This window comes from Lycorma delicatula, chromosome 9, assembly GCF_047948215.1.
Source record: "Lycorma delicatula isolate Av1 chromosome 9, ASM4794821v1, whole genome shotgun sequence".
In the NCBI taxonomy this organism is placed as follows: domain Eukaryota; kingdom Metazoa; phylum Arthropoda; class Insecta; order Hemiptera; family Fulgoridae; genus Lycorma; species Lycorma delicatula.
In genome coordinates, this window is record NC_134463.1 from 44,200,681 (window position 1) to 44,489,038 (window position 288,358).

General features: G+C 30.3%; 1 protein-coding gene across 3 annotated transcripts; it reads right to left on the bottom strand.

Moving 5' to 3' along the window:
* Window positions 1–10,575: 10,575 nt before the first annotated feature.
* Esp (Epidermal stripes and patches) lies at window positions 10,576–159,436 on the bottom strand. 3 transcript variants are annotated; one of them, XM_075376214.1, is made up of 13 exons: window positions 159,166–159,436; window positions 69,875–70,056; window positions 43,934–44,190; window positions 37,919–38,114; window positions 35,072–35,292; window positions 34,071–34,251; window positions 31,680–31,844; window positions 28,902–29,063; window positions 25,614–25,754; window positions 20,726–20,871; window positions 16,373–16,537; window positions 14,265–14,428; window positions 10,576–11,175 (listed from the first exon to the last, which is right to left on the bottom strand). In XM_075376214.1, exons 2-13 carry the CDS (start codon window positions 70,026–70,028, stop codon window positions 11,124–11,126), a joined length of 2,004 nt encoding a protein of 667 aa, XP_075232329.1. In that variant the 5' UTR covers window positions 70,029–70,056; window positions 159,166–159,436; the 3' UTR covers window positions 10,576–11,123. The 3 variants fall into 3 exon arrangements, with proteins under 3 accessions (XP_075232329.1, XP_075232330.1, XP_075232331.1); XM_075376215.1 differs by lacking the exon at window positions 159,166–159,436 and adding an exon at window positions 139,251–139,390; XM_075376216.1 differs by lacking the exons at window positions 69,875–70,056; window positions 159,166–159,436 and adding an exon at window positions 58,056–58,213.
* Between the last annotated feature and the right edge of the window lie 128,922 nt (window positions 159,437–288,358).

The window sequence follows — 288,358 nt, forward strand, 5'->3', positions numbered from 1 at the left end:
TAGCAATCTTTCTTGAGGAGTCGAACAGTTGAAAAGAAAAGAATCGAAGACATTTTAGGTATGCATCAGCAACCCACCGGGTTAGCCTAGTGATGAACACGTCTTCGCAAATCAGCTGATGTGAAGTTGAGAGTTCCAACGTTCAAATCTGAGTAAAGGCAGTTACTTTTATACCGATTTGAATACTAGGTCGTGGATACCGGTGTTCTTTGGTGGCTGGGTTTCAATTAACCACACACCTCAGAAATGGTTGATCTTTTACTGTACAAGACTACACTTCACTTACACTCACACATATCGTCCTTATTCATCCTCTGAAGTAATCCCTGTCGGTGATTCCTGGAAACTAAACAGGGAAAAAAGGTATGCATCAGTTGAGTCGAACAGGAGTATGAAGAGAGATGAACCCCTAAACATGGGTGAAGAAGAGAAATAGAGCAAGCGCATTAGAGTTTACAGTTCTAGTAGTGGTAGCTAGGAAAAGAATCGTTGAATCGGACGGGCGATTCTTTTTTACGAGTCCCTTCTGATAATCGAATCAAAAGAATCGTTTATCCCACAACTATTACAAATACGCTAAAAATAACTGATCACACTGTTAAAACTGTAAACATATTCTAAGTAGTAATGGGAAGAATCGTGAACGAGTCGTTCCTTCGATTCGATTCTTTATACTGAACGAAAGAATCGAGAATCGGATTGCAGGAGAAACCGATTCTTTTTACGATTCTTAACAATGAATAGGATAGCCAACATGAAACCAAATCTTTCTCAATTACGATTCGATTCATAATAATCTTTCTAGTGCATAGCTTGTAGTGGGGTATCCTCTTACCACACAAAATTCTAGCTTGCGTTTGTTTTCTTATATCCACACATGACGCATAAGTTATTACACCACCATCACTAATGTATTGAACATTTGGCAAATTTATTACTTCTGATTAAAAAAGATTTTCATTAACTGCGCTATTTAACTGAGTTAATCTTAAACAATTAAATTTTATCTGTAAGCCCCGTAAAACATTTTTAGTTTATCAACTACAGCGAAATGAGAGACAAATATATATTTTTTTCAATTCATTAAAAGTATTTATGTTTTTTTTTCTTGTTAACCTTCGGAAGCACCGTCGGGAATTACTTCAGAAGGTGAATGATATGTATGAGTGTAAATGAAGTGTAGACTGTACATGATCAGTCTCAGGTCGACCAGTTCTGAAATGTGTGGTTAATTGAAACCCAACCACCAAAGATCACCGGTATCCACGATCTAGTGTTCAAATCCGTATAAAAGAAACTGCCTTTACTAGTACTTGAACCTTAGAACTCTCGACTTCGAAATCAGCTGATTTGCGTAAACGCGTTCACCACTAGACCAACCCGGTGGGTAAAAGTATTTAATTAGAAAATTTATTTTAAACTAATTTGTCTAAAGCTATAAATGACAAAATGGATAATTTAAAATAACATAGCTTGTGCCGTACCTTATTTTTGAGCGAGCCATTGATTCCGTCTTTGTTTTTTTATCACAACGATGTTATGATCTTATATTTACTTTGGTATTTTTACTAATATGTGCACAGTTACTTACAAAGACAAACATTTTTGTGTTTTTAAACTTCGTTTAAAAAATTCGACAATTGCCTTCGATTTTACCACAATTATTTTACTTCAGACACTGCTGCTTGGACAATTAAATTAATTATATGCGCTAAGCAAGGAATATGGTGTAGCTGACAATTGCGAATAGCAGCTTTTAAATTGTCACTAACAACTGATCCTATTTTTCAATAATAGCCCATTCATAGAATTTACCATAATTCAATGGCAATGTTTTCAGCGGTGTGTTGACTACACAGATTTCCATACAAGTAAGTAATTGGGTTTTTAAATTACATTCATGGTCAATGAAATGGATATTTATGGCCGTATAATTATTATTTGAAACTGTTGTCCAACTGTCAGTGGTTATTGCACATGCTTCTATATTATATGACTTACGAATCCCACAAGCAATTCTATCATATAATTGTGGAATTAAACTAGTTGTAGTTGTTTTCCGACAAGGAGGCGAATACCCAGGGTTTAACACGTGAACAACGTCTTGAATTCTTCAACTCAACGAGTGAAATAGGTTGATATTCTTTAGTTATTAACCTAATTAATTGAATATCTAACGCCTGGCTTTTACTTTGAGGAACAGGTTTTGTAACAAAGGAAGTAAGGGACAACTGTTGGTGTTTTTTTTTTTTGGGACAAAGATGTTGGATGCACAGAAGGATTAGGCGATTCAGGTTTATTAACGTAAGGGCTAATTGCTGCGATTCATTTGGTTCAGTTGAAAATAGTAATCTGGCAATAAGTATAGATATTTTCTAAACTCATCCCTAGATTAAGATATTGGTCATTACATTTCTTCTTATTAAATCAAACGCAGAGAAAAGTAATAATATCACTTTAAATTTTTTATTAGATTTTAATCCACTGGAAGAATTGAAGAATGAAAATAAGAAAACAGGTTAAGTATTGGATGTATATTTCAAGTTAATAATTATATGGAGATGATCCAAAAATATATAATTTACCATGAAAATGTCAAACAAACAGCTCTTAATTTAATTCATTTTTGATTTTTGGGATGGATGAAATAACCATACATTTTGTTTTTCTTCACATTTGCTATTCCACTATCGATGTTTTCTACAGGATTTTATTGGTGCTAATTCTGCTGTGATTTGTTTAAGGTTGCTGAATCTTTGAGTTAATCAGTGATTGTTATTTTTTCGGTTGCTTTTTTAAAATTTTCATTCTTGATCCGTTGGGTAGATTCTATTTTTTATTAGTTTTGGGGCTTTGATTTATTGCATTCTTTGGGGAGTAAATTTAATTTTAATTTTGACTATATAGTGGTCTAGGCCTGTACCTACTGCATGGAGGACTTTTACTTTGTAGATCTCCTTGTGCTGGTGTTTGTCCATGTATCTAGTTTCCATTTTCTTTTAGTGTAGTCGAGGTGTTTCTAGGCTTTGAGGTTTCCTTTTGAAATATGATTTTGAGATTAGATTGTTATTTCTGCAGAGGTCGACGAGTCTCCGTCCATTTTTGTTAGTTTTCTTTTGGGCAGGCCATTCTCCGATGATGTTGCTGTATCTTCTTTCTCTGCATAATTGAGTGTTGAAGTCTCTGATTAATTAACATGGTTACTGAGGATGTTATTTATAGTCAGGTAGACTAGATCCAAGAAATCTTCTGTTTCTTTATGGTGTTTTGGAGAATTATTTTTATTATTAGTGGGTGCATTGGCATTTATTACAGTAATGATTTTAGGGAGTGTTTATATGGAGTTTATTTGGACACTGACCAAAAATGTGGGATATTTTTCATCATCACTCTTACCAGGGATACCTTTGTAGAGCGACTATATCATTGAGTATCCATGGTTTCCTGGTCTGTATTTCTTATTTCCTGCAGACCTGTGATGAAAATTTGTGCCAGTTATTTTTGGTTTACCAGTCTGCATGAGCAAATTTACATTGTGTGTGGAAATATACGTTATTTCCTTTGGTTAGATTTAGGATTTCTCTTGTTCGTGTGTGTAGTGTTGGGGTATTCCATGCCTCCAATTGCATGTTATCATCTAAGTGGCAGCCCACTGTATCGAATGACGTCTTCTCTGAACTCTGGTGTTGCTTGGTTCAGATGGAGAAGAATTCCTTAAATGACCTTTCATGATTGATTGTGCTGGGGGTCATCACTTATGGTGAAATTATGTTCTCAGTTACAACTCTGCAAGTGAAGTTGTAAAAGTTATTTACAAATTTCTCCTATTTGTTCTGGATATTCATGCGCACCTCAAGGAGGCTCAATCAACTTTTAATAAAGTTGTTATTTTAGAAAAAAGTTACAAAGTCTGATCCAAAACATAATGCTCGACATGTTCTTTATTGCTAGTAGTCCGAATACATTGTGGGGAGCAACTAAAAAACCAGAACCATTAGAACAGGTGCTGATTGTAATCCCATGTCGTCTATCTGAACTTAACAGGTAACTGCATAATACAATTTACATTGACTTTTGTTCTATGTTTACGTACCAATCAACCTATTAACTTTTATATCACTATTCAAGGGAAGAAATTCCATAAAGTTTCAGACTGAAAGGATGGAAAAAGCTGCTTAAGTTTAAGAGGGTCTCCATTCATTTTTTTCAGTGATATACAGAATCCAAAAGCTCAAAAAAACATCAATTTTTTTACAGTCGTAAGATAAATTTATTTTCACAGAAATAACTCATCTATGTGAGTGCTTCCATAACAGTATGCACCTGGCATCTTTCAGTCTATAATCAGACTTGATAGCCAGTTATTTTTACACGGATTTGAATACTAGATCGTGGATACCTGTGTGTTCTTTGGTGGTTGGGTTTCAATTAACCTCACATCTCAGGTATGGTCGAACTGACTTACACTTTATTTACACTCATACATATCATCCTCTGAAGAATTATCTAAACGGTAGTAGTTACCGGAGGCTAAACAGTAAAAAAAAAGAAAGGTCAAAAACTGATTATTTATATACTCACTTGCAAAGGACATAATGGAAGTTGAGTTTATTGTATTGTTTTCTTTTTTTTTCCATAAGTTTCTAATAAATTTTAATATTATTGATTTAAAAAAGTTTTTTTTTACCAACTTTTCCGAGAAAAGGTCGGTATTGCTTTAGGTCGCATTCTGTGAGTTGGGGTGAAAATGAATTTTCTTTAAGTTTTTAAGATATGAGGAGTATGAAAATATCATTCACTTAATTTAGATACATTAATTTTAACACTTAATTTCATTTTTTTCTCATATACTGAATGATTCCAAAACGCACGGTAATCTCTCAGAAGGTGATTCTATAACCAAAAATAAGAAAAAAAGTTCATATAAACGTAGGTCAGAAAAACTTCGTTAGCGAGTTTCGGCTCACGAAAAATGCTTTCTCCTACCTCTGGGAAAATAAATCGTATTTAAAATTCAAGGGATAAATTTGCTGCTTCGTTAGTCTTTTATCTAAGAAATTGAATAAAAGTGATCCCAGACCTCTATCTCACTTAGGTTTAAGAAAAAAAGAGTTAAAATATCAAAACGTTTTATCGGAAAATACACTTTTTTAGGTTTGGAATAAAATAACTTTCTTAATTTACCAATAAAAAAATAAAAATCTCTAGTTAACTTTGTAGAGAATTTAATTCTGAGAAAATTGGTGTAAATAACATCTGTTAAATTAAACACAAATTTGAGATGTTAAACTTTAATGAAAAACAAAACATACACACATATATATAGCCAAAACTCTATATATATATAGTTTTTGCTTTTATAGAATGCAGTATTTTTAACAATAATATGAATATTGTTTAAAACAGTATTATAAATATTCTATAAAACAATACTGTTCATTAAAATGAAAGATGTAATAGAAATTAATTAGACATTTCAAATAATTAATGAATAACTTTTCTTGTTTTATGAAAAGAAGACCAACATGCTAGACTTATCAAATGCTTGTGAAATATCGAGGAATACATTGAAGCACATCTTATGGTTGTTTTAAATTTTTTAAAGAATTCTGTGAATTTGCTCTAAATCCCCTGACTAACTCGAACATCATGTTGGAATTCCACCCCTGATGGTATGGAATCAGGTCATTTATAACTATAAAAGATTGGTTGTAGGCATACAGCTCCTTTCTTTTTCCTGTTTAGCCACCGGTAATTACCTTTCAGATAATAGTTAAGAGGAAGATATGTATGAGTGTAAATGAAGTGTAGTTTTGTACAGTATCAGTTCGACCATTCCTGAGATGTGTGGTTAACTGAATCCCAACCACCAAAGGACACCGGTATCCACGATCTAGTATTCAAATCCGTGTAAAAATAACTGACTTTACTAGAACTTGAACAATAGAACTCTTAACTTCCAAATCTGCTGATTTGGGAAGACGCATTCACCATTAGACCAACCCGGTGAGTTTAGGCTTATAGCTCAATATAATTAAATCTCACTTACCTGTTTAATTGTTTTACGAAATACAGCCAACATTAGTAACAAAATCACAAACTTTGACAATGTTTATTTTTTACAACAATCTGGACAACTTACCAAGCAAATGGGAAGCAAAAAAAAAAAAAATGGAAAAAAGGATTTAATAACATTCTAAAATGTAACTAGATTTAGTTGAGTTGTTTCAAAATGTTCTCTTTGATAAGACCAATTCAGATGATTTTATTAACTTTCATATTTCAAATTTTTAATTTTATTTAAGAATTTGATAGATTAATTGGTGGTGACATTCCAGAACTCACCATCACTTTCAGATGGAGAGGTTAGATATTTTTCAATACTATTTTTATTCTGCTAGCATCTGTGATGGGAATGATTGAAAGATGTCTGGTAGATACCATGAAAATTTCCAGCTTTTTTTTATTAGCATTATCCCAAACATCACTTTTTATTAATGGAGGGGCAATTTGACACAAAATTTTGTTGTTTGAAAAAGTATCCTTTTTAGATTTCTTGAAGCATTTCAATTCATTCATATATTTGATGCCTGGATCTGTCAAATGTTTTAATTTTTTTTTTTAGCAGTAGCTAGTCTAGTTGACTGGTATTTCATAAATAAATTAATATTTTTATTTTAAGTTTGGATGACCAAGCTGCTTATAATATATGGTGCTGAAAATACCATTTATAATAGCCCTGGTGACTTATTACTTAAAAGAGGGTAAAAGAGAAGTTAAATATAATCTTCACTAAAAATTCTAACAATTTCTAATCACTAAAATTTACAATTCTCTAACTTGCTTGTATTTGAGAAGTGTAAGGAATTTTTCAACAGAGTAAAAATATTTTTTGGTTAAAGACTGTTTTAGCATTTTTATAAAAATCTCATTTATCATAGATATCATATGGTAATTTTTTTCATGAACTTTGGCCTGCACTGTGGAATTGATCAGAAAATTATCAGCACTCATCTTTCACTTTCCACTTTAAGAGATGTAAGAAGAGAAAAGGCCATAAAAACCTGTCAAAAATTATTCCACTCTGATTTTATCATGTAACTTATGTTTTGAATTGATTTTTAGAATTTAAATAATATCCATAAAAGGAAAAACATATTTATTAACAAACAAGTAATAATTACTAAAATGATTAACAAACAATAATAATTACCAAAGGATTGTCAGAAAGTACAAAACTACTGTCATAAAAAAGAAACTGGATGTAATTATTAAAGACTTGCAAATTATTGCTTTGAAAATGAAAATGGTGTGTTACACTTTTCAAAAAAGGTTTTAATGAACCAATAAAAAGGGATCGTGTTTCCACTTAAAAGCATCAATAAAACTTACAAGTGCTTCCACTGAATCATGAAATTTCTGAAAAAAGAAAAAGACATAGAGAAACTCATCATGTTTTAGGTAAAGTAGGCTACTCTTCCAGTAAAACATCTGGACTGGTACAAATCGATTTTAAGTTCTGAAAGTTTTGCAGCTGAACATAAAAATGGTGAAGAATTGTATGTGTTTTTGGAAGAAGACATTTGTGTTAAATTTAATAAGGCTGATTTAAAATGTCTGAAAAAATCTATTTCTCAAGAATCACAAAAAATTTATGATCAACTATTGCTGACTGGAAAGTGTGTGATAATTATAAATACCACTTGTGTGTAAATACAAATTGAGTTCTCAATTTGACTATAAAAAGTATTATTTTTCTTTGAAGTAGATTTATAGCCAATTTTTTTCCACTGTTTATTAAAATCTCAACCTATTTTCATAATAATCAATGAGTTTTCATTTTGTTTGTTTGTTGCATTTGGCAAAACATTAATGTAATTGTGCTGTTATGATGGTAATACTTTACCATTTACCCAATCTTTTTTAACACATCTGAATTAGGAGGAAGGATTTACGAAGACATACAATTCACTTTCCTGCTGTTTCAAAAGTGACGGTGCCAAAATTCAATCAAATTTTTCTCGAATATTCTTTATTATGGGTTGTGGTGGATATTTATAATCAAGAAAAGTAGGTACATCTTGTCCTTTAAACCACATTTCTATTTCACCATATTATTGTTCTGTGTAATAAATATCCAGCGTTCAAATTTAATGACATAATGGCATTAATTTAAATGTTTTTTTTGCCAAAGGCATATTTGTTCTCTTATAAAAATAAAAAAACATTGATTATATTAAATAAACAGAAAAATAACATCAAAATGAATCCATTTAATTGTTTTTAAAATGTATTCTTACTTCATTAATATTATATACTTTTAAAGTTTTTTTTCCCAAGTTTACTGTTTTTGGAGATCATAATATTCTATCCAAAAAGTGTTTTATCCTTGACTGCTTATTATGTGCATGTTTTTTCATGAAAAAGAGATTTGTCAAATCTTTTACTCTTACATTAGTTTGAGTCTTACATTATTAATCCATTAGGCTAAAAAACTGTTTAAATGCCTTTAGAATCAATAAATGTTTTAGGAAAAGTTTTTTTTAAAATGAAAATTTCAAAAATAAACATTACATGAGTTTTTTTTAGTACTGCCACAATTTTCCTAACTGTGACAAAACATGTTTTTAAAATTTGCTCCTTTATGTATGTATTATTTTTTTATTTATTTTACTAATCTTAAAGTGGTTAGCAAACGTACATGGGTAAATGGTCTATTTGATTGGTACTGAAATTGTTTATTTAGAATATTATTTTTGTCAAATTAATTGTGTTTGTAAATTTTATATTGTTTAGTTCAACTTTTTTGGGCTGGGTAAGAATTTGTACTTTTGATTAATATCTAAATAGATATTTCACTTTTGTGAAGTGATTTGCAAAGATCAATTCTAATGTTTTATGTAGTACTTTGTATAAATGTGATCTGTCCATAACCAACTTACTGTGCATCAAATTGGTCAGAGCAATCGATTGGAGATTCATTATTGTGACCAATTGTGTGCAGGGGTCCATCCAAATTTGTGGAAAATATTTTTTGGTATAGCCTTAATTTCATTTAGAGATTTTTACTCTATTTCATCAACCATCAGAAATTTTTGTCCTTTTAATGTTCTCTTAATCAGTCAGAACAAGAAACACTTGAAGGCTGCCATGTCTGGAGAATACGGAGGCTGTGGGGCACCAGTGTAGTGTTTTTTTGGCTAAATAATCATAAATTAACAGTGAAGTGTAAGCTAGAGGGCATTACCATGATGCTAAATCCAAATATTTTTTGCTCGCATTTGTGGTTGTATTCTTTGGACAGACTCATTCATGTAAACAACATAAAACTGCTAGTAAAACTGTTTATTGACTGTACAACCTTGTAAGAATTCATAATGGATGCCACTGTAATTGGGAAAAAAAACACTAAGCAGAACCTTAACATTTAGTTGAACTCTGTGTGCTTTTTTCAGCCTTGGTTTTTCTGAAAACTTTCATTAGAATGGTTGGACTGTCATTTCAATATCGTAATTCTACACTTACATTTCATTACATGTTTTAATATGTAATGAAACGTTTAACTAATTTTGAGTCATCAGCGATGTCAGTTAATTATTCTGTAATGTTTTGCTGTGTAATTTTTATTGAAAGTTCAACAGTATTGGAATAAATTTTGTGCTACTAGTTTGATACTCAAAGTATCAGTCAAAATTGTTTCACATAAGCCATAAGAGATTGCCTCTTTTTCAGCAATTTCTCTAAAAGTGTTTTGATATCATATTTTCCTTTATTTTGTCAATATTTTCATCTGTTGTTGATGTGTCAGGTCATCTATTTCTTTTGTACCTTCAATGTCTTAATAACTGTCTCTTCAATTAACATTTATTGAAATTGTACCATTCATAAACCCATGGCGTCAACATTACATCCTTGCCAAAAGCTTTCTCTAAATTCTTTTATCACTTCATTGCATTTTCCATTTTTAATACAAAATCTATTGCAAATCTTTTGTTCCATCATTTTCAAACAAAATAAATCACTACTCATAATTGTTGCCAAATGTGAACTATGCATCTAATATGGCTGAAAATATTGATATATATATATATATATATATATATATACATATATCATTATATAGACATGCTGCCATAGCATGGGGAATAAACAAACATAGATGAAAATACAGTGTGTGAAGAATTATAAATTTCTCATTTTTTTATCACACTTGTTTTTTTTTGGTCTGTTAGTTATGTAATTTAAATTGGAAAAATAATAAACTGTGCGCAATTTTAATAGTAAATAAAATAATTATTTTGAATCAATGCATTTCTTTTAAAATTTTCAAGGTCAGACAATGATGTTTGTTACATTCATGAAATGTTCATTTTTGTGTAGGATACACAGAAATAAAGCAAAAAAAAAAATGTATTTTCATAGTCACTAAAATATAATTTTTTTAATAAAAAAAAAATTATGTGTATACAGATACAATACTATCAAATACTTATCTACGTTTGACAATGATGAAATACAATAAAATTTGTGTAATATTTATATATAGCAACATGCGCTAAGTAACTCCAATTACAATAAAAATTAGAAAAACCTTTTATTTTTAAGCATTATTAATTTAAAGCTGATAATAAAACACTACATGTATACAACATAGACATTCTCTTAAATATATTTATAACCTATTAATATATTTTAATTAACTCAACAGCATACAAATCCTAAATAAGACACAACATTTCATAAATAAACAATACTGTCATTTACTTTTTGTACTATTTTACTCTTTAAGCGACTAACATCACAGTTACAGATTACAAATACATGTAAAATAATTTTAATCACAATCAAAGTCCATCGTTACTTATAGTCAACTCAATTTCATTTCATTCCCATAAAATTTCCAAATATATAATTATTATGGTATAAAGGTGTAATGTTACATAAGTACTAAAATATTAATCATATAAGATTTACATTAATTTTGAAAAGCTGTTCGGCTTAATGTACATGAATTCCAAGTCGATATAAATCACTTCCCGTGGTGATGTTACATTATAATACTCATTGTTTTATCTTTTACAATTGATCTGGTTATTTTCAATATGAATCTTCATAACTGCACATCATTTTACTTCACCACCGAGTGATTTGAAATTCTTTCCTTGTAATGCGTTTCTGAAAGCAAAAGAATTATTTTTAATACACTTATCTAAATAATATACAATATAACTGCAAACAAGACAAGGTGGAAGAGGAGTATTTTTCAATAGCCCCACACAAATTAATAAAGATGATAAAGAATGCAGGTTTATTCTATGCCTCCAGAAATCTTTTCCTAGTAGAAAACACTGACAACATGGCAAAGTAGTATAAGCATTTATAAATATTTCATATTTTTCATATGAATTTCATATTTTATATGATAATTTCATATTTTTTCTTCTCTTAAGAGAAATAATAAGGAAACTGAATGCAGAAGCATTCTTCTATCTGTGCATTAAAATTTTGTAGATGTCAAGTACTAATGCCTCTACATCTGTAGTGATATTTCAAATGCTGAGTCACCATTAAAAATAGATATTATGTTATATCAAGTAATACCAGCATTAAAAATATAAAAAGCATAAATTCTTCATAAATCTGTTTTTATTTCATTTAGGGACTGCAATAATTCTTCCAGCACAAACTCTCCATACAATTTAAGCTACTGAGTGAATTTTATATATAATGAAGCACATTAATAAAATGTTAAGCTTGTCTTCATTATTAAATAGTTACTAGCCTATGTATATTCCCTTTTAAAATGAAATGTCATCTCTTGGGGCTTCCTCAAGTAATCAGAATGAGTTTTTATGAAACAAAAATGGGCTCTCATATCATTATGCTCATACGAATGAATCATGCAGACTGTTATTTAGAAAATTTTACATGTTAACTTTTAATTATGTTTATATTTATGAATGTGCAATCTTTGCTAAAAGGAAGACTCTACTACTTACTCTTAACTAGTAATAATAATAATATCCACCCTCAATAAACCAAACAATGGAACTCTTTTCATACAATTCACAAGAAGATTAAATAATTGATAGGAACTTTAATCACATCTATTTTTTTTTTATTATAATTTGTTTTTATATTCATGATTTATCTTAGAAGACATGATCTGTATAATATATTATGTACTGATCAAAATAAGAAAATTATTTATTTATCGATGGGACTACCATTGATAAGGGTTAGCAGATGCGTTGCAGGAAGACTTCAGTTTTTAAAAGTTTGAATCTGTGGTATAAAAGTTTAAAATGTAACAACTTTTTTAATGACTACAGTACACTTTAATTTAATATGAAAGTTATAAAAACTTTATTTGATTCTGCACTAGTTTTTACTATAAATCAAGCTTTTTTAGAGATAGTTGCCAGGAACATACAATTTTACTGCACCATTAGATGCGATATAAGGGTTTGAATTAAGTTTTGAAGGATCTTTATTATGATGAGTTCAAAGAGTTGTGAAATTTAAATTGTGCTTGACATTTTGAATATTGTTTATACTGGAATTTGTGTCTGAGATCATGTTTTTCAACATAAGTTTAAAATCTTAATAAAACTGCCAGAATTGAAATACTCATATGTAACTCTTCTAATTATCTCAAACAGTGTAAACTTTCAACTTCCAGAACTGAGCTATATGGATTAATCAACATTCTACTTTAAATAAAAGATGACCTGAATGAATTATGAATTATAAGTGATGAAATATTTAGCTGAAGCTAATGGTCCAACAAAACACGTAAAGCCAAATTCTAAACAAATCGCAGAACAATAACATAAAACACATTATAACCTCTGTATCAATCATTTTAACTTCCTATAAGGCCATATAAAAAGTAAGTAAAATAAAATATATTAAATTTCTTAATGGTTATGTAGATCAAAAAGTTTGAAAATTATACTTTTTCTTACAATTTTCTTCACTTTTTCCTTCTTCATGTTTCTCTTAAATGTTGTTAGGCGTAACATGAAGAGCCTGAACTGCTATTGAACAAATTCAATGTTGGCTCATTTTATGTGTTGCATTAGTATCTTCAATACTAGTATTGAGAAGGAATCCAGAAAAAATTAAAAGTAAGAGCATTCATAGATTTATCTTCAGCATATGATGCTGTTTCTAGGCATGGACTACTAAATAAACTAATAGGGGTAATAAAGTGCAAAATCTTTTATAACATTATCAATGAAATGCTGACAAATAGACAGATCACAATACATCTTGGTAAGACTCAGAGTAGGTCAAGAATATTAAACAATGGCTTGTCTTAAGGATTTGTTCTTGCACCTTTGTTGTTCAATCTAGACTTAAGTGTCCAACTACCTACTAGATCCATAAAATTCATGTATGCAGATGATACTCCCACTGCACAATATTAAACATTCATACAGTATGAGACAGAGATTCAAATGATTGATAAGGTTGATGAAATCATGGAAAAAATTGAGCAAGACTGGCACATTAGCAGTTGTGATATCAGTAATGAATAAAATTTGACCAAAAAGCAGTTTTAAACTATTTGAAAAGGAGTGGATACAAAAAAAAAAACTTGATATTTGGGTGCCATATGAATTAACAGTGAACAATTTAATGAACCGAATTTCATCTGCAAATCATTGCTAAATCAGAATGAAATTGAATCATTTTTAAAATGGCTCATTACAAGGAATCTGCAAATTATTGCTAAATCAGAATGAAATTGAATCATTTTTAAAATGGCTCATTACAATGAATTAAAAACTATATCACATATGATAATAATGTATGCAAAAGAACGTGGTCGAACAAAGATGAAGCTCTGCGACTAGTGGCAAGGCCAGAAAAATATTGATGACAAGAAATATGTGATGTATGGGGTGAGATTGGAAAGGGGTTTAAAGAAATCGTTTGACCGGGTGGTAGTACTATTAATTGCTGTGCTTGGCAGTAATTCTAACTTCTACTGTCAAGTGCTGGGAAAATAATAACAGCTGGTCAAGTAACTGAAATAAAGCAATGTACAAATTCTAATTTCATCAGAACTGCCAAAATTTAAACTATATGTCTATCCTGCAACACTTTAGAATTTAGCATAATTAAAATCTATATTGCAACTCTCTAATTAATTAAACAATTTTACAACTTATTTAACTAAGTAAATTTAAATTAGAAAAAAATTAATTTGAATTTAAACATTGATTATAACAGATAAAATAATGAAAATTACTTACACAGTATGTTTTAACAGTAAATGGTCCAGGTCATGGTCATTGTAATAAACAACAAAATCTTTTGGTTGCACACCTTCAAATACAGCAACCACACTAGGTTTTAAGTTATAAAAAAATAATGGCTGTTTTCTTTTTGAAAAATCTTGTGTTAAAATTTCAATTACCTAAAAGAAAAAAAATTTCTATAAAAAACAAATCATATTAAAAAACACCATTTTGTATTAAAATAAATGTAATATAGATAACACTTTTTTAAACTATAAAACTTCATGAACTGAAATAAAAATGTATAATTTTAAATGATAAAACAAGTTAGTTACTAAAATGATAGTCCGTCTGAAAGTATTTGTTCTAATGACTAACAAAACTGAATGATAACAGTAGAAGTTGTATAATTATACATAACAAAATATTTTTTACAGAAAAGTATTTTCAAAAAACCATGTTTCAAATTTATATATTAAAAAAATAGGAAGACCAGAGTATAAAAATATAAGTGCACGTAAAATTATGAAAAAGTACAAAACCATATAAAGTATGAAACTGGAATAATTATTGAATTGGGGAATTAAATCTTAAAAAAAAATACTAACAAACTTAACAATTACTATAATGAATCTAAAATATATTCTATAATATATATTATTTCTGAATACATCAATCCAGATAACTACAAAAACAAGAAAAATAGAAAAACTGAAAATAGAGTGGAAAGAGAGATATAAAAAAAGAACACCATTTTAACTGGAGATAAAAGATTTTAACACTATTTAAACAGAAAAGTGAGAAATGTATCACATTTTATTAAATATAATTTTATTTTGAAATAAATAAAATATGCAAAAGAAAAACAATATTTAAATGTAGAGAAATCTTTTAAAAAAATTGAAATTCTTTAGAAAAAATTAAATGTCGATGCTTTTAAAAATATCCATACTTAACCTCACTATTTGAAGCAAAAATAATACCTGCCAATCACACACCTGTGTCGTCTGACACACTGGATAGTATATCTGTCATGTAGATCCGCACAATCTGGCATGTTTAATAAATTTGTGTAATTAATCATTAGCTTTCTGCAGTCATCTTTACAATTAGTTGACAGATTAAGCTAAGGAACTAAAACATTACTTGTTTTCTGTTAATAATAGAATGTAATTAGATATTTGTTTTAAAAAATATTTGTAAAAAAATCTTTTGGAGAATTAAGCCTTTGAATACTAAAAGAATCTGCATACAACTTCCTATTTTGTGATGAACAACATAAAGAGGCATTAAAGAATATATCTTTAATGCTTCTTTATTTTGTAATTTAAAATCGGAGTTCACAAATGGCCAGCTTCCAGAGAAAAACTGATGTTTACATGAAATGTAAGAGTATTATTTTTATAACAATAATAATATGATCATAAAATTCCTTATTCCTCTGTGTTTGCATGTCCATCATTGGCAAGATGCAAGAGAGGAAAATATGTCAAAAGGCACTACATATCAATCTGTTCAGTTAAAGTGGTTCTTGAACATAAATTCTTATGAATTTTAAAAGCCTGCAGAAGTGGCTCTGGCAAACTAAAGCACACATAACATCATACACAAATATTATATTAAAAATTTTACTTGCGTTCAGAATGAATAACAAGCAGTTGATGTCAATTGTCCATAAAGTGTCATATATGCTTTTCAATACATTCAATTAACTGGCCAAATGCACTTTCTTTTTCTGTTTAGCTTCCGGAACCACTGTAAGATATTACTTCAGAGGATGAATGAGGATGGTATATATGAATGATGAAGTGTAATCTTGTACAGTCTCAGGCCGATCATTCCTGAGATGTGTGGTTAATTGAAACCCAACCACCACAGAACACACCGGTGTTCTGATCGTAGATACCGATCTACGATCTAGTATTGAAATCCATATAAAAGTTTACCTTTACAAGGATCTGAACCTTAGAACTCTTGACTTTGAAATCAGCTGATTTGCAGTGACAATTTCACCTGTAGAACAACCCAGAGGGTTGGCCAACTGCTCTATAATTATGTATAGGAAATAAATTATTCTTAAAATTATAATATTTTTAAAATTAAATTATTTTGATTGTAATTACCTTAGCTGCAGTAAAATCAGCACCATATATATGTGAACAATCAATTACAACAGGAATACCCTGTTTAATGCTGTGTTTTGTAACTAATGCACTAACATAATCAACAGATGGAAAAATAAGACATCGGTCTGGAGTCAACAACAGATATTCAACACCACCTCTGCTCTGGAAGATTAAATAAAAATATATATTAATCCTTAGGTCAATAAATAAATATAAAAAAGGAAATAAATAAAAAAGCAGATTTATTGCATTGAATAAATAAACTTGACCAAAGAACTGGCTATCTAAAATTGAATTATTTATTACTTGCAGATTATTTCCAATTATTTTATTAATCCCATTCTTAAGATTAAGATCAGGAAAGAGACAATCAGTAAAATTGGATTATACATATTTATCGAGAAATAGATGGCACCTCTTTTAACAATCTTAAACACACTAAATACTGCCATCAAATTATTAATACTGCTACAATTTTGTGTAATTTATCTACTAATCAGATAGAATTAATATTTTTTTAAAACAAATTTAGTGAAATTTTTTAATAAATGAAAATTAAATAATGTTATGATTATTAGAAATACATTTATCAATATTTTTTTTAACATGTTTACATTGCTTTTAAAATCTTTATTTTGAATTAAATAGAATGATTTCCACTTATTAATTCAACTTATTTAGAAAATTATTGAAAAAAGGAAACATTAAAAATTACTTGCTTTTTAACCCTTTATATGGCAAAAGTCTGGGATACATTGAAATTTAGTTTTCTTTTGTTCAGATACTAACTTTTATTGTATATTAAGAGCTTTTATCATTTTTTTCAAAAAATGTTACAATTTCATACATTTTTGGGTGGGAAATTATTATTCCAGTGGATATTCTGCACAATTATGTTATGTTTTTGTTTAGTGGGATAATATCTTCCCAATTCCTAAAATAACTGTTATTCTAAATTTATTTCTACAACTAATTACATACTTTGCATTATAATGTAAAGAAATCAAGAACAGAAATTAAATAAATAAACAAATTTTAACCAAACAAAACATTTTTATTGATAGAAAATATTATATAAAATGTTACATATAAAATAATAAAGTATATAGTATATACATGTATAAAAATTTTTTAAATGTTGCAACAAAATTAATAACGAAGAAAAAATAAAACTAAATAAGGTTTACTCATGAAATGACATGGAAAAATCAGTTGTACCTTGTATGAAATGGTCTGAAGCAAGTTTTACATAATGCTACATCACAAGTGACACATATCATATTGCTTATTTTTGCCTTAATCTTTGTAGAACACAACACACACCTTCCTTATATATTGATTTTCTGTTGATGATCTCCAACATACTAAGTCTGATAGTGTTTTCTACTGTGGAGCAACCAGTTGGAGCATTCCTCTTTCTAGCACGCCCACTTCCAGTGGAAACCCCCCTTTTCTTTCATGAAGTAAAGCTTCTAACGAGGCCATTTACTAAATCTGATCAAAACTGTAGATGAGGTATTAGTTTCTTTTTACTTCCTTATATGAAGTAAAGGAAGTATTGTGATCGCAAAAAGATTTGGTTTTCAGATTTCAATGGAAATATCCATTTTGACTAGTTTCAGCGTGATGTATGTGCGTACGTATGTATCTCGCATAACTCAAAAACAATTAACCGTAGGATGTTGAAATTTTGGATTTAGGACTGTTGTAACACCTAGTTGTGCACTTTCCTTTTTGATTGCAATCGACTTGACCAAAAATGTCCAAAAACACCCAAAATCAAAAAAATTTGGATGTTGGACTTTTTCTTAACTGCAGTAATAAATCCTCATTGAGAGCTTTTCAACGATATATCATAGGTGGTACTTATTTTCATTAGTTCCATGGTTATAGCCAGATAAAATTTTGATTAATGAAATGTTTGGATCGTATAAGGGAAAGGCACATCGGTTCGAATTTGACTTCTTTTCCTTTTTTTAACTTTTTTTTAATTTAAATATATTGATTTATTAATAATTATTATCTCTGATTATAGAAAAATGTCTACAATAAATAATAATTCAATAATAACAATAAAAAAAATCAAAAGTTATTAGTAAAATAAAATTTTATGTACTTTTAAAAATGTGTATATGTAATTTAACTGGTGTACAAGGAAGTCATATGCCCACATCAGATTTTTCATTTTTGCTTGTCTGTGCGTAGAGTATGTAGCTGTTTACTACTGCAGTGTCTAGAAAATAGTAAAATAACTTTATCCCCATCTTCAAGACTTCTGAACAACACTAGAGACCGTCATCAATTAATCAAAATGATCAACACCGCCCATATAGTTATTATAATCAGCAATGGCTATTGGGCATGTCACCTCTTCACGTTCCCCCTTTGGGTTTGTTCTGAGTACCTTCTATGTGTTGGAGGGGTTATGCATGTTAGAAATCACTGTCACCATTTTTAATCCTTGGTCTTTCCGTTTTACTATTCTGATATCAGCAGACTGTACAAAATCATGATCATGTTTAGCAATTAAGGCCACATGGTACCTTGTATCTTCCCCATTTTAAATTTGTTACATTCATGTTCCTTTTTCTCAGCTATCTATTAGCCTGCAATCTTGAATTTTTCCTTGAATTTTTTATTTTATTTTATTTATGTAGATATCTTGTGCTTCTCTTTTTGCATCTAAAAGAAATCTGTTGACAAGTTCCTTCAACGTTTTTGTAGGGTTTACTCCTGGGTTCAAACCAAGTTTTTGTAATACTCTAACACAAACAGCATTTCTAACATTAAAACTTATTACTGAATCATGCACTCCAAATGAGAGAGTTGTCAGTCCAACAAACACCAGTTTAGGAATACGTGTCTATATGATACAGTTGAACACCTCATTAGGATTTTGTTGTCAGTCCATGCCAACATTTTACTAACAGCTCTAGATCAGCCAAACTTTTGAATACAGGTTCGATTAATGTAGCAACTGCCTGAGGCATGGGGTTTTTGCATGAATATGATTTTCAGCTCTTCTACATTTACACCAAGTTTGATCCTCAGAAGGGCAGAGGTTATGGTGCTGGGTTTTTGTCGGTTGATGTAGGGTGAAAGTATATCGCCCAAATAGTCCGCTTCTTCTGATCTACACTAGACAGATTTTGCCTGATAGCATTACCATAATATGACTGTAAGTTGTTTATTTTTTTGTCTGGCAATCTAGCTTTACCTGTAATGTTTTTCCCATCTGACAATATAACATTTTTATTTTCAGAATGTAACTTTCTCAGCCAGGACCCCATCCTCTTTTGAATGTGGCCTATACATTCTAATTTTCATATTCTTTCAGTGCCATATGGAGCTGCTTCAACTATAGATGCAAAGCCCTTGCTATCTCTATCTCCAATGTAAAATTAAAAATATCACAACCAAAAGCAGGAAAAAATAAAAAATTTCCTTGAAAATGAATTTTTACAGATCTATTTTTGCATCAAAGAAATTTTTTTAGTCATTTCAACATTTATTTCTTATAATTCAACATATTTTTTAACTAAAAACTTCAAAATTACAAAATCAATTTTTTGGGTATTTTTATGGTACCATGTGACGTAACTTATCTTTCTTCAGATTTTCATTAGAAAATCCTTTTCTTGTCTGTCGCATGGGTGCACAAGCAAAGGTATCTTGATCAAGCAATATTCTTGTTAGTTTTAGAGAGCTAGAAAAATTATCAAAGAACAGACAGTAACCCTTTCCTCTAAAATTTGATGGCAAATTCTTGCAAAAAAAAAAAAACTAAACCTAAGTGGTGGAAAATAATAATTATCCCCTATAAAGGATTAAGCTTACTAATGAGAATAAGTTAATAAAAAATGGTAAATGAAAATTTTTTTACCATTGTTTAATACACATCATAGAAAATGTTCAAAGTATCATCCTTCTAATCTTATCCATTCACTGAATTCACATTTGAAACTTACTTACTTATCTGTGTAGTACTACACAGATAAAACAAAGGAACTGGCTTTGCCTGTACAATCATCATTTGTCCAATCGATCCAATAATGCTTGATACTGTTTGAAATGTGAAATATGATTTGTCTGAAAAGTTGACTTTATTGTAGGCCTATACGAAGAATGAAGATCAGTTGTAAGATATTAATTAATTAATAATTAATTGTAATTGTAATTAATTTTCCACTTTGGGAATCACTAGATCAATCAAATATAAGAGTATACAACATAATTAATATCTCCACTAAGTACTAACAATTAACATTCAACACAGTCAATATGCTGCTGAATGAATGTTAATAATAATAATAATAATGCCAATATAATTACAGATATATAGTTAATTACCTTATATATATCCATTGATATTTTTGGTCTTGCAGCATGGTATAATATTGAAATAAGATTTAAACCGATGCCAATAAGAATACCAATTTCTAAATGGAAAACAAGACATGCTATGAATGTAGCAACACCAGGTATTAAATCACTCTCTAAAAAAAAGATGCAAAATTATAATTACATTAAGAAATGAATATATTTTATATACACTTATACTTAGTTGTTATTTAATGTTTTGTTTTCATTTATATAACAATAAAACTGATATACAAGCATATATAAATGTTTTGTTAATACTATTTTGATTAGAGAACTCAAGATAATCATCTACATAGAACTGCAAGTTTATAATCTGAATATTCTGTAACATAAATTGAACACAAAAACTTCTTCAATAAAAACTGGACAGCTGGTAGTATTGATGAGATCTTACTAAAACAACCGGCTTTCCTTTTGTCTGATAACACTGATAAACAAAAAAAGTTTTTAATGTTTTTGTAAGTGAGATACCATTTCTTGAATTGCTTAGATATGTAAATACAATTTTTCTATCACCCTTAATTTTAAATAAATTACGCTTAAAAAAAATTAAGGGAAAATATAGTTAAAATTTGTAAAATTTATAATTTTGCATGGTCATACCTGAGTTAGAATAATTTCACTAATGCATTTCTTTTATAAATAGAGTCAGGCACATCCCAAATTAATGTCCAGCAGTAATCGGCTAGCATGTTAGTATTCCATTTCCCTTTATAGCAGCTTTCCATCACCAAAATGTCTTGGTGGCAACGTTCACCGTGTTAGTCACTTATGTCTCTGAGGTTGTCCAGGAAAAAATGTATTTTCAAAGACACATTATATACCAAAGCTCTGTATGAAATAAGAAATTGGTTAACAATATCGTGGTAATTGTCAGATTTTTGTTTGCTGAGAAAACCTTTGCAAATGTCTTTAAATGAAGACCAAGCTGCACTTTCTACATTATTTAACATTGAGTTAAATACATCATCTTTGACCAATTCTCTTATTTGAGGACCAGCAAATATTACTTCTTTAATTTTTCCTTCACTTACATTCGGAAATTTCCGAATGTAAATCCGAGACTATCCTAATTCATTGTTTTACAAAATTTTTCATTATTCCTAGCTTGATATGGAGAGGGGGTAAAAATATTTTTTTGGGTTCAACTTAGGGCTCATGAATAATATTCTTCCCATTTGGAGTTTTCTTGTTTCCTCCACTCTTTGGTAACATAATGATTATCCCTAGCTCGGCTGTCCCATTTGAAAAAAGCATGTACTTAGTGTAGCCTAACTGCATGCCTAACAAAATAGCTGTAACTTTCAAATCACCATGTATGTTCCTATTATTTATAATGCTATGTTTTTTATAATTTATTTTTTCAAGAACGTCTTTCATCACATCATGTCTTTTCAAATTAATACCATAAGCGATTGGTATCGAAGGATATTTGTTACCATTGTGTAGTAGAACCACTTTTAAACTATACTTGGACGAATCTATGAAAAGGCATCAGTCTTCAGGTTTATGAACTTGTCTTAAGTGCAAAATAAGCTCATCAATATTTGTACAATAAACCAAATTATTTTTATCAATAAAGTACTGAGAAAGTTCTTTTTGACAGCTTCGAAAGCCTGAAATTTTTGTATTTTTTTAAAGTAAATTCCAACCTTGCAGTCTTGATCCTAACAGTTCAGCTTGATTTTTTGATAAATTTAAATCCCTAATCAATTCATTTAATTCACCTTGTGATATAAGATGTGGCTTATTGGAAGATAATTCAAAATTTAAATCATTGTTGTCTTCTTTAGTACTGCCTGAATCTTTGTCACTGCTTTCGAAACATACGTTCACAGGGGGCTCAGGAACTGGAATAATTTTGCTTTGAGATTCAGGCCTGATTGCAGATTGCAATGAAGGATATTTTACAGTTTGTTTAGATTTTTTAGAAATTCCAGAACTTGGTAAACAAAAGTAACAATCAGTTACATGATCCTTTGTTTCACGCCAAATCATAGGTTTATCAAATAAATAGCAAAACCTTCTGTGTACCTTTCAGCCATCCTCTTAAATATTACTGACAAAAATTACTGTACACTATATGAGGAGCCCACATCTTATCCTGATCACCAATTTTACACTGAGAGTACAAATGATATGCTTTTTAAATTAAAGGTGTAATGTTTTTTCTATTTGATTTTACAGTAAACTCACCACATATATAACAAAAGGCATCCACATCATTTTCACAATTTTGAGGCATTATGCACTGTTAACAAACTTAAGACAGCAATAAGACTGAACAAAATTAATTCATTCCTAAATCCAGTGCTTAATACAAACAACACAGCTGTATTTTCAGCTGCATGATTTGACCTCCACAGACGTGATTAATTTTGTCCGTGAAGTCTCACTCTTCAGTATTAGATATGATGTCATAATGTGACTATGATATGATTTAATTCTTTGTCTAGTATTGTTTATTTATAGCTTAAAAATTATGTTAACAAAGTTAAACAATAAAAAATGAGCTAACAAAATACAATATAGGTGCTTAAAATGCTAACTGTACATTGAAAGTTGAAAAAAATCCTTTAATTAAAATTAAAAAATTTTTAAATGGTGGGTGATAGAAAAATTCTGAGTTCATATTCGTTTTCAGCATCAACAACAGATTAAAATCATGTATTGCATGTTACAAAACAAAAATTATGTTTATCAATGTAATCAATCTGTATTGCAGATTGATTACATTGATAAACTAGTAAATAGCTTATGTATTTACTAGTGGCTGTATTCAAAACCAAAAAGGGATAGATACAGTAACTAAGTACCGATCAATAACAGAATATATCCTATTAAATTCCAATAAGATTTTGATACATTTTCACAGACTTATTTAAAAATAAGATTAAGAACTTATTAGAAATAAACCTTTGAAAATTTTTTTTCAGAAGTTAACGTTACTGTAAAAGAAAACTTATGATGCTTACACATGAATTTTTTGTATAAAGTTTATAATTATTATAGAACAGATTTAGTATCCCTCACAATTCTTATGAGCCATTCAGCTCAGTTTTGTTAATCAGCTCAGAATATCTGTTTAATCAGAAAATTAAGATTCAATGAACTGATTTTATTATTCAGTAAGAAACTGTTAAGACGAATGGTGTTCCTTATCATAATCATTCTAAGAAAAAGCTGGCAAAGGTTGCATGACTTTTATGGCAATGCCGATTAAGTCATACAATACTTTCCACATTTTTTCAAAATCTTTCTGGTATCACCAGAAAGTTTTTGCAATTCAAGTATTAAGAGTCTGACTTTTGTTTTTATAATAAATAATTTATCTTTTTATAAAACAATAACAAAAATGTATGTACTAACATGAAGAAAATTTTTTTGGCAACCAAATTTTTTAATAGGAACATTATAACATTAAATTTTACACTTATAACAAAAGTAGAATAAACAAACACATAAATTGTTTAATTACTGATTAAAAAAAAAAAAAAAAAACTAAAAAAAACAACTAAAAGTAATAACAGATTATATACTTTTTATAGATTTAAGAAAGATTTTTCTAACAATATTCATACATATATTAAGCTTAACAAATTTGCTTAAATAACATTTTCTTTAAATGTAACACCCCTTCAATAAAAGCTATAATAAAAAAATAAAATTTAAAAAACTTTTTCCTGTATTTTAGGTCCAGGGACCCACCGGGGTCTAGTGATGAATGCGTCTTCCCAAATCAGCTGATTTGGAAGTCGAGAGTTCCAGCATTCAAGTCCTAGTAAAGTCAGTTATTTTTACACAGATTTGATTACTAGATCATGGATACCAGTGTTCTTTGATGGTTGGATTTCAATTAACCACGCATCTCAGGAATGGTCGAACTGAGACTGTACACGACTACACTTCATTTACACTCATACATATCATCCTCTGAAGTATTATCTGAAAGGTACTGGAGACTAAACAGAAAAAAAATAAAGGTCTAACGGTCTATATTTTTTTTTAAATTGTATACAATTTTTGTATCCTGATGGTTATATTTATGAAGAAATGTTAGAAATGAACTGCTGGATTTTTTTCTCAGTAGGTAAGGTTACTATAAAAGAAGAGTTATGAGGAACATAAATGAACGTTTTTTTAATATAAAATTTATAATTATTAAACACAAAAAATATTTAAACCGAAGGAAGGTAAAGCAAAAGAACAAAAAACATATATTTCAATTTTAAGAGATGGGATTTGATATTTTGAAACAATTTTTGGGATATTTGCTTTAATAAAGTTTTCTTTAAATTCCTCAGTAGAATATCAAAATTGGTTTTTTTGTAATATCCCCATAATGAATTTTGAAAAAATTATCATAATTACCGCCTAACATATAGAAATATTTAAGTCAAATTTAAATAAAATTGGTTTGGTCAACAATCCTGAGATATAAGGCCAAAAGCAGTGCAACACAATGTAAACGTATGTACACATACACTTACATATATAGGTTTTTGGTCTAGATGGGCCCTAAAATGTAAAATTTCCAAAAAATTCAACATCCTATTTTACATGATGATCATATTTACCCTTTAATGGAATGTTAGATTCTGTGCATCCTGGATTATTGTCTGTAAGCATAACAATAAAGTGGATAAAACACAGCCCGGCTTTTAGAACAAAATGCTTCAATGTGCATACATTTTATTGTGTTGTTAGATTTTAAGAAGCACCTTTGGAGTAAACTTATTCATTTGTGTGGATGTCTAGACACTCTGGATAAATGCCTTAAGTAGCTAAAATACAAATAATACACTTGTAATATAAGACACATTGAATAATAATAATAATAGTAATTTTCACTTACTTTTAGATCTCCAAATAGGTTTAACAACTCTCACTTCAACCATAAATACGACTGCTGCAACAATAACTGCAGCTAATGTAGCTTTTGGGATAAAATAAAAACAAGGAGTGAAGAACAATAAAGCAACAATAACAAGAATACCTATAAACAACAAAGTAATACAATTAAATTATTTTTATAAAATCAGCAGCACATATTCAAAAACTATATATAAATAATGTTCATATTTATATATAAATATATATATATATATATATATTTATATATATATATTAATTAATATAGAAGCTGTCGATGAAACAATTTTTTATTGTATGATGTACACTTAAACTAAAGATGAAGCTAGAATTTATTCATTACACAGATATCACTTTGATTTTTTTTTCTCGATACAATTAAAATGAACCAATTAATTTATGTATTTATTTTTAACCAACAATACTAGCTTGTATAAGTAAACAAAAAATGCCATCACCACCAAGTTGGTTTCTGAAGCAATTATATAAATTTAGATAAGTTTAATTAAAACATACAACTCCTACATTTGAAAATTTATGATGTGGTAAAGGGGTATTAGTATTGTAAAAAAAAATGTTTAGTGAATGGTTGACTTTTATTGTCATGTATATGAATGCATAACATTACCTATACATCGTAAGTCAGTGCAAATTGTTCATTTTACATCATTTACATATTTTTCATTTTTTAAGAGTACTAGGAGGACATCCCTCACATTTTACCCAGTATAATATGTTGTGTATCCATCTTTTTTCTCAGGATCTAACAATTTCATCAGCCGATAATTTTTCACCCTTTAGGATGGTAAATAACTTCATGTTATTTTTACAGTAAAGAAGTATTCATAATATGTGAGTAAAAATACCTTAAGATTATATTGTAATAAATATTTTTTAACTATCAAACCACACCACTACACACTATTAATTTATTAAAACACTTTTCTGTCTATTGTTTTTTTTTTGTTTTTGTTTCTTTTGTAAGTACTTTAGCAGAGATTTCTGTTTCTGCAGAGTAGATTCTAAAACTTTTATTATAAAAAAATCCATTCTAAGTACAGAGATTTCTGTGAAACTAATCAATGGAGACCAAAAAAAAAAAAAATAGGAAGAAAAAATGTTAATTTATTTTAATAAATTATTGCTAATAATTATTTTAATAAATTATGGATGTAATGTTTAGGATTGGACTTTTTAACTTTAAGAAAAGCAGACTGAGCCTCCACGAAGTGTGCCTGCATATATCCAGAACAGATAGAAGAAATTTGTCTGTGAACTGAATCTAAACAAACTTGATGGACTACGTCCACGAAGGTGACCTGTTGACAATCAACCATGAAAAGTCCTTTAAGAAATACTCCACTGGTTGAACCAACCAACACCAGGGTTCAGAGAAGGGAGCACTAACATACAGTGAGCTGTCATTTAAAAGATAACAAGGGATCAGAACTACTGGAATGCCCTAACATCACACACAAGAACAAGAACAATACAAAATCCAAAATCAAACTGAAGCAAATTGCCTACATTTCCACACACAATGTAAACTGTCTTTTTAGTTTACCAGACCTGCAGACTGGTAAACTAAAAATAATAACTGACATAATGGACCAACAAAAAATTCTCATCACGGGGCTGCAGGAAATAAGAAATACTGACTAGGATACCATGGACTCTCAAGGATATAGGCTCTACAAAGGTATATGAGAGGGTATGTCTCACATAGTTTCTAGTGGGCCATGGGGAGGTTCAGAGAATACCCGTTTATGTTTAAGCTAGATCACTCTGCTAGTTGTCTAGTGTGTGTAGAAGGGAAGAGACAGTATATCGCATCTTCTTTTGCTTTCCCCCCCCCTCCACGATTGAGGATGCAAGCAGGAAATATTGGACACCATAGATAAAAGGAAATGTTCCTCCCACAGGAACTGCAGCAAATCATGTTGGAAAGTGCAGAAAACTGGAGCGGCTGTAGCAAGGTTTGCTAGAAAGATAATGGAGGAGCTGTACATCTGAGAGGAGTCTCTCAGGGGTTGAAGAAGGGGTTGTCAGAGGGTGTGGGGGTGGACAGACACAGAGCTGAGAGCCTAGGAGGTTCTCCATACATGTAGGGGTTGGCTGGGTGCGATGAGGTTGTGGGCACTCTGCTCCTGCATCTTATGGTGTCCCATGAGGTAAGTATGCTGTGTAGCATTCAATTGTCTGTGAAGTGTTTGTTTATGTGATTGGATGTGACTGGTTTTGATGTGATTTGTGGAGTGTGCGGCACGAGGCATATTTTCTGAATGATGATTGGATGTCGTGGAGTGTGTGGTGAAATTTTAGTCTGATGTTTGGTACCTTATGGGTGTGTGGTCTGTGTCTGTTGACTGTGGTGTCTGAATGCGTGTGAGGGTATATTCCCCCTTCCTGAAGTAATACACACCAGCTGTACCAGAAAGGGTGGGTAGCCAGGGATGGAGGTTTAGTTGGTAATGCACAGGAACACATATGCATTTAATAACATCTTGAGGAACCTGTTAGCGAGTCCGACACTGCCCAGGCGCCCATAAACGGGTTTCCTCCACCTCTTAAAACAAAGAGTACAAAGGTACCTGGGAAGAGAGTGATGAAGACTGAAAGTTTGAGAGTGTCCCACAGTTTAGAACAGCCATTTTGGTCAGCCCAAAATAATAAACTCCATACAAGAATTCAAGTCACGATTCCCAATAATCTCAACTCATTCCAAAATCAACTAAATAAAATCTACAACATAATAAATGCCCACAACCCCACTAATAATAAAAACAAATCCCCAAAATACTGCAAAGAAAGAAAAAGATTCTGGGAACTACTCAACTAAACCATAAATAACATCCCAAAAATCACATTAAACAACTAAATGGAGACTTCAACGCTCAACTAGGCAGAGAAAAAAGATACTGTGAAATCATTGGAAAATGGCCTGCCAAAAGAGAACAAATGAAAACAGACAGAGACTCATTGATCTCTGTAGAAATCACGACCTAATCTTGAAATTCACATATTTCAAGAGGAAACATCAAAAACTCAAAACCTAGAAACACTCTAACAACACTAAGGGAGCAACTGGAAGGAACATCAAATTATTAAAATTCAAGTTTCTGGGACTTCATTGTATAACCTAATCATTCATAATTGTACAATTTTATTAAACACATTTTTATTGTTCTGCAATATTTTGACATTAAATAAATTCAAGAATCGATTTTGTAGAAAATGTTTAAATAAGATTGATAAGAGTAGTCATACAAACCAGTATACAATCCTCCAAGTGGAGTACGAACACCACTTGAATTATTAACTGCACTACGAGATAATGATCCTGATCCAGGGAAACTCTGTACCATTGAATTACCGATATTACAAAGTCCAATAGCAATTAATTCTTGAGTGGCATCAACTGTTTTACCATTAGCTGTAACAGAAAAAAGAATAACACAATTATATCTTCACAATTTATCACTTATCCACCTTAAAATTACAATTATAATATTTAATTAACACTTCCATTGCTACCCCTTTATTATAATATAATATTCCAGGTGTATTTGTTATTTAAATATGAATTATTTCAGTTTTATGCTCTCAAGAACAAAAAAATTAATAAACTACAGCATAAGCAAAGGTAACAACACAGCGCATAACTACATATTCCATTATGTACCACCTCCTTAGTATTTATCAAGATCATAAACGTGTCCTCTGTATAGCAAACCATTCATTAATTCTAATTATCTATAACTTTGTACAGATTTATGAATGTTGTTTGTATTAAAACCTAACAGAAAATAACATTCACACAAATAAGATAATTATGAGAGGCTATTCAAAGCATTCAAATAAATTTGTTTTGTACAGATAGAGCTGCATAGAATGATAAAATTTAGATGAAACATTAAATTGTTTTATGAATATTATAAATAATATTATTACTTGCAATAAACCAAATATCTCTGCAACAATATTTTTTCATAAATCTTCATTTATAAACTGTAGTGGCATGTTAAAAGAATTTATTTTAGTACTGTTCATATCTTTCTTTTTCTGTTTAGCTTCCAGAACCACCATAAGGTATTACTTCAGAGAAAGATATGTATGAATGTAAATGAATTGTAGTCTTGTACAGCCTCAGGTTGACCATGTCTGAGATCTGTGGTTAATTGAAACCCAACCACGAAAAAACACCAGTATCCATGATCTAGTACTCAAATCCTTATAAAGAAACTCCCTTTACTAAAATTTGAACCTTCTCGACTTCGAAAATCAGCTGATTTGCAAAGACAAGTTTACCACTAGACCGTATAGTACTGTTTATATCAGTTGCATTTATTATTATAATTTCACAGAAGTCATTATTTGTTTTTTTGTTATTGTGCTCTGAACACTTGCTGGGTGAGTTTTATGTTTTAAGATCTACAACAGTATGTCTGGAACATGTATTACTACTATCCAAGTTCCTGAACATCTTCTAACAATATAAATTTTGTTATACAAATGCTTAAAACCAAGAATCCTCAACTACGCTTTTAATTACAGAGATAGAAGTAACTATTTTATTAAATTTCACTTAGAGTATCAGCAACTAATTTTTACTCCTAACTTCTTTTATTTACAGGGTAGTAGTCCGTAAGATTTTTTATAACTAAGATGTTGTAGAACTATCTGGATTATAAGGATTGCAGTTAATTATCTTGTTCACGACCTTTTTATTAACTATTTCAGCCACCAGACATTTTCATTATTGCTTTAATCTTATAAATTAAATGTATTTATAGATCAATTAATGTAAAGAATCAGTGACGAAATCTTCTGAGTCACAAACAATGTAAAAGATTTATCCAATACATTTTATACCATATAACGTCCTGACAGCTATGCTAATAAAGTGATTCCCAGTACTTAAGTGTCATCTTATGCTATAATAATTATGTATTAAATTAGAAATGATGGATATCTATGATCATAGTAAATTACTATTCATGTTTTCTATAATTCAATTACAGGAAATGTTGATATATCAAAAAATAGAAAGCAGAAATAAAATTATTCTATGACAAAAAAACATTGTTATGTAGAGATGACTTAAAAAAAAACTAGAAGGTTTTATTTATATTAAAGTAAATGAATTGATTTTTTACATTTTCCTCTCATTGACTTCACTAAAGAATTGCAGATGCATCCTCAAAAAGATGAAAGCACTTAATAAACAGCAGATCAACTTTTGTTCAACTGCATGCAATTGAAACCATTTTGATGGACTATCAAGCTCTTACTACATTTAAATTTGCTTCAATATATCTAAAAAATAAAAATTTAGAGAAATTAAAATATATTTATTTATATTTCACTTTTCTTGAAAGTGGTTCAGAGGCAATCACTCAGTGCGATGACAAATACCTTAAACTCATTATACAAATACCTCTTCCAGATCAGAATAATTTTAATTTTTGTGATTTGTAGAAATGTATACCTATGTACATAACAATAATAATAATATAATTATTTTTATTAATATATATTATTATTACATTAATCCGATCAACCTAAGTACAGAATTATTAAATAAAATAAAATAGGATGAATCCTACCTTATTCCATACTTCATACAAGAATGCTTTCATGAGTTACTCAAATCATCAGTTGCTCCATATAAATTTTTTTTCAAATCTTTCATATCAAATTTCATATTAAAATTGAAATTAAAAATTATCCTATACTATACTTAAGGTTTAAAATTTTTAATTTTAAGTCTTAAGTATAGTCTTAATATGTAATTTAATATGAATGATCTAAAAAAAAAATTTATATGGAGCAACTGATGATGTGAGTAACTCATGAAAGTGTTCTTGCATGAAGTATGGAATAAGGTAGATGTCATCCTATTTTATTTATTAATTCTGTACTTAGGTTGATCAGATTAATATAATTTGTATAGTCCAGAGGAATATGATTCTCGAAAGGATCGACTTTAGAAAAATAAATATATATACATACACACATAAACTATAGTATAATATTTTCTATATATTACCAAATGCTTTGCATATAGCTATGTTTTCCAGTAATGCTATGAGTGGTAAAACAAATACTCCTTGTCCCATGCCAGAACACATTTCCCAAAATCCAAGAGTTGTATTTCCAATAGTGGTACTAAATGGAGGTAATCTCACACTTGGGAGCCCTGGAGGTATTTCACCTGTTAACAAACATAATTCTTTAATGCAGAATAGTTATTAATATATAATTCTACATTTATTATCTTAAAAGCTTTTCCATATGGAAAAAGAGGAGTTTAATCTCATGTCATCATATGATAATTTCAATATATGAATCAAATCAAAAACTACAGTTTAGGTAATGAGCTAAGTTAGATCGGTTCATATGATATTTTCAGATTTGTGCAGCTTTGTTGAATCATGTTCATAAGCAGTTGACTACAGGCCTCCACATATCTAGTAATGCATAGTTTGTTTTACCAATTATTATTAAAATACATAGTTAATTATTAACTACTGAAAGAGTAAAATTTAGGTATAATATCCAAATTTAACATTTCATTATATTCAAATGTGATTCATATTTATGAAATTTTGAAAATACTTTTTGTCAATCTTATTAAGTAATAATTGAAAAATTTCCTGCTTAAAATAACATAATTTTTTTGTAAAAAAAAAACAAGAGATATAAATTTTTCATAACTCTTTATGACCACATTGGTTCTGTGTTATCAGTTAAACAAAATAAAGATTAAAATATACCACAAATATTATGATTAAAATAAGTGTACAAGGATAATCATAAATGAAAATTTTTATGTTTATTAACTACAATAAAATAACTACACATAATTATTGATTTATCTGTTCATAATAGCAATATAAAACTACATACAACCACAGTGACAAATTTGTTTAATTTTATTCAATTTATTTATTCCAACAGAAGAAATTTTTAAATTATAAACATCCTGGGATAACAGAATTGAAAAAATGCCAGGAATTAAAGCCAAAATCAAGTGAACCTACACAATGGAACTGGGTATGCTGCCAAAAATGGTAGTATAATAATCTGACACAATATAGAGTGTTTCAGAACAACTGAACAGTTTTCAAATCACTATATAATGGAAGTCTATAAATACAGAGTAATTAGTAATACATAATTAAATGAATGTCTATAAAAATTTCTATATCTACTTAAAACACCCATATAAAAAAAATTGTTTCTAGTTCCATAAATTTATGTACAAACTGAATTCTTCTTTGTAACAAATTTTCTCCTTGCTTATAACAGCCTGCTTTTGATGTTTTCTTCACTTGTTTATCTTTTGTAATTTTTACAGTATAAAAACTTGAATTTTATAACCCATGATGTACAATGTTTAATTAAAAATAAACATTTATACTTTATTTAATATGAAGGTAGGTAAAAATCTAACCAGCCCAAGCAAGCTTGTTACTTCCTTGTACAAAGTAAAGGAAGTATTGTGATTACGAAAAATTTTAATTTTCAGATTTCAACAGAAATATCCATTTTGACCATCCCTGAATCCATTTTGACAAGTTTCGGGGTGACGTCTGTACATACGTATGCATGTATGTATGTACATATGTATTTCGTATAACTCAAAAACAATTAGCCATAGGATGTTGAAATTTTGGTTTTAGGACTGTTGTAACATCTAGTTGTGGACTTCCCCTTTTGATTGCAATCAACTGAACCAAAAGTGTCCAAAAAAAGCCCTAAAATTTGGATTTTGGACTTTTTCTTAACTGCAGTAATAAGGCTTCATTGAGAGCTTTTCAACACTATATCGTAAGTGGTACTTATTTTCATTGGTTCCAGAGTTATAGACAAATAAAATCTTAATTAATGAAATATTTGGATCTTACAAGGGAAGGCAAATCAGTTTGAATCAGACTTCATCTCCTTTTTTTTTAACTTTTTGTTTTAATTTAAATATATTGATTTATTAATAATTATAAACCTGTCATGGTAAAAAAAAATTACAATGAATAATTATTCAATAATAACAACAAAAAAATCAGAAGTTTTTAATGAAATAAAATTTTATGTACTTTTCATTTTAAAAAATGTGTAAATGTAAGTTAATAAGCATACAAGGAAGTCATGTTGTATGCATGTGTTGTTCACATCAGATTTTTTTAAAATAAACTTCTTCCAAAAAAATGTTAACAGTACTAGCTCAGATTCAAATAACATTTTTATTTCAGTTAACATATAACATAGCCATTTTATAAACTATTTTATTCTTATTGTTTAAATACAAATCTTTCCAAATTTTTAATCAAATTGTTCTGTATTATAAATAAAACTCATTGTTACTTTTTTGTCATACTTCATAACTTATTTGTGTTTATCTCCAAACTATATTTCTCTACTACATAATAAATAAACTTACCTACTACTTTAAATGGAATGGATCCATTGTACGTTTTCATATATAATGCCACTAAAGAACTGAGTACCACAAGAATAGAATTCCTTGATGTGCCAATTAACCACAATGTTTTATTAACTACTCTCTGGAATGGAGTACAAAGGATATCTTCTTCAGGACCAATTCGTAATTCTGCTACTTGCTAAAGAAAAATTAATCTATCAATTTTATATAAATAAAACTAATCATTAAAATAAGAACATTTAAGTAACTGTCACAGAAATTTACATGGACATCAACATTAGCTGTTATCATATAAAAAAAAGAAAATAACAAAAAGTTAAAATACAGACATCAATCAATACACAATCACTAAATCATTAAATATTTAAATTAATAAAATAAATTATAAAAAAGACAATAATCTAGTCTAGTTCTTACGGATAGTGGTAATGGTTCTGCTGTTAATAGCACTTCCCTTAAAGACATTAGGAAATCTCTTAGTGGTCAAAGAGAAGTACAACTATTTTGATAAAACAACATACTAATAGTCAGTGCTTTTAAACAAGAAAACCATTAATATCATATGCAAATACAAGTGATATTAGATACCAAAAAAGTCTAAGAGTTTAAAATAACAACTCTGTATGGAATAATGGCAAGTAAACAGAATTAAATAATCACTTACTAAAAAGCCTTAGACATTCCCTATGCATACTAACATCAATATACAACTGGATTAATTTAATTTATAAAATAGTTTAATAAAAACTGTTGTACAGTTTTAAAAGAAAACAATGTAGACAGAATTTTTAAAAAAATTTCAATTATAAACAAATATTCTATTCAAATATGATATCCAGTGAAATTACAGGTTATGCCATTGATCATGTATAAAAAATAAAAAAGTGAAATTAGTTTAAAAAGATTACATAAACATTCAAGCTCAGTAAACTCAATTATCTTATAAAGAGTAAACAGTTCCATCTAATTTAATATTAATAATATAAAAATATAATTACCCTCATAACTAGAAGAATAACAATGCATATTAAACCAAGAAACAGATCCCAATAATTTGTATCATTTACTGCCTGGTATATACTGTACCACATCTCTATAAATGTAGCACCACTAGCTTTTATCGCCAATATATCTTTAACTTGTGATGATATTATCAATAATGCTACAGCTGACGTAAATCCCGATGATACTGGACCAGATACAAAATCAATTATTATACCTGGAAAAAAGGTAAAACCTCAATTTTCATTTTAGATAAATTATGTAAAACTACTGTTGATTATTTGATAAAAAAACAAAAAATTAGATTTCAAACATAAAATAAAGTATGGCACCGAGAAACAGGAAATTTTTAATTTGATGTTGGCAGCCCTGTAGGTATACCATAAGTGGAGAGACATTCTACAAATGGACATTTAGTTGTGATGGAGCAGTGGAGTGGTGTAGAGAGTGTGCGGTAAGCATAAGGACATTTTACCAACTTGATGAAAGTGTGACAGCTGCACAAAGAATATTTCGGTGACACTATGAGATCCCATCCCACAGTCTAGTTCTTTCTTCACACACAATCATAACTTGGGTTTGTAACTTTGAAGAGACTGGTTTGGCTTTGGAAAAAACCTAGTGGGTGTGTATTGTCTGTAGGTACTCCAGAAAACATTGATGCTGTGAAAACTGTAGTGGTAAAGAGTACTCGTCACTCAGTGTGGAAAATTGCCTCGTCACTGGAAGTCAGATGTTGGAGCATGCAAAGAATACTCCATAACTTGAAATTTCATTGAACAGCCATACTCACAAAATAATATTAATTATTTATTATTTATTTCCTTTATACAAAAAAAATGGTACCGATGTTGTAGGCAACTTCTTGTAATTTAAAATTAGTCATGAATGTTCATGAACATAACATTACAAATTCTACACTTTATCATATAGATTAATATAGCTTTAGAAAGTATTATAATCTCTTTGTTTCTGGTCCTAATTATTTCAATAATTTTCCAAATGTTAGCAAGTCAAAAAGAACAAATTGTTTAAAAACAAATTCCGTTATCTCATTTATGACATGAATGATTTATGATGTATTATCCCAAATTAGTGAGTTCTATTTATTTTGAAAAATATTACTAATATTACCTGTCAATCCCCTGTTTCTGTGTCTATTATTATGTTTAACTGCGTATTAGTAAATATTTTTTACAATGGACATTATTACAGTATTGTTATGTGTAGTATAACATAACTATATATTATGTGTCACTAAGTGACATAACAATGTATTATTAGCAATATTATAAGATTTGCATTATGGTGCTATTTATTATATTTGATTAGTAAAATACTGCAATATTCTGTACAATAATTGATAGTAAAACTTTGTATTGTAATATAATATCTTTATCTGTGACATATGTTCTGTGCAGGAAATTCAGGGACGGGCAAACTAATTTTTATGACGAGGAAGGAAGAGGATGTGCAATGTGAATGCTGAACTTATTAAAAAAATTTAGTATACTGTTTATGATAAACACCGCTTCACAATTACTGAATTCAGTGAAAATTTTCTTCATATTTCAAGGTTCTCTTTTTAATGAATTGTTACAGACTGGGTTATAAAAAGTACTGTGCTTAATGGGTATTGAAACAATTTACAGGTTCCTAAAGAAAAAAATAGGAGTGAAATTAATTTTTCTTCAGCATCACCAGAATAAAGGAAGTGAATATCACAGTAGTTACGTGGGATGAGTTCATCCCATGTAACAGTTCATAGATATCATCAATGAACTGAATTTAATTCATCAATATCGAGACAGAAGAACAGCCAAAGTAATAGTTGCATGCACATATATATATACACACACACACACACACACACACACACACACACACACACATATATATATATACATACACACACTCGCTGAACAAGCCCAAAAATCAAGCAAACCCCTTCAAACAAAAAACTGGGACAGTAAAAGAATTTTGTGGCAGAATTTATGAAGCCATGTATGACAATAACTGCAGATGTTTACTGTTTAATACAGCCATGATGTGGCACCATCTGGTTTTCATCTGTTCCCAAAATTGAAGAACCGGGTGGTTACTCAACATTTCAAAAGCATTGATGAACTTATGGATGGAGTCCATAAATGGTCGGGTTCTTTGAAAACGGAATGGATAAGCTAGTGTGATTATACAAGAGCTTGAATTTAATGAGGAGTATGTCTAGAAGTAATATATGTATGTGTGTAATATTTGTATATACACATTTTCTCAATTTAATTTATTTATTTTTATTACTCGACTGGAGATTAATTTATAAATGGCTCTTGTTTTTTAATGATGTGATTTATTGCTGAATGGTGGTTACTCATTGATTTTTATTATCTTCTATAAATATAAGTTTGTTTTTATGTTTAAAGGCAAAATTTGTTTCAAGGCAAAACAATATAAGGAATTGGATATTAAGGCAGAGGAATATAATACACTAGAAATTGCAAAATTTTGTTATTTAGATATAAAAACTTTAAAAAATGGATAAATTATGAAAGGCATTAAAAGCAGACTGGCACAAGTGAGGAGGGCTTCATTGCAAACAAATAATCTTTGAGTATTAAATAGAGAACTAAAAATTATTCTTAATTATAGGAAAAATAGAAAGGAACTGAGTTAAGTCATTTGAAATGTTGTGTTGCAATACAATGTTTAAAATACAACTGCTGAAAAATTATATAAAATGGTGGGATTTCTCAATCCCTTCAAATTTCATCAAGAACAGGATTTACTACATTAAAATAGCATAACTAATGTTAACAGAATTCTCACAATCATATTTACATACGTACCTAGACCAACAATTCCCATAAGAAGCTGTATAACACCACTGAGGAAACATAACAGTATAGCATGATCAGGGCCATAAGAATGCATTGTTTGATAAGTGAGTAGTGAACATATTGCAGTAGGTCCCATTGGCACATCCTTACAGCTACCAATTACTATATACATAAGGCATCCAAGAAACGATCCATACAGCCCATACTGTGAATATAATAGAAATGTTCTTGCATAAAAAACCAATAATAAATTAATAATTATTATTGCAATAATTGTTTAATTTAATATTTTAATTAATTATTAAATAATACTATCTTATTCAGAAACTAACCATGAAGCTTTGTAGATCATATTTATTTAGAACATACATGTATAATAGAAAGACATGACACAAAGGAAATTTCTGAGAACTTAGAATAATTAAACGATTAGATGTACATTATGAAAAAAAAAATCATTAACTTATTCCAACACATCAAATTCCATATATGTTCACTGTTGGATTCTAGAATGTTTAGTAACAAAATAGGCTGAAAATATTCAAAATCAGCTTTTATTAATACACTAATGTTATTATTATTAATTATATATTTTTTTGAATTGGCCACCTCTGGACTGCATAGCAAGCTTTATTTTTTCTTTGAGCCTTTAATCTTCTGGTTACATCTCTGTCATCATTTTTCTTGATCTTTCAATGTGTTTTTTTTGTGATTCTCCTGTTGTCTCTTCTTCCACCTTCAGCCACTTTAAATCTTTTAAATTCATTTACTTTTTTCTTGAAAACATCGCTGTTTAAAATTTCTTCTTCTCTTATTCCAATCTCTCAGAGATCCTTTCCTATCTCTAGAAGCCAATTGTATTTACTTTTGAGATTATCAAAGAAGTTGGAAATTTTCTTGTCAGTCTTTCTTCATTCATTCTCTTTAAATGACTATACATTATCCTCCATTTTTTAATTCTGTCGGTTATGTTTTCAAATTTTCCATAAATTACCTGATTTGATTTAAAAACATTTTGATTATTTTTACACATAGGACTGAATAATTTTCTTAAAATTTTTCTTTCCTTTTTCAAAATATTCTCTAGTCTTACTTGATTATTTAATGTTAAAATTTCTGCTGTATAAAGTGTTTCAGATGTTACAACCATGTTGTAATGTATGAATTTCACTTTGTAAAAAAACAATTTTTAAAATTTTTGGTTAGTTGGAAAGCCACTTCTATTTTATTTTTCAATTTTCTAAACAATTTTGTTTATTTCATATTTCTTGATTACATCGCCTAGATATTTAAAATGAAAGCTTGCAGTCCAGTTTTTTGATTATTTTATTTTAAAACTCTGATTTGTTTTTGGGCTGTATTTAGGCCATCAATGAAAATCATTATACCCACCAGGTTGGTCTAGTGGTGAACTCATCATTGCTAATCAGCTGATTTCAAAGTTGAGAATTCTCAGGTTCAAATCCTAGTAAAGACAGTTACTTTTATACGGATTTGAAAGCTAGATTGTGGATACCATGTTCTTTGGTGGTTGGGTTTCAATTAACCACAATCACAGGAATGGGTAACCTGAGACTGTACAAGACTACACTTCATTCACATTCATACATATCTTCTTCATTCATCTTCTGAAGTAATACTTTACAGTCATCCCAGAAACTAAACTCAAAAAGGAAGATCACTATTAGATCATTTGCAAAAGCAAAACAGTACATTAATATTCCTTTGTGTTTTGTTCTGATTTTTGTGATGGGAAGTTTTAGGTTTTCAATTTCTTTTTGCCATTCACAAATTACTTTATCTGCAATACAGTTAATAGAAATGGCAATAAATTAACATCATTTATACATTTAAATTATTTTTTTAAAATGTGATGTGGACACTATAAGACTTACTTGTACGCCTATTAAATTACACATACGCATTTTTTTTAAAATGAAAATTACATAAAATTTTATTTCATTAATAACTTCTGAAATTTTGTCATAATTTTTTTTTTATTGTTATTAAATTATTATTCATCATAAACATTTTTTTACTATCAGAGGTTAATAAATCAATATATTTAAATTAAGAAATTAAAAAAAAAAAAAAGCAGATGAAGACCGATTTGAACCAACCAAAAATTTCATTTGGCTAGAACTCAGGAACCAATGAAAGTAACTACCACTTATAATATATTGTTAAAAATCTTTTAATGAGTGCTTATTACTGCAGTTAAGAAAAAGCCCAAAATTCAATTTTTTTTAGATTATCAACTTTTTTGGACACTTTTTGTTCAGTCGATTGCAATCAAAAGGGAAGGTGCACAACTAGATTTTACAACAGTCCTAAATTCAAAATTTCAACATCCTACAGCTAATCGTTTTTGAGTTATGCGAGGTACATGCTAACATACATACATATGTATGTACAGACGTCATGCTGAAACTAGTCGAAATGGATTCAGGGATGGTCAAAATGGATATTTCTGTTGAAATCTGAAAACTGAAATTTTTTGCGATGACAATACTTCCTTTACTTTGTACAAGGAAGTAAAAAGCATTTATTTTTCAAAAATGTTCAACAAAAACACCAGTAATGCTTCATACAATTAGGAAACTATCCTTACATGCAAGGAATGTAGACAAGCAGCCCACTGGATTGAACTGAGACAATGCAGAATGGAATTGAACAATATTTCTAGATCTACATGATATACAGATCTATAATATAATAAATAATATATTATAAAAGAACATAAAATGAACTGAAGTAATTTAATTAATTTTCAAATAAATTAATTTGTTTCATTAAAAAAAATTCACAAAAAATAAAGATCTAAAGTATGGTTTTAGAGTTTAAAGTCTAACATATTTAAAATTTTCATAAACTGCTTAAATCCATGATTGATTATAGTACAAAAGACAAAGGCACTGAACAAGAAATGCAATAATTAGAGAAGACCCAGGATTTAGAGATCTACAAGGAGAATTGAATAGACTAGTTGGGACTAACAGAGTTCAGACACTTACAGAAAATGTAAAATGGAAAATTAGCAAAAGATATCTATTTATAAAGATAATAGGAAACCCTTGAAAAAGGCTAATAAAGCTAACATAGTTTGTGTAAAAGAACACCAAAAAAAAAAGGTAAAGAAAGATTATGAAGAAGAGTGTGGCGACACAGATTATTTTAAATACATAATCTGCATTCCAATTTGACAATAGTTCAATAAAGGGGAAGATGATGATGCTGAAGAATCTAAAAGTAGATATGAATTTAAATTGTTAAACAAATTTGGTTTACTGTTTTCCTAAGTTTAATAATTCAATTGGTATCTGTTTATAAAATTATCAGTCTGGGCTAAATGTGTGTGAGTATCTCTTTCTCTTTGTGTGTGTGCACATGCATGTGTGTGTGTGTGTGTGTGTGTGTGTGTGTGTGTGTGTGTGTGTGTGTGTGTGTGTGTGTGTGTGTGTGTGTGTGCGTAATACAATAATTACAATTTATGCTATACATTCCGTAGTTAGTATACAGGTCAATATTTTTTCAAAGGTTACATTTTTAAATATAGTGTATTTTAAAATGCCATTATATGCTTTTTTTTTTAATTATTTGTTAATTTAAACATAGTTTTATTACCAAAATTAAGTTTAATTTATATAGTTTTCTGCTAATTTTAAATTTATAGTTATGTTCTTTTATACATTAAAAATTACATTTTTTATTTTAATTATGTAATTTGTGTAAGTTATTACTTAATGTTTTTTCTATATATATATTATTCTTTACAAAATTTTTCTTTTTAAGCCAAAATTTTTAATTTCTGAAACATGAATCTAGTAGCAGAATGCTTATTTTTGGTTGCTCGATTGAAATTATTGATCATTTTTAAAGATATGTGTGTGTGTGTGTGTGTGTGTGTGTGTGTGTGTGTGTGTGTGAGTGTGTCACACAACTTTAAGCTAGACTGTTAATTTTATAAAAATATATCAATGACATTACAAAGCTTAGAAAACGGTAAACCAGATTTGTTTAACAATTGAAATTCAAATCTAATTTTAGATTCTTCATCATCATCATCCTTCCCCTTTACCACACTTTTGTTGGATTGGAATGCAGATCATGTATTTTCACTAATCTAATTTGAAATACATTCTTTGATTACATAAATAAAATGTTATGTTATTATTTTTTGATTAAGATAAATAATATCTTTTTATTTTTTATTTTTCATACTAATAATGTAAATAGATATTTAAATGCACCCTATGAAAAAAAAATTGTTCCACAAGTATGCACAAGAAGACTGACTTTTCGTAATTTTATTTTGTTTCCTTTTAAAAAATATCAACTCATTCTAATCTAAAATTTTATAAAAAAACCTTTGATCCATAAAAAATTGTTAAGCGTCAAAAACATACTACAGTAAAAAATAAAAGTAAAATAAATAAAAGTAAAAATAACTATATTGCTAACAGTAGTAGATACTGCACTTAAAGAAATGTCAACCTTCCACTTACAGCATAGCACACCATGCTTCTAACTTGCCCCACTCAATTTTATTCAATATTAGACTGAATGTAACTCAAGAACTCAGCGAATCTTCATAAAATTTTCACATGCAAAACTAAAGGTATACTACTATAGCATATCTAAATTTCAATAAAATTGATCAAGTAAAAATTTTGAGCCACAAAATTTTATACATAGACCTATAAATAAATATATAAGGAAACCAGAATTTAAGAGAGTGATATTTTCATACTCCTCATACTTCCAAACAAAAAGAAAATTTATTTTTAACCTCCTACTCTTACTGTACAACCAAAAGTAATACTGTACTTTTCTTCTAAAAGTAGGTAAAAATTCCATGTTTCAATAATACACAGCATAAAATGTAACAATTGCAATTAAATTTATGCGGGTCAAACTGTTAGTTTTATAAAAAGATAACAACAGTGTTTCAAGGCTTAGAAAAACAATAAATCAGATTTATCTTATATACGTAAACAATTACTAAAAAAAAAACATAGTATAGATAATGAAATTTTAAATGTTATGAGATATTAAAATACGTAACAGAAAAGACATAAAAAATACTTGTACTTTATATTAAAAAATAAAACTAAAAAAAACTTATACACAAAATAATCCATTTTAATAATTATTCAACTTAAAATTTAAACAATATGATAAAGTTTAATAAATTTTGCTTCGTGGTATAATACATGATGTACTGAGTTTTCGTATATTGAATCACTATTTTTAATCAGGATAGATTATAAGCAAATATTTTTTCATCTTAATTGATGATAGTAATGCATAATCTTTAATTATATATTTTTTAAATAATTATTTTAGCTAAAAAAAACTTTTTTAATGCAGTTGATCTACTAAAGATGCAAGAAGAATTTACAATATTTAAAAAAATTAATTTATAAATATATATATATATATATGTATATGTATATATCTATGATTTACATATCTATTAAAGTATTAGTAGAGATATTGCTTTTTATGTTAATTTGATGTACATGGCAATTAACTGCAAAATTCTTCAACAAAAATAAAATATAAATCGACTAAAACATTTAAAAGAAAAGGGAGAGCAAAAAATATTGTAAAGAATTGAACTAGAATCGAATGAGACAAAATATAGGAGAGGATTGAAAATGATATGATCTGGTAAGCAGTTTTGAATGATCATGTAAGTAGTTTTGTTTATAACAAAAAGGAAAATGATTGTGTTGTAGGAAGATCGAAAAAAAATTACAAGATGGAAAGAAGGAGGATGAAACTGGTGATTTAGAAAGGGAGTAGTAGTGGTTTCTTAGGAAAAAAAGATGGGGTGGTTAAGTTAACCAATAAAAATTTTGAATAGGATGTTGAAAAAAAATTTGTTTTTTTTTATATATCAATTATGTTAAATTTCATCCTATCCATATATATATATGTTGAGCATTTTTCATTAACTTAATTTAGCATTATAAAACAGTAAAAGATAATTTAAAAAAGTAATTTAAATATCAAAGTCACCTGGGCAGGAAGACCGGCAATATTTGAATAAGCTAATGACTGAGGTATGACAGTTAATCCAACAGTAACACCGGCAACAAGATCTCCAACAGCATCATCAGTGTTATATTTTGGTAACCATGACAATATTGGTAGTCGTCTATACAGATTTTTCTTTGTTAATCCTTTTCTACACTTTGACCTAATCCATGGTACAAATGAGTCTACTTTTTCTTTCACACTAATTTTACGATGCGGCCCTGTGTGATCCTCCACCACTGATAAAACAACCAAAAGAAAATAGAATAAATTATTTAAAACAATAATAATAATAATAATAACAACAGAAAAGAAAATCAAATTATCTGAAAAAAATACAGTTACCTTACCAAAATTAACTACTTTCATTTTAACCAAAATATATTCTTTACAAAATTTACTGTTTTATTATGACATTAATTAATGTAAAATTTTATATGTGAGCATGACACACTTTGTAATACTAATTTTAAGAGGTAGATTAGAAAAAGAAGCCATCAATGACTTTTTTTTATAAAATTATTTAATAAAAATTATATTTGATTAAAATAAACACTATCAGTTTTTTAACCATTCTTCAATAAAAATATCTATCAAAAGTTACAGGATTGCTTTAGAATCTTTCATTTTGTCTAAGGTGTATATTATAAACAAAATTTAAAAAAAAAAACCCTGTATTTTGCAATGATTTATGATGACCAAAAAATGTATATTTCATTTTTTCAAGGTAGCAACAACGTTTGATTAATTTTATTAAAAACTTACTCTGATTTTTATCTCAAACAGGTATTACATTCCAAATTTCTTATGAACTACTCAGTTAGTCATTAAGCTACTATAAGCAAAGTGATGAAAAAACATTGAAAATTGAAATGAAATGTTAAACAAAAACATAACTTCTTCAAGAACAGATGATGAAGGTTTAATTAATTATGAATAACTGATCAGTTAATGTTACAACCATTTTGTGCTTAGTTTGCATTATGATTATGTGTTATGTTAACTAAGCATAACAGTAAATACAACAATAATGAAGTTAATATTTTTATTCATTTTAATATTTATTTGGTGTAAAATTTTATGAGCAACTTTTTCTCTAAATATTAATGCATTTAAAAAATTGTTGGGATTTTTTTGTAATAACTGAGATTTCATCACGAAAACTAATGAAATATTTATTTATACTGAAAATTGCAATTTAATTTATTATTGTTAAATTCAGAAGATACAATTTGTGTCTTCAACTATCAATATTTTATCTTTAACTTGAATACAAAGGATAAGTAAGAGTGATTTATTTCCATTAGTATTTTAGCCAAATTGGGTATTCCATTATCTAAATATCCCGTAATAAATGCTGCAACAATATAATAACAATTAACTTTTAATAATTTTATATATAAATAATTATTAAAAGAAATTATAAATTCATTTTTCATGATAAATCAGAACTAGTTGAGATATGAGAAAATGTTGACTAATGAAATAAATAACATCTGATAAATAAATCAATATCAGTGGGATATGTAAAAATTCTCATCTCTTAATTACCTTTTTTTCTTTACTTAATGCAAAATATTCTGCTTTTAGCTGACTTTAACAAATGAAATAGTTTTTCAATTTGACCCATAAAGTTTTTATTTATGTACAAGTATCGTTAAGCCTTCACTGAATGGACTAAATTTAATAATTCTTTTTTTTGTAGAAGTTCAACTAGTAGTCCTGTTGTAACTTACTTTCAAATAAATAAAGAAGGAAAATTTGTTTAATTAAATTGTCTCCTTTTTTGTTACTGTAATCGATAAATATTGCATTTTTGAAGTGTAATGATGTACTGGTATAACCTGATGTTAATTAAGATATTCAATGTGTTTTCACATGAAAATTCAACAAAATTAGTAGGAAGTAATAAGTAAAAATACATTAATTTTTAATTTAAAAGAAATGTATATAATCCCACACTTAAAGAGCGTTATTACAAACTCAGCAGTAATTTCTTCATGTATTTTCTCTTTAAACTTTTCTTATTTTTAATAAGATGCAGGTTTCATACCTTTACATTTCATTCAATGGGTTTTTTGAATTTGCATCACCACATATAGGCCAAACCATACTTTAGATAAAAATAAATCTAAAAAATTTTAATTGAAATAAGTTAAATTTACTTTAAAAAGCAATAGAAAGTTAATCATAGTTATTTTAAATTTAGTACGATCTTCAAAGAATCAAAATTTAAAGAAAAAAACAATACTGTTTTTTACTTTTAGAAATGTTTTTGTCTGTTTTCTTTTTCTTTTGAAACTTATCATGTTTTGTTTTTTTAGTAATGTCTTAATTTATATATATCATAATTTATGAGTTTTTTTTAGATAGTGGTATTCTTATTTATCAGTTATTTGTTAATCTACTATGAATATTTTGTTTTTTTTTTTTTAAGTTTTTTATAATGTTTGCATTACTAGCTGCTTTTTTGTTTTTAAATAGTACAGCAGGAACTCATTCAGAACTACCTACAACTATCATGAACTTATAACAACTACACCAGTATTTTCCCTCATAAAAGTTTTAAGTCATCCAGGATCAAACAATCATTCTGTAGAAACTAACATAACAACTATGAATTGAGAAGCCAGAAAAAAGAATTATTGCTGAAACACAAATTTCAGCTGAAGGCAATAGAAAACTACAGCTGAATTTTTTTGAGAATGTGTTTTTCTTCAATCCATTTTTTTTTTTAATTCAATGTGTAGGCATCCTCAGATATAATATTCTGGGGGTAAACTCGTTCCACTATTGAATCTCAAGTCAGGAACAAAAGGAGGCCATCAGAAAATATAAAAACATTGCATTTTTTTAATCAGAAGTTGGGGTATTATAAATTTAAATAAGACTGGTAGATAGATAATTTAGACCAAGAAGTAGGTAGGCTAGGCTTAACGTAATAGAAATTATTGAAATAAAGATTTTTTGATCAGGGTGGTATACCGTAATAAATATTAATTTAAAATAATAGAAATGCAGGAGTAGTTACGATAATGAACAAATTGAAGACGAAAGACTGTAAAATAACAATACATAAGCTGAAATACTTTAGATAGATACAAAGTTTAAGCCTGAAAAATAATGCAGGCTTAGATTCACATGCCAACCTCTTCAGCAGATGATGAAGAGGTAAAAAATATATGAAGAAATAGATGATCTAAACAAATGTGCAAAAGAAGATCATTTAATGTAAATGAAAACTGAATTGGGACCTTTTTTGATAAGCGGGTACCACTTTTTTCTTTTTTTCTCAAAAATAACAATAAAACAGTACATTTTTACATTTATACAGCAATAACCCGATAACATTTTTACCTAAAAAGGCCCGCTTATTGAAAAAAGGTTCCTAAATTATCATAGTGGAAGGAAAAGTAATTTGAGATTTATAGGTTGGATTTAAAATCGAGAAATTATGTTTTCAGAATTTAAATAAAATATAAACCAGATATTGTGTACATGTATTTAAAATCATAAAATAAGAATATATACTTTTTACTTCCTTGAATGATGTAAAGGAAGTATTATCATTGTGAAAAATTTTGGTTTTCAGATTTCAACGGAAATATCCATTTTGACAAGTTTTGGCATGACATCTGTACGTACGTATATATCTTGCATAACTCAAAAATGACTAGCCGTAGAATATTGAAATTTTGGATTTCAGACTGTTGTAACATCTCTAATGCACCTCCCCTTATGATTGCAATCGATTGACCAAAAATGCCCAAACTCCAAAAAATTGGATTTTGGAGTTTCTCTTAACTACAGTAATAAGCCCTCAATGAGGGCTTATATCATAAGGGCGATATATCATAAGTGGTACTTATTTTCATTGGTTCCAGAGTTACAGCCAAATAAAATTTTAATTAATGATGTATTTGGTTCATACAAGGAGAAGGCATATCGGTTTGAATCCGACTTCAATTTTTTTTTTTTTTTTTTTTTTTTTTTTTTTTTTTTTTAATTTAAATACATTGATTTATTAATAATTATTAACCTCTGATTATAAAAAAAGTTTTACAATAAATAATAATTCAATAATAACAATAAAAAAATCAGAAGTTAGTAGTGAAATAAAATTTTGTGTTCTTTTCATTTTAAAAAAATGTGTGTATGCAATTTAATAGGCATACAAGGAAGTCATGTGGTATCTGCATTAGATTTTTTGAGAATAGGAAGTATAAAAAGGTAATACACAGACTAAACAGAGATTTTTAGACCTAATTATGAACTGTAAAACATTCAGGCATAACCACTCTGACCATGTTGAAATGAAATTAAGGTTGATATTTGGTAACCTAAAGCACAGTGAGACTATAGACTACTAGCTAAAAGAGAATAATGTGAATTTAAATTGTGAAAAAATCACAGCTACAGGCCCAGAAATTAGTACAAAAGTCAATTCAGAAAAAAAGAAAAAGAAAAAAAAAAAAAAATAATAATGATTAAGACATAAGAAGAATACTCCTTCATGTAGAAAGGTAAGAGTTTGTCAGAACTATAGATAATGAGACATATATTCGATAAAATTTAATGGATGAACAAAGTACAACGATTCTAAAGCTTATATAGGTTGGAAATCATATATAGGCTTTTTAAAAACAAAATTAATCAAAGGTGCAAAAACAATAGAGGAAGTCATGAAATTATATTTTAAAAAAATAGTTCATAAGTTATCAGAACAGTGTTTCAAATTTCTTGAAAAATGTTAAGTCTTTTCTTTCAATTACTAAATAGAAAATGTTTTAATAAAATTAATATTAAATTAAATAATTATTTAATTTTTTTTTGTCTTCAGTCATTTGACTGGTTTGATGCAGCTCTCCAAGATTCCCTATCTAGTGCTAGTCGTTTCATTTCAGTATACCCTCTACATCCTACATCCCTAACAATTTGTTTTACATATTCGAAACGTGGCCTGCCTACACAATTTTTCCCTTCTACCTGTCCTTCCAATATTAAAGCGACTATTCCAGGATGCCTTAGTATGTAGCCGATAAGTCTGTCTCCTCTTTTAACTATATTTTTCCAAATGCTTCTTTCTTCATCTATTTGCCGCAATACCTCTTCATTTGTCACTTTATCCACCCATCTGATTTTTAACAATCTCCTGTAGCACCACATTTCAAAAGCTTCTAATCTTTTCTTCTCAGATACTCCGATCGTCCAAGTTTCACTTCCATATAAACCGACACTCCAAACATACACTTTCAAAAATCTTTTCCTGACATTTAAATTAATTTTTGATGTAAACAAATTATATTTCTGACTGAAGGCTCGTTTCGCTTGTGCTATTCGGCATTTTATATCGCTCCTGCTTCGTCCATCATTAGTAATTCTACTTCCCAAATAACAAAATTCTTCTACCTCCATAATCTTTTCTTCTCCTATTTTCACATTCAGCGGTCCATCTTTGTTATTTCTACTACATTTCATTACTTTTGTTTTGTTCTTGTTTATTTTCATGCGATAGTTCTTGCGTAGGACTTCATCTATGCCGTTCATTGTTTCTTCTAAATCCTTTTTATTCTCGGCTAGAATTACTATATCATCAGCAAATCGTAGCATCTTTATCTTTTCACCTTGTACTGTTACTCCGAATCTAAATTGTTCTTTAACATCATTAACTGCTAGTTCCATGTAAAGATTAAAAAGTAACGGAGATAGGGAACATCCTTGTCAGACTCCCTTTCTTATTACGGCTTCTTTCTTATGTTCTTCAATTGTTACTGTTGCTGTTTGGTTCCTGTACATGTTAGCAATTGTTCTTCTATTTCTGTATTTGAACCCTAATTTTTTTAAAATGCTGAACATTTTATTCCAGTCTACGTTATCGAATGCCTTTTCTAGGTCTATAAACGCCAAGTATGTTGGTTTGTTTTTCTTTAATCTTCCTTCTACTATTAATCTGAGCCCTAAAATTGCTTCCCTTGTCCCTATACTTTTCCTGAAACCAAATTGGTCTTCTCCTAACACTTCTTCCACTCTCCTCTCAATTCTTCTGTATAGAATTCTAGTTAAGATTTTTGATGCATGACTAGTTAGACTAATTGTTCTGTATTCTTCACATTTATCTGCCCATTAATTATCTGCCAATTATTTAAATCTGAAGAATTAATAGGATTGAAAATTCTACATTAACAGATGAAAAAATTACTCACTGAATGGATTTCAACTATCAAACTTTAGATATCAATACAATCATGTTATTTTGCTTTTCAGGTAGAGACATATTATGGCCAACTGCATGGATATAATTCCCATTAATGAAAACAACATATTTCTGCTGCTGTCCATAGTGCAAAATTTCAGGGTGTTTTAGTGGATAACAAATTCTCTTAGGATGATCAAATTAATTTCATTCCCAACAAAATTGAACTGTATAATTTAAACTTTGAAGCACCTTAATAAAATGCTACTTTTATTGTTATTAAATATCTAAAATGCCTTACATTCCTAACTGACATACAATATCATCTTTTGGGGCTACCTCAAGGAGCTGTAACAAGTTTCCAAGATAAAAAAAGGGCTGGCAGATCACAATTTGGCATTTATAAACATGAATCATGTAGACTGATATTTTAGTGCATTAAAAATGTTAACTAATCACATGTTTATTTATATGAATGCTGAAAGTTTGCTAAAAAGGATAATCACATATTCATAAAAAATAAAAATAAAATAAAAAATAATATTATCCATTATTACCAGAAAAAGGAACTGATTCATGTAACTCAAAACAATATTACAGTTTATACAAAGGGCCTTATAATGTTTCCACTGGCATTTTTAATAAATTATCAAATTATTCAAAAGTCTTTTCATCAATTTATTTAAAATAGAGTTAAAAGATTCTCTTTTATAGAAACAGTATAACTCTGTTGATCATTTTTAAATAACACTAAATAAAAAATTCCTAAATTTTCTGCATCTTTGTTCAGAAAACATAAACATGTGCTCTAATAATTCTCAAAAATACCTTTTGAATTGCGATTTATTTTACACAATTAGCATCTTTATTTATTTAATTTAATGTGTTTATATTTTAAATCATTAATATAAACTGTAACCACATTTATTTCTTATTTTATGATTAACTGTTCATTATGTTTAGCTACTTGATCAAAGTTTACCATGGTTTGCCTTAATCAACCAAGGTAAATGTTGCAGGAGTTCCTTTTTTTTATCTGTGGACTACCCATTTGCAATGTGATCTATATAATGACTATTATGTAAAATCAAAATGAAAAATTTATTTACAGTATTTATTCATTAAAAAGGATCCTTGTCTCGTTTAATGTAAAGATTTTTTAAACAAAGTGAATTCTATATTTTTTCCTTTTGTAAAAAAAGGAAATTACTATTATTTGAAAAAAAATTATGCAAAGCAAATTCTAAAATTTTCTTGGAAAACATTTATTTTCTTGGAAAAGTTAGAGACTGCTTTTATATGCATTCCTCTAAACACACAGAACACAGTTTTATTTAAAATAATTTTTATTTTATAAGTATTTAGTAAATGTTTTTTTTTTTAATTTTTATTGGTCTGTAATTTTCTGATAACTAGTACATTGTTCTAATATGGACACATAATGTAAGTAATGTGCCCATTTCAACCACTTCACTTTATTATATTTGTTTAAATGCATGTCTTGGAGGTATTAATAAATAGTTAAAGAATGAATCTTTCTGTCATACAATAATAAGGTTCAATTATTTTATTTCAATGAAGGACAAACATTCTATTATCAAACAGTATTTTGTTGAATCAAAACAAATTAAACCTGTTTTAATTTTTTTAAATTTGATTAATAAAAAATGAAAGACCAATTTCCCTTTATCATATTCTCTTCATTAATTGAAAAAAAATTAAGCAAAGCAGATTCGTAAATTTTCTTGGAAAACATTATAAATTCTCAAATTTAGTCCCAGGAAAGTGGTTTTTTCCGTTTTTCACGTGATTATTTCCCAACTTTTTTTAGTGATCTCAGAAACACAACAATTAACAAGAGTCAATTTTCTTCCATGGAACTTACTAATGAAAAAACTTATTATGGAATCTGAGGACTGCTCATAACTACTTAGTCGTACATTAATGACAGTATAATAAACAATTGAAATTCATCTTTCAATGATAAAATTAATAAAAAAATACTTATCCTCCCTTCAAAATATAGAATGCAGGATATTATAATTATATCTAAGAATTTTATGTCAGTAGTTAAAATATTTTTCATTGGATGAATTATAACCACCTAATATTAAATATGGATAAAACCATTCCAATATGCCTCTAGACAGATATACTACATTAATCACATGATAATACTTCACATTATCATTAATATGACAATAGAATTTCAGTTGCATAGGGTGTAAAAATCAACTCCAGAATTTTTTTTTCATTTTTTCAGGGTTCTTTTTTTTTGTTTATGGAGAAAAACTTGTGAATACAATGTATTTTAAATAAAAACATCAATAATTTTTTTAATTTGATGTCATGAACACTTCAAACAAAAAATTAAAAAAAAAGAATTACTACAAATTAAAAAAAATTGTATCAGTAGAAGGAAAAATACACAGATTTAATAGCAAAAATATGTTTCCTATTAAATACTGTTTTATCAACTAATTTTATTGACAAAGATATATGTTGAAATATTACTGATTTTATAATTTCAGTAGAGTATAGTTGTGCCTCTACCTTTTATCTGGAAGGTTCTGTTTCTGAATTATTTTCAGCCTTGGCATTTTTTTTTTTTAATATTATAAGATTTATCTCTTTGCATCATTAAAAAACCAAAATATAAGAAATGCAACTCTACATCAGCCAGTATTTACTTAGCAAGTGAATAAATTAATATAACCTAAAAATTTTAAGAACTTATTCTTTAAAAATTCTACTGTATAAAGACTAATCTATCACGACTGAGTTTTTACATTTCAACAAATAAATTTGTTATGAACAAATGAATTGTTATGACCGATGAAAGAATTTGAGTCAATATGTATGGACCCTGGAACTTACACATGGGAGGGAATTCTTGGTCCCAGTGGGAAGCTGGATCAAAAGAAAATAAATTCTTAGGAAGCTGTGTTCAGTATGTCACTCACACCTTTTGTACAATTTGATGACATCCGGTCATCTGATATATCCCAACAAATAGAAACTAAGGAATGAAAGGGTCATGAAAGAGGAAATGAGAGGAAACTTCAAAGAGTAGGTTAACAAGGCTAAAGGTGGCAGCCACACCTGTTAACCCAGATGCTGTAGGTAAATTCCACGTAAATCTTAAATTAGAATGATATCTTCAACAATAAAAGATAGATTTTTTTTTTTTGTTTAACCTCCAAGACCACCATTAGGTATTGCTTCAGAGGATGAGATGAATGATTTGTAGCAAGTGTGAAAATTCCATGCCTAACTGGGATTCAAACCCAAGACCTCTAGATGAAAGGCCGAGACATTACCACTTGCACCACGGAGGCTGGTGTTTTTTTTTGTCTTGTCTGTATCATACTTCACAGGCTATTGAGTTACATGGTTATCTCATGCTGCTAATTATTTTTTTACAAATTATTCTACATGACTACACTGTTAGTGGGCAATGACATCAACATTGCCCACTCATTACACAACATAATTATCATGTTACTATTACAATAAATAATCCATGAAACAAAGATCTGAATTAACAATATTACAAAACAGTGATCTAAAGATAGTAGTATAATTATCTGTACAGAGGACTCTTGATTCAGTATATTTTGATTCATGTAATTTTTAAATTATTTGAAAAATTTTTTATTGATATACAATGATTAAAAATAAATAAATATATGCATGATTTCAAGTTAATGCAACCAAAGAAAAATATACTGATAATTTACATACAACAATAACTAAGATGATAAATATTCATTAATATTTTTAATATTTTAGATTATATTGTCAATTAAATTTAATAAAATAAAATTGTAATGAAGCAGAAATCTGTATGAAAACACTAAGTGTGGGTAATAAACAAAGGAGTAAGTGAAAAGAATTTCAATAAACAATTATACTATAATGTATATATGTATAAATGTATATACATTTATACATACATAATTTGGTTTTGAGATATACTGAAAACTTTCATAATTTTGTTTTCCGAAACAATCCTGATCATGAAAGAAGTCTGGTTAGTGAACAGACTCTTATGCTCAATAAATTCTCATTGAAGTAACATGAACCTTATTATTATTTTAAGAAACAAACCTGGAGTAAATCTCTTTGATTTGTCTATTTTATTGCTTATAATTTTAATAACAGCATATAATAATTAGTTTAATAAGATTAATTTTGTTAAATATGATTTTTTTTATAATTAATATAATTTAACTTAATATTTTAATTAATTTATAACTAATTGGGATATATAAAAATTTCATCTATCTTTTTCTCTTCTTTGAATCAAACTGAAAACAATTAATCTCTCATAGAATCTAATTTATGAAAAAAATTATTTTAATTTATGATCTCAGACAGACATCCTCTAGTATATATTTTAATAGTAAGAGATGGAGTGGATGAAATGATAGATGAAAAAATGCCATGCTTTGCCAGGAATAAAACAAAAGCTGTTTAAAAAATCTTACACACTTTTAAACAATGTTGTACATAATTCGTTAAAACAGACACTCTTACAGTGTTTCGATAGTCAGTGCGATTAATAAAAAAGAATACATATAGAATTTGGCAAAATAACTACACTCACTAATTTTCTTCCTTTGTGAAAAAAATATTATAACAGAAATAAATAAACCACCTCTAATAATAGAATTAACTTAACATTTAATAAAAATTATAACACATCCAAATGAAATAAACACACTAAACAAATTAATTTAACTGAAAACTGATAATTTACGCAATCTGGATAATTGGTTTTCTCATAGAATTAAATTTCTGTCCTATAATTAATAATATATCATTAAGATATTAGAAAAAAAAAATTACAAAGAGAATATCACTTTTTTAATAATGAAAAATTTCTTATCAAAATAATAATAACTCAAATATCCATTATCAAGAATGATGATATAATATCATCAAAAATGCAAAAATAACTGACACAGACAGATCTTAATTTACAGACATTATGATAAGGGAATGATTAAGTAAACAGATTAGCAATTGTATCTGTCACTGATACTAGCATTATTATTATGTCAAATTAATTTTCATTTGACAAACATTAATAATAATAATAATATATGAGTACAATGTAACACGACTATGTATTGTATATGTATACTATAATATAATTTCCTATGACAAGTTTATTTCTGATTGAATGTCTGGCAAGACTAGTCTTCTGACTAGGTCGCTAATTATTTTATCAGGAAAGGAAATGTTTTCTTTTTTGTTTGGGAAAAGGGCAACTAATGACCACAGCAGTCTATGACTATCCCCAAGAATGTTTTATGCAATTGGTTTTATACGGATTTATGTTTGTTTTTTCATTTGATATCTTGTTTTTGATAAATTTTTTGTAAATTTTATATTGTTCAAGTACACTGAGATCTTGGTTTTTATGTGAGATATGTAAAATTTACAAATTTTGATTAATGTTTTTTATGTGCATGATTCTATAACATTATATGAAAAAATTGATTCTACTGTTATGTATATAGCACCTGTATGTATTCCTTTTATCTGTGATGTAATAGATGTACACTCAAGTCAACTTAAAAAGATCACTTAAAAAAAGGTAGCTTTTGATTTAGTGCTCACATAATTTGAAAATGAGTTATTTATAATTTCCAATAATTTTAAACAATCATTAAACTTTAATGATCTTCTAAAATGAATTATATGTGCTGTATAACAAATTGTACAACAGTACCATTGTACTGTAGTTTAATAATATATATGAATTATACTTCATAGCATAAATATATGTTGTTAAATCTGATTGTATTTTAAGAATATTTTATAGCCTGTAGGCTGCAAGCTCAATCCATGTTTATCAATTATCTTAAGTAATATCTGACTGACCTGTCATTAGTCTATATTCTATGAATGAAATACACTCTATGTAGATAAATAATTTTATTGTTTAAAATGATTGGATGAAGAAAGTGTATAAAAATAATATAACTACAGAAAAAAGAACGTTCTTTGTAACCAGTGTTTAGTAAATTATATAAACATCTATAGGAAGAATGAATAAAAAATATAATGTGCAGCAATCAACACCATTAATATGAAATGCCTAACAGGATGTAGAAATGCTATACACACAAAACACACGCGTGCGTGCGCGCATATGCATACACTGTGAAATGTCAACACAGGATTGGAACATATTTATATCATATTTAAAATATAATCAGCATAGTACATACATAACCTTAAGTAAAAATAAAAAAAAATAATAAGCAAACCATGGTTAAGTAATCGAAAATTTTCCTTTGAATCTTGCATTTTACACACACAAACTCACTACAAGAATGGTATACCTAAAGCAATAAACTTATTCCATTCTAAAGAACTCTTGAATATAAAGTGAAAGAAAGATTACAAAAATATAAATATTACACAATGCATAAAGTATACAAAAAGAAACAAAAAAATGTTTAACTTAATTACTATGTATCTTATTACATAGTATATTAATATTACTTATTGTATCAACTTAATTAATATTCATTAACTAAGCCACTTATCATTATTATCAATATATAATATACTATATATGATATATAATATAATATATTAATATCATTAATTAAGACAATTTAAATTTAATTTATTACAACGCATAAATGATTACAATAATTACTGTACACTGAAAATAATAGTAATAATAAATTATTACTTTATATATAATACAGTATATATAATACAGTATAGTAGTATACAATTTATACTACTGTAGATTACTTTTTGTATAATAAATTATTATTAAGTTTCAGATGCTTTAAATATTATGAATGATCTCACTGTATTTTATTTTAAAAAAATTATTGCTAATGGAACCAGTTCTTTGTTCATTCCTGATTATATATTATGTGCAAAGGATAATATGTAAATAGTTTTCCTCGAGTAAATTAAGCTAAATTCTGTTCTGAATTTTGATTAATATGATAATATAGATTTTTTTTTTTTCATTTATAATCACACAAAATTTTGCATCAAAGTATCCACCACTGTAAAAAAACTACTACATTAAGAAGAGACATTAAAGAGACTGGAAATGTACTTTCTTTTTTTTTGCAATGACATCTAAACATAAATATGGCTTTGATATAACTTATAGGATATGAAGAGACTTATACTACAATATCATCAATTTATCATTTCTGGTCTTGTCTGTTGAAAATGAATGCAAATTGCTAATTTAATTAAGTAAAATAGATCATCTAATTACTTATCTTTGTGCAGCTTTAAAATTATTAGACTTAACTGAATGTATGTTACTATTAAGATTTAAGGTTATTCAACTAAGCAATGTCATTATACTACATTTTATTCACAAAGTATCTGATATACACAAAAAAAAGTATAGTAATACATAAAGTAAGAAGTATGTCAATATATTTCTGCAATAAATAATTTTAAAAAATAAAACCATTAATAACTAAACTAATGGGTAGTTATACAGGTAGTAAAGTGAAATACCCAGTGACAAGTATTTACAATATAATGTTAAATTTAATCGTGTGTTTTTAAATAAGTTTCATCAATTCATTTTCTAAAGTATAATTTTTTTAGTTTTTAAGAGGGTTTAATTTTTTCATTAATCTTTATTTAACAAATATAAAATCTCTTACCAATAAAAAAGTTTTTTTTTTAATTATCATACAGAGAATTTAATTAAAAACCAAAATATGTTTGCTAATATTTAAAAAACAGAGAGGTCATTTCTTTTTTTATGACTAGTCAATATTAAAAAAAAAAATTATAAACAAAAATCAAAATAATTACATAAACAAAACTCTAAATTATATCACACTATAATACAAAAACAAAATCATTAAGCAGTGTATTATTAAATAACTGTTTTCAACTTACTCTATATATATTTTTTCAAGTTTTCTAATTTGTATTTTTAGAATATGCATTCACGCTAAGAAATATCACAAGTTTGGCAGCTTTTCACCAACTGTTTGATATACTTTATACAAATTAAAAACTTAGTGCGGTAGTAAATGGATAGATGGGTAGTGAGTGGATAGGTTATGGTAGAGGGGGAATTGTACATATTTATAGACAAATACTTCTGGGACAAAATCAGCGGCTGATGAACAGGTGTATATGTGTGTATGTATATATATATATATATATATATGTGTGTGTGTGTGTGTGTGTGTGTGTGCAAAATGAATAACTGTAAAAAGAAGTTTAAATATAAATTGTAAAAAGAAAGAGTACATATTAATTCTTTTTTTGGAGCAAGTACATCAAAAGTATTTCTGAACAAGTTAAAAAAATTTAAGATTTACATACATTAAGTTTTATAGACATCAATTCTACATGGCTGATAAATCTATCATTAATAAAAAACTGGATGTTACCAAGGTGTAAAAGAATTGACAAATTCTCATAACTTTTGGCTGTACATCACTTCAATTCTTTTAAGACTTTACACAGCAGATAAAATTTATTTATATTTGGTTCTAATTAGTTTAAACCTACGCTAGGAATGATTTTATGTTTACTTACAGGGAGGAAGACCTGAAAATCCTAATAAAATGACTTAATTTAATCTAATTAAATATGAGTAAGATGAAAAATAGCAAACAACTGTGAATTAGATCTTCTGTTTGATGATCAATGCCAGACCAATTTAAGCTGACCATTAGTTTAGTTTTAATCTAAAATGAACTTAATTTATTAAGTTCATTGTATTAGAATTTTCAGGACTTATTCCCTGTAAGTAAACGAATAAAGTTTTTCCAAAGGCAGGTTTAAAGTTGACCATGCTCAAACCTAATTAAATATTACTGCTTTCTGTATAATAGATGTAATCACTACTCATAAAATATCAAAGCAGAACTCTCAAAAAAGTTAAATTTTTATGAGTATTATTTATACTTACTATAAATTACAAATTTTAACATAATTATTGAACAAATTATTATTTCTTTCTATGTTAGTTAACATTTTTGTATGGCTTATTAATTTTTACTTATCATTTTTAGCATCTGCAGAAAATATTAAACAAATTACTGAGAAAAATCAATTGTTTTAAATTTAAAATATTTCATATTTGTTACAATACTTAAAGAATATTTGTTGAAGGATTTCATGTTGATTCATATACATTTTTTTAAATCTACTAAGAAAATGATTAAAATTAGTAAAGTAGACCCCCAACTATAACAATATAAATGGTTCCTGGAGAAGGGTTGTCATCAAGGCCTTAAAAATATTCATTCATATTGTTACAGACTTGACAGCTGGAAGACCTACCACCAGTATGTTATTTTAATGAAATTTAATAAATAAATACATTTTTTTATAACCAATCAAAACCGATAAAATATTTTATGGATACTGAGTACATTTTATCAATTTTCTTAACAATTTCTTATTTTGTTTAAGAAGTCATAACACTTTCTTCCTTTAAAAAAATAAATTTTTATTCTGATCAGAACAAAACAATAAATTATATAAATCAATCAGGAATAGGTAGATGTAATACTTTATGAATAAAAAAATGGAATTATCATAACATTTACCTGGATGAATCAAGGGAAAATATTGAAAACCTTGATCAGAAGCAGAATTGTAAAATACAAAATTAATTATACAATAAAAAAAAAAAAAAAATAGATGTGATTAAATTCCATAATAATTATGTAAAATATAAACACATGAAAAGTTAATAAATAAAGGTACCAAAATATAAAAAAGTTACTATAAAATAGTTCACAATTCAGAAAGTGTTAATAAAAATTATTTGAACACATGTTTTTTTACACAATCAATGAAAGTGTAGAGAATTCAGAGGCATTTTAAATTTTCTAATTAATAATATCTCAAAATTCATCAACAGAGTATTATTGTTTCTGTAAAAGAAAAATCTTTTAATTTTGTTTTAAATAGATTGGTGGGAAGATTTTTTAAATAGTTTGTGTTATTAAAAATGCCAATGGAAGCATAATAAGGCCCTTTTTTGTATACTGAGATTTTGTGTTGCATTACACAAAAACAATTCTGTTATTTATTTTGATATTGGTGGATATTATTTTTTATGAGATTGATTATATTTTTTAGCAAAGACTGCACATTTATAGATTTTTTATTTAATAATAATTTAAATTTAAAACACACCTGTTTTTATATATATATTTTAATATGAACTGATTTTTATATAAAAATATGTTTTTACATATTTTTAACTGAGTCTTGGAACACTGGAAATCTTATTTTAGTTTTCTGAACTCAATAAATATAAGATGAAGGGAAGAGGAATTCTACCAACAATACTTTGGAGATTGAAAAGTTTTTATCTAGTTGGAGCAGCATGTTATTTATCAACAACTTTCTATTGATCAGATTAAATATATGCTTCAACAAAGATTCCTTTTCTTACAGAAATTAAAGAGCTATCTGAAAACAGGTAGGATTCCTAAAAAAAAAAAACAACCTTGCTCTTCTCCAAAATTGCATGGCATATGGAAAGTAAATAGTGTTTAAAATAACTATAAACTTTTCAGACAGATAATTGTTGGAAATAATTATGCCAACTTTGTAAAAAATTGGATATCTTTTAATTGAATCTTAATTACAAGTATATATTTAGAAAAAAATAAAAATCAGTTTAATAAATCCTGGGACACGGTTGCAAATACCGGATACATACAGAAATGATATTTTGTCCGACAGAAAATATATTTTTCTTTGGATACTTAATCTCAAGATAGTATCTAGCAAAACTTATCTTTAATTTATTTGTTCACAATTTTACAGTGAATTTTAATATTAAAGATTAACAGATGCAAAAAAGAAATACATGCAAACAACAAGTATTACACAATTGATAATATTTTTTAAAAAATAGCACAATACAATTTAACTCTACAATTCATACTCAACATTACACTTAATTGGATTTAAATGCCAGTATTATCAGCGTTCATTAGTCATTGAATTTTAATCAATACTACTGTTTCAGAATTCCAACATTTTCTTCCTCTTAAAGCCTCCTGCCCTAATATTTTAGCAGTTGACTGTGGTATTTGTTTAAGAAGAACTAACTTCCTTTCTAAAGAAGTTATTAAGTTTCAAAACACCTGCACATATACATGAACATTACCTCCCCCACTTTTTTTTGTTTTATGTCATGAAACATTGAATGAAAAAAGACCATACCACACCATTTTTTGACTAACTACCATATTTTCTTTCTCGCAGCATGGCTTTAGAACTAAGACACCAGTAAAATAAAATTTAAACCAATTATCTAAATGATGTATTCTGCAAGCATCAAAGCATTAAAAGCTAACCACATTTGTCTTATATAAAATAGTATTAATTTTTTAATAAACACATTTTAAAAATATTCTAATTAACTAATGCTTAAACCACTTTAAAAGCGGTCTTATTTATATTTTCTTAAATGTATAACAAAATTTATCTATGTTTTTACATTTAAGATGAAAAATAATTAAATTATAAATTTATCAATTTTTATAATTCTACTGCATTACATTTTATACTTAGATTTTTGCTACTAAAATCTTGCTCATTTTCATTTTTATTCAATTTCCTTTTTATAACTTAGAAAACACTACTGTTGTAATATAACATATAAGTAAACAATAAATGCTTTTTTATTTGGGCAATTCCTTTTAATAAAAATACAATATATATATATATTTGTAAGAAATAGTGCAATAGATAGCAGCACTTTATCAAATATTGTTAATTTTTAGTTTAATCTATTTAAAATCCAACACAGTAATATAATATTGGTTAGCCAAACCACACACACATATTCATTCTTTTTTAACACATATTTATCATTTTAAATTTTAATTAATATTTTTATTATTTGATGACAAATTTTTATATAAGGAATTTTTAACTTTTAACTTTAATTTTAAGTTTTAATTTTGATTTCAAATATTAAATTTAAAAGGAAAAAATTTGTAACTTTAATTCCATTTTGATTTGAATTGATTTTAAAGTTTATATCCAACATTTTAACAAATTTTATTTTATTGTATTTATCAAGATTTTGTTTTTTAATGTTGTGTATTTATAATGTGTAATTTTATGTGAACAGTTAAAAGATTGGATCAACTGAAGATGCGAGAAAATTGTGAAAGTACTAGTGTAAATATAATGATACAACATAAGTGTTATACTACCTAATTTAATTTTATTCTGTACTTGGTGGATCAAGTTATATATATATATATATATATAAATTTATACACTTAATATGTTTTACATAAAAAAAAATTCATTCTATAATGAAAGTATGTATTGCAATCAGCTGCATTAAAAGCAGTTTAGGGAAATATCAGTATGGAAGGAATATGACCTTCAACCACTGGTAGTTTTCAAAAAGATTGTTATCAGTTGATTGGGAATTAATAACTACGGAATGATATTAAACCATTCTGTCACCTCTGTTTTGTAAACAAATGTTTGAGATACAGCGTTTCAGAGTGCAATTGTATATTGTACAGTATGACACAGTCCTAATGAGCATAAAATGGTTTTGTTTCACATTTCTCCATTTATCATACAGTAATAAAATACCCTTTGAAGCAAAACATAAAAAATAATAGATTGAAAAATTCTTCCAAAGTCTGTATAATTTGAAATTAATTTATTAATTTTTATTTATAAGAAAGCCTTACAACTACTGAGATAAGAGTAGTATCTAAAAAAAACTTTAAAACATTCTTATTTTACAGGATCAGTCAAAAAGAACTTGTACATCTATTTCTCATGTAATTCTAGTAAGGATAGTCACACTGATTTATAAAGTTTGTGGGGTCAAAAGCACAGATATGGGAATTATTTATAACCAGATTTATCAACACTAAGAAGAATTTTTGGAGTTTGATCGCTGAGTTGCTTGTTGGCTTTTTTAATAAAAAGTAAATTAATTACAATGAAAAGACAATTTAGAACCTATTTAATAGCCATAGTACACTGAGATAACTCAACACTTTTATGGGTAAAAATTTTGTTTTTGTTCAATTCTGGATGACAAATCTCCTGAGAGATCTTGAACTGTGAGAACTTCTCAAAGCATAGTTTATGTGTAGTAATCAGTCCACTGACTGGGGGCCTAGATATTCAGTTAAAAAATGAGCTCAGGCTCTTAGGTTACCAGAGTTAGTGTTTGCCACATGTTACATGATTTAAGACTGCACCCAAATTTGATAGCAGCCATACAAGAATTAAGTACTCATGATAAAAATAACCTCCTATATTTTTGCAGAAAATTTGTTGAATTAATAGATGTGATTCGGGATTTCTATAAAACTTCTCATGAGTGATGAAACTCATTTTGATATTCATGGGGACAAAAAAAATTAAAACTATCAGTATTCGGCTACAGGCAATCTGCAGCAAACCATCACAAACAGCTCCCTTCACCAAAGGTAGACCGTATGTTGCATGATTTAGTATTTAAAATAGTAGGTCCATTTCTTTGAAGATAACAATAGATAACTGTTACATCTGATTGTTATTGCGAGATATTGGGAAATTTACAATATCAGTTTGAAGAAATGAAAAACTACTGTCAGTTTTGTTTTTAACAAGATGTTGCACAAGTAACTAAACTTGTATATTTATAAAAACTGTTTCTAGATCACATTATTTGTCATTTCATGTTCAGCTCATTCACCAGATCTTCCAACCAATCTCTGTAGGGGTATCTCAAAAATCAAATTTTCCAGCAGACTTAACACAGCAAATGAACTGAAAGAGAAAATCAGCCTGAAATTAACAATGTCATACCTGATATTATTCAAAGTGTTACGGACAATTTTGTACATTGTCTGCAAAAGTATGGATATTTAAGGAGGACATATACAGCAAACAACATTTAAATCATAGGTAACGAAATTTCCCAAATTTGCTTCTTCAAATTATATAAATATAATATATATATATATATAACAATGCATTTGAAAAGATCAGTTTTTTTTTACTGATCCCATATATTTCTTTTTACAACTTTCCTTAAAAAAAAAAGAAAAAAAGGAAGAAACACAGTAACATAAATCAGCAGCAGGCAGTTGAGATTGGGTAGAAAAATTTATACCTTTTTTCTAACTTAACCCCTATTTTTCGAGAGACAAATTTTTACATCTTTTTCTAACAAACCCCTATTACAGCCCAGAGTAGTACTAACACATATTTTAATTCTTTACTACTTTAAAAACAAAATAACACAAATTTCAAAATTTTATAACAAAGTAATGTATGTAGCATGTAAAATGTAATAAAGGATAAGTAATTGCAAGTTGCTCAAGATTGACTTGGTCAGTTGGTATGAGTTTTTCAATGATAACGTTTATAAGTGTGATTTCTACAAATGGATCAAAAGATTCTAAAATCTCTTTTCATAGGAAATAAATTTGATCTTTTTACGACATTTCATCTAATACAAAAAAGAAAAGTTCATTATAACATGATTTTTATGTCACTGTTAACTATTAATAAATAAATCTTTAATTCTGGTTGACACCTAATAATACATTATATAAATCATCAGAAATGAAAAGATATGATACTCCATGGATAAAAAAAAAAGGAACTGCCCCAGAATTTGGCTGGATCAGTTCACAGAAACCATGGTAAAACCTTAATTAGAATACCAATTAATTATAAAATAAAAAGTCTGATGTGGACAACACATGGCTTCTTGTATGCCTATTAAATTACATTTACACATTTTTTTTTTAAATGAAAAGTACATAAAATTTTATTTCATTAAAAACTTCTGATATTTTTTCATATATTTTTTTTGTTACTGAATTATATTTCATCGTAAAAAAAATTTTGCAATGAGAGGTTAATAATTATTAATAAATCAATATATTTAAATTAAAAAAAAACCTAAATAAAAAAGAAATGAAGTCTTTTTCGAACCGATCTCCCTTACCCTAGAATCCAAATATTTCATTAATTAAAATTTTATTTGGCTATAACTATGGAACCAATGAAAATAAGTACTACTAATGATATATCATTGAAAAACTCTTAATGAGAGCTTATTACTGCAGTTAAGAAAAAGTCCAAAATACAAATTTCTTTGGATTTTGGGCTTTTATGGACACTTTTGGTCCAGCCGATTGCAGTCAAAGGGAAGGTGCACAACTAGATGTTACAACAGTCCTAAATACAAATTTTCAACATTCTACAGCTAATTGTTTTTGAGTTATGCGAGATACAAACATACGTACAGACATCACAGCAAAACTAGTCAAAATGGGTTCCAGGGATGGTCAAAATAGATATTTTCGTTGAAATCTGGAAACTGAAATTTTTGCGATCATAATACTTCCTTTACTTCGTACAACGAAGTAAAAAGAAATATGATTAAAGTGCATACTAATCATTTAAAATACAAACACTTGAATTACAAGGCATGTTAAATTTTTAAAAAATCTACAAAATAATTTACTATTAAGAAGGCATTAATGAAAATTATTTGAGCACATATTTATTTTAGGTGAGGGGATAGAGAAAATTTAAGGGTTTTTCTTTCTCTTTTTTAATTTTCTTTAAAATTAGTGTTATTTAAAGAATAACCAATAAAGTAATATCATTTTTGTAAAAGAAAATCTTTTGATTGTGTTTAATTAAATTGATGGAAGTTTTTTAAATGGTTTGGGATTTTGTTAAAAAGTGAATCATAAGCATAAAATATTTCTTGTTAACCAAAGTATTGACTTAAATTACACAAGAACAAATATTCTGTTATCTGATTTGATAAAGATGGATAATTTTTTTTTTTAAAAGAACATTTTTTAAACAAACGATGCATGTCCATAAATATAAAAACAATGATAGGTTAACTCAGAAATAAGTTTACTCAGAATACTAGAAAAAAAACTACAGTTTCAAAAATATGAGTGAATAAAAAAATATTTATTAATTCTGTAATCCTTACACATATAAGATATATAAGGTATATAAAGAACATATATAATAATTATAATCAAGCAACAAATTATTCTTTAACAAATAGAGATTTTTCAATAACTTCCTAATGATATTTAAAGGTTCGATTTAAATAAGGGTTTTACTGAATAGAAAGAATGCTCAAAAATGTATTTTAGGTGATTTTTAAATATTTTAAGAAATAAAGTATGTTAGTCAAAATGGTAATTAAGGCCAGATTTTGTGCCCCTTCATGTATTCTATGATTATATTGATATGTCTAAAAAAAGCTACTTCTTTCTTAGATATGTAGTAAGTTTAAAATCATAGAAATAAAAACTAATAACATTGAAAAACAGTTAATATTATCACATTATATTTTTCTAGGAATTTAATATTCATTAACAATTTTCAACTTTATTCTCATCCATTTTGACTGAATGATGAAAGGTTCCAGCTCTTTATACACAGTTTTTAGTAAATTTTAACTTTATTGTAGATTTAATGTATATACTGTAATTTAAACAAAACAAAAAAATGAAAAATATAAAAAAGGCGTGAAGAAATTAAAACGTGAGGATATAATTACAGAAGTATCTCCACAAAAATTATCAGTTGGTGATACCTGGTGTCCCCTCTAAACAATATTTGTGACAATGCTAATACAGTAAGATTATTTTTGGCACTGGTTAACTTTCCAAAATCAATAATTCTGTTTATTTTAATCTTTACTTTAATAATTCAATTTTATTATAGAGCTCAATTTGTTAAATTTAGTACAGAATGAGTAAGGTCAACTGTTCACAGAACTACTAGATTTTACATTAAATACTTTTGTAAAATTAAGCAATATACAAAATGAAAAGTTCTTGAACTTTTATAAATAAAATAATTCATTTTCCAAGTGTTTGAAAATGCTTTTTTAAAAAATACATTTTGAAAGTCTGTAATGTAGTGTTTTATAATTCATTTGAACTATTCAAGTTAAAAAAAATTTTTGATTGATGATTAATTCACTACATAAGCTCTAAGCTTGATTGTAAGAATACAGAATGGAAAAATTGTTAGCATATGAAAAATTCTATGCTTGATCAAGATTTGAATCTGAGGCATTCCACCCAAAGTATGAAAAGTGGTGATGTACTATTCCATCTGGATTCAAGTTTCTTCAGAGTTATTTTCTATGCTTATATCAATTGTGTATTTTTTTTTTGTTTGTTTCATAATGTTAACAATTTCTTGTGATTGGTTTATTTTAGCTAAATTTAAATTTGTTAACATTAAAATCTTTGTATTCAAGTTAGTAAAATTGTGGATAACATTCACAATATTATGAAAAAAGAAGCTGTAATTTTAGAAAAAAGTAACAGATGTCATGCTTTGAAAACAGATCCCAAAATTCATTAAAAAAACTGCTACTAGTTATATGATTAAAAGTTCCAAAACTCACAAAAGAAAGTACTTCTCAAATTGTCTCAAATCAAAGAAGTACAAAAAATTTAGGAACTTGTTGGCTAATTGGAATTGGATGTTAGTTTCACAGAAAGAAGGTAGTTTGAAATAAGAAACTTCAAATTTAGATAATATTCTGTTCTGAAAAAATAAGTTTTTAAGTTGCATAAAAGCAAAAACAACAATAAAATTTTTAATGATTTTTACTAAAATTATAGCTTCTTTTTTCATAACTTTTATATTTGACTAAACCAAAATTAAATATTCAAATATAAGCAATAATTGCAAGAAAGTTTGTTGCCAACTATTTTGTTATTTATATCACAAACAAAATACTACAATGATGCAGAAAAAATATTTAAGGGAACAACAAAAATTAATTCATTGGTCTTTCTCTTTAATCAATTGTAATTGTTTATGATACTATAACATCTTGAGAAACAATCTCTAATTTTTAATGTAATGAAAAGTTACATGACTGATTGACTAAAAAAATAAGAGTTATTTAAATTTCTTAAACAGTGATTTAATGTCTGCTGTTTAAATTTTCTTTATATTATTTATTCCAATTTTTCTTAGAATTGTGTTTCATGTAAAGCCCCTGAGATACTAAGGCAACAGTCGGAGTTATTTCTCAATGAGTAATGATGTTCACTGTACTGTCAGCTCCCAGATAAAATAAAGTTAATGTAAAATAACTACAAATAATTCAAAATCTAGAAGGTGTTAATGAAATTTATTTAAACACATTTACACACATGTTGAATGGAGATGCAAGAAATACCAAGCTTTTAAACATTTTGAAATTATTACTATTTAAAAATTCATTGACACAATAATATTGTTTCTGCAAAAGAATTGTTTACTTCCTTGTACAAAGTAAAGGAAGTACTGTGATTGCGAAAAATTTCAGTTTTCAGATTTCAATAGAAATATATCCATTTTGACCATCCCTGAATCCATTTTGACTAGTTATGGCATTACGATTGTACATAAATATGTATCTCACATTAACTCAAAAATGATTAGCTATAGGATGTTGAAATTTTGGATTTAGAACTGTTGTAACACCTAGTTGTCACCTCCCCTTTTGACTGCAATCGACTGAACCAAAAGTGTCCAAAAAAGTCCAAAATAAAAAAAAAACTGGATTTTGGACTTTTTCTTAACTGCAGTAATAAGCCTTCATCGAGAGATTTTCAATATTGTAAGTGGTACTTATTTTCATTGGTACCAGAGTTATAGCAAAATAAAATTTTAATTAATGAAGTACTTGGATCTTAAAAGGGAAAGGCACATTGGTTCAAATCAGACTTCATCTCCTTTTTTTTAACTTTTCTTTTTTTAATTTAAATATATTGATTTATTAATAATTATTAACCTCTGATTGTAAATATTTTTATGATAAATAATAATCCAATAATAACAATAAAAAAAATATCAGAAGTTATTAATGAAATAAAATTTTATATAATTATCATTTTAAAAAAAGTGTAAATGTAATTTAATAGACGTACAAGGAAGTCATGTGGTGTCCACATCAGATTTTTTAATTTAAAGATTTGGCAGGAATATCTTAAATGATTAGGTAATGGGTAAAAGCATAATAAACTGAAATGTTGTGTTGAATTACACAAAACCAGTTCTGTTGTCTGGTTTGGTAGATGCAAATATAGTTTAAGAATAAGAATAAGAATTTTTTAAGAAATAAGAAACTAACCATTTTAAAAAAGATTGCACATTCATACATATAAACACATGAATAAGTTAATATTTTTAATATACTAAATATTAGGCATACATAATTTATATTTATAGGGGCCACAAAATGCTCTGACAGCCTATTTTTTGTATAATGAAAACTCGTTTTGACTTTTTTAGGAAGCCCCCAGAGATGATATTATGCTTCTGATGGGAATTTACGTAATCATAATAAATATTTAATAACGATAGCAGGCTTAATATTATATTAAAGCAGTTCAAAACTCCTGACAACCAGCACCAGTTGATGGCTCCCAAAGTTAATTAATAATGCATTATAAAATAACTCCTTAAGACAAAGCACAAAAAATCATGAATAATTACTTTATTTGTAAAAATGTCACAAAATTACTCATGGTGAAGAATGAAAACTATTTTTGTATTGATTATTGAATATTGTGAAAGGTTTTATAAAATATCTGATTTGTTCTTAAATATAAAAATAATTACTGATGATCTATTAATTACCTACTTTTACAAATAAATTGTTTATTCTAAAACCAAAAAATATTTATTTTTGTAATATTTTTACTTACGAATGAAATCATTGCTGCCAACTCTAACTGAAGATTCTTTTACCTGAGGAATAGTTTTATCTGCAGAATTTTGTTTTTCATCAAATGCATGATTTGTATAACTTGCATTCATATTTGATGCTAAGTTAAGATCACTAATTATATCTTGTTTCATCTCAACTCATAAACCAAATTTATTCAGCCTGAAACAAAATAATACAAAATTAAACTAACTTAATAAATTAACCTTCTAAAAAAACAAGCTTTATAAAGAGAATAAACACTTAAAACTATGACAACTAAGTATAATCATAGTTTGACCATGGTCAATAGGACTGAGAATAATGACGTGACACACTAGCCATAGTTGCTTCTCTGATAGTAATGATATTTGTTAAAACAGCTAATTCCTGTAGTGAACAAAATAAAGGTATTACTAGTGTAGTTGAATATCATCTGCATTTCAATGGGTTTAGGATGCTGATATGCAACAAGGTATGAGATTTAATGAAGAAGAAAATAGTAAACCCCTTCATTCCTCACACCTCATAGTAAACCTTGTTAATTTTGGCAATAGTTCTGCCACTTTTGGAGTGATTATATCTCCTTTTTCTGTTTAGCCTCTGGAACCAATGTAAGGTATTACTTCAGAGGATGAATGAAGATTATATGCATGAATGTAAATGGAATGTAATCTTGTACAGTCTCAGGTTGACCATTCCTTAGTTATATCTCCTGTCAGATCATGCAGAACCATCATAGTCATGGCATCTAACATACAAACAAGTAAAAATAAAACATACAGTGAAAGAAAAAGCCTATAACAAATCTACTGGATTCATTCCAGAAATGATTTTATCCAGTATAATTTTCTTATATTTTCAATTAAAATGTTTCAGTAGGAGCACATTATGACTCCTATTATGTATCTTCCAAAAGATTCAAATAGTGAACCAGTTTCTATTTTAGAGAGGAGATAAAATTATGAAGAATCTTTTCCTATTGCAAAATTGTCAGGTTTTTTAACAGATTCAAGATTTTTTCTTCATTTCATTACAATTTATATTTAAACCAGATAATAATTAAAATATTCTATAGCAAAGATTAACAATCTTTCAGTTACTAATTACTTCTTTATGCACGTAGTGGGTTTTTAAAGAAAGGTTCAGTTTGAATTTACCGCCTATAAACATAATGTAAACAAATAGCACTTGTGCAGCTCAGTTGTTTCAATCAATCCACCAGGTTGGTCTAGTGGTGAAATCATTATTGCAAATCAGCTGATTTTGAAGTCGAGAGTTCTAAGGTTCAAATCCTAGCACTTGCATACTGTTATATGGATTTGAATACTAGACTGTGGACACCAGTGTTTTTTGGTGGTTGGGTTTCAATTAACCACACATCTCAGGAATTGGTCGACCTGAGACTGTACAAAAACACGCTTCATTTTCATTCATCCTCTGAAGTAACACCTTACAGTGTTTCCGGAGGCTAAACAGAAAAAATAAAAAAGTTATTTCAATCAGTATTTAATTGTTAGCAACATAAGTCATTTGTTGTTAATTTATAATCATCCATTTAAAATGAGTGCTATTTTGTGATCCTCTGAGTGTGACGTACAAGGAGTAATCTGATTTTTGATGGCAAAAAACAATCTTTTGACCAAAATTCATGAGAAAATTGGCCTTTATGTCTAAAGGCCAAATATAATGATTGAGGCTAAAAGACAAATGAATTTTTTCATTAACAAAAAGTTAATGAAAAATTTCAAGAAAGCTGACGCTTCACCATGTTATAATTGTTTTGTTTCATGATCTTTGATTTATGAAATTTTGTCTGAAAAATTGGGCTACAAGAAATTGCGTTGGGATGGTTGCCTAAGATGTTAACTGACACACACAAGGAAAATGTCTTGCTCCAACGCATGAATTTTTGCGGCATTATGAAAATGAAGTTAATGATTTGTTTGATCACATCATTGCCGGAAATTAAAACCTGGATTTCTTATTCAAACACTGAAACAAAACAGCAGCCAATGCTATGGTGACATTCATCAACACCTAGATCAAGGGAGTTCAAATAAGAATGTTTGGTAAAGAAGCTTATGCCTATTGTTTTTAGGGACAAAAACGTGTCTTGACCCTTCTTGAATTTAGTGATGATGGGACTACTTTGAATGCCAATGTATACCCTTAAAGTTATAAAATCTTAGAAGAGCTGTAAAAATCAAATAACGTGGGATGCTATCCAGCGGGATTTGTTTTTACTCGATGATGCCTGGTCACACACAGCAAATCAGACGGTGAGGCAACTAGAAAAATTTTGTTGGAAAATCTTCAAACTTCCCTGCAACTAGCAACTCCCACCAATTAGTTTCTTTTTCTTCACATTGAACAGTGGCTTGCATCATAAAGATTTGACGATGATGACAAATTAAAAAATAGCATTACTGCTTGATTTAAGTTACTGGACAGAATTTCTTGAAGAGAGGAAGCTACTGAAATGCTACAAAAAATGTTTTGAAGTCAAAGGCAGTTATTAAGAAAATAAATATAATTTTTATGTGCAAGTAATAAATTTTTGTTCATATTTTCAATTCTTTTTTATTGCAAAACGAATCTTACTTCAAAAACAAGCCTCGTATTTATTTATCTACTTTTTTAAGTAACAAGGCAAGCAAGCATCTTTTTTAAGTGTAGCATGTGTAGTTTTAAGTATAATAAGTCTCATGATACTGAAAGATGATATTGACAGAGGAGTTTTATAGTATCTAAAAACTACCACTCCTAACTAAAATTTGAATCCAGAACCTTCTGAAAGAAAGACAGAATCATGGTATAACTGTATCATGAAGATCAGCAGATCTCTTAAGTTTGATATACTGAGCCATATTGTTAGACATTCCAAATATGTCAATAAAAAAATAGAAAATAATTTTCAGAAAATCCAATTATAGAACTCAGTTTGGTGTTACAATCTAGAATGTCAATGTGAAATACTGCATACATATTCTTTATTATCACATAATAAAGAATTGTTTTGGTGAAAATAGACAAGTAACTTGTATCATACTAATTGAACATGGCAAACGGCAAATGAAATTAAAAATATCCTTTTGTGAGAAACATAAGCATAAATTATTAGTATATTTTGAGTTAAGATTATCAGAAGAGGAAAATAAGATTGTGGTAACAAATACATTCCAGAGACATCTGATAATACTTTACTGAATTAATAAGAAACAGCTGTACATATTTGTTATTGCACACCCGAGACCTCTATATAATTAGAGCGAGGTTAATACATCATAACATACAATAAATAAATCATGTAACACTAGATGTTTTACTCAGTGTGTTACTATTAACTATGAAGGAAATAAATAATAGATGTAAAGAAATCAATACTTTAAATAATTGAAATTTTTTAATGTATCATTATTAGGAAATTTAAAAAAAAATTTGACATCTTAAATCTTTCTATAACATCAGGAAAGTAAAAAAAATTTAGTTTATTTCAGCTACAGAAAGAAATTACCTGAGAAAAGAAAATCATTTTGTAGAAAAGAAAAAATTTAAAAGATCTTAAAATATACTAAATATTTTTTCTTCAAATAACTATCAATTTTTTAATGGCAAACCAAAAAAAAAAATTAATTAATACAACTTATTCATAACTTATGTAATAAAACACTTTCAGTCTTACTTGCAGTTATCTTTAGTAGGTACTGGGGCTGCTGTTTTCATCCTGGTGACAACTGACATTATCTTAGCGGTTTTTTTTTTGTTAGGCAGGTACATATTTAGAATATGATCATAAAATGAGTTGGATTTGAATGTGTGTTGAGATGTGAATTTTTTTTATATATGATTATTGTTAATGTCAATAGATATGAAACATTTACAAATGTTGATTTTATGTTCCTAGGCAGATTTTTAAGTGTTTATTGTATCTTTACTTTATGAAGCATATTGTTAATCTGATTTAAAATATTTTGTAAATGGAATAATTCAGTTTATATATTTAGGCAATGTTTTTGTGTGAGATTTTTTCTATCTACCAGTTAATAAAAACCACCAGCTATGTAATACAAGTTGATATAAAGGAACAACACTAATAATTAAAGATGGAGATAAAATAACTGAAATTATTATCAAAGGAAGTTTTGCAAATTCTGTGATAAATTAAATCCAGTTAGGTTTATTATTAAAAAAATAATTTTACACTGCCAAATCATGGATAATTTTTAAAATTATAAATAACTATTGTAATTTGTTATAAAGTACATTTATTTCTATTTACCCTCTGGAACCACCGTAAGGTATTACTTCAGAGGACATGTATGAATCTAAATAAAGTGTAGCCTTGTACGGTCTCAGATCGACCATTTCTGAGATGTGTGGTTAACTGTAACCCAACCACCAAAGAACACCGGTATCCATGTTCTAGAATTCAAATCCATATAAAAGTAGTAGCCTTTACTAGGATTCGAACCTTAGAACTCTCGACTTTGAAATCAGCTGATTTGCGACATGTTCACCGCTTGACCAACCTGGTGGGTTATATAAAGTACATTAACAGAGGATTTTAGTACTGCAACTAATCAAACTAGTGTTGCATCTGTGTATCAGAGGGTGCTGATAAGAACTAGCATTCTGATTCAGAAGATAGAAGTATGAAATCTACCCAAACCAGTTACATTTTTATAATAATGGCTTTTCAGTACTATCACTGACTACCATTCTGTTGCTAGATTCTCACAACCAACATATCCTGATCTGGTGATTTATAACTGCAACAAGTTACAGATATACTCATTACACTAATAAGGGATGCAGCTATCTATCTATAGGTTCCAACATGAGGTCTGTATTAGATACCCAAGAGACTTCCAAAATATTACACATAACAATCAAGTATTTAATAAAAATAGAAAGTAAAAGTTTGATTGTCATAACCTATAAATTATATTCATTCAGTTTATAAATAAAAACAAATAAATTAAACCAAACTATCACAAAAAAAGTTATATTCACTTAAGAAATGAATGATGTATTCAAAGTAATTAAATATTAAATACACTAATGAAATATATTACATCACAACTAGTTCACATATAACAATTCAATTAAAACACATAATACTCTTTCTCCTTTTATTCTTTATGGATCAAAGAAATTAAAATCTATCCTTTACATATATTCTTCAACACCTAATACGAGTCTCCTTTTCATTTTTATTACAGTAATATAAGAATATAAATAAACTATTCTACTGGGATGCTGTAGCCAAAGCAGTGACAAGCCTCACCATACTGCATTCCTAGCAAAACATTGCCAAAAATTTATGCAATAACCTTGGGTCATTAGGAGTACTAAGCAGCTGGTAGTGTTAAAAAAAGACAAGGACTCAACTTCAAACATGGGAAGGCAAGCTCAATCAATCTAAGTCTCTTTGCAGGTTGATCGTCCCTTCACTCACCCTTTCCTTATCTTTTTTCTTCATTGGATGAGTGCTGAGTGTTTGGGAACTGGTTTAACCAAAACCCAATTCAGTCTGTAGTACCTATGACATGATCTAGGAGGTATCTACAGTGTAAGGCCAGCCTTTCTATTACTTTTTTTAATTAATCAATCTCTTAATTTTCATAGAAATCAACAGTTAATACAGTACAATATCGGATCTAAGATGGGGTTAGCTACCTTGTGATATTTACATCCAAGTGAACAGTCCTGAGACTTTTCTTCACTTCATTCCCTTAATTGTTGCAATATTTTTATGAATTTTTAATTTAACACAAAAATTAAATCATAATTCACATTAAAACAAGTGACAGAATGGAAAGTCACCTGCTCAGCTTAATCACTGAGGCTGATATAACAGTAGTGACTGCATCTTGTTTAATTCGTGTCACAGTTAATTTTACACTAATTACCTATTTGAATATGTGTAATATCAAAATAAACAAACATTGTTTTACATAAACTATAAATTATGATTAAGTACAAAAAACATCAATGAAAAATCCATACTGGTATCTGATCTTTTCTTAACATATTTTATAAAAAATTCTCAGGTAGGATTTGCCTCCCCAGAAGAGCTGTATAATAAAGAGGAACAACATTAATTACCTTAGTACTTTAGCACGTAATAAAAATAATGTACTGAACATCATGGAAGCTGAGTAATTTCAGAAAGAAGACTTAATAGTTTCAGAAAACTAAACTCATTAGAAATATGAGAAATACTTTCTTTTAACGAATGATAGGACATATCAGTAGCATTTGCATCAGGGACAAAAGTGACATGTTATATAGGCTTACCATACGTTAAGGATTAGCCCGGACAGTCCTGGTTTTTTAGTGCTGTCTAGGGTAGCCTGGGATTTGAGAATGTTATGACTGGTGAGGATTTTTTTTAATTTTAGACCTATATGTTCGACACTGCAATTTTAAACATTCTCTTATGGCTGTACATCTCTCAGCCAACCTTGGAGCAAGCGCCGATGTCAATTTTGATGGAGGCATGGCTACCGGTTTCTCCACAACTTTCTACATAGTCCTTTGGCAACACAATGTGGCAATGTGTTTATGTTGTTTTCGTGTGTGAAGTAACTTGTTTACATGTTTTTGATCATTTTATCTCTATTCCTTTTTTGTTTCATCGTTTAGCAATGGGCAAAAGAAAATGTGCGTTTAATGTTAACCTATAACAGGAATACAAATTTTTGAAATTGTGTAATGACAGTAACAATGAACGTGTTTATCGCATACTATGTACTGGAGAATTTTCTGTTGCACATAAAGGTAAGGAATAACAATAACAGTGATCTGGAGTCCGCTGCTAAAGAAGCTACATTTTCATACCGCACTGCTAAAATGAACTCGGTTTTAAAACATCAGACTGTACATTTAAATGAATTAAAAAGTAATATAACCCAAAATTTTCATCTGCTAGAATCAAATCCGAGGCAATTATTGTTAACGTTATTTCACCATTTATATTAGATAATGTGTTTTGTTCTTTCGAAAACATTAATTATGTAACAGTAACAATGGATAGCTCAAAAAATGGATAGCAGTAGAGTAAAACTTGTTCCGGTTGTTGTAAGATATTTCAGTCTGGAGGAGGAAATTGAAGTTAAACTTTTAAATTTTGATGAAGTGTCAGGTGAAACTGCTTAGATTTTGACTCAGTATCTTTTGCAGTGTGTGAAAAAATACAAACTTGGAGAAAAGAAACAGTAATTTCGGTGGTGTGAAGAGAAAGGGGAATGAAAATGTGTTCATAAAAGTTCAAAGTGATTTAAATAAGACTATTTTAGGAATTGGTTGTTCAGCCCACATTGTTCACAATTCAGTACAAACAGCATATGATTCTGTATCCCTGGATGTAGAAGTTATAAATATTTTCAGATATATACAGTAAGAGTAACAAAACTTAAAGAGTTCTGTGAATTTGTAGAAACAGATTGCATAAATATATTATTCCATAGCAGCACAAGGTTCCTGAGTTTGTTACCTGCAGTAGAAAAAATTCTTTCCATTTTTTATGGCCTAAAATCATACTTCTTATATTGTGACAAATGACCAAAATTATTTGATTTTTTGAAAATCTAAAAAGTGAACTGTTTTTGAAATTTTTATATGGTATTCTACAGTTGTTTAATAATATAGTTCTGAAATTGGAAGCTGATTCTATCACAACAACAGAAGCATTTCAGACATATTCTGAATTGATTTGTCAACTTCAGGAAAAAACCAACAAATTTATACAATCTTCTGCCAAAGAATTGCTATGCAGTCTAAATGAAGATAATGATGATCAGGAACAAAAATTCTTCTCAAGTGTAGGCAATTTTTATAATTCTAGTATTCAGTATCCAGTTGTGGAGAGCCAGTTTTGATAAAGCTAGTGTTTCAGTGGATAAATTTATGAGCTGAAATTGCCTGGTCTGATTTAGAAGAAAGTGCTCAAGTTGTTAATGAAATTATAAAAGATTCCATAAATATTGATGATCTATTTGATGAAAGTACGTTGTTGAACCAGGTAACTCAAAACTAAAGAGTAGGTTTGGTTCAAGTTCTGAAAAAGTACCAGATAATATTGAAGAGAAGTGGAAAACAAATTTTAAGGTGTTTCAAAGGAATGATATTTCATGTTGCAATATTTCTAAAATGGTTGAATTTGCGATGTCTTTGTCTGGGACATCTGCTCCAGTTGAGAGAGATTTTCCATTATGGGGAATATTTGGTATGCAGAAAGGGGTAGACTTTCAGTATCTACTGTTAAACATCTGCTAAATGTTAAAATTAATTCAGAACTTTCTTGTTGTGAATTTAATGATGTAATTAAAACAAACAAATCATTTCTGAAAAAAAGTCATGTCTAACAAAAAATACAACTGAATAAATAAACCTTAATGTTTCAGTAAACTGTTAAGACTTTTAAGTAATTTCAAAAATATGTCCTGGGTTGAATAAAAAAAAAATATGGTTAGCCTAATGTTATGCAACTACTGATCGAATTCAACATTTTTAAATGCAATAATGGTGACTGAAATTTGTTAACCAACAATAAATTAAGAGATAGATTACCATTTTATTATTATACATAAAAAAGAGTGAAGTAAACAGTAAGATATATCATCACAGATTACAAAACAGTAATTAAATCAGTCACACATCTAACAAATTAACTCTAATCAGTATCTCTAATAATAACTAATTCTGTTTATATGAAAGCATTTAAACATGCAAGAAACATGATTACAAAAATAAAAATAATCATTATCAATTAAACTAAGTAGCATTCATATCTTCTGTTATGTATAAATAAAATAGTTTGACTTAATAAGTTAAAAAAACAAATTTACAAGTACTTAAACATTTAATGTGAATGAGCACACGTCTGACAACAAAATAGAAATATACAAATGAGTCAATAATATACCAATTGAGTTACAATATCAATCAATTTAAGAACAATAAACTTTAGATTAAATAATCTAATTAATATGTCAAGGTCTGATTTGTTTCTATTGCTATTAAAAGTAAACAAATCTTAATATTAACAATTGTAATGCAATTTATTTTAAATTAAGTATATTATATTATTTGTTAATTTTTTACTAGTTCCTGAAAAGAAAAAACTCTCTGCTAGCATTTGGCTGAGAATGATGCTTATAACACTCTCCCAAATACAAAAAAATATTCATATTAAAAACTTACAATCACCATACAATCTGAAATTTTTTTTCAAATAAAATCAATTTACTCTACTGAGTTATATTAAAGTATACTGTATGTGCATTGCTTCATGATAGAAAGTGTTATAAAGATTTATTTTTCAATATAATATGTTCCTTTCAGGAGAAAGAATCACATGTGATTTACAAAAGTACCAATCAAATTTGTCCTCCTAAGAGTAATTGTATTGACTGCATGGCCAGTGTTTATAGTGCAAAAGGTATATTGATCCACCTATAACTTGAATACGGGTGGCATTGAAAAGGACTACAGTATTTAATAAGTTGAATCAGGGCTGCTGAAGCATGTGGGGTCGGTTATTCACTTTAATAGATCGGCTCTGAAAAGAGCTGTTCAGACTGTGAGTTATCGTTGTTTATAAAAGTGACATCTCGGCCAACCTGGAACTCAATTTATTGAACGGTTCTAAAAGAACCGTCGACGGTCGAAGTCGGGAGTCAGACTGAGATGTTCGACTGCGGTAAAATGACCGAGCTCCTCCACCATAAGGTTCTTCATTCATTACCTTCTTCCGTTAATACAGAAGCCGTCTAGCCGTGCAGGAATGCTATCTGTGTAATTGCCGGGCTGCAACGATGTATGACTCGCGATCGGTAGGGTCGGCGCACGGTTCCGGTCTGAATAACGATCGTTCTGACCGGTTACCGAGGCACGATGTCTGCCCAACATCGATCAAAATAACAAATCTCTCAATCGGATGCTTCGTATCCAACCGGTAGCGTAGTAAAATAATCGAGAAACAGTATTAAACGAGGCTAAATGACACTGCATATCCGTATCATTAACCTAGATTTTGTTGTCATAGACTCAATAAAAATTAATTGCTAACATCAGTCAAATAACTAATAAATAAATACAATAAATTGATGGTACTAAACTTCTAAGTTACCTTTAAAGTTATGATATTGACTAAAGTCAATATAAATAATGTAGCAAAGCGGCCGTATATCCGCCAGTTACTCTCTAAGAGAGGGATTCGTATAAAGAACGGTAAAATCGCTTTTAATACGATTAATCTTTTTACGAGTATACACTACAACTGAAATTACTGCAATAAATAGTCAGTTTTGTTTTATTATGTTACACTGATTACATGATTTCATGTTATTTTCGATTTCCGAACTCGAAGCTGTCTATTCTATCAATATGAGACCACAAACCTAAGCATCCAGGAAGGCCCACGTGGTGGAGGGGCCGCTTCAAAAGTTTTATTTACTTACAATTACTCATTCACTCAAAAAACAAATTTATTGCACCTTCTAGAACTATCATTCAGCGTCCATGTTTCGCCAGCATATATAAGTGTAGGAACATACGTAAACTTAATACAGCTACTTAGTGTTTACACTGACTTCTTTCATACTAAGTAATCCTGTGGGTAGTACAAAATAATACCTTTACACCCTCTACAAAACTAGGGACTCCGCCATGTTATTCCTAATGAAAAGGCACTAAAAACGAAAAACCGATGGTGTGAACGGGAGTGGTGCCGGAAGAATGCGGTATATTGTAACTCTTCAGAGAAATAGCACTGGTGATGTCAATGATTTACGATCTAGAAGAGAATCGGAACGCAACCTAAACTCCATCCAAATAAAATGAACCAAATAAAACCAAATCTATACTAGTCATTAAAATAATATACCCAGCCTTTTATCGAGAAAACCCTAAAAGCAAGGGACAAATGTCCAGGTTTTGCGTTGCTTAGAACAAAGCATCCAACGATAGAATTGCGTTCCGTTCCAAGCGGGAGGGTGTGTACAATATCATTTCAACTAAATGAGCGGTAAACGTCGAACGTAAGAGCGAAGATAGTTTCACAAACTAATTCTGATACGTGATAAATGTTCACTGTTCCGTTCTGCGGTCAAGTACCCCATGCTGTGTCGGTGAATAGGGGACAAGGTGTCATTATTTACTGATAATATAAGGTTGTTTTCTTTGTAAATAGTGTATGTAAATAATCCTAGTATAAAGTTTATAACTGATTTTGTAACTGTAATTTCCCTCCAATACCTTCTACTTGATATCGAACAAATTTTTGTTAGTTATTATAAATTGCATAGTAGAATCAGATTTATTGTTTGTGATATATAATTTATTTAACTTGTAAATAGTAAGATACTAAAGAGTAGATAAATTACAATTTTAACGTGTGAAATCTCTCAATGTCTTTTGTCCTCAATCAAAAATACGCGTTAACTCTAGGTAAATATCAATAGTATGAACGAATGAATTATGACACAATTAATCCCAGAACAAAATCTGTTCGTACTATATTAAAATTTATCCCCACCGTCAAAAAAAAAAAAAAAATGTCGACCCCTTAGATTGTTAACGTGTACTGCAGTACAGCGTGATTGAAAAGTTATTCCCCATTTCAAAATACTTATACTTTATTTATTAAATATAATTTTTACAGGAAATGAATACGAGAGGAAAACGTTTAGCATGAGGTTATATTAAAAATTCGATATCGGCTCCAGATTTTACTACCAGTTTCTCGAACCGCCCAGGAATCCTGTCAACTGATTTCACCAGGAACTCTTGTAGAATGGAAGATACAACTTTTCGTATTCGCCATTTTTTTCAAAGCCTTTGGTTTAGTAAAGTGGACTTGCTCCTTTAATCAACCCCAAAGAAAAAAATCACAGGGTGTTAAGTCAGGACTCCTGGCTGGTCACTCATACGGACCATCATCCATCTTCCAGGAAAGTGGGCATTCAGCCATTCATAAACGACAATAGAAAAATGTGAAGGGGCGCCATCTTGCATGAAAATCAAATCTTCAACTTTAAAGCACTGATAACTGGTAAAATTTCATCTTGCAGCACGGTAAGATATCTTTCAGCATTCACGGTATGACGAAGAATGAATGGATCCTGTTCGAAGTCATCCCACATCATACCATTACTTTGGGCCGATTATGTATTTTGTTCAGGGTTAACAAGAGGATCTTCTCCATTCATAATATTGGAAGGTGTGGCGGTTCACAAACCCACCGATGTGAAATACCGCTTCACCAATCCAAAGGAAATTTTTAAAGAAATCTGACCTATTTTCATATCAATTCAGCAGATTCTTCTCAAACTCCATGCGAATGTCGCAGTCTTTACGGAGAGTAATTGACAATAGTTCTCATACATTAAATATCAAATAAAAAAAAAAAATTAGATAAAAATTACCTTAAATAAATAATTTATAAATATTTTACAAAACGGAGTTACTTTTACCATCCACCCAATACATTAAAAAATTAAACTAATATAATCGTTTTAAACGGTTCATTTTTTTACGATAACCTTTAAGTCCGACAGAAAATTAATCGTATTAAATATTGTATTATTACCATTTAAGGAGCCCGTTTGGGACATTATATTTTTCTTACACTCATGACGTGTTTAATCATTCGGTCACCTTATTTAGATTTTCAGATAAAATAACTTGTAAAGGATATCATGTTTATTTAAGATTTGCTCCTCATAAATTCGGATTCCTAAGTTTTTAATAGATACAATTATTCTCTTATTATAAAAAAAAATTAGGTATTCTACACAGACTGTATAAACATGTCTATTTATCTTAAATATGCGCGCGCAAACACGTACTTACATATAAACGGGATATTAACAGAGTATGGGAACCTTTAAATAACTTTTCAATTGTTAAACATTAAAAAAATATGATATGAACACCACATGATCGGAACGCCTATTAAATTACATATACACATTTTTTATTGCGCCTCAGTTTAACTTATTTCATTTGAAATTGAGATACGATCCTCCAATTCTTTAATAAAGTGGACAGTTACACAATTACATTGTGGTGGATACCACCTGGCACCAAATTTTATGTGGTGTCCGTATCAGAATTTTATATTAGTTTTTTAATATTAATTTTGTTTCACGTCACTGAAGTAGTAACGTGGTGTAAATGAAAACGTGTCGGATCCGTAACCATGCACATATCGGTTCGAATCCGACTTCGTATACAGATATTTTGAAAAACTCTTTTTTTTAATTTAAATATATTGATTTATTAATAATTATCAACCTCTGTAAAAAATGGTGAATTAAAATGCAAAGTACATAAAATTTTATTTCACTAATAACATCCTGTTTTTTCATAATTTTTCTTTAATTTTTATTATTGAATTATTATTTATTGTAAAATTTTTTTACCATCAGAGGTTAATAATTATTAATAAATCAATATGCTTAAATTAAAAAAATAAAAGTTAAAAAAAAGTAAATGAAATCGGATTCAAACCGATGTGCCTTCCCGTTATACGATCCAAATATTTCATTAATTAAATTTGTTTTTGGCTATAATCTGGAATCAATGAAAATAAGTACCACTTATGATATATCGTTGAAAAGCTCTCAATGAGGGCTTATTACCGCAGTTAAGAAAACGTCCAAAATCCAAATTTTTTTGGATTTTGGGTTTTTATGGAAACTTTTGGTCCAGCCGATTGCAGTCAAAAGGGAAGGTGCACAACTAGATGTTACAACAGTCCAAGTACAAAATTTCAACATTCTACAGCTAATTGTTTTTGAGTTATGCGAGATACAAACGTACGTACAGACGTCACACTGAAACTACTCAAAATAGATTCGTTCGTACAAGGAAGTGAAAAGGTGTCAATCAGATTGTATTAAACTGATAACAGTGATACCAAATTGTGATTAAAACTATCAAATTATATATTCAGAGTGAATAAAGGAAAAACAAAAAAAAAAAATATATATATATATATATATATATATATATATAGTAAAAAAATATAGTGAAATATGGTAGATACAATTTCTTTACCTCTACTAGAGAACATCAGAAACTTCGACTTCATATAATTAATAATAATAATTTCTAATATCAGTAAATAAAAACGGGCACAAAAGTGTCAATCTGCGTAATTTTTACGATGCACTTTAACACTTTCTGTCATATCTCAAAGTTTATCAAATAATTTATAAAAATAAGGTTTCATTTTGTTTTCAATATAAGGTTTAATATTTTGTTTAATAAAATATAATTCGATAAACAAAATATTTACGAAGCTGTTAATGATCAACAGATTTTATTGGCTGCCATTTTGGAATTTTCAGAGGTAAAATTTCTAAACTTATATATTTTTTAGAAGATGCTGGGTACATGTGCATCAAATTTTAATAAAATATTTAAATTCAATCTAAGATATGACTTTTTTAACTAGCGGACAGAGGTAGAACCATTTATCCACATGAGCATTTTTGTTTATTATGTTCTGAACCAGTCCCTTAAGTTTTTCTAATCCCTCCCAGGACACTGTAAATTCACACACACACACACACACACACACCCCACGCATGCACGCACCCATCCCTACACATATTGAATAAAGAATGGGAATTTTTAAATAACTTTTCAACTATTAAGAAAAAAAATGAATTTAGCGAATTTTCCGAACTCAAACGGTCAATTGTATCAGTATGAGACCACCAACCTAAGCATCCAGGGAGGCTCATGAGGTGGAGGGCAACTTTAAAATTTTCATTAACCTAAAACTCCAAAATTTTTATAAGTGGCCGAGAGTACAAGTAATGGTCTCATACAAAAAAATACGTTTTTTTGAGGTTGGAGCATTTGTAAGTTCTATTTTTACTTCCTCGTACATAGTAAAGTAAGTATTACGATCGCAAAATCTTCGGTTTTCAGATTTCAATGGAAATATTCATTTTAAACATCCCAGAATCCATTTTGACTAGTTTTGGCATGACGTCTGTACGTACGTACATATCTCGCATAACTCAAAAACGATTAGCCGTAGGACGTTGAAATTTTGTATTAAGGACTGTTGTAAAAATCTAGTTGTGCACCTTTCATTTTGATAACAATCGACTGAATCAAAAGTGTTCAAAAAAGTCCAAAATTAAAAAAAAAATTGGATTTTGAACTTTTTTCTTAACTGCAGTAATAAGCTCTCATTGAGAGCTTTTCAATGATATATAGTTTTCATTAGTTCCAGAGCTATAGCCAAATGATATTTTAATTAATTAAATATTTGGATCTTACAAGAGGAAGGTACATCGGTTCGAATCCGACTTCACTTCCTTTTTTTATTAAATTTTTTTTTAATTTAAATATATTGATTTATTAATAATTAGTAACTTCTGATTATAAAAAAAATTACAATAAATAATAATTCAATAATAATAACAAAAAAAAATATGAAAAAATTAGCAGTTACTGGAGAAATAAAATTTTATGTACTTTTAAAAATGTGTATATGTAATTTAATAGGTGTACAAGGAAGTCATGTGGTGTCCACATCAAACTTTTTCTGTCTTTAAAAGTTAAAGTCATTTAAGAAATACTACTGTTTAGACTAGTTACGAAAAACATTAAATGACATGTATTGATTAAGGTTGTTGTAACTCGATGTGTTTACAATCACATTTTGTTTTTCAATGCCCTTTAAAATAAATCTCTATTCTACGTTTACCAATTAAAATTTTTGTGTTACTTCCTGTAGGAACCCTCTTAGTGCTTAGGGGTAGGGTCTCGTACCGAAAAATAAATCTTTTCAAAGTAGGGGAGCGAGCATTTGTAAATTTTATTTTTTAATGTTTAACATTTGAAAAATTATTTCAGGGTGTTCACATTTTATTAGCACCTTGTATACGTATATATATTGGGGGCGCGCGCGCGTGTGTATTTTCCTTAGTATAATTGTAACCATTTATTTTTTATTTTTCATTTTAAAAAGAGATGCTTTAAGTAATAATGCGTATTTTTAAACCATTATAACATTCAAAAATAATTGAAAATCAATCTATTTTAACTGGAATAAGCGTACTTTTTCATTTGATTTCTTATCTTCCATTATCAAATTATTTTTTATGCAAAATTCTATAATATTGTATTATGAATAGGTTATGGTTTATATTTATTATTAAACATTTCCTCACGTATTATCATTACAAAGTTTTTGTAATAATAACAAAAATATATCAAAATGTTTACATCCTACTTATAATTCGAAAACAAATTTTATGAGGTCACCACATGACTTCCTTGTAAGCCTATTAAATTACATATTCACATTTTTAAAAGTGCATAAAATCTTATTTCATTAATAACTTCTGATGTTTTTTCATATTTTTTTATGGTTATTATTGAATTATTATTTAGCGTAAAACTTTTTTTACAATCAGAGGTTAATAATTATTAACGATATTTAAATTAAAAAAAAGTTAACAAAAAAAGGAGAGAAGTCGGATTCGAACCGATGTGCCTTATCCTTGCAAGATCCAAATATTTCATTAATTAAAATTTTGTTTGGCTATAACTTTGGAACCAATGAAAATAAGTACAATTTATGATGACATATCGTTGAAAAGCTCTCAAAGAGGGCTTATTACTGCAGTTAAAAAAAGTCCAAAATCCAAATATTTAGGTTTTTTGAACACTTTTGGTTTATTCGATTGCAATGAAAAAGGGAGGTGCACAACTACATGTTACAACAGTCCAAAATTTCAACATCCTACGGCTAATTGTTTTTGAGTTATGCGAGATACGTACAGACGTCACGCCGAAACTAGTCAAAATGGACTCAGGGATGGTCAAAATGGATATTTCTGTTGAAATCTGAACACCAAAATTTTCGCGATCACAATACTTCCTTTATATCGTACAAGAAACTAAAAATTAAAACTTATATATTAAGCAGACGAATTAAGTAAACAAATTGTTCTAGTCGAACTATTTAAATAGTTATAAGCAAATGAGCACTCGGGAATAGTTCTTAGTCACCTGAGATGCATACACAATACTACAGTGCTGAAAAAAAGAGACAAAAAAATTCACAATTTATTTTACTTATAGAATATTAAAGTCGTTGCATTGTTGAACTCTGAGGATTTATTATTATCGTTACAATCAGGTTTAGGGTTAAAAGATATCGTATAATGAATTTTGATTAAACGTATGAAATAATATTTAACATGTTTACACGGGAAGTTAAAATAATCGAAAATTGTACGTTTAAAGAATAATGAAAAATTCTAAACTTCAAGAAGATAAATTTAATATAGATGTCCTCTGCTAAAAAAGACCTTTCTTCGTATTTTTTAATAAATGTATCCTGCATTTATAAGAATTGTATGTGCAGACGGGTAGTGTATTTGCTGTGTATAACGAAAACAAGGTGGCAAAAGCAACTCACGTAATGCGAAACACTTTAGACAACGCAAGATGAATTTTAACGATATACAAAGTAAGAATAAATAAATTTTACAATAAATAAACACGTTTTCTTTTTATTTTTATAAATAAGATACATTTTTTATTATATATTTATTTATAAAAAATTTATAAATAACCAAGTTTATTTTTAATTTCTTCATATTGTGTACATTGGAATCTGTTCAACTGTGAACAATAAGCAATCCCCTCCACGGCCCATGTATGGTATGTAAATAAGGTGTAGACTTGTACAGATCCAGGTCGACCATTCCTGAGACGTGTGGTTAATTGAATCCCAACCACCAAAGGCCCTTGTGAACTACATGTTACAAAGCGAAGAACATTGGAGGATAGTCAACATATATGCCACGGAAGTAATCAGGAGTAAACTTCAAGAGGAGCGACGCCGGGGCTATTAGTATAGGAACCGGAGGACAGCCCCAGAAGTGAGGGCTGGCATGCCCTGGTGTGCCAGTGCCTATGATCCTCTGGGGACTCCAGGGGATGGTAGGCACAGTAAAAGAGAAAAGACCCGACGCTGTGTTTTGGTAGATATGTCCGGACACGGCGTCAAGAAAGGGCACAATAGAAACCTCAAAAGAGCTGACCGGCGAGTCGACCTACCATGCCGGATATACAGCCGGTTGGTGGGAAGGCTCGTTAGAGTAACCAGACCCTCCTCTGGGTGGAGTTATACCCAACAGTCCGGATCGACCTAGAGCAGTAGAGGGGGAAAACCACCAAAGTACACCTGTATCCATTTCTAGTATTCAAATCCGTATAAAAGCAACTAATTTTTACTAGGATTTGAACCTCAGAACCTTCAATTTCGAAAATCGGCTGTTAAACAACTGTCTACGACAACGAATTAATCACTAGACCAGCCCGGTTGGTTTAAAAAAAAATTGAACAGATTCCAATAAAAAAATTTTAATTACAAATCTGCGACACAATGTTTGTTTTTCATTATTGGGTGAGGGCAGCAAAAATGATCAGTTATTCTAAGTATATTTAATAACACAATTCTTATATTTATTCGGTGTTTTGCATGGAACGCTTAAACATTGTTTATTATCTATTTATTATTGCGTACCCATATTTTAACATGTATTTTTCATAAACAAAATTCCAGATTTATAACATACTTTGATAATTTTGATAATGTGGTAGCGTCTCGGCTTTTCATCCGGAGGTCCCGGGTTCGAATCCCGGTAGGCATGGCATTTTCACACACGCTACAAATCATTCATCTTCATCCTTTGAAGAATGCCTAACGGTGGATCCGGAGGTTAAAAAAAAGTATATTTAACAGGAATATTTTTTACCGACTTTTCGAAGAAAAGTAAGCTATTACTTTCCGTCGCATAGTTGGTGTGGGGGGGGGAAATTAATTTTCTGATCTAGTTTCTACGTTTTGTTTAAATTAGAAAAACTGGATCAGAAAAGTGATACGATTTTAATCGTAACAATTTTCATCACTGTTTGAACAACACAGTGTAAATAAATAAAAACAAATAGAAAACTTATTAATAACAGAAAAAATGAGTAAAGAATACATTAAAAAAAAAAGTTCAAAAAAAAGTCCAAATACAAGTTTGATTCTAATAGTTTCTATTCCGAAAAAGAAATCTCCTGGATCGCATCTGTTTTTTACATCTTACTCATTAATTATATTCAACTTGTCATCGGTACCGATGAACTTTTCAAATATGTATTTAATTTTAGTAGACGTTATTTACATCAATTTTCTCAAAACTAAATTCTCTAAAATGTTAACTAGAAATTTTTATTTGTTTATCGGTAAATTAATAAAGTTATTTTATTCCAAACCTAAAAAAGTGTATTTTCCGATAAAGCGTTTTCGAGTTTTACCCCGTTTTTCTTGAATCCTAAGTGAAATAGAGGTCTACGACCATTTTTATTCACTTTTTTAAATCAAAAAACCTAAGGAAGCACCAAATTTATCCCTCCATTTGTACCTGAAGAATTTTGGTAGGTTAAATTTCACAGAGGGAACAGAAAACAGGGCTAAATGTTTCGCGAGCAAAAATTCGCTAAAGAATCTTTTTCTGACGTTTGTTAAATGAACTTATTTTTTTATTTTTAGATATAGAATTACCTCTCGAGAGATTGTTGTGCAATTTGTAATCACCCTTTAAATAGAGAATTTTCATTTAAGCGTGTCTCCGATGGGATCTTGTAAACTAGAAAAGCTACGGAGAACTTTCCATCTGTTTTTAAGTGCATTAAAGATACCCTATTAGTATGTATAAAATCTCCATAATCTTTCCAACACGGTGGGCATCTTAATTCTTTTAAATTGAAACCTGAATTTTAATAACATTTACGGAACTATACGTAATTTTGAGACTTTATTCTTGAACATTTTATCGTAAACGCAATCGTTCAGCAGCTACATCTCACAGTCAGCTGTACCTAACGACAATATGTAACATTTTTTGACTTTTTTTTTGAAAAGTGAGATTTTCACGGATGATTGTGAATTTTTTAACTCAAATTTTAATTTTGTAACAATCAAACTATTTTTTAATATTAAACTGTTTCTTTTATGTTTTATTTTTTTAATTTTTTTAAAGTAGTATTATTTATTTTCGTAGATTGTAATAAAAGATTATTTGCTGATATCATTTTTTTGCATTATCTAAAATAATAATTGTAAATTGAATTAAAATTTAAAAAATAAATCAGCTGTTGAAAACAAAACTCAGAATATCCGAGTTTACTGCGTTCTGAATAAAAAGAATGATTGACCGATTACGAAATGTACATCAAACTCTAATCTTTTGTCAAGTAACAAGATAGTTACGGTAAGGTAGTTTCAAAATTTCATGAGGATTATCTACAGATTATACCCAGCACCATTCTCGCTGTTGATATGGCCTGATAAATGAAATTAAATTTTATCTGAAAATAATGTTACATCGAGAATTTTTCTCTTTTTATTTAAAAAATTCAAAAATTACTGGTAATATTCAACACTTTTAAGAAAATCAGAATCCTGAAACCGATGCAATGCAGTTATTTTTTACAGATGTAATTTTAAATACTTAATCAGTGGTTTGTGTTTACTCCTTGAGAATTTTGCTTGTCGTACTAATTTCTGAATATACATTTTTTGAACTTTGAGCTATACAATCAAAAATATCATACAACATTTTTCTTAATCAGGAATTAGATAAGTCTTCCGGACTCGGGTGCGTCTTTAATAGATACTGCTTCTCAAAACTTATCGAACAAATTTCGCACAATATTGCGATGTACAACAATGAAGTCTAAAAACCTTTGATGAACCATTTTCTTCATACATTCAGTTTACTCACCCCCGCAGCAAAACATATCTTCAAAAAAAAATAAAATTGGTACTAGTAGTTTTTTTTTAACCTCCGGATTCTCCGTTAGGCATTCTTCAAAGGATGAGATAAATGATTTGTAGAGCGTATGTGAAAATGCTATGCCTGACCGGGATTCGAACCCGGGACCTCCGGATGAGACGCTACCACTCGCGCCACTGAGGCCGGCGAGTACTAAGTATTAAAAATCATTATCACAACTGGAAACAGAAAAGTAAAAAAAAAAGCTTTAATTGCATTGTCGATGATGAAACATGAAAATCAGCTGGGATCAAGGTCAGTCATTATTTTCACTGTTGTGGATTTAAAAAATCTGTTGTGAACATCACATGACTTCCTTTTATGCCTAATCAATTACATTTACACAATTTTTTTTTTTAAATGAAAGTATATAAAATTTTATTTCATTAATAACTACATATATTTTTTCATATTTTTTTCATTGTTATTATTGAATTATTATTTATTGTAAAAATTTGTTTACAATCAGAGGTTAATAATTATTAATAAATCAATATAGTTAAATATAAAAAAAATTAGAAAAAAGAAGATGATGTCTGATTCGAACCGATGTGCTTTCCCCTAAGATCCAAATATTTCATTAATTAAACTTTTATTTGGCTATAACTCTGGAACCAATGAAAATAAGTACCACTTATGACATATCGTTGAAAAGCACTCAAAGAGGGATTATTACTGAAGTTAAGAAAAAGTCCAAAATCCAAATAGTTTGGTTTTTTGGCCATTTTTTGACACTTTTGATTCAGTTGATTGCAATCAAAAAGGGAGGTGCACAACTAGAAGTTATAACAGTCCAAATTTTCAACATCCTACGGCTAATCGTTTTTGAGTTATGCGAGATACATATGTATATATACGTAAGTACTGACGTCACGCCGAAACTAATCAAAATGGATTTAGGGATGCTCAAATTGGATATTTCCGTTGAATCCTGGAAACCGAAATTTTTGCGATCACAATACTCCTTTACTTTATACAAGGAAGTAAAAAACAGATTAAATAATTTTTTATTGATTGAGAACCTAATTCTTTTTATTTACGAGTCAAGTAACGTATTTTGGAAACCGATTATGTAATAAAATACATAAATGTATCGATGTTTACCCACCATTGTCGTCGTATTCAAATACCAATCGGTAGTATAACTTCCGGTAATGAAGGACTTTATGAAAACATTAAGAACGAGGGAAATTTACAATATAAACTATAGATGTAGGACTTAGGCAAGTAAGAAAAACAAAGGCTGAACTTTACATTCATTGCATATTAACGAATAAAGAGTCATAAAAATCAGATGTCATACGAGATAAAAAAAAACCAAATCATTAATTTGTACATCAAGGTAATTTGATGTACGGGGTCATACCTTGATATACATATATAATTCAAAACTGACCGATAACATTCTTACATAATAAGACAGAAAATATCCTCGTTATTAAAAAGGATATATGTATAAATAAATAAAATGATAAATAAAACAAAACATAAGCAAATAAATATAGTTAAATGTTTGACATATTTTAAGCAAAAATTATTTATTTTATTTACCCAATGACCATCAAAATGATATTAAATGATCCGAATGACCCTAGCCCAATATTAAAATCTTATATTTACCGGAATTACATACGTAGATTAGTATAATTAAATGAATTTGTTTTCCTCGGCGAAATATAATCATTTAAGCCTGCGAAAACGAATTAAAACATCGTTTAAAAATAAGAAATCCGATTAAAATAATTTTATGAAAGAAAAAACTTGTTTCAATCGCTAATATGTATGTTAATGAATTGCAAATAAATAATCATTGTCAACAAGATAATTTTGCTAATATAATATGCATAAATAATATGTGCTGTGCCGAAGGGGAAAAAATTCAAATTAAATAAATTTGTTGATAAAAAAATCCATTAGACGAGAAGAAATAAAGGTTTTCTTTAAAACCAGAGTGAATCTAAACTATCTATTCCACGAATTGTAAATCTGTTAGAAATTAAAAAAAAAAAAAAATGAATACAAAAAAACTAAAATAAAATAGGATATCTTCAGGGCATCTTTTGGGTACAGTTTTTGAAATTCACATTTGATTATCAAATGAGCGCAATCTGAGCGCGTTAGACTGGGAGTGTGACAAACATTGCTATTTAATATTAATAGTTAACTAATTAATTAAAGAGCGTGCGGGTGACAATTTTGTATGTAGTATTTGTATATAGTCTATTGTAGTATATTACATAGTATATATATATTTTTTAAATTTATTTGTATAAAAAAATAATACAAAATATTCAGAACCAAATAAGTCAGTACGCAAATAATATAAATAAATATAAATACGCCGATAAACTATCTATCTATATTTTATCTGCGTATTTATATTTATTTCTATTATTTGCATAGTGACTTACTGTATTTGGATCTGAATATTTTGTGTTTTTATTTTAAAATCCGACCGAGAAGTTATTATATATATATATATATATATTCATACACATATTTATATAGCCTATGACACTCCCGGTAACATACGGATTCCAACGCGGGGTCATACATCTAAATCGGTTAAACCGTTGAGCTGCCACGGTGGAAGAAACATAGATACATAACCCTAAATACATTACATTCATTTTTGGGCAGTCCTATAAAAATATACCGTTTAAATAAAATAATATACCGTTATAAAAATATACCACTTATCAAAAGAAAGAAAATCTACGCGAAAGAACGCAAAATAAGGATTTCATTACAGTTTTAATAAATATGCTTTATTTTTTAAGTTACCTTAAAATTCATTAATATCATAGATGATAATACTGTACATATTATCATATAAAAATAAAATATGTTGCAAAAGAAATAAATAATAAATAATAAGCTTGATTTAAACCGGTTTAAAAATAACGACGTTATTCTAGAATTCTTTTAAAATTAAATCGTATCATCATTATTATATCTTATTTTTTTACATTTATTTAATTGTTTTTAATTATTTTCTTCTATATAATCTTTCATAATTTTCTATTACATTTAATTATTGAAATGACCATCTAGGTTTAGATTATAAGTAACATTTTTGTAAACGGTCTTTCAAATTTTTCTTATTTTTTAATTTATTCTCCTACTACACTAAATTATATATTGGAATAACACTTAAACTTGATCAGGCATTCAATTATAAGAAGTAAAGAAGTCATTTTTTGCAAATGTCACAAAACAGGTCCTTAGAAGAGCGATGAAGTACCAGATTTTCGAATGGAGAAGTATTGGTGACCGAGAATGAGGTGGTGAGAAGCCGGATTAAATTATTGTCCTGGACGGACCGAACAAAAAAAAAGAAGATAGTCGATGTTTCTTTGTCATAAAATGTCCAAACGTCAAACAAATTTTAAAGAATTCCAAATACAAGTTTGATTCTAATTGACTTCAGTTCCGAAAAAGAAATCTCCTGGATCGTGTCTATTTTTTACTTCTTACTCAGTTTTTTACTTCTTTTCGTTTTAATTTCTATCTTACGTTAAAATATTTTAGGCTTTCTAATTTATTAAACTCTCAGCTAGATCATGTTGTTGGCGAACTTCTTAAGTTTTTACAAGGGAGAAGTTCCGATAAAATCTTTCAGTACGAGACGAACACACATCAACCCTTCATGAGGGGGAAAAGGCCAAAACAAACATTTTAAATGGAAAGGGTAGCATTGTGCCACACGATTTTAAAAAGCACTGAAAAATAAATATTTTGACTAAAAGAACATCGGGGTACAACTGTAAACAAAATGACTATCATTTAACATTTTTCTCAGGTAATTTCAAATATAGAGTGTTAAAAAAGTGACGCAACCTTATGGAAGAATGTTTCCTTCTTTTTTTGCAAGTTTAATTGAGGAAAAATAGGTTACGCAATGCAGCATAGAATAATCATCGTCTCCCAATTTATTAGATGGATCAGTTATGTCCAGACTAAGAATGCCTTCACACAAACGGTATGGTGTGGATGAACCAAACAAGTCCTCCGTCAAGCGGCTGTTCGACAAGTTTCAAGAGACAAAGAATGTGACAGATACAGTCAGAAGTGGTCAAACGAAAGTGCTGACACCAGAAAAGTTGATCGATGTGCAAGCCGCATATTCTATTAGTCCCAAGAAGTCTATGCGACTCCTATCTATCCAGACTGGTCTCTTTGTTGATAGTGCCCACACGGCATCGCGCATACAGAAAATTTGGTATACGGAAAATTCACATCAGCTGCACGAGTCTCCTCTGCATGGACAAAAAGTGGGTGTTTGGTGTAAAATATTACGTACACGAATCTTCATGACATTCTTTCACGGCACAGTGAACAGTGAGCGCTACATTCAAATGGTGCAACAATTTGTAAGCACTATATGTACAGATCAACTAGAGTACGCATGGCTTTAGCAGGAAAACGCTACGGCTCATACAACCAACAACAGTATGACTTTCTTTGGTCAGTGTTTTTACGGACAAGTGATTTTGAAATGGTTGTGGCCCCCTGGGTCTCCTGATTTATCCCCTCCTGACTTTATCTTGTGGAAATACCTTAAGGATGTTGCTTACAAAACTAAACCCACACCATTCCCGAATTCCATAACGAAATTGAACGATATGTCGCTAGAATTCCTCAACAAACGTTACAACATGTGTTTAGAGCATGCAAGGTCATATTTAATTATGTGAATCGCATAATTGAGCCCACTTTCAACAACTATTGTAACTTACTCATTTTCCCATAGGGTTGCGTCTCTTTCTGAATACTCTGTAGAATATCCCAAATAATAGCGGTCTCATACCGAAAAATAGATAGTTTTGAGGTAGGAGCATTTGCTAAATTTTATTTTTCTACGAACTGGTTATTTAAGAGTTGCCAAACTTTATGAACACCCGGAATATAGGAAAGATAAACTTCCGGAACGAATTATTAAGAATGCGATGCTCCGGGACGGCTATTTAGCTGAAAGAACAAAATTTCAAGACACATTACAAAAAAAATGTGTAATGAAATTACATGCAATATTAACGTATAATTAAGTATTGATTTAATTACGCTATGCCAAAGGCTAATAACCTGATCTAGACATAAGAAAGTGACTTGAAATGGCACGGGACACCCGAAGGCCGATTAACTTCCAGTCAAGCGTGAATGCAGTAATTTAAGAATATTTAATATTATTAATAAGTATATTAATACCAATAGAATTATTGAAAATCATAATGATTTATTTACAATCATTCCGCATAATTAATAATATTTTATGAAATTAAATAAAATAATTTATTGTAAAATATTCATGTAGTTGCAAATACTATTTAAATACCTCAAAAAGGTAATCGTAGAAATAACCAGTTAATATTTAAATAAAAAATTATTAATAATTAATACAAAATGACCCACCTACCTTCCGATTATTTCCCGTCATTAAAATCCACTCTTCCGAAGGACTTTTCAACTTTTCGGTAAGGAACATATCCTGAAGCCATAAAGCGCTTAATCGAGCAAAAAATATAAATATTTTCGACCGCATATCTAATATTAAGATCATTTATTTCATTACGAGTGAAAAAAAATATCGATTTGGCAGGAGTTTGTATAATAAATATGTACTTTATAAATCTAGATTTAACTTACTTTATAAAATCTAGATTTAACTTGATATATCTCGCGTAAAATTAAAATTAAACTAAAATACAAGAATTTTTAATAAAGATTACAACCGTAAATCTCAAACATATACACCCCCTCATAAAATTCAGTTATTACTAGTTCATAAGTAAGTAAGATTTTTTGTAGTATCGTTTTATTTTTATTTTTCCCTTATAAATATAAAATTTGTAAAAAAATGCAGGTTTTGTCTTTTCGTCAATTAACATGTCACGGTCCATAACAAGATAAAAAGTTGAATTGTTTTAAGTTCAGTTTAAGTCAGCAATCAAGGTGTTATTCAATGAAAAATCTTTAAAAAAGTTATCAAAGTTATTTACTTCTACTTTTTTAAAAACCGGCAGAGTTTTATAACTTTTCTGGTTTTACCCTTTATGGATAAGGTTTTTTTAATAATACTGAATTAATATACAATATTTACACTAAAATTGTGGAAAAAACAAAACAAAATTTCCATTTAAAAATGTGGGTCCTATTTGATCCCTTTGATGTTATCCGATGATGTTATCTTAAAAATTATGCCGTATTTTATAGTATAATTAATAAAAAAAATCAATAGTAAAAAATGCTGTATCAGTATCTTCACCGAATGAGATTTTTATCATCAAAATTTTATCATATTTAGAGTATAATTGCTAAAAACAAAAAAAAAATCAACATTTTTAATAAATCTTGCGTTTTTGACTACCTTGCTCAACAGCAAATTTATAGTATTTCTAACAACTGCCACAAGTTGAGAAACAGAGAACGTATCAGAAATTATAAAAACTTTAAAATGATTTCTTCTTGGGTATAAACTATAGGCTTCTAAATGTAACTTGTCTTTTTACTTCCTTATACGAAGTAATAGCGAAAAATTTCGGTTTTAAGATTACAACGGAAATATCCATTTTGACCATCCTTGGATCCATTTTGACTAGTTTCGGCGTGACGTCTGTATGTACGTATGTATCTCGGATAACTCAAAACGATTAGATGTAGGAAGTTGAAATTTTGGATTTAGGACTGTTGTAACATCTAGCTGTGCACCTTCCCTTTTGATTGCAATCGACTGAATCAAAAGTGTTCAAAATACCCAAAAATTTGGATTTTGGACTTTTTCTTAACTACAGCAATAAGCCCTCATTGAGAGCTTTTCAATGATATATCATAAGTGGTACTTATTTTCATTGATTTCAGAGTTATAGTCAAATAAAATTTTAATTATGAAATATTTGGATCTTACAAGGGGAAGGCACATCGGTTCAAATGAGACTTAATCTCCTTTTTTTAAATTTAAATATATTAATAATTATTAATAAATGATTGTAAAAAAGGTTTTACAATAAAAAATAATTCAATAATAACAATAAAAAAATGTGGGAAAAAATCAGAAGTTATTAAGAAATATTGTTTTATGAATTATACATTTAAAAATAAATGTGTAAATGTAATTTAATAGGCGTACAAGGAAGTCATGTGCTGTCACATCAGATTTTTTATACACAATGATTTTATTACAATTTTAATCCAGCATCTTTCCGCAACACGTTTTGTTATAACTGCAGCTTTCCTATTACTCTTAATACTTATCTGTACATACTTAGACAAGATATTTAGTGCGATAGTATACATAATTATCGTCTTATCATATATTTTTCATAGGAATTTATATATATATATATATATATATATATATATATGGGTTTTTAGTTATTATTAAAAAAAGTATACAGGTGTCCATGAAGAAATGGTAAACTTTCTCGACATGTAATACTGGTGAAAATAATGAAAAAATATAAACATAGGTCTGGAGACGCTTGGTTTTCGAGTTAGCTAGTGAAATAATTTGCTCAGATTTCAGCTCTTCTAATAAAAAGAAGCCCTACTCTAATTTTCGGAATCTAAATTAAGGATTAAAGTGGTGGCATTCACAATCACGAACGGTGTTGTCAAATCTGTACTAGGCGCGGGGTTCGCGCTTCTGCGGTTTCAGTTAGTTAGTTTGAGGGAATCATATTAGGTTGGATGTGAAGAAGTCCATTTGAGGCCTACGTGAAGGAGAAATTTGATATGGATTTACTGATGCAAATTTCTGCCGAGGCATTTACATCGGTGGCATCCCGACCGAGGCCTGACTGATGACTGTGAGATGTAATCAGTTAGATGGTCAAAGACGACCTCCGGTAAAGCCACTCAGGGGTTGGAACGGAAGGGGGGGTTATATGGCGACCAGTAACGTCACAAGGTGGATTTCTTTCCCCTACGGGATTGGGATGGTGGTTTCTTACTTAATTTGAGCTGGGAGATAAGATAAAACAGGTCCCATAACTGTAACTCTAGGAATCTTTACGAAAAATATATCCGACGTAAAACACGAAATTCGGTAGCGAAACACAAGTGTTGTACTACGATATCTTTGTTTAATCTTCTATGTACACAGTATATAAAAATGAATTTTTGTTTGTTTGTTTGTCCCGTATGAGTTCCTATACCATTCATTCGATTTACGATGAAACTTTGGTGAGTTGTTGTGCGCCCGCCCGCAAAGGTTTCTGAATTAGTTTGGATCCGCTACGGGCACTGGGGTCGAGGTATTTGGAAATATTGTATTTATGGTCCGATTTGGCTCGTATTCAGAATATGTATTACATGGAAATAAATACCTCTGCAAAAAATGGACCCACTAAAGAGCGCTGGGATTGAGAGATTTGGAAAAATGTAATTTATGGTCCGATTTCGCTCATATTCAGAACATATTAGTGAAAAGAAAAGTGTTTGAAAAAACTATATCCGGTAGGTGGCGCCGATGTCGAGATATTTACGAAACAAATAAATTTTCTTCTTCTATATATGTAAAAGCAATGTTCGTATGTGTGTCCGCTATAAATTAAAAAACTGCTGAACCGATTTACGCGCGGTTTTTTAATCCACCAACTTTACTCCTTAATATGGGTCCTAAAAATTACACTAGGGCTTCTTTTTATTAGAAGAGCCGAAATCCGGGCGAAATATTTCGCTAGCTATAATTCGAAAACAAAGCGTTTCCAGACCTCTGTTTATATAACTTTTTTCATTATTTTCACCAGTATAACATGTCCTGAAAGTTTCTTCGTGGGACAGACACACTCTTATATACACCATACAATAAAATTTTTAAAAAATGCCACATTTTATAAAATAATGATAAGAATTAAAAAAAAAGTCATTTTGTAGATAATGTTTGTGATTTTAACCCAACAACAATTTTATTTTTCCTTGTGACCGGTAAAGGAATATCAATTATTGTAGATAATATTCTGTAAAATAGATGTCATTTTAATTTATATATTATTTGTTGCTTTCCACAAAGATTGTTTTCTCTTATCGACTGTTACATCGTGCCTTCTTATCTTATCTTCTTTTACTGTTTTTACCCACTATTCAATTCCTAGAACGATTTCAGCTAACTCTCCTAATGCATGATTCAGCAACTTGTTCTATTTTTCAATTTCTTTTAAAACGTCTTCTTTTCATATTTTATCAAGCCGTCCTCTAGTTTTCAACAATTTGTAAAATGATATTTTAAAAGCTTTTATTGTTTAGTTTCGTAGCTTCTTTAACAAACATTCTTGCCTAGATAAGATAAACCTCAATACTTCAAATAAATATTTTTCCCTACTAGAACAAAACCTGTCTTGTAAAGTGACGAAATAGATGAATGGGCATAATGTATTAAAACTTCTTGATTTAGTTAATTCGGTGATAAAGAGAAGTGAAGAAGGTGTAAAATCCATAAACCAAGAAAAAAATAGAATACATAAAACAAATAAGTATTGAGGATCTAATAAATATGTTGAAGTTAAAAGATTAGCAGAGAACAGAAAGGAATGGAGAATAGTATGAAACCAGTTAACTGATCGATGAATAAAAAAAAATTAATTAATTAAGCCTAACTTATTTATTTACTTATTTATTACATTATTACACTATTTACATTAATTATTATCATTAGAAATAGGTGAAAATAGAACATTAGGTTGTGCAAAAAAATAAGGATAAATTCATTCCAATATCATAAGTATTGGATGCTTATAAATACAAGCAACTAGAAGAAGAATAACAACTGGCAAAACAGTACTGACGACCCGAATAGAACGTATAATGAAAACTGTGCAACGGTAACCGTATAATTACCGTTACCCTTTATGATTTTCTGTACTTAGCAAACTATAAACAACTTATATTTCAAATCCGCTCAAAACTCTATTAGATCGGTTTAAAATTTATATTTATTATTTTTATCTATAACAACTTTAATTTGTTTTTATTTATTTTATGATATATTTTATATTATAATAAAATATTATTTATTTACCCAAATAACCCCCTCCACAAACTAAGAAGGTTATATTTCATTCTAAAGGTTATATTTCATTCGTTCGAAAGTGACTACAGTTTGATCTTTCGATCCGATTTTAATTAAACGAATATCAAATTATGTGTATCGGTTTTATAAAACGCTGCTGTATAAAAATAAATTTAATAAAAACGAAATGGGGACATAAACAACAATGAAAACGTTAATCTCAAAGTAGTACGTCAATAAAAATCGTATCCAGAAATTTCCATTTTACTTTCCCCGTATACAGATATACTGTCAAGCTATACAGAATACTATGTAAGGAAAAGTATGAAAATCTTTAATTACGAGGTTTTTGAGATGCTTGACGTTTCCACAACAAAAATAACATAATTTTAGCGTTGAAAATTTCGAAAGTATATATGTACAAATGCTGATCTGTTTTTTGCTTGATATCTCCAAACTGGATGAAACAATTAAAATCTGACACGACGCTTTCGACGTGTGGAGAACGCAATCTGACACGACGCGTGGAGAAACTTCTAGTAATAAAAAGTGACAGAATAAGAAAGAGAGAAAAAATTAAGAAGATAATCGACAAACAGATTGAACAAGAAAAAACTCCAGAAGAAACATCAAATTGATTCTTTCTACTTAATAACATAATAACTTAATAACGAATTTTTGGAATAGCGTAGACAATAGAAGTAAATTACGTTTGAAAGGACAAAAAGGTAGATCGATTACTGTTACTACAACTCAAGCCCTAGAACCGGAGGTATCAATAATTCTGAGGACCAGCGAACTTCGGTCCCCAAAACCTTCCTAGATACAAGTGTGTCTAGAAGAATATGTTAGTTGTGTATTGTTTTATACGTCACACACTTGGCGATTGCTGCTCCCTACCGTACGCGAATGGATTTATTTAATATTAATTTTAAGTCCTCCCCAACATCCTCTATTTTATGTAAAGAAGAAAACGAGGACCGCCGGAAGAAAGTGACGAAGATGGGGGAAGAAATTCAGCAGCCATTAGACGGAGAATACGAAGAGGCCTGTACTCTTCATTGTGATAACCTTCTCAGGGCTCACAGGTCTTTCTAAAGTTAAGGTTGTAAATATTTACAACCCAAAAACACGGAGATTCAGACAAAAAAGACGAAGAAAGCAAGAACAACCCACTACAGCGAATTCAACTCAGCTGCTGTAAGAAGAAGATGAAGAAAAGAAGAAAAATCTGCAAAACCTTGATTCACCAATCTTTCTTCCTTCATCTTACAATTATTGGCCCACCAACAGCACATATGACTCCCTCCACGGAGGGAATGCATTGCACCTTCCAATACCTAGGGTCCCATCAGGCGCATACCTGCTAGACCAAAAGGTCTTTTGTCGTTTCAGTGGATGCACTGAAATGGAATCGCGCCGGGATAAAGACGAAAAAACCTTGCTGATCTCTCAAGGAACACTCAAGTAAAAAATAGCATTCAAAATCCGATCTACAAGAACAAAATCGCAATCCCCAACTCCGTTCATCTTAAAATTAAAATAAATATGTAACTACCATTAAATAATTAAATACCCATCCCATTAAATAATAAAATTAGAAAGACTCAGCGGCAAGGGACCGATATCCAGGCTCTGCAATTAGTAGGCGGGATAATTATCTCCCTATACCCTTGTGGTACGACCTATCAGAACTTCTGTTCAGCGTGCGATAAATGCGAGAATTGTGTGCAACAGAATTCGAAGTGAAAGTGTAGTAACAGTCAAACATATGAGCAAAGTGTATCACTAGAGTATTCCGTTTTGGAATAGAGTTCAGATCTGCGTTTACGTATGAAAAGCTATTAGGTGAATTTGTAGTAACTAGAGGACTAGGGAACATTATTCATCGATAGAAATGTAAGCTAGTTTCTTTTTGCAAATATTAAAAGGAATTTTGTACTGGTTTTGTAATTGTTACTTTTTATTAACTCTTATTAACTGCTGTAAAGTTTATAAATCAGAATTGTATTTGAAATTTATAAAATACTTATTTTGTATGTGTTAAGTTATTCTGCAATAAATAAATTGTATTTGTAAGAATTTTTACGTGTGCTATTTTTCAATATCCTTGTCGAATCGCTAACACATGACAATATATTTAATTTTGATTAAAATCAATCAAAGAGGCAGGGAGGGTCCACGTGGGTTAAAATTTAACTGAAAGGATAGGTGAATTTTTTTCCACTAATTTAATGCCCGTTATGTAAGCTACTTTCTGCTGGTTTTGGTCTTATTGAATTCCTCATCAAAGAGTGGGGCAAAGAACATATTTGTTCTTTTTTTTGTTAATTACATTAGTGTGTCGCTTTGGTTATGTGTTAGAACAATTTCATATAGAAAAGGAATATAATAAACCTAATTTATCATTTTCCTTGATATCTTCAGATCGAATAAAAACAGATTTTTATAAAATGTCGTAAGATGACCTGAATATATATCAATGATGCCACTTAGTGTTCTGTTACAACTGGTCAAGGCGGTAAGGAGATACGGTCATCATGGGGAGAGGAGAAGTTACACAAATCTTTTCCGTGTTTTTTATTTGAATCTTATTTATTTAGTATCATTTTTTATACAGAAAAATGTTTGACATTTGTTTTATGGAAATCGATCCACCGCTTTGATTTGTTAGGTTACAATTATCGCTCAATTTTTATGTATAAATCAGAAATGAATTTTTTATTTTTAATCTAAGAAAGGTTAAATTATTTGCTTTATTCCTCTTATTAATACTAAATAAATAGAAAGTACTGAAAAAACAAAACTGTCCTCCAAAGTGGGGTTAACAGATGCAAACTCTAAAGGTAAGGTTGTTAGGAAAAATATGAAGAAGTTAAGTTTGTAGAGCCAATTAAGTAAGTACTTGCTACACTTTTTTATTTTAGTAAAAGCAAAACCCAATTGTTTTAATTCATCGCAATCGCTTCAGTGAAATTAACTTTTGAAAAACCAAAATTTCTATGATGAAATTGTTGTTGTTGCTGTTAAGGTAATAATTAATATTATACTTTCTGCAAAGATCACCATAATTTATATGTTCAGTACTGTTTACCTTTCTTAGCTTCATTCTTTTATCCCATATTGACGCATTTCGGAATCACTCCATTGTTAAAACTACTAGTTTTAAAATTTAAAAGTACTAGTACTTTTAAATTTTTGTTAATCTTTATATAACTTAGTCAACACTCCTCCCTATATTTGACGTCATGCCTTATCTGGCCTTCTTCTTGTTTATTGGTTATACTTATCTTTTAATTTTATTTAGAAAATAATAATTTTATTATCAGCCTGGCTAATAATTTCAAAAAATAACAGTTTCGATTTGAAAATTTGGAAGCTCTTGCGCCAGGGGATGTTTTTTAATAATTAAAAAATATAATAAAATTGATTTAAAACAAGTTAAAATCGAAATTAAAAATAAAAGTGGTTTTTTTATTTAGAAGTTTCACCATTAGTGGAAGGGTATTAAGTTATTAATAATGTTATTGTTTAACAAAACACGTGAGTATTAAAAATGCGAATTTTTTTCATTTTGAGGCCTCCTAGTCACAAGGGGAAGCATTTGGGTAAAATTTATATTTAAGAAAATAATCCCTACGAGGTGATAATAGATATAACAATGAGATTTCAATATTCACTAAGACCATAAGGATTGTCACCGCAGATCCGATTTCAGAAAAGCTGATTTCACAAAGATTGTCATTATTGCAAATAAGACTACACCATAAGAGCAGCAAGGTTAAGTTACAACTGTTTACACAGTTGTAACTTAACCTTAAGTGAAGGGTTAACAGGGTTAAGTGAGGGGTGAACAATATCGTAAATCAATTGCCGAAAAAAATGAGTGATGATTTTGCATCAAGAATTGATGTACAAGTGGTAGCGTCTCGGCCTTCGAGCTTATGTGGCGGAATTAATTCAAAGAGCAAAAAATAAAAAAATTAGTTTACTTCCTGGTTTTTTGAGAATGAAAATGGAATGTTATGAATTTATTTTAATAAATAGCAACAACAAAATAAAATAAAAATAAAGAATATAAAAATCCATCTGGTTTGTTTAAACTCACAATGAATTAAGTAGTATTTATTATTCATCGCAGCCAATTTTCACAATCAATCGCAAAACAATTTTATTTCAGTTTTCGATTGATCTACATACAGACATACAGAGGTTCCAGCCAGAAGGAGAAACAAAGAATCATTCCACTAACACCAGATTTCTTCGTAAATTTTTTTCAGCAAGCATACCAAATAAAAAATCTGATGTGGACACTACATGACTTCCTTATACGCCTATTAAATTACGTATACACATTTTTTGCTGCACTTCATTTAAACTTATTTCATTTGAAAGTGATATACGATCCTCCAGTTCTTTAATAAAGTGAACACTTATACAACTGCTGAAATATTAGTTCTTATTAATACAAATACTTATACAATTATTAATTCAACAATCTTACATGAAATATTAAGATAGAGTAAAAGTTTCCTTATTACTCGTATTAAAAGTTAAGAATAAGCGAAGAATAAAAAAAATTAAGAGATAATGATAAATATAAACAGGAAGAAAACGTTAAAAACCAAAGAAGAAAAAAAGGAAGAAAATGTTGCAAACAAAGAAAGAATAAAAGCATTGCCCTGAGGTAGATAATCCCCACGTCCGGAACACAACATCTATGTTCCACGTCCAGGGCGGCAACAGCTGTACTTCATTACATATAGCTGGCTTACGGGGTTCCGAGTAAATTCCTCGGTTATGCTTTTTTAAGTTTGACCTGTTTCCAACTTCAGGTCACTAAACGGACTGGATTTTTCGGCTACCTGCAGGAAATGGAATAATAAACGATTTGGAAATGACTCATACCACTCTTAGAGCTGGCGATGTGGCGGCCAGGGTCAATGTTATTGCAGGTGTAACGGAGACCCTTCCGTTGTCCACGTGCCCCCTGCGATGGCAAGCATGTAGCAATGGTGCCCATGTATGTCGGTGCATGGGAGCTCTGAAAGCTTCGGTGAGTAGGAGCCTGGAGTCAGTGCAGAGACTGCGCATCCGCTCTCTGCCAGGACATATGCCGGTTCCACCGGAGTACCGGATCGGACCTCCAAGGTTAGTAGCCCTGGAGTGGGGGTGTACCCCGGCGGCTAGCCTTGCTACAGAAGGGATCAACCGTTCATGAATATTGAACAATCAAACGTGGCAGAGGGTGCACGTAAACAACCTCGTTTAGAATCCTCCGATTCGCCACAAGCGAAGAGGAAAAAGAGCAAAGAGTGTGACAAAATCAAGAAAGATGCTGATAGAATCAGTAAAGATTTACGTAAAAGCTTATTTGGCTATAGTGTACCTAAGCCAAGATTTTTAATTATTACAAAGGAGAATGGAAACTTTCAAAAAGTTAGTCCATTCTTAATCGCAAGAGAAATTACAAATTGTGCTGGTGGTCCCGTTAAAGAAATTCGAAAGACTTTTAATGAATTGCACGTCGATACTATCAAAGACGTGCAAAGCCAGAAAGTCCAGGCGTTGAAGAAGATCGGTGAATTTGCGGTTTCTGTTCAACCGCATAGCACACTGAACTCATCCAGAGGAGTTGTTTGTCGCGATCTTCTTAATTGTACAGAAGAAGAAATTGTACAAGAAATGTCGAGTCAGGGAGTGACTCAGTGTCGTAGACTAACCATGCGAAGAAATGGTGAAGTTGTTCCTTCGGCCTCGCATGTTTTAACATTTAATAGGCCGAATCTTCCTGAAAAGGTACGAGCTGGCATCCATCGGCTTGATGTACGAGCATTTATTCCGCAGCCGATGAGATTTTTTAAGTGTCAACGATTCGGACACACAGCAGCTAGATGTGAAGCGCAGGAAATATGCATATGTGGAGAGAAATCACATGAGGGGGGCCCATGTAAAGACCCTCCAGCCTGCGTTAACTGTAAAGAGCATCACAATTGTCGTTCAAGAAACTGCCCTACATATAAATTAGAAACAGCGATTCAGGAAGTTAAACGCTTCAGAAGGTCAGTTATCCTGAAGCGAAGAAGATTGTTAATCAACGTACACCACGACCATCGACTACTTACGCAGAAGCAGCGGCTGCCCCTTCTACATCTAAAATTAATGTGGAGCAGTTGCTTAACACGATGGCACCTAGTCTTGCGACAATGATTAAAAGAATCATTGATTCAAAGATTGAGTCGACTCATCAGAGAAAACAAAGTAAAGATGAGAAGGCTCATCCCCGGATTGACGCCGTTGACATCAGAGACGCACCAGCACAATTTAAATCACCAGCTAAACCTGCGATTATTAAGACACCAACTGAAGTAAGAATAAAAAATCTTGACTTATCTAGCAAAGAGAAACGGATCACTCCGTCGTCTAGTCACAAGTTTAAAGAAATTCTGACAAAAAATCTGAATCTGCGTAAATGGAGGTGCAAGTTATTATAGAAAAAGCACCAGAAGCAGATGAAGTAAAACCTGTACCAATAGAGCCTCCAAAAGCGCAAAGATCAGCTTCGGTGAGAGCATCTATTTCAGCTGGACTCAGTACTGCAATAGAGATAGAGTCCAGCTCATCCGCCGTGGAGACTGCATCGCTTATTAGTTTACATTCCCTAGCAAAGATGCTAACAGCACCGACGAAACTTTCATCAACTGACGTCAGCCGCAGAACGTCACTGGCATCCGAAAGAGAGGAAGACGATGCCATGTCTGAGGCCTCAGATACGCTGTCATCAGAGGTTGAGGCCGTCAGAAGAATGGAGAAACGCAAGAAAGGATGGCCGAAAGGAAAGCCTAGAAAGTAATATTCTGGATTCGGTTAGAAGAACGTAAATTTTTGAACATTTTTGATTCATAAGAATGTGAATAATTGAACCTTTTTTTTTTTTTTTTTTTGAAGTGTGATGGGACTAATGACCAAAGTAGTCGATGCCCCTAAAAACCTCAAAAAAAAAAATAAAAGCATTAAGAGAAGATGATAAATATAAAGAGGAAAAGATGTTAAAACTAAAGAAATAATAAAAACATTAAGAGAAGATGATAAATCGAAAGAGGAAGAAAACGTTAAGACCAAGGAAAGAATAAAAAGATTAAGAAATGATGATGAATATAGAGAGAAAATTCGAAAACTAGAGAACGTGTACACAAATTAAGATCAGCAGAATTATATCAAACCAAAGAGCGAGTAAATGACTGGCAGCAAAAAAAAAATAAACGAAATGATCAACTCCGACTTGGAGATAATATTGTCCGATAATATCAGAGGAGTAATGAACTAAAAGATAAGAATTTTTTGCAATTTATTAAAGATCGGGCATGTTATTTATTAAATATACATCGGGCATGTATACCTCAGTGTATACTTTGTTCTTGTGAGGGTCATTTTTTAATCACTCGTAGATAACTTTAATGTAGATACAATTAAACAGAAATTCCAGAATAATTAAATAAAATTAAACTAGAAAATCAAAAAATAATTCGATTTTAAATTATAATTTTCAATTAATATTAAATAATCACATTTTTCACCAAATCTATCACATATACAACACACATACGGAATAATGTATATTAAATCATGCATACACATTTTTCATTTTTAAAAGTACATTAAATTTTATTTCAATAATAAACTTCTGATTTTTTTCTTATATATTTTTTTATTGTTATTATTGAATAATTCTTTATTGTAAACTTTTTTTATAATCACGGTTTTTTTGTTGTTTATTTATTTATTTTTTTTTGTTTGTTTAACCTCCGGGACCACCGTTAGGTATAGTTTCAGAGGATAAGATGAATGACAATTTCTGTAGCGTGTGTGAAAATGCTATGCCTGACCGGGATTTGAACCCGGGATCTCAGGATGAAAGGCCGAAACGCTACCACTCGCGCCACGGAGGCTGTTAATAATAATTAGCACGGGTTAATAATTATTAATAAATCAATATATTTAAATTAAAAAAAGTTTAAAAAAATACTTAAAAAAAGGAGATGAAGTCTGATTCCAATTGATGTGCCTTCTCTAGTAAGATGCAAATATTTCATTAATTAAAATTTTATTTGGCTATAACTCTGGAACCAATGAAACTAAGTACTACTCATGATATATCGTTGAAAATCTCACAATGTGGGCTTATTACTGTAGTTAAGAAAAAGTCCAAAATCCAAATTTTTGGGTATTTTGAACACTTTTGATTCAGTCGATTGCAATCAAAAGGGAAGGTGAACAACTAGATGTTACAACAGTCCTAAATCCAAAATTTCAACATCCTACGGCTAATCGTTTTTAAGTTATACGAGATACAAACGTTTGAACAGACGTCACGCCGAAACTAATCAAATGCATTCAGGAATGATCAAAATGGATATTTCCGTTGTAATTTGAAAACAGAAATTTTTTTGCGATCACAATACTTCCTTTACTTCGTACAAGGAAGTAAAAATTGTTAAATTCTTGAATCATTATTGAAACTGTTAAATGATATTTCTTAAATAATGAAATAAAATTGAACGCAAAATAAATAAATTATTATTCATAATAAGAGTTAATTATTATAATTTTATACTAAATCTAACCATAAATAATTTTAGCAAGAGACACACAAACACACAAAACAAGATGTGGGTGCGTCAAAAAATTAATACTATATTAAAGATAAAACGGAATATGCGTATTTTTGTTATTTTGCAAATTTCCACAATTTTTTTTTTATTATTAAAAATACGAGTATTGTTATAGGTCAATGGAATAAAAACATCGTAAATAAAAATTACTGCGTAATATCTCCACCCAGTATTGTGTAATAGTTAATTAAGAAAATAAAAATAAAAAGTATAAAAAAAATGTATAGGTATCTGGTACGTATAGACTCTAGCCTACCAGAATGAATTAAATATTAATTTATTATACATCGGAGCCAAATCGATACAAACAATTTTATTCCAGTTTTAACTTTTTTTCTTTTTAAAATTATTAACATAATTCAAATCATACAATCTACCCAACATATTCATAACAAAATAATCCAACACTTGTTTTTTCATTATTTATTTATTATAATTACTGCCTACACAAGTAAACAGCAAACGGAACAATATTTACTGCAATATTACTGCAGTTAAGATAAAGTCCAAACTCCAATTTTTTTTTTGATTTTGGGCTTTTTGGACGCTTTATGTCCAGTCGATTGCATTCAAATGGGGAGGTGGACAAATAGATGTTACAACAGTCCTAAATCCAAAATCTCGATTTCCTACGGTTAATCGTTTTTGAGTTATGCGAGATACATACGCACGTACAGACGTCACGCCGAAACTAGTCAAAATGGATTCAGAGATGGTCAAAATGAATATTTCCGTTGAAATCTGAAAACCAAAGTTTTTCTCGATCGTATAAGCAAGTAAAGAAAAAAAAATCCATTTACGACAGAAGTACCTGAAAAAGTAAGAAACATAAGAAGTATTAAAGTAATTCGACACATAATTGACTAAAATTTGTGATTTGATAGCTAAATAAAATTATCTATGTAAAAATATTTATTAGATGTTTACATTTATCATTGAATACATTTTTGGGAATTTTTTTTCATATTTTAAAAATATTATAGACACAAAAAAAATACCATACAAGAATTGGGAATCGACTGTAACTTCTACATCGCTGAATAATTTATTAAATATTACATAACTGATGAAAAGGTTTTATAACAATTTTACTTCGAAAAATAGTATAATAATTTCCAAGTATAATAAGCATCAAGTTCCAAGCCCTACAGGCAAATTGAAAAATTAAGAAGGCCTTCTTCATCGAGCCTAGTAAATAGTTACATATCAACCGGCTGAGCCTATGGAAGTATTCAGCCATACCAATGATATAATTATTCTGTTTACCAAAAGGATTAGCAATGTAGCGAGATATTTTCATATAAAACTACTTTAATTACTGTTTCTTGATTTGTCACAAAGAATCACCATGAAATAAAGTGCAAAATAAAAAATTAATGCAGTACTTTCTGTGAGAAACAATACAATATACACACATTCTCCGATCAGCAGGATAGATCGATACTTTTTAATGTTAATATTAAATATTACAAAAAAAAAAATTTTTTTTTCAAATTTGTGGCAAGAAATAGAATAAAAAAATTTAGAATGAAAGAAAATCAGTTACCTTGAATCTTCATATTCATTTTAATTAAAAATATAAAAAAATACTGTAAACATCCATATATTGAAATTTTCGACCTTATGACTCAACCTATTTGTAGAAAACTTTAGGTAAAAATATTTTATTTTTTTTAAGTTTTTGAAAACCGTATAATCAAAATAAAATTAAAACAAATTGAAGAAGCATTTACAAAAATAAAATTATATATATTTTTTGATATTTCTAATATTTACTACCTTGTACGAAGTAAAAGAAGTATTACGATCGCGAAAAATTTCGGTTTCAGATTTCAACGGAAATATCCATTTTGACTAGTTTCGGTGTGACGTCTGTACGTACGTATGGACGTATCTCGCCTAACTTAATAACGATTAGCTGTATAATGTTGAAATTTTGGATTTAGAACAGTTGTAACATCAATTGACTGGACAAAAAGTGTCCAAAAAACCCAAAATTTTGGATTTTGAACTTTTCTTAACTGCAGTAAAAAGCCCTCATTGAGAGCTTTTCAAATATATCATAGAGGTAATTATTTTCATTGGTTCCAGAGTTATAACCAAATGAAATTTAAATTAATGAAATATTTGGATCTTAGAAGGGGGAAGGGCACATCGGTTCGAATCCCAGACTTCATCTGCTTTTTTTACATTTTTTTTCAATTTAAATATATTGATTTATTAATAATTTATTAACTTCTGATTGTAAAAAAAAGTTTTACGATAAATAATAATTCAATAATAACAATAAAAAAAAAATCTGATATTAATGAAATAAAATTTTATCTACTTTTCATTTTAAAAAAATGTTAATATGTAATTTAATAGGCGTACAAGTTATGTGGTGTCCACATCAGATTTTTTGATAATTAAATCGATAAAAAAGGGCGATAAAATATAGTGGAGTAAATTCAATATCTAAGACACATTAATTTATTTAAAAGTAAAAAGTAAACGGTAAGAAAAATACAACAAAACTGTAATTTTTATTACACTGCATCCGACTCCATGAAAAAATATCCGATTTCACGGCATGCAACTGAGAAAAGAGAAATGCAGAAAAAATAGATGAGCTTTTACATTCGACAACTGAATATATCAGTTCAGACGTCTCATAAAACATCGATAAATTTACCATGAAATCTGGTAGTTTGACTATAATATTACTATTATTTTAATCAATGATTTAGTTATGCTTACATGATTAAATTCACGTTCAAAGGACCGTACAGATAAACGATTAAATTAAGCACACCATAACGCGGGAAATTTACTTCGATAATCATATCAACAATGCAAGAAACTAAATTATTTAATTTTTAACGCATTCCATTAGTTTTGTCAAAAAGAATGATTTATTATGTCATAAGACAAATAAACAGGTTTATGAAAAAACTAAGAGATAAGCGGTAATCTCGACAACTAATTGTTTGGATTGTGTTATCTTGTACTTTTTGTATACTTTTAATTAAATTTACCTAAATTCTAATTTGGTAACTAACATTTTTCTTTTATGATTTCTTAAAGGAGTTTAAACGTTAAATTTATATACAAAAGATGATTCAGGTAAACTGTGACTCGCATATGAATAATTATTTAATATCAAACTTAGACATTATTAACTATTTATTTTCCTAATGTGTTGTAATTTGTTCAACTAATGTACAATATGCAATTCCTTCACGGCCCAATGAGATGAGGATGATATGTAAATGAGGTGTCGTCTTATACAGACTCAGGCCGATCCTTCCTGAGATCTGTGGTTAATTAAACCCAAAACATCAAAGTACACCGGTATCCACTGTGTAATATTCAAATTCGTATAAAAGCAAATAACTTTTACTAGAATTTGAACCTCAGAACCATCGACTTCGAAAATCAGGTGGTAAACACCTGATTTGCGACTATGAAACCATTAGATCAACCCGGTTTGGCCAAACTTATGAATAACACAAGTAATTTCTCTAATTCTGTTAATTTTTATTACATTCTGTCAGGTAAAACATAAAAATTAACTACTTTTTATTGCATTAAACTTTCTAAAGATAAAGAAAAAAAGCTGACAACACAGTTGTAGGCCTTTCCTGTCACGCGGTTTTTTTCTGATCCACGGCTTACACGCACAAACACACACAACTTTTAAAATATTTATCATTTTATTTAAATACAATATTTTTTGTTTATTTAATTCAATGATTCTAATTAAAGCGTGCGCATACCGTATTTCATTCGTGCGGGTGTGGCGGTACTAGCGGCCACTTTAATAAATTTATACGCTTTAAATATTCTCCATTTATTTAATTCAACCGCTCACCTGGGACGTCACAACATAGCAGATTATGACTGCGGCAGTAGTCCGGCCGCTAAGTGGGATGTGTAAGGGGGGGGGGGGGTTAAGACCCCACTTTGATGAGGAACAAATTTGTGGATCCAACGAGATGCTAACTGAAAAAAACTTCAACAAAAAGACCCACTGTTTTGCCTACTAGAAAGGTTCACAATTATTACTATTTTTTGGACTAATGGTGCAATTTAGTAAAATAATTTTTACACAAAAGATGTTTTTTTTTTATAACTGTTCACAAAAATATTTTTAAAAAATGCAACGAAAATCACCCCTTGTTTTACCTTCTATAGCTCTTTAAAATTAAAACCATTTTTATGGGTGGGGGTGAAATTTAGCAAACATTTTTTTTATGAAAGTTTTTTTCTTATTAATATTCACAAAATTATAATAAAAAAATATATATACCTTAATTATGCAAAATCTGGAGATTTCATTTTTCCCCCTGCATCCCCCATTCCCTAATAGTTTAAACTGAAAATTTAAGCATGAATGCCCCTACGATAGAAATATTATAACCAAGTTTGGTGAAAATCGGTCGAGTAGTTCCGGAGATATAAGGCGATTTACACGCCAACATACATACATAAATACATACGCACATTTTGTCGCGGAAATTTCGATGCCATTTTTCGGTTTTTTTGGGGTCCTTAGGAGTCAATTCGTCAAGATTCGGTGAAAACCGGATTTGCCCAATTTTGACCGATCACCATACTTTCCCTTCTACATAGCTTCGCTATAGCTGCTATATAGAAGGGAGAGTAAAAAGAATACAAAAATGGAGTGATATGTAGTTTACCTACATTAATGAGCTGCTGTTTTTTTTGTTTTGTTTTTTTATAGTTATATTACTAACGTACTTTTATATAATTTTCATAGTATATATATTTTCATTCCTATATTTATACATATTTATATATTTTCATAGTATAGAATAGTATAAAACTGTATTGGGGTAGCCCAGGCAACTAGAATCACGGAACTATTTATTTCAAACAAAAGACAAATTATGATAGTAATTTACGATTACATAAGACAAATTAATTTCATTTTCTGAGTAATACACAAAAAAAAATTAGATAATACGTTTTATAAATTAGGTGATTTCACAGTTTGAGATTTTTTTATAAATCATTATGCAAAAATTTAGTTCCCAAAGAAATGAAACAGCATTTTATTCCAGTAAATATTTAAAAAATTTTAAATTCGATAAACTTTTTTTAAAATATATTTATTTAGTCATTAGTCACTCATCAGTATCTATTTTAATGTACCGGTAAACGTGTAGTCTTGAACAGACTCAGGCAGGCCGACTATTCCTTAACCCACCGGGTTGGTCTAGTGGTGAACGCGTCTTCCCAAATCAGCTGATTTGGAAGTCGAGAGTTCCAGCGTTCAAGTCCTAGTAAAGCCAGTTATTTTTACACGGATTTGAATACTAGATCGTGGATACGGGTGTTCTTTGGTGGTTGGGTTTCAATTAGCCACACATCTCAGGAATGGTCGAACTGAGAATGTACAAGACTACACTTCATTTACATTCATACATATCATCCTCTGAAGAATTATCTAAACGGTAGTTACCGGAGGCTAAACAGGAAAAAGAAAGGGGAAAGGCCGACTATTCCTTAGAGTTGTGGTTAATTGAAAACAAACCACCAAAGAAAAGCGGTATCTACGATGTAGTATTGAAATCCAAATAAAATCCTACCTTAATTAGGGTTTAAATCTTAGAACTCTTGACTTTGAAATCAGCTGATTTACGATAACGAGTTTTACCACTAGACCAACCCGGTAGGTTCAGATAAACTTACCGGGTTGAAATAGTGGTCAACTCGTCCCAAATCACTCGTTAACATTTGATTTTAGAAATCGAAGGTACTAATCTTCAAATCCCAGTAAAGGTAAGTTTTTTACACGAATTTGAACAATCCGTAAAAAAATACTAAAAACATTTTGAAGGTACCAAAGTATACTAGTGATCAAAATTGATAACGGTACACTTGGTGTAATTGGATACCCGTGTATTTTGGTAGTTGGAGTTCAATTAACCACATATCTCAGAAACCCTTAATCTGAACAACATTCAGACTCATTTACGTCATACACATCATCCTTATTTCGTTGTGGCGTGGGTTATTTATTTTGTACAAAGTTGAAAAGATTGTAGCGTACACATTAATAATAGAAAATAAAGAAAAATCAAATATAAGGTAGGTTAAAATTAAAAATACGAAATTTTTCTGAACAAAGTTCGGATCTTGAAATTATTACTAATAAATGATTTCAATGTTTATAACGATTTGAATTCGGGAGTAGATAGTAAATGCTCAGTGTTTCGAAGAGAGGCAGAATAAAAACGTGTATGATTTAATGAACGAAACGTCTGGGTTTTAGTAATGAATAGAGAAAAGTGCAGATCCGGTTTCGGTTCCTGGAAATAAGTGATTTTTTCTTGTTCTTTGCAGTTATGAACGGTTGATGTACACTTGAAGTGAATATTTGCTTAATGTAGTTTCATATAATAGACCTACCGGTTTCAAATGTTCAATGATTTTCCCCAAATCGCTTTCTTTCTTCTACACGGCAATCGAAAAATCTATATCAATCTATAAATATTATTTATTTATCCATCCATCTTCTACTGTCTCCATTCACTCATTGTATTTTCATACAGCATACATCCCGTAATCCTGTTATTATCGTTCATGTACCATAATAATAATCAATTTTTTTCTTTCAATGTAAATGTTTATTTTTTTCCTCCCTATCATATTTTCTTTTATGTTATTCTTGATCTAATATTTCTAACGTTATTTTAGTTTACTCGTAATGTTTAGCAATTCTCTTTCTCTTCCTCCTTCACCCTCTCTGTTGTTCTTTAGCTGATTTGTACACTGAAATCTATTTGTTAAAATTGGTAATATTTATACTTGCTAAATAATTTCTTGAAATAAAATGGAAGAATTATATGCCTCCTAATTTCTTATACACCGATTCGTTCTATTGAGATCTGAAGTTTTTTATTGTCTAATGCACAATGGTATTTTCTGATCAAGTATTTTTACTTCCTTGTACAAAGTAAAGGAAGTACTGTGATCGCGAAAAATTTCGGTTTTCATATTTCAACGGAAATATCCATTTTGACCATTCCCGAATCCATTTTGACTAGTTTCGGCGTGACGTCTGTACGTACGTATGTAATTTTGGATTTAGGACTGTTGTAACATCTAGTTGTGCACCTCCCCTTTTGATTGCAATCGACTGAGCCAAAATGTCCAAAAAACCAAAATCCCCAAAAATTTGGATTTTGGACTTTTTCTTTACTGCAGTAATAAGCCCTCATTGAGAGCTTTTCAATCATATATCATAAGTGGTACTTATTTTCATTGGTTCCAGAGTTATAGTCAAATAAGCTTTTAATTAATTAAATATTTGGATCTTAGAAGGGAACGGCACATCGGTTCGAATCAGACTTCATGTCTTTTTTTTTTAATTTAAATATATTGATTTATTAATAATTATTAAAGTATGATTGTAAATTTTTTTTACAATAAATAATTATTCAGTAATAACAATAAAAAAAAAACAAAAAAAAACTGAAGTTATTAGTGAAATAAAATTTTAAATTCTTTTTAAAATATGTATACGTAATTTTTACATTATTACATACATGTAATGGGCATTATTACATACATGTATATGTAACAGATTTGGTGAAACATCCGAATATTTAATATTAATTAAAAATTATAATTTAGAATCGTATTATTTTTGGATTTTCTACTTTAATTTCTGTTTAATTTTGTTTAATTACTCTGGAATTTCTGTTTAATTTTATCTATATTAAAGATAACTACAGAGTGACTGAAAAATAGACTCTCACAAGAACAAAATATACATAGAGGCATACATCCCGATCTTTAATAAATTGCAAAAAATTCTTATTTTTTAGTTCATTACTCCTGTGATATTGTTTCTAAGTCGAAGTTGATCATCATTTCGTTTATTTGTTTTTTGCTGCCAATCATTTAATCGCTCCTTGGTTTGATACAATTCTTTTGATCTTAATTTGTGTACACGTTCTCTAGTTTTCAAATGTTCCTCTCTATTCTCATCATCCTTACTTAATCTTTTTATTCTTTACTTGGTCTTAATGTTTTCTTCCTCTTTTTATTTATAAACTTCTCTTAACCTTTTCATTCTTTCTTTGGTTTTAACATTATCTTTTTTCTTTATATTTATCATCTTCTCTGAATTTATTTTATTCTTCCTTTGTTTTTAACATTTTCTTCCCCGTCATATAGATCATCTTGTCGTTTTTTTAGATATATTTCTTCATGTTATCTTTCTTTTTCCTGTAAAATTGTTTCATTTTTGATTATTCACCAAATAATCCAATAATAAAAACTGAATATTTTACGCTGTAAGCTCAAAATTAACATCTGTAACCAGTATACAGGTGTTCGCTAAACGGAATAGTTTAATTATTATTAACTTTTATTTATACGACACACCAGAAATCAATAACGTTTGTTAATCAGCAATTCACGAAGATACGAATAATACTGTTCTAATAATACGAGTAATAAAGGGACTTTTACTCAATCCTAATATTTCATGTAAGATTGCTGAATTAATAATTGTATTAATATTTTATGTAATAAAAACTAGTATTTCAGCAATTGTGTAACTGTCCACTTTAATAAAGAATTGGAGGATCGTATCTCACTTTCAAATGAAATAAGTATAAGTGAAGTGCAGCAAAAATGTGCATATTTAATTTAATAGGCGTACAAGGAAGTCATGTGATGTCCACATCAGATTTTTTTTCAAGAAATCCTATTATCTAGACTTTGTTTGGTTTATTTATTAAGTTAAAAAAAACCTATTAAATTAATTAATAATCTCTCCACTATATGTAATATTCTTTAAATTGATTTACCACTTTTATCATATAAATAAAACGTAAATAAATAAATTAGGAATAATTTATGTTGGCTGATATACAGAGTGATCCAGGAAGAAACGAAAATTATTTGGGAACTTATTCTAGAGTTTGAAACAAATAAAAACGTTCACACTAATATATGTCCGAAAACGCTTTGTTATCGAGTTACGGCTAACTAAAGATTTCACCCGAATTTCAGTTCCCTCATGAAATTAGATAATACTGAAATTTTTAAGGCATTATATAAGGGATAAAATTGATGGTTTCTTATGTTTCTTGACTGAAAAATCGAATAAAGCAGATCCCAGAACTGTAATTGATATTCAATGTAAAACAGAAAAATTCGTTGACGAAAAACACGTTTTTTAGGTTTGAAGAACAATAACTTTGCTAAATGATTAATAAATGCGTAAATTTTACTAACAACTTTGTAGAGAATTTAATTCGGAGGAAATTGATGTAATAAAGTCTATGAAAAACAAAAATAAAATCAATTTTCATTATTAAAAATAAAATAAAACAAAACAACTTACAGAAAAATGTTAAGAAATTGTAAAAAAAGAAAAAAAACAACTGTAATCAATAGGCTCTTTCTTATTAGAGCAACGTGTCATGGGGAGAAATTATTTGGAATTTTGAATCACCCGTATAATGCAATACGATTAATTAATACCGAAAGACCTTTTATTTTTGCGCATTAGATGATTTACACTGAAAACATTGGCTAAAAATAACATTATCTGATGGATTAAATATTAATTTTATTCTATTGGAGTTTATTGTTTTGATTTAAATGTACGGTTGTACATTTAAATCAAAACTAGGTTTAGTTGTGATAGGAGTTTATCGACAATTTCTAACAGTTACAATCGGCCGACTTCTATTTTTCAGGTTTAATTAGGGTTTTTAAAGTTATTTTAAATTTTTAAATCATTTTCTACATCTTTTTATGATTTAAAATGATAATGTTTTATAAAAATTAATTTCTATCCCCAAAAAATAAAAGACCTTTAAATTATTTGTGACTTCATTTTTAATCGTATGTTTTAACTGTCGAGCTTCAAAAACACTCGAAATTTAATTAACTTTAAATTATTAATAATTATTTTGCCCTATTTTCTTTATTTAAATGAAGGCTAATATCTGTTGGATTCAGTTTGTTATATCGTTATCAGGCCGTTTATTTAAAACATAAGTAATTGCTTTTACCAAAGACCGATATTTATCCAAATTCTTATAATGATTTAAAAAGACAATCTAAAACCATAGATTTAAATATATTTAATTACGGAGTAATTTTCTTTTATACTAAAAAATTTCTCTAAAAATAAAACTATCACGGCTATTAAAATTTATTTTAACTTTTTCATTAAATTAAATTGACCAAAAGTTAAAATGAAATGGAATAATTAATGTTATAGCAAATAATAATGTCAACATTTGACATTTCTTTTGTATGATTAAATACGACACATGTCTTTTAGAATGATTAATAACCGATAAGTAAAGTAAAACACCAGTTTTACTTACAACTACATCATTAAAAAAGTAATAACAGATTGATAGACTATTGCTATATTTAAATTATAGATACATAAACACTTCGATTAATTGGCCGGATAAAATTTATCGAATACTAATAAAAAAAAAAAAACAAAAAACAAACGTCAATATAAAATTAAACAAACGACTACTGTACTCAAATATCTCTTAGTATCGAAATTAAATACATTTTATAAACTAAAAATAAAATAAATAAATATTTTATTTGGATCGTAATTATAATTACGTCAGGGACGATAGTCATACTGTTCCACAAAAAACAAAAGGGAACTGCTCAAGCGTTTGCCTGGAAAAATCATAAAAACCTTTGATCAGAACAGCATTAAAAAATAAACGTTTAATAAATTTAAAAAAATCTCGACTTTTCGTTTCCGGTGCCCACACTTTCAGCAGTCAGAGAAATGCTCTGATTATCAGAGTACAACGCACTCAAGATTGCCAATGAGAAACCTCAAAAATTCCTTTTTGGATCTCATAAAAATCCCCAAATTCCCACAACACAAATGAAAATTCCCGAATTTATCCCAAAGGTTTTTATTTCATAATGAAATTAAATTACACGAATGAATTAGTTTAAATATTTCTCGATCAAGTGATTCATTGATTAATAACAGAAAAATAAAATAATTAAAGATAGAATATTGAATTAAGTGTATCAACCATACTAACAAAATACATAGAACGTAAATAACAAATTGATAATTTCAGTTCAAAATTTCAAAAATCAAATTACAAAGAATAAAATCATTTTGTATACAATGACTTAAATCTTTTTCAACAAACAAGAGGATATCAATCACACGAGCAAACTTTTGTTCCAACAAAGATACGTTCTTTAAGATTACTTGGGTGAAGTAGTGGAATGCAACATGATTGGTTGACCGATGAGGGGAAATGTTATTATTGAGTCCAGTCCTATCCGACTTTAGAATTTGTAACTAGAAAAGTGTGCACGTTCTAATCGCCACTAAACATAAACCTACTAGTCACTACTCAATCACCTCAATTTCAAAGAAATTTTACATTTTTTATACGGTGTAATATAAGAGAGAATATATGAATCGGGTCAGTCAAATTTTCCACGTCGTGGGTTTCATGTATCTTGACATATCATGATTCCCTATTTCGCCGAAAAAGTTATGGAACTCTTAGCCGGCTATAAAATGTCTTCCCAGGCTAATCTCTGTGAATGTAACAAAAAAAAAGTTCAGGTTTCTCCAAATAAGTCCCTTCACTACAGGGCTCATATTTGACCGTCAAATATCAGCCCTACGATGAGCTGACGGTTGCTATTTCAGCAAGATGCTAATACACTGTATACATTTTTGTTTATGAAATAAACAAGAGATATCTCTTGTTTATAAAGAGATATCTCTTTCTCAAGAAATATCTTGAGAATATTGCAACTTAAATTATGGAGATCTAATCGCTCTTCATTATTTAAATTTAATAATTATAAAATTCCTTACGGGATATAAAATAAAAGTTGATTTTCATTGGAATTAGAATGAAATTAAAAACCTTTATAGCGGAACGGAACGCAAAGATAGCGGGAGTCTATTATTTCCCTACTAATCGCAGAACCTGGACAAATGTCTCTTACTTCGGTCTTTCTTTCATCGGGCGGGTCTTTGTTTATTTAGTGACTGTTATAGATTTTACGTGTTTTATTTATGGACGGATTTGGTATTTGCGTTCCAGTCCTTTAGACCAATGACGAATAATTGACTGGAGCTGATCGTCGGAGACTAGGCGTGGAATATGCCTGGTACTCCCGGTATGATTCCCCTTCAGGACGTCCTCTGAAGTCCTTTCGGTGCTAGCGCCTTTCGGCCGAACAGGAATTTGCCTTCCGAGGGGCCCTAGTGTTTGGGGAAGCAATGTGTTCCCCTTTCCGGAGGGAGACGCATGTGCTGGCTGGGGCACTTTATATCCTGTTAAAGCCCAATTGGGCAAGGAATGGGGGAGGGTGACCGGAACGTCACTAGGCGGGTGACTTCCCCTACGGGGTTAAGATGGGCACTTTATAATGAAAGCATCGATGTAAGGATCCTTCTTAAGTTATAGATTACTGTTTCTAAATCTAATTTAATAAATACAGCTTTCAGAAACAACTGTAGATGAATAAATTTTCACGATTGAACCAGTCATATTTCAAATAAAGTCTATCGGTTAGAAAATATAAAATTAACTGAAAGAACCTACTACTATTACTATTACTATATATATACTACTAACCTATTAGTAACAAAACCTGACGAGTTAATATCTTATTTAACGACCACAAAATGATAACGTTATTTAAACAAATCCAACAGGCCAGTAAATCGGTTAATCGTCTCCAGTGAAAAAAAAGTATTTTATTTAATAAATGACTAATGAATGCGTCATCATGCATTAGTCTAAACATACAACATTCTATTACGTCTGCGATAACAAGAACATGAAGTCACACTCATCAGTAATTCAATATAATACACAAACGTTGTAGAATGTTTAAATTATCAATGTACATTGTAGAAGGAAATAGATTACGCATTCATTTCTAACTGCTTCAATTTTAGATAAATAATTCATACTTGTTCAATAATTTTATAACGGTTAAATCGTAGCTAATCACAACTAGCCTTTCTTTCTTTCTTTTTCCTGTTTAGCCTCCGGTAATTACCGTTCAGATAATACTTCAGAGGATGAATGAGGATGATATGTACGAGTGTAAATAAAGTGTAGTCTTGTACAATCTCAGTTCGACCATTCCTGAGATGTTTGGTTAATTGAAACCCAACCACCAAAGAACACCGGTATCCACGATCTATTATTCAAATCCGTGTAAAAATAACTGACTTTACTAGGACATGAACCGGTGGGTTAATCATAACTAGCCTACCCACCGAGTTGGTCTAGTGGTGAACACGTCTTCACAAATCAACTGATTTCGAATTTGAGAGTTCCAAGTTCAAATCCTAGTAAAGGCAGTTAGTTACTTTTATACGGATTTGAATACTAGATCGTGGATATCAGTGTTCGTTGGTGGTTGGGTTTCAATTAGCCATAGATCCAGAAATGGTCAACCTGAGACTGTACAAGACTACACGTCACTTACACTCATACATATCATCCTCATTCATCTTCTGAAATAAAACTTGACGGTGATTCCTGGAGGCTAAACAGGGGAAAAACCATAAGTAGCCTATAAATTGATCAACCTTTGTATATAAATTATGATGTCCGAGAGAGTTTATGTCGAACGCATGAAAAAATGGGAAAACACTTAAAATTATTAAAAAAACAAACGAATCATTTTCAGGATAATGAAATTTTTCCTTTCAAATAAGCTTTCCGAATTAATTACAAGCAACTTGTTCAGTAGAATTACTGTTATTTAAGTGGCATATATTACTTTACAACGTTGTTTTTCTTTTAGTACTATTTTTTGAATCACTATCTAAATCACATAAAACAGAACTTTTTTTGCTAATTCATTTATTATAAACTAGAAAATCGGTCACTAAATTTTCTGTTAAATTTTTAGGAGCATCACAATTTTCATTAGGGGACGAATATCAATTTTTCGTAGTGAGAACTGTCAATTTGCTGTACACGCAAGTGATTCGGGGAAACAGCAAATTTTGAAAATTAAATATTTTTATAAATAAATTATATAAGAAAAATTTATTTATAACATTTAAATAGAATAGAAAACATGGCATTTATGATTAGATAAACAAAATTTATTTTTTTGGAGATCACATCTTGGAAGTGAGTTCCGTATTTCCATACAAATTCCTGCAGTCTCTTAGTAAAACCGTATGGTTCGACGCAACACTTCAACAGCAATTTCAGCAATTACTGTTCGAATCTTGGGTTTTATTTCTTCTTCTGTCCAAGCAGATCCACTACTATATACTTTACTTTTAAGGTAACCCCACAAGAAGAAATCGCACGCCAATCAGAAAATTTAAGAGGCCATAGGAACGTCACCATTTCTCGAAATTAAACGGTTGCCAAACGATTGGCGTACAGCAGCCATCGGTATTCGTGGAATGTGTGATGTTGATCCATTTTGTAGAAACCAAGCGTTGCCGATAATTTGTAGAAATTTCTAATGTTTTTACATAAAACAAAGATTTCCAGCATGGCGATGTATCGATCTTATGTGACAGCAGTCGTAAGGCCATTTTCATTTACAAAAAAAAAAATAAGCAACTATTAGCTATACCATGTTACAGCACACCACATGATAACCGTGTTGCTGTGAAGCGAGCGTTGGTGTAGCTGTCTAGGATTTCTTGTGCCCAAAACGGAAAATGTTGTTAATTAAAAAATCTGTTAAACTGTAAATGGCCTTCGTCCGATATCCACAGTTTGTTAATAAGGTTTATTGTTCTGTCTAATCTTTACAACCGTTCGTTCATATAACTGATAGCGCATTACGTGATCGTTTGGTTTCAGTTCCTAGACGATCTGCAACTTGTATGGATGGTAAAAAAATAAGTCCTGCAACAGTATTCTTCGAACACTTGAACTATATAATTGTAAAGAGACCGCATGACGACGAATTGAATGCTGTTGGCTTCTTATGACAGCAGCTCGAATAGTCTCAACATTCTCTGGCGTACGTACGGTTTGTACGCCGACTGAACGCTTCATTTTCATTGCTGAACCTGTTTCCTCAAAATTAAGTATCAATGTCTTAATTGGATGTGCTGAAATTCAAGAAAGTGGCGTTCTAAATTAAACTGGCCGCGAAATTCTCTACGCGCATCCTACACACTGTCATTAATTCTGTAAAAAAGCTTTGACGGCAAGAGCACTTTGCACATTACTCCATGTATCCATGATAACTAAACCCCAAGATGGCTTGAACTGCTTAAATAACTTCTATAAGTTATTTAATACTGACACTTGCCCAGAGCTACCAACAAAAATTTCAAAATTTCCCGTTTCCCTGAATCACTTTGTTTTATAAAAGCTAAGTGTGTAAATTATTTTAAAAAAACTTTTTATTTTTATGCTGTTGTCTTTGCATTCTGTTCAGAACCACATCCAAAAAAGATTTTTTCTTCAACGTCTTTGATTATTTTAATTTAAGCCCATTATATCGATTTGCGTCGTTTTAATCTTTGTACTGGATTACACATGAACGGAAAAATTTGATTTAACGAAAATTGCAGAGGAAACTTTAGTAATTTTTATTATATGTTTCAAAGACATTTCAAATTCAACCGGTAGAAACAATATTCATACGATTTATTATCATTTTTAACTAAGGGTTCTCTTTCCGGTTCCTTTTCCTGGGTAAATATCTGATAGTTCACCTTCTTCTTCTTCTTTGTTTTCCTGTTAAGCCTACAGTAATTACCTTTCAGATAATACTTCAGAGGATGAATGGAGATGATATGTATGAGTGTAAATGAAATGTAGTCTTGTACTGTCTCAGTTCGTTCATTCCTGAGATATGTGGTTAATTGAAAAACCCAAAAAAAAACACCGTTGTGGTAAAGAAAAAGCCAAAGAACACCGGTATCCACGATCTCGTATTCAAATCCGTCCAAAAATAACTGACTTTACTAGGACTTGAACGCTGGAACTCTCGACTTCCAAATCAGCTGATCTGGAAAGACGCTTTTACCACTAGACCAACCCGGTGGATGATAGTTCACCTTATCTACATTAATATGAATGTCTGCCGGCCTCTGTGGTGCGAGTGGTAGCGTCTCAGCCTTTCACCCAGAGGTCCCGTGTTCGAATCCCGGTCAGGCATGGCATTTTCACACACGCTACAAATCATTAATCTCATCCTCTAAAGTAATGCTTCACTGTGGACTCGGAGGTTAAAAAAAAAAAAAAAAAAAAAAAAATATGAATGTCTGTCTGTAAGAGCATTACGTCTGAATTGCCCATCCGATTTTGATGAAACTTGTAAGATGGTTTTACTTTGACTCCAGTTGGATTTTAGGCAATCAAAATTTGATAACTAATGGACGAATTGATGTAAATATTAAGTTCAACCGAAATGTTGATTCCCATATTTCAAACTCATCAAATACTCAGGGCTACTGAATTGAGATATGGTGTTTCAAAATTCAAAACTAAAAGACCAGTTGATTCAGTATCATTCATAAAATACATTCAAATAAAACAGCTCCCTTATTAATATTACCGTAATTACGATAAAAAATATCTTTCTACACGAAGACTAGCAGCAGTTTCTGTCATTTTTTGAATATTATCTCATTAAATTATCTAATTATTAAATATTACTTAACTAGTAACATATAAACACTCCCGAAACAATTAAAAATAAATAGGGAAATTTTCAGCGAAATCGGTTCAGTAGTTTTTAAGTTACTAGGGCATAAACAAAACTATTGTCTTTTATTTATATAGAAAGCAATGTTTGGGATACAGATGAAGGTTGTATTCAACCTTTTGAAGGTCATCATACTCCCATGCACAAGCTTCTAGCTTACATGGTGAATTAGTCATAAAAAAAAGGAGAAAAAAAGTACTTCCTACGAGAATTAAAATAATATAAAGAAAAATCAATACATAAATTAGAAACAAAAACAGGAAAACAATAAGCATTATTTTTTCGCAATACATCCGTAAAGGAAAAACACACATGGTAATATAAAGGATTCCCACTTGAATTGAGGAATACTTAAACCATAAATTATAATTTAGTTGTTAATATCATAGCGCGTATATAATTTAAACTGTTTCCTTTTTTTGGCCACAACATCAACTAGACTAGCCAATTCAAAGTGCTGCGTACCAATAAAAACCTAAAAACTATTTTTGTAAACAGGTTTTGATGGTAATCTTGTTTTTATATTCAATTCCGGTGTGGTAATTGTATTTTTCACATCAATTCCACCTACTGAACACAATTAAAAAGAATTTAACAATTCAATACACGGTATTTATTTGTAGAGCATATCGAATTATCATTCAATATAGGAGGAATCCACTTGATAAGGAATCCATTTGATAACTTAGTGTTACCCAAATGCAAATCATTCCGCAGCAAACAAATATATTTAATTTAATAAGTATATTTAATTTAATAGTAATTCTTTCTAACTGATTTTTAATTTTGCTCTTAATTATGTACGTATCGCCCGAATATTCTGCCACTTCTTTATCAACTGACGTTTCAGAAATTGTATACAGATCAATAAAAGTTAATCACACATTCAAAGAAAATCGGTTAAATCTAAAGTTCTTTGGTAGCTACATGTCTCGTTCGTTGTTTAGAAGCTTCCTAGTGGCTAGGAACCACGAAGAAAATGATTACTTGTGTTAGATAATATCTGAAATTATCAGACGAGTAATAAATTTCCTGAAAAAGCTAGGAGATTGAATCGCAATGCATAAAAATGTGGCGATTTCTATCCCTTATGTTATATATGAACAATTTGTCAAAAAAGTTAAGCAGTAAATATGATGATTTCATACGTTGGATCGACATTTTAGATAACTGATCAAGACAAAAACTTGTCGTAACTGTATCACTCTCTTTAGAAAAATCAGCGTAAATTAAATCGCCAGGTCCAAATTAAACTAGCTAATAAGTTTGAAAAACGTTTTTTATTATAAGGAGATCCAATGTTTGATTTTTTTTTAACTAAGTCGTTTACAATAAACAGATGGTAACTATTCTCGAAGAAAAGCAAATAGATGAATGGATTATTTAAAATCGATAATTAAAAACTGAACGTAGAAAAAAACTTCGAGCTGGAATACTTACATAACTTAAAAAAGTAACAAAGTCCGGAAGAACGATTTTTATAATTCGTCGTAGACCTACTGTATAAACCGTAAAATTCATTCGCACAATTAAATCGAATCACGTAATATCTATTTAATGAAAATGAGTACATTAGGGATTACAGTATCTTAATACATTGTAATACTCAAAAGATTATCCAACCCAATTTATCTTACTTTCGGAGTCAAATAAAAAAGCATCCTTAATAATGGAACAGGATGCGCCTGTAAGAGAAGATTGCAATTCCAATGAACTCTCACCGATACGTCCAAGATGTTTTTAATAGCAATTAAGCATTTAAGAGCTTAATAATGTAAAAATGGAAAGTTTGTTCAAACAAACAAATCAGATATGAATGTCTGCCTGTAGTCAATCACTCTATTTCTTAGTTTCTCAGTCCTTTCTCATAATTTCAATGGAAATTTTTGTGAAAGCGCATCTTTCTTTTAGGGGGACAAAACTTGATACTAACTAATCCGAAAATATAGCTAGTTATAAACATTCTTTTAAACAGAATGTTAAAAATATTAAATGCTTTATATACATGTTAATCATAAATTAAAATAACATCTTGGATTAAAAAGTCCTTTAAAACGTAATAAAATTATTAAAATAAACAAATAGAACTGTTAAAATAATCATTAATTATGAAGTTAATAAAAATATTTACTAGATATATATTTTTTTTATATCTACGTAATAAATTTAAAAGATTGTCAATAAACACATTTATTTTATGGTGGAATTGTTTATCGATGCTTGATGTCATAGTTACATAATGATAAAACTTTTGGATTAACTTAGGTACTTAGTTTAATCTAATCTGTAATTGGTTCAAAATTAAAATTTATTATTGTAATACTAAAATAAAATCACAAATATTTCAAATGGTTTTTATAATTTACCGTAATAATTAGTGTCTAAAGCTTAGAATTTAGAATTCTAATGCAAAACCATCACAACCATCACAAATAATATCACCGCTACTTTCAAAATGGTGGCGGTTGGATAATAATAATAATTCTTTAAAAGACAGATTTCATCAGTTTTACTGTTGTTGGATTAATTAATAAAATTTTGGATTGGCAATTCCAAAGATATAACATGGTAATGAAAATTTTCTTTATCAGAAGTGGTCATAGAGATAGTATGATAACCGAGTACGAACTTAGAAGTAAAAGGAATGTATATGTCCCCAGAGCAAATAAAACGAGTTATATGAGTTCTTTTCAAGTACTACTCCTAGATTGTATAACATACTTACTAATCATATAAAGACCAGTGGGAACCTAAACACTTTCTTAAAGCTACTAAGATGACGCTGAAAGTATGTTCCATGTAATAACATGATTTATGATTACACATATAATTAATTATAATGCTATATACTATTGGTCTTAACATAGTAATAGATTTTTTTATATATATAACTTAATGGGTATCACTGGATGAAAGTTTTATTAGTATACATAAATATTTGACGACGATTGATCTTCTCTATACTTAACTGCTGAAAAGATAAAGTTTCCACCAGAGTAAATCATGAACTGAACCAAAATAATTCTCCTACAAAAGATAAAACTGTTTACTTTTGTCCCCTTAATCTAAGTAAAAAGATTAATAGAAAAGGGATGGTGCCACAAAACGGGCAAGACCCTTGTGGACCTAATCTTTCATCTTTTACAAAATCCACTTCCGATTTTAAATTATATAAATTAAGTATAATTAAGTTAAGTAATATTATAATTAGTACTAGGATTACTCCATTATTTACTAATTTTGTAAAAGTGAACGAAATAAAAGAATTTGCTACACTACTTTTGTTTGGGTGATCGTTATTTGCTTAAATGTTTAACCATTAAGTTAAAAAATAATAATTTAATATATTTAAAAAAAAATCGTTAACAATAGTTGACGTAAAGCTGAACAAAAAATAAAACCAAAATCTTTCGATTAAACTCGACTTCATGGAGTCACAAATCTTAAAAAAAGGATAATGTGAGAGTAGATAAAATTTCTTTAAAAGCTTGATAAATAAAATACGTATATAACTTACGTACAGTACAGATAAGTAAAGTACTTTTGAAAAACCATCATATAGGGTGACCGTCTTTTTAACAGCCAAAATCGTGAATGTTAGTGAGAAATTCATCGTAGTTTAAAAGCCATTTACAGAGATCGAACTTCTGTATAAATAGGTGGATAATATAAACAATTTAATATAACCGGGGAAAAAAACCTAGTCTTATCATAGTTCTGGGATTCCAACTGCGTATAAGCCACTCGGTACCTAGAAGCTAGAAGATGATGAATTCTACGGGGAAGAAAATGACGTCAAAATACTCGAGAAGTTATGTTTTCCGTGTTCGAAAATCAATGGGCTGATAATGCTCGATCATACATTGCGAGTTATCGCCGAATTTCTAATGAAGTTGAAATTCCATAAAGTTCCACACTTTTCTCAACTTACAGGATTTGGGATCCAGCGAATTAAAATTTCGTTTCTTAAATTTTTAAGAGAGATCTTAAGGGCCACCACGGATGATGAGTAAAGAACGTGGCGAGTTCAATTTTTTCAGGAAAAATGTAAAATCTTTCATTGATGAAAACCTATTAATAAACCTGAGAAATGTACAGCTGTAGATGGTGACTAGATTGAAGAGTAAAGGTTAGCTTTTATTGAAAATTAAAGGAAAATTCATCATACTTCATGAAAAATTAATTAGTAATTGCAACCAATCTGGTTGCAGTGTATTAGTGTTGCGTTCAGTGGACGAATCAAGCATTTTTTAATTCATTAATAGTTTCAAATCTTCGTCCACCACACACCTCTGCAAAAAATCTCATTTTATTTTGATTTCTAATTATTTTAATAAAATTAATACTGCACTGACGATTCTAACTATACCGAATTTATCGCAATCGCAAAATACCCTCAGATTCCAGCATCCGCTTTTTTTTTACAAAGAACTCCACAGCAGTTTAAAAAACCATTTAATCAAACCAGTACTCAAAAAGGTGATAAATAAGGATATTAAACAGCATCATGGAATATAAAATTCCAATTTCCGTTGGTTATTTTTATTGCTAAATTTTTCTTTCCCGAAAATTTCCTGAAAAACCTTTTTTTAGTTAAAATAAAAAATAATACAACACACAAGCGTTTTTTTATACATTATACAATGGAGGTTCGTGTATAAGCACTGTGAAACTGCAGCACCCCCTATTTCCACTTGATATTATCGATAACCTTTAATATGAGTCCTTTTTCTTTAATTCTTTCTTTATACTGGTATAAAGAACTTGTATACTTGTATAAAGATGGGAGTAGCCATCCCCCCAGTTTACGAAAATGACACAAAAATCTTTGTATGGAACTGTACGCTTCACAGTTCCAGTTGCGTGGAGTTTGGCTGTTGTGCGCATGCGCACATAGGAAGGTGCACGCTAGGCTGCGAGGGAGAGACAGCACTACCGCAGTGCTGACCCTGGCGTGCTGGTGAAAGGTATTTTTTTTTTTTTACTCCGTGTGTGTTGTGCTTAAAAAATTATTTAGCTGTGGCTATTTGCTAAACTATACGATGAATTGGGCGAAAAGAAAAAATCTCTTCTTTTCCATACAAAGTCAGATGGTTATCGCGGAGGAAAGTGTTAACCCGGTTATTGAAATTGCGAGATGAATCATTATTTTGCCGGGATAAACAAACACCATCTCAATGTTTTTACAGAATAATGAGTGTATATATATTGCTGTTGACTTACATAGTTGATGTATTTTCACATTTAAACGACTTGAATGTGAATTTACAATGACGTGATAAAAACATTTTATTAATGATAGAAGTTAATGTTTTCATTAAGAAGCTTGATATCTGGATTATTTTTGTTCAAAGCACAAATTTTGATATGTTTCCACTCATTTCCGATTATATTGAGTAAAATTTGAATGAAGAAGACACTATTATTCAAAACAGTTTGGATAGCATGAAGATGCATTTGCGTGAGCTAAAACGAAGTACTTCCCGGAAAATAAAAATGATTTCTCGAAGAGACGGGTATTGAATCCATTTAGTGAAAACGTTGTTGTAACTGTTAATTAACAAGTTGATATTCACAACCAGCTCATCGAAATGTCTGCGGATAAAACGTTACAATTCACATCTGAAGATTTAGATACGTTTAGGTTTACTCGTCGAAATGATTATGGAAATTTAGTCAACAGAAGCATGGAAAATATTAATCCCTTTCGCCCCGTCTTACCCCTGTGAAAAGGGGGTTTGTTTGTGGTTGCGTTAAAAATAAAATGTAGGAATCGTCTTTTACCACTTAAAAAACAATTTGCTTTTGTTTGTTTTTAACATAGATCTATGAATGTTGAAACTTTAAAATAAAAACCAAACGTAAAATCTCATTATTTATTTTCTTTACAAGTGTATTAATAAAATGTACGTAAATGTATATAATAAATGACTTTTTTCTTATAAAATGATTTCATTATTGTTTACGTGTGAAGTTATAGGCTAATTTCCCGACTCCCTTTATATATCACTGCGACTCCCAGGCTGAGAAAGACTATATTAGAGGCCTGATCATTATCACCAATTAGAATTATCAAGATATTTCTAATGGGGGTTAAGATATTAAAAATTTAATTAAAGAAAAAAATTAATTCTTTAATTTCATTAAATTTCTGTTACGGTAAAACGATTAATTTCTACTTCCTTGTACAAAGTAAGGGAAATATTGTGATCGCGAAAAATGTCGGTTTTCAGATTTCAATGAAAATATCCATTTTGACCATCCTTGAATCAATTTTGACTAGTTTCGACGTGACGTCTGTACGTATTTATTTCGTATAACTCAAAAACGATTAGCCGTAGGATGTTGAAATTTTAGGTTTAGGACTGTTGTAACATCTAGTTGTACACCTCTCGTTTTGATTGCAATCGACTGAACCAAGTGTCCTAAAAAGCCCAAAACCCAAAAAATTTAGATTTTGGAGTTTTTCTTAACTGCAGTAATAATCCCTCATTGAGACATTTTCAACGATACAACATAAGTGGTACTTATTTTCATTGTTTCCAGAATTATAGGCAAATAAAACTTTAATTAATGAAATAGATATTACAAGGGAAGGCACATCGGTTCAAATCAGACTTCAGCTCCTTTTTTGAACTTCTTTTTTTTAATTTAAATATATTGATTTATTAAGAATTATTAAACTCTGTAAAAACGCTTTTACGATAAATTCAATAATAACAATAAAAAAAAATATGAAAAAATATCGGAAGTTATTAATGAAATAAAATGTTATCTACTTTTTATTTTTTTTAAATGTGTCTATGTAATTTAATAGGCGTACAAAGAAGCCATCTGTGTCCACATCAGATTTTTTATTTATTGAATATCTGTAAAATATTTAATATTTTATTATTATTATTATTATTATTATTATTATTACTGTAATTAACTTAAATAAGCACATCTAGCGAACTTTTATGAGTTTTGATTTATTATTTTGGCTGTCGATATTGGATTGCGAAAGGTTAGAAATAATATAATTCAAGGGAAGTAACCGTTATTTCTATTCAAAGTCTGCTAAAAGAATGAGAGTATGTCGGTCCTTAGAAACAGCTGAAGTACTTAATTCTCAGTTAGCTTCTGACCAAGAGCGCTACGCCCAGACACTAACTGTAGCTTCGTCTACAGCTGGAGACTATTAGAGCTTTCACGTCAAGAACGAGGGAAAAGTTGAATGAAAGAGCTTTAAGACTTTAATTGTTATTTATCAGTATTATTCTCACAACCACGATATCACGATGTCCATCTAAACTACTCGTACAATGTAGACAATTAGGCATTCGGATACGTCAACATTCTTATGAAAGCATTATACTGAGTTCAGATTTATTTAATTCAATGGTCGTAGAAAAATTACACATATCTAAACATGTTCCGAACACCACATTTGAAGCAACAGCAGACGCGAGGGGACTGTAAAGAAAAATTATACTTAAAATCAGTGTGATTTTACTTTCAAAAATTCAAGCTAATGGAATGATTTTTATGAACACGGTATGTTAGATAAATATTTTTTATAAAGCCATTATTATTTTATTTATCCATTTATGCCATTATTGCTGTAATTAGGCGGATGATTCACTTTTTTCATCAACCTAAATACATACACATTTAACAAAATCATTGATATATCCGTTACTTTTTATATTATTATAAATACGAGTAAATTGGTCATTAGAAATAATTTTTTAATCAAATTTTATATTTCCTTACTGGTCTAAGATATCATGAAGCCAATGATATGTTTGTCACAGAACAATAAGTATAATTCTAACTGGGTCATTAAAATTTAATGTCTGTAAAAAAGAAATTAAAAAAATGACAAGCGTTTAATCTCTTCATAACCAGATATAAACTTTTTTTTTATCTTTTTATATAAATCAGAATGTTTTTTTAATGATTTTTTTGTTTGTTTATATACGAGGTATGGTTATTAAATAACGAGACTAATGCTGCAAAATATTTTATTTTAAATCTATACATATTTAGTTATTATCCCCTTCAATCCCCTCCTTTATCCCTACAACGCTCCATGCGAATTTTCCATTGTTCGAAACAGTGATGGAAGTTTTTTCTGTGAGCTCTTTCATGACGCGTGCCGCTTTTTCTTTCACAGCTTCAACGGTTTGAAATTTTGTTACTTTTAATGCAGATTTGACCTTGGGTAACAGATAAAAGTTACTTGGTACCAGGTCAGGCGATTAAGGCGGATGTTATAACACTGGGATGTTATACTTGGTTAGAAACGTCGTGGCAGACAATGCAGTGTGAGCCGGTGCGTTGTTCTGATGAAGAACCCATGACTTGTTCTTTCATAATTCGGGTCGTTTTTTTCTTATTTTTTCACGGAGTTGAGCAAGGACCTCCAGGTAGTAATATTGATTAATAATTTGACCTTCAGGAACCGAGTGAAGGTACACAATCCCACGAATATTGAAAAAAACAATCATGATCGCTTCGAATTTTGATCACCTTCAACGTCTTCTCTGCCATCTTGGAAACGCTTAAACCAATCAAAAACCCTCGCACGTCATAAACATTCATTGCCATATACTTTTTTTAACAAAAGATAAGTTTCAGTAGCGGTTTTTCCAAGTTTGACATGAAATTTCACGACAATTCTTTACTCTAATAAAACGCTTATCATTTCTTCGACAAAATAAAAAAAAAACCGATGTTATTCAAACGAAGGCCACGGCCAGACTAATATGTCTACAGAAACTGGAGTGGCTACAATCGAAAGAGAAGGCTTCACGCTACACAGCTGTCGGTCGTACGAATTTGGCACATGCGCAGTTCTTCTGTAGCAGTATTAGTCTCGTTATTTAATACCCACACCTCGTACCAATATCGGGTTAAAATTCACGAACTATCTGAATGATTGTTTACCGTAGATTTTTTTTGAGTATGGTTTAATTCGAAATTAAACTATATCTCTGTATTAGGATTACAGTAAGATTTAAACCGAGTACATATCCATACTGGGTAAGTAACTTAAAACTGAATCGAGCCGGCTCGAACTGCAGTTAGACATATTTAACGGTGCTGTTACTATTGGTTATGTATATAACTACTCTCGTCTATCGTTGTGAAGTTATAAATTATTCATGCTTTAGTACAGTATAGTTTCGTTCTTAGGAGTTGTGTTTTTCTAAAATGCCTTATTCTATCGAGGAAAAGGTCGCTGTAGCAGAAGCTTATCTACGTTCTAGGTATTTTAAGAAATGCATCAAATTAAGCTCTCTCTTTTTCTGTTTAGCTTCCGGAACCACCATACGGTATTACTTCAGAGGATGAATGAGGATGATATGTATAAACGTAAATGAAGTGCAGTCGTGTACAGTCTCAGGTCACCATTCTTAGGATGTGTGTAGTTAATTGAAACCCAACCACCAAAGAACCAAAGAGAGTTCCAGCGTTCAAGTCCAAGTAAAGTCAGTTATTTTTACACGGATTTGAATACTAGATCGTGGATACCGGTGTTCTTTGGTGGCTGGGTTTCAATTAATCACACATCTCAGGAATGATCGAACTGAGACTATACAAGACTACGCTTTATTTACACTCATACATATCATCCTCATTCATTCTCTGAAGTATTATCTGGAAGTTATAACCGGAGACAAAACAGGGAAAAGAAAAGACCTATAGTTCTAGAAGGGAAAGTATTGTAATCGGTCCAGTTTGGGCATATGCGGTTTTCACCGGATGTTGACGTTTTGACACCTAAGGAACCCAAAAAACTAAACATCGGATGGAAATTTTCCTGCTGTTAATGTTCGTATGTGTTTTCGGTGTAAGCCTAAACATCACCTTATATCTTCAGAACTACTAAACCAATTTTCACCAAACATGGTCAGATTATTTCTATGTATGGGGCATTGATGCCATTAAATTTTCAACTTAAAAGGTCAAAGGGGTGAGGCTATAGAGCAAGGTCACCCTAAGTATCTCGAGATCGCCTAATTAAGGTCATATTTTTCTTAGGCACATTTGTTAACAATTAAGAAATAAGAATATTTACAACAAACAAAATTTCTAAATAGCACCCCCACCCAAAAAATGCTGTAAAATTCTGCTATGTTGTAATGCCACAGGTGACGGCTAGAATTAAATAAATGAATAATATTTAAAGTGTAAAAATGTAACTCGGTCTGGCAGGGTCTCGAACTCGATCGCCCGGTTGTACCTAGTGTATTAAGTCTCGCGGCTACACCATTCTGCTAATCATACAAGCGAAATGTGTTCTATGTAAGTTGTGAAATTACGTTAGTTTAGTTAGTGTTGACCAACCCACCGGGTTGGTCTAGTGGTTAACGCGTCTTCCCAAATCAGCTGATTTGGAAGTCGAGAGTTACAGCGTTCAAGTCCTAGTAAAGCCAGTTATTTTTACACGGATTTGAATACTAGATCGTGGATACCGGTGTTCTTTGGTGGTTGGGTTTAAATTAACCACACATCTCAGGAATGGTCGAACTGAGAATGTACAAGACTACACTTCATTTACACTCATACATATCATCCTCATTCATCCTCTGAAGAATTATCTAAACGGTAGTTACCGGAGGCTAAACAGGAAAAGAAAGAAAGTTAGTGTTGACCGTCGCCGCTAGTACCGCCACACCCGCGCGCGAATTAAATGGGTATGCGTGCGCGCATACCCATTTACATTATTTACATTTTGACTTTTATAAAGTAAGAGGTTAAATTTTGTGAAGTTCCGTAATGTTTCGTAAGTTTCTTAATGCTCAGTATTAACTGCGATGATTTTGCAGCCATATCTCTTTTCGTTAAAAAGTTATTTTCCACAGACTACTGTGTTTAGAGAGTGGTTTGAATTAAATCCGATAGGTAGTGCTGTTGTTTTGCCTATTGGATTTATTTATATTCTGTCTTATAAAGTGAAAGATTTTAAATAAATCAATAAAATGTATAGAACATTTTTTTTCTTAATTCTTTTGTCAGTAACCATCTAAAAACAAAAATTACGGAAATATAAACTTAGTATTAATTTAATTTTATTTAAATCGGTGTTCTTATTTGCGTTGAAAAAAATAAATAATAGCTGTATGAAACGTCTATTTTTTTCACGATCAAAATATTGAACAGTGAAGGTAAGTCTTTTCTAATTGACATCATTACTTATAGATTAAGAATATAGAGGAATCTCTATATTACATAGAAGGTACCCACAGAGAAGGTCGGGAAATGCTGGATATGTAAGAAAATGTAATAAATAAACATCTTCTGGCATTAGAATACCCGTATGAAAAAAAAAAATGTTGTTAAGACTGTTTATCTTCGCTTAAGAAAAACCAGTAATTTTTCCAATAAAAGTAACCCGTTTAACAAAATCCAAACGTAGAATCTTAAGTAGAAAATTATTTAGAGACAAGTATCAGATAAATGTTCGACGCTGTTTGAATGAACCGAAAGAAGGTGTAGCGTACTATTCATAAACAACAAACGTATCTTGATCTCATCTTATTAAGGTACAAAATTTTACTACCGGATTATTCATATCCCATTAATATATTCGGTCAAATTTAATTTTCGGGTGAGATAAAATTTTCAAAGTATAATAAAATAAAACCTCTTACGTACATTAAGCGCACATTAAATCCTCATATTTCTATTGTTAAGTATCATCAAGAACGGTGATATATTGAAGCACGGCGTGGAATTAATGGGAATAAGTTAAAGGAAAGATACCCTTTTACCTTTTAAATGTTGCACTCTACAGGGACTTTTTGTAATATATGTTGCCAATTTTTCTGGAAGATATATAAGTCAGGCCAAGAGTCGACATGTGGTTCGCGCATGATAGCACTCGCATTCATTTTGCAACACACCCATTAAAATGGGTGATAGAGGGGGTATAGTTCATTGGCCAGCGAGATCACCGAACTTGTATCCACTGGTCTACTTCAATAGCGTCATCTTCCGTTATAAAAATAAAAAAATAAATATCTGGTATAATGGAAACTAAGTCGTAGAATACAGAAGGAGTGTTAAAACATTCAATCTACTACAAGGAACACGTTCGGCATACTTCACCAGCGACCTCCTTAAATATGTATCCGAGTCGTTGATTGAACTATTGTGAAGTTACGATTATGTTATAGGTAATCTGATTTGTAAAAATATTGAAGGATGAAAATTTCTTCTAAAATTTCACTTGTACGCAAATTCTATTATTATTTTTTTAATAAATTACGTTTTATTCTAACAAGATGCTCATGTCAACGTTATGAGAATTTCACTTTATTCGTAAATCCTTTAATAAAAATAATTTTTTTATAAAATCAGTAAAATTATTCGTAGTTTATTCATTTTTACCCCTTAGAGAGTAAGGCATCCATTAAGAAGATCTCCAGACATGCATCACTATGAAAATCCAGGCCCTTGCTGGGAATCAAAGATAAGGCATTCAGGTTAGCGGTCAGTGTATTGACTAAGTCATGGAGCTTTCATTGATATTAATAAAAAATGTTTTAATTTTTCTAAAATAAAACTACTTCATAATTCAGTCTCGAACCGGAATCTCAACAAAATATAACGATTTTCTCCAAAACGACCGAATAAATATTTAAGGAAAATGGATAATCCAGTTATAAAATTTTATGTCATAATAAGAGGAGATCAAGAACTGTTGTTCATGTATAGTACGCTATATCTTCTTAAGGTTCATTCCAATAGCGTTAACCAACTTTTTTAAGTGAAAATGTATCGTCATTTTGTTAAAAAATCCAATACATCAGATTAAATCTAATGAAACAAAAGTTAAACTGGACTAATAGAGTTACCAGTTTCTTAATATTTACAGTTAGACACCAGTTAACAGAAAATTTAAAAAAACTGAAGTGGCCTCCATTTTTGAGTACTGAGGAGATAAATACATGAGATTTTTTTATCTGGTTGAAAATTTTGTAAACAAAAAAATTATATTATACGTCGGTCAGAATCATACATTTAAAGTCATCCAGTTCAGTTAAATCAGTATTAAATGTAAAGACCTATAAATCGTTCACATTTAAGCTATTATAAACAGATAATTGTGTATGTAGTAAATACCTGCATGAAGTATACAGTAAATATTAGTACAGCTTCGAAAATTATGCGTAATTGCCAACATACTCTATTCGGATGAAAAATGAAGAAAAACAATTTAAATCGAACTTCTTGCATCTCGATATCGGTGATTTAATAAACTGTTTTAGCGTACGGTTAAAATCGTGAAGGTGGATTTCAACTGCCCGCGGGTGACGCACGAGGCAAGATTGAGCCCCTCACACGTGGTGTATACGCTTGGGAGCATGGCAAGCGATACAGTTTGTTTGTCACTCATTTGGCAACAGTCACAATAGATAGTGCACGTGCCACCGCCGCGTTTATTTTATTCAGTAATTAATTTTTTTTTTTTAATTACACGAAAGTACTGATTCCGGCTCACGCAATTTTATCGGAACCGACTTCAGTGTGGGCTGTTAAAAGACCGATTGAAAGTACAATAAGAAATTTTAGCCGATTTCAGCAATCGATTTAATACATTATACTCACCGATTGAAAATGACGTAAAAAAATGGATACAAATTTTCAGGAGTCGTTAAAGAAAAATTTAGCTATAAAATTACGAGCCTTGGCCGCTGGAAAATATGCAAGCTTGCAATACTTTTTCTATTACTTAGGAATATTCGCGAAGCGAGCTATTGTAATTAATTAATTAATTCTGAAAAAAATTAATATTTTACACTTCACATTTTTTGTTTCCTGAAACGCATCGAACAAGTCATATATACTACAACGATCCACATTGACACAACTGTTTGAATTGAACTCCCTTTGCCGCTGGTATAAAAAACAGACCACGAGTGGTTCACTCTGCCGCACGTCTCCATTGTCCACGGCAAGTGAAGATAACCACATCTCCATTGTCCGCAAACCTATCGAACTTACCACCAAAGGAAAAATCTGATTTGACACCACATGACTTCCTTGTACGCCTATTAAATTACATATATACATATTTTGCTGCACTTCATTTAAACTTATTTCATTTGAAAGTGAGATACGATCCTCCAATTCTTTAATAAAGTGGACAGTTACACAATTGCTAAAATATTCATTTTTATTAACATCAAATATTTATACAATTATTAATTCTACAATCTTACCTGAAATATTAGGTTAGAGTAAAAGTCTCTTTATTACTATTTAAATAAATGCAAGTCTGTCTAATACTATGTTTATTAATTATTATGATGTAACCATCAACAAAAACGAAACAGGAATATTTTATAGCGATATTTATTATAACGTCGATTGAAATAAATGCATAAATAAAAATAATATGGTTCTATATTATAATTTTCAATTAATATTAAATAATCATATATATCACCAAATCTGATGTGAACCCCACATCACTCCTTGTATGCCTATTAAATTAAATTATATATATTTTTAAAAGTATGTAAAATTTTATTTCACTAATAACATCTGAATTTTTTTCATATTTTTTTTATTGCTGTTATTGAGTTATTATTTATGGTAACTTTTTTTACAATCAGATGTTAATAATTATTAATCAATCAATATATTTAATTTTTTTTTAAAGTCGAAAATGAAGTCGGATTCGAACCGATGTGCCTTCCCTTTTTAAGATCCAAATACTTCATTAATTAAAATTTTATTTAGCTATAACTCTGGAAACAATTAAAATAAGTACCACTCATGATATATCGTTGGAAAGCTTTAATGAGGGCTTATTATTGTAGTTAAGAAAAAGTCCAAAATCCAAATTTTTGGTGATTTTGAGCTTTTTTTGGACGCTTTTTGTACAGTCGATTGCAATCAAAAGGAGAGGTGCACAACTAGATGTTACAACAGTCCTAAATCCAAAATCTCAATATCCTACGTAATCGTTTTTGAGTTGTGCGAGACACATAAGCACGTACAGACGTCACGCCGAAACTAGTCAAAATGGATTCAGGAATAGTCAAAATGGATATTTCCGTTAAAATCTAAAAACCGAGATTTTTCGCGATCACAATACTTCCTTTTCTTCGTACAAGGAAGTAAAAAAGCTAAAGAAACCACCAGGAGGTCAACGAACTCTAGAAAACATTAAAGCAGTTCAGGCCTCAATTGGATGGAGCCCACGACAATCGGCAAAGAAACACGCAGCAGCATTAAACCTAAACCGAACAACCGTCCGCCGAATACTCCACAATAATTTTAAGTTTCACCCTTACATAATTCAATTTTTACAGGATCTAAAATCATCAGACTACGTGGTGTGACAACAATTCTGTCATAAAATGGTTGAAAAGATTAAATGAAGACCCCAATTTTATTGACAACCCTTTCATGTCATATGAGGCTCATTTCCATATCAGCTGGTATATAAACGAGCAGAATTGCAGATACTGGGCAGCTGAAAACCCTCGTCAATTGCATCAGCGACGATTATACAGTCAAAAGTTACAGTTTGGTGCGCCATATCAACGCGAGGTGTGACTTAGCCTTACTTCTTTGAGGATGAGCGAGGGAGTGCAACAACAGTAACGTCTGAACGACACGTTGATACGCTAGAAACATTTGTAACAGAAAAACTTAAAAACTTTCATGATCTTCATAATGCTTGGTTTCAGCAAGATGGAACCCCGGCCCATATTGCCAGAGCGTCAATGGCAGTCGTTCGACATCTCTGGTAACCACGTAATTTCACGGTTTGGCGACATTTATTGGTCCCCAAGATCACCATATATGTTGGTGTTCGATTTTTTCTTGTGGGACCAGAAGTGTACACCACTCGCCTAACGACAATCGCTGAGTTGAAAACGAAGATTCGAGAAGAATCGTTGCAATTCCCATGGAAGTTATTCAAATCTCAGAATTCGCTTCCAGAAATGTATACGTTCGAATGGCCAACAACTTACGGACATTGGTTTTAGAAATTGAATTTTTTTTGTGTTGGGACACTTAACGGCATGTAATTTACCTTTTTGGTTTCAGCAATAAAACTTGTAAATTAATTTTTTTTACTTTTGTAAGAGTTACTTCAAAATTCCCCGTTTCCTTGAGCCTCACTGTATTAAAAATAGACAATAATTGTATAAAGATAAAAGAAAACGCTACCTGAATATATCCTAAAAGAACTGATTAAAAAAAATGTATTTTCTTAATGACTTTTTTAAACATTATAAGTAATTTTAATATAATTACATTAAATTCTTCTGTGAGAACATTTTTATACAAGCTTTTCCTTTCGAAAATATATAAAATAATTATATCCTAAAAAAACCATAAAACTAAATAATTTAATGAATAAGTGACTAGGCGTATATGTTAATTTTATATGATAATTTAAAATAGCAACAATAATAATAATTTCACGATAAACGACTAATTTTTTTCATATTTTTTTTTTGTTATAGTGACTTGTGAGTAAAGAAAAATTAAATTTAACGACTGGTATTTTGAATTTATTTTAATTTATTTCCGTCAAGCCACGACTTTTTTTCATTAGTTTAGGCTAGATAGTTGTAAAACAACTGAAAAAAATAAAAAATAATATATTTACTAAAATGTACAGTCATAGACTCCAATTTTAAAGCTCACATTTTAAACAACGTGTATTTTCACGTATGAACTTACAAACGTGTATGAGCTTATTAAATACGTATTATATTTAATTAAACATTATATAATCGGATGATAAATGATACACGACTTATTAAGAGGATTCATATCTCTTTATAGATAGTATATAATCAATAAATAGTGTACCTATCATCAGATATATAAACAGAGTTTAAGCTATAAAATCACACTTTTATATTTTACGATATAAATTGTAAGATTGTAAGCGACGACTGCCTTCTTTGAATAAAATTGTATATTTCAGTAAAATTAACCTCAGAGTTCCTTAGTTAAATATTTTTTTATATATTATACGGAAGCGAAATTGGACTCAAAATCATAAAAAATTGTTTCTTATTTAATTTTATTTATTTAAATTCTTATACCCTGAAATTTTTTACTAAAATAGAAATCTTCCAGTGAGAAAATTCCGAACTGTTCCCTGAAAACGGGAAAAGAAATCTCTTTTCAAATGTTTATAAAAATGTTTTTCAGATTTAAATGTTTGGATTCTTTAAACAAATTTGCTAATAGAAGGGTGAAACCGTTCGATAAGGAAAATGAAGACTTCAAAAAAGTTATTTTAAACTTTATTATCCGTTGGAATTTTTTTTTAAAAGTACAAAATGATTATTTAAATTTCAAAAAAATCTCAAAAAGAAAAGGAGTGAATTTATTTTTTTTAATTTTGGTAAAATACTGGTATATTTATGATTAAGAGTGTTAAGTTACCCATCAGTAACTATTTAAAGTAAAAGAGTAGAAAACGTAGCTAAGATTTCAATAGTACAAATTATTATATTAAAGAAGAGCATTATGCAGGTTTTATTAAAGTAGTTTTTAATACCTTACATATATAAAAACGGAGATAACGAATACAGATTGAAACAATGCGCTTTTCTCTTCAACATCAATTATAAAATTCGAAGAAATATGAAAATAAATTCCACTCCTAGGAAAAATTCAATGAATTGATTTATTCAGAATATGATAAAAAGGATAAAAGTTTTAAATAACTTTTCAACAGTTAAACACAGAAAAACTAAGTTTAGCTTATGCTCCTCTAAACGATCTATCTTTCGATATATTGACAACCACACTTCAAATCTCCACGGGGTCTTATAAAGAGGGTGAACTAAAAAATATTTGACATAAAAAACATCGGGATATGAAAATCCTAATCAAAATGGCAACTAGTTTAATACATTTTACAGCTAGCTTAAAAAGTAATCTATAATATGACTTCATTAGATATATCACTCCGATAAATAGACTACTTATATGAGTATTAAATACATTTTTTTTGTTGTTAGTTTTTCTCTGTCGAGCAGTTATTTAAGAAGTACTGTATACCGCCTTTGTAACTAACTGTTAAAAACATTAAAATGACCTAGAAGGAATCCCATGGAGTACGGTTGGGTCCCCTTTCCCAATAAAGATGATCAGTTATTTTAAAAGTTATAACAGTTATTTTAAAAGGCATTGAAAAACAAACATTTTGACGTAAAAAGCTTCAGATTATGACAGCTCTAACTAATATGGAAACCGTTTAATAATTTTAACACCTAGTGGTGTTAAAAAAGAAGTGGTCCATAGTATTTTCTAAATAATTGTTCAAAAGTGAAACAATAAAATTAAATTTGCTCAAAATCGTCTAATTTTTTTGGATGAAGCCATTATTTGAGGTGCAATGTATCCTTTTTCCCACTTCTTCCTTCTTCCCACAGTAGTAATAAATATTAAATAACTACTATTTTGGTTTACGGCTGTTTTAGTGTATTTAAAACTAATGTCTTAGTTATCCAAATGGGATGTTTACGGGTGTGTGTGTGTGTGTGTGTGTGTGTGTATGTGTGTAGAATACAGATAACTATATCACTACGAAAGATTGCATCACTCGTCTATCTAGAAAAATAAAATGCGAAAATTGAATTAAAATCAACGGATATGCTGAATTTTGTAAATCACTTAATAAAATTTATATGTAATATGTGTAGATAAATAAATGTGCTGAATCATGATAATTATGAGATAATTTGATAAGGATGTGACATATGTGATGTTAATAATAGTGATAATTACGTGATGGATTGCGAGTAAAATAACAAAATGTAACCTAATTATAGTAAATTTAAATAAAACAAAAAAATTCTACAACTAGACGATGGCTAACAGAAAATAATAAATTTGAGATTAATCCTTTTAATTCCAAGTGATTTTTCCCCCTTTCTTGGTCAATAATAACATAATATCTTTTGTAGTGTCTTACATCTTCAGATTTCCAATGTTCAAAACTGATAAATATAAACTATCGATTAGTTATTGTTCTATTATAAATAAATTATTTATTATTAGCAAGTTGTTCTATGATGCTATTATCATTATTGTTACTAAGCTTATTGTTTTAGTGTTGATATTGAAATTCTAACCTTAATAATCATTTTTTGTTTGCTAAAAACCTGGTTAAGAAAAATAAAGGCAATGCATATTGATACAAATGTCAGACGCAGTAGGCTATAATTATATTAAATACTATGTAACTTACATGCATGGTCTACTCAATCTATGTATCAAGACAAACAATAGTTTTAATACTATAAACAACTTAAATAAATTTAAACAGAAAAAAGATGCACGGTAGGTATTGAACTTTGGTATACAATAAAATGTAAAAAATCTAATAAAATTACTTTTCACCCAGTTTGAACTGCAATAGAGTATTCCAAACCAATCGAGTAATAAACTGATCTTGACAGGATTTCCAACAGAAGAATTTTTACATCAAATTTATTTATAACCATTTAAAAAACTAACAAATGTGGGTTGTTTCTAATGCACGGCTTACGTGCTAGTATGTACTGCTGCGCGCGCGCACGCGCAACACAACTTAATTTAAAATATTTATTATCATTTTATTTAAATATAATATTTTTTCGTTTATTTAATTTAATGATTCTAACTAAACCGCTATCGCATACCGTATTTAATTCGCTCGGGTGTGGCGGTACTAGCGGCGACGGTCGGCACTAACTAAACTAATGTAATTTTACAACTTACATTGAACAAATTTCGCTTGTAAGATCGCAAAACTGGTGTAACCGCGAGGCTTAACGCATCATGTACGGAGTCAACCGAGCGATCTAGTTCGAGACCCTGCCAGACCGATTTACATTTTTACACTTAAATATTATTCAATTATTTAATTCTACCGCTCACATGTGACGTCACAACATAGCAGTAGTTTAACCATTTTTTAGGGTGGGGATGCAATTTTGAAAAAATATTTTTTTTTTTGCAATTATTATTTCTTAATTATTAACAAATGTGCCTAAGAAAAATATGACCTTAATTAGGCAAAATATCGAGATATTGAGGGTGTCCTTGCTCTAAAGTCTCACCTTAATCTTTTACGTTGAAAATTTAATGGCATCAATGCCCCATAAAAGTAATCTGACCAAGTTTGTTCAAAATCGGTTCTTTAGTTCTGGAGATATAAGGTGATTTATAGGCCAACACCGAACACACACACACACGTACATATGAACATTAACAAACATTCCAACCGGGTTTTTGGATTCCTTAGGGGTCAAAACGTCAAAATCCGGTGAAAACCACATATGCCCAAATTCAACCGATTACAATACTTTCCCCTCTAAAGCTATAGCTTTGCTATAGCGTTATCTAGACGGGAAAGTAAAATGGCAATGTAAAATTCAAAATTTATAGCTGTTTTTATTATGCTCAAGTAATCTTATTTCCCTAAAATTTTGAGAAATAAACCTTCTCTTTCTCTTTCTTAAGAAAACCTATTTCACGTAAGTTGGAAAATAGTTTTATTAGTTTTTGCGTATATGAATTGTTAGTAAGATATTTTATACCAACACAACCTATATGAAGAGTTTTAATCATGTATGGGAACCGTTAAATATTTTTTCAACCAATAAACATAAAAAAAACGAAATTTTGCAGGAGCTTTTACCTCGAAACTACTTTTTTTCAAAATAAGACTATCACAACCCCAATCCCCTGTGGAGGAACAACACAAAGATTTTAAATGAAAAAAATAGGGCTGTAATACATCATTTTAAAGGACATTGAAAAAAAAAGATTTTGTTTAAAAAACTTTGGGTTATGAAGACTCTAAGCAAAATTGCCACCATTTAATATTTTTCATATTTAGTTTCAAAAGTTGCCTAAAATACATCCCATGTAGTCATAAATATAAATAAATAGTTTTGAAGAATAATTTGATAAAATTTTATTTTTTTATAGTTTATTGTTGATCGATAGATTATACAAACTGGTGTGTAATATTTACGAAAAAGGGGAAGTTCCGTTAGACTTCAAAAAAGTGTTATAGGCATGATATCAAAGAAAGCAGGCGGAGATAAATGTGAAGAGTACATACAAAACAATTAGCTTAACTAGCCACGCATAAAAATTCTTAACTAGAATTCTGTACAGAAGAATTGAGAGGAGAGTGGAAGAAGTGTTAGGAGAAGATCAATTTGGTTTCAGGAAAACTATAGCGACAAGGGAAGCAAATTTAGGGCTCAGATTAATATTAGAAGGAAGATTAAAGGAAAACAAACCAACATCCTTGGCATTTATAAACCTAGAAAAGGCATTCGATAACGTAAACTGGAATAAAATGTTCAGCATTTAAAAAAAATTGGATTCAAATACAGAGATAGAAGAACGATTGCTAACATATACAGGCACCAAACAGCAACAGTAATAATTGAAGAAAATAAGAAAGAAGCTGTAATAAGAAAGGGAGTTAGACAAGGATGTTCCTTATCCCCGTTACTTTTTAATCTTTACATAGAACAAGCAGTTAATGATGTTAAAGAACAATTTAAATCAGAAGTAACAGTACAAGCTGAAAAGAAAAAGATGCTACGATTTGCTGATGATATTGTAATTCTAGCTGAGAGTAAAAGGATTTAGAAGGAACAATGAATGAAGTCTTACGCAAGAACCACCGTAAGAAAATAAACAAGAACAAAACGAAGAAATGAAATGCAGTTGAAATAACGAAGATGGAATGTAAAAATAGGAAGAGAAAAGATTATGGAGGTAGAAGAGTTTTGTTATTTGGGAAGTAGAATTACTAAAGATGGTCGAAGCAGGAGCGATATAAAATGCCAAATAGCACAAGCGAAACGAACCTTCAGTCAGAAATAAAATTTGTTTACATCAAAATTTAAACGCCAGGAAAAGATTTTTGAAAGTATATGTTTGGATCGTAGCTTTGTATGGAAGTGAAACTTAGACGATCGGAATACCTGAAAAGAAAAGATTAGTAGTTTTTGAAATGTGGTGCTATAGGAGAATGTTAAAAATCAGATGGGTGGATAAAGTGACAAATGAAGAGGTATTGCGGCAAATAGATGAAGAAAGAAGCATTTGGAAAAATATAGTTAAAAGAAGAGACAGACTAATAGGCCACATGTTAAGGCATCCTGGAATAGTCGGTTTGATATTGGAGGGACAGGTAGAAGGAAAAAATTATGCAGGCAGGCAACGTCTGGAATATGTAAAACAAATTGTTAGGGATGTAGGGGGTATACCGGACCAGAATGAAACGACTAGCGCTAGATAGGGAATCTTGGAGAGCTTCATCAAATGACTGAAGACAAAAAAAACTGTTGAGCATTTATTTAAGAGGTACTGTTTTAAAAGAGGCGGCTTTTGAATCTATCCGTTAGCACGAAGTTTTGCTTTTAATGCCCTTTAAAATGATATGTCATAATTGTACCAATTTAATTAAAAACCTTTTGAGTTATTCCCATAGGGTGTTGAAGTGTGGTGATCTCATATCACCATAAGATAAAAGTAACTGCTAAATTTCATTCTTTAAAGTTTAACAGCTGAAAAATTATTTAATGGTTTCCATAATTTCAATTTTTTTTTTTTTAATAAAATCTAAAATTCGACAGTCATTTAACTTTTCGATCATTAAACAATCACTATCAGCAAATAATGAGGATTTAGTAAATTTATTTTTTTTTTTAATTAAGTAAATAAATGAAAAAAAAAATCTTTTGTTTTATATTTATTTATATACGTGAGTAAGTGGGAAATGAATGTGTGACAATTTAGATTAGATTAAATCAGAAAATAAGCTTTTTAGATTAGAAAAAAGCTTTTACTTAATCAATAAGTTAATTGGGATAACGAGAAGCATCGACACACTTTTCTTAATAATACTTTAAGGTTAATAAACTTTAATATATATAAACAACAATTTTCACCATCACAAATTCTTGTTTTATTTATTTTTATAACAGTTTAATTTATTTCCATAAACAAAGAAACCAAGGATATACCGACAAATAAGCGTGCAATTGTTCTTTTCCCATTTACATAATTCGTAACGACCTTTAATTCAATTTCTCATCAAAATCGATGAACAATAATTTTTTTTAATTCAGTTTTTTTTTGTCATTATATTTTCTTTTATCACTTGAAAAATTGACAAGGGAAAATCAATTCATTAAGATTTTGTAGATTTTGAAACTCCACAGCCTATTTTTCAGCGTTTATTAATTTCCTCCTCCCGGAAATGTAATTTATTTTTAAAATAAAAGAAATAGCAATAAACCGCTTTTATTCCAAATTTTATTAAAAATAAAAGGAAAAAATTTTTAATGTAAGTATATTTGGAATTTATATTGAATATTTTTCATTTTCAGTACGGGATCGGTTGATGATATGTTGCATTATAATCATTCAAATTCTTAAATACATAGTGCAATTATGCTTGATCATGGTGACAATTCATATTATGAATTTCTGTTAGTGTAAAATCTGTGAGTTACAATTTAAAGAGGTTGTTACATTATGAAATTTTACTCGATGGTCTTTAATTTTTCCTGGAATGTAATACCTGAAAACCTTATTAAAAGCTTATAGATGAATGGCTTACAATTTTTATATATTTTTTGTTTAACAGATAGTTTCACAAGCAGAGTACAGAAGTAGTATCTTAAGTGCCCGACAGTGAAACACTAAAAAAGGAAAGTTTTATCACATTTAAAATATATATTTATTTAAATTTGATATGAGATCAATACTTGAGGTTTACTGTAGACCAATTTTAAAACTTTTTATGAAAAAAATTAAATAGCTGCCATTTTGGTTGCTAACGGTAATTTTGTTGCCACAATTTTTGTTTTTCAACGCCCTGAAAATGCGTCACAACTCTCTATTTCAAATTTTTGAGCTTTCAGTTAGAGAGTCTAGAATACGGTGATCTCATACCAAAAAATTGATCGTTTCGGGGTAGCTTAATTTCATTTTTCTACGATTAACGGTAAAAAAGTTATTTAAATGTTCCTCATACTTTTTGAACATTCTTTACGTACTTTATTTATTTATTTAGCGTATGGCACGAAAACACAACACCAATTACGGTCAAAATTACAAACAAACGTCTAACAGATTACTATAAGCTACTAATTTTGGAGTCGTCATCAGAAAATCTTCAGGAGTCCCTTCATAAGTTGTCCTACGGCAAACTTCTGTGACGTGTTTAACAGTTTGATTTTCACCACACTCGCAAAGAGGCGTCGGTGTTTTACGTACTTATACACATCGAAATTATTCACGGATGATTGTTAATCTTATAAATTAAAAACATTGGGCTAAAAACCTGTTTTCATTCCGTGTAGACGTTCTATTGGACGGATCGGGCTGATTTTTTTTTATTTTCTGCTCGGAATGACCCGTAGATATGTCGTCAAGCACCATGTACCCCAAATTTTAGTTTCCTGAAAATTCCCCCAAAAATCCTCATTTATTTTTTAATGAGGAACTTTATGAGTTTATTACTTACAGGAAAATTACTTTGAAGGACTGTCGATGCTTGATGTGTGGGTAATTCCGAACAGAATGAAAAGAATCTGCCCTATCAGTCCAGTAGTACGTCTGGACGGAGAGGAAATGGGTTTTGAGCATTCATTTTACCTGTGGTAGGAAAGGAATGATAAAACAGGGAGTTGGTGGTGAGACGTGTTGTAAATGGAATAGTTTTTAGCCGATTTTTTAAAATACATAACAATACTTTGTAATAATAATGCTGCGGAGCAACAAGGAGCCACTAGGTTAATGGATATTAATATTCTATTATTGTTCTTCCTGTACAGCGAATGTATTTACTAAATTTCAAAGCTTAATGATGGCTTTACAATAAAAATCCCAGTATGTTTTTCAAAACAATAAAACAAAAAAAAAACGGTTTTTTTAATGATTAGATTTAAATTAAGATATTACTAGATGAAAAGAGTTGCATACATTTTTTTATATCAGCATATTTTAAGGAGACCTTTATAATAATAATTTTTTACACCAAGAAGGAATTTCACTAAAGGGCACAAAATTAGGCTTTTAACTCACCTATTAACATTTTTTAATATCATAAAATTGCCTTACAGATTGCTCTAATAATTATAATACAAAATAATTTTGTCAAGTAAAATTATACGTAAATGTAACTTGTAAATAGTTATTTAATAATTTCTCAAAATACCGATTTCGCTAAAAAAATCATTTAATCAGATTTAAGCAGTGACTTTTTTATGTACATTTTTAATCATTCATAAATAATAGTAGAATTAATGTACGGATTTTTGTTTGAAGTACAGGAAATAAATAGACACCGCATTTCTAATAATGTGATTTACATTCAAAGTGAAATCAAAAATTTGCACTATAATAAATTTTTTCGGCGGTACGCAATTTCTACATGCGTATAGAATTTTATTAAAAACACAAGGATTTATTTTTTGTAAAAGAATAGTTTAAATCTAACGTTTCATACAAAGACGATAACTTTGCAAACGTCGGCATTGTAAAATTTTAATCGATCGAGAGGTAGAATATAATGGACGATGCATCGTTGATTATCCGACTTCAATTTTTTCTGTTGTGTACAGAGTACAGAAAAAAGAATATCAGGGTTTTAAAGCTATTTAATATCTCTTAATTTTGACTTACATTAATGATTCAAAGATAAAATAAAAAAGTAACTCTTAAAGTTTTTCTCTAAAGTGTTCAATGCGAGCATCTTTCGTCACATGTCACACATCCAACCGATAGGAAATTTCGTTCAGCATTAAAATCCTTACGGATTTTATAAAAGATTTTATAAATTGCCACCACAAATAAGCTCCGTCATCGGGTTCGTGCCGACCAATCTAGCAGTGGGAGAAAACGTCATTTAACCGATTCCCTATAAAATTATGCCGGTGAGGAGTCGCATCATCTTGTTGCCAAACAAATTTCTCTGGTCATCTATTAATCGAGGAAAGAGCCATGCATGCAACACAACCAAATATTTACGCTTTCTTCAGCGAAAAATATGCCCCGTAACCTTGCCTCTGAGATATTGCAAAGAAAACATTTAATTTTGGGGCGTCCCTTTCGCATTGTAAGAATTCATAGGAATTTTCTGAACTCCAGAAACAGACATTATGTGTGTTCAGTTTATCACTAGAATGAAATGTTTATTCATCACTAAAAATAATACGATAAAGTATGCGATCAACTTCATACTGCAACATTTCGATCGCGAAGTCGGTACGTACGGCGTAGTCAGTAGGCTTCTAAGTCTGCAACAGCTGTGAACGGTACAACGCACATGTAAGCATTTCCTTAAAACATTTCACACTGTTATCAAAGAATGGCTAATTTGCGGCTGGCCTTCTTAGCGGATTATTTATGATTAAGCTGAAAAGATTTAGTGAATCGTTCAACATTTTCTTCAAACATCCTTGGTATCTCTTTACACAGACATCCCGGTCGTTTCAAAGCGATTATACGGTCGATTAATGTTATTGTCACTTGAAGGATCAGAATTAAACTTTCTACGGAAATCACGTTGAACTTTAACTACAGATTCACATTTCGTAACCTACAAAACACAGAAAGCTTTCTGTTCAGAGAAGCAAATTTGCTAGTGGCGCTATCAAACGGAAAAATGGGGAATTAATTTACGACCATGCGCTAAACTGTAACTGTCCTTTTTTACTTCCTTATACAATGAAACGGAAGTATTGTGATCGCGATAAATTTCGATTTTCAGATTTCAACGTAAATATCCATTCTGATCATCCCTGAATTCATTTTGACTAGTTTTGGTGTGACGTCTGTACGTACATATTTACTCGTATAACTAAAAAAGATTGACTGTAGAAATACGAACCCGCAGCCGTATTTCAACGTAGCCGTGAAATTTTGGATTTACGACTGTTGTAACATCTAGTTGTGCACCTCCCATTTTGATTGCAACCAACTGAACCAAAATTGTTTAAAATCCCCAAAAAATTGGATTTTGGACTTTTCCTTAACTGCAATAATAAGCCCTCACACTGAGACCTTTTCAATAATATATCATATGTGGTATTTATTTTCATTGGTTCCAGAGTAATAGCAAAATGAATGTTTAATTAATGAAATATTTGGATCTTACAAGGGGAAGACACATCGGTTAGAATCAGAAGTCATCTCTTTTTTTAACTTTTTTTTTAATTTAAATATATTGATTTATTATTAATTATTAACAATTGATTGTAAAAAAAATTTACGATAAATAATAATTCAATAAAAAAAAACCAGAAGTTATTAATGAAATAAAACTTTTATGTACTTTTCATTTAAAAAAAAAAATGTGGTTATGTAATTTAATAGGCAGCGTAAAAGGAAGTCATGTGGTGTCCACATCAGATTTTTTCTTTTTAATTCTAGTCTTAAATCAACACTGTGCATCTCATTCACGAGTTATAACAAATTAAAACCCTCATGTTCTTTTTCGTACACTCGGTATTATATGTTGAGGAGAATGTCATTTCGTTCCTCTTGTAATATAGAATAAAAAAATATCCTGGGTTAATTGAGATCTGCTTGGCGGAGTGGTAGCATCTCCGTCTTTCATCCGGAGGTCCTTGGTTCGAATCCCGGTCAGGTATGGCATTTTTCATACGCTAAAAAAATTCCATTTCCATATCCAAGGACAAGCTTCAAGCTAAATATGGCGAAATCATGAAACAAAAAAAAGTGAAATCATGACAGGGTTTTTGTTAAAACATAATAGACTTAGTGTCGGTAATATATTTCTATTCTGTTGTTTTAGATGCGTTTCATTTAACTGCTTTGCCGAATTTCGATTTTTATATTTTTTTAAAATAAATTGTCGATAGGCGTATAAATATTTATTACAATTAACAGTTTTTAAATTAAATAATAGATTTTTCATAAAACATTTTCTTTAAAAATATTAATAGATAGATAAATATTTTTAAAGAATAATAAAATTTAAGATATTTATTGTGCTATAAAATCACTATCTGTGGCGTATTTTACGACATTTTAAGCTCTTTAAGATTTAATTTTTTTATCATAAAATAATATAACAAATTTATTAGTTAAATAAGTATTTTAAAAATAAGGATTAGGATCACCTGTAAATATTTTTAGATACAACAGAAAATTTTATTTACGTTTAAGATATTCGTTAACATGATCGTAAAATTGACCTAACAAGTTCAAGATCTACTACAAACTTAGTTCTGGTTTGCCATTCCTATTCAATGGGTCTGCCACTTTTATCTTCACCTCATCATTTTATTTTCAAAGAAAAAAATTAATTAACTATAATCAGGCGTATACGAGTATTACATGTCGAAAATAAATTAACGACTGAAAAAAAAAAATACCTTTGTTCTTGAATGATGCCCGAAAAACACAAATGGCTCGCTTTAATTTTGCATTAATATTACCATGAACAATCTGCTGACAAAAACTTTATATATTAAGACTATAAAAAACACGTGCTGTGTATAGACGAAGCACGCACGGTCACCGACAGGCCGACTCCTCAAACAAACCACTATTTAATTACAATAATAATACTGCAGAACGGAACACGATTTCACGTTTTTATTTATAAACAAACACAACAGAATTTTTTGTCGTACAAAATAAAACGTAAAAAGTAACAACATAGTACGTTAATCTCATTACATCTTTACCGATGAATATGAAGCTAAAGAATTGGCTTTATAACAATGGTAAAAATAAAAAATTAAGAGTAATCCGATTTTAATTCTGAATCACTTTCTTTTGTTTGCGATCATACAAAAAGTATGTAGCTTCAATTTAAAATTGTTAATCTTAAAAAAAAATTTAATTAATTGATTTTCTTAGAACTATTAAACCTACCTCGACTACTAACCCGTATGAAACGGGAAAAATATTCTAAAAATATGACCAGATTAATGCGTAATAATCGATATTTTTTTATCGTTTTCATCTGATTTGGCAGTTTTATTTTGGGCGAAAATTTGGCGGTTATCAATCATTTTAAATACTTAACTACTTCAATCAGCAATGCTAATTAAAATCTAGATATATTATAAAACTTATCCTGATATACTGATAATCAACGTCCAGCAAAAACTGTTGAATTATTGAAAATTGGTATACACATTCTCTTTACGGTATAAGTGCACACTACGAAAGGGTTATTGAAATTCCGAGTTTAAAGGATTAAAATGGATTTTTGAATTTTTTATGAAACCCGGCTATTCTTAGAATTTCTCAGTAACAAATGAAGAAACAAACTTGATTTTTGGTGTGAGTAATGTTCATGTGAATATTTGAAAACAAATTTCTAGATTTTTTTTTGGAAATTGACCTTGGAAGGACTAAGAAAAGGTAAAAAACTTTCGAACATTAACTGCAAATTCTCCCTTTTTCCAACTATAATAAGCGAGATATTCACTTGATTTGAGTTTGCAAATACTCTTAAGATGATAAATATCTAAAAGCCATTTGTGAGTTTTTTGAATTTTAATATTTTAAGGGATAAAAAAATTGTTTTTACATTTTTGCTGCTTTATGGCTCCATCCTGACAACATAGGGGAAAACACTCACCTTGTGATAATACCGGTCGCCACACCACCTCCTCCGTTCTAGCTTAGATGAGCTTTACCGGTGGTCATCTTCTAGACCCCTCAGTACCTGATTACATATTTCAGTCATCAGTACGGCTACTATCAAATGGCACCGATTGAAATGTCTCGGAAGACAATTCCATCTGTGTTAAAACCCATCAACTAACGAAAGATATTTTTAAACTCACCTGAACCGAATAAAAAAAAAGATAACCAATAAAAATTTACAAATTAATCTGTAACAAAATATTAATCTCATACCCTCAAAAATTGTTCACAACATCGCAATTTTTACCTTCTATACTAAAGCAACCAAAATTACCAATCAAGCCATGAACATACAAAACAATAACCGGGCACAATTGCTGAATGCGTCAACTCTGACGGAAAAGCACCCAAACGGGTAAACACAGGCTAATTCTGTGTTTACCCTAATTGTTAGTGCTGTGCTAATTGTTAGTACCCTGTGTTAGTGCTAATTCTGCACTAAACATCCTATTTAGTCCTTTTGAGGGCCAAAAGTTTTAAAAATCTTTCAACAATCAGCGCCGCTCAAGAGGCGCATTGTTGAAAGATAATAAATTATCATGTACACGAAAATAAATTATCATGTGCTGTAGCGCATGATGATTTATAGCTACAGCTATTGAATCGATTTTTACGAGATTTAGTAACATTGTGATGGTAATTTATATTTGTAATTCTGATTACGTATTTCGTGAGCGAAGCGACGACGCGGGAAATCTTAAAACCAATCGGTGAATCCTGTACTGACAATAATTTTGCTCAGAAGAAATTTACATTACAGTGATAGTTTTTATAAACTGAACAGGTTTTAATTTTTACTCATCATTATTATTCTTACAAGCATGAGTTTAATGAACAAAGAGGAGTCCAGGGGAAGAGCCCCTGTCTACATGGGTAGGGCGAGCAAAGTGAACCTTGACCCGCAATTATTTGTATATATATATATATATATATATATATATATGAAAATTAATACGTTCGTTTCGATTAGTTAAATAAAACTAGGTTCAAATATAAATACATTTATTGTAATAAGTTATTGTAGCAGAACTGACATAAGATAAATGAATTAAAAAATATGGCAAATATATTCTCAAAATAACATTATATAATAAGGAAAGTGAGCAGAACGTTTTTCTCGTTGCCTTCTACACAGACTTAAATAAATATTTTAATAAGTCATTACGCAAAGCCCTCTGTAGTATAGGCGATATAATTCTAAACAGATCACCTTCATTCATTCTGTTTACCGCACAGGTGGATCGTAAATGTGCTTCATCACTCTCAGAGAAAGCAACTATTAAATAGTACCTAGGACGTTAAAAACGCATCGCCACCATAACAATGACTGAGAGAGATTGTAAAGTAAGATATTAATGAATTTCTTACTTTAATGTTCTCACTAAAAATTGTGAAAACAATTTAATTAAATACTCCTTTCAAGTTGTGGGGGAAAATCTGTTGTACTAATTAAAAGTAATAGAATTTAATTTATATTATATTTAGTTTAATAAGAATCATTACGATCAAGACGGAATACTATTGAAATGAGAGAAAATTAAAAACTTCAATAACTCTGCTGCGGGGAGAAAATACTGAGTCACTCCTCAAAAGATCCAAGTGCAGGTTGACAATTTCGTAGCAGTAATTATATCACTCTCCCGTACTAGCATTTTATAATAACCACTTCAACCAAAACATAATAATTTTTGTCTTTTATTACCGTAAAATATTTTATTACTGGGCTTATCAAAATGAAAGTACTATATTTTTAAATGTCTTCTTTTAACAACCGTTGCTAAATGAAATAATGGCTATTAATAAAAATAATAAAATAAAAAAAAAATAGATGAAACTGAAAAAACCAATAACCCTAGAGTACGATAAAAGTTTGTAATTCTTTAATAAAAAAAAATTATTTTTTCCCATTTTGATAAATCTAATTAAATTAAAAGAATGTTAAATAAAACAAAACCACCCTAGATTTAAAAAAAAATAATCATACTAAATTTTTAATCATATTAAAATAAATATTTTCATTTCAAACCCAACGAAAATAAATAGCACGAAATCTAGAGTCAGAATCGTTAAAAATTAGCCGTTAAGTTTTTTATAAATTTAATAATAGATTTTCTTATGCCTCACAACATTAAAAATTAAAATTATAATTACAATCCAGTGAAACTCCTGAAAGAGTGGCGTTAATTGAATTCCAACGACCAAATCAAATGGTATTTCGTATAGTGAAATCTAAACTAACGCAACGATATTTTTAAGTAAAAGTACGATTACATTTGTAGCTAAATTTAGTACTACAGTTTAGATATTAAATAGATTATTTTTTTTTTTTAATTATCATTCAGTCCTCAAATATAACAGTGTTCGATTCTTCCTTCAATAGTAATATTATGTAATGAAATTCAAGAGATAAACACAGAAATAGGAATTCAATGGTAAATTCTACTACAAATATTGATATTTATTTTAATTTAATTGAGGCAGTAGGCATACAATTTTCAGAATAGTAAATAGCAAAATAATTAACAAATAATTTTTTACATTAAATTTAGTATTATTTTAAATTATTCACGTAATCAATAATAATATAATTCACTCTACATAAAAGAGAAAAAAAACAATCTAATTAGATATTTAGTTTTTTTTTAAATCATAAACATACTAAATACCTATATTTTAGTGGAATGTATGAAATTATAGATAAAAAAAAGCTTATTTTTTTTAGGAATCAAACCCTAGAATATCGGATTTGTTTATAATAACGACAAAATATTTCATACGCTGGACTTTCGGGTTACCCGATTTTTTATAATCGGAATTTGATTTTATTAAAATAACTACAAAATATACCTAAAAAAAAATTATTACATAGTTATAGTTTCTTTTTACGATAAAAAACATACACAGACACACAATGTTTCCTTTTTTCGCCGTTGGTAATGAGTTTTAAAACGAGTGAATATGCATCATATGCATATGGAAGAATCAAAACAATAATACGAGATAACCTAATTGGTTGCTCATAATTAAAATATCCAGAATAAAAAAAAAACGACAAAGTTAACGAAAAATGAATGGAAAAATCAAATTTTTAAGATTTTTTATTTAAATAGTAAGTAAACAGTATTTTTTATAATGAACTCTTTTTGTAACTTAATGCAATAAATGGAACATAAACAAGCTTACACAATTCATATCAAACAGTGATTCAGAAATTTTACAAAAATTCAATTAAGTCATCGGCAAGGGTTCAGACCATATAATTCAGGATAATCCTCGTTCTATTGTAGCAAAACTATTAAAAAAAGATAAAAATAAATATAAAGAGGATAAATGTACGTACCTTAATTAAGCCGAATAAAGTTTAATACTCCAGACAAAAAAAAAGACGAAAATACTTGGATTTACAACAACAAAAAAATCCCTAGCTTTACATAAATGATTCTAATACAATGTTCTTTGTTACAGTTAATAACCTAAATAAGTATTTAATGTAATGCGTTAATTGCCATCTAGATTATTCTTTTAACTGATAGACAAACAGGCCGGTTATGTTAAATACTGTTGACACTGAAAACAAAACATACACGAGACAGCAAGACTGCGGTTCTTAACTAGTGTAACGAACAAGTTGTCGTTTTTATTTGGTCTTATTTCCCGCAATCAGTATTACCAAATAGTAGGGAATTTTTCATTAAAAATATTCCCTTTCTTTACAATACTAAAAACTACATTAAACGTAAGCCTTCTTCACACGGTATTATTGTAAAACTAGTTTTTTATTAATAGAATTTTCTAGTATAAAAATACTGTTCGGAAAACATAAAAGCATCACTTATAAAAGCAAAATCATAACAACAATTATAACGAAATATTGCTCTCTCAGCTCCATAACATTCATAAGCTTTTTTATTCGATAATTAAATAAATTATGAGTAAAATTAAAACTGTTCAGTAGACGATGTTGAATTATGGACTACAATTGAAAATAAAACGATATTTTTTTATTAGAGTATAACAACATACCTGGTAAAAATGTAAACAAATAATTATACGGTAGGGAATTTTTGAATGAGAAAAAATGAAACGGTTGTGCGTATTAAGTACTACCCTGAAACATTTGCGTTCAAAGTCATAGGGTAAATTCCCTATCATGAGAAAACGAATCGGTTCGGTACCAGTTTACTGGTACATAGCCATTTTTAAAATAATAAATTATTTTACAGCATAACTGGTAATAGTGATTCTTTTACCATCTGTCATATTTTTAAATTAAAAAAAGTTTAAAAAAATTATAATCAAAATTTAGATACTCACAAATTAATAATTTGATCTCCTGTTAAATATAACGTTAGTAATTTTTGTTTACGGGAAAATAAAAAAGGAAATTTATGAGAACGTAACAAAATACATTGATAAACACCACATCCCAGGAGTATACAAGTTAAACAGATGTGTATCCATTAAGTAATATAATTGACAGATTGAACGAACATAGGCCCACAAATACAAGTACTACACACAAAAACACAGCATCAACATTAGCAAGAGACTTTACAGATTACACACACAAATATATTAACTACGACTAGCAATTTCACACGTAGCACATAAAAGCTTGTTTACGGTCAAAACACGCTACAACAATATGAGATTTACAAATATTATTTTACATAAACGACATAATAAATTGATAAACTCGACTTAGATAAAATATCTTATTTTAATTTACACTAATGACATTCCCGAAGAATTTAAATAAAATTACCACTGTTAACCTGTAACCCGTGACGACGATAAGGAGCGCCTAATAGTTCAAAAAGACTAGTTCAAAAAGCACAATTCGACATATCTAGAAAGCTATTATTAAACGAGCAAAGCGAAATTTTGGGAATTTTATCCATTTCTGATTCAGTTACAGCCAAATGCATTCTCCAGTGGAAATTTTCACTAAGGTTTGTTTTTATTAGCGGAAACGACATACGAGTAACTATTTACTGGTATGCGATAGTTAACTATTTACTATTTACTAAGTTCATGCGATAGTTCCTTACTACGCAAGAACTATCGCATGAAAATAAACAAGAACAAAACAAAAGTAATGAAATGTAGTAGAAATAACAAAGATGGACCGCTGAATGTGAAAATAGGAGGAGAAAAGATTATGGAGGTAGAAGAATTTTGTTATTTGGGAAGTAGAATTACTAAAGATGGACGAAGCAGGAGCGATATAAAATGCCGAATAGCACAAGCTTCTTACTGAGCCTTCAGTAAGAAATATAATTTGTTTACATCAAAAATTAATTTAAATGTCAGGAAAAGATTTTTGAAAGTGTATGTTTGGAGTGTCGCTTTATATGGAAGTGAAACTTGGACAATTGGAGTATCTGAGAAGAAAAGATTAGAAGCTTTTGAAATGTGGTGCTATAGGAGAATGTTAAAAATCAGATGGGTGGATAAAGTGACAAATGAAGAGGTATTGCGGCAAATAGATGAAGAAAGAAGCATTTGGAAAAATATAGTTAAAAGAAGAAACAGACTTATAGGCCACATACTAAGGCATCCTGGAATAGTCGCTTTAATATTGGAAGGACAGGTAGAAGGAAAAAATTGTGTAGGCAGGCCACGTTTGGAATATGTAAAACAAATTGTTAGGGATGTAGGATGTAGAGGGTATACTGAAATGAAACGACTAGCACTAGATAGGGAATCTTGGAGAGCTGCATCAAACAAGTCAAATGACTGAAGACAAAAAAAAACTGTCCATTTAAAAATGGCGATCAGTGCAGCTGCAGGAAAGAACGTAGACTGCTGTTAGTACTTACGTCATCACTTAGCTAGTGGTCTTTAAATTTTCTACTTAAAAAACCTTATGATCAAAAAGTCCTTTTAATTCCTTTTAACTTTTAAACGGTTGAATTGTAATTACTGCCATTTTGAAATGAAAAATTTTATAAAAAACCATTCACAAATATAATTCCGTCTAATACTATGAAAATTGAATACCAAATTTCATAAAATCGGAAAACGCACTTTTCTGTTGTCACGATATGGTACAATGTTAAGACAGGACACTGCTTTGCAATATTCAAATGCAGTACTTAGAACAATAAATTACATTGTAAAGTATATTCTACGTATGAAAAATATTTTTGTGTGTAAATAGAATAAGTGTTAAATATTTTCACAATAAATTTAATTTCCGTCACGCTAAGCAGTTTATAGAAAACGTTTGGAAAAGTGAAACATTATTTTTGTTATGTTTGTCGATTATGGTCGGAATAAGATTTCCTATATAACTATAAAAAAAAAAAACAAAAAGACAGAACCAATTGTTTTTTTGTTTTTTTGCTTGATGTCGTCACATAACTTTAAAGCTTGTGCCTGGGGTATGGAAATGGAATTTTGTACCATACAAAATATATCATACCTGACCGGAATTATACCTGGGACTACGGATAAAAGGCCGAGATGCTACCACTCCGTCACGGAGATAATAAAATATAACTTTTTCAATAGCTTTAGATGTTATCTTCAGTTACTGGTGCCAATGTTCTTATTCTAGCGTCAGTTTATATTTTGCTGGCAGATTTTACGTCACGAATATCATAATATTTTATATATAAATAAAAAAGGAGTATATCTTAACACATACTCAGAAATTTTGACTACATTTTAAATACATACATACATATATATATAGGTTTTTGTAGCTAGCTTTGCATTTAAAAATATATATATATTAAAATGATAATCCTAGCTATAAAAACCTCCAGCAATGAGACGTATCATACCACTATACCTGCCATTAAAGATTGCAAATTCTTCTTTTGTTTGAAAAAACCAAAGATTTTTTTGTCATCAGTCAGTTGCTCGGTTTTGTTTCTGTTTTATGATAATTTTTTAACCTCAGAATGTTTACTATAGACTACGTCTCTAACTATCTGATACACATATACCAATTTTTGTGTTCCTCTAGAAAATTTACCTTCTACTCGTCTCCCCGCTATTAACTGCTTTTTTCTTTATTTTTTTTTATTCTTCTTTGTCCCCCCCCCTCGGAATCGGACCCGCAACTAAGTATAAACTCAGCTCCGAAGGATGCCTCAAACTACCTCGGAAGGGCGCCAAATTTCTGTCACAAATTTCTCTCCTCTTCAATTCATCTTAAGTCCACTTTGTTTCAAATTTTGCCAAGTTGCCACAACATAAAACACAGTCCATGTATAGGTCCGCAGAAACAAAATCAATGACTGTCGTAAAAAGAAATTGTATGCAATCCTATCACACAAATTCTTTCGAATGACAAAAGCATTAAGAGATGTAAACAGTTTTTTGAAACCGAAGCGTTTTGAAAGGATTCACGTATGACAGGCCTAAAATAAATGCTGAAAACAAGAAAGAATTAGACCGTCTTTCCGACAAAATTTAAAAGTTCAATTCGTAGCGTAAGCCATAGACTTAACGTTCCTAAAAGCACTGTCCACGATGGTCTTCATGCTTATAAACTAAAGCGTGAAATTAGACCATAATAAATGACCATAAGCCACAACAAATTTTATTTGTAAACATCATTTTAAACTTCATTTCTGTTGATGAAAACTAGGCGATGCGCACTTTATTTTCTAATGAAACATTTCATTTTTAACAATCGTGAATTGCCGTAATTGTGGAATATTGGACTCAGAAAATCCACATAAACTGATGGAATTCATTCGAAAATATCTGAAAGTGGATGTTTTCTTTCTTTTTTTAGGGCTACGTAAAATTCGTCGTATATTAAAAAAAACCAGTCACTCGACACATTGAAAAATAGCAGCAATCGCGGAAGAGATCCCTGTAGATATACTAACTAGTGTGACTGTTAACGGTGATCATATTGAGTTTCATTAAAAATTAAAAAAAAAAAAAAGTTAGTATATGTAATAAAATAAGTACATTTGTAATTCTAAATGCATTATAGTAAATTTAATTTAAAACTGCGGAGTTATTTTTTGGATAGCCAGCATTTAATCTATCATTATTCTCGTTTCTGTTAATTTCATTTTTTTGTTTTATCTTATTTATTTTCCGATTGAATTTGCGTAATCAGCTGAGTTAGAGTTCATAAGTACCTAGGTGTTTTGTTTGATGAAAAGTTGTTGTTTAGCAGCGGCGGACGCCGTCTCAGTGATGCACAAACTTAGGAAAATTGCTCGGAAAGACTATGGGTTGTCGGACCGTCAAATGTACATGGTGTATCAAGGTATCATCGAAAACATGATCTCTTACGCGGCGTCCGTTTGGGCGCATAGGATGGATATGAGTAGAGCACTTCTTCAAAATTTAAGGAGTACCCAGCGCAGAGCCTTAATTATATGCACTGGTGTTTTTAAAACAACCTCCTACGAGGCTACCACCGTATTGGAAAAGGCTCTCCCAATCGATTTAGTGGTGAAAGTTTGAGCAGCCATCTGGAGATTGCGAAGAGGCCGGGAGGCCGAAGTATTTGGGATGCGTTTCGAGCCGGACCAGTACCGGAGCGGAACGGCGATCACAATGCGCCGGATCTAAATTTCGTTCAGTTGCCCATCTCTCGCCTGCGGAAGAGGCTGTAGAGCCTCTCGATGGAAGCATGTCAGCTAGAATGGGACACCACGACTAAGGGAAGATCCTAGTAAAACTTTATACAGAATTTGGGGGGATGGTATGCCTCGAGCTCGTTTTTAAGGGCAACGGGTGTCCGGATGCTCACCAACCACGTTAAGTTGAACCAATATCTGTTTCGGTTCCGCCTGGCAGCTGTTAGGACCTCCTCACAGACGCACAGCGTCGGTGAGGAGGTCCAGCTAAATGAACACCTGATGTTTGACTGCGCTGCTCTTGGGGGGGGGGGGGGGGTTCAGAGACCGAGCCACTCTGGAACTTAGAGGTCAAGAGGAAAATTGGCCACTCACAAGCGGCGAGTCAATGTGGCGAGAGCCGCATTGTCGGACCGTGTGGGTGTTCCTAGATGCGGTTGCTTTATTCAACCGACAGCCGTAGTTTGCTTCAAGGAAAGATTGTTATCGTATTACCGTGGGAAGCTAACCCTGAGTATGACTGGCCACCAGCCAATAAAGCTCCAAGCGCTTTAATATCGTGGACAGGTACTTGCTGGCATTCAGCGACCTAAGGGTGGCAGCGAATTGCTGACTAGACGAAATAAATTTTATTATGGATGCCATATATATTTTTAGTAGTTAACGGGGTGCGCCTACCTATTTTGGCAAATATATGACAAATGAGCCGCTGGGACACGTAAGCCGGTGGTGTATGGTACCACGCTTAGTCCGCTCACGCTGTCAGGTTAGCTCTAGGAGTTATGTTAGGATACTGATCGCTAAAATGTTCGAGGCTAAGTAGCCGTTTGTGGCATAGATATTCGGTCTTATGCTTTAGGGCGACCGAATGGGGTGGTGGTGGGAGAAATGCCAAGCAAACCAATTCCGATTGAATTTCTATCTTACCAAAACATCCAAGCTGCTCAGTGTCTTTGCTAACTCATTTCTGATTTTCAAAAAAACGTAGTCATCATCTCTTCCTAAAATGTTTGTTTTTTCTCCTAAGATATATATTCCGATCTAAGTTTGTTTCTTCACTTATTATATTTCTTTTCGTACAACATAATCGGGAGAATCTACACCCTTACATTCTTATTTTAATTTTGCTTTTTAATTTTGTATTCTTATAATTATTATGTAATTCTAGTACATATTTTAGATATATTTTCTAGTCCGAAGGTTCTTTGTATTTTAAAGGTTTTTTTCAGTTTCATATTACATTCCTTCAGTCAAATTTAATTATTGTAGACAGATTTATGAAATGATTACCTTTTTAATGATGTCTATTTGTTATATTATAAAAATAACTACTTTTTAAATATATAGATAAAGGAAAGGACAATTCATGGGAATGGAATTTAGTTGTTTGCAATAATTTATATTGAATTTATTATCGATATCAATTAATTATTTTTCAAACTCGTATTTACCTATAATTTTAACCGTTATTTTCCCATTTTAAATGGCATTAATCAAAAAAATTAAATCGTTTTCAGCAGAATTTGATGAAATCGATTTCAAAGTGAAGATAACAATTTTTTTTTTTTTTTTTGTTTAACCACCATTAGGTATTGCTTCTGAGGATGAGATGAATGATTTGTAACGTGTGTGAAAATGCTATGCCTGACCGGGATCTGAACCTCCGGATGAAAGGCCGAGACGCTACCACTTGCGTCACGGAGGTCTGCAAAGATAACAAATTTGGACGAAGAAAAATTATAGTCTAGGGATATATGTTGATAAAAAACATTTTTTTTTAATAACAATCATATAAATTTTCTAATTGGTTTAAAAACAATTTTAAATCGGACAACTTAAACATTATAATCTCTAATATCAATAATCTTACATAGTATGTAAAATCAATGACAATAACATAATAGACTTATACATTTTTTAACTTTTTTAATTAATGATGTTTTTTTATAATTCAAATACAGGCATGATTCCATTGAATTTCTGCAAACCTCATTGTTTGAATCGTATAAGGAAAAAATAAAATATTAACTAAAAAAACAAATAACAAGAATTTAAATTTAATTGAATAGGTGGGTTTTCCCATATATTAATATATCCATTTATATTTTCTTATTGTGTGCATCAATAAAGAATTACTATAGAATAGGAAAAATAGATTTCATTAAAGAAACAGTAACGATCGAATGAATACTTATATTGGTGTTGGAAAAAAAGTGTATAAAACATTATGCGAATGGACTACCTAATAATAATAATTATAATTTAAACTACAGATGACGGTATCATCAGTCGGTATAATGTTACAATACTGAATTTTAAATAAAAAAATATAAAAACTTTCTTTATAGTTATTCAATATAGGTTTATATGTTATCATTCTCTCCGATCTGTACGAAAATCTGTATTTACAAAACATGTCCTGGCTGAGTGATTCATCAATGCCCAGCAAAAACTGTTGAAAATAAATTGATGGAAATTTGTATACACGTTTTTCTTACGGTGTAAGTGCACACTAAGAAAGGATTTTTTGAAATTCCGAGTTTAAAGGGTTAAAATAAAATAACATTAAATTTTAATATTTTTTTTTTAATTTTTCGATGACAAATGAAGATATCAACTTGATTTTTGATGTGTATATAATCTTCATGTGAATATTTAAAAACGAATTTCTAGGTTTTACGAAATCGATCTTGAAAGAGGAGAAGAAAAGTAAAAATCTTTTGAAGGATGATTGAAAGTTTTCTCCATTTCTGACTATACTAAACGAGATATTCATTCGATTTGGGGTTGCAAATACTCTTAGGATAAAATCCAAAGATCACTTTCGGGTTTTTTTGAATTAAAATTTTTTAAGGATATGACGGTGACTCAACCAACACAACCACTGTTATTGTATGTGCGATGCGACTGGATGCACCTGTCTCCGGTTATTTGAATAAAAAACATAAAATAAAAATCTAAAAATTAAAAAAAGAGAAATGAAGTACAGTGATGTTGTCGGGTAACGTTAAAAACCGTGCAAATACATTTTTACCCGTCCTTCGTACCGGTAACAAGCCGTAACAACTATTTGTAAGATGGAGATCGACTATTTTGAAACCCGCATTCTTCAGATCACTCAAACTTCGGGGTCCTTTACTGACCAAACTGTTGGTCTGAATAAATTTACAATACAATGAATTTTTTGTAAATTGAAAGGGCTTTCATTTTTATTTATCATTATTATTCTCACAAACATGAATTTAATGAACACAGAGAGGGTCCAGGGGGTAGAGCTCCATGGCTAGAGGGAAGGCGAACGAAGCGAACACTGATCGACTGGCAATCTTTCCATTTTATTTCAACTCATTCACAAAAAATAATCATTTATCTTCATTCCTTTTCAAGATTCTTTGTACGAGTAAGATTCTCGTATTTTTGAATAATTACTCGTTTTTTGAAATACAAAAATAAAATAAACTCGGCGTTAAGAAATTAATTTTCGTATTCATATTCTAAATCTGATTATGTATTTCGCGAGTGAAACTCGAGACGGGAAATACTAGTACGGAACGAAACGCAAGGATGTCGGAGGGTGCAATACCCTCCTACTTTTCGCAGTATACGGACTTGCGTCCTTTGCTGCTGGGTGATTCTATTATACTGGCGGGTTATTAATAGGAGATGGCGTTGATTTCGTTTGGTGAAGTTTGGATTGCGTTCCGATCCAATGGAGGGTTTTAGCGGTAGGGACCCGGCGGAAGGATGTGTTAATAAGTCTATCTTTCGTGACGCGCTCCCTTTCAGCCTAGAGTGGGCTGAAATCCTTTGTTCACAGGAAAGTGGGGTTGGGATGGTCGGTATGGCAATGTTAGTTTAATATAGATTTATTTAAATACAAAAATTACGAACTTTAATGAGAAATAGATTTATTTTTATAATTTTCTACTTTCCTTGTATCATATACCCACAGCAGAGTTTTGCTGCAAGAAGATTCAATAAATGGGGTATAGTTTTCTTGAATTTATCGACGTTTCATGATCCCTGGACTCCAAAAAAAAAACAAAAAAAAACGTGGGGTAATATTCGTACGTACTTTATGTACGTGTGTTGCCATTTTTGAAGCTTAATATCTTTTGATTGGATAAATCGATTTTGATAAAATTTTGTACAGTCTCGTATGTATGGAATAATTTGTTAGTAAAATTTTAGGGATTAATTTTCTCAAAATTTTGCCAAAAAAAACACCACTTTATTTTAAGCTCAGTACATGGGTGCATGCTTATCTTATCATTTTTAAAAAAAATTTTCCCTATTGACTTTCTCCAAAAAATCGAAAAAACATATATTTATTTTTATTGCATATTTTTCAACCAATTTATTTTTTATTTTTGCCTTTCTAAACATAGTAGTAGTGCAGTAGAAAAAAAAAAAGTACTTTGAGGGTAATATTGGGGTTGGGAGAGCCGATAAAAGTATAAAAATATCTATTTAAACAAATTTTTAAAACCTTTTTTGGTCTATTTAAATTTTTAATAACAATATTACAGTAAAATTTCCTCATAATTCATCTCCTACTACCAAAAAAGAAATCCTAGGTAACTTTTTCATGTATCATTACTTTTCTACAATATAAGAATAGATATTCGTATTATTTTACCATTGGCAAGAAAGTATTACAACTTTGTTGTCAACTTTTTACTAATTTAAAGATTAAGAAAGTAGTAAACCAATTCATCATATTCGCTTTGTTTTATTTAAAAAAAAAAAAAAACAACAAAAGTGGAAAAGAAAGCATTAATAAAAACCTTACTATATATCTGTTGATGCAAAAGATAAAGCAAAATCTTTCTTTCAAATGCTCAGTTTTATTTCATGCAGACGTAGAAAAAAGACTACAAGTTGATTTTTGCACATAGAATATCTTTAAAAAATATAACGGGTAGCTCATAAGTCACAACGGGGTTGGACCGATAATAACGTTTTTTTGATTAATAATTTTCTTTCGTTTTAAAAGTTGTAGTCACTAGTTTCAAAATTCATATAAAAATTTACAACCATACAATTGACAAAATCGTTCAGTTTTACTTTGAAAACAAACATACAATTGTACAACGCATCGAGTAAATTGTTAATATTTTAATGATAGAGTTGCGCTCTCAGAATCAGTGATTCGTCACTTAAAGTTTCCAGTAGCAGGGCTCAGTAACTGACCTTGCACGTAAGAAGATCACGTGATCTTCCTTGCACGGAAGATCACGGTTTGTTAGGAAAGAGACGAATGTGGAATCTGTGGCACTAAGTCACAGACACTAGCCATCTGTTATGGAACATATAAAAAAAAATCATCTTTCCGAAGTCGAAAATGGAAGATATTTAAAAGATGTAATTTTCCTTTCATAGCCTTAAGTAATTTCCATGATGTGTTTTTTATTATAATCAAAATAAATAGATAAAGAGATATAAAAAAATGTTTCAACCCCGTTGTGACTTATAGACTACCCAGGTATTTTTTTTTTTTTTTTTGCTGAGGGCCGGTATACCCTGGTGTGCTGGCTCCGATGATCAGATGAGGACTCCATGTACGAAGTGTGACGACGATCATTTGGACCTGACGTCTTTTAGGAGGTAGTCAAGACCAGAGTCCCGGTGGGGATTCCCTTGGGGACTCCCCATTTGAGGCATAAGGCACTCAAAACACCGAAACCCGGCCCCTGGTTTGGGGATGAAGGTAATCGCATTACTGAATCTGGAGTCTCTTAGAGGCAGGCATAAAGATCCAATCGGCGGGCTGACCTGCCTTGCCGGATGTTCAGCTGGTGGGCGGGAAGGCCCGTTAAAGTTAAAAGGCACTCCTTTAACTGCGTTATACTTAACTGTGGGTCCGGCTCGGGAGAGGGGATATAAATAAGAAAAAAAAAGTAATTTTTTTTTAAAGAAAATTTCTAGCACACTTTTTTTGAAACTTCTGTAATTACTTTTAGAGTTAAAATTATGATAAAAATTCGCCAAAATACGATTTATTTTTAATTATAAAATATTTGCTTCTCATATTGATTTTTCAAAGAATGTTCAAAAAAGTATTATCCTTATTTTAAAACTATTGAGCTGTCTTTTATTACTTTTCTTTTTTTATTAAAGTTACCTATGATAAAATTGATGGAATTATCACCTAAAAAAGCGGTTCAAAAACTATGTTTCAAGGAGAAATGGTGCTCTGTGAACCGTGAAAAATTATTAGCATCAATATGAGTTCGGAAAGATTAAAAGTGGTGGAACAAATTCAAAAATATCTGAAAATCAGACGTCCAAAGTTATCGATACCTCTTAGCTTAAAGTAAAAAGGAAGCCGTTTATGAAACTTCTATTCTTGACGAACATAATTTAGGATAAAATTTTACGATAAATCATCATCAGCCATTTATGTGAAGTCAAGAGTAGAAGTTTCATAGAAGGGATATCTTTCTATTTCAATTAATTAATACTTAATACTAATTAATACATCAATTAATTTTAATTATTCGTATTCATACAAACTGTAATGAAATAAACCTATCCATTACAAGATAAAAATATTATAATTTTTAACACAAGAGATAAAATTGCACCTTTGACAGGAAATTAAAATTCTGGAATTCTTTAGTCGAACAAAATAATTTGCGTTTTCCAGCCTCCCATGATATCACTTTCTCGTCTAAATAGTGCTATAGCAGAGCTATAACTCTAGAAGGGAAAGTATTGTAATCGGTCCAATTTGGGCATATGCGGTTTTTACCGAAACTTGATGTTTTGACACCTAACGAACCCAGAAAACAAAAAACCGGATAGAAATTTTCCGGATGTTAATATTCTGTCTGTGTTCGGTGTTGGTCTTTAAATCACGTTATATCTCTAGAACTATAGGACCGATTTTGATCAAACATGGTAAGATTACTTCTATTAAATTTTCAATCTAAAAGGTCAAGAGGGTGAGGCTGTAGAGCAATGTTACCCTCAGTATCTCGAGATTTCGCCTAATTAAGGTCATATTTTTTTTTAGGCACATTTATTAACAATTAAAAAATAACAATACTTGAAAAAAAATTTGTGTAATCGCACCCCCACCCAAAATATGCTCTAAACTATTGTTATGTTGTGAAGTCACAGATGAGCGGTAGAATTAAATAAATAAATAATATTTAAAGTGTAAAAAAGTAACTCGGTCTGGCTGGGTCTCGATTTCCATCGCCCGGTTGACACGATATCTGGTGCGTTACGTCTCGCGGCTACACCAGTCTCCCGACCGTACAAGCGAAATTTGTCTATGTAACTTGTGAAATTACTTTAGTTTAGTTAGTTTCTACCATCGCCGCAAGTACCGCTACACCCGCGCGAATTAAATACGGTATGCGCGCGCGCGCTTTATTTAGAATCATTGAATTAAATAAACGAAAAAATATTATATTTAAATAAAATGATAAATATTTTAAAATCAGGTTGTTCTCTGTATGTGTGTCTAAGCCGTGTATTTGAAATAAGCCACAGTTTTAGGTCTTTCCCGGAACGGGGCTTTAGTCACGTGACGGGAAAGTCCTAAAACAGTGTTGTCAGCTTTTTTTAACTGAAATAAATATAAATAGATGAAGAAATCATTAATGAAATTTTAAAAGACTTGACTGACTAATAAACAATCCTTTTGTAATATTCTCGAAAATCTTGTTTCGAAGCCCATTTACAGTGACAACCAAGCTAAGGTTTTAGCATAAATGCTTATGAAAATCTAATAGAATCAATTAGTGAGTCTAATTATAAACAAAAATACAAGGGACTGTACATGTTTTCTGGACAAATTTAATAAAAAGAGTACTCGAGTTTGTTAAATTAGTTACTCATATTTATTTTTCTTTTCTTTTGCATGGACTATTTATACGAGTTGTATTATGCTGCAACAAATCGAAGTCCAGAAAAAATTCGATTCTACACCGGATATAAAAATTCAGTTTTTTAATATGGCGTCCCAGGTAAAGAATATAAAAGTTAAGACCTAAATATATCGAAATTATTATGTAAATAATTTTACAATATTTTATAATGAGTTGTTAGTATATTTTATGATTTTTATTTTTTAAATAAAAACGGTCTGAGAATAAAGTTTTGTTTTCTTAACCCTTAAATTTACTCACTTACTTTATTTATTATTTATAATCATAAAACACCTACCCTACAAAATAACCAATGTGTCCTGTTAAAATTTCAGGTTTTATGAAGTTTTCAGTCTAAGGGAAAATTTGGGAAAGCTGACCTAAAATAACCAAATAATCCAAATTCCTGAAATATAAAAAATAATTTCTCATAACTGACATTACACAGTTCTAGGATTTTCCTGCCACGCGGCTATTCATAAATAAAATATAATTAATATATTAATGACGTATTGAAAAAATTCCACGTTATAATTATAAGATAATAATATTGGCATGAGGTGAAAACCGCATATTTCAAATGTGGTATTACTAAAAAAATCTTCTATTTCTACAACTTTAAATATTAAAATCATTTTCAGCGCCCTTAAAAATATATAGATACCCCACACGACCTATTTGTTACTTTTTGTGCGAATCCCAAACTGGGAGTCAAAGTTCAATTTCATAAAAAATCTTTTTTTAAAACAGTCTTCATTACAATAAAAAATTTAAAAATGAAAATGTTAAAAATGCATGACTTTTGGTTGGATCCGGTGCGGTTTGGGGCTTCCAATTTAATAAAGATTAATTTTTATGCGTAATTAGACGAAAATAGAAGGAACCACAATGAAAAACAACCATTATAGCGATCACAGCAAAGTTTAGAGTATTTTTTGGGTTGGGGGTGCAATTTTAGAAAAATGTTTTTTTTTCCGGGTAACTTAGTTACCTGGAAAAAATTTACAAATTTTTTTACGGTCATCATTGTTTAGTACCTGAATTTTTAAACGTAATTATATATGTAGCCTATGTCAATATGAGATTACAAATATCTTCATACGAACATTTAAATAAACTGAAAAATTTTTGAAAAATTCCCATATTTTAGAAAGCATTAATTCATGTTCAGCAGCAATGTTCCCTTACATTATTTCTTTGCATTCATTTCCTGATTTTTATTAAAACACAGATTTTTTCCACTTTTTGGTTTTTCTTATGAACTGGTTTGTTTTTTCATACTTTCAGCATATTTTTTTGATCCACCTATATTTTACATAAAAACAAAACTTAAAAAACATTAATAAATTAAAATTGTAAAATCAACTTCAAAAATGAGATAAAAGTACGTTTTTTAAATTTTTTTTTCTTTTGTAAATAGCGAAATATTCTGGATTAGTATTACTTCTTAAAGTTTAGAAAACGTAAACGCATAAATGAGCGATAGCTCCGCCTGAGGTATATGAAGTAGTGTTGGCACAGCTGGTAGTCCAATAGTGGGAATGTATATACCGCGACAGAACGTCGTAACTAACGAGATGACCAGTTCACCGGTCCAGTAATTCGTCCCCAACTGTGTCCTCAAGCACAGACTTTCAAGATTTTGATTTTTTTTAAAGAGATTACGGGTTCAACCGCTTTGGTCATTATCCCAAATGGAAAATTGTAGCGTATGAAAAATTTCATGCCTAACCAGGATTCTAATCCGGAACCTCCAGATGAAAGGCCGAGACGCTATCACTCTACCACAGAGATCGGCACCTAAATCTTGATGATTAATAAATTCAGTAGGTATTTTTTGATTTGGCGTCGATTTCAAATACTGTAAACAGTATACTATATAAAGGAAAATATATTTTATCCGGTCAAATTTTGCATCTCGAAGTTGGTTTTTACAGTTCAAGACATTTTATAACCTTTCTAACAAAAAAACACAATTGACATACAAGATTCCGGGTGCATATATGTTATCTGATTTTGCTTAATATCTCTAGACTGAAGGGACCGTTTTGAATGAAATTTGAAGGGACCATGATTTTTGTACACGAGTCATTGATGGGATTTAATTTGTCAAGGTGACAAAAACATACGAACATCATGGCTCCGGTATCTCAAAATTCTAATCATTTAATGGTTCTAAGATGCTTTGTCTTGGTTTTCCGTAGTATTCAATCTCCATAATGCTACGGGTAAAAAAAAACAACACTTTCTTTAATTGCACTTCTGCATTAAATTTAAGTGTTTTTTTTTTCAAATTTATCACATGCCGAAAAATGTTTTCATTTTCTCACTTTTAGAAGTTGTTGCCTGACCGGGATTCGAACCCGGGACCTCCGAATTAAAGGTTGAGACACTACCACTCGCGCCTCGGAGGCCGGAAATTGCTGTTACCATTTATAAAATTATTAAATACGAAGGTAGTTTTACGAAAAATATTTAATCATATAAGTATCTTACAGTATAATTAGGGTTTATATAATTAACAAAAAAAGAAATATCTGTTATTTAAAGAAAAATTTGTGTTTGCCAAATATGTTATAAAAATGAATGCACCACAGAAATACTAACGCAATTCTAGATATCTTCAATGAGTTTAGTAGGTTAATAGCAATTTATCATAAATTTATCACAATTTTAACCTTCAAAATAGTTAGCTCTTCCAATAATTCAACTGTTGTATTAAATAGATAAAACAAAAAATTTTACAATTAAAAAAACTTTTTTACAGAAAAATTGGTCTGAGATATTCTGAAATTTAAATAAAGGTTACATGTTTCTGAATTTTGGATTTCCTGAAATTACAAAAAAAAAATTTATGTCACCTTAGAATTATCTGAAGAAAAAAACAAACAATTTAGTTACATGATAAAAATGCATCAATTTACAAAAACTTTTTTACTTTTCTTCTACAATGATTTGAGAAAAACTTAAAAAAATTTTATTTATTAACATGTAAAAAGTTTCAGTGGCTGAAAGCTAAAAAATTAATTTAATTATTTTTGGGTTAAAAACAAAATTGTCATAAGTTATTCATCGAAAAAATAAAAGATACACGATTTTTAAAGAGCAAGGAATTGGCTTTAAAATAACAGTACAAGAATTTAACTCAGATATTTCTTGAGAAAACTTTAAATACTCAGTTGGAACTCATAGCAGGAAAATTTAATTACATACATCATGCGCTGACATTAATTAAAAAAATCTCCAATTTTATAAATTGTAAAAATAGTGAGAGATTCAACTCCGATTTTGGCATAATATTTATATTCATAGAAATATATGAACCTTATAACGACCTCGTTCAAAAAAATATATATATATTTCGAAGTGACCTTCAAGATGACAACGGTACAATGGTAAAATTTTAATTCTGATACCTTGATCATCGTCAGCGACCTAAAAAACATCTATCTAGACATTTTCACTCGAATTTATCGAACAGAAGAAATTCCTTTGCTAAGGGATAAATATATATTCCATAAAACCGTAAAAATATTTTTTTCACTATTTTATTTGGACTAGTGTTTCTCACACAGTAATTTTTAAATAAAATAAAGGGATAATGACTTTTAACATTTATAAAAATATTTAATATTTTTTTTACAACTTATTAAAAAGGAAAAGGAGAATGAACGTTAAGATAAAATGATAAAATAAACTAGAAATTTCTTTTCACCCTTCTGTAACCAGGTGTTTCCATATATAGAAAAATAATTTTTTTGTTGTTGTGAAAACCATTTTTATTTATGCTGAGTGTCCCACAAAGAAACGGAGAAACTTTCAGGACATATTCTACAGTTGAAAATAATAAAAAAATTCATATAGGTCTAAAGACGCTTTGTTTTCGAGTTACGGTTTCAGATTTCTAAGAAAAAGAAGCCCTCTTATTTTTTTTGAGGCCCCAACTAAGATGTAAAGTTGGTAGTTTCTTACGTAATTTGAGCTGGAAAATGGGATAAAATAGGTACAAGAAATGTAACTCCAGTAGTTTTTAAGATATTCGACGTAAAACACAAAATTCGGTGTCCAAAACTAGTTTTTTTTTAGGTCTGTGGTACAAGAGCTTTGTCAAATGATTAATAGATGCCGAAGATTTAGTACTTATAGAGAATTTAATTTTGAGAAAATTAATGTAAATACAGTCAATAAAAAGTACTGTACGAACTGAGAATGTACAAGACTACACTTCATTTACACTCATACATATCATCCTCATTCATCCTCTGAAGAATTATCTAAACGGTAGTTACCGGAGGCTAAACAGTAAAGAAAGAAGAAGTCAATAAAAAGTAAATAAAAACTTTTAAAAATCGGGTTTTATTGAAGCAAAACAGGCGAAAATAAACCAAAACAGATAAAATAAACAGAAAATTATGTTATTCTTTCTGTACCTAATAAAAATATTCTTAAAATAGCAAACCAAAAAAAAAAAATACATGAAATGATAAATGATAATAGAGTAAAAAACCTTAATTACAGTAATTGTTCGAAATTCCCTCCTTCACAATGAACACAGCACTCTGTCCGACGAAAAATACTTCCGGTGGTTTTCCGTATCATCTCAGGATCATTTCGTATAGATTCAGTAGCATTTGATATTTTAATGAGTAACTCTTCTTCAGCCCCGCCTTGTAGACAAGGCGGGCCTAGGTGGGGCTTTAGTCCGTCGCAAGGCGTCAGGGGCCTAGGTTGGTGGACCGCTCGTACGCGGAGCCAGCGGCAGTCCACACTTGTGGGTTGTCATTTATTCGGTGATGAGATGTGCGGAACTCCTTAAGGTCTGCGCTTACCCGGCCCATTACTATGTCCCATAATGACACCAGCATGTCCCAGGTAATGGCTTCATGGCGGCTATCGGGACATGCTGTTTTTAGGGGGAGGTTTTTTAGTGAGTCCTCGTTTAGTGAGTTTTTGGCGGGAAACCTCACACACCCAGTAGTACGGGCTGCTGGAAGTCTAACAGCAGATTTTTCCTCCTCCCGTGGAAAAAAACTTCTTTAGTAATAACTTTTTGTTGTTATATTACCGTTTTCATTTGGTCCCAAATTAAGTAATCTAATGGCGTTAAGTCAGGTGATCGTGGTGGCCAATTGATTGGTCCACTAAGTTCAATCCAGTTTAAGAAAATAACATTCAAGTGATTTACAGCTAGTAAGAAAAACGTGGCGTTGTACTATCGTGCTGGAAAGTCATCTGCAATCTAGTTTGTAAAGTTACATCCTCCAATAAATCCTGCAAATTATTTTTCAAGAAATGAATGTATGCATCTTCCGCAAAGTTTTCATTGAAAACAAATGGTTTTAGAATTTTGTCATAAATAATGTCACATGAAAAGTTGAAATCTATGTTGTAAACTATTTTCACTGTAACATGTGGATAGTCTTTGCTCCATAAATAAGTATTTTTAGAATTGAAGACTCCGTTTCTCCTAAAAATGGCTTTATCAGTAAATAAAATTGTATTTACCTTATCAGCGTTCTCTAGAAGCGAATGACAGAATTTTAATCTCTGGGGGTAATCTCTTGGTCGCAAATTTTGAACATTCTGCAAGCGGAAAGGATAAAAATTATATTTCCGTAGGATGGGCCAAACTTTGCTTTTTGTCAGACCGTGCGAGATTTCACCCACCGGATTGGTCTAGTGGTGAACGCGTCTTCCCAAATCAGCTGATTTGGAAGTCGAGAGTTCCAGCGTTCAAGTCCTAGTAAAGCCAGTTACTTTTACACGGATTTGAATACTAGATCGTGGATACCGGTGTTCTTTGGTGGTTGGGTTTCAATTAACCACACATCTCAGAAATGGTCGAGCTGAGAATGTATAAGACTACACTTCATTTACATTCATACATATCATCCTCTGAAGTATTATCTAAACGGTAGTTACCGGAGGCTAAACAGGAAAAAAAAGAGAGAGAGAGAGACCGTGCGAGATGAAATTCGCCTGTACTAGTGCCTGGGCTAAGCTGAATACGCTGAATCACATGATGTTTTCATCATTAACACGATGATTTACTTGGCGTTCAACAGAAAACGTACACGTTCCACCGAAGAATGTTTAAAAATGAATGCTTAAAAGAGTGTTTTTTTAGGTACAGAAAAAATAATACGATTCTCCGTTTATTTTGCTTCAATAAAAAACCGATTTTTAAATGTTTTTATTTACTTTTTATTGTCTGTATTTACATTAATTTTCTCAGAATTAAATTCTCTACAAGTTTTGTCACAAAATCTTCCGCATTTATTAGTTATTTAACGAAGCTATTATACTACAATCCTAAAAAAAACACCTTGTTTTTCAACACAAAAGTTTATGTTTTACATCGGATATATTAAAAACTGCTGGAGTTACAGTTCTAGGACCTATTTTATCCTATTTCCCAGCTCAAATTACATAAGATATTACCGACTTTACCAAAAATTACAGTAGGGCTTCTTTTTCTTAGAAGAGCTGAAAACCGGGCTAAATCTTTCGCTAGCCGTAACTAAAAAACAAAGCGTTTCGAGATCTATGTTTATCTGAACTTTTTTCATTATTATCTCGAGTAGAACATGTTCTGAAAATTTCTCCTTTTTTTTGTGGGACACTGTATGATATGCTTAACATAATTACTATTCTTTAGAAAACACATTTCAATGCGTGCCCTCCACTGCTAGTGTAACACATGTAAGCCTACTGGAGTTATGCTTTTAATGGCGTTGGTAATACATTCCTTGAGTAGATTTATGTTTTGTATTTTTTCCTGATACATGACTTCTACAAAAAAATTGTTTATTTTTCTTACATATCGAAACTTACAGGACGTTCTGTAGAGTAAGATACGTTCGTAAATATTTTTATACCACTCTTTTATTACAAATTAAGTATTTATAAACACGAATGAGAATTTTTATTTTTCGTTTTACAATGATTTTTAGCTATTTATATTACGATAAGAACAATATTGTTTAATATTTTACCCTTTGGAAAATTCACATTTTATACCTTATAGATAATGCTATATATTAAACTGTAATTCGAATAGAAAAAAAATAAACAGACAACCTAATTAATAACTGTTTACATAAAGTAAAAATAGAAAGTTAAATGGCATTATTAACCAATTATTTATTATTATTAACAATAAAATTAGTTAAAAAAGAACCTTTAGATGTAACCATAAATATACGAAAATCAAACCAGAACTCAAAATACGAGTATATTATATATTTATAGATTCCTTCTATCTTTCCTTTCGTCTGCGTATTTTACAAGCACATTTTGATCTCGTACCACATGGTAGTGCGGGATTTACTTGAGGACCTACCCCCACTCTATAACATGGGATGCCTGGCCCAGTTTATTGTATTATCACAGCATCTTACGTGCTTTGTGTCATTTCGCACCTTCATTGCCGGCCTCGTACTTTTTTTATCCGCGGGAGACTTATGAGGAATTATTCATCCCTGCACTTCCTCCGTCATCTTCGAACGGAAAATCATCACCAACCATAGCGTTCCACATCTGTTCGGTCCGTAGCGTAGTTCCCTTGTTTCTGATTTGGCGAAAGTACACCGAAATTCCTCCAGCGTGCGTTCCGTAGCTACAGGAACCGATCGTACACAAACACCGTGTATTTTGCAGCGTCCTTCTCCTCGCAATAATCGCATTCCGTAGAGAATCTCAACGTCCGCAAGCACAGATATGTTTGAAGCATCTCTCACCAGTAAGAAACTGGGTCACCTTGTATTACAATTTTCTGTACTTGTGTAGCCGTCTCTAGAGGTCCGGGGGCGCAAGCTCAGCAACTACTAGATGTTTCCATTTCATTAGTATGTCATTTTGATTATGGATTTGGGTAATTTTATTCAGGAGTAGAAGACAATAATTCTTTTCTTTTACTTTTATTCGTCCGTTTTCATTTTGTTTGATATCTTCAATCTAGATTGACCAATTTTTATGGAATTTTGTACTTGACTTTTACATAAGGCTATTGATAACATTTAATTTTGGTTACAGCTGATCAGTAGGATAGAGAGATATGATGACCATGGATCCCGTATCTCAAAATTTCATTCAAAGAGTATAATATATTTATTTTATATACAACGTAAGTACTCCTTCCCGAATTTTTCGTTACTAGAATTATATTTTTTGCTTGGAGAACTTATGAAAAGTCAAGATTTGAAAAATATCATAGATGCAAAATTTCATCCGTATAGAATACTTTCCCTTATTATGTATATTGTATAGATATATATATATATATATATATATATATATATATATGGGAAAGCAAAAATGTAGTAATATGAGAAAGAGTGATCCATACCCGTTTCCTTGGGAGGATTATCATCCTGAAAATACTTCCGCTTCTACAATTTGTATTCTAATCAAACAAATTACAAACAGTTTTTTAGAGTCCATTGTAGTTTTTCATACGAAGAAATTTATTGCTAAAATAATTATAAAGTGATTTCAACAAAAAAAATGAATTTGCATAAACTACTCTAGTAAAATTATATCTGATATATTATTAAATGTTATCTATACCGTTTAACATTATTTTCTTCAGTGATTATATAAGTATCATATCCTTAATTTTAATTTAAATAAAATTTTGTACAAAACAATTATGTAGCATTACGTTTATCTTTTTATTTACCGCATACCTTCATTCGAGCATTATTTTGATAAATTCTTTTAAACAAAAGGTACTTAGCAGGTAATCTATTTATTGACATAATTATAATTATAGATAAGCGGATAGTAGAAACTCTGATACATTTTTATTATAGATTAAATTCTATTCTTTTGCACGTACTTACATACTTTACATTCAAATACAACATTATATAAAATCTACCAAATATTTCTATGTAATTTTCAAGTACTTCATGTTTTTTTATCAATTTAAAAAAAAAATTATTATTTATGTGTTAATGCAAATTATATGATACAGAAAAGAATAACGTTTGATATAAGAAAGAACGCAGTGGATGCCGTTAAAAATATTTAAAAAAAACTACTGGTTAACCAATGTTACCTAGCCTTCCACTTCACGTACTTATTACTAAAATTATATAGATTTGCCAGTAATAACCCATTAAAAATAGCAGCGAAACTTCCCCCTCTGTATGACCACGACATTACACGTTAAGCGAAACAACATTCATCATACTGAGTGAAAAATTAAGTAATATTTTACTCATCCATTCAATAAACTTCTTTATATAACTGTTCGTCATCCTGTGTTTCGTTATGGAATATATAACACTATGAGAAACTAAAAGTTTTCAAAAAAAAAGTGGAATTTAATTTTTCCCAGTTACATCATCCACCGACAAAATATAATTAAATTATTCCTACCGCATATATTATACCCAGTGCTTATCAAGTATATTTTGTTAAATTTAAGTGTTTTATATTTCAACAGTAGTAATTTTACAATAATAATTAGATATAATTCTTACAAAGATAATTAAAGGCCTTAAAATTCTACGTTAACAGTTCAAAAAATTATCTACTAGATGGATTGTAACTTTAAATATGGATAAAACCATTACATTGTGGTTTTGAAGTAGAAAGAAGACCGGTAATCGCATGGAATTAATCCCATTAATAATTATATTATTTCTGTATCCATAAAGCAAAATTTTTAGGTGTTTTATTATATATCATCTTGGGATGATAAATCGATTTGGTTCGCAACAAAATCAAACCGTATTGTATTGCTTTGAAGCATCTTAATAAAAGGCTAAAACTGTTATCATTATTATGAATTCATAATACTTCAGTGAAATAAGGTATAATATCATCTCTTGCAGCTCTCTCATAAAGTCAAAATGAGCTTTCAAGATACAAAAATGGGCTTTTATATCAATTTTTTACAATCATAAATATGGATTGTCTACACTGATTATAAGAAAATTAAAAAGTTAACTCACTTTGATTGACTTGGAAAAGGCTTCAACGCCTTCAACGCTTGGAAAAGGCTTTAACGCTGGTTGTTGAACCAGCGTTATCGAACCCATTTTATGGGCCGACCGCGGAAGGCTAGGCTTATGAAGCCTGTCCTCCCGACGCAATTCCCCTTCAGACCGTCTACTGAAGTCCTTTCGGTGCTAACGCTTAATAGGCTAACAGGAATACGCCACAACGGGGCACTAACTGTAAGGAGGGAGCAATGCGATCCCTACTCCGGAGGAGTCGCAATGTAAGGTTTGTTTAAGGAATTGGTGAGGTTGGAAGTCAACCAACTTAGCTAGGTACAGTTCCGAACTTGTATACTGATAATATGGTGTGTGTAAAAGTAAGAGATGAGTGTACGGAGGAATTTAAGGTAAATAAAAGGCCGTGGCAGTTTTTTAATTAATATTTAATAATCGGATGTTTTAACAAATCTATTACATGTACACATTTTGAAAGGTCTATAAAATTTTATTTTCAATATACTTAAATTAAAAAAAAGTTAAAAAAAAAAATATGAAGTCTGATTCGAACCGATGTGCCTTTCCTTGTAAAACATAAATATTTCATTAATTAAGATTTTATTTGGCTATAACTCTGGAACCAATGAAAATAAGTATACTTATGATATGTCTTGAAAAGCTCTCAATGATGGCTTATTACTGCAGTTAAGAAAAAGTCCAAAATCCAAATTTTTGGATTTTGGGCTTTTTTGGACACTTTTGATTCAGTCGATTGCAATCAAAAGGAATGGTGGGTGCACAACTAGATGTTACACACTCCTAAATCCAAAAATTTAACATTCTACGGTTAATCGTATTTGAGTTACGCGAGCGAGATACGTACATACAGAAGTTACGCCGAAACTAGTCAAAATGAGTTCAGGGATGGTCAAAATGAATATTTCCGTTGAATTTTGAAAATTGAATCTTTTCCCGATCACAATACTTCCTTTATTTTGTAAAAGGAAGTAAAAACATGTGTTTAAACTTCATATTATTTATTTAAATACAAATACATGAAATAATGTTCAGGTAAATACATTAAATTTAAAAATTACAATAAAATAAGTCACAACTCAGAAGCCGAAAATTATTTTGAGCACATATTGTAAAAATACAGTAAGGGTTGAACAGGATACAGATAAATCGTGATTATTTTTACTTTTTTTGTATGAAGTAAAGGAAGTACGATCGCGAAAAGATTCAATTTTCAGAATTCAACGGAAATATTCATTTGACCATCCCTGAATCCATTTTGACTAGTTTCTTGTTTTTGACGTCTGTACATACATATGTACGTATGTATGTACGAATGTATCTCGCATAACTAAAAAACGGTTGGCCGTAGGATGTTGAAATTTTGTTTTTAGGACTGTTGTAACATCTAGTTGTGCACACCGGCTTTTGATTGCAATCGACTGAACCAGAAGTGTCCAAAAAAGCCTAAAATCCAAAAGAATTTGGATTTTTTACTTTTTTTTACTGCAGTAATAAGCCCTCATTGAGAGCTTTTCAACGATATATCATAAGTGGTACTTATGTTTTATTGGTTCCAGAGTTATACCGAAATGAAATTTTAGTTAATGAAATACTTGGATTTTAGAAGGAGAAGGCACATTGGTTCGAATCAGACTTCGTCTCCTTTCTTTTTTTATAATTTTTTTTTTTAATTTAAATATATTGATTAATTAATATATATATATATATGTTGATTTTATATACTGATTAATTTTTTTTTACTTCTCATTGTAAAAAAAAAAAATTATGATGAGTAATAATTCAATACCAAATAAATATCAGACGTTTTTAATGAAATAAAATTTGATGTACATTTCATTTAAAAAAATGTGTAAGTATAATTTAACAGGCGTACAAGGAAGTCATGTGTTGTCCACCTCAGATTTTTTGTTTTAAATTACTATTATTTTAAAATTTAAAAGAGAATAATTTGTTTCTGTAAAAGGAAACTTTTTAATTGTATTTTTATTAAATTGGGGAAGATTTTTCAAATGGTTCGACAATTTAAAAAAAAAAAATAGAATAATATTTGGAACGTTATTTTAAACAAAGACGGAAATCTTATTCCTAATGCTAAAAAATTGTATAATGATATTTAATAACTAATTCAAACGGAATGGAATGGAATGTAAAGTTGACGGGAGTTTACTTCTCCCTACTTATCGCAGAACCTGGACAGAGTCCCTTGCTGCTGGGTCATTCTAATCGGGCTTGTTTTTTTTTAAAGGGTTACTTTATATAGCGGGTCTAATTTTCTCAAGTTTTGGTTATTTTTATTTAGTTAATTTAAGACGGATTTAATTGCATTCCAATCCGTTGTTGAACCAGCGTTATCGAACCCATTTTATGGGCCGACCGCGGAAGGCTAGGCTTATGAAGCCTGTCCTCCCGACGCAATTCCCCTTCAGACCGTCTACTGAAGTCCTTTCGGTGCTAACGCTTAATAGGCTAACAGGAATACGCCACAACGGGGCACTAACTGTAAGGAGGGAGCAATGCGATCCCTACTCCGGAGGAGTCGCAATTGCTGGTTTATTTTATCTAACTTGTAAGTTTTGAAAAGGAGAGGTTGTGTAGAAGCTCTTCATCCGCTTCTGGTATAGCTGCCCTTCAGGACGCATCTCTGCTGGGCTCTGTTCCGGACTCCAGTCCGTGATGTTGAGACGAGTGGTTGGTCTTCCTTCTTCTCCCTCTTCTTCTTCCGAAGACCTCTTCGTTCTTCTTTGGCCTGCGCTTTCCAAGAATTGGTAGTAACCGAAGTTACATACCATTAACCTTGAAATTCCCGAGGCCCCGAAGGGCTGAACGGGGGAAAGTGCAGGTTTCTTCGTTCTTCCGTGCTGTCAGTGGCTGCTGGGCAGGTGACTGCTGGGCTGATGGCTGCTGGGCTCGTTCCCTCTTTCTTCTTTCTTGAAAGGAAAGGAAGGTAATAGGGAACTTACAAAATGGTGATACCTATTCGCGATCGCGGTTTTGAGGCGGCGATTTTCTTAGAAGAAGTAAACAGAAATTATTCACTCCACGTAATTATTAACCTTCAGACACACGTGTGTCCGAGAAGGGGTTGGGGGGACCGCGTGGCCGCATTGAAGAAACCATTTGTTTTTGTGGTGGCTGTTGGTACCTGCAACAAAAGAAGCAGAACACACACACACAAAGAAAAAAAAACAAAATTAAATAAATAAATAAATAAAAAATTTGATTTTTACTTTCCTTTGGACTGGCAGGATGAGAGGAAGGAAAGGCCGTTTCCCAAGACGGCACGACGAGTCGTTCCACATCCACGTTTCTGAAACAAGAGAAACAGAACAAAACACACGCGGAAAAAATAAAAAATAAAAAATTTTGACCGCGTTTTTGTTTTATGCGCGACTTACCGTATTTGACGTCTTCAGACTATATAACTCGCGAAAATTAAGCACTCGCGACCCCGGAAACGCCTCTGACGCGCTATTCCGTTTATGGCTCATGCGATATGGAGGCCCCTAAGCCTGGTTTGTCGATTCTCGGCTCCCGCACCGCACCATCACGGTGGTTCGTCCAGTACGGCGTGAGGCCGCTTCCTTACAACTGTCGGGGTTGGGTCCTCTCGGCAGATGTTCCGAAGATGACTGTGTTCGGACACAGCCGCTCTCCCGAACAGTCTGCGCGCCTGCGCCACCCCCACCTCGGACACGGATTGAAATCTCGCATCAGATCGGAGAGTGGCGTTCCTGACGAACCACGGAGCTCCAAAGATCGTCCGCAACGCGATGTTTTGGACGGCCTCGATCTTCTTTTGAAGCGAGGAGCTCAACACTGCCCCCCATGCCGGGTAAGCATATGTTAGAATCGGCAGTACGTACAGCCGAAAAATGAGTAGCTTAGTTGCCAGTGGGTACGGGCTGGCACTGTTCAGCACTGGGTATAGCGAGGCTCTAGCGGCCTTAGCCCTCCGGGTCGCATAATTTACATGTTCGCCGAAGGTAAGCCGCCCGTCCAACACCACCCCCAGGTACTTAACTGTTTTCTCAAAAGGGATTTTCTCCCCTGAGATTTCCAGCTGTCTGGCCGGTTTTCGTGTCTTGCATGTGAACATCACGGCCACCGATTTTTCACCGTTGACCCTGATTCTCCACATGTCGAGCCACGGTTCCACTAAGTCCAGCTGCCTTTGGAGCCTCCGGACCGCGTAATCCACATTTGCGGATTCGTAGAAATATGCCGTGTCGTCTGCGTAAAGGGCCGTTTTGACCCCTTCCGACAGCGGCATATCGTTCACGTACAAAGTGTACAAGAACGGGAAAAGCACTGCTCCTTGGGGAACCCCAGCGGCTATTTCTCTGGTAGAGGAAATCGTTTCCCCTACGCGCACGACAAAATGTCGGTCTAGCAGATATGACCGCATCAGTCTGACATAGCGGTAAGGGATCGCCGATCGCGCTAGCTTATAATGCAGCCCGTTATGCCAAACTTTGTCAAAGGCCTTGGCCACACCCAGAAAAACGGCTGCAGTCACCGCTTTCCTGTTCAGGTCTCCGCCAAGGTCATCTATTATTTTTACCAGTTGGAGGGTAGTTGAGTGACCCTCCCTGAACCCAAATTGCTCGGGCCGCACTTCTCCCTCCATGTATCGCCTCAGTTTTTCGAGGAAAATTCTCTCGAACAACTTAGACAATACCGGTAACAGGGAGATTAGCCTATAATTCCGTGGGAAAAGTGAACTTTTCCCCGGTTTGGGTAAACATACGACTTTGGCCGTTTTCCAACAATTCGGGAAATATCCAACGTACAAAATGGACGTGAATATCACCGAAATTGTTGTAATCACGGAGGCCCGTATGTTCCGGAATGCACGGGCGCTGATCCCGTCGACACCCGGGGCCTTGTCGGGGCTTGTGGCCTTAATGGGTGCGGAAACTTCCGCTTCAGTGACTTGGTCAATCTCTAGAGGGGCGTCCTCCACCTGTGAGAAATAATCTACAAGAAAGGATTCCACCTCGGTTGTGTGCTCGTCGTTCGGTGGTGGGAGGGGGGTTTGGAGTGAATTGCTCCTCCAAGGTATCGGCGAAAACCTCGGCCCTCTCCTCCTCCGAATAGGCAAGAAAACCTCGCTGCCCCACAACCGGATGGCGAGGCTTCTTCCCTTCTCGTAGTCTCCTGTTCAACCTGAACACCGAGGAGATGTCGTCAGAGACTGAGGCGAGGTATTCGTTCCACGAATCCTCTCGATGGCTTGTCAGCAGTTGTTTCACCCTGTCCGTTTGATTGTAAAAGGCCCGCTTATCAGCGGGGGACAGGGTGATTCGATATCTCCTCCTCAGTCGTCGTTTCTCCATTATGGCTTCGGAGATATGAGGAGGGAGGTCGTTTCGAACAACTGCTCGAGTTTTGGCCGATGAGCTGCCTGCCAGGGCCTCGGTCATTGACGACGTGACGCGCCCGACAGTGTCGTCGATTTCCTCCGGGGTGTTCAGGAGCTCGATTTACCGGCCTGTACTCCCGCTGGAGGGTCTCGTAGAACCTTTTCCAGAACTGACCTCCGGGTATAGGCGGGGGATCTCGGCCACCCCCTGCCTGACCTAGTTCCAACAGGATAGGGGAATGGTCCGAGCTGAGGTCTTCTATCGTTTCAATCATGAACGGGAGGGTAATCCCCGTCATGACTGCGATATCCAGCACGTCAGGCCTGAATCTGCCTGTATGATGAACGAACGTGGGCACCTCAGGGCCTACGACGACCAAGCGGCGGGCTCTCGCCCTTTCGTACAGCAATCGGCCATTCGGATTTGTCAGATTGCTGTTCCATGACACGTGTTTGGCATTGAGGTCGCCCATGAGTATCATGGGCCCATCCCAATTTTCCAGCACGGCATCCAGATCTGCGCCGGTTACCGCATCGTTCGGCTTGCTATAAGCCGAAACCACCCGATACTCCGTGCCTAGATGCTCCACATGCACACACGTTTGCTCCATCACGTTTTTATGAAGAACAACGCGCGTATGCATGTGGCGTCTGTGGACTAAAACCGCAGTTCCACCAGAGGCGCTGCTTCCGGGTCGAACTGGCCTATCCGTCCTATATGTAAAATAGTTCCGAAGGGTCAGTTGCCTGTTTGGGTTCAAGCACGTCTCAGACAACAGTATCACGTCTATCAGTAGATCCTCGACCAGACGGCATAGTTCCTCCGTCCGGCCTACTACTGAGTTGGCGTTCCACTGCAAGAGTCTGAGGGTGGGCCTAACCATACCTAGACAGTACAGCCATGAGGCACTCTATTAAGGACTGGATACAGTCCTTTACAGATTTTGCCTGGAGCAGGCGTGGCAAAACCATCATTATATCTGGCAGGATATCCCTCACTGTCATCTGTGACAGGAAGTCCATGCCAGTGGTCTCCAACGGGGTAGCCGGTTTCGGATTGCCGCTGGAGGTGCCTTTTGGCGCGGCCGCCCTTTTGGTGGGGCGCGAGGGCAGAGGGGCCGCGGTGTTTTTTACAGCCTGCTTGGCCTTCCCAGCCGGAGTAGGCTTTGCCTTTCCCGTCGAGGAAGGCTTGGCCTTCTTCGCCGGGGCCGGCTTTGTCGCCGCCTTTTGTTTCACCACCTTCTTGGTGGTTGCCGCCGGTTTTGGCTTGGCGGGTGTTGGGGAGGGTACCTCCCCTTTTTTCACGACCGCCTTGGCCACAGGTGCCGGCACCTCCGGTTTGGGGGCTGTTTTTCCCCCACCGGCAACACGGGCCCAGCTGCGGCCGTTACAGTCGCGCGCTTTTTAAGTCCCTTGACTTTTGTTGTCTGCTCCTTGTAATAGGGGCAGTCCCTGTAATTGGCCGGATGTGGCCCCTTACAGTTAACGCATGAGGCTGGTTCCTCACGCGGCTTGACGCAGGCAGAAGTGTCGTGGTTTCCACCACACTTCACGCATTGCTGGGCCCTCTGTCAATAATTTGATGAGTGCCCAAATTTTTGGCATCTGTGGCACTGGGGCGGCCCCCCTCGTGACACAAAAGCGGTCACTCCGACCTTGCAATAAAAAATATCGCTGAGGTCGTAAATTTTTCTCGCGCTAGGGGTCCTTTTCAGGGCCACTAGGCAGGTCGGGGTTTCCCGACCGTCCCTTGTGAGGAGCTTCTTGACCGAAGTCACCTCAAAACCAAGGGAGGTCAGTTCCTCCCTTATCTCCTCCGGGGTAGCCCCATAGGGGATCCCCCGTATGACAACCTTCAGCTCCCTGTCCTTCGGGAGCTGAAAGGAGTGGAAGGCGATTCCCTTCGAGTGCAGGAAACTCTGCACCGCACGGTAATCCGCCTCGCTGCCCAGCTGCAGCCTGATTGAAAGCCCGGTGCTCTTGGCAACCAGGCGCCCCCCGATCTTTGACTTTATATCACGGGACAATGCTGGCCACTCCTTCGGGCAGTCCAGCATTATTGGCGGGATTTTCTCCCGCCTGACGGTAGCAGGCTCTGATGGGGCCCCATCATCAGCCAGCGGGTTGGCGGCTGCTGCAGCCCGCTATGGGCTCTGTTTCCATGGGAGGAACGGAGTCCCGGCGTTTCTGGCGCTTCCTAGCGCCAGCCCCGCTTTCCCCTCCTCCAACGGACAGTTCCGGGTGGGAGAACGAGGTGGGGGAGGCCTTATTTTTCCTTCCATGAAGGAAAAAATAAAACCAAAAATAAAAGAAATTAAAATTAAAATTAAACTTACGTTAGCACTGCTTATACTACACTTCCTGAAAAATAAAACACTGACAAGGAAAAAAATAAACAAGATATAACCTGTAGACCTAAATAGGTACAGATGAAATCAAACAATTTAAAATAAAATTATTTTAAAACTGACGCAATAGTCCTATATAATAGGCTATTAACCTAATGTAATACTAATGACTTCTAGAAAGTTCGCTTTACATTTTTGAATGAATAAATTAAAAGAAAAGATTATGCTATTCTTAACTGAAAGCAGGTAGCTGGCCGCCCGGCGGATGTCCTAGCAGACCCTTCTCACATTGTCTGGCGACCCAGGTAGAAGCCCTGTTGAACACCTGGCTGGACTGCTTACAACTCACAATTCACAGAGCACAATAAAAGACAACCTTCCACTAGCAAAGCCAAGGATGGAATCCTCTCCCCGTTCTAATTCAAACAACAAATATAAAATTGTGGATAGTTATGAAAACCGAAAGCGGATTTGGAAATAAAACAGGCCAGATAACTTCACCAAAGAACAGAATTTGACTTTCATTATCTGATCTATTCATGTATTGGAGAGATCTAATAAATTCTTTTCTGATATTTCAAACAACAATAATTTTTATCTATTTGAAGCAAGCTATGAATGATTTTGTTGATCACTCAGTATTTTTACTTACATTTGATGGTAAGGATGTTAAAGCTTCTTGAATTTAGAAATAGTATAAGAACTAAACATTCATCGAATACTGATAAAATTTGTGACAGTAATTTAACTGAAAAGCATAATATATTAACAGATTTACAGCATTGTATTAGAAAACACTGCCTACAGTACAGCCATATCCTAGTTTTTGGGAAATTTTAAATTGCGTAGATAATAAAAAGATTTAATTTTTAATTTTTGCTATTTCAGTAAAGCATTCGATTTAGTTCCACGATTTACTTTCCCGTCTAGTTAGCGCTATAGCAGAGCTACAGCTCTAGAAGGGAAAGTACTGTAATCGTTCCAATTTGAACATATTAAGATTTCACCGGATCTTGACGTTTTAACATCTAAGGAACATAAAAAATTAATAAACTGGATAGAAGTTTTGCAGATGTTAATGTTCGTATGTACGTGTGCATGTTCGGTGTCGCCCTCTAAATAACTTTATATCTCGAGAACTACTGGACCAATTTTGACCAAACTTGGTCAGATTACTTCTATATATGGGACTTTAATATCATTAATTTTAAATTTAAAAGGTCAAAGGGATGAGGCTGTAGAGAAAGATCACCTTTGGTATCTTGAGATCTTGGCTAATTAACGTCATATTTTTCTTAGACACATTTATTAACGATTTTTAAAAATAACAATTTTTGCAAAAAATCTTTTTTTGCAAAACCGCACCCCCTTACCAAAAAATTCTCTAAAATTTGAATTTTTTATGGTTGCTATGATGGTTGGTTTTTATCGTGGTTTCTTCTATTGTCGTCTAATTACGCAAATAAATTAATCTTTACTAAATTGGAAGTCCGAATCCACCAAGTGGCCCGACCCAACCAAAAGTCATGCATTTTTAACATTTTTCTACTTTCCTTTTTTTATTATAATCAAGATTGCTTTAAAAAAAGATTTTTTATAAAATTGAAGTTTGACTTTGAACTTTCACTTTGGGGTTTGCGCAAAAACTAACAAACATTATCGTGTGAGTTATCAATTTATACATTTCAAGGGTGCAGAAAACGATTTTAATATCTACAGTTGTTGAAATAAAAGATTTTAGTAATAACAGATTTTAAATTTGCGGTTTTAACCTGAAGCCAATATTATTATCTTGTAATTATAGCGTGGAATTTTTTCAACATGTCATTAACATAGTAATTATATTTTATTTATAAATAGCCGCGTGACGGGAAAGTCCTATAACTGTGTTGTCAGCCTTTTTTTAATTAAGAAAATACTTATACAGCTATGATATCAGATGAGCTGCTTATAGGTGGTTAAAGTCTTACCTTATCAATCATAGAATACATTTAAAATTTCATATTTTGATAAGTAAAGACATGTAACGTTTAGGTCCTCATTTCAAGATATAGAATGCAGAGTGTCACATAGAAGTATCCTGTTTTTTTATCTATTAATAACCTTCCAGGATGTCTTGCTATTCATTGTTACCCTTTTGCAGATGACACGATTGTATCTATATCTGAAAATAATTATTTAAAAGAAGTTGAAAATTCTACAATAGCAGTTAAAAAATTGTTAAAAAACTGGATAAATTGTAATTATCTAATTTTAAATATGGATAAAGCTGTTCTATTGCGCTTTTTATGTAAACGTAGTATTACTGATAGCGAGGAAATTATTCCCATTAATGATAACGATAGTATTTCGGTTGGCCATAAAGTGAAATTGTTGTGTATTTAATTAGATGACGAGTTTTCGTTGTATGATCAAATAGGATTCATCTGCAAACAAAATCAAATCGTACTGTTTTACTATAAAGCGCGTTACTAAGACGCTAAACTTGCCATCATTATTAAATATTTATTATTCCTACATATATTTCCGTCGATAATAAAAGATCTTCTCTTGAAGTCCCCCGTAAAAGTCAAATAGAGTTTTTAAGATACAAAATTGGGTTGTCAGATTCATTGTCTGGTGTCCATAAGTATGTGAATTTTGTCAACCAATTTATAGAAAATTAAATATTTTAATTTATTCCTGTTTATATTTATCAATAAGCAGTTTGCAAGAAATAATTACTTATTCTTAAAAAAATAACAATATCCACCATCAAACAAACCAAATACAATATCTCGATTTATGAAAAAGGGCTTTTTTTATACATTCGCTGCCATTTTAAAATAATTACCGATAATTTAAAAATATTTCCACACAAATTTGTTTAAATACAATAATATTTAATTTTACTAAAACAGTTATATTCTGTCAATGGATTTAAAAAAGATGTATAAATTAAAAATAGCAATAATTAATATGAACTTAAATTACACCAATTTTTTCACTTATTAATTGTATATATACTTATATTATGAACTTTATATGAACATATATTGCTTATAATATATTGTATTAATTATATACATACCTGAAGTGATCTATACAATGCATTATTATGTACCGTTCAGAATAAAAGATTTATTTATTTACTTAATTTGATACGATGAATGTTTGAATGTTTAAACGAATTACTTTGAACAAAAATCGATATCAAGTAAGGTCGGCCGTTTTTTTCAATCGATATGTTATTTGCGCTGTCTTTCAGTGATCTGTAAGGTGTATCGAATCCGGAACCTCCTTTCCTCCGGAGGTCCCGGGTTCGAATCCCAGCGAGACATGGCATTTTCAGACGCTGCAATATTACCCCATTCATCCCATCATCTGATATAATACTTAACAGTGGTCCCACAGGCTAAAAAAAAAGTATATCGATAAATACATTAACACAGGGCCTTTATTATATGCAGATAATATTATGTTGAAGTTGAAAATGTAAAACGTTTTAGTACTATGCGAAAAATAAAAAAAAAACAGTTTTAATAAATGAAATTAAAATCTCCCATTTATTTAGAATGAATAACAGTAAATATGTTAAACACATTTTTGATTTCTTCCAAAGTAAAAAAATAACTAAAGGCAATTGATTTACACATATCTAAAAATAACTGAAGATAACTGAAGAAATTACAAGAGAAAGAGAATATTAAAAGATGAAAATAAAGGTTTCAAGAAGCGCCAAAATGCAAGAACAACAGAGCTGAACTTTCTGAAGAACGAAGGAAAGAGATATCAGAAAGAATAAAGAGGACTGGGCAGATAGAAAAAAAGAAAAAACCGAAAATAAATAAATGATGTAACGTGTTCCAAGGTGAACTATTCGGAGAAAAAAAATTAGGTAAATAATAAATTACGGTGTTTAAAAGCGAGACCAATGTTCCAAGAGTGTAAAAATGTAAGTAGAAAAATACTTTGGTGAAGTAGTCAGCAATTATTAATAATCAAGAGTCTCATGTACACGTGATTTCAAGATATATTAAACAGAAAGCGGTAGCAGGAAAACTCGCATTAAACGCTACACGAGGAATTCTTTCTTAGTCGCGTGTATTGTTCAGATGTCGACAAAATATTAGTAAAACTGGGGTATTTTACGGAGATCAAGCGTGAAGGGTATAATTACTGACTTTTCTAAAGACTAATTTCAAGAAACCAGAATCTCATGTAATTAAACATTTTAACGAGAAATATTAATCTTTTTTTTCTCAGCAAATCAAAAATGTACTTTAAATATATTATCTTAGAATTAACGTTACCGAAATGTATAACACATCGACAACTCGCAGAGCAAAATATTTAATAAATGAAGGAGTTTGTGCAAAGTCTCGCTTGTGAGAAAAATATTGTATCCGAGATAAGTATTAATGATGAAGGCGATGGAAAAGTGTTGTGTTGGAACTGTCACTAAGTGGGATAAAAGCGGAAGTAAAACACTTTATACGTCAATCAATCTGAAGAAGAAGTGTTCTATGGACTGTGCAAATAGATTTTTAACTGCTCTAACGGAAACATTAACGATAAAGAAACTTCTTTATTATTAAAGAGCTTTTTATTATTTCTTGACACGGAAGACGGGTAGAGATGTTAGCCGTACACATGTTCTCTGGGTAATGATAAATAGAAAATTGATATCTACTTAAACGATAAATGCTCTATTTAATTAATTTTTAAAGGTATTACAATAAAAGTTTTATACAGATTTTTTTGTTAGCAGTCAGCATTTTTTATCACTGAAACGTAAACTCACTTTTAGTCTGAATTCTTAGAATTATTCATTAAATACAGTTAACTTTGTAGTCACCGACTAGAATAACTATTTATTTTTTTCATTATTTTTGTCTCAATTTTTATTTGTAAGAATAGATTTATTTATTCAATTCATTTATTTTATTCTTATTTTTTTTAGATATGAACTTTTTACAGTCGTTTTAATTTAATTTATTTTAATCTTTCATTACTTTATCATTGACTTACCTATTGTAAATAGACTGAATTACGTTTACAAAATTCTGTAACTAATTATGCAGCGTTCAGGTAGGTACTGCCGAACTTAAGTCAGAAACAGGACATCAAAATAAAGAAAAAAAAGTTAGTCTCGCTTAATTTTCTTTCTGGCCTTCATTTGATGTTTTTTCAATAAAAATGTACATTACATTTTTTTTTAAATACCTCAATCTGTTCGATTTTTAAAGAAATTTGGTTTACATGTACCAAACCCTTTTAAAAAATAAATAGGTCTTAATTAAAATTCTAAAACGGCGGCCATTAAATTTTTTTTAATCATTAATATTAATTTTATCGAATAATGTTTTATTAGATACTTGCCGGCCCGTCTAGCCAGAACCAGGTCCCTAAGGCTCAAGTCGGCCCAGGTGAACCACAAAGCCAACTGTGGGGGTTCACGGGGCCACAGGGCTTACCCCAGGGCCGCAAAGGTCGCTTCGCTCGCCATTACCGTTTATTGAGAGGGCTTCTCATTTGGACCTCCCGTATTTGTTATCCTCATGATTGTGAGAAAAATACTGATAAACAATAATTAAAGTATTCAGACTTTATAGAAACCTGAAAAAGAAACTGAATTACAAAAATAGAATAATCGTAGCTATGGTAACTAAAGTACACCTACCTTTGACGACGTAAACTTCATAACTTATTTCTTTTCTATAGAAGCAGAAATATATTAATGAAGTAAACAGATTAATGTATGTTTTCCTTAATGAAATATCTTTATTTACTACTTCACCCTCCTTGGAGGTGAAGAACTAATGAAAATCTTTAATATTTTAACCTGAGCTAAGGGTCTTGTTCTGTGGCTTGAAACCTTCTATAGTGTAATACGATTGTATCCTGATAATTTGAAAGCAATCGATCGGTTGGTTCTTCGAGATGAAATATATCTAAAAACCTTTTCAGTTATGCCAACAAACATGGGTAAAAATTTGGTTGCGATTGATCGAGTATATTTTTTTTGTTTATCCGGAACAAACAAAAACCCTCTTTTTCTTAATATAATAGTATAGATTTACTTAACGTAAATTTAATTCTAAATATTTTTAACAATATTTATTATAATATCATATTATTATATATTATAAATTTATTATTTATTTATTAATTAATTATATATTATAATATTTGTCTAATATTATTCATTCGATTGATTCGAATCATTCAGTTCAAACCCAGCGCACGCAGTGATAGAAAATCATAGTTCACAGTTCAACCCACTAGGTTGGTATAGTGGTGAACTAATCATCGCAAATCAGCTGATTTCGAAGTAGAGAGTTCTAAGGTTCAAATTCCAGTAAAGGGAGTTTTTTTATACAGATTTGAATACTAGATCATGGATACCGATGTTATTTGGTGGTTGGGTTTCAATTAACCACACATTTCAGGATTGGTCGATCTGAGACTGTACAAGACTACTCTTAATTTACATTCATACATATCATCCTCATTCATTCTCTGAAGTAATACCTTAACGATGGTTCCGAAGGCTAAACAAAAAAATCTGATGTGGACACCCCATAACTTCCTTGTACGCCTAATAAATTTCATAGACTACACATATTTTTTGTTACACATCATTTAAACTTTTCATTTGAAAGTAAGTTACGATCCTCCAATTCTTTAATAAAGTGGACAATTATGCAATTGCATTGTGGTGGACACCAAATTGCATCACATTTTTTTGTGGTGTCTGTATCAGGATTTTATATTAGTTTATATATTAATTTCTTTTCATGTCGCTGAAGTAGTTACGTGGTTTAAGTGAGAACGTGTCGAATCCGTAAGCATGGACACATCGTTTCGAATTCGACTACATGTACATATATTTTTTAACTTTTTTTTTAATTTAAATATATTGATTTATTAATAATTGTTAACCTCTGTAAAAAAATGTTGAATTAAAAGGAAAAGTACATAAAATCTTATTTCAGTAATAACTTCTGTTTTTTCATATTTTTTTTTTTATGTTATTATTGAATTGACCGTAATTTTTTTTCAATCAGAGGTTAATAATTTTATTAATAAATTAATATATTTAAATTAAAAAAGAGTTTAAAAAAAATATTTATATGAAGTCTGATAGAGTCCAAATGTTTTGGATTTTGGGCTTTTTTAGACACTTTTGGTCCAGTCGATTCAAATCAAAAGGGAATGTGCACAACAGTCCTAAATCCAAAATTTAAACATTCTATGGCTAATCGTTTTTGAGTTATGCGAGATACATACCTACGTACAGACGTCACGCCGAAACTAGTCAAAATGGATTCAGGGATGGTCAGAATGAATATTTCCGTTGAAATTTTAAAACCGAAACTTTTCGCGATCAAAATACTTCCTTTACTTCGTACAAGGAAGTAAAAGAAAAAAAGAGATTCACAGTCCATTATTTCAATTCATTAAAATTTGTGCTTCAACCGGCAAATCCCCAGTAACATATTTTCTAGATGAAATATATTTAAAATTCTTGTCAATTATGCCAAACAAAAACACAGATAAAAATTAGGTTGCGATTGATAGAGTAGTTTTTTGTTTATCCCGACGTTTTTGTTTTTAATTTGTTTTTAACAAAAACCCTCTTCGTCTTTATAAATAATAGTATAAACGAAATTACGCCTTATATTGTGAACAAAATGACGCCTGATATGTTCATATCTATTGATAAGCAGCTGATATAGTCTGTGGATTACAATTGAAATTTTAAGATAAATTGCAAAAAATATTTATGAAAATAAGCTTATTGACAATAAATAATTTTGCCATCTACTTTATCAATTTAATCAACCGTTAATTTAATCAACTGTTAACCAACCGATTTGAACAAGTAAGGTATCGATTTTTTTACATTAAAAGTTTTCAAATTTTATCTAATATCATAATTCTGTTAAACTAATATTTATTGTATTTACTGACTGTAGCGTACTAAAAATGAATAAATATACAGCAGAACGCGACTAAAACGTGTTGTAAATATCTCGTGCTTGCGATCGATTGTTCGAAAAACTTGTTTACATTTTATTTATTACGCAATTTAAGGAATGTCGACAAAAAGTATGTAAAAGTATTTACAAAGTAATTATTATTAATAAGCGAAGTAATTTATTTATGTAAAATGTTATTTAAAAAAAATAATGTTGTCCGTTTTTACTAATCTTATCGTCATCATTAATGACTAATATCACTGTTGATTATCGATTGTGTAATATAATTCTTTTTTCAATGACTTAGTTAAAAATAGATTATTTTTGTCTCATTTTATAATATAAAAGTGTAAATTGGTATAATGTACAATTTTTAATCAGAAATAATACTGGAAAGCCTTAGTTATGTCTAAAAAGTATATGGAAATTTTTGTAAAGGAACATAAATTTAAGATTAGTTAAGTAAATTAAAAATTTCTATATATATATATATATATATATATATATATATGTGTGTGTGTGTGTGTGTGTGTGTGTGTGTGTGTGTGCGCGCGCGCGCGCGCGCGCGCGCGTAAAGTTTACTCATTACATATTTTGTTTAGTGTATAACGATATTTAAAAGTAATTTTGTTTCCTTGACAAATCTTAATTTTTTATAATTTAATATAAAATGATCACAAGTGCCATAAAAGATTGGTTAGGAATAGACCACTACTCAGTAGGTATTGGACGAATAAAGAAGAAATTATTTTGTGGTGTTTACCTTTATTTCCACATATATATGCCAATTTCTCAGAATTTATATTAATTTCAGTGGCGTGTTTAAAAAAAAAAACCAATAATTTATATTTCTTTAATCGGACTTTTGGTATAGATAGGTCGGTAATCAAAGTATTTACTTTTTGTCTTTTTCTGATGCCGCTCGACTTGCTGCTTGAATTTAAAAGAATCCGCTACCTTGCGTGTTATATATCGGTCTAAGTACACTGGATATGTAATAATTAGAATTAGATACTACATATTATTAGTATTACCGGCATTATCATTATTATTAATCAAAAATAATTAAGTATGTCGCGATATCGTGAGGGTTTAGTGATGTGTGTCGTCAGTCAAAAAAAGCTGGGAAGCACTGACCTTATCCATTTTTTTTTTTAATAGAGTGTTAAAACCTTCATAAAAAGAATAAAGACTTCAGAAGGTACATCGTAAATGAAAAGAGAAAAACTGAAAATAATAAATTAAAAAAAAGCTACTTAAAAACCATGTTTAAGTATGTTTCGACTTATGTCTTTTGTACATTGTTACAAGGTGCATGCATGAAATTTCGTTGAAAAGAAATCATGATAGATATCAGTCGCAAATCTAAATATGAAAACTAAACATTAGCAAAACAGGTTGAATATGTCGTTTTAAATATGAAAGAAGTAATAGTTGCGTGAAATCATTTTTGTACTCCCACATCCCTCATTGAACAGCACATAATTTGCAAGCTACGATTGGATTTCATCATATAATCATTTTCATTTACGTGTTGTGCGCGAGTGACGATGTCTCCGATTTCAACAGATTTATCATGAAACGATAGGAAAGCTGTGAAATACTTTAAAATCCAACAATTAATAATATATATATTGTATTTTTTTGTTTTTTTAAAGTTACGATTAATGCGCAATAAATGCAAAATTAGATCAAGAAAACGGGCAGAGGAGAATAGATCACAGCAAACCGAATCGGGAAAAGTTCCGGTCAAATCGGTTGAACGAGTTTGAGGATTTAGACAGCAAAAGAAAGTGCGTGCCACTGATTACGTCTCGCGCTGATGTCAGCTGACAATAATATAGAAAATGATGAAGAAATGTTATATTTATCTACACAATTCGATGTGTGAGGAAAATCGATCAAGAACATGAGTTTAATAATATTAAATGGTCTCATAGTAATTGATACTTCTAAAAATGTGTCCTTGAAAAATGAATTTGTTTAGGTGCGATGCTAAATTGATATAATAATGGAATTATTATATATAATAATTGATATAATAATGGTATTATATTTTATTTCTAGAACCTTTAAACTATCTCTTTTGGGTGATTGATTTAAGTTTATTTATATTTCATTTATTTTGATCATTTAATTTTTTACCGACTTTTGAGGAAAAGAACTGTATTACTTTCTATCGCACGGTAAGATTGGGGGATGAAATTGAATTTTCTTTACTTTTTGAGAAGTACGAAAATATCATTCACATAAAATGTAATTTCCTTATATATATATATAGACGACTATGTATACAATTTGTGGCACGAAAATTTCCAAAACTAATGGATCAAATTCATTGAAATTGTGCGTGTAATAATTTGATGAAGATTGATTGAGCATTCCTGAATTACACTCAATTTAAGGTCGGCAACAGACAACATAACTTCAATTTGAGGTATTTTTTTCGGTCGCATGATGGGACTGGGGGGTGAAAATGGATTTTCTTTAACTTTATGAGAATTACGAAAATGCCATTCATTTATAGAATTCTGTGGCTCGAAAATTTCCAAAACTACTAGATCAGTTTCATTGAAATTTAAATATGCTGTTGTTCATGTGAGAATTTGATGAAGATCGGTGGAGTCATTTTTCAGTTACGCTCAATTTATGGTTGAAAATAGAAAACAAAATCTACTATTTTGAGGTTATGTTGATTATGTGTTTCTGTATTTTTTATACGTGAGTTACAGTTATTTTTCGTACAGTGAGTCACAGTGATGAGTAAATGTAAACTTGATGCTTTTGTGTAGTCTATTCGTTATTTTTTATCATTTCATCAAATTACATTTATAATACGTTAATTTTCTTATAAAGAAAGAATATATTTTAGTATTTAATAAAAAAAATTATACCTTTTTTAGATTCCTCATTTAGTTTATATTTATATTTTTTAAGCAAAAAATTATATGAAAAATATTATACAAAATAAAATAAAGTCGTCTTACTAGCCCATTTTGACTAGTATTGGGGTGAGGTCTGCAGTACGTACGTATGTATCTCGCATAACTCAAAAACGATTAGCCGTAGAATGATGGAATTTTGAATTTAGGACTGCTGTAACATCTAGTTGTATACCTCCCTTTTTGATTGCAATAGACTTAACCTAAAATGTCCAGAAACCCCAAAATCCAAAACATTTGGGTATTGGACTTTTTCTTAACTGCAGTAATAAGTCCTCATTGAGAACTTTTTAACGATATTTCATAAGTGGTACTTATTTTTATTGGTTCCAGAGTTATAGCAAAATAAAATTTTAATAAATGAAATATTTGGATCTTACAAGGGGAAGGCACATCGATTCGAATCCAAGTTCATTCTCTTCTTTTTTTTAAATTTAAATATATAGTTAATAACTCTGATATTAACCCCTGATTGTAAAAAAAATTACCATAAATAAAAATTCAATAACAATAAAAAAATATGAAAAAATGAGAAGTTATTAGTGAAATAAAATTTTATGTATTTTTCATTTTAAAATAATGTGTATATGTCATTTAATAGGCGTACAAGGAAGTCATATGGTGTCCACGTCAGATTTTTTTTTATAATAAAGATAATTAAGTTAAAAGTTGGAATTTGAGGTAAAATTTAAAATCGTCACCCGCGTTTATAATGTACAACCCGTCGAGATTTGTTTGTTTCACGATTCTGTTTGTAAATTCACTTATAAGTACCTATATATGTTTATGTAACTATATTACGTAAAGTATATTTCTTGATTCTGTTGCCGTTTGTCGTATTAATAGATGATGCATTGAATAGATGCACTATCGGAAATTGTATCTTCTTAGTTTTAAAATGTTATTAACGTTTTATTTGCAGATACACGAGTTTAGAATGTGCAATTTTCTCAAAATATGTGGTTTAAACTTCATTCCAAACTTTTTTTCGATTTGTGAGTTGTTAAAATCAAACCACAAACAAGCTAGTTTTACAAGCAAAAATAGTTTTATAAGCTGTTCATAAAAGTACTTGTGGGTTATCCGAGATAAAGCATACCTCAAAAATTTGGTGGGCTGTAATCGAGGGGAGGGACAGTTGCATTGGAAAGTCACTTCAAATATTAACAATAATTTTTTTTTTTAATCTATAAAAATTAATTTTTTATGCGGACTTAAAAAACGAATCATTTTGATTTTCATCGATAATAATTTATAATATACAATTAATAAGTGATTACTTTTTTTACTGTTTTTCAAATTATTTTTTAAACGTGCTCAGTCTAAAAAGTAATTTGCCAAATTTAAAAAAAAAAATCATGTTTATTGTTAAGGAAAGGAAGGAATTGTGTGACGTAATATAAATAATCAAGATTGTTTTCGTTATTGTAATGCTAGGGTGTCATTACAATTACAGCGTCATTATGAAAACGTTTGTCTTTGAAAGTAAGTTACGAACGACGGATATAAAAAATTAATTTCTTCATCGTGTTCATCAAATCTTGTTTTTTCGGCTTTATTTTTTAAATTTGTAGTTTATTGAAGAAAATTTATAGAAATTATGGTAAATTACTCGTAAAGAGAACGCCGTTTTATTCCATTTTTTTTTGTTGTAAAAATCTCTTTCCAAATATATTTATTTATAGTTTTATTTATAATTTAACTACTGATTAATGATTTAATATGATAAATATTAGAATTAATCTCGTAATTAAACTTATTTACGACGAGATTAAAATTTATTGAACATTAATCCAACTTGCGCAGCAAGGAATTATAAGGTGATAGAATAAAAATGAAGTTGTAAATACATCAAAAATATCGTAGGAGTACAGCTGATATCTATGCTGTCAATGGAAAAATCAGTTTTTCATAGCAAAGATTTCAGAAGACTAAATATCTATTGAACACCTTTAACGATATTATGTTAAATATAAAGCATTGATTTTTACAAAGCTTAAGTATTTAATTTTATTTTAAGATCTATACTTTACTAAGATGCAGAACTATGGGGGTTATAAAATGTACGACTGAGTAGGAGGGCTTTATTTTTGTAAAACATGTTTTCAACCTATAGAAAAATACACCAAATTACTGTACGTTCGTATAAATAAATTTACTTCGATTTTTTTTATTTTTCTTGTGGATTGCATTTATTGTATGAAAAAAAGCTGACAATGTAGGAATTTGAAAGTCCTACAACTGTGGCTTTTTTCTGATGCTCGGCTTACACACAAAACATAATTTTAAATATTTGTAATTTTATTTAAATATAATATTTTTACGTTAATTTAATTTAATGATTCTAACCAAAGCGCGCGCGCATACCAAATTTAATTCGCGCGGGTGTGGCGGTACTAGCGGCGACATTTGGCACTAACTAAACTAATGTAATTTCACAACTTACATGGAACAACTCTCGCTTGTACGGTCGGCGGACTGGTGTAGCCACGAGGCTTAACGTACCAAGTACCGAGTCAACCGGGCGATCGAGTTCGAGACCCAGCCAGACCGAGTAACATTTTTACATTTAAAATATATTATTTTTTGTTTAATTCTACCGATCACCTGTGAAATGACAATATAGCAGTTATTTAGAGCATTTTTTGGGGTGGGGATTCCATTTTGAAAATATTATTTTTTAATTGTTAACAAATGTGCCAAAGAAAAATTTGATCTTAATTAGTCGAAATCTCGAGACACTGAGGGTGACCTTGCTCTAAAGCCTCACATCCTTGACCTTTTTAGTAGAAAATTTAATGGTATCAATGCCTTATATGAAGTAATGTACCTAATAGATGCCTTATAGAAGTAATCTGACCAAGTTTGGTAAAAATCAGTTCAATAGTTCTGGAGATATAAGGTGATTTTGAGGCCAACACCGAACACACACACGAACATTAACATCCGAAAAATTTCCATCCGTTTTTTGTTTTTTGGGTTCCTTAGGTGTCAAAACATCAAGATCCGGTGAAAACCGTATTTGTCCAAACTGGATCGATAGTTTTCCTTCTAGAGCTATACCATTATCTAGACGGGAAATAATATAATATTTTACAGATAAATATAATATTTTTCGATGGGAATTTTTTAACAGATAAAAAATCCGGCATTAAATCAAAGCTTGAGTTCACCTACAGAATGAAGAAATTTTAGTGTAAGAAGAAATTTTAAAAGGGAAATTGGTGACGTCTGCAAAGATACCATGTTTGACCGTGATTCAAACCCAGGACCTCTGCACGAAATGCCGAGACGTGATCTACTCAGCTACGGAGGTCGGTGTTTTGTATTTTTGTTTTTACATTTATTTACTAGAATAATGAGATTAGTACATTTTTGAGCAATTGATTTAAAATAATATAAAATTATTAATATGAAAAATGTGTACATTTTTTAAAATTAATCAAAATAATTATTTAATTAAGAAAATACAACTCCGTTGAAACAGTAACATCTGAATAAATTACAGTAATGTGATCTTAGTTCAACTTATAGGTTACAAACTGTCAATAGCTGCGGAACGGTTGCGTTTACTAGAAAATGTTCAAAAATAAAGATATCATAGTTATGTGTAGTATCTGAAAATGTTATTAAAATTGAGGGTTTCCATCTAAACAAAAAATCCCTTTCGGCACGCCGGAAGGCTGAGGTAATTTCACCGGTGCTAATTAGGGTGTTGAAAAAGATTTCTCCTTTTTTTTTTTTTTTTTTTTTTTCAGTCATTTGACTGGTTTGATGCAGCTCTCCAAGATTCCCTATCTAGTGCTAGTCGTTTCATTTCAGTATACCCTCTACATCCTACATCCCCAACAATTTGTTTTACATACTCCAAACGTGGCCTGCCTACACAATTTTTCCCTTCTACTTGTCCTTCCAATATTAAAGCGACTATTCCAGGATGCCTTAGTATGTGGCCTATAAGTCTGTCTCTTCTTTTAACTATATTTTTCCAAATGCTTCTTTCTTCATCTATTTTCCGCAATACCTCTTCATTTGTCACTTTATCCACCCATCTGATTTTTAACAATCTCCTATAGCACCACATTTCAAAAGCTTCTAATCTTTTCTTCTCAGATACTCCGATTGTCCAAGTTTCACTTCCATATAAAGCGACACTCCAAACATACACTCTCAAATATTTTTTCCTGACATTTAAATTAATTTTTGATGTAAACAAATTATATTTCTTACTGAAGGCTCGTTTAGCTTGTGCTATTCAGCATTTTATATCGCTCCTGCTTCGTCCATCTTTAGTAATTCTACTTCCCAAATAACAAAATTCTTCTACCTCCATAATCTTTTCTCCTCCTATTTTCACATTCAGTGGTTCATCTTTGTTATTTCTACTGCATTTCATTACTTTTGTTTTGTTCTTGTTTATTTTCATGCGATAGTTCTTGCGTAGGACTTCGTCTATGCCGTTCATTGTTTCTTCTAAATCCTTTTTACTCTCGGCTAGAATTACTATATCATCAGCAAATCGTAGCATCTTTATCTTTTCACCTTGTACTGTTACTCCGAATCTAAATTGTTCTTTAACATCATTAACTGCTAGTTCCATGTAAAGATTAAAAAGTAACGGAGATAGGGAACATCCTTGTCGGACTCCCTTTCTCATTAGGGCTTCTTTCTTATGTTCTTCAATTGTTATTGTTGCTGTTTGGTTCCTGTACATGTTAGCAATTGTTCTTCTATCTCTGTATTTGAACCCTAATTTTTTTAAAATGCTGAACATTTTATTCCAGTCTACGTTATCGAATGCCTTTTCTAGGTCTATAAACGCCAAGTATGTTGGTTTGTTTTTCTTTAATCTTCCTTCTACTATTAATCTGAGGCCTAAAATTGCTTCCCTTGTCCCTATACTTTTCCTGAAACCAAATTGGTCTTCTCCTAACACTTCCTCCACTCTCCTCTCAATTCTTCTGTATAGAATTCTAGTTAAGATTTTTGATGCATGACTAGTTAAACTAATTGTTCTGTATTCTTCACATTTTTCTGCCCCTGCTTTCTTTGGTATCATAACTATAACACTTTTTTTGAAGTCTGATGGAAATTCCCCATTTTCATAAATATTACACACCAGTTTGTATAATCTATCAATCGCTTCCTCACCTGCACTGCGCAGTAATTCTACAGGTATTCCGTCTATTCCAGGAGCCTTTCTGCCATTTAAATCTTTTAATGCTCTCTTAAATTCAAATCTCAGTATTGTTTCTCCCATTTCATCCTCCTCAACTTCCTCTATAACACCATTTTCTAATTCATTTCCTCCGTATAACTCTTCAATATATTCCACCCATCTATCGACTTTACCTTTCGTATTATATATTGGTGTACCATCTTTGTTTATCACATTATTAGATTTTAATTTATGTACCCCAAAATTTTCCTTAACTTTCCTGTATGCTCCGTCTATTTTACCAATGTTCATTTCTCTTTCCACTTCTGAACACTTTTCTTTAATCCACTCTTCTTTCACCAGTTTGCACTTCCTGTTTATAGCATTTCTTAATTGCCGATAGTTCCTTTTACTTTCTTCATCACTAGCATTCTTATATTTTCTACGTTCATCCATCAGCTGCAATATATCGTCTCAAACCCAAGGTTTTCTACCGGTTCTCTTTATTCCGCCTAAGTTTGCTTCTGCTGATTTAAGAATTTCCTTTTTAACATTCTCCCATTCTTCTTCTACATTTTCTACTTTATCTTTTTTACTCAGACCTCTTGCGATGTCCTCCTCAAAAATCTTCTTTACCTCCTCTTCCTCAAGCTTCTCTAAATTTCACCGATTCATCTGACACCTTTTCTTCAGGTTTTTAAACCCCAATCTACATTTCATTATCACCAAATTATGGTCACTATCAATGTCTGCTCCAGGGTAAGTTTTGCAGTCAACGAGTTGATTTCTAAATCTTTGCTTAACCATGATATAATCTATCTGATACCTTCCAGTATCGCCTGGCTTTTTCCAAGTGTATATTCTTCTATTATGATTTTTAAATTGGGTGTTGGCAATTACTAAATTATACTTCGTGCAAAATTCTATAAGTCGGTCCCCTCTTTCATTCCTTTTGCCCAGCCCGTATTCACCCACTATATTTCCTTCCTTGCCTTTTCCAATGCTTGCATTCCAATCTCCAACTATTATTAAATTTTCATCTCCTTTTACGTGTTTAATTGCTTCATCAATCTCTTCGTATACACACTCTACCTCATCATCATCATGGGCGCTTGTAGGCATATAGACGTTAACAATCGTTGTCGGTTTAGGTTTTGATTTTATCCTTATTACAATGATTCTATCGCTATGCATTTTGAAATACTCCACTCTCCTCCCTATCTTCTTGTTCATCACGAAACCTACTCCTGCCTGCCCATTATTTGACGCTGAGTTAATTACTCTAAAATCACCTGACCAAAAGTCGCCTTCCTCTTCCCACCGAACCTCACTAATTCCTACTATATCCACATTTGTCCTACCCATTTCCCTTTTTAAATTTTCTAGCCTACCAACCTTTTTCAAGCTTCTAACATTCCACGCTCCGACTCGTAGAATGTTTTTTTTTAATTTTCTGGTGACCCCTTCCTTAGTAGTCCCCACCCGGAGATCCGAACAGGGGACTATTTTACCTCCGGAATATTTTACCAAGGAAGGCGCCTCCATTATTGCTATGTGAAAATGCAGAGAGCCACATTTTCTTGGAAAAAAAGCAGCTGTAGTTTTCCATTGCTTTCAGCTGCGCAGTACTCAGAGGACTGAGTGATGTTGATACGGCCGTTTAACAACTCGTCCTGACTCACGCCCCTAACAACTACTGAAAGAGCTGCTGCCCTCTTTCAGGAATCATTCCTTAGTCTGGCTCTCAACAGATACCTCTCCGATATGGTTGCACCTTCGGTCCAGCTACTCTGTATCCCTGAGCACTCAAGCCCCCTCACCAACGGCAAGGTCTCATGATTCATAGAGGAGGGATTTCTCCTTAAAGTTAAGAAAAACTTTAAATTTACTCAATCGACAATGGTTGCATCTGAGAAAAAGATTCACATGTGTAGCATGCGACAAGCCCCAACTTACATTTCCAGCAAAATTTTGGTCATCCCTTGTCGTAATGGTTGGTCACATTAAAAATTGTTACAGATAAAAGTTTTAGGTAATGTGTAGACGACTAACAACCTCTTTAAACCGATTCGATACTGCGCCTAATTAAAAAAAAAAAATAATTTTTTTTGTCTTCAAAACCCCATTTTTTCCACCTTGACCCAATGGTTGGTGATATCAAAAAACTTAACTTAGATAAGTTTTAGGACCTTATCCAAAGAATTGTAGGAACTTTAAACGAATTCGATATTTTATTTAATAACAAAGTTTTAGCGATATTTTAGGTAGATTTCATAAGAAAACTACCTATTGTAATGAGTACCATGATTGGACTTCCGGAAAATTTCGACATATCTTCACGTTTCACATTCCCCAGACCAGATTGGCGCAAAATTACGGCAGTTATCGTGTCCACAAGAAAGTGAAATATATATATATATATATATATATATATATATATATATATATTTAAACTTTTGACCTGATGGTGGTTTTGGGGTCTGGGGGATGTGAAACACGAAGATATGTCGAAGTTTTCTGGAAGTCGAGTCATTGTATCCATTACAATAGGTAGAAAAATGTAAAAAATATGTATGTAAAAAATACATAGTTGTTCGCCTTATTGGAAAAATTGCAGAAATTTCAAACATATTAATTTAATTTAACATATTAATTTAATGCACTTAAAAATTGACGTAAATTCTATATTTAAAGTTCCTTAAAACGTCTTCTTTACGAGATCCCAATAGTAACCCACTTAAAATGAAAACTCTGTAAATGAATTTTTTTTTTTAATTTTTAAAAACCATTTTTTTGGATGAAACATGAAATTTAAAATAAAATTAATAATAAATAAAAAAAATAATTATTGTTTTATGATTTTTCTTTTCGATAAAAAATATATTTATGTTAAAATAAAGTGATAAAAAATGAAATATAAAAATATAAATTAAGCTTATAAGATACGAAAACATTAATTTGAGAGGAAATTTCTCATAAGATTGCGATTCTACGCAATTTCTTCGCTGAAATGATATCGTCTCATCGTGGTAATGTAAAGTACAGAATAACTCCTGCACTTAATGTTCCGATTACTAATGATAATTATTTATTTACAGTAACCAATCATATTACCACGACTTTTGTTCTTTTATCTGTTATTATACATTATCAACTACTGTCACATCTCAGTGTTTATTATTTGTACTTCTACGGTACATTAATTTTTACGTTATAAATGAATACGTACGCATATAAAAATAGTATAAACACTTAAAAGAAATTTCAAGTTCGCAAACACAAAGCTTTTAACACGATTAAAGAAAAATTATAACAAATAAAAGACTTTGCGGTGTCAGTTACACTAAAATATATTCAAAATGTCGTTGTGTGCACTGTATAATTTCCAATCACGTGAACACATAATTAATAGAATAGTCGATGACTTAACATTCACGTGTACAGCATTAATCATACATATTTTTACATCTACTGTAGCCAGGTTTTGAATGGACAATAAGATAACTTTTAATTACGCACAATGAAAAACAAGCTATGCTAAGTTTTCTTCCTTTGCAGTACTGCCAAAGATCGTACCGGTATTAATACCAAGGAAGTAACAATTTTCATACTTTGGAATAATTAGCAGACAACATACTTTCATTATATAGAGCGTTCGGAAAGTTGCTGTGAAGTGAAATTATGGAAGTATAATGATGAAACTTTCTTAATTATTACTTAAATTTTTATTTCATTATTTTATAGAAACAGATATTACAATAACTGGTATATTTTATAAAAGATTTTGAAAATTACCTTCTCCAAAATCAATACAACACTGCCACGTTTTAATTTTTTTCAAACTCTTTAAACAGCTGATGATGCTGGAATGTCTTGTCAGCCGTTATTGCGGTTTTTATTTCGTCAATCGTGCCTGGTCTGTTGCGATACACTACTTGTTTCGCTGTCCCCCACAGAGTAATCTGGGGGAATCGGATCGGGCGATCGTGTAGGCCACAAAACCCTTAAAATGATTCGTTCACCAAACATTTGTAAAAAAAGTCATTGACCTACCTGTTAGCTGTAGCGCCATCTTGTTGAAACCAACCGTGATTGATTTACACTTTTGTTAATTGATTAATGAAGTTTGTTAAAACAGCACAATATCGATAGCTATTAACTGTTTAAAAAAAAAAATTGGACTCGCAAACCGTGTTCTACTCACACCGATCCAGACTCCAGTTTTCGCTTCGTGTAAAGATTGTTCGTATAATTCATGATGGTTAGTTGTCGACCATAGTCATGTAATTTGTGAATTAATATACCCTCCCAGATGAAAGCTCTCTTCATCTGTAAAAAACTAATGTCGAGGATACGTACGGAATTTTGATAAATAAAACGTTTAAACCGTTGACAATAATTAGCCTTTTGGCATAATCTGTAGGTTTCAGTACTTGAACACATTGTTTTGTACGGTATAAGTTTCAGTTCTTTTCTTACAGCTTTATATGCTTAGCAAGTCCGATATCTTGCTGCTGTGCTAACTTACGCATACAGCTTCTGTTCGTTTACTTTAGGTGATCTTCTATTTCGATCAGCGACAACAGAGCCTGTTGCCCAAACTTTAAGAATTCGAACTGCATTGCGGTGAGGAACAGGAGTGTTTGGAAACTTTTCAGAAAAATTGTGCTTCATTAAATCAGTTTACTTATCACCTTCACGAAAGACGAGTTCTCGCCACTATTAATTCCGATACACGAAACTTAGCATGTTCAATTACAGCTCAACAACTGACATCTTGATTTATTACTGAGAAACGTCCAACGTACCCACGGGCAACCATCCTAACGCCGAAAGAACGTAATCGAACATAATTCTAAAGTATACTGCACAGCGACTTTCTGAACGTACTGTATAAGAATAAAAATACACACTCTCTCTTTCTCACTCGCACGCACGCACACACACACACACACACACACACACACACACACACACACACACACACACACACACACACACACACACACATACACACACACACACACACACACACACACACACACACATATACATACATACACACACACATACACACACATATACTAGTTGGTCAGGACTTGCTACGCTTGTCCTTCCCGTCTAGCCAAGCGCTCTGCCCCCTGGATCCCTCAGTATTCATTACATTTTTGCTTGTAAGAATAATAATGATAAATAAAAATTGAAGCCTGTTTAATTTATAAAAACTATCGGTATATTGTAATTTCTTCAGAGCAACAGTTTGATCGGCACAGGACCCCCAAAAGTGATCTGAAGAATACGGTTTCAAAATAATCAGTCTTAATCTTACAAATAGTAGCTACTACTGGTTACCCGTACGAAGCACGGGTAATAATGTATTTTGCCTGGTTCTTAGCGTTACCTGACAAACACAGCTAGGAGGTGACCGTGCTTAGTTTCTAATTTTTTGTTCATTATTAATTATTTTCGTTTTATATATTTTAGTCAAGTAAACTGAGGTAGGGGCAGTCGATCGTACCACACATACAATAACAGTGATAGTAGCTGTGTTGGTTGAGCCGCCGCTGCGCTGTACATCGTCGAACCCATTAAAAAAATCGAAATTCAAAAAACCCGAGAATGGTATTTAGATACTTATCTAAAGAGTATTTGCAAGCCCAAATCATGTGAATATCTCGTTTAGTATTGTGGAAAATTTGCAATTATTATTCAAAAATATTTTAAACTTTCTTTACCCCTTTCGAGGTCGAATTTCAAAAAATCTAGATATTGATTTTTAAATATCTGCATGAAGATTTTACATACACCAAAAATTAAGTTGATACGTTTATTTGTTACCGAAAAATTAAAAAAAAAAACAGTAAAATTTAATGTTATTTCATTTTAATCCTTTAACTCGGAATTTCAAAAGATCCTTTCTTAGTGTGAACTTACACCATAAAAAGAACTTGTATACAAATTTTCATCAATTTATCTTCAATAGTTTTGGCTATGTGTTGATTATGAGTCAGAACATCTTAAACATCGTAAATTTTTCACGATTCAATGCAATTTTTATACTGTTTGCATCAAACAAAACAGTAAACATAATAATTAAACAATTTTCTACAAAATGCTTAGGATACATTTTTCCATGATATTTTTACATTTCGTTAAAAAAATTAAATTAATCTGTTACTTTTTTGTCCATAAATTTAACCGTTGAGGAGAAAACTTGGAGCATAAATTCGTCTTAAAGCTGAATGTAAGGCAACTCTTTAACTTAAAATGTTAAGGTCATAACTGCGAAAAAAGAAAACATGTGTGAATAATAATAGGAGAAGAAAAGAAAGAGAGAGAGAGAGAGATAGAGAGAGAGAGTGAGAGAGAGAGCGAGATAGATAAAGAATAGGTGTATAATATTACAACAAAACGATATTTAATACGTTTCAGAAAGTAAATAAGAAAAATAAACCAAAAGTTAAAAATAAACGAAAATTATTTTTAATTTGACCTTTAAATACAGTAGAATTATAAAATAACAACTGGCTTTACGGAATAATATAACTTACCGTCCGACAAGCGACAATCGACATTCAGCTAGCTGTTTAAGGTTCACATCAAGTTTTCAACGCAGTTAAAATAAATTACTCATCAAATGTGAAATTTTCTGGTTATTTACTATTCGCTTAGAGTATTGTACATATTATAATATTCTCCAGACTACTATAAAAATATAAAATACATATGAGAGTGTTTACAGTTATTCTAAAAATTTGTTTCGTTAATTTACTAAATAATGAACCGACACAGTTTTAATATCTTCCGGAATTTATAATATTCGTCAGAGCATAATCGTTATAAAAACGGTTCATTTAATTTAACTGAATTAAACGTTCATTAAATTTAAACGTTTTATATTTTGTTGTTTTCAATAGTTAGACCGGTTTGATGAATGTCATCCCTTTACAACCTGGGCTAATATCAACATAATTCTTACATCCTACATTATTTTATATACGGACTGATCAACATAAAACCGAACCCATAATGAAACCGCTACCCAACACTATTTATGAAACTCTCACACAACTAACGCGACTAGTGGATGTATATGTTACTACTGATTGTTGCTGCCGTTTGTCAGGTGGTTACGTGTCAGTGCAGTATACGTTTTGTTGCAGCGCAGTATTGCGTTGTGGGTGCAATTGTGTTTGTGTAAAATACATTATTCAATCCAGGTTAAGATAGCTATAGTTGAGGCCTATATTCTTTCTGGATCGTTTGAAGAATCAAGTCAGGTATTCGTAGAAAAATTTCCGAATGTCTGTATCCCAGCTAAGAGTAGCATACACGATTTAGTTAAAAAATGGCGTAAAACAGGTTCGGTTTCAAATGCAAAACGAAATAGGCAACTTTCTGTTAGGACTCCACAAGCCGTTGCCGATATTGAAAGGTGAATTACTACCAGTCCAAAAAAAATCATTACGCAAGTTTTCCCAACAATCTGGTGTTAATACACACCTTGTCATAAAATTCTTCATGAATTAAAATTGAAACCATACCGAATTACAACTGTGCATCAGCTGAAGGAGACAGACAAACCGAAACGACTTGATTATTGCAACTGGCATCTCGAAAACATTGTTGGTGGTCAGATAGACCCGATGTCGTATTTCATGTCAGACGAGACATGGTTTCATTTATCCGGCCGTGTTAATTCGCAGAACACCAGGTATTGGATGGCGAGGAAGCCTCGCGAGATATTCGAACGTCCACTTCACGACGAGAAAATTGGTGTTTGGTGTGCCGTTTCCGGTAATCGTATATTGGGACCAATATTTCTTGAACGGACTACCAATATACAAGTTTACCTCAGAATTTTCGAAGAATTCTATGCGTAATTAATTGATAATGAAAAAGAATACAGCTTCTTCCAGCGAGACGGAACAACGTGTCACACATCAAACGTTTCATTGAATCGCGTTCATGCAGCTTTCACAAATGAACGAGATGTCAGCAGAGGACGGTGGCCTCCACGTTCCACGTCTTTTGATTTTTTCCTTTGGGCTACTTAAAGGAGGGAGTTTATGCATCTAATCCGCACAATATTGATTAATTGAAGGTGAAAATTTAACGAGATATCAACGCAATTGACAACAACGTTTTGCGTCAGGCGACCCTCAGTATGATCAGTCGAGCACAAAAATTCATCGATTATCAGGGTAGTCATTTTGAACATCTTTTGTAACAATAAGGTTAATAAATGCTACATTTAAATTACGTTTTATATTTTTCTTATTTAATTTAACTGTATCATTCATAAAATTTCATCTAACATAACCTACCGATTCTGCAGCGGTTAAGTTATGGGTTAGATTTTACGCTCACACTGTATTACTTTACCGATAATTTTTTAAAAAATAAATTGAAAGAATTGCAAGCATCTAACTTTAAATAAGGATAAAATCGTTGCATTGCAATTCTTAGGTTAACATAACAAGGCTGAAATATATAATTCTTCATTACTGATAGCAATAGTAAGTATTTCTGTTATTCATAAAATAAAAGTGTTTGGTGTTTTATTACGTGACAAGTTTTTGTAGGATGATCAAATGAATTTCATTTGTAAAAGTCAAACCGTATGAAGCGCCTTATTAAAACGTTAAAAAATTAAACCTAACTTCTAAATTTATCGTCTTGGCTAAAATAAATTTTTACGTAGATGTTTGTTTTCATTTTTTATAGTGAAAATAGAAATTGAAATTAGATTATTTCAAAATGTTCCCGATGCAACAACGTATCGCAGTCAATTTGTGTTAAATATTGACTAAATTCAGACAATATTAAACGAAATTTTTAAACTTTCAAACAGCTTTTGATAAATATTTATAAAACCCTAATTTTTGGAGATATATAATTTTTATCATCTGAACTATAGGCGTTTTTGGTCTAGCTGTGGACTCACTGATTCCTGAACAAGAAAAATAAATTAATACCTTTGCCTGTTTTAATTCGTTCACAATTTTTTCCCTTATTATAAAAAAAAAAATTAACAGGATATCTGAAACTAAGGAGATAATGCTATAAAACCATTTATCAAATATATATATATATATATATATATATATATAAATATATTTCCATAGTTCAACTTTATTTTATATACAAACACAAAGATAAATTTAAATATATCTGTTTCATAAAATATTCCTTATTTATTATGCTTACATGTAGTCCAGTCTAAAATATTACGTAATCTATTGGCCTCCAATAAAAAGTCAGAATGAGTATTCATGATAAAAAAAAAAAAATGGAATATCAACTCATTATAAATCACATTAGATCAGATAAATTTGTGTTACCTTTGCCAAGATGAGAACTGTACAGACGTTTTTATTCATTTGTGACTCTGAAGGTGTACAATTTGTTACCTAATAATATAAAGGAATCAAGCAGCTTTAGAGAATACAATGTTCTGTTATTTGTACGGTTACTAGAAATCAATGAAATTGAATAGTTGTTATTCTAATCTAATTATTGAAAAATTGTTAAAAGAAATTACTATTTTAGGATTACCCCACTATGATTGTTATTGTTATTTTAAGTTTCTGGCAGAGTATCTCAGAATTTCTGTTTCACTTAATAAAATGTTATTGTAATGACAACCCTCAACACGGATTTTTCTTACAGAGGGTACCTAAATTTTCATACAAGTTACACATTTTATGTTTATTGCAAAAACTGTTTTATTAAATTTTCTTTTTATTATTAATATTATTAAAAATAAAATATATATTTGTATTATTGTTTATAATTCTGTGTAAAAATAATAAAATAAAAAATAATAAATAACAATTATTTGGCGCCCGTAAATAAAATTCGTATTGACCGACATTTAGAAAATTAGATGTGTTAACTTATTTTTGTGTTTGTAAATAATAATAAATCATTTATTTATAAAAATATCAGCATCCATCATTATTAAACCAGACAATGGAAACTGTTTTCGTATAACACAACACAATACTTCGGTTTACGAAATGAGTCATTGTTATGCTACCGTTCATCTTTGGTAAATTACCGAACCATTTGAAAAATTTTCCTATTAATTTATTCGTTATATCAATTTAAAAAAAAATCTTCCTATCAATTTAAACTCGTCGTCGTATATCAGCTGATTTCGAAGTCGAAGTTCTCAGGTTCAAATTCTAATAAAGGAAGTTACTTTTATTGGGATTTGAATAGTAGATCGTGGATACCGGTATTCTTTGGTGGTTGGGTTTCAGTTAACTACACGTCTCAGGGTAGTCGACCTGAGTTTGTTCAAGACTACAAATGTACGGGTATAGTTACATTAGACTGATAAGTCGCTAATAACTAATTGTTGATGCGACTATAAATAAAAGTATCAAAAAAAAGAAAAAAGAAAGATTTTCTTTTACGGAAACAATATTACTCTGTAGATGAATTAAAAAAAAAAACTCAACAAAAAAAGACTGAATTTTTTATACCTTCATATCTTCAAATAATTTTCAGTAACGCCTTCTATGTTATGCATTATTTTGTAGTAATTTCTTAAATTTAGTATCTTAATATTAATTAACTTACCTTAAAATTATTTCATGTATTTATATTTTAAATATTTAATTCGGACTTTAATCACATTTATTTTTTATCATAGTTTCCCCTGACGCCATCTAAATGCAGATACAATTCTTTTATTTTATCCTGGTATAACACATATCTACCTGTTCCTGACGTATCTATATTACTCGTATATATTTTTTTGTATCGATAAGAATAAAAAAAGGTGTTTATTTGTGTTAGAAATTATTTAATATAAAGAAGATCTTTTTCAGTAATACTCACACACTTATATTAGAAATGGATATTTAAGAAAAAAATTAGTAAAATTTATTCAACATCAATTTGAGTTAAAAAAAAATAGAACTAAAATATGAATGGGGGAAAGTTATCTTTTTTACTGTAATAATTGAACTCCTCTATACATCAAAAGCTGTGACATAATACTTATAATTCTTGTAAGGCAGAAATACATACGGAATTCCTCATTGAAATCCTGTATATTATATAATTTGGCACACTGATTAATTCTAAAATATATCCTGATCCATACTACCAACCTTCGTTCTAGATTAAAAAAAAAATATTTAGTACATTGTTGAATGTTATATAATTTTCTGGGCGAATATAAACTTAATATTCAAATAAAAAAAGTCTACTAAACTTTTATCATCTAAAGATGTGTTCTGAATACAGTCTTTGAAAGTATTCACCGGTTTGTGGGGATATTTATTGCATGATACACGTTCGATATAGTAGTGTCGTATCAACAAGGTAGGACATAAACCGAGAGGCAAATAAACACAAGAGAGGAGAGTACAGTCACAGATGACCCGACTCCTACGGTATACGCATAAATCCTCTGCTTTTCGAGAAGTCATTCATCGAGGAGGCTCTTGCTTAGATACTATGACTATAGTGAAAATCAGTATTGGCAAAATGTCGACCTTCGCGACGAAACAAATCTTTCCTTCTACGTAAAAAAATTTGGCTTTCTTCCAAGTAATAGAAATACGGCCAAGTAGGTTTAAACGATATCACACGATAAATACATGTTTGTTATGCTTTTGAATGGAAGAGGTATTCGTCTAGTTTACGGAGACAGAGGTAATACGTATACTGACTGCAACGGAGATCAGGCGTATGCGAATTCATTGAACGTTCTAGAAGAATGTAAATAGGAGTTGTCCTTTATAACACTGCAATTTTTCACACGCTGTTGTTCAACTTGACATCGATTAATTCGATTTATTATTTTAATTCGTATTTTTATTTGAATTGAAACAGTTCAATAATAAAAATTGAACACTACATTTATTGTTATCAGGAATTAAATAAATGAATATATTTCTTCTTTTAACAGAAGAGAATTTCTACGTTCCATAAAAAAAGTTTTACTAATTTGAAAAATTGTTGCTAACTCTAATCCATTTAAATTATTTTCATAAAATACACCAAATGTGGAATAAAAATGAATCCTTTGTAACTTTAAAATTTCCATAATCAAATGACTTATATAAAACTACACATATTTCTAAATTTTCAGTTTCGATTTTTACTTCCTTCTACAAAGTAAAGGAAGTATTGTGATCGTGAAAAATTTCGGTTTTCAGATTACGGAAATATCTATTTTGATCATCCCTGAATCCATTTTGTCTAGTTTCGGCGTGACGTAAGTATGAATGTGTGTATTTATCTCGCATAACTCAAAAACTACTAGCCATAGGATGTCGAAATTTTGGACTTAGAACTGTTGTAAGATCTAGTTCTGCATCTCCCCTTTTGATTGCAATTGACTGGACCAAAAGTGTATAAAAAAGCCCAAATAAAAAAAAAAAAATGGATTTTTTCTTAATTGCAGTAATCAGCCCTCACTGAAAGCTTTTCAACGATACATCATAAGTGGTATTTATTTTTACTGGTACCAGAGTTATAGTGAAAAAAATGTTAATTAATGAAATATATGGATCTTACAAGGGGAAGGCACATCGGTTCAAATCCGACTTCACTTCCTTTTTTTAAACTTTTTTTTTAATTTAAATATATTGATTTATTAATAATTATTAACCTCTGATTGTAAAAATGTTTTACAATAAATAATAATTCAATAACAACAAAAAAAAGAAAAAATATCAGAAGTTATTAATGAAATAAAATTTTATGTACCTTCAATTTCAAAAAAAAAATATGTGTATAAGTAATTTAGTAGGATACAAGGAAGTGATGTGTGTCCACAACGGACTTTTTATTTTTGTGATTTTTTTTAGAATGTTTCCGTCACTTGTAAAATTATTACAATGACATAATCAAACGTACTAACTCACCTGTTAGGTGGGATGTATGCCGCTACATTTTGTAGCATTTGCTCAAGCAGATTCACACTCTTGTGACGGATTTTCCATGTAAATTTTCATAAATAGAAATGTATTATTGCCCTGTTTGTCCCACATTCTCGATTGTTCCAATGTTTTGGAGTCCAAAGCGATTCAATCCTTTGAGTATGCGCACTCGTAATAGGGGATCAATGAAATTCTCTAAACGATTGGCATTGAAGTGTTCGTATCACATTCCAGGAACATTTCGTAGTCCTTCGTATATTGTCCCTCCATCTGTCAGATATAATAGTTGTGCCGAGTAGAAAGTTGGTTGTGATTACCCCAATCAGCGTTTCGCACGGCACAGCATACAAGAAAAACTCACTTGTTTCTATGTAAAAACCTCCGAACAACAATCTGGTACGATAAATCCAGTCACATTCAGTTTCCATCTAAAGAAGCATGTTTCATGAATTACTATGCATCCAGACCCACAGACAGGATTAATAATTAAGGGATGAGCACGAACTAACCCCAGATAACACTTCCAATCGGTAGTCCATTCGATTCCCATCTCGAGTTCATCAACGCATAATTTGATCGCGGTTGATTCATTACATCAATAATAATAATAAGTAATGCAACTTATCGAACGATAACATAATTCTCCAGCCACGTCCACTTAAGTAGACTGATTTCCGTTCTGCTCGTTGTTCTATTGTAACAATCAAACCGTGCACTTATACATTACCATTTAATGGCTATTAGGACACATCCTTTCGCGATGTAGAATTCCGCTTTACTGAAATTACCGCGTACTGCATTCTCTATCGAGTTAACTTTCTCGAAAAGTTCAAACAAGGGCATTTTATTTCTATCCCATCTATATAACTAACGCGAATAAAGCAAAATTATTTATCAACTATTATAAAAGAAATTAATCAAAAACGATAAGAAATAATTTATTTGATTTAAAGGATAACATTAAAATAACCTCGATAACAAAATTTGTTTGAATAAGAATATAATCACATTACCACTATTACAAGTATGATAAGATAAAACTTGTAAATACAAGTAGAGGGGATATTCCAAAAAAAATATCAGTTTAGTGCAAAACTGTAAATAAATAAGTGGAAAGAAATTCATTTGAATGAGACACACCCATAAATATTTTTTCTAATAAATAAAATTAATTAAAATAATTATTAAATTAAAAGAATGATTGAATGAACAATAATTATCATCGATTATCATTATCAACGATAAATCACCATTATAGATAATAAATAAGGAAAATGAATAATAACAATAAAACATTAATAAACACATTCAGCCGGTGGTTTAAATGTAGCTCACATCACTACATTGAAATAAAGAATACGTAAGTGAAGCTGGAAAATTTAAAACGCCTGTACGAATATTTTAATACTATTTTTTACCAAATTTACGAAGAAAGGTACAGTATTAATTTCAGTTGCATCGAAGAAGGGAATGAAAGTGAATTTTCTTTACATTTTGAGGTATGAGGAGTACAAAAATACCATTCATTTAAATTGGGTTTTCTTTATATATATATATATATTATTGTCGAGTGTTCGCGGTTCGACTAGAATATTGAAAGCCTAACAAACCAAAAATTTCTTATGACTGCAATTTATTACTCTGAAAACATCGAAAATAAAATAAATAATAATAATCATAATCATAATAGTGAATATATGACACAAAATAGTAATTCAAACAAGGGAAAAATTTCTTTAATGACAGTTAAATTATAAAAACCAGAATACAATCTAAGTTTATAAGAACGTTATAATTACCGCTAAATACGTATTATTGCATTAACAACAAGAAAAGATTAGCAAAATGTCTAATGTTCATACAATTCCATTTTCTGAATATTATAACTTTTCCTGTTTACAATAGAACTACCATACATTTTATGAATGAATTTAGTACTGTAACTTTCATTATTGCTTACCAATAACTCGCCGAACAACTTCATGTGTCCAACCACTTTCCACACTGGAATGCTTGCGACGTACTCTTCACTTGTTACTACTCGTTTAATGATATCGCCGTTGTACAATCGCATCAAACACGGCCTTGCAGAATTTCTCACTGTTATCGTGACTACGCCGAACTACTCGCTTAATTACTCACTGTTCCCGTTGGTCCTAGCAGTATTTATATTCCCTGGCCTGCAGAACCAGTACCCGCCTCATTCTTTAACTGTTGAAGTGTAATAATTTTCATCGTCCGTGCCCTTACATTTTCCCATAAATTCTTATTTCTATCCGCTAACCTTTCTCGTCGAACAACAGCTGTTCTTTGTAGATTGTCTGTACTACAAAGAACAGATTGTTAAACGGACCTGTTAGCTTGAGAAAAGGATCCCTTTTAGTTCCTTTCTGGAGTCCTTCCATTATTATTTTTTCATACTTTCTTCTTAATTGGAAGGAATCTTATCCTAATCCGTCATACTGGTCCTGTTACAATGTACATGTATATATATATTATACATATAAGTAGGTCTATGTATAGGATTTTATGGCTCGAAAATATCCAAAACTATTAGATAAATTTCATTAAAATTTAGATATGCTATAATAATGTATCTGAAATTGTGCATGTGAAAATTGTATGAATAATGATTAAGTCGTTTTTACGTAAAACTGAATGTAAGGTCGAAAACATTTGAGCGGGAAAGTTAGAAGCGTGATTCGTTATGATAGTACAGGTTGGAAAGTTGAGTTTCTTTATCTATGGTATCTACTGTTGAGTTAAATATGACATAATTTTTCAAGCACTGAAATTATTTTTCATTGTAACCCGTTTTTGACGTACAACTATTTTTTACGGATCTAGTTAAATTTTCTTTTCTTTTAGTGTTGCATTGGGGTGCATTTAAGAGATATTGTAAACCACTTTTGAAACTAGCTGTGAAAAATATTAAATGGTCATCATCTTTGTTATGGATGTCGTAACCCAGTGTTTTTTAATTCAAAATTATTGCTTTTCAATGCCCTTTGAAATATCATAATCATAACCTTTTCTTTTAACATTTTTGAGCTGTTCTTCCATGGGAGACTATTGGGGGGGGATGCTTGGGTATGGTAGTATCATACCGAAAAATAGTTTTGAGATAGAAACATTTCCTAAATTTCATTATTCTATATTTAACAATCAAACAACTTTTTAAGGATACTCACACTTTATTTGACCTATATATATATATATATATATATATATATATATATATATTATACGATGGATTAATAAATCCAATGGAAGAAATTAGATTAACTACAAGTATACGGAACGGAAGAGAACATTTAAGATTTTTAACGCAGACTCGAAGACAGTAAATATTTTGTAAGGAAGACTACTCTCAAAAGAGAAAAAGGAGATAAAAATGAATACCTTAAAAATAATAAGCTGATTAATGTCCCTCGAATGTTTTAATAAGTAAAGCTGTTTCTATATTTTTTCGTTTTCAGAACGTTTAGTCTCTTAACAATGCACGTTTTCTAACAAACGACCAGATGAATTTTCATGAAACTTTACATGTCATTCAATCCACTAAGGATCTCGCTTTAACAAACAAATTTAAAAAAATATATATTCTGAAAAACAAAATCAAACACAAACATCTATTTTTATTGTCTGAGTGGATAAGAAAAATGTTTTTTTCTCGAGTGAAGCTAATTTTTTTAAAATCTATTCAAATATATTACTAAGATCAAATATTATGGATAAACAATTTCATTAAAATCGTTTGAATTATTATTATTTTTTTTTAATTCAAGATACATTAAATTAACATTACGGAATTATTCATACTTATGCTTCCTATAAAACAAAATGTAATTATTGCTGAGAATTAATTGGTTTTTAAAAATATCATTAAGAAAAATAGGTATACAGAATTTGTTATTTATGTTTAAAAAATTAATAAATAAATTCAATTATATATGTAATCTATTTATAACAAAAGAAAAAAATATTCTGACAAATTGAATATATTAATCTATGAAAACTGGTAAGTGATTTTACATAAAAATAAATTACTAATCGGGTGCGGTTTTCACATGAATTCAGATAAGCAATTATTATTACTTTTCTTATTTTTACAAAAATTAAAGTTATTTAAATAATAAGGCTACTTACGTCAATTAACGAAACAATTTATTATCAATGAATAATGGAATAGTATAATGAGCGATAAAAACGGAAGTAAAGGCAAGTAAACTTCTATTTTCATTTTTTAGGACATGAATGTTTCGTTAATGATCACGTGGAACAAACGGATAAATCTATAATAATCTTTATAAATATATATATATATTAACCACATTTCTTAATATTTTTCCTGTTTCTGAGCAATTTTAAATAAAATTGTTCTCTTGATATCTTCATTATTTAAGTATAAGAATTGTATTATTGTGAATAAAAATTGAGATAAAAATAATGAAAAAAATAAATAGTTGCTCTAGCAGGTGATGCACATTTAACTTTATTTGATTAATGATTCTAAGAATTCCAACTATAATCGTGTTTACGTTTTAGATAGAAAATGCCGACTACTAACAAGAAATATCTATATAAAAATAATACTTTTATCGTAATACCTTTCAAAATTAAACTGATACTGTCTGTGCATGTTAAAATTCTCTAGCATTTCGTTTCCTCTTGCATATAATTCGTTAATCGCCATTTAAAATCCGGTTCTCTACGACTACCTGACCATTTCTTAAATCCTTTGAAATATAACATTTACCGTTTAAGTGGATAACGATCTCCTTCTGTTTATCATTACATAGAAAACATGTGTACAGATAACTTTTCTACTCGGCTTCCGTGTTATGAAATAACAAAGCGCTGTTTAATAATTAAAATGTTTCTTTGTTGTTAATGTTTTAGTTAACGCAGTTAAAAGTCTATTGTACACTTCATGGAACTCTGCTTCTCGGACCGAGTAATCTGTAAAGTTATTATTTCCACTTTTTCCTACCTACCGACTGTACCAGCACAATTTTTCATCGCCTTCTATAAACATAATTATTAGTATTTAACCCGATATCAACTTGATGTAAAATATATTAAATTGCTGCAATTTTGATTAGGTTTATCGTACTCCGAATTTTTTTTTTTACGTCAAAATATTTGTTTTTCAATACCTTTATAATGATGTCAAACTTTTCGCTTAAAATGTTTGAGTTCCTCCCGCTTCGGATTGTGTTGGTCTGATGTAATGAGAAATATATTGATGCACTGAGTTATCTTTTTGAGGTAGAAGCAGTTGCTAAATTTAATTTCTCTATTATTAACTAAAGCTATTTAAGGAGTACCATACTTTGCTTACATCCGACTTTATATATGTATATATATATATATAAAAAATTCAGGAGTTATCTAGGAACGAAAAACTAAGATCTTTTTTTATACTTTATCCTCGATTATGCAAAAATTATACTAAAAATTGAAATGTTTAACATGTTACATGTTTTCCAGTTTAATGTATAAACGCTAGGATTTTAAATAACAGGAAAAGTGTATAATTTAAAACAAATATTTAAACAAAACTCTTTAAAACCAGTTATTGTAATCGTTTCGCCTTAATTGCGTTATACAATAAACACTAAAAACAAAACTTCATGATAACACATTTACCCGTATTTTCTTAATGACTAATTTTGTGTTTTTTAAGCGACATAAATCAAGCGTTATAAAAACAAATAATGATAATAATATACTAAGAATCGTTTTCTGATTTTGTAGAAGACATTTTTAAAGACATGTTATTACTGTTTACATCCGTATAAATATGTGACCTTGTTTAACTTCCAACATATCTCTTTACCTATTGCTAATTATTTACAGTACATAAAAATTAAACAATTATTTGATATCATAATGATTAAATTATAATTGATTATTCCTATTAAACGGTCGGTTTACCATGTCAACACACGTAATAGACCAAGATAATCAATAACAATGCTGATAAGACATTCTGTAGAACGAAAAGGAATAACATCAATAAATAAAATATTAATTAATAATTAGTAAATAATTTTTACTGTAGTATACAGAATGATATTAAAGTATGGAAAATACCCTAATATTTCAAAATTGAGGGCTACTAGGAGGTAGAAACAAGTGCGGCTAGTTACAAAATTACTATTTGTGATGTGTTTGAAATTCTTCGTTGTCTTGGATCCACCACACTGATCAAACTTTTTTTTTTTAACTCGAAATGTGGATATGTCTTATAAGATCTCAATGTAAATTTTTACAAGAAAAACAACGGCGTAAACCCTTTCTCGATAAATACCTTCGTTTTTATGGAAAAGTAAATTGCGAAAACGGAAAAATCATGGTAGTAATAAAAAGAGGTAAAACGCCCCCTTAGTAACGTTTTTATTCCGTATTACCTTCAGAATTACATTCAATAACAAATTTTAAACTGATAATGTTGAAATTAATGGCCCAAACACTAATAACAGCCTTCATAATTATACAAAATAGTAATAATTAGTAATTTGCAACATTACTACAAATTAAATAGCTAGGCCAACTTATTTAAATAATTATCACAATATTTAATTTAAAAATTTAGTTAAATGTTTGCTGCCGTAAATTACCTAATACAATAAATTTTGACAGCGTGTTCCATTCTACAACAATTGCTTCCTCTCTATTGCTTGGCAGTGAGATAACTTTAGTAATATCCGTTTATAAATTTATTGTATCATATTTGATGGTATACGTACAGACGCGAATCTGTGCGTATACCGTGCAGATTCATCAATTATACGCCTTTTTAATGTTGTCAATGGTTACAAGTTTTTTTCCGTACACATTAAATTTCAATTTTTAATATTTTCCTAATTGTTTAATTTTTTCCAAAATTTAAAATAGTATTGCAAATTATTTTCAAACCGCTGAGAAATTAATAACGTTCAAAAATAAAAAAAACTAAATGGTATAGTAGTTGTAAATGAAATTTAAAGTTAGAATAATAATATGGAAAATGTTAAGGAAAAAGTAGGCACACTGAGTTGGCCTTCGTATTTCGACGGTTTAGTCTTGCCAACAAATATCATATAAAATATTTGTTAACAATAATAGCAATGATTTATTTATATGTGATGTATAGTTAGGAGAAATACAAAGTGAATTTATAAATATTATATAAATTTTCTTGAAAAAGGGTATTAGTTTTTTTAATGTGTAAAACTTTACAAAAGTGAAAATTTAAGTAACCGACTAAACTAAAACCATACGTTGGCTTCATTCAACTTCTGTAAAGCTATAACCTTCAGCTTCAGATACAGTACCATTTACATAATTATTGATATTTATATTTTATGCATACACCTGTTCGATAAAGTGGAACAAAACCAAAAAAATAAATAAATAAACTTCATTCAACTACCGACGAGAACAGATGTATGTCGAATAACGAACCGCACTAGTTCAATACCTTAGTTAGGTATCATTATTCTATACTATAAGTTCGCTGGTTCAGAATCATAATAAATTAACTCATTGTTCAATCTGTTTAAATATGAGTTTAATATGTTGTAATGATCATTACATGTTTCATATTTAGTTTAAGTTTTATTTTAAAATTAATAATACATTGTTGATGATACCGTAGATATGATGACTGCATTAAGTTTGAAATTATACTGAACAGTACAATAATTAATAGTAATATTATAAATGTAAGGTGATGAACTAGGCCAACTGAATATAGCAACTTATATACTTTTACATAAATAAGAAGAGACAGTTAGTTTATTTATTTACAATTAATAAAGAGAGCCGCCCTCCGTGACGCGTTTCGAGTGGTAACGTTTCGGCCTTTCATCCGGTGGTCCCGGGTTTGAATTCCGGTCAGGCATGGCATTTTCACTCGCTACTTGTCATTCATCTCATTCTCCGAAGTAATACATAAGGTGATCCCGGAGGTAAAACAAAGAAAAAAAATTAACAAAGAGGAGAGGATACATGAATCTTAACACGCTTCATCCCGAACAGGATGAACATATATATATATATACACACAAACACACACACACAGCGCATTCAGATAGTAATACAACCTAAAGAATCGTCTAACAACCTGTTAGACGTTTCTGTTTTTGAAACAGGAAATGCAGCTGAACGGAAATGTAACGATCGTCTACCAGTATTACATGATAACAATTTGCACGATATCCACCGGTACCTTTTATCTTCCCCAAGAAACTCACTCAGGAAACTTTCTCGATAGATTAGATTTTCGGTCAGGTCGTTTAGAAGGCTACAAGAAAAAACAAATTAAATAACACCCATTTTTAATTCAAGTAACGCAGGAACTTGGACACGACTTTCAGGTGATTCACATGTTTCATTCGAGCCGGTGTGCATATTTTGGATTATGTTATTTATTCGGATGATGAAAGGTTTCATTTTTATAAATAAATTAGCAGCCAAAACAAGAGAGAGTGGAGTTCTTAGAATTCTCAAATTTATTCTGTTGAATTCTCAAAACATTATCCGCAGAACGGTATTAAAAAATTATTAAAAATTTTGCAGTCTAGTTTGAAGCGGCCATTAACAGCAAGATGGTGCTATTACCAACAATTCTTACACTTTGAGTAAACTGAAAAAAATATATCGTAGAAACGGGTTGACACAGGTCCTTTGAACACTTGATTTCTTAGTTTTGACAACTATGAGGAAAAAATTAAAGAAATAGTCAGCTCCTATACAATATAATTAAATTATTCTAAATATTAAATGAATAGTCTGTTATACAAGTGAATTACGTGACTTCATGAACACTGATACGTGTATTTAAACAATTATTTATCTTGGTATCTATGAAAATGAGTGTTGAAAGTTGTTTTGGTCGAGACTTTTAAATAATTTATGTTTATATACTACAAATTATATATATTTATCTATAACATACCCTTTCTAAAGTAAACAGCTCACGAGCACATTGAACCCAAAAAATTAATAATTACGGTATGTTTTTACTTGTTATAAATAAATAAAGAAATAATTTTTTTAAGCGTTACTAAAATGGTTTATATATTAAGTAAAATAATATTTATTTGTGACGCACTTAGACACACAAAACCATCATACAATAGAATGAGTTAGCCAATTGTATAAGAATTATCTTTTACGTCCAGATTAATTCTAATGAAAAGGCGACTTAGAAATTGAAACAAATCGGATATCAAGTACGCGTATTACTGCGTCAACGATCTAGAAATCTTGCCGATGCCCACCTCTCTATATATATGTAGAAAACCTGTTTCACATGAATTAATTAAGACTCCGCGAACTGTGCCTCCTCACTTCCACAACAGATAAGAAATATATAAAAATTTCTCTCGATAAATAAATCACTTACTACGTATTACAATCGGAATAGCTTTTTGATTCTGGCGAATTAATTTTTATTTATTTTCGTGCAAATAATTCATCACGAATACTATTTACATAAATTTTTATTAATCTTTACAGTGGAATTATTATGTTTTTTAACTAGAAGTCAAAGTAAAAACTAAAAAAATATTTAATGAATTATAACTGCACAAGGTAAGAATTACTAAATTTATCTAGATTAAGGTTTCAGGTTAAATCTAAAATTTGGGACCGACTTAAAAAATAAGTTTTAAAGATTGTACTGAGGACGTAGTGGGAAAATTATTTTCCCATTTTCACTGTAATTTTGTAGGTAGATTTCATAAGAAAGCTACCTATTGTAATGGTACCAAGATTCGACTTCCGGAAAATTTCGACATATCTTCGCGTTTCACATTCCCCATACCCCAAAACCAACGTCAGCTCAAAAGTTTATATATATATATTTCACTTTCTTGTGAACACAATAACTGCCGTAATTTTGCGCCAGTCACTTTTAAATTGTCCCTAAAAAATAACTCGTCCCAAAATCTCGGTCAAGTTAGTTAACGGCCAAAATCGGAGCATGGAGATGGAAATGGAGGGCTTTTTAGAAAAAACAAAATATCGCTATAACTTTCTTAAGTAAAATATTGAATTCATTTAAAGTTCCTACTATTCTTTGGATAAGGACCTAAAACGTATCTGAGTAAAGTTTTTTGATATCACCAACCACTGGCCCAGGGGGTTGGAAAAAATGGGGTTTCGAAGACAAAAATTCATACCTCCCTTAATAGGCACAGTATCGAATCGATTTATATGGTCGTTAGTCCTCTAAACATTACCTAAAACTTTTGTCTGAAACAATTTTTGATACGACCAATCATTACGACAAAGGATGACCAAAATCGTGCTGGAATTGTAAGAAGATGGGGTTTGTCGTATGCTAAACATTGAAACTTTTTTCACATGCAACCACTTTCGTATTTAGTAAATCTTAAGTTTTTTTTTACTTTAAGGTGGAAATCTTTTTGTTCCCTACTTAGCACCACTGAAATCTACCTCCGCCTTCCGGCGTGCCGAAAGGGATTTTTTTCTTTTAATATCGGTTCAATTTTTTCAAAAGATTTTAATTTTATTCCCTATTTTTATATCCTACACAAAGCACCAAGTTTCAACTCATTCAACACCGTGACTCACTGCATAAGCACGTATGAAAAATACACCATTACTACCATCAGTATAATCTCAATTTTTTCGATCTTTGACTGGGCGTAACTCAAGAAAAACTGAACCAATTTTCATGAAATTTTCACATACACTACTTCAGATACACTACTACAATATACCTAAATTTCAATGAAATTGATCCGGTAGTTTTGGAGATTTTTGAGTCCCAAAGTTTTATACATTAGCCTATACAAATAAGTATATATATAATTACTGTATAAGGAAACCCCAGTTTTAAGTGAATGATATTTTCTACTCCTCATACCTCAAAAATTAAAAACAAATCATTTTCACCTCCCCCTACCATGTGACTGAAAGTAATACCGTACTTTACTTGGAAAAGTCGCTAACATCCTACTAAAACAAAACGCATAGGATTCGAAATCTTATATATGTAAGGACAGAAACTACTATCTGAAATACGGGAAATATATATATATATATATATATATATATATATATAGAGAGAGAGAGAGAGAGAAAGAGAGAGAGAGAGACCCGGCAGTAGCTGGAAAACTGGTTGAAGAAATTATAGGAATCGGATGTAGCGCTGCTGACGGGAACGATACTACTATAAGGGCGTTATGACTGATATTTCATTCAAATGTATTTCTATTTTTATAAGTTAAACACGTGACAAAAGAATGATTGCTGTAAAAATTGGCAGTCAAATATATTATTATTTTTCTCTCCCGTAAAATTAGAACATTTCACAGAACATATGCCAAAAATTTATAATAATAAGAAAAATACTCTGAAGTTAAAGAAAATTCGCATAAAATTCTTAATGTATAAAATTCGATTTTATAATATTCTTGGGTATATAATATTTTTTTTTTATTTTTAATTTCATTTAATTTTTTTTGTATTTTTTAATTTACCATTCTTTTTTTTAACAGCTATGTATTAATAAAAGAAATAGTATACCATTTTTATTGTTTTCAATTTTCAACATAAAAAATTCCCTTCGGAGATACTGAAAAAACAAATTTATCCATTTAGCAGTTCCAAAAACATTTTAGTCGCCCAGTGTTATACAGATAGTGTGTTAAGTAATAAATAGTTACTCACACTTCTTGGATATATGAAGTTTTAAAAGAAAATCATCTAATTATTACAATTAGAAAGAAAAGAGAATTTGTAAAAAAACTTGGGTTGAACAGACAAAGGTCTATTTTTAATAATCAAACACAGAATTCGTCAGAAATATTATTCAAATATAATTCTTATTAAAAATACTACAGTGAAATACTTAATGTTTTTTTAACTGAAGAAGTCAAAGTAGAAACTAAAAAAATGTTAAATGAATTATGAGTGGATAAGATAAGGATTAAGAAATTTATTTGCATTAAGGTTTCAGGCTAAATCTAAAATTTGGTGCCGACTTCAAAAAATATGTTTTAAAGATTGAATTGAAGTCGAAAATGTATTGCAGAGTAGCTCTAGAGCTGTACTGCAAGAAGAAAAGTATGGTAATCAGTCAAAAAATGCGATATGGATTTTTTTTTTATTTTTCGACATTTTATAACCCAGAGACCCCCCAAAAAACAAAAAAAGTGGGGTAATGTTCATAAGTACTTACGTATGTAGTGTGTTGGCATGTTTGAAGCTTAATAACTTTTGATTGGTTGAACCGATTTTGATGAAATTTTATACAGAGACTTGTGTATACAGAAAAATTTGTCGGCAAAATTTTGGGGTCAATATCTCTATGGGATGGGGTAGATTTTTTTGGGGGCCAATTTTCTCAAAATTTTGCAAATATAATCTCACTTTATATTAAGCTCACTTCATGCCTGCATACTTATCTTAACATTTAAAAAAAAATCGTAAAAATTAAAAAAAAATTATTTATTCAATATTTTTTACTCTGAATTTTTTTTACGTCTTCGTAGCCATAGCAATAGTTCAAGCGATCCAAAAAATATTTTGGTGGCAATATTGGTGGTGGAAAAGCCGATAAAAGTTTAAAAAAATTGATTTTAATTCTTAAAACCCCTTTTTTGTTTATTTTCATGTATCATTATTTTTCCAGTGTAGAAGAATAAATGCTAGGATGTCAGCTTTTTAGAAGAATTTTTCGGGAAAGGTACTTATAAACCAACTAAAAAGGTAATCCGAATATCTACTTTTGTTCACACAAAACTACATCAAATTAATTTAAAGTTACAACAAAAATTAATAAAATGTATTACGTAATTTCAGTTTTATTTTTATATTTGCGTTTTCTTTGTTTATTTACTGATCACATCAATTCTTTAAAAAAAGATATAGTGATAATAGAATACTGAACAACTTTTCAAAAAAAAAAAAAGAAAAGAAGAACATTCAGAAACGCATTTACAGCTGTGCCAAGAAAGAAAATAACTTATTTTTGATGACTTGAGACCGGATTATATGCAATATAAAAAAGCTTGAAATATGCATGAAAAATGTCAAAATATGCAACTTTAAATAATTTTAAAAAGTAATTTTAGTTTTTTTATTTCAAAATCAGCCTACAATTAGTAAGTAGTTAAATAACATATCGATAAATTCGATAATTAACAATTATTTAACATTTTGTTAATTTTGTAAACATAAACAATCAGAGGTACTGCTCCGCGGCTGCTAAGTGCGCACTACGAGTCGTGCAGCTAATAGGTTTGGCCGGCTAAAACGTAAGATTTCATTTATTAACAAGGTACCCTACCGAAAAATATTGTAAATATAGCGAAACTATGCATCATTAGATTTTAGGAAAATTTACAATAACCGGTGAGAATGGGCTTAATATGAAAATGCATATAATCCAGTCTCTAGTTATGACAAACATTTCAAGAACTACTTGATTTTTCTTTTTTCTGCGCTATTATTGCGAGTTATAATTTATTGAACACTTATAAAAAATATACCACTTTACACCCCCTTTTCCCTGTTGTATAACTTTAACTTTATATAACTTCTGATTTAAAAAAATTATATTTCGATTTTCAATAATGATAGGAATATTTTTTCATCAAACATGTGTTTTAGGAAAATTATTACAGTATACATGGTTTCATAATTATAATTAACCAGGGAATGAGAAATGTTGTAAATTAAAGAATTTTGATTAAATTCTTCTAGAGTTTAGAACGAAAATAAAAAAAAGTTGAGAATGAATTTATTTAAAAAATGACTTAACTCATGATACTACGACTATAGTAGTAGTAGTACTGTCATTGTCAAGCAGTTATGTAAATTTAGAATTCAGAACAGAGCTTGTACTTGTCTGTACTACTTGTTTTGTTGTCTAGCAAATTGCATAGTGCTGTGACATAGGCGTTCGAACTCGACCACATTCCGTGACTATTTCCAAATCACTCACGGACCGAAATTTATTATTTACATCTGTTTTTCAGTCGAATACGTAAAAAAAAAAATTGGTATATTAGAAACGATGATTTTTAAAAATATAGATAATTAATAGGAATTGGACAATTTGGAAACTTACTTTGTTAGTAGTGGAGCGGAAATTTTATTGTTGAACAATTTTTCGGGAGGAACAATTTTTTTTTTAATTGTTGAACAATTTTTATTCAATAGCCTATTCGAAGTTTAGATTTAATAAAAATTGTTTTTTGCAAAGTTTAATCAAAAAAATATTAAACTGTTACCTCCACTCTCAAAATGTTTTTCTTGGGTTGAGGTTATCTCTTTTGTTGACGTAACAGTCATGCTGTCCTCACTACCCCCAACCTGTAAAAAAGGCGTCCAGTATTCACGGCGAATAGTCAAGATAGCAACTTAAATGGTTTAGTAATTTTTAAACTAAATCTATACTTTCTATCAGAATTGCCGACAATTATAGGGCCTTTGATTTTTAGCGCAAAAAGTAAAATTGCAATAAAACAAAATGTATATGTCAATCACTCAATTTTGTTTTATTTTGGAGCTTATACCATTTACATGATAGTCGAAAAACAATTTCATTCATATATTCGCCACAGCGTTGCTTGACATAGCTAAGAGACTATCAACAAACTTTTGTATGACTTTCGCACAAATCTGCTTAAATTCTACTACTAAAGATTTGAATTTGCTTTGAAATCATCAATTGTTCGTGGTTTGTTGCTATAGACTTGTAACTTAACGTAATTCCAGAGAAAAAAATCTAAAGGAATGAAATCACACGATTTTGATGGCCAATTGACATTACCATTTGGTGATATTATCAAACCACCAAGCTTTTGACGCAATAAATGGATTGTTTCGGCAGATGTGTGGCATGCGGTAACATCCTTTTGAAACCACACCTCATACAACACACATCGAAAAAAGTTACCCAATGATCCCACCAGTCCTTAAACCTCACCAAACAGTGATTTTTTTCGATGTAATAATCACTGTTGATTGGAATCATTCCAAATACGGCAGTCTTGTGTGTTTACAAATTCATTAAGCCAAAACTGAGCCTCATCTGAAAAGATGATTTTTTATAAAAATTTGGATCCGGTCTGAGTTGCTCTAAAGTCAATCAGCAATTCATCGTCGCAAATAATGGTCCCGTGTTTTAATTCTTGAGTTAATTCAATCTTAAACGGACCAAGATCTTTACGCAAAATTCCCCACGTTGTTTTTGAAGAAAATCCTAATTCTTTAAACGATGTTAAATCGATAAATTTTAATCTAAAAAGCCCAAACTAAATTTAAAAAGCCCAAACTTCAAAAATGTGGATTTTGGACTTTTTCTTAACTGCAGTAATAAGTTCTCATTGAGAGTTTTTCAACGAAATAAGTGGTACTTACTTTGATTGGTTCCATAATTACAGCTAAATAAATGTTTAATTAATGAAATATTTGGATCTTACAAAGGGAGGAACATCGATTCGAATCAGACTTCATTTTTCAAGTCTCCTTTTTTTTAAACTTTCTTTTTTTAATTTAAATATATTAATTTATTAATAATTATTAACCTCTGATTATAAAAAAATTACGTTAAATAATAATTCAATAATAACAATAAAAAAAGAAATATTAAAATCAGAAGTTATTAATGAAATAAAATTTTATGTACGTTTCATAAAAAAAAATGTGTATATGTAATTTAATAGGTGTACAAGGAAGTTATGTGGTGTCCACATCAGAATTTTGTTCAATTAGTATTTATTGTTATTTCTTTGTTTCTATTTTTTTCCACATATCTTTCTACTGATAATGATTGTAGTGTCTACAACAAATTATTAGTAGTATTGTCAGTAAAAAATAGTAGTAGTATTATCAGTAGTGTCTACTGATAATAATTGTTTAACAAACGAAATAGCTATCAAGATTTAAATTTTTTGGTAAACTATTTTTCGTGCATAACTTGTTTTGCAATTTATATCTTAATAATAAATTGATGGCAATTAGTCTGCTAAACGTCTCAGAAACAGAAATTTCAAATGTATATGTTTATAAATACACGTATATTTTATTTAACTGTTAAACAGCGTGAAAGTGACACTTTATTATTATCAGAAAGATATTTATTACGCATAATAGTAGCAACAGAAAAAAATGTTGCATACACTGCTCTTGCCATGTGATACATTAACTTTTATTCCAATAAATTAACGAATAAAAATTACGTAAAGTAAATAATAGACCTGTATAATGTTTAACGACACAAATGTAAGGTTATAATATATATATATAAATCTATTTCCACGTATGACGGGATATTAATCTTATAAAATAATGTAATACAAAATACGTTACACAATTTATTTTTTGCGACAAATACATATTTACGATCTCCCTCGGAACAATGAACAGGTGTATTGAATGTCTATAATTTAGTTGAAGGAGAGTCCAACAGCTAATAACTCCTGTACACTCCGTTTTATTCTGGCTGATACCTATAACAGCTGCCGACGAATGATAATGAAATTAATTCTTTGCAGTATATAAAAAAAAAAAAAACGCTTGCCTGATCGGACTCGAACCCAGAACTTTCGGTTGAAAAGAGAGACACGCTACCACTCCACCGAGGATATCATGTATGTAAAAAAATTTATATTATCTTTTTGTACAACACAGTTTTGGAAATACTTAAATAAAAATAATTTAAAAGTCATAATACAATTAAAATTCAAAAAATCACTCCATATAAACATTTCAAAATTATTTTATGCAACGTATTCTTTAATTTATTCGTGTTGATTACGGGTTTGATTTTTATGTTATCAAACAGTTTGTTAAAAAACACAGTATATAAAAGTTTTTCATGCAGAACTTTTTTACGATACGGATAGATAATATACATATCTCCTTTTATCAGTGTTCTAATAACGGAGAAAAACATTTTTTTTTTAAACTAGAGAAAAAGTTTACATAGTTTTTTATGATCTGGCAGTCTTAATATCTTTAGTTTGATTTTTCTGAATAAACCTAGGCAAGATTACGCGTAGCTAAAGTTCACCACTAACACAGACATTTGGAACGCGTTCATGAAATGCGACATGCTTACTCGCGAATCGGAAATCCGATATTTTAAGTACTTCGTCATCTACAAACGTAGTTTAAAACAGACACGCCGAAACCGCATGCTTGGAAAGGGAAATACTTGCGCGTTTTTTTATAGACGAAAAGTTCATATTTTACACATTCCAAGTATGCACAGTTACAATTTCATCTGGTTTAAAATATTAAACGTTTAGCGTGCGGTATTTTTATATGCTTTGTTTCTAGCTTTGAGCAGTAAATCGTACAGTAAAAAATAAATTTAAGTAATATTTTAAAAATTGCTTAATGAGTAGCGTTGTTTTTTATGATTCACTAAATTCAGTCGAACCGTTAAACAAAATACCGTTGCGAACACCTATTTTACACATTAATATTCTTACTTTTTAAATTATTTTCGAAAACTGTCCCATATCGTATCATAAACGTTTTTTACACAACTGCACTGATTCTTCGTACGTTGTTGTCATATTAAAATTACGATTTATGTAATCTTTACTGCCCCTCTTCCACAAAACTGGATGGCATCCGTTTTGGGTTCTATAAAATTCGTCATCATTTCTTTTATCCAGTATCACGTATCCATAGTTGGGGCCGCAACATCCCCGTTGCGGCTTCGCTCGCAACATATGGTTACTTGAGTTTTCCATCGTGGTCAGGGGATTTTTAGGTCAGGGTTCTCTTCGCTCACCCTTCCTGTCTAGGCAGGGTATTTGTTCTCTGGCCCCCCTAAGTTCATTAATGCTTTGAGTGAGAATAATAATTTTAAATAAAAGTTAAAGCCTATCAATTTATAAAAAATATCAATGTATTGTAATTTCTTCAGAACAACAGTTTGGTCAGTACAGGACCCCGAACTTTGAGTTATCTGAAGAATAAGGGTTTCAAAATAGTCGGCCTCCATCTTAAAAATATTATTTATAGATTTTTAATACGTTTATTTTTCATAACCCATTTTCAATTACCCATATGAAGAACGGATGAAAATGCATTTTTCTCGACTCAGCGTTACCAGAAAAACATCACTACGAGATGACCGAACATCGTTTTTCATTTTATTTTATTATTTTTTTTTATTTTATGTTTTTTAGTCAAGTAATCGGAGGAAGTTGTAACCAGTCGCGTCCCACATAGTTGTACTTGTTGTACTTGTGTTAGTTGAGCCGCCGCACCACGGCACTCCTTAAAAAAATTAAAATTCAAAAAATCCGAATGTGGTTTTTAGATATTTATATGAAGAATATTTTCAAGCCTAAATCGAGTGATATCTAGTTTAGTATAGTCGGAATTGGTGGATCGTTTGCAATCACTGTTCAACATTTTTACCTTTCTTCATCCTTTTCAAGGTGGAATTCCCAAAAATCAAGAAATCGGTTTTTAGATATTCACATGAAAATTACACTCACAAAAAAACAAGTTATTTTCATTGGTTATTGAGAAATTAAAAAAAAATAAAAAAAAAATAGTAAATTTCATTGTTATTTCATTTTACCCTTTAAACTTGGGATCTCAGAAAATTCTTTCTTACCTGTGACTTACACCGTAAGAAGAACGTGTATAAAAATTTTCGTTAATTAACTTCTGTACTTTTGCTGGGCGTTGATTATGAATTTATCAAATGTTGTTTGAAGGGGACGAATGTTGTTTGAAGGAAGGGGACTTTTGGACAGGTGACTTTAGAGTAATTAACTCAGCATCAAATAATGGGCAGGCAGGAGTAGGTTTCGTGATGAACAAGAAGATAGGAGGAGAGTGGAGTATTTCAAGACGCATAGCGATAGAATCATTGTAATAAGGATAAAATCAAAACCTAAACCGACAACGATTGTTAACGTCTATATGCCTACAAGCGCCCATGATGATGATGATGATGAGGTAGAGTGTGTATACGAAGAGATTAAACACGTAAAAGGAGATGAAAATTTAATAATAGATGGAGATTGGAATGCAAGCATTGGAAAAGGCAAGGATGGAAATATAGTGGGTGAATACGGGCTGGGCAAAAGGAATGAAAGAGGGGACCGACTTATAGAGTTTTGCACGAAGTATAATTTAGTAATTGCCAACACCCAATTTAAAAATCATAATAGAAGAATAAACACTTGGAAAAAGCCAGGCGATACTGCAAGGTATCAGATAGATTATATCATGGTTAAGCAAAGATTTAGAAATCAACTCGTTGACTGCAAAACTTACCCTGGAGCAGACATTGATAGCGATCATAATTTGGTGATAATGAAATGTAGATTGGGGTTTAAAAACCTGAAGAAAAGATGTCAGATGAATCGGTGGAATTTAGAGAAGCTTGAGGAAGAGGAGGTAAAGAAGATTTTTGAGGAGGACATCGCTAGAGGTCTGAGTAAAAAAGATAAGGTAGAAAATGTAGAAGAAGAATGGGAGAATGTTAAAAAGGAAATTATTAAATCAGCAGAAGCGAACTTAGGCGGAACAAAGAGAACTGGTAGAAAACCTTGGGTTCCAGACGATATATTACAGCTGATGGATGAACGTAGAAAATATAAGAATGCCAGTGATGAAGAAAGTAAAAGGAACTACTGACAATTAAGAAATGCTATAAACAGGAAGTGCAAACTGGCGAAAGAAGAGTGGATTGAAGAAATGTGTTCAGAAGTGGAAAGAGAAATGAACATTGGTAAAATAGACGGAGCATACAGGAATGTTAAGGAAAATTTTGGGGTACATAAATTAAAATCTAATAATGTGTTAAACAAAGATGGTACACCAATATATAATACGAAAGATAAAGTCGATAGATGGGTGAAATATATTGAAGAGTTATACGGAGGAAATGAATTAGAAAATGGTGTTATAGAGGAAGAAGAGGAAGTTGAGGAGAATGAAATGAGAGAAACAATACTGAGATCTGAATTTAAGAGAGCATTAAAAGATTTAAATGGCAGAAAGGCTCCTGGAATAGACGGAATACCTGTAGAATTACTGCGCAGTGCAGGTGAGGAAGCGATTGATAGATTATACAAACTGGTGTGTAATATTTTTGAAAAACGGGAATTTCCGTCAGACTTAAAAAAAGGTGTTATAGTAATGATACCAAAGAAAGCAGGGGCAGATAAATGTGAAGAATACAGAACAATTAGTTTAACTAGTCATGCATCAAAAATCTTAACTAGAATTCTATACAGAAGAATTGAGAGGAGAGTGGAGGAAGTGTTAGGAGAAGACCAATTTGGTTTCAGGAAAAGTATAGGGACAAGGAAAGCAATTTTAGGCCTCAGATTAATAGTAGAAGGAAGATTAAAGAAAAACAAACCAACATACTTGGCGTTTATAGACCTAGAAAAGGCATTCGATAACGTAAACTGGAATAAAATGTTTAGCATTTAAAAAAAATCAGGGTTCAAATACAGAGATAGAAGAACAATTGCTAACATGTACAGGAACCAAACAGCAACAGTAACAATTGAAGAACATAAGAAAGAAGCCGTAATAAGAAAGGGAGTCCGACAAGGATGTTCCCTGTCTCCGTTACTTTTTAATCTTTCCATGGAACTAACAGTTAATGATGTTAAAGAACAATTTAGATTCGGAGTAACAGTACAAGGTGAAAAGATAAAGATACTGCGATTTGCTGATGATATAGTAATTCTAGCCAAGAGTAAAAAGGATTTAGAAGAAACAATGAACGGCATAGATGAAGTCCTACGCAAAAAATATCGCATTAAAAAATAAACAAGAACAAAACAAAAGTAATGAAATGTAGTAGAAATAACAAAGATGGACCACTGAATGTGAAAATAGGAGGAGAAAAGATTATGGAGGTAGAAGAATTTTGTTATTTGGGAAGTAGAATTACTAAAGATGGACGAAGCAGGAGCGATATAAAATGCCGAATAGCACAAGCTAAACGAGCCTTCAATAAGAAATATAATTTGTTTACATCAAAAATTAATTTAAATGTCAGGAAAAGATTTTTGAAAGTGTATGTTTGGAGTGTCGCTTTATATGGAAGTGAAACTTGGACGATCGGAGTATCTGAGAAAAAAAAATTAGAAGCTTTTGAAATGTGGTGCTATAGGAGAATGTTAAAAATCAGATGGGTGGATAAAGTGACAAATGAAGAGGTATTGCGGCAAATAGATGAAGAAAGAAGCATTTGCAAAAATATAGTTAAAAGAAGAGACAGACTTATAGGCCACATACTAAAGCATCCTGGAATAGTCGCCTTGAAAAATTGAAAATGAAAAATTGTGTAGGCAGGCCATGTTTGGAATATGTAAAACAAATTGTTAGGGATGTAGGATGTAGAGGGTATACTGAAATGAAACGACTAGCACTAGATAGGGAATCTTGGAGAGCTGCATCAAACCAGTCAAATGACTGAAGACAAAAAAAATGTTTTATATATATATACATACATATATATACACGCCTACATTAAATATATTAAAAAATAAATAATGTAATAAAAATTATATATTGAAATTTATTAAAGTCGTTCTATTAAACATAAAATAACAATTAAATTATTAAACATATGTTCGAATATGAAATAATGAAACACAAAAAAATTAAATAAAGCATGTATGAGCTAAAAGCGTGAAACTTTTGTACTAATGAACCGACATACTGGCTTGAAGTCCGCGCTTCAAGTGACTCAGAAAACAATGCTCCATTATGTGACGTGTAAATTACATAAATATACGTTATTCTACGCAAGCTTGACACCAGCCATTCCAAACCCGCGCGCAAACATCCGTGTTAGTGACCCAGTACTGTAGTATTATTCGGATCTAAAAAGTTTTATTGGCATCACAGCTTCCCCTTCCGACCCTCCCAAGAGACAATACCGTAACTAAAAAATCAGTAAAAGTATACATAATAAACCGGGTAGTATTGAAAATTTTGTTAGTTGATATATGTTTTGCGATGTGTATATTTCTGTCATTAAGTGTGTTTCTGTTTCTATTTTGCATTTTATCTAATATGTTGTCTATAACTTCTGGTAGGATAGACATTATTAAACCTTGTCAAATAGTTTATTGAACATGCAATTGTATTAAATAGCCTATAACTTCTGAACCCGTTAAAATATTGAATAGTTTAAGACTAGCTCAAAAAAATCTACAAAATATTTCCTTTTAAAGGACAGTCTCTATGTTAAAAAATACATTTGATATATTGGTTTTAAAAATTACCTATTTTAAAAAATAACTGATATTCTTTCCTTAAATAATACCTGTATATTTTTCAGATAATTTTTATGAGTAAATTAATAAATAAACATTTTAAATAGAGGTATTAATGAACAACAAAGTTATAAATTTAATTGTTCGTTGTAAGGATTACTGCGAAAAAAGACTATTCAATTTAGCGACACCGTTCCAGAAGTATATGATAATATCTGAAGACCGCAACACTTATATTTTTAAGTTCTGCTATTTTTCATGTAATCATTTAATAATACTTTTTCGTACAATATAGTACCATTTTCCCTTTAATTGCACTAATACACTAAGACTTCACTAATACTTCTAAGATTGAAAAAAGGACTAAACAGGATCAGTACTTAAAACATCATTTTATTAAAGTTTAATTTTCAAAATTGAAATACGAGTATAACTATTTAATAATAATGTAAAAGATTACATCAATAATGTAATACATTCATACATATGATACATAAGTTAAGTAAAAAAAGGAGTTTCATGGGACTCGGCTTAAGAATTTCAAATTCTTAACTCAAATAAACGGATATATCATATTTTACACGAATATTTACGTGTATGAAAATTGCCAGCAAGTTGAGTGCCACGTTAGAATCACCCCATCAAAACCGTGAACGAGTAAACAGTTCTAAACACCGGTTGTGGAGTGTTTCAACGTAATAAAAAGGAATTTTTACTGTATTTCTTAACATTTATGAAATTTGGATACATCACTGTCGTCTTGAAACCGAGGAATAGTCAAAACGGTTTTATACGGATTCGAATTCTAGATCGTGGATACCGGTGTTCGTTGATGGTTGGGTTTCAACTAACAATACATATCAGGAATGAATTACCTGGGACTGTACATGACTACACTTTATTTACACATATCATCCTCATTTATCCTCTGAAGTAATAATACCTTATGGTGATTCCGGAGGCTAAACAGAAAAAAGAGAGAGGGTTTCAGCCGGGGAACTCGCTTCGAAGAAGGTGATATTAGCAGAAAAAGTGATAGCCATTAACTTTTAGGATGCACATAGCTTAATCTTCATCGGCTTCATGGAGAAGGTTAAAACGTTAATGGTTATTATTCATCTTTGCTGAATAGTCTTAATACACCCACCTTGTGACGTTACCGGTCGCCACACCACTCCCTCCGTCCGGAGCTCTGAGGTGCTTTACCGGAGGTCGTCTTTAGACCCTCTAACGATTACATCTCACAGTCATCAGCCAGACCTCGGTCGAGATGTTACCGATGTAAATGCCTCGGCAGACATTTGCATCAGTAAATACAAATCAAATTTTGTCTTCACGTAGGCCTCAAATGGACATCTTCACATCCAACCTGACATGATTCCCTCAAACTAACTGACCGAAACAGCGGAAGCGCGAACCCCGCGCCTTGTCCAGATTTGACAGCACCGTTCGTAACTGCGAATGCCTCAGAAAATGAACGAGTTGAAAGTTAAATCAGTATTGCACTCATACCAATCAAATTATGTTTTACGCAACATAGAAATTCAGACCTACACCCAAATAAGTTGACCAATTTAAGCCACCTAACAAGGGGAACGTAATCTCATTCCGGTTCGCGCAGAAGCCGGGGACAAACCCCGCACCCCCACTCTTTCACATCATGGAGTCTCGCGCGACATTACAAAGTCAAAACCAGGACCACCACCGGAGGAAGGAAGCCACGCCCCCGGTCGCATGGGCTACCATAACCCGGCAGCGTGGACATCCCCACCAGCGGGAGTCCCAAATCTAATCACAAACAACACCAATATAACCGTGGCACGATGCCAATTCGCCTACCTCCAACCAATCCGATCCCTAGGCCAGAACCCTAGCCACCCGGGATCCTACCACGATCAAATAATGAAAACTAGCAGCGAACAATGTATTTTTGAAAAAATAAAAATTTATATAATTATGATTTCCACTTACCAATATTCATTACTAAAAATTATGTTCAAGCGCTCTCGAATTTCATCCCAATAAGGATAACAATTGCGACCTTTTTACTGACTTTATGTATAATTTGACTTTAACTCCTTAACGATCAATTGTTATATTTATTTCATTAAAATTATTGATACGTGAAGTAAACATTTATAAAGTATATTATCATTGTTCCTGAGGGTGGATTAATAATCTTCGAAAGTGCTTGAACATAATTTCTATATAATGAATGTTGGTAAGTAGAAATCAAAATTATATAAATATTTATATATTGTTACCAACAAGCCACGCTTAATAAAATTAATCTAAAAAAATAAAACTTTTCAAACGAATATTCAAACCCGAAACTTTCTGAATAAAAGGCAAAGGTTATCGATCTATCACAAAGATCGTGGTGAATATTTTTCTCACCGTTAAATCATTACTGTCTTACGTGTGAATCGATTAAGTTAGATTATAAATTATTTCGATTGTAATAAAAAATTTTCTTAAAGCGAATAAAAAAAATATATCAAAATAATTTTACTCCATAAAAATAACCGATTATCAAAGAAATTCATAGCAGCCTTGAAGAGAAGATAATGGCGGTTAATGCAGTAATAAATAAATTACTTACATCAGTTTTATTACAAATTTGAATAAAACGCAACAGTGATAATACTAAATCTAGTGTGAAATTTTAAGCCTATTATCTTAACTGTGCAATGGTTGCGGCCTTTACGTAATACAATAGTTATATAATAGTAGTACTTTATGTACTTCATATTTTAAGTATTGTACTTCCATTAATACCATTAATTATTGTGAAGGATCGGACAGAGATTATCTATAATAAGGTAGCTCATCCATTGGAAGAGACTACAAGATCACGCGACTACAACCAATTTTATTTGCACGATTACAAGACTGGAATCATCCTTTAAAAGCTAGATCGTGTGACAGTTAATTAATTAATTAGTGTTTGTACAAAGCAGTATTTATAATATCGGTGTCCGTAATTTTTTAGATTGTTGTAAATTTTTTAAGACTTTGAAGATGTTATTGACCGCCCATATAATTTCTTCCATTCCTTTATCCTAGTAGTACTTTATGTACTTCATATTTTAAGTATTGTACTTCCATTAATACCATTAATTATTGTGAAGGATCGGACAGAGATTATCTATAATAAGGTAGCTCATCCATTGGAAGAGACTACAAGATCACGCGACTACAACCAATTTTATTTGCACGATTACAAGACTGGAATCATCCTTTAAAAGCTAGATCGTGTGACAGTTAATTAATTAATTAGTGTTTGTACAAAGCAGTATTTATAATATCGGTGTCCGTAATTTTTTAGATTGTTGTAAATTTTTTAAGACTTTGAAGATGTTATTGACCGCCCATATAATTTCTTCCATTCCTTTATCCTAGTAGTACTTTATGTACTTCATATTTTAAGTATTGTACTTCCATTAATACCATTAATTATTGTGAAGGATCGGACAGAGATTATCTATAATAAGGTAGCTCATCCATTGGAAGAGACTACAAGATCACGCGACTACAACCAATTTTATTTGCACGATTACAAGACTGGAATCATCCTTTAAAAGCTAGATCGTGTGACAGTTAATTAATTAATTAGTGTTTGTACAAAGCAGTATTTATAATATCGGTGTCCGTAATTTTTTAGATTGTTGTAAATTTTTTAAGACTTTGAAGATGTTATTGACCGCCCATATAATTTCTTCCATTCCTTTATCCTAGTAGTACTTTATGTACTTCATATTTTAAGTATTGTACTTCCATTAATACCATTAATTATTGTGAAGGATCGGACAGAGATTATCTATAATAAGGTAGCTCATCCATTGGAAGAGACTACAAGATCACGCGACTACAACCAATTTTATTTGCACGATTACAAGACTGGAATCATCCTTTAAAAGCTAGATCGTGTGACAGTTAATTAATTAATAAGTGTTTGTACAAAGCAGTATTTATAATATCGGTGTCCGTAATTTTTTAGATTGTTGTAAATTTTTTAAGACTTTGAAGATGTTATTGACCGCCCATAGTAATTTCTTCCATTCCTTTATCCATATTCAGGGGTAAAGGAATGGAAGAAATTCATAATAAATTAATGCAAATAATTTTTATAATTAATCATAACCGTCTTCTTCCAAAAGTAATTTTCTGTATTTTTATTAATATTTAGATTTAATAAAGCTTAAAAATTATCTATGAATATTCTTTCATTTTTTTTGAGGTAGGAACATTTACTATACAAAGTAACGAAATAGTAAAGTTTCTGCGTAGCGAAGTTTTATAATGAAGTTTTTTATAGAAAAGTTTTTATTTCATTTACTTAATTAAATATCAAAATTTTCCACAAACGTTTTTATAAAAGATCTCTGATTCGATTTCTCAAACGACTATCGGATTGGTCATCTGCGACCCCAAAAACCCCGCATAGCCGTTTTGCAATTTTTTGTACACACACCTTGGAGGATGTTTGCAGAAGTAATGGTGGAATATTGTATTGTCACCCGGCCTTAGTAAATGTGCAAAATTGTATTAATCGACAATGTCAGGAAGTATGTTAAATTAAGGTTGCAAGATTTGAAGACAAACATAAAAAAAACATTGTAGTTAAAGAAAAGCCAATAAAAATGAATTAAAAATATTTTTTTTAATTTGTTCTGTTTAATTGTTTTCTATACAAAAATAATAACTTTTAGCAATTTTTATATACTTTGCCAGCTTTTTTCTTTAAAAAAGCTGGCAAAGTATTACACGATTTTCTCAGCTTTGATAGTCAAGTCATACAATATTTAAAAAAAATTAAAATGGCCTTAAAAAGTCATATATTCTTGCATAATTTTGCCGTATTAAATAACTTTTCCGATAAGGTTAATATTCCCCAAAATTAGTTTTATTTACGTGATCGAAAATGCTTTCTTTCTTTTTCCTGTTTAGCCTCCGGTAACTACCGTTCAGATAATACTTCAGAGGATGAATGAGGATGATATGTATGAGTGTAAATGAAGTGTAGTCTTGTACATTCTCAGTTCGACCATTCCTGAGATGTGTGGTTAATTGAAACCCAACCACCAAAGAACACCGGTATCCACGATCTAGTATTCAAATCTGTGTAAAAATAGCTGGCTTTACTAGGACTTGAACGATGGAACTCTCGACTTCCAAATCAGCTGATTTGGGAAGACGCGTTCACCACTAGACCAACCCGGTGGATTGATCGAAAATTCTAAAAAACCTTTTCCGAACTTTTTAAAATTTGGAAGCTCTAGTATCAAGGGGGCTTTTGTTATTGATATAATTATTAACAAAACAAGATTTAAGCATCAAAATTTCCAAATTTCGAATAAAGACACTTGATTTTAGGGGGTTCCTGATTCTGTGGGGAAATTTATGTAAAAATTATTTATAAAGAAGTGATCCCTAACAAAAAAATTAATTTAAAAAATATTTTTTTTTAAATACTGAAAAACGACTTGTTTGAAAGTAATGAAAAAGATTTCTTCTCATTTTGGATTTGGAATATAATATAAGTACCAAAACTACTTTAATTTTCATATCCTTTTAAGTGATGAAGAAATATACAAAAAAAGTTTTTTGATAAAATTTAAAGTTAGAGCCAAAAACAAATTAACAGAATATATACTTTTTTTAGAGATAGGGAATAAATTTTAAGAAAACTTTTAGAAAAACATTTTACGTGAATTTTCATACATGAATTTTTCATATTCACGTATGGAATTATTTTTCTAAAAATATTCACGTACGGGGTTAAACTTAATAAATTTTCTTAAATAAATCTTTCTCTAAATTTAACATTCCATCAATATAGGCTAAAATAAAAAATAAAAAATAAAATAATCAAAAACTATCTGCATTTTAGGTCGGATTTATAATTTAAAAAAATTGAAACTTTCAAAAGATTTTCGAAAAATATTTTAATTGAACAAAGATTGAGCAAAAGAACAAAAAACATACGTGTAAATTTTATTTAATAGGTGGGGTTGATTTTTGAAAAGATAATTTTGCATTAATAAAGGAGAGAATGCTTGATTACAAAATTTGATCTCTCCTACCAATTTACTAAATAGATCATCTAATTTTTTTTCTTCGAAATGAATATAATTATTTATCGTACGATATTAGTAGGTGCGTACATACGAATAGTATGGCTTAATTTAAGTCTGTTGTGTAAAGAAAAAACTTCGAAGTTTTTTCTTCGAAAAATTGTAAACAACGTGTATGATTTCATGAAGAAAGAATCTTTAGCTGCAGGAAAATAAAAAAATTACAAGCATTTAATCGCTATAAAGAAGCGTGAAGAGAGAACTGCAACAGCCTGTGGCATTTCCAGGACTCAGGTTCAAAGCCTAAGAAAACAAAAAATAGAACTTCTTTGATCCGAGGGGCCAGAATGTTCGTTCATCACCCTGAAAAATGAAAAAAACCCGTTCTGAACCAGTTACCAGATTAGATGATAAAGGTTGATAAAGGTGTGGTTAGGCAAACTGTGAATGAATTTCACTAAAAAGATATGGGAGCTGCCAACTGCAACAGTTAACAAATTATATAAAGAATTGAAAATTATAACATTAAAATAACCCTTAACTGCAGTAATAAGCCCTTATTGAGAGCATTTCAACTATATAAGTGGTACTTATTTTCATTGGTTCCAGAGTTATAGCCAAATAAAATTTTAATTAATGAAATATTTGGATCTTACAACAGGAAGGCTCATCGGTTCGAATCAGACTTCATTTCCTTCTTTTTTTTAATATTTTTAATTTAAGCATATTGATTTATTAATAATTATTAACCTGAGATTGTAAAATAATTTTGCAATAAATAATAATTCAATGATACCAATAAAAAAAATATGAAAAAATCAGAAGTTATTAGTGAAATAAAATTTGATGTACTTTGCATTTTAATTCAAAAATTTTTTACATAATTTACCATGTAAGTAGTAACCTGTCAAGTGTGAAACACTCGGTAGCCAAAAAATCCCAATTCTTTGCCATATTGTTTTCCTTTCTTTAATACTAGTGTAACTTCAAGCCTTGCTCTTCACCAAACGGAACGAATTTGATAATTTTTTTTTTCTATTTTTAGAGGAAGTTCTTCATCCAGGTAGTCCCGATATAAATCTTCACACTTAACTCAAACTGGATATTTTATAAAGAAAAATTACAATCTAGATAAACGATTTGAAGATTTCTTTTTCCTTTGCTCATAATTGCTTAGGATTGCTATGCTATAATAAGATTATACCTTATGATGTTTTGTTACACTAAAAAAATACTTTCACGCGAAAATAAAAAAAAAATTTTTGGAAAACTTACAATTAAAAACTATCGCAAAGCCTCGCATACTAGAGAACTTTAGCTCACGCTGAACACCAGTCTATTTAAATTATTTCTCTACTCTAGTATTACTTTTTTTTATCAGTTGAAGCTTCCTCACCTTTGCGTTTTATAAATCTTACTTTTTTTATCCTCATTTTAAATAAAAATAAAACAATTAAAGCCGACTTTTACAAAATAGTAGAAAATATAAATATAAATATTTCGGTTTTTAGAAATTAGTATTAAATTAAGTGTTTGATAGTTATGAACTGTTTTTAATTTGTCGCCGAATTCTTAAATTCAAGATTTTTTGGATAATTCAAAAAATATCATTTTTTATTATTTAGTATGTTGTTATGATAAGTTTTATTAAAAAAGAGGAATGCTATCGGTTTTGAAAAAGATTTAGTTATATGATATTAAATACAACATTTAAAATCGTTAGGGATAAGTCTTTAAAATATAAACTACAGAAAATATTAATATTTACTCTTTTAAAACTGTTTCATCCAACAAATATTTCCCGTTTTTTAGCGGAATAGTCGTGTCTCTATTTTTCATACGGAAAATTCCACGTTTGAATCCGTTAAACATCACAAACTTTGAATTTACGCGATAGCCGGCCTCCGTGACGCGAGTGGTAGCGTCTCGGCCTTTCATCCGGAGGTCCCGGGTTCGAATTCCGGTCAGGCATGGCATTTTCATACAAGCTACAAATCATTCATCTCATCCTCTGAAACAATACCTAACGGTGGTCCCGGAGGTTAAACAAAGAAAAAAAAAGAAAGAACTTACGCGATGAATTAATGGTTAAACAACAAGCGATTATGATATAACACAATGAAAAGAAGGAAAATAGTATTAAAAAAATGATTTATTTTTAAATTAATAACATATATAAAATTTAACAAAGAAAGTAGTATAATTACGAGTAAATTTTAAGATAAAAAAAAAAGAATAAATATAATCCACCGGGTTGGTCTAGTGTTAAACTCGTCGTCGTAATCAGCTGATTTCGAAGTCGAAGTTCTCAGGTTCAAATCCTAATAAAAGTAGTTACTTTTATTCGGATTTGAATACTAGATCGTGGATACCGGTGTTCTTTGGTGATTTCTTTCTTTTTTCTGTTTAGCCTCCGGTAACTACCGTTTAGATAATACTTCAGAGGATGAATGAGTGTAAATGAAGTGTAGTTTTGTACATTCTCAGTTCGACCATTTCTGAGAGATGTGGTTAACTGAAACCCACCCACCAAAGAACACCGGTATCCACGATATAGTATTCAAATCCATATAAAAATAACTGGGTTTACTAGGACTTGAACGCTGGAACTCTCGACTTCCAGATCAGCTGATTTGGGAAGACGCGTTCACCACTAGACCAACCCGGTGGGTTTCTTTGGTGGTTTGGGTTCCAATTAACCACACGCCTCAGGAGTAGTCGAGCTGAGTTTGTTCAAGACTACATATTTACCGGTATAGTTACATTACACTGATAAGTTGCTAATGACTTTAATTTTTGATGCGACTATAAATAAAAGTATTAAAAAAATAAATAAAATAAAATAAAATGAATCCAAATTCGAAGGACTTTTCTTATTCAGCCTGCAAAAAGAAAATATCAAAAGCAAGTTATATAAGCAAAAATTTAAAAAAAAAAAATCAATTTGGATGAAACATGGATCTGGGGAACGGAAAAAATTTTTTTAATATTTTAAAGTGTTGCTCTTAATGATAGTAAAAAAAAGTAAAAAAGTATGTGTCAAAAATGATATGGACTTTTGGGTTCTGTGTAAGATGGTAATCTGCATTCCTTCCAACTTGATCGTTACAATACCTCGAACCTCTCGGGAAGTAGTAGCCTAGAAATTAAAAGATAAAATTATAACGGCAAAAACCATGAAAAATGAACAGTATTCTGTAATCCACTGAAACCAGTAACGCCAAGTGCGGTTCATGTTGGCATAGTGACCGAAGACTATAGTGAAGAATGTCATTTAAAATATAAGGAATACAAAAAAAGAACATCAAGGTTTTAAAGCTGTTTAATATCTCTTAAATTTGACTTACAGTAAGGAATCACAAATAAAATAAAAAAGTAACTCTTACAGTTTTGTCCCGCGGTACACATCCAACCGACAGGAAAGTTCATCACACACTTTAATCAGCATGCCTGAAGTTATGGAAGCTACAGTTACTTCAATCCTGTATCTCAAATCGGGTAGATCAATAGATAGCGGAGACACTTGCACAAGATTCTTTATAATATCATCCGAAGGGAAATGATCACATGGGGATAGATCGGGTAAACTTAAAGGTCATCCCAAACAATCTCTGTTGTGGTCATCGGATCAATGCCGACCGATCGGTACGGTCGAGGAAACGTCATTCAACCAATGAGGTTTATGAGACCATTGAGGAGGCGCCAGTGAGACATTTTTTAACAAGGTGGTGAGCCACCTAAACTTGCCCTAAAAAACGGTCCCTAAACTTGCCGTCGGAATATTGGACAGAAAACATTTAATTTTTGGAAGTCCTTTCGGATTTTCATGGTGATTTTTTAACTCCAAGTTATGGACGTAATGTGTGTTAATTTTTTCACTAAGATAAAATATTGAACAATTACTAAATACAATACGATCAAGAAAATTCGTTAATACGATCAATAAAGACGGCACGCACCGCGTGATCGGTAGGCTTCAAAGCCTGTAACAGTTGTAAACGGTATGGACGCGTACGTAAGTGTTTCCTTAAAGTATTCCATACTGTCGTCACTGGCATTGCTAGTTCTACGGTTGACCTTGTAACAGATTTTTTAGCCCTACCCAGGAAAGACTCTCTGATACGTTCAACATTTTAATAAGTCACCTCGGTCATCTAATACTCTTCCCTTTACAGACATCTGATCGTTTCAAACCGATTATGCTATCAACAAATGTTATTTCATTTGGAGGATTACGATTAAACATTCTACAAACGCAGTTTGAACTCTAGTACAGATTTACAATTAGAAAACTGCAAAACACGGAGGGCTTTCTATTCAGGAGTCACCATCCTTGTTAGTAGCGCTCTCAAGCGGAAAGACAGGGAATCAATTTAGGACCACGCGCTCAACTAAAAACTGTAAAATCAACACTGCACACCTCATCCAAGATATGATATTATATTAAATTAAAACCCCGACATTCTTTTTGTGTACCCCGTAGTAACAAGAAAACAAAACGTAAAACATATTTTTTAACTATGCGGAGTCTTAAAAGAGTTTTGAAAAGTTTGAAGAAGATAAAATCTGCGAAAATTTCACTATATCACTCGATATATATGGGATTAAAAAAATCTGATGTGAACACCACATGACTTCCTTGTACGCCTATTAAATTACATATACACATTTTTTTTTTAAATGAAAAGTAAAAAAAAGTTTATTTCATTAATAACTTCTGATATTTTTAATATTTATTTTTTATTATTGTTAATTGTAAAATAAAATGTTTACAGAGGTTAACAATTATTAATAAATCAATATATTTAAATTAAAAAAAAAGGAGATGAAATCGTATTCGAACCGATGTACCTTCCCCTTGTAAGATCCAAATATTTCATCCAATTTTTTTTGGATTTTGGACTTTTTTGGACACTTTTGGTCCAGTCGATCCTCCCAAAAAGGGGAGGTGCACAACTAGATATTACAACAGTCCTAAATCCAAAATTTCAACATTCTACTGCTAATTGTTTTTGAGTTATGTGAGATGCAGATGTCATGCCGAAACTAGTCAAAATGGATTCAGGGATGGTCAAAATGGATATTTTCGTTGAAATCTGAAAGCCAAAATTTTTCGCGATCACAATACTTCCTTTACTTCGTACAAGAAAGTAAAAAAAATCTTCAATCATTCTAACCGAACTGAATCTCAAAATTTGAAACAATGTAAAAAAAAGTGTTTAGAGTTACTAAAGAAATGTTTACCGGTTAATAAAGCTGCTCTTTAAGAAAAAACGATTAATTAAACGTAATAATTACCTTTGGGGTAAAAAAGCATCGGTCGCTTAACAAAATAATTACATCATACTCTTGCTATGATTCTCAGAAGTTTCTAGAATTTTATTAAATAGAAGAAGAAAACAATTTAATGCAATATCAAGCTTCATTAACTATAGTAATATTTCGTGCAGACTGCAGTATTTTGTTCGTGTAACTTAAATAAATTAATTACATATTGATAAAGTAGTCAGTATATTCCAGTCATAACCGGATAATGACCATCACTCCTTTCGTACAATAAATACAGCTTAACTGTAGGCCTTTTTTTAATATGTATCGTTAGCAAAACGACCACCCGGACGTTGAACGATGCAATCTTTCCCGACACCCCGACCTCATCACTATTTCCGCTTCTCACTGAATGGGAGAATAATCTGACCCGGTCATCTAACATTAATTCTTCAAACGGTTTAAAACCGATGATCTCTATTCGTTATGTAGTTAATAAGAAGCTAAAGGAAACACTGTCATTAATAAATTATATTACCGTTCTCAGAAAATTAAACGAATGATGACACATCGAAATTCCTGAATTTGACTGCCAGTTTATTTTTATTTTTTTCGATCGACTTCATCTGATTATCTATGCTAACAAAATCTAATCTTAACTATTTAAAATTTAATCCTTCAATTACAGATTTAGAGAATTAAAAAATCTCTATATTCCCCAAAAAACGTTAAACCATCCAATTAGAGTAGGAGAATTAGATTCAAAACATGAATACACGGGCAAAATTTTCCTGTTAGAAAAGGTCCCTAAGCATGACACAATTAACATACTAAAAGTCGAAAGCCTCACTATATCTCGAAATTTGAGATATCCGGGTAGGTCTAGTAAAATGGCTCACTGTATATTGATGTAAACGATATCGTAGCCGCGTTTTCCGGTTGTAACTAGTTGTAGAATGCAAAATTTACACAAAAAGCTTGCAGTAACATTTTCATAAGATCATAAATAAACGTTAGAATGATGTGTTACATCAAAACAAACAAAAAATCTGATGTGGAAACCACATAACTTCCTTGTACGCCTATTAAATTACATATACACATTTTTTTAAAATGAAAATTACATAAAACTTTATTTCATTAAAAACTTATGATATTTTTTCATATATATATAATTACGTTTTAGAATGTGAAATTGTTATGGCCGTCTTTTATTTTTTATAGCTACCTCCTAATACACTAGAATCAAACATCACAATTTTAAAAAACGTAATTTTTCATTAATCGCAAAAAAATAATTTAGGTACTTGGTAAAAACCTACCGGGTTGGTCTAATGGTGAACGCGTCCTCCCAAATCAGCTGATTTGGAAGTCGAGAGTAACAGCGTTCAAGTCCTACTAAAGGCAGTTACTTTTATACGGATTTGAATACTAGGTCGTGGATACCGGTGTTCTTTGGTGGTTAGGTTTCAATTAACCATACATCTCAGGAATGGTCGAACTGATACTGTACAAGACTACACTTCATTTACACTCATACATATCATCATCCGCTTTCATCCCCTGAAGTAATACCTGAAGGATAATTCCCGGAGGCTAAACAGGAAAAAGAAAAAAGAAAAGGTACTTCGTAAAGCAAATTAAAAATAGAATTACACTATTCTAATGTAATTTGGGATGAAATGTTCAATTCTGTAATCAAAATGGTCAGTTTCTCTGTAGATTAGATTTTATTTATGAATTAAGTTTGGAGCTAATCAGTTTGTACAAGGGTGTGAGAGATGCACAGTCTATTAATAATTTAAATAACTTTAGGTATTGTTTAAATATTGTTAAAATAATACTCTTAATTATAAAAATTCTGATGTGGACACTACATGACTTCCTTGTACGCCTATTAAATTACATTTACACATTTAAAAAAAAATTAAAAGTACATAAAATTTTATTTCATTAATGACTTACGATATTTTTTCTATTTTTTTATTGTTATTATTAATTATTATTTATCGTAAAACCTTTTTTACAATCAGAGGTTAATAATTGATATTGATTAATAAATCAATATATTTAAATTTAAAAAAAAAAGGAAATGAAGACTTATTCAAACCTACGCTACATAGGGGTATTGATTCAAAAACAAGGCCAATATTATATTTTGATACAAAACATCATAGGACAGACAAATTAACTATTTCTTAGTTAAAAAGTGTTGCGTAACACACTAGGTTTGAAAATAATACCAAATCAGTACTACAATTGTAAATTAAATTTATTACATATTTAATAAAAAACAAAAAATGGCATTAATCCTATGATGACATCCATAGTTCATCTTAAGATTTTTGTGCCCCTTCTGCAAGGTCTTCATCATCAAATGAATCTGATTGATCCCCTGTTTCAGCGGGAAGAAGAATTTCGACGGTCTCATTTTTTTCGGAGTAGGTCGCATGCCTGTTATTACGGGATCCGAGCTAAGCAACAATCTATTATAACGTCTAGATTGCAGAACTCTCTGCTGAACTTTCGAGCAAAATCTTGACGATTACGAACAAAAGTGTTTGTTTCGAACCTCAACAGCCGCTTCTGACACCATTCCTATGGGTAATAAGACCTTTTCAAAGACGATAGATCCATGGATTATTATTTTATAAAGAGTAGGTGTTATTGGATGCATGAATATAATTCCACGTACAATTTCGCCGTGTCTAAACAAAAGACTTTGAATTTTTCAGTGTCTGTTTTATGGCCACTAGATATAGCCCCTAAAATTAATTTCTGACAATATATTAGTTTATAATCTATGCCAGCTATTACCGCTGATAGCTCATAATCCATAAAAAATCTTCTACTCGTGTTCCCTTCATTGCTATTTCCAAATCCTGCTTTAGAAACATCTACTATTAAACCCAACTGTGTTTTAAATTTCTCTTGTATCTAAATTTTTCTTTGTTGATTGATTTGCTTATTACTTTGTGTTCTTATTTGCCATTTTTTTACTGGCAACCTATATGCAAGATGAAACAGTCCTACAATCTTATTCTGACCTGCAGTACCGATAAGCCGAATTTCAAAGAATTTTCATTTATCTGCATTGTCATTGTTAAATCCTTAAAATCCTTGAACTAAGCTGGACAGATGTAGTATTTCATCATTAATTTAGTGTTCGTCTCGGCATTGCATACTTTAGCGTGAACCATTGTCCATGTTTTACCAAAAACATTTTGTTTGTTAGTGTGATTGGAGTTGCTTCCAATGAACTTATATTATTTTCTACATAACTAATTTCTTCTTTCGTGGTATCTGCTGTTTCTTTTACAAATTTTATTCGAATTGGTCTGCAAAATCATGGAGATGAAGGCAATGGATTGCACCATATTATTTTATTTTCGTACAAAGACAACTACAAGACAATTGCAATGGAACAAATGAACTTTGAAAAATGTTGGCATCTCAATTTGAATTGTTTTAAATTTTTGTTTAAATGTTTCTTGCTGTGACCCGTCACATCCCCATTTGTGTGCTAAAGTTAATATGGTCCTTTCTTCAACAGTCAGATGCTGAACAACTTCAGTCAAATAGAACCATAGCCGCAAATCAGTGTGATTTAAAAGATCTTGGAGATTGACTTCAGCACAAGTATCTGTAATTCTACAAGATTCTTGCACAGAATAACAGTCTTTTTTGGCATTTTGTAAAGCTGTATAGCATGGATAGAATATTTTATTGGCGTTCTTATAATTTCATACTACTTCCTGGATAGCCCAGCTTCAACGAAAACGAAAAATGTTTCTAACGATGTTAATCGCTGCTTTTGTTCCTTCTTTTTTGAAGTTTCAATGAACGATCTTCTATATTTTTTTTGCGCGCGTTGGAGATTGTGTTTAATATTTTATTACATTTGAAGCATCCGTGTTGCCCTTATAGCGTAATTTCATTTAAGTGGCCACAGTTAACTCTGCAGAGCTCACTTCATTTCGGAGAGCTTCTGTATTTCTTCTTTTTCTTCGTTCACTGGTTTTACTAAAAGACTTCTGGGGACGCCCCGGTCGAGTTCTCGTTTAGTATTTCAAATGTCCCTTGAAGCCATCTATCATTTCTTTTAAGAGAAAGATTTCTGTAATGTAAAGCGATCCATCTACGTTTTATTTCTGATTTTGTGTATGATAATTTGTGCTTCATTTCTTTTAGTTGGTCTTTTGTGAAATCATCGGAATCCAACAAAGAAGATTCAGCATGCTCCAATTTTTTGTTTGTATCTTCACCCGGGTGCCCTCTCATTTTGTCGTAGAAACGTTTCCGAGCCATAATTTTGACTCTGGAGGGATCTATAAAAAAAATTATGTGCTATAATTTTTTTTTAAATTTTGCTGAGTATGTACTAGTTAGTGCGATTACTTTGGAATTTGGATGAAGTTGGAAAAAACATTTTTAAGTAGGATAATTAGACGATATCTGTTTCTTAATTATGAGATATAAATAATGACCAGGACACACGCAGAAGTATAATAAAACCCTTAAAGTTTAAAAAAAAGTAAAGGTCAGACCAAAATATTAAAAACTAATTTTTTTTTAAATTATATCTTTCATTATATGATGTATTACTACCAAACTACCAAAATTAGTAAAATGTGTTGTAGATAATTACCTCTGATACTTCCATAGTCAATAATTGGTTAACACTAGGTTAAAACTTCAAAAATCACTTTAATATATTTGCTATTGAAACAAACGCCGAGAACAGATACGTAAACAATGACGATCGAATTCCGACTGAAAACGCTACGAAATGGGACGGCGGAGGGACGAAAAAAGGTCGGCTCTTTATCTCAAGTATAAGGTTATTTTACGATACGGAAAATTTTGTGAAATCGACTTTTGGACAGGTTTTTGAATCAAATACCCTTATGTGCAGTATGCCTTCCCCTTGTTAGATCCAAATATTTCATTAATTAAAATTTTATTTGGCTATAACTCTGGAACCAATGAAAATAAGAACAACGTATGATATATCGTTGAAAATCTCTGAATGAGGGCTTATTACTGCAGTTAAGAAAAAGTTCAGAATCCAAATATTTTTTGGATTTTGGGCTTTTTTTTTAATAGTTTTGGTTCAGTCGATTGGAATCAAAAGGGGAAGTGCACAATTAGATGTTACTACAGTCCTAAATCAAAAATTTAAAAATCCTACGGCTAATCGTTTTTGAGTTATGCGAGGTATATATGTTCGTCACGCCGAAACTAGTCAAAATGGATTCAGGGATGGTCAAAATGGATATTTCCGTTGAAATATGAAAACCGAAATTTTTCGCGATTAGGAAGTATTGTAATCGCGAACAATATAATATTTTTACTTGGTACAAAGAAGTAATAACCGATGCCAGGAAAGTATTTCAACTTTGTTGTCAGATGCTTTTAATGTTTGCGTAATATTTTCAATACCAGAATGATTTTACGATATGTTATCATTATCTGATACAAGAAATGCTGGCAAAAAAAATTTACACATCATTTTTAACACAGTCTATTTACACTTAAAATACACGGAAAATTAAAGCAGAACTACCAATAAAAATTCCTGTAAACAAAAAAAAAAATTAATCATAGATTTTTTTGTGATAATTATTTACACAGGAAAAAAACAATTAATTTTCCACCATATGAAACACCTTTTTTAAACAGATTACAAACAAAAATGTTATAACTTTATACGTGAATAGAATTCACTAATCTACTCTCATACCAGTTTCTACTTGATTGATTTATGACTTGTTTTTTTTTTTATGAAAAAACTTTTCTAATTTTGATCTGAGCTATAAAACAAAATTGGGTATCTTAATGTTAATAACAAGATACTAGATAATACCGGAAAAATCTAATTGTAATAAATATGGTAAAATAAAACTTATGACCTTTTTAATAAGACTAAAAACTATAAATTAATCAATGTTGCAGTAATTATAAAAAAACTTTGCTGAGGAAATAATTTTTAGAAAATCTTTTAAATTTTCATTATAAATAATTCGACTTCATTTACTATTCTATTAAAATCTTTCATAACGATACATTGTAGCAATTAACTTTTTAACGACTTCAAAAAGAAGAACGTTCTCAATTCGACCTGAACGGATATTTTTACATACATTTAATATCTTTGATAAATATTTCTTTTATTTGTAGAGGAAATTCCTTCTCGGGTCTCGTCGTTATAAGTTTTCTGCACGTAACTTTGTAATTTATTTATTTAGCGTATGGCATCAAGACTCAACAACAATTACAGTCTAAAATTACAAACAAACATTTAACAAATTACTATAAGTTACTGATTATGAAGTCGCCATCAGGAAATCTTCAGGAGTCCCTTCATAAGCTGTCCTAGGGCAAACTTTTGTGATGTGTTTGATTTTCACCACACTTTCAAAGGGGCGTCGGCATTTTATCCTAATCATATAGGAAATAGGCGCACCTACCATGCTGAGTTCGTATTCTGTTTAGCGTTGACCATGTCTTACGTGGCAAGTCAAAACCCGGCGGCTTTTGGATAATACATAAGATTTGGTATTCTTATTTGTGGTCCATTCTTGACGCCAGGCGTCAGTTAGGTTAAATCCTTCCACTGTGGCAGCAATTGTTGTTTTGGTAGGTGGCTTTCTAGATCGAAGGAGACCGCGATTGGCATCCTCAATGTCCTCATGTATAGGTAGGTTTCGATTGTCCATAATCTTCTTGTACTCTCTTATAAGAGCGTTCATAAGGAGCAGGTTTGGGGGTGGTATGTGGTTCAATACCGGGAGCCATTCCACGGGAGTAGACCTGATAACCCCGGCGATCATTCTCATAGTGTTATTAAGCTGAGCATCAATTCTATGAACATAAGGGCTGTTAATCCACACTGGCGCACAATATTCTGCAACCGAGAAGACGAGGTTCAGAGCTGATGTGCGCAAAGTGGAAGCCGATGCTCTCCACGTTGTTCCACAGAGCGCTTATGTGTAATGTTGTTTCTCGCTTTCAATTTCTCTGCAGTTTTCATTAGGTGCTCCTTAAATGAAAGCGTTCCATCAAGTGTCACGCCTAGGTGTTTTGGTATCTTATTGTGAAAAAGCCATATATTCTCGAATAGAATTTTAAGCTCCCTATTAGCGAACTTGTTAATTAGATGGAAGCACGATACCTCTGTTTTACTAGCATTTAGTTGGAGGCATCATGTTCGGAAGTACCTTCCCAGTTTCTCGAGGTCGGCCATCAGGACCTCCTCCGACTCTTCAATAAATGTTTTGAATGAAAAATTAAGTCGTCTTCATTAACGATTTGACATATTTTTCTTTTTTATGTGATCGTCAATGCTTAACTCACCGGGCTAATCTACTGGTTAACTCGACGTCGCAAATCAATTTTTTAATAGCTGATTTTCTAAGCCGAAGCTTCTCATGTTTAAATCCTAATAAAAGTTAGTTGCTTTTAAAAGAATTAGAACACTAGACAGTGAATACCGGTGTACTTTGTTGGTTGGGGTTCATTTAACCCCACATCTTAGGGTTGGTCAGCCTGATTCTGTATATATATATATATATATATATATATATATATATATGCAATCGACTGAGTCTAAAGTGACCAAAAAAAGGCCAAAATCCAAACAAATTTGTATTTTTGACTTTTTCTTAACTGCAGTAATAAGCGCTCACTGAGAGCTTTTCAACGATATATTTTTAGTTGTACTTATTTACATTGCTTCCAGAGTTGTAGACAAATAAAATTTTAATTAATGAAATATTTGGATCTTACAAGGGGAAGCCACATCGGTTCGAATCAGACTTCATCTCCTTTTTTTAAACTTTTTTTTTTTAATTTAAATATATTGATTTATTAATAATTATTAACCTCTGATTGTAAAAAAAAACTACGATAAATAATAATTATAATAATTTAATAATAACAATAAATAAAAATATATATTAAAAACTATCAGAAGTTATTAATGAATTAAAATTTTATGTACTTTTCATTTTTTTAAATGTGTACATGTAATTTATTTAATAGGAGTGCAAGGAAGTCATGTGATGTCCACATAAGATTTTTTTATTAAGATATAGGGTTACTCGCTTTCAATCCTCGAGATCGGCTTTATTTTTAATACCGATAACCATTTTTTTGTAGGCCTATATCTGTATTTTAAATAAATAAATAAAATATAATATTTTTTTAACAAAAATAATACAGCAGTTTAAAAAGTGAAGAAAATGTTTTTTAATCTTTTGTTAAATTTTGAATTTTTCAAGTCTGCGCCAGATTATGAATTAAATTGTTTGATTTTAATTTGGATCGACTTCACAAAGTCTAAATTAGGAAGATGTCGAGAAACTAATATGTTTTACTACTTACTACGGTTATTATTATTATTTTAATATTTTTATAAAGAATAAAACACTAATTTTTATTTTATTTTATCTTTTTAAAGCCGATTTAGAAAATCAATAAATATAACAAAAGCATACAAAAATTACAATTTTTATTTATTATAAATTACGTTTGAGATGATTTATATTTACCGGTACGAAATAATAATATGATGTCTCATTTTTATACTCTGATGACTAGTTTTGATCTTTTTGAAGGCACCTCGACATAAAATTTTTATATTTTTATATATATATATATATATATAGTGCTTGTATTTGACGATAAATGTACAGCAATTATTATGGCTTGTTCATTATCATGGTTTCTCGCGCTTCGTTGACCAGTATATACTCGTTTTGATTTAAAACTGCCGGTTTCTCTAAATCATCTCTGCACCACAGCTTAGCCACTACTGGCTAGTAACGGAGGGGGTAGTGTAGCGACCGGACACGCTACGAGACGAGATCTTTTCCCCTCGGGGGGGAATCGAGATGCACCACAGCTTCAAAAGTTTTGCGATCAAGTGCTCTTCGATGTAGGTAAGTATCACAATATTCTTGAAATGCAGCGAAAACATTCTTGTTTACTTTACGGTAAATTAATATCATGTTCGTATACTCTTCAAATGAATGCATATTTGTATTGTCTCCCATTATATGCATTAAAAAATATTTCACTAAATTTTGTAAAACCTGTTTTCTGAATTATACACAGAATCCCATAGATACCTTAATACAATACAAAAACCACCATCAATATTATTCAAACACTGTTTAAAAAAAGTTATTGTTGATCAGCTGATATTACCAACTTATGAAAACAAATTAATTCATTATGATAAAAAAGTAGTAAATAAATGATCAGATGTTATTTCTAACCTATGGACAACAGTAGTTATTTCAAGCTGTTACATTTTTTTTACAATTTTGTCTGTTTTGTTTTTTAATAAAATTAAATTTCAATATCCTGTATTCAATTTTTTATCAAGTAATTTACATAAATCTTTTCAAAATTAAATTTTCTACATTTATAATTGAAAAAATGCAACTTTTAACCATTTAACAAAGTTTTCTTACGTTAAGCCAAAATCGTGTTATTTTTTACCCTCTTATGTTTTACGTCAGATATCTCTATGGTACAGTTCTAGGACCTATTTTTTAAATATTTTTAGATAAAATCCATAAGAAACAACTAAATTCGCCTCTTAATTTACCTTTCCAGAATTTCAGGATGTCTTCATTTACCCGGGGTATCTGAAATCCGACCGAAATTTTTCGCTAGCGATAACTCGCTAACGAAGCGTTTTCATGCCTATGTTTATATGAACTTTTTTCCTATTTTTAGATATAGAATCAGCTCACTAGAGACTTTTGTATAGTTTTGAATCACTCTGTATATGTATGTATTACGTACTCACCGATGACTTGGCAACGTTTTCATTAGAAAATACCAATTTTACGTACTTATTAAACGAACTGAATCACTAAACGTACTTATTAAACGAACTGAACTGGTCAGTAAAATGTATAGTTCCATTAGTTGTATTAATTATTATATAAATTAACTGATTCTAAAGCTCAAATCAAAAGTGCAGGAGAGAGTTTTAAAGTATCTCTTTATCTTTTAGAGTGATTGCTTTTATCGGTAAATGACCAACGTGTTCAAGAATAGTGATAAAAGGCCACATAACAGAACAAGTGAGTCATTTTGGAACAAATCAAGGAAGGAGACTCAATAGAGTTTTTATAGAGTAATGGCTGTGCCTACGTTGAAATATGGAAGTAAGACTTGGGTATCACTTTCAAAAGAGGAAACGTGCATTTAGTCAGCTGAAATGAGATTTTTACGATCAGTTAAAGACTGTTCCAGAGTGGAACGAATTAGAAATGAGGATATAAGATTAATTTCTAATTTGTTATAATAATATATCAAATATATTATGTATATAATAGTTATTATATATCAATTTTTTTGAATTTTATATTATGTAAGGGTTTCTTGTTATGGTTTTATTATCCTAACGTGCGAATAGAGGATAAACAAATCAGTAATAAACGTAATATATAGGAATTTTATTTAAATCAATTTATCCTTATTCAAGTTAATACAAATTATACTCATAAAAGAACGAAGGAATATATTTCGTGTTATAATTATAATCATTAACGGCTACCAAACTAAATTATTTTTAATAATATAAATCAAAGAGTGTAAGTAGGTTAAAGAAAAATCGAATAAATACGAACTACAACGAATTATCAACATTAGCAGCATACTATAGACAGTGTATACATATGTAATACGGTCATGAGTGAACGTAATACTCGTGCGTAGTCGAGTCGTAATTACACCCATTAATTATTATAATACATAGCAGTAAAACTTGTTACTGAGTAAATAAACACTATACAATAATATTAAAAACAACTTTATTGAAACTAATTAATTGGTAGTTCGATGTATTTGTGTGAACATATTTTTAATAAGATATAAAGTTGTACTATAAAAATTTTACTATACGCTCGCGTACGTCCACGAGGCTAATTCGCAATGACAAAAATTATTAATTCGGCAAAGATAAAAAGAGAATAACTCGCAACATTAACAAATAATAAGCGTAGTAGTAATAAAATATACAGAAATAACCATGACCCTGACAGTAATAATTAATAGTAACTCATCGGTTCAAGGATTCGATACGTTTCATTTTTCATTTTATAAAGGACCTCTCTATAAGAGCTTACACACACTAGAAGCTTGTAATTAATTAAAGGCAATTGTAAAAAAAAAATCTTCCAAAAATACATAATCCAGTAGTTAATTCTTGACCTACTGTAAAAAAAAAGTAAATCATTTACAGACTCTCACATTTTTCCTTTTCGAAAGCCGGAGAGGTTTTTTAAAGATTTCTCCACAATTATAGTAAACGCAATATAACTTGACGCTTGACTATTACTATGAAGTCAATAAAGAAAAAATTTAAAATTACACCACTAAGAATCGATAATCTTTTCTACGTAAATTGTTTAAAACAACACCTGGCTGTTTTATTTATACTGGAATGAAAATACAAAAAAATTGTTTTTTTAAGAAACTATATTTTCAAAAAAATTAAATGGTTAGAGATAAAAGTTTGATATTCTAAAATGTTCATCTAATCCTTATTATTAACCTGTGAGTACCGAATCGGTTATTTTTAAAATGCCCGAGAGACTTTTTGCAAAAGAAGCGCATTCTGGGATCTAATGAGGGTAATGCCATAAATTTGATTTCGTATTTACAACTTGTAGCTGGATGATACTCGTATATTCTCACTTAAAATTGTGTTTTGAACAAGAGAACTTTTTAAATCATAAAATAAAATAAAATCTACGTCCATCACGTATATCCATCACTTTTTTTTATTTCAAATAATTATAATCGTATTCGTGTTGCACTGAAGATTTTGACAAAATAAATTTGGTACTTTCCAAGAAGATGCCCGCATGCGATCTGTAGTCCACCATTGAAAGAAGAAAATAAATAAATTAAAATTATAATCTAAATTTATGTAATAAATAATTTTATATAAATAAATATATATAATAAATAAATCCAAAAGTATAAATATAATCTAATCAAACTTAACCTTTACTCGAAGCGAGCGTAGGCTAAGTTTGGTTAAATTATATTTATTATATAAAGTTAGATTATACTTTTATTTTCTCCTTATAATAGCGCCATCTAACTAATTGACTAATACAGATCGCCTTCTTCTGCGGGCATCTTCTTTAAAAGTACCATAGATTTATCGCAAAATACCCCTTAGATCGTTTAATCGAATCGATACTCGAAAGTGTTAAACGAATTACGTTATAGAATATGAAATTTTTATGACCGTCTGTTATTTTTTTTATTGCTACCTCCTAATACGCTAGAATCAAAACATCACATGTTCCAAAAACGTGATTTTTCAGAAATCGCAAAAAATAATTTAGGTACTTCGTAAAGCAAATTAAAAATATCTAATGTAACTTGGGATGAAATGTTCAATTCTGTAATCAAAATGGTAAATTTCTCCATAGATTAGATTTTATTTATGAATTAAGTTTAAAAGTTGTTAGTTTTTACAGTGTGCAGGAGTCCTATGCGAGAGGTGCACAGTTTACTAATAATTTAAATAACTTTAGGTATTGTTTAAATAGTGTTAAAATAATACTTTTAATTATAAAAAATCTGATGTGGACACTACATGACTTCCTTGTACGCCTATTAAATTACATATAGACATTTTTTTAAAATGAAAAGTACATAAAATTTTATTTCATTGGTAAAATAAAATTTCCTCTGATTTTTTTTCATATTTTTTTTTATTATTATTTATCGTAATTTTTTTATAATCAGATGTTAATAATTATTAATAAATCAATATATTTAAATTTAAAAAAAAAATCTAAAAAAAACAGATGAAGTCCGAGTCGAACAGATGTGCCTTCCCTTTGTAAGCTCTAAGCATTTCATTAATTAAAATTTTATTTGGCTATAACTCTGGAACCAATGAAAATAAGTACCACTTATGATTTATCGTTGAAAAGCTCTCAGTGAGGGCTTATTACTGCAGTTAAGAAAAAATCCAATTTTTTTGGATTTTTTGATAATTTTTGGTCAAGTCGATTGTAATCAAAAAGGGAGGTGCACAACTAGATGTTACAGCAGTCCTAAATCTAAAATTTCAACATCCTACGGCTAATCATTTTTGAGTTATGCTAGATGCAGATGTCGCGCCGAAACTAGTCGAAATTGATTCAAGGATGGCCAAAATGGATAGTTCTGTTGAAATCTGAACAACCAAAATTTTTCGCGATTGAAGTACAAGTAAGTAAAAAACAGGCAATGGGTGCATAAATTTTCCGGATTTTTTCTTGGTAGATTCTCATTTCAAATATGCCATAATATTTAATATTAATAAATAAATTATACAATATTTAGAATACAATTGCGAAAAAGATCAAATGTTCAGTAAACAATTTTGGGCTCGATTTGATCTCCTTAATAAAAAATGTCTTTACCTTAAATATACAGTATTTGAAGTATAGTTGAGAAAAAACTAAAATAGTCTGTAAAAACTTTGTATCTCAGTTTACATCCTCATCAAATGCTGTTTTCATCTTCAAAATTATACTGTATTTAGAGTATAACTGCAAAAGAATGTATCATTTGACCACCTGACTCAACAGCTATCTATATAAAATTTATTATATTAGTCACAACTTGAAAAAAGTATTAAAATTCAAACAATCTTTGTAATTCTTAGGTCACATTCCATGGAACCTCTTTAAAAAAAAAAAACACGTTCCCACGTGGAATACTAAAGTACTTTTTGTATAGAGGTCGTAGACCTCTATAAAAAATAAAAAAATGGCGAAAATTCCGCCTACCCTTTCTTAAGTTTGTCCAAAATTGCCCAAAAACGTCATCAATATCCCTTGTATAAGAATATTATGAACCATTTTTGAATCAATTTACGTTGATCCAGTCCGGTGATAATCAAAATGCAGTCACTATGTTCGTATATACGAGGTCTGTAAATAAAGTAGACTAGTTTTTTTTTTTTTTTGGCAGCCAAAGTGGCAACACTGTAAAGTTACTAGTAAACATATGATTACATGAACACCTGATTTATATTAGGTATTAATATGTTTAGTCTATTGTTGTCACGTGAGACGCAAACAAACTTTTCGTGAAACGAGTTTTTATTGTGCGTTACATAAATGAGTGATACTAATTATGAGCAACGTAGTACAATCAAGTTTTGTTTTAAACTCAGTGAGAATGCTACTGAAACTTTTTCAAAATTGAAAAGGGCGCATAGAGATGACGCTCTGTCACGAGCCCAACTTTTTAGGTGGTTTAAAGCATTTTCAGAGGGCCGAAAATTAGTTGGGACGATCCACGCTCTGGAAGACCATTAACGTCCAAAAGTGACGACAATGTTGAGCGAATCGAGACTTGATACGGTCAACGATTACGTCACAAGGTGGGGTGTCTTCCCCCTACGGGGTTGGGATGGACGGTACGACCGGCGATTAATTATCAGAATGATTGCAGAACAATTGAATTTGAACCATATCACAGTCCATCAAATTTTGAGAAACAAATTGAACATGAAAAAAGTTTGTGCAAAATTGGTCCCAAAAAACCTCACTGTTGAACAGAAAAACAACAGGATGGAACTGTGCCGCGATCTTCTAGAACGAATTGAAACTGATCCTGATTTTCTAAAAAAATGTCATTACTGGTGGTGAATCTTGGATACTTGAGTAAGACCCAGAAACAAAACACCAGAACAAGGAGTAGCACACATCAAACTTACAACGTCCCAAAAAAGCAAAACAAAAATCAAAACTACGCTAATTTGTTTCTTCGGTAGTAATGGCATTGTCCATAAGGAGTTTTTGTCTGTAGGATAGACTGTAAATCAGTATATTTACCGAGAAATTCTTGAAAAACTGCGGACAAGAGTTGCCCACGTGAGACCAGCCACCAGACATCTGGATGCTGCATCATGACAATGCACCTTGTCACACTGCACTCTCACTTAATGAGTTTTTGGGCAAACAAAAGCATTCCTGTAGTTCCTCAACCACCTTTTTCAATCTGACTTGAGTCCCTGAGACTTTTTCCTGTTCCCGACTTTAAAAAGACACCTCAAAGGACACCATTTTGGAACAGTAGAAAACATTTTTAAAAATGTAACCGACCCTCTGAAGGATATTCCGGTTTCTGAGTTCCAATACCGCTATGGAAAGTGGGAAAAATGTTTAAAATGTTTCGTGGCTTCCCAAGGAAACTATTTCGAAGGTGATAGAGTCCATGTATAATTGGATTGCAAACAAAACGTTTTTCTGAACCAGTCTCACTACTTTATTTACAGACCTCGTATATCTTCCGGAAATTTCTATTACTCTTTTTTTTTGTTTTTGGACTAAAGGACGATATTGAAACATAAAACAACTTCAAAGAAAACTAAAACAATCAAATACCTAAACTAAACGAGAAAGAAAAAGTTATACATCTATCCGGCAACAAAGAATGTCCCACGCACGCTTGTTCGCAAGACACTCATCCGATAAGCAGTCGTGCCCGGCCGGTTTCCCGACACAGAAATAATTAGGACATTGGGTGAGAGCCCCCTTCCTTCTGCATCAAGCACTCTTGAACATGATGGCCCTCTTCCCACAAAAGAAACTGAATATTTACATCCTGACCCCGTAAACATCAATATATGCAAAAACCTCAACAATCAAACTTTTGGCCGATCGTTTTAAGTTTCCTTTACAGCTATGCTGAAATAACAATAGAGTCATAGCCGGGATAATACGTATGAATTATTTATTTCATAAAATTCGAAAAAAGACGTTTAGTAAAAGTAAACTAAGAACAAAGATTCCTTACCGGTATTAGAACGCACCGGCGCTGATAAATGCATTCCGTTTATTTATTTAAGCGTCCAAATAATGCTGACGGTTGAATATTTTCCTAACTTCGTAAAGTCAAAAGTTCTTTAACTTTGGACTTTACTTTTCTTTATCTTTCCCAGTTGGGGTCTTCTTCGGTTAAAATATAAAATGAGATGAAAAGTTATAAATATGACTTAATTTTTGGGCAGGTTGTAATGTTTCTTCCGTAGAATTCTGTTTCAATCCTTGTAAATTTCATTTGTTAATTTTTCTCTAAATGAAACTAGAGTTTTTTTCGTTATCTTCGCAGTACGAAAAATACTTTCAGGAAATATAATACTTTCATAAAGACATAGTAAAGTAAATTTTAAATAATTGAAGCACAGTCATTAATTTATAAAATTATAAATTTATAAAAAAAGTAGTAAAATAAGACGGAGTTAATTGAGGGCCTATTTTACTCGTCAGATACAACTAAATCATAGAAAAGTAAGCAATAGAAAAAAAGGTTTTTTTCTAGAAAAAGGTAAATTTCCACTCCTAAAGAAAAAGTTAATTTGGAATATTTTTCTTATCGATTTTATTTCATAATTTAAATTCAATATTAATACAAAAAAAATTGATAAATAAGGACACCATGATTAAATCAAGTACTTCAATGAAAGCTTAGAATATAAGCTCAGAACTTTAACTTTCCTGTTATAACTAAAAAAGGAAGAAAACATTAACTATTTTTAATAATAAATTTACAATTCTGTAATGTTACGAAAATAATAGCAGTAATAAAATATATTCATATCCCATAACTATTTACAGACTACATTGTGTTGAGATATAATCTTTTGTCTTGTCTTCCAAAACAATTAACCCGACTGACACTGTGATGAAAGCAGCTAACTCTGTCCATATGCGTCATACTATGAAATGAATACAGTGTATGTGTGTATACATATATATATAAAGGCAAAGAGAGAGAGAAAGGGGGGGATTCAAAGTGGAATCAACTACTAAAATATAATAATACTCTTAAGGTTAAAATGAATTAGTATTCGATTTTAAAAAAATCAATATTATTATTGGATTGGGTCGACCACAAATATCACCTAAATTATTTCTCCCTTCAAAAATATAAAAAAATTGATGATTTTTTTGTAAATCTTTCAAAAAAATATTAATTTAAGCAAAAAATACAAGGCAAAAAATCTATTTTCCAAGTATTAAAACAAAATTTAAAAGAAAATTGATTGGCAAATATATATTATAAAGAAAATTTATGCAAATAACTGAATTCCAGATAACCTTGACTTAGGTATGTAGCGATTGTATTTTGTTTTTGTGCATTTTCAATTTTTATTATAATTACCATCAAGACGCTACATTTTAGCTTATTAAGTTTCCTGCACACTGCTTTTTTCCCAAACGATCAGTGGCTTTTTGTAGACTAATCAGTAATTTGAATGTAGCAGAGTTTGAGTATTCAACAAATTATTTCAAAATTAAAAAGACATTATGGCAGAATACAGAATGAAAATGAATGTTAAACAATGTAATAACGGGTGTTACCTCTGCAGCTGTGTTAATTCAAACTTAGCTCAACAAGATCAGTAAGCAAAGGTGGTATAGAAATCCAATCTTTAATGAAACTCCACAAGAAAAAATCTAGTGGGGTCAAATCTAGGGAGCAATCTGGCCATGCAATTGGACCTTCATGACCAATCCACCAACCTGGGAATCAAACACCAAGAAAATCTCAGACGTCTAGATGATAGTGAGGTGGTGTCCTGTCTTGTTGATAGTAATGGCATATATCTTGGTCATCATCATCTAACTGAGAAATTAGAAAATTTTGAAGCATGTCCAGATAAACAATACCATTTACGGTTGCTTTCTGGAACAAGAACGGGCCATTCGGTCTAGAAGAAGAACAACCTGACTCAATGAATGTTTGATGCCAACAGTAAATTGTATTGCCTACTAGGAGGCTCCCTACCATGCTCTCTACATTGAACTACAGTTGCTGACTGTAAAACTAAAACACACAATCAACATTTCTGTACCAGTAGATGTATTCATTTTTAATAACACTTTTTTTAATAGCACTGTCATTTTTAATGACAGCGCTGTTGGCCGAGTTTAGTACTAATGTATTATGTGACTCAAAACTTGATGTGTTTTGGTATGAAATGAGAATTCAACCAAATCTGTACATTATTTCAATAAATGTTTATATGCTTTTAAAGTTGTGAAGTCCTTTTTGAATCAACTGGTAGATTGACATACTGCAAGGGATATGCCTTAAGGTAGCTAATCACATATTGATCAACATTAAAAAAAAATAAAAAATCATTGAATTTTTTTCTTTGTTCAACTAGTGAACAATAAACTAGCACCTTATCCCACCCTGGCCCAATCAGATAAGTAAAACCCCAACCACCAATATACCCTAGTATCCACTGTCCGTTATTCAAATACGTATAAAAGCATCCAACTTTTACTAGGATTTCAGCATGAGACCTTCAACTTTAAAAATTAGCTCTTAAACAAATGATTTATGACGATGAGTTTTACTATAAAAAAATTAACAATTTAAATGTTAACTTTTTGAATTCAGCACCAAATAAATAGTTAACAATTTGCTGATAGTTGTTTATAAAAATTTCACGCCATTTACTAAAAGGCGAAACATAAAGCATTGAAACAAGATATTATTTTTAAAAAGTTTTTTTGGGATTTTTAAAAAATATGTTTCTGTTTTAGTTTAAATTTATTATAACAAATTTGATCTATTTTCGATAACAAATTGTTTCTCGCTATATCAGTAACTAAAATTTACTTTATAAATCTGCTAATTAATATCTCATTAATAGTCATCAAGATTTAAAAAAAAATTCAAGCTCTATCTATATACTATATTAAAATTATTGAACATAAAAATATAAAAATAAAATCATGAACAAAAATTATAAAATTACCTCATTAGTTAAGATATCACCTTGATGTTACCTTGAACAGCCATCTAAATTCTTTTTAATGACTGTAAACTTAATTATTATTGCATTTTGTAATATCATTCTCAAACTTAACTTCATATCATCAATCTAATAATTAACAGTCTTTTCGAGTTTCTTACATCAGGATCTATTTATTTTTTAAGTTTTTTTCTTCTTAATGTTGATCATCTTACGACTGATTAGCTACTCAGACATATCCCTTGTGCTATGTCAGTCTACTGGGTGATGATTCAAAAAGGACTTCACAACTTTAAAAGCATATAAACATTTATTGAGATAACAGACATATTCGGTTGAAACCTCATTTCATAGAAAAACACATCAAGTTTTACAATTCATTACTACTGAATTCAGCCACCAGTGTTGTTAAAAATGGATACATTCACTGGTACGGAACGTGCTCTTTATTTTTGCTGTCAGCAACTGCAGTTCAACGTAGAGAATATGATAGGAAGCCTCCTAGTAGGCATATAATTTAATCTTGGCATCAAACCTTTGTTGAGACCAGGTTGTTCTTCTTCCAGACAGAATAGTCCATTCTTCTTCCAGGAAGCAACCATAAATAGTATCATTTATCTGGACATGCTTCAAAACTTTCTAATTCCTCAGTTAGACAATGATAAACAAGATGGACATCATTATTCTTAGCAAAACAGTGCCACCTCACTACCGCCTAGAAGTCTGAAATTATTAATTCTACAATCTTACATGAAATATTACGATAAGAGTAAAAGTCCCTTTACTCGTATTACTAGATTAGTGTTATTCATATCTTCATGAGTTGCATATTAAAAAAATTTCAGATTTTTGGTGTGTCATATAAATTAAAGTTAATAATAATTTAACTATTCTGTTTAGTGAACTCCTGGATACTGGTTACAAATGTTAATCTCAACCTTACGGTTTAAAACATTCAGTTTTTGTTATTGGATTATTTGGTGAATAATCAAAAATGAAAAAGAAAGATAACATGAAGAAATATATCTAAAAAAATATGAATATGAAGAGGAAGAAATTGTTAAGAACAAGGGAAGAATAAAAAAATTAAGGGAAGATGATAAATATAAAGAGGAAGAAAACGTTAAAACCAAAGAAAGAGTAAAAAGGAAGAAAAAGTTACAAATAAAAAAATAAATAAATAAACAGGTAGAAAATTTTGCAAACAAAGAAAGAATAAAAACATTAATAGAAGATGATAAATACAAAGAGGAAGAAAACGTTAAGACCAAGAAAAGATTAAGAGAGGATGATGAATAATAAAGAGTGAGAAAATTTGAAAACTAGAGAACATGTACACAAATTAAGATCAAAAGAATTATCAAACAAAGAGCGATTAAATTATTGATAACAAAATACAGATAAACGAAATGATGATAAACTCCGACTTAGGGAGAATATTGTCCAACAATATCAGAGGAGTAATGAACTAAAAGATAAGAATATTTTGCAATTTATCAAAGATCGGGCATGTATGCCTCAGTGTATATGTTTTTGTGAGGGTCTATTTTTCAGTCACTCTGTAGTTAACTTAAACTTAGATAAAACTAAACAGAGATAAACTAGAAAATCCAAAAATATTACAATTCTAAATTATAATTTTCAATTAATATTAAATAATCAGATGTTTCACCAAATTTATTATGTACACACATATGTAATAAGGCCTATTAAATTATATATAACACTTTTAAAAATACATAAAATTTTATTTCACTAATAATTTCTTATTCTTTTTCATAATTTTTTATTATTATTATTATTATTATTGATTGATTTGTTTACTATCATGGGTTAATTGTTAGTAAATCAATATATTTAAAATAAGAAAAAAGTTAAAAAAAAGAAAAGGAGATAAAAGTCTGATTCGAACTAATGTGCCTTCCCTTTTAAGATCCAAATTTTCATTAATTCTGGAACCAATGAAAATAAATACCACTTATGATATATCATTGAAAAGCTCTCAGTGATTGCTTCTTATTGCAGTTAAGAAAAAGTCCAAAATTCAAATTTTTGAGATTTTGGGGTTTTTTGGACACAATGTTCTGTTGATTGTAATCAAAAGTGGAGGTGCACAACTAGATGTTACAACAGTGCTAAATCCAAAATTTCAACAAATCCAAAATTTCATCATTTTTGAGTTATGCGAGATACTTAAAATCTTTTGTGATCACAATACTTCCTTTACTTCATTCAAAGAAGTAAAAATAAATAATTTCTGGTACATTTGGTAAATTTTATTTTTCTATGTTTTGATTATTTAATACAATTGTTTGTTTGAATTTAATTCTAAGTATTAAAATAACAATACATCATAAATAACTAACAGATTAATGGTAAAATAGGTATCTATAATAAAATAATAAACATAAACTTATTTTTTGGCTCAAAAGTATGATCAATGAGGTGAAAAATAAGCACTTGTATGTTTATACCTTTATAATTCCAATATTATAATAATAAAGATAAATAGTAAAATCAATACTTGAATTTATTAACTTCAAAAATATTTTAATTTAAGAAATTCAATTTTACATTTAAAATCATTAAATAAAAATTATTCTAAAATAATAAATATATTAATTATAATTAAACTTACGTTTCTTAACTTTATATGTTAAAGAATTTTGTTATAATCAACAAGAAGATGCCAGTAGCAAATGATAAAAAAAGAACAGCTACATACATTTACTATTATCACACCCAAACATTATTTAATTTTGTACAGAACTTGTTTATTAAGATGACTAAAGAATGAAAATTTTTATCAAATAAATGAATATTGATAAAATTTTCAGTTTGTACAATGTTGTGAAAATTAATTAGAACATTGCACTGATAATACAGATTTCAGTAAGTTGGTCACTATGTCCTTTGAAAGGCCACATTTGTTGGTAATTTTATAAACAACTATGCTCATAGTTGTACGAAAGACTCCATAACATAGGAGAAAATGATTAATAGTACAATCTCAACATGGTTTCAGGATAAAAATATTAAAAAAAAGTGTAAAACTATTAACTGCAAAAAGGGTGAAAAGATGATAAAATATGAAGGTAGCATACTAACAAAGCAGTAATGTAAACTCAGGTAATTAAAATATAAAAATTTATTAAAATTTAAAGTGTTTGTATCAACTTACACAACATTTTATGCTTAGCCAATATACATTACAATATGCTATCATTTATCACTGTTTCATTACCTTTGACCTGTAATTCCTCATGTAAGTTCTTGTGGATGTAGCTTTCAGGCAGGATCATAATTAGGATGCAGGACCCTGTAGGGCTAGTGAATCCTTAGTGGGAGTGGCTTCCTATGCAACTTTTGTTTCCAATCTGGTGCCTGCCCAAATTAAAAATGATAATATGGATCTCCTAATTTTTCCTAAAACACAAATTCCAGAAACTTCTAGATTACAAAATGACTTACAATAAACACACAAATTTTAATATAAAATTTGCTCATAGCTACAACTGTTTGGGTCACTGTTTGTGTATATTTTCCAAATTATATATTTTTTTAACATCGAGTATTTCCTATCTGATAGAGACAGAATACTTTGCTTTGTTAATTTAACAAAGTTATTTAACCCTGCTGCTCTGTTCAGGTCAGTACGGCTCAAAGAGTTTTTCTCCTTCTGTCATTTCTTTTCTGCTGAAGATTTTACTTTAGGTTGATTATTTTTATCTTTTATTACTCACCTATTTTTAGTTTTGTAGTATGTTCTATTCTGGTCAATATGATCTGATGTGTATTTTATATTATACTATGTAGTTTCACCCACTACAGATAAGGGAAGTTGGGGGATGTATGATTGTGTGTATCTGTACAGTTCCAGTTTGCTTGAAAGTATTACATCAATAGCATCAATTATGAAACACTATTCAAATGAAACAAAATGATTCATAAAAAAAGAAGAAAAAAAGCATTATATAAATGAATATGTTTAAAAAAATTTTACATGACTTTTGTAATTACGAGTCTCAACATAAATTTTTGTCAAATCTGGACGTATCACTTGCACATTACTATAAATACAGCTGCAAAAATTCAGTCTATTCAGTTTGTTTCATTATTTTATGTAGTACAATATGATTATGGTAATCAAATAGAACAGAACAAAGTTTAAGGAAATATAGCAGTTTCTGACAGTGAACAAGAATTGGACACAGATTTAAAATCATACAAACGCCAAGAGTGATAGTGATAGTGATGACTGATGAGGATAGTGGAGCAAGGCAAAGAAATTCTGCAGCAAGCACTAGTATACTTTGTAAGGATGGAGAGATTCAGTAGATTGTGAAAAACCTCCACAACAACATGGATGACAAGTTGCCCAAAACATTATCAAAAATGCACCCGGTGTCACGAGATATCCATCTTCAAGGATAACATACATGGGAAGTTCATTTCATCTTATTCAATTCTATCAAAAATGAATTCCTTGAATTTAAGGAGAAAAATGGAAGAGTTTAGATTATATCTTATTTCAGGCATACTGTGGATTATTGTTATTGCGAGAGGTTTATGCAAGCAACATATAATTTAACTGTTGTCTTAACAGAAATATTATGGTAAGTTTGCATTATATTTATGTACTGTAGTAATTTCAAGTGAAAATTTCATATTATAGCCTATTTAATTTAATAAATGTTTTCATTCATTACATTTAGTGTTCTCATTTTATTATTCAACATTTATTTAATGTCTATAACCATATAAAACATTGTGTTTTGAATTTTGTAAAATGTACATCAGTAGGCTATACATTCAAGAAAATGTATTTATATCTGTTGTCATTGAATTCATTATCCAATTTATTGATATTACATTTCATAAATATATAAGTATTATTATTTACTGAACAGTATAATATTAATAACAAATGATTGAACTTGGAAACTCAAGCATTTATTCAGGTATAAACTGACAATCAAATGATAAACTTTTCTCAGTATGCATGAAATTTCATTCTCTTATCTCTTTTGCTCCGAATAATGTCATTTTACAATTACAATAATGGTTATTGTACTGTTTACAAATATCTGTTTTATTATCTTGGATTAACTAAGAATAATCTCTGTCTTAGAATCTTGTCTAGTTTAGATAAAGGAAGTATCTCCAAAATCAAAATTTAATGAAATTAGGAGGATAATGAGGTTGTTCACAAATTACTTAGCGTACAGCAGAGTTCAGGGGTTTTATCATTCAATTTTTTGGCATTGGTTACACATTTAATCATGCTACCTATTTCAATAGCTTTCACATTCAGACAGTCAATTTCAGGGTGATAATCAAAATCTGATTTGAGAGCCAACATATTTTTCAAAGGTTAAACTCTATTTTGAGCTGAACATATGCACTGCTCTTCAAGACGTCTTTGAGAACACTCTGGCGTAGATTCACATTGTCTACAATCATAAATTCTATTGGCCCTAGAAGTTTTCCTGTCTTTGACTTCATTGACCTCGGCATTATTAGAATATTAATACCAAATTCAAGGTCAAATCTATGCTAATTATTGTATATACTTATTCATTGAGATGCTGTCTTTCTCTTGTATGACTTCATGTAACAAAATATTAAATACCACAGATGACAACTTATTTTCAGCCTCATCCACTTGCATTATATTTGAAAAAGTGACATTTATGAACACAGATTTCAACTATAATAGAGAAATAATTTAAGATATGCTCTGCTTAAAAATGAAAAAAAAATTATAAAAAGTAAAATTGGAAAATATTATGATTCATCATTCCTGAATAAAACAAAATTCAGGTAATGGGTTCAATTGAAATTTTGTTCAATAGCAGTAGATTTGAGATTACAGTACCAATTATGTATAACTTGTATGAGCACTTATGGTGATTTCCCCTTGATTTCCTTTCTGTGCAGTAGGTGTATTTTTTTATTTATCCTCATTCATTTTCTTTGTTGTATTGAATAATTCTAAAGATGAAATTCATACCGGATTTGAGTAACCAATATTACACTATTTGAATATAAAATTTACAAATAATTTCATTAATAACTGACAGCACTAGAAGAAGAGAAAGCTTACAAGATATGGGTATCCTGATACACAAATACTGGACAATGTGAACTTATAACGCACAAAAATTACATGCATTAAAAAAATTTCCACAACCAGCATGCTAGATAGAGATATATTGTATTAGGCTAATTATCAGAAGTAGCATCTTGAAATAAAAATGCAGTCATTAAATAAGTTTAACCAGCTTTTGTCCATTTGAAGAGAGCACATCTACAAAATAAAAACAGTGAGCACATTTTGATGCGATATTCATGTAACAATCAGTCCTGAATGAATGCATATTCAGTGACGGTCATCACCACTATTTTTTCACTTCAAAACAGAATCTCTTAAAAATAATTTTTTCGGTATTCATAATAATTGATAATGCTAATTTAAATATATTTGAATAGTTTTATTATTACCTACAATATTACATTTTTGCACATAATTTCATCACTTGCAATTTTTTGAGCAAAAAATGATTTCACATTATAATCACCCAGAAAAAAACATTTAACAAAACAAAAACTAAAACTAGATTAAAGCATCCAAATATGTAATTAATATAGTAATCATATAGATATTTAAATGAAACAATTAAAAAACTAAATAACAGTAAAATGAAAACACAATATGGATGGAAAAAGTCCATGGCGTATATTAAAAGCGAAATAAAACCACAATGAATACAACATTAAAAAAAGTAACTTAAAGGCACAAAACTAACATCCAGCATATACCATATGGTATACTCAAACAATAAGGACCGTCTAAATAATCAAATTCTGGAAATAAGACGCACGCCTTTTTAATTCGCAATACTTCAATAACATCACTGCATTGTTTCCCAACATACTTCCATGTTAGCCCTTAGTTTAAACTTACGATGCAATGCCATATTAACAAATACAATCCACAAGGATGTGGGAAACAATTAGTTGTCATCTGGTACCCAGGAGGGAGCGTAACACACCCTATTCGCAAACAACAAATAATAACCTCCTCACAATAGTTATTCTTACAAGAAGAGCTCCAGCGTGACAGAGGGCCCTTAATTTGCAAACAGTTTTCAATTAAGTATACTAAATAAAAAAAATAATAAATATAATAAAAGTTAAAAAATGGACTAAAAAATACTAAATTAATAAATAGGTTAACAAATCGCAACCTAAAAGAAGAATCTAATTATTTCAACAAAACCAATTAACCAGCAAAACTTATTGCTTTTATTTTTATTATTTTACTTCAGCACTTTCTCAGAGATCTGTCACTTCATAATGGATAAAAATGCACGTAATTTTAAAAATTTCAGTTATTCACTGTTGTTTTTTAATACGTAAAATTTCAAATATAAGAGATTTGTTATTTAACAATTTCTAGTATCTACAGTTTTTATATTTGAAAATGTGTTTTATTTTTTCTAATAAAATCAGTATATTAGATTTTTTTTTATCATATTTATATCCTGGAAAATGTTTTTTTAGTTTCCATTCCTGTATTGAAGGAATGATGACAGAAATGTTTTTACAATTTTGCCCTCTTTTAATACTTTACAGACACTTGCTCTACTGCATACTTTATAATTCATTTTTTGATTGCATGTTTAAATTTATATTTATTCACTAATTTCTCTATGTCTTTATATTACAATAACTTTTAGTTACGAGTTTTATTAAACAGAAATCTTCAATTAACTCAAAATTACTTTGTAAACAGTTCACGGTTCTATTAATCATACTATAGTAAATTTCTGTTTTTTATGATACTGGTCTATTGAATAAACTGTTATACTAGAAATATTGGATTTTATAGATAGCAATTTTAATATTTTTATCTTTTCTGTAATGCTGATATCAAAAAATTGGAACATAATCGTTTTTTAACTCCAAAGTGTTTTTAAGAAAATTATTACGATTTACAAAAATATTAACATTATTAAAATAAAAACCTATTAGTTTCATTATCCACCTAAACATAGAGTTGAAGCAGTATAATCTGTTTTACTTCAAATATAAACAAAACACACAGTAAACATATAATGACACATATTAGTTGATACTTATTTTTCATATAGTGATTAGTATTTTTGAATTTTATATATATATATATTCTCTCAATAAGTTAATAATTTCCACAAAAGCACTAAACAAATCAAAATAAAAACAGTAAAACTAATAACAAAATAATTTATCATTCTTCAAATTTTGATCTATAAAAGATTTTGTAAGCAATTTGCAAATTTAAAAACTATCGACTTGTACTTAATTTGGTGCTGATTTCAAAAGGTCAAAATTTAATTAAGTGAAAAGCTATCATTTTTTATTTTTTCCATTAAATTTTATTATTTTTAAGGCTGTTTTAAATTTAAACAAAAAAATCTGCTTTCAAGAAAAAAAAATACATACAACTTCTTGGTAAAAATAAGAAAAGAACAGCAGATAAATGATAAAAAGGGATAACTGCTAAGAATGAGTTTTGGTTATTTGCAAGCTGATAATACAAATTTTTTTGACTTCTTTTTCTTTTACAAGATGTGCATTTCATCTTGAGGCTTCTTGTTCCAAAAATCTAACACTCTACCCGATTAAATTTCTGAGAAGAGTGTCCGAAACTTCCTGGCCAAATGAAAACTCACACTGGCTAAAAGACAAGCCGCAGATATTTAGAAAGGTTTCCACTAGAGAGTCTCAGAATCAAAAGAGAATGCGTTTGAAATGTGGATGTTACCCTGCTGTATATTTAAAATCTTTACTTCAAAACCTTAGATTATATTGCAGCATTTCATTCAATAATACACAGGAACATCCTTATAATAAGGTTATATTAATAATAAGAATATTATATATAATAAGGATTATATAGTTTGATAAATAAATAACAGTTATTTTTTAAATAGTATATATTTATAAAATTATAATTATTTATTATTTAATTTACTTAAAACGATAAAGTAAACACACATAATATTATTATAAAATTAACATTTTTCATATAATAATTAATATTTATATATCACAGTTTTTATTTTTACTTATTTTAATATATATATACAATCAATAATATTATAAAACACATACAGTCATAAATTATTATTATTACACAGACAATAATAATACATGATAAGTCTTAATATTTAATTTTTTTTTACAAAGTACAAATAAAATCTAAAAGTTTTAGTAATAACCCAAGCATTATTTTTATGTAAAAAGAAATTTCACCTGTAACCTCAGGATTAGGTATTAAACATCAATAATTATACTGTTTTTATGTCATTTTCCAATTCATTTTATCGTTTATTTCATAGCAATAAGTTTTAAAGCTCATCATCAGGTTGCGTATCTTCATACCAAGATGACACTATAATAATTATTAAAAACTATTATGAAAAATCTATAATCATACACAACACATGGACGTGAAATACTGACTTGACAGATAAAATTATTTAAGACTTGATTTACTGATTATAAAAAGCCAATAGGGATGTAAATAATAATAATAATAATAAAACTTTGTGAAAAAAATCTTCGAGTTAAATATTATATTATTTTAGACAGATAGGACACAGTAGGTTCAACAAATTTACAGGCATAATTTGCTGGCATAAATTTACTTCATAATTATGTGAAATGAGTAAAAACAGATGAAATACATAAGTTCTGAATAAAATATGTTAATATTAAAAAATCATTACAAATACAAAACTGTACACATAATAGAATTGAAAATTTACACATCTGCTATAAATAAATTTTTGTAAATACTGGAAAAAGAATTAAATCTTTGTTTAATATCTGAAGAACAAAGAAGACATTAGAAAAAGCATGAAATAATGTAGAAGAAAGTAAATAAACAATGGCAAAATCAGTTGAGGAATTACATTTTATGATGTAGAGCACTTTTAAGTATGAGATAAAAGTTCAGAATTAAGATAAACATAAGAAAAATCCAAGGGGTTAAAGCCACAAGAAGTACCTCAGAAAAGAAAAGTTAATATATTCCTAAAAAAGAAAATTATAAGAAAATAAAATTAATGACGTATTTGAGAAGTTTGGCGACTTTGAATGCAACCTGTACAATGTTAATAAGAAACAGAATATTTATGGGGTAATTTTTTTTTTATGAAAGAGCTAGAATCAACAGCTATGGTCATTAGCCCAGTGGAAATTTGTAGTAATGTATGAATAGATGCCATGCCTGACCAGGAATCAAACCCGGGACCTCTGCATGAAATGAGCTCATGAAGACATGAAGGATAACTTACATCAAGAATGATCACAATTGAATTGAAGAAGAGGTTTGCCAACTGCATGTCATTATTACAGAACTGACAAAATTACCATATTTATTCAACAGTACATTTTTTTTTAGGGGAGGGAATATTTGTTGAAAACAGTATGCGCTTCAAAATAGGTATATACAATTGTATTTATATGGTTTTTTTGTAGTAAGCATCATTAGCAGAGTAGAAAATATAAACTTATTTTAATAATATAAGTGATAATAAGAACAACCATTAATTTAAAACTCACAAGGCATTCAATTAATCATCTAAACAAGCATGTACACTACAAATTTTGTAAACAATGCCACCATTTCTGGCTCTAGACTTCATTTATGGAGTATAGACTTGACATTAAAACAAGTGTCTACAGCAACTGTGTTACAGTTGAAATCAATCATCTTAAATATGAGTTCAGTTGTAGTTTTATATTTTTTAATTTCAATACAAAAGAAGGAATATGCATCAAAACCTTTCTTGTTCTGTAAGTAAAACACTCATTTGATAAGTTAAGCTAATTGTACAGAAAAAATTCATTATCAGAGAAAATTCACAAGATGTTGACAGAAAATGAAAGACTTGCTGCTACAATAAATTGATGTCTTTAGAGAAAAAAAGCACAGCTTGGTTACAGCATAACTACAGAACATAAGATTAAAAGTTGAATGAACAAAATGTAGAAAAGTTTTTAGCAGTTTGAGATTACCTACATAATTTGGTACTTACGTATTAACGCCACCGCATTTACAGCTTATAATCTAACCAAACTTAACCTACGCTCGCTAACCTTGACTAATCAACAGTAATTATTTGATTATTTAAGTTAGTAATCAAAACATTACTGTTGATAGTCAAGGTTAGTGAGCGAAGCGAGTGTAGGTTAAGTTTGGTGAGATTATATTTTCATGTTTATATCTTTAAATATGTTTCACTATGATGTAATTTTTTTCGATTTTTATTGTGTTCATCTGTTATCTGTATCACTAAGTAAATTTTTATTCTATGTAGATTCTCTTTATTGGCGCATTAATGCAACTTCTGCTGCGATGGCGTTAATATGTAAGTACCCAGAATTTTTTTCAGGTGCAATACTTTTATTATTAGTAATGAAAAAACTTCTGGATGCATAGGATGATTAATTACTGAAATAGAAATATTATTAAAAAAAAAAATTATGAACACTTACATCAGCAAGTGCTGATCCAATTCTTGTTTGGTTTGATATGCATTGTGATACAACAATTATTCAAGAGAAATATGTCATTAGCACAGAGAGAAATGAAAATAAGTGTGATGTTTACTTAGACTTTGCGAGACAACAGATGGAAAGAACTCTCTCTGATTTTCAAAAAGGAGACCTCTTCATATAATAGGTAATAATAAATAAGCTAAAATTAACACTGATTTAGACTGTTTCCAGCAGCCTCATAAGGGAAGAAACAAAAGAAATTCTTAAAGATAAGAAGGAAGAATTAAAAAAGTCTGTGAAACTACTAAATTAAGTGATGATCTTACTGACAAGTATGTTTAGTCTAAGAGTTTTGTAATAAACAAAGGTAAAATTTCATTTTTTTCTTTAGCTAAGTTTAAGATCTGTAAACTACACAAATAAATTTCAAAATATTACAAATAATAGATAATTGTATAATACATAATTTGTTTTATATTACATTTGTTCAGTCTTTTCTGTATGACCCAATCATTAAATTTTGTAAGTCATCAACTGAAATAAAAATTTAGTGAGCCTAATAATAAGGCTTACAGAGCTTCAAAACTAGTTACCATGAAGAAAAATAAAATTATTTGAAAAGTAAATTAAATCAAGGTAAATGTAATTAGTCTTATAACTATAGAAGTGCAGATGAAGTGAAAAGTAAGCTTTGGAACAACACTCAAACGATGAGTGTGAATAGGAAAAACAATGGGATATTTGCTATCATACACAAACTCACAGCTCTTTAAACTCATCTGTTATTATGAATTACATTAGAGAATACACAGTATTAATGTCCCAAATATTATAATAATGAAAATATTATTTTTTTGTTTTTGTACATTTTGAATTATAAAAAAGAGTTTTATCTTAATTTTTTTGTATTTTAATTTAATAAACTGTTGCATTGTTTTTAAAAAAAATATTTTACGATAACTTCTAAATGTAATCATAATTGTCATAACATTAATATTTGAGTAAAGGAGAAAGAAATAATAAAATCAGTTAAAATCCTCAAGGAACAATTTTTTTTTTTAACAATCAATTAGTATTGGTAATTAATTTTTTAATGTATTTTTAAAAATAATCTACTTTTTCTCCCCTGGTTCATAGTTAATAAAATTATTAACAATCTCATAATTAAGATACACGACTGATTATAATCAGCGATTTACTAAGCTGTCATTTTGTACAATTAAAATTATAATACCACCCAATATAAATGAATTAATTTTACTTTCCTTTATACCATACAATTTTATTTAATAAATTATGTTTCAATTTTATTGTATAAAGTAATGAAATACTGTAATATTGCAAGTGCAGTTGCACTCTACAAAAAAAATTTGGCGATTATAATTAAAAAAAAAAAAAAAAAAACAGAAATTGACGCACTGTTTAAACATATAAATAAAAATAAGAAATTTGTTTTTCAATAGTATGCAAAAAAAAAATAAAAATAAAAATAAATCTTAAAACAGATTATGCTTCAAAAATCATTTAAAGGTTTTTACATAAAATCTACATGTAAGAATGCATATGTGGTACGAGTATGAGTGTAATAATCTATATATATTGAACACAGGAAAGAAGAGATGTGCGTGTGTGACGCTAATGTGTCAGATATGTTTGGGGCTCAGTAATGAACAGTTGTATGTGTATCGTTTATTTATTTTATATTCAATAAATTGTTGATAATATTATACCTCTGTCTGAACCTTGAGTTTAGCATTTTTAATTGTTAAAAAATCATCGTTAAGACACTATGAAAAGCACAAATAAAAAAAATAGTGAAAAACAAAAAATCTAGACTTGGGGAACCTGAACTGGAGGTTTAAATGATTGGTTAATGATATTTGTAACTAATTTTACAGTTTTTGTTAGGAAATTGTCTAGAATGATAAACTAGTGTTAGTTTATTTTTTTTTAACTTGAATTTTTTATTTATATTTTAAAATCTTAATGAAAAATAATTGTTTTATAGGGCATAAGTTTATTTGCCAATAAACATCTATTTATTATTTTATTTGTTTTTTCTCTAAATCTTTGTTGTTTATTTTTTTACTTTTCTGTAAGCATCTACAAAGTATACACTACAGAAAATTTAATTAGATGGTTATTTATCAAAATGACTATGTTTTCATACTACATAAATTTGTTTTGTAAACAGTTTTTACAGTGTGGAGCAATTTACAAACAGTACAAAATAAATATTATTTTTTCATAATCGAACATAATATAATATTTTAATTGTATTCATCTAGTGGACCACTAGTTTTTACTATACTTGTATTCATGTTCAAATATTTATTTAAATAAAAGTAATCCATATATCTATTTTTAAATATATAGCTTTGCTTCTTTTTTTTAATAGATTATTTATAAAAGCATAAACAATAAATTCAGTCATAAAGTGTATTTACTCCTTTAATAAAAAAAATCACAAGATAGCTGCATTATAGATTGATAAATGGATCAAATATTCAATTTATCAAAATTTAAACACAAATTCAATTTTTTTATCTGTTAATAAATTATGTACATTATTATATGTCAATATATTTTAAACTGCATTATTATATTTTATGTTAAACCTTTTACAACTTCTTTAAATCGAAATGCTCCCACCATAATACAGGTTGTTTTTCACTGCCATGCAATTAACTGGCAGACTTCTTCACGTGTTTCTATCAACCTGAATTTATGAAAAAAAAAAAAATGATATTGAAAATGTTGTAAAAGCAATATAGATGTGATCTGCTGCATATCTTTTCTGCTAAAAATTGGTACCAGAACTGTAATTACAAGTTATTTTCCATAAAACTTTTAATTATAAACTTATTCTAGTAATTAGAATTTTAAATAGTTTTTCATTAAATAACCTTTTATAAAATTTTGTAAATATTTTATGACTTGTTTCATTTATAAAAAAATAATAAATAATAAAATAGAAAGGACATTTAGACATAAATAATAATCCATGTTACATAATCATATTTAATTTTTTCCACCAAAATTAATTGAAAGAAAATTAACAAAATTCTACTATATGCAAACAGATTAATAATTCATATATAAAAATATTATAACGATTGATTTTGTCAAAAATGTATTATGAAGGGAAATCAACTCAGGGTAAGATAACTTAAAAGATACTACTTTCAAAGAAAATAATTTGTATTAACCATTTTCCAGAATTCTATATATTACATTTTCAGTTGTCATAAAAAATCACTGCTTATATAATATGCTTTAAATTTTTATCCAGTTTTATTTTTGTATGAATAAATTAATATTTCATTACTTTAATTAGTTTCCAAAATTTACCCAGTTTTAAGGTTACTGCTGGTGGTGTTTGTCTATGTTTGATTTTATTAAATTTATATTTCTCATTAGATTAGTAAATATTTTTTACTAGTTTTTCTGTTCATTTTCATACTTATTAATTACATTATTATTTTTAGTATAACAACATCAGTGATTTTTTTCTTAATTTATAATTTTTTATATATCTATTTTTTTTTTTTTTATAAAAAATATTTTATTTAAAAAAAAATTATTCTGGAAATAGATTAAGAGCAAGTTACATAATAAAATATATAGTGTTTGCTACATAATTTACAACTTCTTTCAACAAGGACTTATAATCTTGTATTATAAATTTAGAGTAATGCAAAAAATGTATACCTTTAAAAACAGAATTAATACAAAAATGCTATAATTATTTAGTAGTATAGATCTGTCTGTCTGTCCAGTAATGAGGATTAATGCAAAGAGAGGGAACAGAGTACAAAAATTGCATGAATACATAAAAAAAACAACTAAATAAATAGTATATATAATAAATATTTATTAAATTACATAATAAAAACTTCATGCCGTATTAGTCCAGTATAAGTCAAACAATGATTCACTGGTACACAGTTGCAGTACACATCATACTTAAATTTTTATCACTCAAAACATCTAATTATTAGAATCATATTTATCTGACAGAATTCACAATATAATTGTACGTACTATCTGGAGGACTGAGATAAATATTAGCCTAAAATGAGAAGGAAGCCCAAAATTCAAATTACACTGATTAATTAGTTATTACAAATTTAAAATCATTTATTGCTTATGGTGTTCTACAACACTTAACCTTTTCTAATCCATTAACAGCGAACACAATACTGTTGATTTACTAAACCCTCTTATACAGGATCAACAAATTATATCGAATGATATTAAAATTGACAATTCAAAGAAAATTATATTCAAAATATACTTTTCCATCAGAACCAAATCTAGAAATTTGTTAGCAAGATGTGCAACACAAATAATCGATCGTAATCATCAGAATTTATAATCAACTTAATTACATTTTCCAAACAATTAAGTTACACCACCATACAGTTCAGTATAAAAAATCACCTATAGAAATTTAAAAATAGCACTATCTTTCAACCATTCTATGAAATAGTCAGTAGAATCTGATGGGATTTCCTCCACTATAAATGGACACGATTGAAATTTAATAAGGTTACAATTTAATGAAATTTTCAATCGTTTGCATTGATCTCAAACCGATTAAAATTTGTACTAAAATAGATGATTACTTAACATGTAACTAAGTTAGCTGTTAATCTTTAAGTTATGATTTATCTTTAATAACACAAGTTGACGGTGGTTAGTGATAATTCTAGCCGCATTCAAGCTGGTAATGAAATAAAGTGAATTTACAAGCCTCAACCCTAAGCCTGTTTGTGGAGAGAAATAGCCTACAGTTCAGGGGTAACTTTAATCTTAACTAACTACTATAATACAAGGGCAGTGACAAGAGTAAAAATCTATTTTATAAAAACATATAACACAGGAACTATAGAAAAACCATTTGAACCAAAAATTAAATAAGAGGATGGATTTATTTAAAAGTCAAGAAGAATGCATTAAGATGCATACTTATTAAATAGAAAATCACTTTTGTTTTTTCGTAATTAAATATTTTTATTCACAGAAATGATTATCAATAAATTCAATGCAACACAGAGACTGATGGAAGAAAGAGCAACAGGTAAGAGTGAAAGGAAGAGATAAAATTAAGTCTGGTAAATCAGACAAGACAAATGAAGACATAGTGGAAATAACAGACACTCAAGGGGAAATGATGTAAGATGGACCAAACATGCTATGCTATGGGTTCCCTTCTATGGCAAAAGAAAGATAGGAAGACAAAAGATGTGGTGATAAAATAATATAGTGAAAGTCACTGGTCACAAACGGTATAAACATATAATAGAATAAAGTGGACAGAGATGGGAGACACCTATGCTCAGTATCTGGGACCTGGTTTCATTAGTTTTATTTATATAATTATTATTTCTTATATAAATATAAGAAAAAGCAATAATATATAATAAAAAGGAATTTTCTATTAAAATATAATTCCAAATATTTACTAT

Excerpts from the sequence above, each read along its gene's own strand:
- Esp (XM_075376214.1), bottom strand. The coding sequence starts at position 70,028 with ATGAAACAAGATATAATTAGTGATCTTAACTTAGCATCAAATATGAAT. Across the intron at positions 29,064-31,679 it reads AGCTATATGCAAAGCATTTG|CTAATGGTAAAACAGTTGAT; the intron begins GTAATATATAGA and ends TTTCTGTTACAG. Across the intron at positions 14,429-16,372 it reads CTGATTTTACTGCAGCTAAG|GTAATTGAAATTTTAACACA; the intron begins GTAATTACAATC and ends TTTTTCTTTTAG.